We start from the raw sequence: 288,358 nt of genomic DNA, 5'->3' as shown, positions 1-288,358 counted from the left end.
ATAGGGACACATGATGAACTTGGCAAAGTTCTCAAGATGCTTACATTCTAGTAGGCATAAATATATAATTTTTTACGAAGTAAACATTTGAGATACACCAGGTTCCAATATGTGCTCTAAAGGAGATAAAATGAGGTAATGTGGCAAACAGTGACTGCAGAGCTGCTTCAGCTGAGTGTTGGGCTGAGGACCCTGAGGAAGGGAGGTAGGAGATCCAATGCGAGTGATGAATGGGGCTCCCTGGCTTGGGGGCGTGGCAAGGAGATTGGCTTTCATGCTAGGTGGGGGATTTCCCACGGAGGAGTGCGACATTCTGCTGGACACTTTCACAAGATCACTCTGATGACGGGACGGAGGAGGGACGTAAGGTCAAGGAGAAGAGGCATGGGCAAACGGCTAGTACAGTGTAGGTGAGGGAATAATATAGGAGTGGGAATGGTGAGAAATGGCCAGTTTCAGGATATAACATGGATATTGAGCTAGCTCACCTATTATAGGAATGAAAGACAAAAAGGCATAGAAGAGGAAGCCTAGGGCTTCCCTGGTGGTGCAGTGGTTGAGAGTCCGCCTGCCGATGCAGGGGACACGGGTTCGTGCCCTGGTCCGGGAAGATCCCACATGCCGCGGAGCGGCTGGGCCCGTGAGCCATGGCTGCTGAGCCTGTGCGTCTGGACCCTGTGCTCTGCAACGGGAGAGGCCACAGCAGTGAGAGGCCTGTGTACCGCAAAAAAAAAAAAAAAAGAGATAAAGCCTAGAATTAGATAAAGCTAATCAGCTTTATTAGATAAAGATTTTAAAAAAGATAAAAAAAGATTAAAAAAAAAGAGATAAAGCCTAGAATTAGATAAAGCTAATCAGCTGAGTAGCTGAGATACCATTTAGTTAGAAATGAAGGCTTGTTAGCAGCATGATTTTGGTGGTGGACGGGCAGGGGGGAGGAGTTATGGATCAAGACCTCTGCTTTGAGAAGTAGAGACACAGACGTAGAGAACAAACTTACGGTTACCAAGGTGGGGAGGGGGCGTTGGGATGAATTGGGATTGACATATATATGCTACTGATACTATGTATAATATAGATAGCTAATGAGAACCTGCTGTATAGCACAGGGAACTCTACTCAGTGCTCTGTGGTGACCTAAATGGGAAGGAAATCCAAAAAGGAGGAGATATATGCATATGTATAGCTGATTCACTTTGCTCTAGAGCAGAAACTAACACAACATTGTAAAGCGACTATACTCCAATTTAAAAAAAAGAAAAGGAAAAAAGAAGACCTGCTTTGGCCATGCTGTTTGAAACGTCATTTAGACACCAGGTAATTGGTAGGATAGGAGAGCCTCTCTGATGATGGTGGTGCTGTCCCCTGGGGCCAAGGAGGGGGTGGTTGAAGAAGGTAGGGAGACTTGGGAAGCTGGGCCAGTTTAGAAGAGTTATAGAGCACCTCAGAAACGAGAGTCTGCATGATGATGGCTATTGCTGGGGACGGGCTGCAGACTAATTGCCCTGATACCCACGTCCACTGGGGGGGTTCACCTTTTCAAAGGTAAGTTCTGAATCTCTCCCCCGAACTCTGACCCACCACACTGCTTTTCTCACTTCCTTGGATCTGACCAAACAACTTATATCCATTTCCTCATCCAAATGTCTTCCTACTACTCCCCTCTCGATTCCCCTGTCTTGTTTTTTAAATTTTCACTATTCTGCGATCATTTCTCTGCCCTATGCCCTCCTCTATTGTAGTTAAAACATCACTGCCAGACCCTAATGATTCTTCTCAGGTTTCATTAGGAGGCACTGTCTCACTTCCATGTATTTGCTTGTGCCTTAATGGCATTTCACCCCATTATTGGTTTAACACCAGCTCTAAGAAAACCTTCTCTGGTACACCCCTTTCCCTGCCCCATTGTTTTTCACTTCTCCCTCATTGGTTCTTCAATGACCCTTCTCTTACATTTTACTTCCCACACTTAACCATTCGGGCTTTGTATTACTAGGTAAATGTCTGCCTCCTATTCTAGTTTGTAAGGTTTTTACCAGTGAGAGTCCATGGCATGTTCATTTTTGTACCCTCCCCCACACCTAGCTGGCAACAGAACTCATCATAGATGTGTAACTAATGTTGGTTGTCAATTGAGTTTGTGGACCAGTTTAATTTTACATCTTCCAGGAGACTCAGTTCCAATACTGTTATCCACTTTGGTTCTATTTTTGTTTTCTTCTATTACTTCATGCTTGCATTAGTCAGTTTTTTTAAAATTTAATCATATATTCCCTTCTATTATTACTTAACTATTTCACATTAGGCAAGTCTTTTCTTTCCAATTTTATTGTAGACTTACAAAGAGCTTTTCAGAAGCTTTTTCAGTGACAGATGCAGCGTGTTGCCCTCAGAAATTATTCAGTAGGGTGGGTTGAATGGAAGCATGAATTAGTTAGGTGCGGCTACTGGGGGCTACTCTTTGTTGCGGTGCGATTCTCACTGTGGTGGATTCTCTGTTGTGGAGCACGGGCTCCACACGTGTGGGCTTTAGTAGTTGTTGTGCCTGGGCTCAGTAGTTGTGGCTCACAAGCTCTAGAGCGCAGGCTCAGTAGTTGTGGCGCACGGGCTTAGTTGCTCCATGGCATGTGGGATCTTCCCGGACCAGGGCTCGAACCCGTGTCCCCTGCATCGGCAGGCAGATTCTTACCCACTGCGCCACTAGGGAAGCCCTTTACCAATGATTATATTCAACTTTGATGAGGATGGTTGAGGTACCATGACATCTTGAAAACACTGTCTAGGCCTTCACTAAGGGTATAATCTGCTACACTTGGGAATGTTCTCTGTCTTGAATTCTGGTTCCACCAACTTGTGTCTGATCTTGGGTAGTTATTAACCTCTCTGTGCCTCAGTTTCTCCATCTGTGAAATGGAGGAAATAAAAGTACTTACTTTACAGAGGTTGTAAGGATTAAAAGAAGTTAAGACAGAAAGAGGTCATTTTTATTTTGGGAATCTCTCTCCCTCTCTCTATTTAGACTCTGGTTCTCTGATAATGCAGTAATTCAACTGTTTCCGTGTCCTCCTTCAGCCTTAGCCTTCCCATTCCACTTGCCCACTCGCACGAGATACTCCAATCATGGTTAGAAGAAATTTTCTCTCTATGTGATTTGTTGTGAAGAAAAACAAAACATGCTAAAATTGTATTTTACAAAGAATTTCCTCTAGTGGATATTAATGTTCAATGTATGATGGTTGAACAATGAAAATATGTTGTTAAATCTCTAATGAGATTTAATAACATTAATTAATAAATTATTAGTTACTTCCAATCAATTGATTAAAACTTTATTTTTTTAAAAGCTAGAACTGTGATGATACCCAGTATATCTTTGAAAAGATAAAGAAAATTGATAAACCTTTAGCCAAACTCATCAAGAAAAAAAGGGAGAGGGCTCAAATCAGTAAAATTAGAAATGAAAAAGGAGAAGGTACAATGGACACCACAGAAATACAAAGGATCATAAGAGACTACTACAAGCAACTATATGCCAATAAAATGGACAACCTAGAAAAAATGGACAAATTCTTAGAAAGGTACAATCTCCTAAGACTAAACCAGGAAGAAATAAAAAATATGAGCAGACCAATCTCAAGTACTGAAATTGAAACTGTGATTAAAAAACTCCCAACAAAAAGAAGTCCAGGACCAGATGACTTCAAAGGCAAATTCTATCAAATATTTCGAGAAGAGTTAGCACCCATCCTTCTGAAACTATTCCAAAGAATTTCATATAAAGGAATACTCCCAAACTCATTCTATGAGGCCACCATCATCCTGATACCAAAACTCGACAAAGATATCACAAAAATTACAGGCCAATATCACTGATGAACATAGATACAAAAATCCTCAACAAAATACTAGCACTCTGAATCCAACAATACATGAAAAGGGGGGCTTCCCTGGTGGCACAGTGGTTAAGAATCCACCTGCCAATGCAGGGGACACAGGTTCAATCCCTGGCCTGGAAAGATTCCACATGCTAGAGAGCAACTAAGCCCATGTGCAACAACTACTGAGCCTGTGCTCTAGAGCCTGCGAGCCACAGCTACTGAGCCTGTGTGCCACAACTACTGAAGCCCGTGCACTCTAGGGCCCACGTGATGCAACTACTGAGACTATGTGCTGCAACTACTGAAGCCTGCACACCTAGAGCCCCTGCTCCACAACAAGAGAAGTCACCACAGTGAGAAGCCCGTGCACTGCAACGAAGAGTGAATCCCACTCGCCACAACTAGAGAAAGCCCACGCACAGCAACGAAGATCCAACACAGCCAAAAATAAAAATTAAAAAAAAAAACATGAAAAAGATCATACACCATGATCAAGTGAGATTTATCACAGGGATGCAAGGATTTATTAATATCCACAAATCGGTGTGATACACCACATTAACAAATTGAAGAATAAAAACCATATGATCATCCCAATAGATGCAGAAAAAGCTTTTGACAAAATTCAAAATTCATTTGAAAAAATGAAAAACTCTTCAGAAAGTGGGCATAGAGGGAACCTACCTCAACAATAATAAGACCATATGTGACAAACCTACAGCTAACATCATACTCAACTGTGAAAAGCTGAAAGCTTTTCCTCTAAGATAAGGAATAAGACAGGATGTCTACTCTTGCCACTTTTATTCAACACAGTTTTGGAAGTCCTAGCCACGGCAATCAGAGAAGAAAAAGAAAAGGAATACAAATTGAAAAAGAAGAAGTAAAACTGTTGCTCTTTGCAGATGACATGATACTATACATAGAAAATCCTGAAGATGCTAGCAGAAAACTACTAGAGCTCATCAGTGAATTTGGTAGTTGCAGGCTACATAATTAATACAGGTAAATCTCTTGAATTTCTATATGCTAAAAAGGAAACATCAGAAAGAGAGATTAAGGAAACAATTCCATTATCATTGTTTCAAAAAGAATAAAATACCTAGGAATAAACCTACCCAGGCAGCAAAAGACCTGTAGATGGAATACTATAAGAGGCTGATGAAAGGAATCAAAATTGACACAGATGGAAAGATATACCATGTTCTTGGATAGGAAGAATCAATATTGTCTAAATGACTATACTACCCAAGACAATTTACAGATTCAATGCAATCCCTATCAAATTACCAATGGCATTTTTCATGGAACTAGAACAAAAAATCTTAAAATTTGCATGGAAACACAAAAGACCCTAAATAGCCAAAGCAATTTTGAGAAAGAAAAATGGAGCTAGAGGAATCAGGCTCCCTGTCTTCAGACTATGCTACAAAGGTACAGTCATCAAATCAGTATGGTACTGGCACAATAACAGAAATATAGATCAATGGAACAGGATAGAAAGCCCAGAAATAAACCCATGCACCTATGGTCAATTAATCTATGACAAAAGAGGCAAGAATATACAATGGAGGAAAGACACTCTCTTCAATAAATAGTGCTGGGAAAACTGGACAGTTACATGTAAAAAAATAAAATTAGAACATTCTTTAACACTATACACAAAAATAAACTCAAAATAGATTAAAGACCTAAATGTAAGACTAGATACTATAAAACTCTTAGAGGAAAACATAGAACACTCTTTGACATAAATCACAGCAATATCTTTTTTGAGCTGTCTCTTAGAGTAATGGAAATGAAAACAAAAATAAACAAATGGGACCTAATTAAACTCAACAGCTTTTGCACAGCAAAGGAAACCATAGACAAAACGTAAAGACAACCCACAGATTGGGAGAAAATATTTACAAATGAACTAACAGACAAGGCATTAGTCTCCAAAATTTACAAAGAGCTCATGTGTCTCAATACCAGAAAAAAAAAACCCAATCAAAAAATGGGCAGAAGACCTAAACAGACATTTCTCCAAAGAAGGCATACAGATGGCCAACAAACACATGAAAAGATGCTCAACATCGCTAATTATTAGAGAAAGGCAAATCAAAACTACAATTAGATATCACCTCATACCAGTCAGAATGACCATCATCAAAAAATCTACAAACAATGCTGAAGAGGGTGTGGAGAAAAGGGAACCCTCCTACACTGTTGGTAGGAATGTAAATTGTTATAGCCACTATGGAGAAGATTATGGAGGTTCCTTAAAAAACTAAAAATAGGGCATATATCCAGAGAAAAACATGGTTCAAAAGGATATATGTGTCCCAATGTTCATTGCAGCGCTGTTTACAACAGCCAAGACATGGAAGCAATCTAAATGTCCATCAACAGATGAATGGATAAAGAAGTTGTGGTCCATATATACACAATGGAATATTACTCAGCCATTAAAAAGAATGAAATAATGCCACTTACAGCAACACGGATGGACCTGGAGATTATCATACTAAGTGAAGTAAGTCAGTCAGAGAAAGACAAATATCATATGATATTGCTTATATGCAGAATCCAAAAAAATGATACAAATGAACTTATTTACAAAAGAGAAACTGATTCACAGACTTAGAGAACGAACTTATGGTTACTGGTGGGGGGGGAGGGGGAGGGAGAGTGTGGGAGGTTGGGATTGACATATACACACTACTATATTTAAAACAGATAACCAACAAGGACCTACTGTATAGCACAGGGAACTCTGCTTAGTATTCTGTAATAACCTAAATAGGAAAATAATTTGAAAAAGAATAGATACATGTATATGTATAACTGAATCGCTTTGCTGTGCACTTGAAACTAACACAACATTGTTACTCAACTATGCTCCAATAAAAAAAAAAAAGAAAAGAAACGCTAGAACTGTGGTGACACCCAGTGGCCAAAATGTTAACCACTGAGATTTTTTAAATACATATATTTTCCTCGGCATACAGATACTTAATATTGCATCTATTTTATCTTTATATTTTGAGACCAATTTAATAATAAAGCATGAAACAGTCCTGCATTAAGAATATCAGCAATGATATCACTTATATGTGTAATCTAAAAAAATAGTACAAATGAACTTATTTACAAAAAAGAAATAGAGTCACAGATGTAGAAAATAATCTTATGGTTACCAGGGGGGCAGGGGGTGGGGCGGCATAAATTGGGAGATTGGGATTGACATATACACACTACTATATATAAAATAGATAACTAATAGGGACCTATGGTATAGCACAGTGAACTCTACTCAATACTCTGTAATGACCAAAAGAATCTAAAAAAGAGTGGATATATGTATATGTATAACTGATTCACTTTGCTGTACACCTGAAACTAACACAACATTGTAAATCAACTCTACTCCAATAAGAATTTTTTAAAAATAAAATTTTACCCAGTATAAAAAAAGAATATCGGGCTTCCCTGGTGACGCAGTAGTTGAGAGTCCGCCTGCTGATGCAGGGGACACGGGTTCGTGCCCCGGTCCGGGAAGATCCCACATGCCGCGGAGCGGCTGGGCCCGTGAGCCATGGCCGCTGAGCCTGCGCGTCCGGAGCCTGTGCTCCTCAACGGGAGAGGCCACAACAGTGAGAGGCCCGCGTGCCGCAAAAAAAAAAAAAAAATATCATCAATGAAATGTGGACAAACCAACATTTTTAAGTATATTTTTAGTAGTAAAACTTTTCCAGCCAGTTCAGGCAGACAAGAGCACAAGGTTATCAAAGGTGACATTCATAATAAAAACTTTTCCGCTTGGAGAAAGCAATTTGTATCAGTATGTAGAAAACAAACGAAAGACCAGACACAGGAGAATTGTAACAGAGACTATTAAGACTTCACATATGGCCCTTTAAATGATGAGGAAATAATTAACAATTCAGGTAACAGTGATTCCTCTATCTAGTTCCCCTCCCAAATTGGTATAGGATCTATCCTTCGGTATATTCATTCTTTTGCTCATTCAGGAAATATTTCCCAATGTCCTATTTGAGAAGCAGACTTTGAGAGGGAGATTAATGTCCAGGAGGTTTATAGGGAAGTGCTCTTGGGAGGACTGGACAGAGGGAGAAGATGGGCTGCTATGCAGTCTCAACAACGGCTTCAGCTGACCCCACAGGGAGCTCTGAAGCTAGCATGACCCCTTAGTGTTGCCTCTTATTGGGGAAAGTGGGGAGAACTTTTATCCTCTGGGTCCATCCAGTCATTGGATGTTGGCTACCCCCAGGAAGGGGTGACTTCCGGTGAAGTAGCTCTCTTTTAGCTGAAGCAGCGCTGAAGAGGACTGACAGCTGAGGCTCATCTACTGACAATACTCACAGAAGTTGGAAGAGTAAGTCCTCCAGTATCAAGGGTGATCGGCCTAGCCCATCTCAACATCCTCTGAATCACCACACCAAAGCCATACGATGCCAGTAAAACAGACCGGCCTTCTGACCTTTTGGAACTTAAACAAATGAACACCCATATAAATACTCCAGGCTATGAAGGAAGAGTGAACTTTAAGAGAATAATGGGCATGAGTGGGGTAAGGAGAGGAAGGCTAATTTTGTCTCTGCTGATTTCTGCATCAGAGTAGAAGGGCAGGAAGGATACAAAGAACTATAACACTTGGACTGAGAAGTGTTTACCTTATTCTGTGGGCAGTTTGGAGTCACTGGAAGTTTTTACAAAGAGAAGAGCAAGCACTAAATAGACCATCTAGCTGGTAGTAAATTTTCTGTCATCTCTAAGGCCACTTTGAATTGCACCTTCACCTGAAAAGCTTTTCCTGCTTCAAGATGTTTAAGGGCCTCTCTCTACCTTTGGTCTTAGAATAAAATAAAAATTCCTTAGTGTAACTCACAAGACACTATGATTTGGCTTTGTTTGTTTACCGCTCCAGACTCATCTCTCATCCCATTCCTCTATATTTGTCGGCCAGCCTAGGCTAATTATGCCTCTGCTGATTTCTGCATCAGAGTAGACATCAGTAGAACTGGTGTCTTATTTATCTTTTTATCTGCAGGGACTATTACAATACCTTTAACATGCTAATGCTTTATTGCTGAATTGAAGAAAAGTAAATAGTCCTCACAGGTTATTTTGTTGATAGCTGCTCTCCCTCAGAGAACCACAGAATCTAATCCAGAGTATTTCCTTTTCAAGTTTATTTTTTAATAAGAAATTTAAAAGACTTCTGCACTGTAATTCTGTGGCCAGTCATCCCCAGTGCCCTAAATACCTATATTTACCATAAATTTGGCATATATTTCTTCTATGTGAAATATTTCCTCTCAGTTAAACATCAGTACAGTTGCAACCATAGAATGAGAAGGGATCGTAGAGGTATTCTATTATATAAGCCCCTCAGTTCATGGTCAAATAAACTAACTTGAGGGTGTTAAATGATTTGAAAAATGCCACCTAGCTAATTAGTGACAAAGTTGAAGCTAGAATCTAGAAGTAGTAATTGCTAAATCAGTTCATCACTCATCATCATCATCATCATCATAATCATCACCATCAATGCTTAGAGGCCCTACATGAACCAGGTACTCCTCTAAAGATGCTACTTATATATTATTTCATTTAACCTTCACAATCCTCTGAGGTGGTACTATAATATTATTAGCTTCAATTAGAGTAAGGAAGGTAGGACACAGAGAAATTGACTAACTTGTCCAAAGTGCATGGTGCATAATAATTTCAATAAAAGCCCTCAAATATATCTCTTTTCCAAGCTTCTTTAATTCCCAAAACTGAACATATCAACATAGTGGATTAAAAATAAAACTCCTTCCATTAGGAAATAGACTCTATCTCCTGACTTGTTGATCTGGGCTGGATAGTCAGCAACTTGCCTCACTTTGACCAGTAGAAATGGGACTGAAGTGACATTGGGTGACTTCTAAGGAAGCACTCAAGAGGTGTTGCAGCTTCCAATCTCACCTTCTAGCTGCTCTGAGATTGCCATGTTAAGAAGCCTAGGCTGCTCTCCTTGAAATTGAAAGATTACAAGAAGAGAAAGCCCCAGCCAACAACCAGCATGTGAGTAAAATTCAGATCATTCAGTCATTCTAGCCACTAGGTGACTGCGACCACAAGAGTAAGCCCAGGTGAGACCAGAAGGACAACCCTACTGCGTTCTACTCAAGTTGCTGACCCAAAGAACTGTGAAAAATTAAATGGTGGTTGTTTTAAGCAAACATATTTTGAAGTAGTTCATTATATAGCAATAGATAACTTGTACAGTGTATGATATTATCATTTGATTAGTGTTAGCATGGTGTTTCTGTTTCCATCTCATTACTTTTAATTTTTTCTGAGTCATTATATTTAAAGTAGGTTTGTGGTAGACAGCATAAAGTTGGGTCTAGTTTTTTAATCTGATCTGAAGATCTCTGTCTTTTAACTAGTGTGTTTAGACCATTCACATTTAAAGTGATTATTGATATAGTTGGATTAAAATTTACCATCTTTGTAACTGTTTTCTATTCTATCTTCTATTACATTTGTTCATTTTTCTCCCACCCCTCTTTTTCTGACTTCCATGTGTTTGAGAATTTTGTATTTTTCCATTTTACTTCCTCTTGACATTAAAAAAAAACATTTTCAGTTGTTGCCCTAGGCTTTACAATACACATTTTAAAATATTCTAAGTCCACCTTCAGATAACACTATACTGCTCCACTTTATGAGTGTATTCCCAAGTCATCCTTCCCATCCCTTGAGACACTGCTGTCAAATCATTTCATTTATCCATATGCTATGATCACCCTGGATAGATCAACCAGACAGAAAATCAATAAGAAAACAGCAGACCTGAATAACACTGTAAACCAAATACACCTAATAAAATATTTGGAATATTCCACCCAATACCACCAAAATAAACATTCTTCTCAAGCACACATGGAACATTCTCCAGGAGAGATCATATATTGGGTCATAAAGTGAGCCTTAACAAATTTAAGAATACTGAAATTATGTCAAGCATTTGTTCTGTCCACAATGGTATAAAACTAGAAATCAATAACAGGAGGAAAGTTGGAAAACTCACAAATATGTGGAAATTGACACACTCCTCATCAACCAGTGGGTCAAAAAAGAAGTCAAAAGGGAAATAAAAGAATATGTCAAGACAAATGAAAATGGAAATACAAGATATCAAAACTTATGGAATGCAGCAAAAACAGTTCTGAGAGGGAAGTTTATAATGTTAAACACATACATTAAGAGAAAGATCTCAAATAAACCACCTAATTTCAAGGAATTAGAAAAAGAACAAACTAAGCCTTAAGTTAACAAAAAGAAGGAAATAATAAAGATTAGAAATAAATGAAATAGAAACTAGAAAGACAATAGAAAAAAATCAATGAAGCTTTAAGAGTTTTTTTTAAAACATAAACAAAACTGACAAACTTATAGCTAACCAAAAAAAAAAGAGGACTCAAAATTATAAATGGAAGAGGAGACATTACAACTGACACTACAAAAATACAAAGGATTATAAGGTTACTATGAAAAATTATATTCCAACAAATTGGATAACCTAGAAAAAGTGGATAAATTCCTAGAAACATATATCTTACCAAGACTGGACTCTCAGGCAGCAGCTGGTAAAGAATGTAGTTAAGGTGCTTCCAGGGAAAAAGTGTGAGGTGGATGTTTTTGCCTGCTTCCTCTGCACTGAGCCCTGGTGGGATAGCTTTGTCAAGTGCTCATATGCCCATTAACTATTGCTTCTTCTTTTGTGATAGTCTTTTGGGTCTCATGTATACAAGCCTCACTGGCTCTCAGAGTTAGGTGTTTTGGGGTCCCATCTATTGTGTGGGGGTCTTAAAAGTTAGGGTGCTAAGTGAAATGTCCAAACTGTTCACTCTTCGGGAGAAGCTGGTAGTTGGAGTTCCCTCCTGATTGTCCCCTACTGTGCTGGGAGTAGGGTTTATAGCAAGAGTGTGTCTCAGCCTTTTTTACCAGTTTCAATGTGTGTATTTTCTCATTTGTCTGATGTTTAGGGATCACTCAGCTAATTTCTGGATTTCTTTGAAAGGAAGTTGCTCTATATGTAGCTGTACATTTGTTGTGTTGGTGTGAGTTCAGGAGTCTCCTGTGTCAACACCTTGGCTGACCACATATCTATGTGATCCACTTATTAAGTGTTAACTTGACAAGTTCATAACACATGGAAACAACCTAAGTGTCCGTCAATGGTGAATGAAGAAAATGTGGTATATAGATATATACAGTGGAATATTATTTAGCCATAAAAAGGAGGAAATTCTGCTATTTGCCCAACACTAATGAAACTTAAGGGCACTTATGCTAGGTGAAATAAGCCAGACAGAGAAAGACAAATGCCATGTGATTTCACTTAGATGTGGAATCTAAAAAAAAGCAACCAAAAAACCAAACGAATTAATAGAGAGTGTACTGGTGGTTGCCAGGGGCTGGGGAATAGGGGAAACAGATGATGTTGGTCAGAGTCCAAAGTTCCAGTTATAAGATATGTAAGTTTCTGGGAATTAATGTCCAGCATGGTGACTGTAGTTAACAATACTGTGTTGTACACTTGAAAGCTGCTAAGAGAGTAGATCTTAAATGTTCTCACCACACACACACACACACACACACACACACACACACACACACTCACACACACGGAATGGTAGCTGTGCGAGGTAATGGATGTGCTAACATCGTGATAATCATTTGCAATGTATAAATATTTCAAATCATCACGTTGTACACCTTAAACTTACAAAATGTTATATGTCAAGTATAGCTCAATAAAGCTGGAAAAAACCAAAATGTAATAAAATAAACATGTAATTCAGATGTATAGAGAAAAACAAAATAAAATCAGCTAATATTTAAGTTCGCCCATTCTTTCCTCAGCTGTTTCAAGTCTACTCACCCACTCTCAAAGGTATTCTTCATTTCTGTTCCTGCGTCTGATTTCTAGCATTTACTTCTGATTCTTTCTTATAGTGTCCATCTCTCTACTGACATTATCTATCTGGTCTTTCATGTTGGGTACTTTTCTCATTACATCCTTTTAGATATTAATCATAGCTATTTAAATTGCCTATTTGATAATACTAACAAGTGTGTCATATCTGAGTCTGGATCTGATGATTGCTTTTTCTCTTCAGACTCTGCTTTTCCTTGCCTTTTGTATGCTTTATAATTTTGCTGTTGAAAGCCATGTATGTTATTGGGTAATGGGTACCAAGACACAAAGTCTCTAGTATGAAGATTTATGTTAATCTTTCTAGGAGTTGGACTGTATTTACTCTTTCCTGTAGCTATAGGGACCAGAGACTTCAAATTCCTCCAATGTCCTTGGTTTTGATTTTGGGACTTCCTTTTTTATTTCTCCTCAGAGAAAGTCTGTGTCTTGTAGTCTTTTAAGCTGTAATCCACTGTTATACTAGCAACATATTGGTGTAGCATAGGGTGTAGAAGACGGGGAGCATTCTAAAATCTTCTAAGACTTGGTCTCTTAGTGGGCTTGTCTTGGGAATATGCCTTCACAGGTGTTTCTGTCTCTCCTACAACGTATAGCTTTCTTCCTCCTGCTGCTGTTTTTCCTGCCTGCAGCATTCTCTATTTCCTTGATGTCATCTCCCCTGTTGAATAAGGGGAATTTCCCCACCTTAGGTGAGACAGAGAGGTTGGAGTGGAGTGGAGTTCCCTTCTCCCTGTTGGGGTAAGTCTTCTGTATTGCCCTCTGGGGGGATGTCTTTTCTACTGGAGTAGTCCTTTCTTAGGGAGATAGGGTTTCTCCTATCAGGACTATAAGGGGATTTTTCTTGAATCCTCAGACCCGTTCTGTGATAACCTGCTGGCATTTCTGGAGGGAAAATGTGTCCCACTCCCACCTCCCATGACTGCAGTTTCTAGGAGTTTCTCACTCTCACATTAGTTCCACACAACTTCTGGCAATTTGCAAAATTACTAAATGTTCCCGTCAGTTTATGGCATCCAGCAGGTTTTGCTCTAGTCAAACCAATATCAGGTGCTGTATCTCTGGATGTGATCGTCATTGATTTTGGCCAGTTTGTCTTGTTGAACAAACTGGAAGGGGAAGGGGTTGGCAACTCCGAAGTTCTTTACATGTCAGAGCTGAACATGTATTTTCTTGGCTAAGTTTCCCTACTATTGGGCACACAGGAACTAGGGATCACCATGCGGTCTGAACCGTCTCTTTGTATTTGGCTTTGGGTGAGAGGAATGAAACAAGGACTCCAGTATAATCTATACATATGCATGGTATTTACAGGAGGTATTTTGTCAGGACGTTTTTCTTTAGGAATGAGTGACTCATGTGGTGATTAGATATAAGACTTGAGAACAGGCTAATAGAGGCATGGATGGAGAATTACACAGAATAGCTTGATTGGGGTGGAGAACCGCACAAGAATCAGTAGGAACCAAAGCTGGAAATATTGTGTCCAGAGTACATTCAGACTGGAAAATGTTTGATTACATTCTGCGGTCAGCATGGAGTCACTACAGATTTTGTAAATGATAACAGCAAATACATAATTAATCTAGCAATAGTATTAGATAAACTGAAGGGACACTGGGCTAGTAGTATCAAGCTCAAGATTTAGTGTCTGACTAGAAATGAAAAGGAGAAACTGAGGAAGGCTGTGATGTCCCAATGATAAAATCAGACATTTGAGAGATGAGGTACAGGGGTCTGGCCTGTAATACAAAGAACTTGAAATGCAACCAGATCTCACAACAGAGATTAGATTTTGGAGTCATTAGATTTCGGAGTCATCTGCATGGAGGTTATAGCTGAAATGCTGAATAGAGATGTGGTCTTCGGGAAGACCAAGAGCTGTGTTTAGAACCTTGGGGAATGTGTAAATTTAAGGGGATGGGAGAACATAGAGTTAGCAGTGGAAAAGCAAGAAAGATGGGAGTAAAACCAGGACAAGATGTAAAGGAAATTAAGGTAGAAGATGATCCTTTTTTTTTCCAACTTATGTCTGGCCTATAGGGGCAGATCCACCCAGTCTTGACTGGAAAACAGCTTCCTATATAGCATGGCGTGAATGGCTTGCTTCTTGCTAGAGTTTTACATGAACTCTTTTTACAGTGGAAACAGATGAAAATGTTCCACAGGAAATGGTTAGTGTTTTTATTAGGTAAGCATCCACATTTATGAGCTAATGTCCCATTCTTGGAATCTAACCAGGTAGGAGAGAGATTTGTGCTGGCTGTAAAATTGTGATAATAGCCAAATTTGGTACACAAAATTACCATGATCTCTGAGGTAACTGCAAACGATTTACTACAAACCAATATACAACCTTCACAATACATTAATTTCTTCAGACATCTGTATTTGTATCTATGTGCTGTATGTATCCATATATGAAGTACAATCAGATGCTCTACAGATGGTGTTTAGTGGCTTGTTTCTCACACTGACTGCATGGTCAGTGTTTAAAGGAAATAAGGCAATGTTTGGTAAATCTCTTCTATAGCAACAAGACAGTTTTCATCAAGTTTGTGAAATGTAATTTTATTAATTAATAGAAGGGCATGTCTTACCAGACAAACTGTCCCAAAATAAATAAAGTTTCAGCATTATTAAAAGCACACAAACACACAATTTTACAAGATACAATACAAAATCAATTTTGATGATGTTCTTACTTGATTTACTAAAAATCTGAGAGAGACTGTAATCAATCTCTTAATAATGATCCTGCATAAAGAGAAAAGTACAGCACAGTTATTTCATAGGTTTTGGAGTAACAGTTTGAGAAGACTCTGCTTTAAAAGATATTAAGATATATCACAAATCAAATCACACTCTCTGTTAACATTACAGCATGGAATTGTACTTAATCAAAAATAAAAGAAAAGTGGCTGAAGAAGGCTGTATACTTTCTTTTCCAACATAACACTAACTTCTATTTTTGGCATGAATTAATAACCTTTTCCATTAGTAGGAAAACGTGCTCTGCAAACTCTCGGAGGGCACCACGGCCACCACTGCTTTTGCAAATATATCCAACAGCCTTCTGGGCAGCGGCACAGGCATCAGCAGGAACGCCACTGAGGCCCACTTTCTTCAAGCACTCCTCATCAGACACTTCATTTCCTATCAAGTTAAAGAAACACTGGTTGAATATTTAAAGAGAGAAGAAATTTTCTTCCTAAATAATGCAAACAGCAATCAGTAAGTAATTCTGGCAACTTCAGACACTGTATATTAGAATACTACAGATTAGATGGAACAAAAATAAAAGCATTTCCAAGTATAATAAATACTTAAGGTCTAGGGTTTTTCCTAAGTAATTCATACTAAACGCTTATCAATTAGAGGAAAATGGAGTATACTTTCTGCTTGCCATGCATATTACAATTACTAGAAATCTAATATAAACTATAATTATTTAAACTTTTTATTAAGGAAAATTTCAAACATGCAAGAATCCCAAATTTATGTAATTATTATTTTGCATTATTTATCAATATTTTTGTCCATTCCCTGCCCCCCCAAGTTTTTTGGAGGAAAGGGAGAAGAAGGAATTCCCAGACAACATACTTTACCCATAAGCTCTTTGCCATCTGTCTATAATACATACATTTTTAAGAAACTGACACAATATCACCCAACCAACAAAATCAACACTAATTCCTTAATATCATCTAATAACCTAGTACATGCTCAAATATCCTCAGCTGTCTCAAAATTGTCTTTTTATAGTTGATTTATTTGAATCAGAACCCAAAAAAGGTCCACATACTGCATTTTGTTGCTATACCTCTTAAGTCTCTAACAGTTCTCTCTGATTTGTATGCTGCTTGTTGAAAAATTACCATCACGTTGACATAACTACATCCTTTCTCTCCCTGCCTTGCTTATTAGTTTCTCCACCTCCCCCTCTTATTTTATTTTTTTGGTAGGATGAATTTCAGAAGCTCCCAGGATCTAACATTCACCATTCTGCATATAACTATTACTATAATATAGACCAAATACTACTAATAAATGTTGGTTAAGAGCGTTTGTTTTAAATCTGTTCTACATTTATCTACTGAAATTTTTTCTTGTATTATTAAATGTATTGAAATTTGAATTGTTTTCAATGAAAGATGATAAAAATTAAAGTATTTCTTTGCATAACCCACCCCTAAAACTAAACTTTATTAAATTTTATTTATAAAAGTGTTTATTAGAATAAATGAATTCAGTAAAGTTGCAGGATACAAAATTAATACATAGAAGTCTATTGCATTTCTATATATACTAATAATGAACTCTCAGAATGAGAAATTGAGAAAAAAATCCCATTTAGTATTTCATCAAAAAGAATAAAATACCGAGGAATAAATCTAAGGAGGTGGGCCTCCCTGGTGGCGCAGTGGTTGAGAGTCCGCCTGCCGATGCAGGGGATACGGGTTCGTGCCCCGGTCTGGGAGGATCCCATATGCCGCGGAGCGGCTGGGCCTGTGAGCCATGGCCGCTGGGCCTGCGCATCCGGAGCCTGTGCTCCGCAACGGGAGAGGCCACAACAGTGAGAGGCCCACATAACGCAAAAAGGAAAAAAAAAAAAAAAAAAAAAAAAAAATCTAAGGAGGTAAAAGACCTGCACTCAGAAAACTCTTTAAGACACTGACAAAACAAACTGAAGATGACACAAACAGATGGAAAGATATACTGTGCTCATGGACTAGAAGAATTAATGTTGTTAAAATGATCATAACTACACCAAAGGCAATCTACAGATTCAATGTAATCCCTCTACCAAAATACCAAAGGCATTTTTTACAGAACTAGAATAAAACTAAAATTTGTATGGAAACAAAAGACCCCAAATAGCCAAAACAATCTTGAGAAAGAACAGAGCTGAAGGAATCATGTTCCCCTGTTTTCAAAAGCTATACTCATTAAAGCAATATGTTAAGAGATTAATCCTAAGAGTCCTCATTGCAGGGAAAACATATTTTTATTATCTCATATGTATCTATATGAGATGATGGATATTCACTAAATTTACTGTGATAATCACTGCATGACATATGTAAGTTAAATCACTGTGCTGTAGACCTTAAACTTATACAGTGCTGTATGTCAGTTATATCTCAATAAAATTGGAAGAAAAAAAAAGTGTCAACATTTTAAAGGAATACACTTTTATACATTTATGTGGCTGACACAAAATACTGCTCTGATTTTTAAAATAAAAATTTGGAGTTTATTCTCTATTTTCTTGATTTTCTAACCTCTACTTTTTATAGTTTTTTCCTTATGTGATATAAGTAATGCATATTCTTGGTAGAAACTTTTTAAAAAAATAAAGGCAAAAAAAATCAAAATTAGGCTAATTATTATTATTTATGGATAATCACTACACTCTGGCATATATATTTTAGTTTTACTTATATAAATGATATACACTTATTACTAAATGCATACACTATTTTAAGGATTTTATATTCAATTTCTTTCCCAATAGCCTTATGAAGTTTGATTTGTGTTTATACTATAAATAGGAAAACTAAGGCTTAGAGAAGCTGCTTAAGGTTGCACAGGTAATAATAAGTACAGCTGGGATTTGTTATATGTTCCATTAAAATTGTTTTCTTCTTACAAAAATTGGATCATTTTCTATCAAAGGTTCTACAGTATTTTTCTCCACTGAATCTTCACATGTGATTCAAAGGCTATTCCTGAAGTCCCCAGATCACGTGCTCCCAAAGCATCCCTGTGCTTCTTCTGAGGCCCATATTGTCCTTGTAAATATTTACCTCATACATGGTTTATAGTTATTATGTATTTTAATAAGTTTTCATTACTGATATTCAAAAATGTTGACATCATTAGACTGTAAACCCTGTAAGCAATAAGTCCCAGCAACCAGTTTCAAGTATGCATAGAGGAGACACCTGATAAATATACTTGCTTAATGCTAAAGTGAAAAACTTGTGACATGTGACCATGTCAAGGAATACATATTACAGCATTGTTTTTAATGGTTGCATAAATCTATTTTTGCAGGATATTTAGGCGGGTTCTTTTTTTCCCTCCATTATTGGCATATTTGTTCAATTTCTTTCCTGGAAATGGAATCTGGGGAGTCAAATCTATGTACATTTTAATAATAGCAAAAAATATTCAGAATGTACTTCCTATATATCAGAAATCTTCAATCCATTATTATGGCTGAATAGAAAGATACCAACCAAGATATGCCACTTCTTTCCAGCACAGGCCCATTTCTTTTCTCCATTCATCTACAACTGCAAGCTTGTCTGGTACACTGACTTCCATTTTGCAATCCAGTTTTAAGGAAGAGAGAGTCTGCTTTGAACAGGCCCTTTCTGAGATTAACCTCACCTTAAGAAAAAAAAAAAAAAAAAAAGGGCAAAATGAGAAAACAGAAATCTCTCATAATAAAATAACACCTTTTAAATAATACAAATCACAAGTGAGTAGTCTGAAGGATAATTAAGTAAAATCAACTAATTTATTTTAAAATGATGAAGCTTTAACACATTTGATTGCTAGTAGTCCAATAAAGGCGAAAGACTGTTTTCTACAGTGGGAAGGATTCTATTTACAGGTAAAAAATAAAATATACATTGTCTGATAACAATCTAAGATTCTCCAATAATTCAATTTATTCAGAGGAAAGTCTAACTTGTCTCTCATGCTGCTCAGAAACACGTATTTAAGATTTCTAGTGAATTCTAAGAAATCATCTTAAACTTCATTTTTGAAAATACACATAAGTATTGTTATTTTGAATTAAAATTTTCAATCATAAGAATAAGCTACATTTAAAAAATCCACCTGAGATTTGCTCTTTTCCAAATGCTGACACCTATTTTCTGTGAAATCTTTCTGGTTGCAAGATCCTATCGGAAATACTAGATAGCACCTACTATCATACTCATTAAATAAATAAGAAAATTATTTGATAGACAAATTACTAATTCTACTCATCTAAAAGTAAACAGCACAATTTTCTAGGCATGTGAAAGCTAAATTTCAGATATTTTAATTGATAATACTAAAAACGTAAATCTCTTTATTTCCCTCACATGTTCCTTGACCTTAAATCACAATCTTAAAAAGCATTGCTATGTTCAGGGGGCACATACCTCAATACCACTTTTCTTTAATAAACTTATCCCAATAGCATCTTTTATATCATAAGATATTATTTCTTTTTGATCTCCTGATACATAAATGTGGCCATTGGTTAGACATCCATCAATATTGCAAACGAAAAGTTTTATCTCCTTCAGCTTCTCTTTGCCAAAATAGCCAAATCTAAAAGAAACCAAAATAGACTTTTGAACTTTAGTGTGATACTAATCACTCCCTCTCATCTGGCTAACACCAGTAAACTTGATAACCCATTTCCATTTAATTACTCAAACATTACCTTTCCAAGTAACCTCACATATACACTTCAACTTACAGTGCAAGGATTTTAAGTGTGGTCTAACCAGATTATGTGCTTCTCAAGTTACTGAATAAGCCATCTATAGGCATATTTTATGTATATGTCTTCCTCACATAAGCAAAATAATTACAAAAGATCCTAAGATTGGAGGATCAAAAATCAGTTGTCCACAAGTGAATTTAAATGTATCTACTAAAAATCATTCATTGTGGTCTAGTGCAAAGGCTATACAATCTTGTTTTTACCTTAAAACTCTTTGTTCTGCAATAGGCCAGTCAATGTCCACATCTATGTCCACACTGTGCTCGGCTCGCATCTCGTAGTATGCCATTTTCCCACCCTAAAGATAGCACAGGTGCCACGAGGACTGTTGTTAACATGCATTCACACATATCAAAAAGTTTATTACAATACAGTACAATGAATCCACTTCTACAGTACTAAGAAAAATGAATAAGCCAGTAATACCAGACATACAACAAATAATTTTTTTTGGAGGGGAGAGCTTATTGTTTTCCATATATTCAAACCACATAAAACAAAGAACCTTGACATTTTTCAAATTCTATTTACACAGTACAAGTTCCCATTTTTCTTTAAATAGATTTTAAAGATTGAAACAGAGTAGAAATAATATGCATCCTCCAGTATTCTGACCACAGGGAATTTTCTGGGAATCCCTAATTGTATCCCCTTTGTTCTGGTAGTCTCTCCCATCATCATCCAAAAGCAGTAGTATAAATGTTTTTGGAACTTCTGTTCCTATTTGCAATAGGGGTAAGATTGGGGAGGAAAAGGAACTGTAGTGTCTACTGTACAGAATTGTCTTAGATCCCTGAGCTACAGATGGGAGTGGACAATAACTGTCTGGGTCACATGTGGGCAAAGGTAGGAACAGTGTCATGATCCTGGGGTATGGGGCAAGAGGAGTGAGGCCTTTCTTGATTGTAATCATTTGAAGCTTAATATCAATCACTAGAAATTTTAATTTTTCAGAATTGTCAGTCTCTTTACAAATCTTGTTACAATGAGAAACCTATTTTTCTCCACACTTTAGGAAAGGGTCAAATCACAGTCCCCTTAGCAAAGAGCTTACGGAGGGTGGTATCTATAGATGTCAAATCTAATTTTCCTGAATACTCAAACTTAACTGAATAGCCAGCCTACAGTTTGCCTACTGACCAGAAGATTGGAAAAATTCCTTCCCCTTAGAGAATGAGTCACATTAGAATTTTTACTATAAAGACTGGAGTTCAGGGGTTCTTAAATGCTATTTTTTGAGTAACATAAGAACCTGAATCCAAATCCTAACGGTGTCATTCACAACTTGTTTTTGCTTTGAGCCAATTGCTTCATTTTTCAGAGCTGCCGTTTCCTCCTCTGAAACAGAACTAGGAACATTCATTTTATTCCGTTATATAAGATAACCTATGTAGTATTTCACATAGTCCTGGGTCCATAGTAAGTGCTGAATAAAGAATAGCTATAACCAAAATGAACAAATTGTATATGATGTAACCACACAGGCTCTAAAGATGAGAGAGACATCCAACTCCCTTATTGTAAAATGAAAGCATTAAGACTCAGAACAGATAAAATGATATATTCGAGGTTAAATAGTTACAGAGATTTTACTACAATATATTCCAGTTTTCCTGATGCCCAGGTTGGTGCTCTTTCACCTCTACTATACTGTTGTGTTTTTTGTCTCTTTTCAAAGTAATAAAGGTTATTCAACTGTACAACCACAACTTGACAGTAATACAACTATGGATTCAAAACAGAGTTTTGAATGAAATAATATGAATACCAGGACACATATAGAACATTCAATACTTGTTTCATTTCTTATCTTAATGTTACAATTGTAGCAGAATCCTTCCCATATTCACTGAATGAACCCCAAAGATAATTTTGGGGTAAGTGTGCAGGATAAATGCCTCAGATGATAAATCTTGTCAGTTATTGCTTTTCCCCTAGGGGTTAATACTTTCCTTTATGTGTCATACTTCTTTCTTAGAACTCAAAGTATATAGATAAAAGGGTTTGAAAGGTTTTTGCAAAATGAGGGCACAAACCTGTAAGTAACCCATCTCTATCAAATGTCTTTTAGCAAAATAAAACGAGCCGTTTTCATATAATTCTCCATCCCAGTCTTGTCGACGAGGTCGTTTAGCTGGATTCAAATTCAGAGGCTCAGTCATTTCACGAACTAAAAGCAAAAAGCTGCAGTAAGTCCCAGGTGCTTTGAACACTGAAAATGTTCATTCAGTAATTTTTTTAAAAAGCAAATAAAAATGAACTCAGAAGGTAGAATATTTCTGTATCTAAATAAACAATTTAAAAGATTTTTAAAAGAAACAAAACCTCTAATAATTCTGATGATTTATGTTTGCTTTTCAATAACAATAATAAGAGAAAAATAAAGTATAGAGAAATTCTGAGTAATTAAAGTTTTAAGCTATTTATACAAATATAATGCTTTGGGAGGACAACCTTAAAGGCAACCTTAAAATAGTTTCAAAAGAACTGAATTTGTTATAAAGTACCCATAATTCAATATTTGAGCCCTTTAAATCTACTGCTCACTATGTGCTTGTACAGAAATATAATGTATGTGTTATTTATCTAATGTCGTTGAGAAATTACTTGCATGGAATTATTACAGAAAAATGAATACTTCCCCATTAAATTATTGAAGCTTTCATATTGATAGAACTGCTTATATAATGTATGATACATTCTTACCAGTAGTTTAAAAAATACTAATATAAAATATACGTAACAATAAATTATGTTTACTTATTATTATTGTTGGTAATAATGAAGGCTGAGCAATACCAACATTAATGATTATAACATGATATAATAAATGAAGCCTTCAGTATTGGTATATAGGAATTCCCTTGGCTTTCCACTAAATTTTTGCCAAATTTGTGTTTGTGGATGGATACTTTCTGAACGTTTTTAACTTTAATCATATATCCTATAAAGCTCAATATTCAGTTTAACACTGGGCTTCCTTGATTTGTTCAAAAATGTGTTTTTCAAGCTTTAATCCTTCCTATATCTTATTTCTGATATTTAGTGAATAAGTTCAAAATATTATATATATAAAACTTAACACAGAACTTGCTACAGAGAAGACACTCAATAAATGCTTACTGAATGAAATCAATAAATGTAGTCATTGATATACTGCATTGATTTTGATAGCATTCATATTTAGAGGCTGAAAAATCATCATTTTCTGTCTACAACTTTATCTTCTTCTCTTAATTGCTCTTTTGTGGACCTTCTCCATTTTCACTGCATCTTCCCCTCTCCTTTAAGTCAAACATAGTTTACAGACAAATGGGCCAGCTTTCCTACATTCAACAAATGTCAGGGCACTGAAGAGTAATCATACTGCCTTTCTTCAAGTATGTTACATTTACCTATTTGTTGGTGATTCTATTCTTTATTACAGATTTTGCTACTTTATCTGGCTAGAAATCAGGCTCTAGTTAAACGTTATGGAACTCTTTTTGCACAAGAAGTTACAAATTTGGGGAAGCAATTCCACAAATTCATTCTTGAGGTTCTCCAAAATCTTTTGGTGGAAGATTTCTATTCCCACAATTCTATGATTTATAGGGAGTTCATCAAACAAGTCTAGAACAACATAAAAGTATCTGCTCTAGAAAAATGACATGTCTTCCTCAAAATACAAATAGAGGGTTAGAATAATCCTTTGTAAAAAGTAATTTGGTAGAGAATTAATTTGGTCTCATTGTTTTGCCTCAATAATCACAAGATTTAGAACACATTATAAATGTTATTACCTACTAGAGTTAAGAATCCCATGTTCAATTTTACTGCTCCCTTTTTACTCTCCCCACTCCTAAAGAATATTTACATATGAAAAATTAATTCTCCATAAAATTAGCTAAAATAAAGATTGATACAACAGATTACCTCCTTTCTGAATTTCACCCCATCGAAACTGATGGCGTCTCACAACAGAGAAAACAGAATCATATCCTTCTTCTCGAATCATTTCTACAACTTTTTGAAGATCAGTAGGATGTAAACACGGAGAAGTAGCTTGAATATTTCCTACAATGTCAACCTCTTAAAAAGAAAAAACAAATGAAAAGAACATCAAAATAAAGTTCTTTGCAAGCAAGTAATACTAAGATCTAAATTCAAATGTTAAAACAAGTCTTGTGAAATGATAGGCAAGTTGGAAATTATGTAAAATTTTGAATAAACTATTAGTCAAACTCATACCATTGTGATAATTAAGAAATTCTATGATGGCATCTAGTGAGGTAGAACTGTCTTTTGAAGCTTCAGAACTTCTTCGATGAACTTGTGCACCAAATTGTTTGGCCACATTCTCAATTTCATCATGGTCTGTTGAAACCCAAACACTGTACAGATATTAAAAAATAAAAAAATAAAAAGCCAAATCACTAAAAAAAAAATCATTAAAGATAAAAAGGAGCTCTGCAACCCCAAAAATACAGCTTACATAATGTTAGAATAGTTTTTGTACCAGCAAGTAATGTTACAGATCGGAAGTAATATAAAATTTAAAGAAAATAAAGTATTTTTCTATGTAAACCACATTTTAAAATGTCTGAATCAAAACTGTGGTCCTAGATGTAATATTTATATTTACATATATAAATATTTATATTATACATAACATATTATTTATATATATATTATTTACATAGCCCTAGATATAGTTTTATAAAATTAGAAAAAAATGATAATTGGTATTTTTGAAGCTACTGGTATATTAAAGACACTAGTAACACTAGAAGTTCAAATCTAAAGAAAATAAAGAAGATACTGCTTCTCATTCCCCATCAAAATCCAAAATATTGTGTATTTAATATACTTGCTAAGAAAAAAATGGATTTGGCTTAGCCAAACCACAACACTGAAAGAGTTTCAAGCTTAGTAGAGACTAAATGCCCAAAACAATCAGACAAGCCAACTCTTTTTTTTTTTTTTCGCCAACTAACAATGGGTACATAAATATCTGAACATATAATCAAGTGGGTAAAGCCACCGATAACAATTAAAGATGTGGAGAACATGACTTGATTGGCTCAGGAGAGCTTAGTTGAACAGCTCTATTAACCACAGCTTACAGAGTTGACCATTTGGACTTTATAAGACGACGACTAAGAGTAAAATATAAAACATTATTTTGGGGGCGTGTACTAGTCTGTACTGAATTGTTTCCTTGACCTTTACAAATCCCCACTGCTAGAAACAGAAGATGTGAGTATTACTCTAGTTTTTATAGTGACATTACACAAAGAAATCTGAATGACTTCTTTGGTATATGCATATACAGTTGACCCGTGAACAGCACTGGTTTGAACTGTGTGAATGTTTTACAATAAATGTACTGGAAAAATTTTAGAAGGTCTGCTACAATTTGAAAAAAAACTGCAAACTGTGTAGCCTAGTAATATTGGAAAAAATAAGAAAAAGTTAGGTGGGACTTCCCTGGCAGTCCAGGGGTTATGACTCCGTGCTTCCAATGCAGGGGGTGTGGGTTCGATCCCTGGTTGGGGAACTAAGATCGCACATGCTGCGAGGCATGGCCAAAAAATAAACAACAACGATGTGATTAAACCAGCCAAGATGACTAAGTATAATACCACAAAAACGCAAAAAAAAAAAAAAGGTATGCCATGAACGCATAAAACATATGTAGATAATAATCTATCCTTACATAGACATGAGTGATATTTAATATAAAGTTAATAATGTTTTACTTTTCTGTTTTTTAACTCTGCCCATCATCACAGGTGTTTTTTTAAAAAAATGGAACAATGTTTCTGACACTGTATTATGAATATGACTGTAATACTGTATGCCATAAAAATTTTATAATGATTCATTCATTAGTGTATAGGCTAGGCTACCGTGAAGCAATCATACTGATTACAATAGGCTACCATAAAGCAATCATACTGTTGCTTCTTTGTTATCAATGCCCGAATCATTATACCTGTAAATAAATATGAATTTCTTTTTCACATTATCTTTTCATTTTTGATGTTCAGTGTTAGTAATATGTGTAGTATCTACAGTGTTTTGTAACATATGACAATATTGATACTGATAGGTGATTCCTCTTGTAAACAAAGTAAACTTATGATATTGATACAGTGCAGTAATGTAAATGTATTTTGTCTTCCTTATGATTTTCTTTTCTCTAACTTACTTTATTGTAATATACTATACAATACATATATTATAAAATGTGTTAATCAATAATAAAAAATAAATAAAACATAAACAAAATAAAACATAAAACTAAATAAAACATAATGTGTTTCAGATCTAGAAAACTCATGGTTACCCGTGGGGAGAGGGAAAGGGGGATGGCCAATATAGGGGTAGGGGAAAAAAAAGGGTTATTATGGGATTACATAAAATCATGTGTGAAACTTTTGAAAATTGTAAAGCACTACAGAATTTAAAGAATCTTTCCTTCAATTAAAAAAAATCAATTAAATTTTAAAAACATAATGTGTTTATGTTACTGGTAAGGCTTTAGTGAACAGTAGGCTATTAGTAGTTAAGCTTTGGTGGATCAAAAGCTAATCTGGGATTTTTGACTGCCCGGGGTGGGGAGGGGAGTCGACACCCCTGACCCCACATTGTTCAAGGGTCAACTCTATTCCTTTTACCCCTTTCATTCAGTATCTACTGAACGAATGAGAACCTGCATGTTTCAGACGTCTATGCTCAACTGTCAAGAGTGAAAAGAAACTAAAGAAAAATTTCTAACATCTCTGGCTTTCATTTATAAATTTAATTTCATTTATCGCCTTTACTATTGGCAGATGATTTAATTTAGAGATAAAGTCAATAAACCCCCACAGTGCCCCCAATTTTTTTTTCAGAGGAAACCTAGTAAACAAGATGAGCCACTGGCTAGGAGTCAAGTGTGTCATATCTACTCATGTCATTCTGTGCAAGGCAGAACATAGGAGCCCTCATTTTCCTCCATCTCAAAATCTGAAATAATTTTGGGATAAGTTTTTCACTGGAAAGTGTCACAAAGTTATATAACAAAGTGAAGTACCAACAAAAATGTAGTGAATTTTTTAAAGAGAGGATAAAAGGAGGGTGGTGAGGGTAACAGAGTAAAAAAGTGAACAGTAAAAGAAAGAGATGAGTCTTTTGACATCTGGTTTCCATCACTAAGTGAAATAAATTACTGAAGCCATTTACTTTATTATCCTGATCTTTACTGTAATAAACATTCAACACCTCAGGATTCAGTGATCTTTTGGAAATGCTAATCAGTAAATATGAAATAACAGAGGTTGGGAAGAGGTTTGCCTGTGTTTCTTCTTTCCTCCCTTTTATTATTCATTCATTCCTTCATTCATGAAATGATTCCTGACTGCCTATTCTGTTTCAGGCCCTACTCTGGACACCGGGATATATAATCCATTTTCTTGAGAAACTCTCAGCGGATTGGTAGAGACAGCGAGAGATCAGGAAGTAATAACTAACCTTTCCACAATGCTTTACTTTTTACAAGGTATTTTTATACTGCCTGCTACATAACAGGTGCTCAATTTGTTGAATGAATGAAACAGTAGATGGTTAAGAGCATGGACTCTGAACAAAGGGCTTCAAATCCCGGCTCTACCACAAGCTAGCTATATGACTCTAGGTCAAATCTCCCTAAGCCTCAATTTTCAGTAAAACGGAGGTAATAATAGTAGTAATTACCTAATATGATTGTTATGAGAATTCAACATAAATCACAATACAGAACAAACATTTAATAAGTGTTAGCTATTGAAAATAATAAAATAGGAATGGTAATAAAGGAACAGCTACACAGTCTCACTTAATCCTCACACTGACTCTGTTGGAAGGAAAACTGAAGTTTTGCTTTCAGACCTTCAAAGGTCCAAATGTCTAATTTGTATGTATTATGTAAGGCAATGGCATTATGAATGTGAAAACAGCATCTTATAGGTACACTTAAAATACAATGATCATCATTTATTAGAAGGACTAAGTCAGTCAATCATTCTCCCTTGGTTTAGGGGCATCAGATGAGGGAGGGCAAAAGAGAAAGAATGAGCAAACGAACAAACAGGGCTAATAAAATTTAAAATCAAGTATAAAGTAAATGTCAAAGTTCAACGCCAATGGCTTTAGCCTCAGATGAAGTCATACTACATCTAACAGGATGAACAGGAGTATCAACCATGATCCCTACGACAGCAACTTCAAATCATAAACTGCCATTTCAAGGACAACAGAGCATGGCCTTTCATTAATCATAAATCCACACCCTAGAAATGAAACCAAAACTTATGTTTATTTTTCACGTTAGGCAACATTTTAAAAAATCAATTAACTCTGAGATTCACTTACACAGCACTCAACCACTGTTGAAACGAAGCTCTTAAAAACTCAGCTCAAACAATAGCTTTTTACTAAATGAAAATATTATCTCAGCATTTTTCTTGACTGTTAACTCTCCAAGTTAGTGTGCAAAGTTAGCAACCTTGAAAGTATCATTAGCTTTGATTCTAAGCAGGCCAGAAACTCAATTAAGTCAAAATGATTTTGAACAAAATAATCTCCAGGCCTGAAAAACGCAAATCAGGCAAGCTACAGTTTTCCCCAATTCCTTCATAGGGTACATATTTGTTGAAGGAGGCAGAAGGGGAGAAGCAGGAAGACTGCTCCAAACTGACAGCTTCAGAATAAGTCAATTAAATTCAAATCTAGCCCTTCTGGGTGGTAGATTAGAACTCAAAGGGCAGAGAGGCATGTATAATTGCAAGCCTTCTAAATTAACTGTTTTAAGAGGGCATCCAGGGGCTATCTGCCAGAACATAGGTAAATTCTCCCGGCAGCACTGAGCACGCATTTTCGGGGGCTGGGATCATCCTAAGAACAAGGCCTTAAGCTGCTAGAAACCATGACGGAGTTTGGTTGAACACAGAAGTTTGGATGGAGTTGTTTGTTATGTATGGAAAGTTTTGCAGTTCTCAGCAAAACTACCCCCATACCATAAGGGGAGAGACTATCTAGAGGAATCAAGAAATAGAGGATTATGGTGACCAAGTGCACTATCCCCTTACTTTCTTTTTCTTAAAACTATGTATTATCACCTGACACAGTGTACACTGTTTATATATTAACTGTCTTCTCCCTATTATAATGCAAGCTCCACCAGCCTAGGGATGGACCCTACTGCTATAACCCTTGGTTAAGGACACATAACAATGCCTGTCACATAGTAGGTAGTCAATAAATGTTTGCTGAATGAATGAATCATTTTTGCCCTTGAATCTGTATCTCAAACAAGCCCTACCTTTTCTTGTTTAGCCAGTTTGAAAGGGGTTTCTTGACATTTGCAACTGGAATTGTAAATGCGTTCTGTTCTCCATCTATTATGAATGTGATTTTCCTCTCTAGTTTATGTCACAAAAATAGGATTTTACTACATCACCACTAACTGGATGCACCTTCTCTAGGTCCTTCTTTTTCCCCAGTGTGTACCCTTTGTAACGCGGTAGAAATGTCCAAAAGTCTGTGAACTTAATACGGAAAGAACCATGTCATACACATCTTGCTGTTCCCTTGGATGTGTATGGCAGAAATTAGGGTTCAGTGTTTACTGAACTGAACCAAATCCCCCAGTCTTTCTTTATCACTCCTTTGCACACTTCCTGTTACATTACTGTTATATCCTGTGTGCCAGCTCTTATTTACCTTGCACCACCCAGGACTTCCTTTGGATAAAAACATTAAGAAAATTAGTAAATTTATACTTTTTTGGTACCTCCTTTGTAAACAAGAACAGTTAAATGAAAATCATTTATCCATATATTAACGTAGGTAATTAATATGCTCCAAAAACAGCCATCTCTTTAAAAACCAAAACCCAAACATCAAAAGGTGAAAATAATTTACTTTCCACGGTAACAAATTCAAGCATGATTAGGTTGAAATTACCATGTGTAAATTCATTCTTGGCACAGAATTCTATCTCCCTTCTTTTATGAATGACATAAGCTTGTAACTCCTGACCAATACGGCATATGGCCATGTCTCTAAATGATGCACAATCAAAACTGTCCCTAGGACAAACGAGGTTCCAAAGGTATGATCAAACCATTTATAAGCATTTCATCAAACAGTCCAGTGGTGCGGTTTTCCACTCTCTCGCACCTACACACAAATGTGGGGAGCTGTCTAGATTGTGCTGACTCACAGGCAGATAGCTTAGAGTATTTTCCAAAGGTCAGAAAAGGATCTCCAAGCTGAGCTTGAAATGAGAAAAGCCTTGACAGCCCATTCCATTCATGAACCCGATGCCTCCTTAATCGATCAGCACCAGGTGGGTATCAGGCGCCGGGCAACAGGGGAAAGCCAACGGCCACTGCCTAAAGGAGTTCACAGATTATCGCAGACGTTTCACAAGGGTGGGCTCCTTTCCTTTTACCCTGCGAGGTCAACCCGGGCAGCGCAGACGGTAGAGAAGAGGAAATCTCCCCCTTTACGGATGTTATTCTCAAGGGCGGAGACGGGAACGGTCCCAAGTTCACGGCTATTAGCAGCTACGGACAAGGAAGAAGCTGGAGCCCCTCCTCCCCCGGCTGCCAGCCAGGGCCCAGACACCCCGGATCTTGCGCACCCCTTCCGGGGGCGATTGCCCCCCGGAGCCCCTGCCCCTCCGGCAGCCCGGCTCCCCATCACGACCCCCGCCCAGGCCGCACCGCCCACTCTCGCACATGCGCACCTCTGGAAGACCCCCGAGTCCAGGGCCGCACGCAGGACCCAGCCAATGAGCGGGACCCCCGCCAGGTGCTTAATGTTCTTCAGGGGGATGCCCTTGCTGCCGCCGCGGGCCAGGATTAGGGCCGCCAGGTGCGGGGGCTTCTCCACACCTCGGCCCTGGCCGCCGCGGGAGTTGCGCTGCAGCTTTGGCGGCCGACCCCGGGAGGGCCGCCCCCGCGGGTTGGAGACGGAGGTGGCGGCCCCCTTCTCCACCGAGTCCATCTTCCTCCCACGCCTTCTCCCCAGCTTCTCCACATCCGGGAGCTCTTGTCTCGCCACCTCAGCTCGGCGCCGCCCGACCTCCCCGCCCGACCGCTCGCGGGGGTGGCTGTTCCCGGCCCCGCCCACCGCCACGTCCCCGCGCCCTCGCGGGGCACGCCGGGAATTGTAGTCCGCGGGTCGCTCGCAGGGTCCCGGAGGCCCAGTAGGCTCTGCCCGGGCGACCCCCAAGTCCAAGCCCGGCACGGAAAGGCCAGAAATTCCTGGAAGGAAGTGTAGCTTCTGGGGGGGCTTGATATTGTATGGAGATTAATAAAATAGGCAACATAGGTTACCGATCTTTTGCTGAAGAACTTCCCCATTTAGGAATTGTGGTGGGTTTTCCACGGCACACCCTGGTGCACCCGAACACTAATCAATTTTATATTTTAAAATTTATATTTTAAACGTCCGTCTTTCTGCTATGCTTCTGACTCATTGTTTCCAAGAGATGACCTCATTCGAATGTCCTCCAAGCACCTTAAATTCAACATTTTAAAAACAATTCTCCCAGAGCAGCCCTGTATTTTTGGTAACCATGTGGGGAGAAGCTCAAACTGCTTCTACCTCTGCATTTTCTTTTTCTTTCTTTCTTTTTTTTTTAATTGAGGTGTAACTGACATATAACATGTTAGTTTCAGGTGTACAATGTAATGATTCAATATATGTATGTATTGGGAAATGATCACCACAATAGGTTTAGTTAACCTTTCAACATATCTGTCTGCATTTTCTATCAAATGTCACCATCCGTCTGGTGGAAAAACTTAGAAGTCAACCTTGTCTATTCCCTTCTAAGTGTAGTAGACACCTGTTAGTTTTCTTGTTTTTGGACTACTGAAAACCTTTTCCTTTCAGCAATTGTCACCTCTCTTACCTGGTGGGCGTTTCGCACAAATCCTCAGCAGTGTAGCAGTTGGGTGTGTGACCCAAGCTGATCAATCTAAGTACCTCAGCTTCCTGAACACAGTTGTGGTCTAGGGACAGGCATATGACCAAGCAGAGCCTCTTGGCATCCTTTCCAGAGACTCTGGGAAAGAAAGGATCTTTTTTTGCTGAATATTTGGGTGCTAAGGACCCTGTAAACCTGAATCCTGAGGGCAGGATGAGGGAAGGGGGGTGGTGGGAGTTTCTGTTCTGAAATTGGCTGGGAGGCTGATGTTCACACAGAAGAAAACAGGGCCAAGACATGCAGGGAGAAGAGAGAAAGAGCCCCGATGGCATCATTTAAACCTCTCAATCCAGCCAAGAGGTTCAAAGGTGCGCTCGTGCGCACACACACACACACACACACACACACACACACATGCATACATATATCTCTGTTTTGGGGTGGTTTTTTAGGAAGGAATCTCCTACGTAGCATGCATTTTGTTTTTTACCACTTTTGCAATCCTGTATCTGGCAGTAGAGAGTCTCCTTGTCTGTCCTGGGTAAAGGCTAGTACATCCAGAACGAATGAAAGATAGTAGTACTGACTTCTTCTCAAGAAGTGACAGAAAGCCTTTGTGCTTCTCAGGTCTTGGCTCTTTCTGAAGGAGACTGAGTAAGCCTTTAGTGTTTTGGGTCCTGGACAGGCACTGGAAACTTCACGTCTCATCTGTTTGCCTGTGAAGTAGCTCAGCCCTTACTGGCACTGGTTCTGGGAGAAGGTGCTGGATGTGGGGTAGTGTGGCTGTAAACAGACAGCAGTGCAGTGCCTGAGGAAGGGGGGCAGACCCCAAGAACCATCCCAGCACTCCAGGCCAAGTGACCACTTCGCCCCCAACGTACTGGCTCATTGACTGGGACCTTCACAGTTATTTTGCTTGAGAGAGAGCAACACTGATTTTTTGGTAACCATGTGAGGAGGACATCTACTGCTTCTTACACACCAAAGCCTCTTTTCTCTTTTCCACACCAATAACAATCTTAGTTCCCAGTACTAAGATAGTTACCATTCTCCACAGTAATTCCCTAGGGGCCCACAAACCCTAGTGGGCCACTGACATCTGAATAGTTTAACTTCTCTGGCATTGGTGTCCTCCAAGCTGGGGACACAGCAAGTGGCACCACTGTTGCTTATCAAAGGAGATTATAGCCATTTGCGTAAAAGCTGTGAGACTATGGACTCCTCCAGGAGAGGGACTGTTCCTTCTTTGTAATCACATCCAGAATAATATGTGGGTCACAGTATCTGCTTAGTAAACAGCAGTGAACTACGTCTGATGTTACTTTTCCAGTCTCTGCCCACACATACTTTTTTCTTTTTTTTTTCACTCTCCAACATTACCATAAACTCATTTATTTAAAAGAAACTGTAAGTCCATATCCTAGCTGAATTGGGCATTCATATTACGTGTTAAATGCCCAGGAATAGCAAAAAATTAAACCAACTCCATACAAAGCAACTATAAGAACACAAAAACAAAACAAACAAACCAAGAATCATACTTTTAGCTGATGAAAACTCTCTCCCCCAAACGAACCACAAAGTGGTATACTGCCACACATACTTTTTTATATGGTTGCAGTCTTGCAATAATAAAGCATCTTGTATTCTTTGTATTTTTACAGTACAGTTTTGGTTAGACTTGACAACTGGCTGATCCCAGGCCTGAGAAAGAAAGAGAGAGAGGCAGGGGAAAGGTTAGAAAAAGTGGAAGGTGATTCATCTAGTTCAATATATGACACATGGCAGTTTGATAATTTTTTTTCAATGAAATTAGAATATACTCATTTAGTATATTTTTCTTCTGTGTGGTCAATGGGCATAAAGTTTCTGGTAAACAAGATGGATAAACTTAGAGATTTGTTGTACAGCATTGTACCTATTGTCAACAATAATGTATTGCACACTTAAATTTTTTTTTTTTTTTTTTTGCAGTACATGGGCCTCTCACTGTTGTGGCCTCTCCCGTTGTGGAACACAGGCTCCAGACACGCAGGTTCAGTGGCCATGGCTCACGGGCCCAGCCACTCCGCGGCATGTGGGATCTTCCCGGACCAGGGCACGAACCCACGTCCCCTGCATCGGCTGGCGGACTCTCAACCACTGCGCCACCAGGGAAGCCCCTGCACACTTAAAATTTAAGATGGCAGATCTCATGTTACATGTTCATATCACAGTAAATAAAATTTTGAAAAAAAGAGACAATAACTGTGCCAGGAAGAGGAAACGTTAGCTTGTCTTTGGGTTACTCTGAAGGAGTTAAAAATAAACTGCTCTCAAAACAAATTTTCGGACTCATCCTTTCTTTAAAGATGCATGTGAAGTATTGCTGCCAAAGAATAATTCATTTGTATTCATAGTGAGAGAATATATCTTTGTATGACAACTTATTTTATGATTCTGTATATGAACACACTCAATACACAGAGGAGTCCTTTCATTCATTGATTTGCTCACATTTATTGCATTCCACAAGCCAGGCCTTGTGTGACACTTCAGGAATGCCAAAGCAAGATGGTCTAGACCCAGAGCTTAGTGTTCTGATGGGGAGACAGGCAAACCTCAGTAGAGTGTCGTTTGTGCTTTGATAGAAATGTGTGTTCTGGGGTGGGCAAGAATGGGGGAGAAGTATTTAGGTTAGAGTGAGATTTTTGTTGGCTGAGATGACTCTTGCAGTACTGTTCAAGTATAAGAATCTTCTCTGCTGAGGGAACAACATTGGGGAAGGCACAGAAGAATGATATAGCTTTCCAAAGAGAAAATGGGAAATTTGAAGTAGGTCACTATAATTGGAGCATATGATACTTGTGGGTTCATGGCAAAAGATGGGAATAGAGGGGAACATGTGGGCCAGATTACAGCACATAAAGGTATTAGGAGTCAAGCCTTGTCTAGGAAGTTATAAAGAGCAGGGAGAGGACACAATTTACTTCATTCTTTCAGCAAATCATTATTGCATGACTACTGTGTGTTAGGTACTTTGCTGGCCCATGGAAATACATTGAAGGTGCTAGAAAGTGCTCAATTTCTGGATGTATCTTAGAAGTATAGCTAATAGGATTTGCTGACAAGCCAGATGAGGGGTATGAGAGAAAGAGGGAGATAAGAGTGTTGGCAGGATCTTTGGCCTGACCATTATAATGTTTTAATGTTGTTGACTCTCACCAACAAGAGGGTAGGAATGAAGCCATACCAACATCTGAATCTAAGGATCAGTCAGTCTCTGGTGATGCAAGAATCCCAGCTCTGGAGAAAGCCCCCTTTCCTTGAATATTTCTGGGAGTTCTCAAGGGTGTCTTACATGTGCCCATGAAAATGAAAGTCCTGGCTGCAACTTATAGTGGCTGCAGTTGCTAGAGCACCACAGACCTATTTCTCTCTCTGGAGCTAAGTTAAGACTTTCTTATTGGTTTTTTAACACATAGATTTTTACTGAGTTGTAAGTACTACATATATGTGTGTGTATATATATATATATATATATATATATATATATATATATATATATACACATATATATTTTTTACTGATTTGTAAGTAATATATATATATATGTATATACATATTTACTGAGTTGTAAGTACTATATATATGTATATACATATGTATATGTGTATGTATATATATACATATATACACACGCACACAATTTTATATTCTTTTTTTGCTGTTTGTATCATTATAAAGTCTTTAAACTTACTGGTAAAAGTTGTTTAAAATTAGTTGCAATGGACAGACCATACTTTATTCAGCAATTCCTTACTATTGAACATTTTTATGTAAGGTAATAATCCCTAATAAGTTTGTGTATAAATTTGTAATGATGTAGGCAATGGTTCCTGAAACAGATTTCTATAAATGAAATTACCCAATTAAAATTTAGTGATTATCTTCCTTTGAATCCAAATTAAGATTCAGTGCTATCTGGCTATGTTGGCAACGGTTACTAGTCACGTATAAGTTATCTCTTGCCACATAATAAATTACCCTAAAACTTAGCAGCTTAAACCAACAGACATTTCCATCTCACAGTTTCTGAGGGGCAGAGAGGCATTTAGAGGAGTGATTCTGGCTCAGGGTTTCTCATGTGGTTTCAGTCAAGCTCTCAAGTAGGGGCCGTGATCACCTCAGGGCCTGACCGAGCTAGAGAATCCACTTCTAACGTGTCTCATCCACCTGGCTGTTGGCAGGTCTCAGTTCCTTGCTGGCTGTTTGTGTGTCCAGAAGCTTCCCTCAGCTCCTTGCCACATGGACCTTTTCACGAGGCAGCTCACAGTATAGCAAGCTGCATCTTCCGAGCAAGTGATTCAAGAGAGAATGGAAGAGCAACCAAGATGGAAGCCACAGTATCTTTTAAAGACCCAGTCTCCAAAAAAATTTTTTTTAATTTAAAATTTTTTAAAAACGAAAAATAAGTTAGAAAACCCCTAAATCCCCAAAACACACAAAATATAAAGACCCAGTCTCCAAAGTCACACACTGTCACTTTTGTTTCATTCTATTTGTTTCAAGTGAGTCACTAAGTCCAGCCCACTCTCAAGGGAAGGGAAATTGGCTTTACTTTTGAAGGGGAGAGTGTCAAAGAATTTATGGACCTATTTTTTAAATCACCATAACCTAGGAGTTGGGCCTCCTCTTTCCTCCCTTCCCTTCCTTTCTTTTTTTTAATCAGCTTTAGAAGGAAGGAGGAGGTCTATCTTGACCCCAGATTCCTGGGAAGTATCCCCAGGAGATTAGATTAATAATCCCAAATGGGCATTAGATAGGTAGAATTTTTTTTTTTTTTTTTTTTTTTTTTTACAGCCCATGACAGAGCCCACATAGCTGCCAAATCATAGGTATTCCCAGAAGGTGTGATGACAACACCTGTGTGGGAGAAATTTCAAATGTGGCCAGACCCTATTACTGGGGCGTAACCCAAGATGCACATCCCTCAAGCAGAAATAATAAATGGAGTGAAAGGTTCCTGATTAAGAGGACTTCCACTGCCACAAAGTTGCTAATGGTTTGGTGTTTGTGACCTTATATTTATTAAGATTTGAATTGGCATTTAATATACCTGGGATGAATTTTTCAATCTATATCAAGATAAATGAGTTTTTAAAAACATGGATATATTAATAATAGGGAAATTATTCCAAAAAGCAGAATGGAAAGAATCTGTAGAAAATAAACTTGAAAACTTGCATGGAGCAAGTGAAGGAAGGGTTAACCTGCAGAGAAATTGGTACTGTGGAAGCTCAGATTATTTGGAAGACTTGAAGGACTCCCTGGATCCTTATTTAGAAGGAGAAGGAAAGGGATGTGCCTTAGAACCACTGAGCTCAGAGCCAGTCTGGCCTCCAGCTATTTCAGACTTTGAACTCCATGGGGGGTGTTGATAAGAGCCAGACCTGAAGGTGGGGGAGTTGCTCTGGTATAAAAACAACTGATAAGGACTGTCTGCAATTAGAGAACTTCTGGGCAAAATATCAGTTCTTTACAGACAAACACAACTATTGTTCTGTGACAGGTTTGGGAGACTGAAAGGTGGAGGGAAGCAGGTAAATTGTAACTGCCAGGAGAGCCATCCTCTGTTACTGAGGATGCCAAGGAGGAGTCAGGAAGACACCAAGACTTTGTGTTCCATAAAACTGTGGAAGCAACCCCTCAAAGACAAGCTTTAAGGTCAACAAAATCAGAGAAGATCCTGCCTAGCCCTCAAAGGAGAATGTTTCTGGAACAATACTCTGCAATGTGGTGAATGAAAAATGCCCACCACTCTGTTGATGTTAGTGGCGAATAATCACTTTCTAGAAGGATGTATTCATAATTGTAGCTAACCTTTCCTGAGAACTTGGTGCCATGCAGACTGCTGAGTCTTCACATGTATTATCTCATTTCATTTTCATGACAACCCTAACCCTCAACACCATCCCCAGTGGTAGATAAGAAGACTGAGCCCCACCTGGCTCTTTAAGGAACTTTAACTCCTGTTCAAAACCCCACAGCTGGCAAGTGATCAAGGTGAGATTCAAACGCAAAGTCTCGAACTCTAGAATCTGGGTTCTGAACCCTTAGGCTATGAGAACCCATCTTGAATGATTTCGTAGTTATATTTTGATTTGATGAGGAGAGGAAAGAACAGAGAGAACACCCAGATTCAGAATAAATAGGATCTGGTAACATATGTTTCTGTAGTGTGCTCAGTCCTCTGGTACAAATGGAGTTCTTGGCCAAGATGGTGGAAGAGCTATGGAAACCGTGAGACCTTAGGAGCGAGCAGTGCTGATAATATCAGGTGCCCTCATAAACTACTTCCCCAAAAGGGGGCAAATAGAGAATTCCACTGTTCACTTGTATAGAGGCCTTAAGGCTGTTAAAGGGTAGGAAGGAGGTATCCCAAAAAAGAGCCACCTAACAAGTAGAGACATAAGGGTGTCACCTTGATCAGAGGATAAGAAGGGTGGATCATCTGATCAGATCTTTGTCCCCAGATATTGTCTTGAGCAGAAGACAGTTCCTAGACCCAGGTCACACAGTGCCAAATAAACAGGGCCCAGCGTGAAGCTCCAGCCCCATTCTTGAAGGAGTCTGTGATGGGGAAAAGGAGGCTGTGGATAGAGGTGAGTTATCTACAGAGGATGTCACAAAGTTGCCCAGTGTCCTGATCACATGCACTGCTCCTTTTAAGCATATGGGAGTCTGTGACCCGGGCAGGAAGCCAGAAGTACCAGAGTACCCCAGTTAACATGCTGCCCATTTATCCAACTGCCACAATGTTATGCAAAGAAGATCTTTGCACGGGGTTGAAAGAGGGCAAAATTTGTCTCCTACGCATGCCTTGTACTCAACTGTCTATGTGTTCAGATTTTCCTTTTATCACATTTTAGTTGATTTACCTTGAAAAATAACTTAGCCTCTATGAGTCTGAATTTTCTCATCTGTCTCATAATGACCACATATTCAGATTTAGCACAGTGAATAGCATATCATATAAGGGTCCAATAAATGGAGTTATTGAAATATTTACATATTAGAGAAAGAAATGTTAGTTTATGAGTGGGCACAATGTTTCATTTTTTATCAGAAGATAATTGAGCCTTTTATTTTTTAATGCCTTGAGAGGCTCTTTGGGCAGAAAAGGTAAAATTTGGGGTGGAAGAGTGGAGAGCATGGCCTGGATACGATGGATTTAGAGCATTCTAAAGACGTTGTCTGTGCTATGCTGTGCTGTAAACACATTTTGTGCCTTCCTGTCTTCAGCTGGAGTTGGTTTCCCACACAGCCTCTGTCAAGACTCAGGGTAAAGGTTAGGGGAGTGCAGTCCTTAAAGCAGGAGAGAATGCCCAAGAGATGCGATGTAGAGTGGGATTGAGAATGCAGCAAAAGCAAGAAATCAGAAGTAGGGATGAGCAGATACAAATGAAATTATTTACAAAACAGAAATAGACCCACAGACATAGAAAACAAACTTATGGTTACCAAAGGGGAAAGGGCTGGGGGAGGGATAAATTAGGAGGTTGGGATTAACATATACACTCTCCTATATATAAAATAGAAAACAAGCAAGGGCCTACTGTATAGCACAGGGAACTATACTCAATATTTTGTAATAACCTGTAAGAGAAAAGAATCTGAAAAAGAATATATATATATATATCTCTGAATCATTGTGCTGTACACCTGAAACTAACAAAACATTGCAAATCAACTATACTTCAAAAAAAAAAAAAGAAGAAGAAGTAGAGATGAGAAGGAAAAATGGAAGACTCCCAGGAGCCTGCAGAGAAAGACAAAGGGATAATTGATATCCAGCTATATGTAGTAAGGGAGGATGAGCAAATTTTATTAACTCTTGAAGTACAAGGAATTTGAGACTTGTAAACAAGTGATACTTCACTTGATCTCAGCCAAAAGGCCAAGAAGCAACAAGTGATAGTTGTGTTACAATTATTACTAGTTTGATTCCAAACTTAATCACTTAGGTGAATGGTTGGCAAAAATGGTGATGGGTCTTAAAGGGCTCAATTATCTTTTACGTTTTTTGAAGGAGGGTAAAGGTGGCTGCTCTGCAAAGATGTGCAAATCCTCATCCCCAGATCCTGTGAACATGCTACATGGTAAAAGGGGACTTGCAGGTGCAACTAAGTTAAGAATTTTGAAATGAGGAGATTATCTTGGATTATTCAGGTGGTGCCAATGCAACCAGGAGAGTCCTTACAAGAGGAAGACAGGCATGTCAGAGTCAGAGTGAGAAGATGTATGAACAGAAGCCAAAGTCAGAGAGGAGAAAAGATGCTTCATTGCCATCTTTGAAGACCAAGGGTCTGTGAGCCAAGGAAAGCAGACAGCCTCTTGAACCTGGAAAAGGCAAGACAAGAGTTCTCCCCTAGAGCCTCCAGAAGGACTGAAGACCTCCAGATGCCTTGACTTTATGCCAGTGAAAGTGATTTTGGACTTCTGACCTCTAGAACTGTAAGATAATACATTCAATTGTTTTCAGGCACTAAATTTGAAGTAATTTATTGCAGTACCCAAAGGAAACTAATATAGAGGAGGAGGTTTGACTATTTGGGCAAGAGTGGAAAAGTAGAGGACAGCGTAGTGGTCTGTCCTCTGCCAGGCCCTCTGGGTTGGCATCTGGGTCCTACAAAAGGAAGAGTTATAGGTAGAAAATGAAGGAGCTGTCCTCGTGGAGCGTTTGGGGGATGAGGGCAGAAGCAGCAATGCTTAGGGCTCTGGGTGAGACAGTTTGACACAGGGCAGGGAAAGTGTGGCCTAACACTGTTCTTAGGCAGAGAGGCTTCCAGTGGATTTGTTAGGGGCTGTTCTGGGCAGAAAAGAGAGAAGTTTCAGAGTCCATGATGGAAGGGGGTGTAGGGGCTGGGTGAGACAGTGCCAGGAGAACCAGCAGTGTCACTGATAGGTTAGGACTTGTTTGGAGAAATATTAGATATCCCTGAAGACTCCTCAAAAGACTTGAGGGAACACTGATGGAAGGATGAGCTGTTACGTCAGCAGGGAAAGCCAGACAGTTTGAATTACTATCATTTCTTTTACTTCACCTATACGGCCTGGAGAAACTTGGACAACAGCAGTTTTAGGAATCCTAATACATATAGTCCAGTTGCTTTCCAGGATTTATCTATACTGCTCCCAGGGATGAAAGCAAGGCTTGTGCTTCAGGCGGTGAAATGCTTTCAGAGACCACAAAATTAAAGGTCACTGACCACTAGGTGGCCCCATTTCCATGGACTGGAGAATTTATTTAGTGACCTCTGACCCCAAGGGCTTGAAACACATTAAAATGATTTGCCTGTTCAGTAACTTGGGTCCTTTTTTTTTTTTTTTTTGGTTTACAGAGTTGTATTAATACAGAAGCTTCTTTCTTCACTCTCTTTCTTTACTTACAAATGTTCTGTCAACTGCACCAACGAACACGGCCTTCTTACTTATGAAGTCAAATACCTCTGTGTTACCCAGTAGACTTGAGATGTGGACAAGAAAAGGGGAATGGCACTGAAATTCTTTTTTTTTTTTTTTGGAAGATTTAGTTTTTTTCTCCTTTTGATGGGAGGACAGACTATACAAGGACTTAACTCAGTTACTCACTTTATATGTTGTGGGCAGCACGATATTCATGAACCATCCATCTCTGCACCCAAAAACATTTGCTGAGGACGTATTCTGAGCAGAATCAATTTCCTAAACATCGCAGTGGGTTATATAACTTTAAAAAACCCACAGGGCTCCAACTGTAGAAAACCTTAACATTTTATGGAGGAGAACAGAGAGGTAAATTATTAAATATCACATATGGGGAATAAAGTATATAATATAAAGTATCTTCTATCTTCATGCATTCAGTCATCACGTTCATGCATTTATTTTCACACGTAATACCTTGCCACTTCCTTTCACCAGTATTTATAATATTATTATACTAGGAAAATGTTTTGAGTTCTAACAGCTGAAGAAAAATGAAATCTTGAAACACAGCCATTTTAAACTCAACATTCATATCTTCAAACATAAAGAGGAATGATAAGTATCTACAAGATTGATCTGAAATACATTGGAAAGTCCAGGAAATGGGGAGAACGGAGAATTTTACAGTGTTCTCTTAAAGCCCTACAAAAAATATTTGGAAATAAATTAAAGTTTCTGTAGCAAGATACTATTTTGAAAATACTGGAAATATTTGAAAAATATGGACATGTTTTAGTTGATTGTCCTTACCACTTTTGGGCAGAGGATGTTTTGTTTCCTAAATTCAGGTGTTGATATTTGAGATGTCTTCAATTAATTATTTTCTATTATGGTTGGTCTATGAGATGCCCCTCTCTCATTTTTTCCCCATTCTCTCTCTCCCTCCTTCTCACAGACACTTATTCTAATGTGTTTCATACATGTCCTTGGCTACGTATGCAAGTGTAAATGTAGCTTTCCTTTGCATATGTATTTTATTTTATTTTTCACACCTTTATTGGAGTATAATTACTTTACAATGTTGTGTTAGTTTCTGCTATACAACAAAGTGAATCAGCTATATGTATACATATATCTCCATATCCCCTCCCTCTTGAGCCTCCCTCCCACACTCCCTATAACATCCCTCTATGTCGTCACAAAGCACAGAGCTCATCTCCCTGTGCTATGCAGCAGCTTCCCACTAACTATCCATTTTACATTTGGTAGTGTATATATGTCAGTGCTACACTCTCAGTTCATCCCAGCTTAGCCTTCCCCCTACAGGCCCTCAAGTCCGTTCTCTACATCTGTGTCTTTCTTCCTGCTCTGCCACTATGTTCATCAGTACCACTTTTAAAAATTCCATATATATGCATTAGCATATGGTGTTTGTTTTTCTCTTTCTGACTTTTTTCACTCTGTATGACAGATTCTAGGTCCATCCACCTCACTACAAATAACTCAGTTTCAGCAATTTTTATGGCTGAGTAATAGTCCATTGAATATATGTGCCACATCTTCTTTATCCATTCATCTATTGATGGATGTTTAGGTTGCTTCCATGTACTGGCTATCGTAAATAGGGCTGCAGTGAACATTTTGGTACATGTCTCTTTTTGAATTATGGTTTTCTCAGGGTATATGACCAGTAGTGGGATTGCTGGGTAATATGGTAGTTCAGTTTTTAGGGTTTTTTTTTGTGTGTGTGGTACGCGGGCCTCTCACTGTTGTGGCCTCTCCCATTGCGGAGCACAGGCACCGGACGCACAGGCTCAGCGGCCATGGCTCACGGGCCTAGCCGCTCCGCAGCATGTGGGATCTTCCCAGACCGGGGCACGAACCCGTGTCCCCTGCATTGGCAGGCGGACTCTCAACCACTGTGCCACCAGGGAAGCCCTATTTTTAGTTATTTAAGGAAGCTCCATACTGTTCTCCATGGTGGCTGTATCAATTTACATTCCCACCAACAGTGCAAGAGGGTTCCCTTTTCACCACGCCCTCTCCAGCATTTATTGTTTGTAGATTTTTTGATGATGGCCATTCTGAATGTTGTGAGGTGATACCTCACTGTGGTTTTGATTTACACTTCTGTAATGATTAGTGATATTGAGCATCTTTTCATGCATTTGTTGGCCATCTGTATGTCTTCTTTGAAGAAATGTCTATTTAGGTCTTTGACCATTTGTGGATTAGGTTGTTCATTTCTTTGATATTGAGCTGCATGAGCTTCTTGTATATTTTGGAGATTAATCCTTTGTCAGTTGCTTCATTTGCAAATATTTTCTCCCATTCTGAGGGTTGTCTTTTTGTCTTGTTTATGGTTTCCTTTGCTGTGCAAAACCTTTAAATATCATTAGGTCCCATTTGTTTATTTTTGTTTTTATTTCCCTTACTCTCGGAGGTGAGTCAAAAAGGATCTTGCTGTGATTTATGTCATAGAGTGTTCTGCCTGTGTTTTCCTCTAAGAGTTTTATAATATCTGGCCTTACATTTAGGTCTTTAATCCATTTTGAGTTTATTTTTGTGTATGGTGTTAGGGAGTGTTATAATTTCATTCTTTTACATGTAGCTGTCCAGTTTTCCCAGCACCATTTATTGAAGAGGCTGTCTTTTCTCCATTGTATTCTCTTGCTTCTTTTGTCAAAAATAAGGTGACCATATGTGTGTGGGTTTATCTCTGGGCTTTCTATCCTGTTCCATTGATCTATATTTCTGTTTTTGTGCCAGTACCATACTGTCTTGATTACTGTAGCTTTGTACCATAGTCTGAAGTCAGGGAATCTGATTCCTCCAGCTCTGTTTTTCTTTCTCAAGATTGATTTGGCTATTCGGGGTCTTTTGTGTTTCCATACAAATTGTGAATTTTTTTGCTCTAGTTCTGTGAAAAATGCCATTGGTAGTTTAATAGGGATGCTTTGAACCTGTAGATTGCTTTGGGTAGTATACTCATTATCACAATATTGATTCTTCCAATCCAGGAGCATGGTATATCTCTCAATGTGTTTATGTTACCTTTGATTTCTTTCATCACTGTTTTATAGTTTTCTGAATACAGGTCTTTTGTCTCCTCAGGTAGGTTTATTCCTAGGTATTTTATTCTTTTTCTTGCAGTGGTGAATGGGGTTGTTTCCTTAATTTCTCTTTCTGATCTTTTGTGTTACTGTATAGGAATGCAAGAGATTTCTGTGCATTAATTTTGCAACCTTACCAAATTCATGGATTAGTTCTAGTAGTGTTCTGGTGGCCTCTTTAGGATTTTCTGTGTATAGTATCATGTCTTCTGCAAACAGTGACAGTTTTACTTCTTTTCCAATTTGTATTCCTTTTATTTCTTTTTTTCTTTCTCTGATTGCCATGGCTAGGACTTCCAATACTATGTTGAATAATAGTGGCAAAAGTGGACATCCTTGTCTTGTTCCTGATCTTAGAGGAAATGCTTTCAAGTTTTCACCATTAAGAATGATGTTTGCTGTGGGTTTGTCATATATGACTTTTATTATGTTGAGGTAGGTTCCCTCTATGCCCACTTTCTGGAGAGTTTTATCATAAATGGGTGTTGAATTTTGTCAAAAGCTTTTTCTGCCTCTATTGAGATGATCAGATGTTTTTTCTTCTTCAGTTTCTTAATATGGTGTATCACATTGATTGTTTTGTGTATATTGTAGAATCCTTGCAACCCTGGGATAAATCCCACTCGATCATGGTGTATGATCCTTTCAGTGTGTTGTTGGATTCTGCTTGCTAGTATTTTGTTGAGGATTTTTGCATCTATGTTCATCAGTGATATTGGTCTATAATTTTCTTTTTTGTTATATCTTTGTCTAGTTTTGGTATCAGGATGATGGTGGCCTTGTAGAACGAGTTTGGGAGTGTTCCTTCCCCTGCAATTTTTTGGAGGAGTTTGAGAAGGATAGGTCTTAACTCTTCTCGAAATGTTTGACAGAATTCACCTGTGAAGCCATCTGGTCCTGGAGTTTTGTTTGTTGGAAGATTTTTTTTTGCGATACACGGGCCTCTCACTGCTGTGGCCTCTCCCTTGCTGAGCACTGGCTCCAGATGTGCAGGCTCCGGACGCACAGACTCAGCGGCCATGGCTCATGGGCCCAGCCACTCCGCGGCATGTGGGATCTTCCCAGACCTGGGCATGAACCCGTGTCCCCTGCATCAGCAGGCGGACTCTCAACCACTGAGCCACCAGGGAAGCCCTGTTGGGAGATTTTTAATTACAGTTTTAATTTCATTACCTGTGATTGGTCTGTTTATATTTTCTGTTTCTTTCTGGTTCTGTCTCGGAAGGTTGTGCTTTTCTAATAATTTATCCATTTCTTCCAGGTTATCCATTTTATTGTTATATATTTGCTTGTAGTAGTCTCTTATGATCTTTTGTATTTCTGTGGTGTCAGTTGTAATCTCTCCACTTTCATTTCTAATTTTATTGAATTGAGTCCTCTCCCTTTTTTTCTTGATGAGTCTGGTTAAATGTTTATCAATTTTGTTTGTCTTCTCAAAGAACCATCTTTTAGTTTTATTGATCTTTGCTATTGTTTTATTTGTTTCTATTTCATTTATTTCTGCTCGGTCTTTATGATTTTTTTCCTTCTACTAATTTTGGGTTTTCTCTGTTCTTCTTCTATTTGCTTTAGGTGTAAGGTTAGATTGTTTATTAGAGATTTTTCTTGTTTCTTGAGGTGAGCTTGAATTGCTATGAACTTCCCTCTTAGAACTGCTTTTGCTGCATCCCATAGGTTTTGGAACATTGTGTTTTCATTTTCATTTGTTTCTAGGTAGTTTTTGATTTCATCTTTGATTTCTTCACTGATCTCTTGGTTATTTAGCAGTGCACTATTTAACCTCCATGTATTTGTGTTTTTCACAGTCCTTTTCCTGTAATTGATTTCTAATCTCATAGCGTGTGGTCAGAAAAGATGCTTGAGATGATTTCAATTTTCTTAAATTTTGCAAGGTTTGATTTGTGACCCAAGATGAGATCTATTCTGGAGAACGTTCTGTGTGTACTTGCGAAGAAGGTGTGTTCTTCCGCTTTCGGGTGGAATGTCCTAAAAATATCAATTAAGTCTATCTATCTGGTCTATTGTGTCATTTAAAGCTTGTGTTTCCTTATTTATTTTCTGTCTGGATGATCTATCTATTCGTGTAAGTGGGGTGTTAAAGTCTCCTACAATTAAGGTGTTACTGTCATTTTCTCCTTTTATGGCTGTTAACATTTGCCTTATGTATTGAGGTGCTCCTATGTTGGGTGCATAAATAATTATAATTGTTATGTTTTCTTCTTGGATTGATCCCTTGATCATTATATAGTGTCCTTCCTTATCTCTTGTAACAGTCTTTATTTTAAAGTCTACTTCATCTGATATGAGTATTGCTACTCCAGCTTTCTTGTGATTTCCATTCGCATGGAATATCTTTTTCCATTCCCTCACTTTCAGTCTGTATGTTTCCCTAGGTCTGAAGTGGGTTTCTTGTAGACAGCATATATAAGGGTCTTGTTTTTGTATCCATTCAGCCAGTCTGTGTCTTTTGGTTGGAGCATTTAATCCATTTACATTCAAGGTGCTTATCAATATGTATGTTTCTATTACCATTTTCTTAATTGATTTGGGTTTGTTCTTGTGGGTCTTTTTATTCTCTTGTGCTTCCTGCTTAGAGAAGTTCCTTTAGCATTTGTTGTAAAGCTGGTTTGGCGGTGCTGAATTCTTTTAGTTTTTGCTTGTCTGTAAAGCTTTTGATTTCTCCACTGAATCTGAAGGAGATCCTTGCCGGGTAGAGTAATCTTAGCTGTAGGTTTTTCCCTTTCATCACTTTAAATATGTCCTGCCACTCCCTTCTGGCTTACAAAGTTTCTGCTGAAAGATCAACTGTTAACCTTATGGGGATTCCCTTGTATATTATTTGTTGCTTTTCCCTTGCTGCTTTTAATATTTTTCCTTTATATTTAATTTTTGACAGTTTGATTAATATGTGTCTCAGCCTGTTTCTCTTTGGGTTTATCCTGTATGGGACTATCTGCACTGCTGGCATTGACTGACTATTTCCTTTCCCATGTTAGGGAAGTTTTTGACTATAATCTCTTCAAATATTTCCTCATACTCTTTCTTTTGCTCTTCATCTGAGACCCCTATAATTTGAATGTTGGTGTGTTTAATGTTGTCCCAGTAGTCTCTGAGACTGTCCTCAATTCTTTTCATTCTTTTTTCTTTATTCTGCTCCCTGGCAGTTATTTCCAACTTTAAATCTTCCAGCTCACTTATCTGTTCTTCTGCCTCAGTTATTCTGCTATTGATTCCTTCTAGAGTATTTTTAATTTCAGTTATTGTGTTGTTCATCACTGTTTGTTTGCTCTTTAGTTCTTCTAGATCCTTGTTAAATGTTTTTGTCTTTTCTCCATTCTGTTTCTGAGATCTTGGATCATCTTTACTATCATTATTCTGAATTCTTTTTCAGGTAGGTTGCCTATTTCATCTTCATTTATTTGGTGTTGCAGGTTTTACCTTGCTCCTTTGTCTGCAACATATTTTTTTGTTGTTTCTTTCTTTCTTTTTTTTTTTTTTTTGATGGGTGGGGTTGTGTTCCTGTCTTACTGTTTGTTTGGCCTGAGGCAACCAGCACTGGAGTTTTCAGGCAGTTGGATAGTGCCAAGTCTTGGTGCCAAGATGAGAACCTCTGGGAGACCTCACTCTGATTAATATTCCCTGGGGTCTGATGTTCTCTGTTAGTCCAGCAGTTTGGACTTGGAGCTCCCACCACAAGAGCTTGGGCTCGACCTCCGGCCTCAGAACCAAGATCCCACAAGTCATGTTGCATGGCGAAAAAAAAAAAAAAGAATAAAAGGAGCAGTACAGTAACAAAGAATAAAAAACAAAATAAAGTTAGAAAGATAAAAAATATATTAGGAAAAATAAAAATATAATTGAAACAACTGCAACAAGGTAAAATAAAACCACAACAGAAAAAAGAAAAGGGGAACAAGCCAAAAGGAGCAGAACAATAACAAAGTATAACGAATAAAATAAAACTAGAAAAATAAAAGATTTATTAGAAAAAAGGAAAATATAAATGAATCAACAATAATGAACCAACAAGGTAAAACAGAGCCCTAATCTAAAAGAGGAAAAAAAGAAAAAGCTTTGGCTATGGGGGGTGGAGTTTATGTGGGGGTGGAACTTAGGCAGGGGTGAGGTTTAGGGTGGGGCGGAACCTTGGCAGGTGGGGGGTGATGTTTGAGCATGGGGCGGGGCCCAGGCTCAGGACCCCCACAGCCAGAAAAGGCCTGTGGGCAGAGCCTAGGCAGGGTGATGTTCAAGCATGGGGTGGGGCCTTTGCTTAGGACTTGCACAGAAGGGGAGAGGCAGCACATCCAAAGGGGGGCCTCTGGAGTGTGGAGTTCCAGAGTCTGGAGATAAGGCTCTGGGTGAGGGTGTGTGGGTGGGGTTTAGGCCCAGCAAGGTTGGAGCGGGTTTCAGAGGGGGTCTCCAAGTGTAGAGGTAGAGCCTTGGCTGGGGGTGTAGGGGTGGGGCTTGGGCTCTGCGTGGCAGGAGGGAGGCTCTGAGGGCAGAGGATTAGGCCCCAGAGAACAACAGGCTCCCTGGTGCCTATGTGGACAGGGAAAGCACTGGCCTCATTCCCTTCTGTTCTTCCACACTCCCCCACCGGTCTCCCCCCGGGTCTCCCTACCCACTGGACCCCTAACTGTGGGTGGTTACTGCTGGGTGTAGGAACTCCTCCTCTCCCCCAGCTGCCCCTCAGGGGTGCCAGTCCTGTAGGTCCGGCCTTTACTTTTGCTCCACCTTCCCTCCCTCCCACTCCCTCAGGACCTGTGTCACCGGACGGGGTCTCAGTGGGCAGAAGATCAGGCCAGGGACCTCAGCAGGCTCCTGGGGGTCCTAGTGGGCAGAGGAAACCTGGCCATGCTCCCTTTTAATCCTCAGCCTTCCCAATGGTCCCCCAACTTCCCCCCTCGGGTGTAAGATCCCTTCCCTCACCCCAGCCACCCCTCAGGGAGGCCAGTCCCATCCCGCCTCCACTTCTCCTCCCCCTTCACTCCCCCCAACACCCCACATCCTATCCAGTCGCTGGGGGTTCTTCCCATCCCCTTAGGTGTCAGTGGTCCCCCACCAGTACCTGGTATGTGCCCTAGTTGTGCAGAGATGCGAATTCCACCTCCTCCTAGTCTGCCAACTTGATTTCGCCCTGTGTGTATGTATTTTAAATGTGCTATGTGAGTTTCTTCTTTTTATTAAATATATTTTTATTGATGTATAGTTGAATTACAATGTTGTGTTAATCACTGCTGTACAGCAAAGTGACTCAGCTATACATATATATACATTCTTTTTCATATTCTTTTCCATTATGGTGTATCACAGGATATTGAATATAGTTCCCTGTGCTATACAGTAGGACCTTGTTTATCCATTCTATATATACTAGTTCGCATCTGCTAATCCCAAACTCCCAATCCATCCCTCTCCTACCCCCCATCCCTTGGCAACCACCAGTGTACTCGCTATGTCTCTGATTCTGTTTCTGTTTCATTTGTGTCATATTTTAGATTCCACGTATAAGTGATATCATACAGTATTTGTCTTTCTCTTTCTGACTTACTTCACTTAGTATGATAATCTCTAGTTGCATCCAAGAGTTTCTTCTTTTTTTCACCTACTTAATTTCATCCAGAATGGCTCCACCAGTACAGAGAGGGAAGCAAATACACCAGCTAAGCTTGAAGACTCTAAAAGCAGATAGGCTTGGGTGGGGGAATTGGGGAGATGCTATGAAATGGTACAAACTTGCAACTAGAAAATGAGTAAGTTCTGGAGATCTAATGCCCAGCACAGTAATTATAATCAATAATACTCTATTATATGCTTAAATTGCTAAGGGACTGGATCTTAAATATTCTAATTATAAAAAAGAAATTATAATCATGTGACATGATAGAGGTGCTGGCTAAGCTATGGTGGTGATCATATTGCGATATATAAATGTATCAAGTCAACACATTGTATGCCTTAAGCTTAAATGATGTTTTATGTCCATTACATCTCAATTAAAAATAAATTAAAAATAAATAAATAAAATAAAACAGAAAGGACCAGTGCCCTCTTCCTAGGCAGAGACTGGGAAAAAGGTAAGATCCCCTCAGCTGGCCCCTGCCATTGCATGGCATAGGAGGGACAGACAACATCTACAGGATGTACGTGTAGGCAGAGGACCCTGAGAGACCAACATAGAGTTTTACTCCCAGCATAATAGGGGGCACAGCCAAGTGATCTTCTGTGTACTGGACAGTAACCTGGAGAGGAAGGGCTTTGACGTCACCAAGTCTTTTGTGTCTCTAGAGAGGAAGAACAGAAGCAGCAAAGAGAGAGTTTGTATGTATCAGACTTAGCCAGGCTTCCAGCCAATTGTTCTTATAGTCATGACAAAGAGAATACAGTGGTGACCTGAATAGATGCACCACCAAAGACCGATTGAAATGCAGATTATGGCAGCAGCTGCTAAAATAGACTGACAATAATGGCCAAGACCAGATGTTTCACCCTTATTTTTTGACATTGCATAAGCGCTCCAGAATGTTGACATTTACTACAGGGCTGGAGTAGGCCATGCAATGGACCTAGATTTTCTTCTTTATACTTTGTAGCTGCAGGAGATGGTTGGTGAGCAGTGATGAAAACATGTGTGATGGAACAAGTAGAAGAAAATTTCCTTGAATTGCATCTGAGCTCTCTCTTTTGAAGAGCAGCACAGGATTATAGCACCTGAAAGAAGAAATACATCAAAACTTCAGAGTAAAGTCATAGTTTTAACCCTCAAGTGAGCTTATTGAACTTATTTATTAGCTCTAATAGTTTTTTTAGTGGATTCCTTTGGATTTTCTAAATACATGGTTCTGTCATCTGTTAATAGTTTTACTACTTCCTTTCCAATCTGGTGACTTTTCTTTTCTTTACTTGACTAATTGCCCTGGCTAGAACCTCCAGAGTGAATAGAAGTGGTGAGAGTGAATATTCTCCTCTGATCTTAGTGGGAAAGATTTCACTATTTCTCTCTCTTTTTTAAAAAATAAATTTTTTTTTTTTTTTTTTTTTTTTTTTGCGGTACACGGGTCTCTCACTGTTGTGGCCTCTCCCGTTGCGGAGCACAGGCTCCGGATGCGCAGGCCCAGCGGCCATGGCTCACGGGCCCAGCCGCTCCGCAGCATATGGGATCCTCCCAGACCGGGGCACGAACCCGTATCCCCTGCATCGGCAGGCGGACTCTCAACCACTGCGCAACCAGGGAGGCCCTAAAATAAATTTTTAAATTTATTTTATTTATTTTGTTTTTGGCTGTGCTGGGTCTTCATTGCTGTGCACGGGCCTTCTCTAGTTGTGGTGAGTGGGGGCTACTCTTTATTTTGGTGTGCAGGCTTCTTGTTGCAGTGGCTTCTCTTGTTGCAGAGCACAACAGGCTCTAGGCATGTGGGCTGAGTAGTTGTGGCTCACGGGTTCTAGAGTGCAGGCACAGTAGTTGTGACACATGGGCTTAGTTGCTCTGTGACATGTGGGATCTTCCCTGACCAGGGCTTGAACCCACATCCCCTGCACTGGCAGACAGATTCTTAACCACTGCACCACCAGGGAAGCCCGATTTCACTCTTTCATCATTAAGTATGATGTTAGCTGTGTCTTTTTCATAGATGTCCATTATCAGGTTAAGGAAGACCCCTTCTGTTCCTAGTTTGTTGTGTGTTTTTTATCATGAAAGTGTGCTGGATTTCCCTCAAATACCTTTTCTGCATCTATAGAGATGATCATGTGTTTTTTTTGTCCCTTATACTATTAATATGGCATATTATGTTGATTGATTTTGGGGGGGAATGTCAAACCAACCTTGCATTTCTAAGATAAATCTCACTAGGGTGTGGTGTATAATCCTTTTTACATGTTGCTAGACTTGTGGTCCTAGCTGTGGTAGGCTAAATAATGGCTTTCCAAAAGATACGCTTGTCATAATTACTGGGTGGAACCTGTGATTGTTACCTTATATGGCAAAGACTTTGCAGATGAGATTAAGTTAAGGATCTTGAGGTGGGGAGATTATCTTGGGTTATCTAAGCGGGCCCTACATGCAATCACAAGTGTCCATTAAGAGAGTGGCAGAAGGAAATTAAAGATAGAATAAAAGAAAGCAATGTGACCATGGAGAAAGAGATTGGAGTGACAATGACCACATTCCTTGGCTTTCAGAACTCGGAAATAATAAATTTCTATTGTTTTAAGGCACCAAATTTGGGTAATTTGTTATAGTAGCCAGAGAATACCAACATACTAGCATTTTGTTGAAGACTGTTGTGACTCTATATTCATAAGGTATATTGGTCTTTAGTTTTCTTTTCTTGTGATATCTTTATCTAGCTTTGGTGTCAGAGTAAAACTGGCTGCATGGAATGACTTGGGAAGTGTTCCTTCCTATACTATTTTTTTAAAAAATATTTTTGCAGGACTGGTATTCATTCTTCTTTTATATATATCTGCATTCCTAAAGATTATTTAAAATCTGCAAACTTTATCTGGCTATTCATGATGTTGACTGCTCTGGATCAAATTTCCCTGAAAAGATTCATGTCTGTTATTTCAGGACCTTTTTCATGAATAATATAGTTTCAGATATATATTATGTTCTCAAAGTTTTATTTTAGATGGGAATTTCAATGGTATGTATGTTGCCTGACTATTGTCCATTTCCATTATTGTTCTCCCATCATTTTAGCTCTTCATTTTGTTTCATTTTGTGGGCTTACATTACTTTTATCTTCTATGCTCCTTACTGTATTTTCATCAGTACCTATTTTCCCTTGCACTTCCTCCAGCTCACTTTTGTTCTGTGAATGATTTTATGTTTTCTCTTCTGATTTCTCCCTGCTTGTTTTCTCTTTCCATTTCCTCACAAAATCTTTGTTGAGCTGCTAGATCTCTGCTCCTTATTCTTGTTTCATGAGGCAACTGCTTACTTAAGATTTTCTTATTTATATTAAATATCTGGTGATAATTTAAATTTATTCCTTGGTAATATTATTCTAGTGAGTGTCCCTCACTTATCTGTTGATTTTTTCCCATTTCTTTCTTCTTCTCCCTCCTCTCCCTCTCTTTCTAGTATCTTTATGTGGCTCCTAAACAGATTTCCTTTTTAAAATTTATCAGTGAAATAGGTCATTTCTTCTAGCTATTTACAGAAATTTGGGAGAGTAAGGAAGGGCCAAGGCTTTGGGGCAGAATAGTTGGATAGATAAACACAGAGTTTATTTGCTTAACAAGGGAAAGTCTCTCTTCCACTAGTACAGAGACAAACCGCTTCATTAAAAATGGCACCTTTGTGTGATTCCGTATTTTGCTTTGCCTGCACCAATATTTGGAGCCAAACTGAATTCCTACAGTTGAAGCATGCTGCTTCTTCCTATTGTTGTAGACCAGGGATATAAGATTTTGTACCTTAGGATGTGCATCTCTGCTTGTACTTTTATTCTGGATCTTTTGAGTCTCTACAGCTGCAGCATTTTTTCCCCATCTGTGGATTTTATTTGGGGGGGGGAGGCGGTGCATTTGCCTGCTTGATTCTCATTGCTTTTGAAAGCTCTTCCACCTATTTTCTGGTTTGGAGTTTCAACTGTCTTCTAGTTTTGCCAAAAACAACTTCAGTGTTTGTGTTTCTCTTTTTCCTCATTGCTTTTGGATGATTTCCAGAAAGAGAAGGCAGAAGTGCCAGCTTTGGAAACAAGATATTTCTATCTTAAATGTGGACACATTTTTATACTTGCCTTTTTCCCCCCCTTCACTTTACATTCTTCTTTTTTTTGTAGTTGATCTGTGCTCACAGTTTCATCTGAATGAATTAAAATTAAATTTTCATCTTTATCCCTGGCTTCTCTCCCTGCATAGTGGACATTGTTCCTTGATTTGAATTTAAATAAGGTATGCTAACAGACATTTGTAGTATATTCTAATGGATGGAGATCTCTCTCTCTCTCTCTCTCTCTCTCTCTCTTTCTCTGTCTCTGTCTCTATCACACACACACACACACACACACACACAAACAGCTTCCATTCAGGCTTCCACTGAGCCAAAGAGCTGCAAAGTCCCTCTCTGAAAGGAGGACAATTGACAACACCAGTCAAGGCTTGGTGGCCAAGGTGATGGTTGGAATCATGTGAAACTGGTAAAAATCCAGGGAGAAAATGTTGCACCTTCAGCCCATTCCCAAGTCTCCAGTAAACTGGTTTTAGTTCTAAGAAATCCCCATTTCCACAGCGGTGGACTGTGGTTTCTGGGGCAGCTGGCTTAGGGAAAGGTTTCCATGGCTGAGAAGACAATGGTGGGGGAGGGGAAGCAGAGCAGGGGAGCAAAGCCTTTGGGAGGGGTTTGGGAAAGGGGATCCTGTCTCTTGGGTAATAATGTTAAATAATGTATTAAATATATGACACACAATATATTACACATTATTATTTATTTATAAATATTATAATAATATTATATAATACATAGTGTACATATTTAAACACATACTTTGATGTACTAATGTAATATCTTTTAGTATTTCTTCTACTTTCATTTTACAATAATTTTTTTAAGCTCCTAGACCTATCATTCAAGTTTCTTGAAAAATGTGCATGGTAGGGTATATTTCTACTGGTGATCAGGCTATCAGCAGATTTTAAAATTCTTAACTTGTTGGAGTGGTTCCCGTACATTCTCTACGACATAGTATTACTTGTTAGGTACTCTCTCCCTTTATTTCCCAAAGCAGCCATAACACAAGGTTGTTGTAGATTTGCTGAGTTTCACTGACTATTTGGCACAGTACAGAGTTGTTAGAGCACTCAGCACGAAATTTCCCAGCCACTGCTGCCATGTGGAAGTCATCACTGGACGTCCTCCTTAGGGTCCTGCTTGCTGATTCCTTTGCTCGTCTGTCCCTCCCCAACCCCCAACTATTTCACAAGACGCTTCTCCATAATTCCATCACTCCCAAAATGGTTGTTTATTCTACCTGTCAGGGAAAGATCCCAAATTCTTGTTGCTTTATGTATCAGGATGCTTTTGGTGAGTACAGAAAACCCCATTCAAAGTGGCTTAGATCATAAAGATGTTTATTTTTTTAAATTAATTTGTTTGTTGTTGTTTTTTTATTTTTGGCTGTGTTGGGTCTTTGTTGCTGCGTGCGGGCTTTCTCTAGTTGTGGCGAGCGGGGGCTACTTGTCGTTGTGGTGCATGGACTTCTTATTGCGGTGGCTTCTCTTGTTGTGGAGTACAGGCTCTAGGTGCATGGGCTTCAATAGTTGTGGCACATGGGCTCAGTAGTTGTGGCTCACAGGCTGTAGAGAGCAGGCTCATTAGTTGTGGCGCACAGGCTTAGTTGATCTGTGGCATGTGGGATCTTCCTGGACCAGGGCTCAAACCCGTGTCCCCTGCATTGGCAGGTGGATTCTTAACCACTGCGCCACCAAGGAAGTCCAATAAGGATGTTTATTATCTCATACCTGAAGTCCAGAGGTAGGGAGGTTCCAGACACTGTTAAAGGTTCAGTGATGCCATCAGGTACCCTGCTTCTTTCTGGTTTGGTTTTCTTCTCTGCAGTTCTTAGTATGTTGCCTTCTTTCTCAGACGACTTCTCTTTGTAAAACATGAGCAACAGTTCTGGGCATCATAATTAAATATTTATTTATTTATTTATTTATTTATTTTGGCTTCCCCAGGTCTTAGTTGCAACATGTGGGATCTTCGTTGCGGCATGTGGGATCTTTAGTTGTGGCATGCAGGATCTTTTAGTTGCAGCATGTGCACTCTTAGTTGTGTCGTGCATGTGGGATCTAGTTCTCCGACCAGGGATCTACCCAGGCCCCCTGCATTGGGAGCGTGAAGCATTACCCAGTGGACCACGAGGGAGTCCCCTAGGCATCATAATTAAAACCCAACATCCAGAAGTAAAGAGAGACTGACTCGACCAGTTTCTTCCTTTTAAGAGCAAAGAAACCTCTCCCAGAAGCCTCCAAGCAGAACCCCTCACATATCCCTCGGCCGTTACTGACTTGGATGGTCAAGATTTACCCCTGAGTTAGGAATATGCCCACCCTGGCATGGAGGTAGAGATTTGAATAATCAGGATTTTGTTTGTAGGAAAGAAGTAGGGAATTAACTTTGCATAAGCGACAAATAGTGCTTGAGTACTCTATTATGCATTACAATTTAACATGTTTTCTGTAAATGTTTTCCGTCTGAAAAGGTTGATTGGATAAACTCACCTTTATGATCACACCAAATTTTGAGGTATCTTCTGTAAAAAGAAATGTAGGTTTTTGTTGCTTATTTTGTTTTGTGAGGAATTCTGCCTTCTTCTTAGGGTCATCCGCTCAAATTGCAGCAATTAGCTATTAAATGACATGTTTTGCTACTATTATAATTTTTAGATTTTTAATTTCTCTTGAATTTTCCAAGGTATTAGTGAGAGGCATAATATCTAGGTCTTTTGGCCCTTATTTTTGACTTCGTCACTTTAATGTCAATTCAATACTTTGTTATGGCTCTTAACTTACCCAGTGTTGATAACTTGGTTGTCTCTTAATCTGTTTGAATACACGTTGCCTCATGTGTTTGGGTAGATATAAAATAACTGTTCCAAAGTTTTAAGGCTCTCCAAAGTTGGTGGGGCATAGAAAAGCATTGAATTACATGAAAAAGTTTATTCTGCATGATCTATTTAATCTTGACTTACTTAGATCCATGATAATGAAATATCCTCTTTAATTAATATGCAAATAATGATTAATCCTAATAACATTAATAATTGCTCATTATACCAGAAAGATGCATCAAAACCAATCTTTATAGTCTATTTTTTAATGTTAATATATTTTAGTATCACATTAGTGTTTTCAAAAGGTATTTTGTGTTGTCCTTATAAAATTCCAGGATAAAGGTCAAAACTCCAAAGATTGGGGTTTAATGACCATGTCTGTATTATTCTTTTTTTATGACACATAGTCTCAAGATCTTGAATATCATAAAATTCTCATGTGGTTGGCTATAACACTTTTATGGGATACACAATAAAAAGTAAATTGAGCAAAATTGATTCATTCCCTATATTATTCATATAATAACATAAACTTGGAGGAATATAGAATTTAATTCCATAGCCACATCATACCCTTCTTACAACCCCTGCCAAAAATATGCGTGAATTATCTGATTATCAAATATAACAAAGGGTGACAAATTAAGAGTCTTGTTTGCTTAAAGTTTAAATAGAAAACAGTTTAATTCAATGTGTACTTAGGACATATATAAGATATCTAAGCAGTATAAAGATGAGAAAGTTCTTAGAGTCTGATTAACAAGCTGATAGAAAAAGTCATTTTAATTCACGTTACCTAAATCAAATTACTAAGCTATTTATGTGTATAAATTATATGTAAATGTACTTATATATAGAAGTTATACTTTATTATGTCATATCCTACCACCACCATGGGAGGTTGTTTACTATTGACTTACTTTTATTTGCTACTAGAGGGTCAGATTAATACAGAAGAAACTGAAGTGATACAAAGACAACTAAGGATTCTACATTTAAAAACTGTTTAGTAGAATGCCTTGAATTCCTAAGACACAGCAATAACATTCATTCTTGCATAAAGAAGACAGAATTGAGTGAAATGAGAGAGAAAAGTCAATTAGTTTACCTAAGAATAAAGTCCTGAAAATCTTAACCCAGGATTTTTCCTCCTGCAGTACTCAGAAAATATTACAAATCTCATCTCAGATACTCTTGGATGTCTTCATCATTCCTTCTCTCTGAATGAAATAAACTCCTAGTTTGCCTTAATTTATTACCTAAATCCTAAACCGCTGTTATAAGTTATTTGTAGCAATCTTTTTTTTTTTTTTTTGCAGTACACGGGCCTCTCACTGTTGTGGCCTCTCTCGTTGCGGAGCACAGGCTCCGGACGCGCAGGCTCAGTGGCCATAGGTCACGGGTCCAGCCTCTCCGTGGCATGTGGGATCTTCCCGGACTGGGGCACGAACCTGTGTCCCCTGCATCGGCAGGCGGATTCTCAACCACTGCGCTACCAGGGAAGCCCTGTAACAATCTTTTAATGACAATTTAAAATCCTAACCAGAAGTACTGCTTGACTAGGTATTTACTGCTTCACTACAGATTTAAGTCAAGGGAGCACCTATAGGAAGCATTTATTTTGGGTCCTGTTCTACATGGCCAGTATCTGAGGCACTGTGATTAAAATTCTAAATCCATTTTGAACCCATTGGGTTCTAGCACTAAGCATTTTTATGGCAGTTCTAATAGTCTGTACTATTTCTCTGACTACGTACATGACAACCTGCCACTTTCTTTTGAGTTTTTGCTAACCTTAATTCACAGGCATTGTTGACAAAATATTTGTTAAGAAGCCTTTCTCATAGATGACCAGAAAATGTGACTATTGCATATGTTAAACTTCTGGATGGTATAACAGATTTTCTAATATTGTTCAGTTTTCTATCTTTTTGTCTGCTTTTGATTTGATCTTTCAAATACAGGTACTCTTTTGTATGCCTCACACCATTTGTGGAGGTGGGGGTTGGTTATCTCCTACTAGGTTTCAGCTAGCCAAAGAATTTTTATCACAATTTTTATTTTTCTCATAAAAGTTTATGAATTGAAGATGAAAGATAGCTTAGCAACCTGGAAAAGGATTTTATTTCATTCAATGGGATCTGTTTGAGAGCGCTCAAGAAGTGACTTTTTAAATTTAAAGTGATCCCTTGGGTACTATGATAGACTAGTTTATAGACTACATTTCATCATATGAAATATATATAGTTGTATAAAATATAAATGATTGTATTATGTGTATGTGTGCACACGCACACAGAATTTTGAATTGAGTGCATTTATATTCCAAGCTTTTAAAAGGCAGTAGGTGGTAAAAAAAAAAAAAAAAAAAGTCAGTTTGATTTGTGTAACATTTGGTTGTAGGCAGATTCATTATGACTTTTTAAGGTTCAATCTGATCAACATTTATTAAGTTCTTATTATGTAGAAGACACTAGAATGATTAAGAGACAGCTTTTGTCCTTAAGGAATTATTTAAGGGTGCTACAAAAGGAGAGTTAACAGAAGGTGGGTGGAGAAATGTGAGTACCAAATGATAAATAATAGAGCTTGGTATTTAAAGGGGAAAGAAATTACCTCCAGTTCAGAGCATCAGGAAAGACTTCAAGGAGGCCGTGGCCTTTTGGAATGAGCCCTACAGAGGGACGGGATGGGACAGTCTGGCAATCAGATGCAACACGTGTTCTCATTTCACTGTCATCACTACCTTTCTCTTCCCCTCATCCTCCTCCCAGTCCTCTTTCTCTTTCCCTACTAAGAGGACACAGGTGAGTTTGAGAGGTCAAATTTCTTTGACACAATAGAGTATTAATATGGGCTGAAGAAGAACTGGCTGAAGTAAAAATGAAATAAAAATGACCAGGACCTTCCCCTTATACTTTTGTCTCTGTTTCCTCCTTGCTGTTCCTGTTCCTATGATTCACCCTCAGCTTCGTGAGGCCAACGTTTGCTTACCATTGTATACCCAGAGCCTGCAGGTAGTAGGAATTCAGTCAATATTTGCTGAGTGACTGAACAAATAGAAAGATGGAATGAAGAGAGGAAACACTGTAATTTCTTCATTTGATTTTACTAACCTTACCTTTAAATTTTACTATATACCATTCTATAAATTATTCTGTAGAATAATTAAAGTGTTGACAGGGGAAGATGACAACTTGATTTCCTTATAGATGCAGAGTGCTTCAAGCACAGAAAGAAGAAAACAAAACAGTAAACAATGACCTTCCACCATCATAAAAACACAAAGACCTATATCCTAGTGGAGTCTATAAATTAATCTTATCAAATGAATAAAATACTTTTGTGTTGATTCCAAAGGGAGTAAAAACAAGGAGAGATGTTGAGTATAAAATTTTGTTAAGGCCCATGAATATTTGCTGTTAAATGATAATATTGAACTCATGTCTGTTAAAGATGAGAAGAGTCTGGGTAACACACATTAGCTACAGAAATGTGGTCCTTAGTCTTTTCAGTGTGCCAGAGTGTACAGACAGACGCCCCCTCCGCCACAAACTCTCCCCTTTTTAATGTTTTCCTGTTAAAAATGACTTTTGGTTTTTTATACTTCAACTTCATAGAATGTATTTATCCCTCATTAGAATGTTTTTATAAGAATATTTTTTATTCACACTACTAAAACTCAATATAATTTTTCATTCCTTTCACCTTATTTATTGGAATTCCTTTTCATATTTAATAGTGCTTTATAATTATGTGGTTGAATCTACTAAACAAAGTATATTTAAGGAAGCTTTGCTTCTATTCCTGTTCCCTCTGCTCTAATCTCTTCCTCCTTATACAGGATACTGCTTTTAATTTTTTAATAATTTATCTGCCTGTTTTAAAAATAACACATATGTTAAATACATATATGTTATATATATACATTTATATATAGATTTTAAACATTGTTTATAGTATATAATAGCCTCCCCCCTTTCTTAGATAAATGATAGATTTTACAAAATTTTCTCTACTTTTCCATTTAACAATATACCCTAGAGATAATTCTATGGTAAATATAACATGCTAAACAAATGATTAGAAGAAAAAGTGAGTTACATTTCAAAGAAAATTGAAATTACTTGTAGATTTTTGAAAAATATGTCAATGGGCAACTAATGTTACTGGATATAAAACAGTTGTTTATGAAATAAACATATCAATTGTTTGATAATCAGAAAGTAATGTTTTAAGTATTTACATCCTAACATAGTTTGCTTCATACATATGTACGCATACACACACACACACACACACACACACATATTTGCTTTGGTGAGCTTTTGTTACATTTTATAAAATTGGTAAGGATTTTGCCTTGATGTGTAATGTGTTAGTTGTAATTTTTCCTCATGGAAATAATGGGATGTTTTCTTCAGGTTAGAGTTATCTCACAAAACGTCTGATTTCCAGAAAGGAGTTGCTGATAATAAGAAGATACCTGTATTTTATTTCTTTATCCTAATTCACTAGTATGTTATGATCTTACTACCAAACAGTAGATGGCACTATAAGTATGTACTCATTAAAGGCCATATTGATTTCTACTAAACTGCAACATGTAATTTATATTTTAATATTTGAGGTTGTTGTACCCAGTGTTCAAAAAGGAATGGACCATTTGCCCAATGGAAATATATTCCTCATATATTCAGAATTTTTATTAAAAATGTATTTGAAATTACCATTAGCTGTAACTACTAAGGGCTTTTGTGTAGATAAAGTTGATATAGATAAGACTGATGTAAAGTCTACACTTCACATTTTAATTCGGTTTGATGAGTAATTTTGTTGGGTTAATCATTCCAGTGTTAGATTATGTAAAACATAGACTGAGATATATATGTATATATTCCTTAGCTACTAAAAAATGAACTACACATTGCCCATTTTTAAAAGACTCTGATACTTTAAAAAAGAAATCAAAGTAATCTTAATATCAAAATCAGGATTTTGTGGGTCTTCCTTAACTTATGATTTTTTTTTTTTACTTTGAATTTTTTATGGTGCTTTTGAAAAGTTGCCAATGGCCTCCATGTTGCTAAATCCAGTTTTTATTCTCAGGCCTCGTTTTGTTTGCCCCGTGAACAGCATTTCACACAGCAGATCACTCTTTTCTTTTGAAACCATCTTTTGTGCTTGGCTTTCAGGACACCACATTCTCTTGGTTTTCCTTCCTCCTAGCTGGCTGTTTGCCTGTCTTAGCTCTTCCCACTTCTCCTGAATCTTCTAATCTTTTAATGTTGGAGTGCCCCAACGTTGGTCAATCCTTTTTCTTATCTACACTCACTTCCTTATTGATACCATCTAGGTTTACAGTTTTAAATACAAGTAAAATGTCCACATCTTAAGTGGAGTCCAAAAGATTCCATTGTGTAAAAAGAATTGCTGTATCATTTTAAGGCTAACCTGATGCAACAGAGTAGTGGTTGCTAATCAAGTTATATTTAAATTCCACAAAATCATGGGATGTGTTGTTGTGGACCATCTGAGTTTGGTGACCATCTCTTTGGTGACAATGCTCAAATTTACATCTCTAGCCTGGACCTCCTCTCTGAATTCCAGACCTGTATTCAACTGTTTATCTGGCAATTCTACTTGGATATCTAATAAAAATCTCAAAGGTGCCCCAATTTTTTTCCCACCTCCAAATCTCCTCTGCCATAGTCTTGCTTATCTGTTGATGGCAGCTCCATACCTTTTCAGTTGACCGGACTAAAAACATTGAAAGTATTCTTGACTGTCATGAAGTCCTGTAGGCTCCTGTAACTTCAACATATGCCCAGAACCCAACCCTCTCTCATTACTCTACTGTTCCTGCCCTGGTTCAATCCATTATCATCTCTCATATGAATACTGCAATAGCTTTCCAACCCATCCCTCAGCCTCCACTTTGACTGCTTTACAATCTATTTTTAGCACAGCAGCCAGAGTGGTCTTGTTTATGTTACTCTTCTGCTCAAGACTCTGCAATGGCACTACATTTCACTCACAATAAAATCCAATTCCTTACAATGAACTACAAGGTCAAATAAGATCTGGTCCTTATCACATCCTTGAGTTCATCTCTTACTGCTCTTTTTCTCTCTCACTCCACTCTAGCCATACTGACCCCCTTTTTTTCCTCAAACACAGCTGATCCACTCCTACCTCAGGGCCTTTGCATTGGCCATTCCCTTTGCCTGAAAGACTCTCCCCTCAGTGTTTACTTGGCTTGCTCTCTCACCTCCTTGCTTTCTGCACCTCTCACATTGACAAGTATATGGAGAGCCTTGTTTACAGTTTTGAACCTTATCCCTTGCCCCAGCATCCCATCTCTATTACTCTACTCTCTATTTTTCTCCAAAGCACACATCACCTTTGATATAATATTTATTATATTATCTCTTGCACTAATATATAAACTTCTTATAAGCAGAGGTTATTATCATTTGGGATCACTTTTCTGTCAGTGCCTGACAATTGTAGGTAATCAATAAGTATGTGTTAAATGACAAATGAACAAATGATAAGGAGGATGGGACACCATAATCTTTGCAATATTTAGGGTCTCTAAATATCACTTAGTTTTCACTTAGAAAGTATCACTCATTTCGAAGGATAACTTCCTCCTGTAATACTGTCGATTTTTTTCTTTTAAGTCTGAGTGAATCAATGGTGGACTCACTAGAATGAAATTCCAAAATATTAGACAGCTGGCCTAATGAAAACTATAGTTCACACAATTTAAGGTATAGAAAGTAGGCACTAATATTTGAGGAATGTTTAATATCTTGAATATCTAGATGTCCTAGTAAGGAACGAAATGGACATTAATCAGACTGCTAACATATGTATGTATATACATAATATATAACATACATATAATATATATGAATATAATATATAACATTATATATATATATATATATTTTTTTTTTTTCGGTACGCGGGCCTCTCACTGTTGTGGCCTCTCCCGTTGCGGAACACAGGCTCCGGACGCACAGACTCAGCAGCGATGGCTCACGGGCCCAGCTGCTCTGCAGCATGTGGGATCTTCCCGGACCGGGACACGAACCCGTGTTCCCTGCATCGGCAGGCAGACTCTCAACCACTGCGCCACCAGGGAAGCCCCATGATATATAATATATATATATATATATATATATATATATATATATATATATATATATATATATATATATGTATGTATACACACACACACACACAGACACACACACACATATATATATATATATATATGACACAATAGGCCTTTCACATATACATTATCATTTACTTTTTGCAACTCCACGAAGTAGGTATTGCCCTAATTTTGCCGACTCAGAGGTTTTGGCTTGGGGAAAATAAAATTACTTGATTAACGTCACATACTATAGCTGGTAGCACAGCTGGGATTCAAACCCACTTTTGATTCCTAAGCTCATGATCTTTTCATGGCACTCACTACTCTGCTTCCCTTAATTTTCAAAGTGGAAATATACCTACATATGTATTATACCAAGACCAGGCATGTTAACAATCAAATAACCCAATGATTTTTGAAATTTTATATCTCAGAGATGCCTCAGCTTCTAGACTCACCTCTAATTCCAACCTGGTCCAGAATGAACTTGATTTTATTCAATTTTAATTTAGATAAGATCGATTTAAAAAAAAACACTGGTGTAGGTTCCTATTTATATATATACCCTAGATTTGGACAACTGGAGGTAGAATATTTCAAATCTTGTTGCACATTGAATGCTTTAGTCTTTTCCTAAAGAACAAAGCAGTTTAATACACACAATAAAATTCTCCTGACAAGGATACAGTTAGTTTGTTTACCTCAACCACTCTAACAACCAATCTAGATTTGTTTTGGTTCCCATAGAACATTAACCTATCTCTTGACCTAAATTTGGATGGGAAAATAATAATAGAACAAAATACTTTTGTCTGAAGTAGATTCTCCTTCCGGTCTCAGACTCTGGCTGATGAGTCAAAGGGCAAAACACAGACAAAGTGCATGCAAAGATCACATGCTGTTTAGAAGTGCAATGAAACCACCCAGCTCCCCCATCTGCTCCCCACACCTGGGTCTCTGGAGACTGCTGATGGTCAGGCAGAGCCCGTGTTCTCCCCACACCTGTTTTGTAGCAATACCACCAGGAAAAGTGTTCTTTCCCTGGCACGTAAACTACAGTTTGGAGTCACAAAGAGTTCTTTCCTCTCTCATGCCCTGGTGTTAGTAGAGTGACTTTTAGGCCTGGGATGTTTCACATCACTTTTATTTTGGGATCCCATGTCTTGAGACAGCTGGTGAGTGTTAATGACCAGGCCACTGCGCTCAGGTCTGCACGTCCACTCTGTCATTTCAAAACAAGGGAAATATCCTGGGATGTGGTTCTCACAACAAAAAGGAGACACTAAAGCCTCAGATGATCCTCAGAGGGAGAGGAGATATTTTTCAACTTGGCTTAGGACCAAGTGCTGAAAAACGTGAAACCATTGTCATGTATGACTCCTTTTGGCCAAAAAGTAGAAATTATACAAACACATAAGAAAACCTTATTATATTTTTCCCACATTCATTCTTTTCCCTAGATATATTGTTTAAATTTGAACAGTCATACAAATATCCCATGGGAGTGATGCTTCCCACATGGACAGCTTCCTTGCTTATAAGAGATACAATCCAATTCTCTGGTGGCTGAGGGGCCAACTTAAGGCTATATTTTAACCATTGAAGTCCTTATATGCCATTAGGTGAGGGGAGGGAAGGGAAGGATGATAAACGCCAAATCTCTGTAAGCTGATTAAAAATTGTCCTCCATAGTATCGGGTTTAGCGTTGTATTCATGCCATGTTTGACTACACCAACACAACAGCCTGGTGACACAAGAAAAAAGAAAAGGAGAACTCAGACATGCTATAAGGTTAGATCAACAACCACATACCTAAATCCATATTCTAGGAACTGGTCTACTTGTTGAAGAGTCAAAGGTGAGTTACATTCAGTCCTTGCCGTGAGTTTACCATCCAAGCAGAAAGAAAGAGCTAGAATTTAAATATAGTACCTACAAACCAAAAGCAGGAACCATAGAGCAGGTAGATATGATTAATTACCTTATAATCCCTTTCAACACAATGATACCACTGTATCACTGACGGACTCCTGTGGGCCACTGTCCATCACAGGGATGAAAATAATTAGCAATTTCAGCTAACGAACTAGCTAGGTGAATGAACCATCCAAAGCAAATTGAAATAGAGAAGCAGGTTATGTAGTTCCAGGAGATAATTTATATTTTTATGTAACCCTATCATATTCCTATGAAACTCAAATTATGCTCCCTTATAAACAGAAAAATATTTGGAGTATGGATAAAATTGAAAAGGTTTAGGGAGTTATTCCATTTCTTTGATAAACTTTGTTGTTGTTCTTTTAATCATTATACCATCATAGCCCTTTAGGGTCCCACAACCCTCTTATCTCTAAGAATGAGGAAGGGCTGATTCCTCTTATGCTATAAGGACTTACTTTACATAAAATCTTGATAACTTCCTTTTGAGCTACAGACTTCCACCTACAACAAAACCTAAAAACAAAGCAATTTAGTGAACATTACTTCATGCTAGGCTCTATGTTAATTGCTTGTCCATATATCATCTTATTTCCTTTTTGTAAAAACTCTCTAAAGAAGCTAATATTGCTCCTTTTATTCAGAGGAGGAAATTGTTAGAGATTAACTAACTTGCCCAAGGTTACTCACCTACTAAGTGGTAGCAGCAGGATTCAGGGCCAAGGTGTCATAAATAGTGACACTGTATTTGTGAATATGATGAAATAAAGAAATTGTGCTCAGATTTTTAAAAAAATTTCACTACAATTTTAATTTATTATTAAAAACCACTTTTGCTTTATATGTAATTGCTCCTTGAGAATATCTGTGCATTTTCCAGAGTAGCCTTGAACTTCACAGAGCTTTAATTCAACTTGAAAGAACAAAGTTTTATCAACATAACTAATAAAGGTCAAATACTTTTCTCAAACAAACGAATTATTTGGGGAAGAGGACTGCAAATTTAAGAAAAATCTCTCTGTGTGTTTTAATCTTTACTAGGAAATCAGCCAGTGCTTTCCTGTTGATATAATTTCTGCCTCGATCATTAAAAGTACCATATATCTGGAATATATATGCTTTATAGAACAGATAGGGAAAGGGAGTAATTTAGTAGTGTTGTTTGAATGGGAAACAGGAAACTAGGCTTAAAAATAGAGTTAGATTATATGATTCAATTGGCCTCAAAGCCTAAAACATGCTTTTTCTTTTGTTGTCTTAATAGCCTTCTTTATTCTTTTTCCAGTGCATAAATTGCTTTTGCCCTATGAAGAAAGTATTTGTTTAGTAAAAGTGTAGGTGAGAATTAATTTTTAATACAGCAATAAAATCCTACAGAGCACAAAATGCATTAAAAAATATACACACATATGTGTATATATATATGTATATATTTCTTAGAAAGACAGAGAATATAAAAACAAATCAGCTTTATGCCTGTTCTGGATCATCATTATCTTTTCTGCTTTTAATACCTACCTACGTTGGGGATTGGATTAGCTCAAGATGGTGGAGTAGAAGGACGTGAGCTCACCCCCTTCTTATGAAAACACCAAAATCACAACTAACTGTTGAACAACCATCAACAACAAAAAAACACTGGAACCCACCAAAAAAAAAGATACCCTACACCCAAAGACAAAGACGAAGCCACAATGAGATTGTAGGAGGGGCGCAATCACAATAAAATCAAATCCCATACTCACTGGGTGGGCAACCCACAAACTGGAAAACAATTATACAGGAGTGAAAGTTCTGAGCCCACTTCAGGCTTCCCAGCCTGGGGGTCCAGCCATGGGAGGAGGAGTCCTCAGAGAATCTGACTTTGAAAGCCAGCAGTGTTTGATCACAGGACTTCCATGGGACTGGGGGAAACAGAAACTCCACTCTTGGGGGGTGTACACAAACTCCTGTGTGCACCACGTCCATGGGGAAAAAAAGCAGTGACCCCATGAGAGACTAGGCCAGACCTACCTGGTATTATTGGAGTGTCCCCTGCAGAGGTGGGGGTGGGTGGCAGCTGTGGCTCAAAGACACGGACAGCAGTTCTGGGAAGTATTCATTGGCATGAGCCCTCCCAGAGACCACCATGAACCCCACCAAACAGCCTGTAGGCTCCAGTGCTGGGTTGCCTCAGGCCAAACAACCAACAGGGTGGGAACAGAGTCCCACCCATCAGCAGACAAGTTGATTAAAGTTATACTGAGTACAGTCCTGCCCCCCAGAGGGACAAGACCCAGCTCCACCCACCACAAGTCCCACCCATCAGGAAGTTTGCCCAAGCCTCTTAGATAGCCTCATCCACCAGAGGGCAGAGAGCAGAAGCAAGAAGAACTACAATCCTGCACCATGTGGAATGGAAACCACAATCACAGAAAGTTAGATAAAATTAAACAGAGAGGGATATGTCACAGATGAAGGAACAAGATAACACCCCAGAAGAAACAACTAAGTGAAGTGAAGGTACACAACTTTCCAGAAAAAAATTCAGAATAATAATAGTGAAGATGATTCAGGATCTTGGAGAAAGAATGGAGGTAAGGATCAAGAAGATGCAAGAAATGTTTAACAAAGACCTAGAAGAACTAAAGAACAAACAGAGATGAACAATACAATAACTGAAATGAAAAATACACTAGAAGGAATCAATAACAGAATAACTGAGACAGAAGAACAGATAAGTGACCTGGAAGACAGAAATGTGGAAATCACTGCCATGGAACAGAATAAAGAAAAAAGAATGAAAAGAAATGAAGACAGTCTAAGAGATCTCTGGGACAACATTTAATGTACCAACATCCTCTTTATAGGGCTCCCAGAAAGAGAATATAGAGAGAAAGGACCTGAGAAAATATTTGAAGAGATAATTGCTGAAAACTTCCCTAACACGGGAAAGGAAACAGTCACCTAAGTCCAGGAAGCACAGAGAATCCCAGGCAGGATAAACCCAGGGAGGAACACACTGAGACACATAGTAATCAAATTGGTAAAAATTAAAGACAAAGAAAAAATATTAAAAGCAAAAAGGGAAAAGCAACAAATAACATACAAGGGAACTCCCATGAGGTTATCACCTGATGTCTCAGCAGAAACTTCTGCAGGCCAGAAGGATGTGGCAGGATATATTCAAAGTGACGAAAGGGAAGAACCTACAACCAAAAATACTCTATCCAGCAAGGTGCTTATTTAGATTTGACAGAGAAATCAAAAGCTTTACAGACAAGCAAAATCTAAGAGAATTCATCACCACCAGACCAGCTTTGCAACAAATGCTAAAGGTACTTCTCTAGACAGGGAAGAGACCAGAAACCTGAAACAAACTTGTAATATATAGACTGCTATATCAAAACCTCATGGGAACAGCAAACCAAAGAGCTACAATAGATACACACACAAAAAAGAAAAAGTAACCCAAACACAACACTAAAGATGGTCATCAAACCACAAGAGAAGAGAACAAGAGAGGAAGGGAAGAAAAAAGACCTACAAAAACAAACCCAAAACAATTAAGAAAATGGCAATAAGAACATACATATCGATAATTACCTTAAATGTAAATGGATTGAATGCTCCAACCAGAAAACATAGAATGGATGAATGGATACAAAAACAAGACCCATATATATGCTGCCTACAAGAGACCCACTTCAGACCCAGGGACACATATAGACTGAAAGTGAGGGGATGGAAAAGCATATTCCACGCAAATGGAAATCAGAAGAAAGCTGGAGTCGCAATACTCATATCAAACAAAATAGACTTTAAAATAAAGACTGTTATAAGAGACAAAGAAGGACGCTACATAATGATCAAGGGATACATCCAAGAAGAAGATACAACAACTGTAAATATATATGCACCCAACATAGGAACGCCTCAATACATAAGGCAAGGGTTTCCTTGGTGGCGCAGTGGTTGAGAGTCCGCCTGCCGATGCAGGGGACACGGGTTCGTGCCCCAGTCCTGGAAGATCCCACATGCCGCGGAGTGGCTAGGTCCATGAGCCATGGCCGCTGAGCCTGCGCATCCGGAGCCTGTGCTCCGCAACGGGAGAGGCTGCAGCAGTGAGAGGCCCACGTACCGCAAAATAATAATAATAATAATAATAATAATAATAATAATAATAATGATGATAAGCGAAGCTAAGGCTTCACCAGGAGAAACCAATTACGGAACAAAATTGGGCATACTTTCAAATTTAAAAAAATTTTATTTTTCAATAATAGAATCCAAAGAATCTGAGGTGGCCAAGCTTCTTTCCCAGCAGCCTCATCCAAGAAGCAAAAGGGAACAGACAAGATCCTAAGAAAAATAATTAGATTCTTCAACTTGAAAAGAAGCTGGCTAGGGGGCTGAGAAGACAGTGCAAGGCAAGAACCCATGAATAGCTCAAGCAAAATCTCTCAAGAGTAGTGACCCCTGCACCCTATCAGAAAACCTCAGTTGTGGCTCCATGTCACTGAGTTGAGATGGAAGAAATGAGTCACAAACCAAAGGGGTCACCCCCTGAGTGGATAGAAGTGTCTCTGATATAGAATAATTAAGGAGGATCTTAGAAGATTAAGCACAATCTAGGCCCTTAGCAAGTATTTCATTCAACCCCATGTGGGTTTTCCCCCTTCCTTTCTCCACACACCAAGACTATAGCCAGTGTACTGTACAGTACTATCGGGTAGTTTAAGTGTAAAATATAAGGGGGGAAAGGGAATAGTCTGGAATAATTAGGAAGAATATTTTTACTATTCCTTCCCCAGAAAAATTTCAAAACCAGTCATTTATAAATATGTCTTTCGAGTGTAGAAAGTTCTGGGATTGGCTTACAAGTATTTTTCACGTGGACAAATAACCAAGGGAAGAATTTTGATATTAGTTCTCCAAGTGTGTCAATACCACATAGTTATATTTTTCTAATCCCAAAGTGTATTAACACACTTTCCCACAGTCATTTGACTTTTCTGATGTTTCCTTTTAATCAAATTGTCATTAACATCTGTTTCAGGCAACAAGACTTTCCCACGGTAGCAAAACTATGATGATTTTTTCATATGGAGAATGTAATGAAAATATGTGAATTGAGGAATACAAAGCAACAACTTGAAAAATCTTGGGATTAAGGGAAAAAAAACTTTGATCAATGAATATAAACCTTATTCTGTGGGGAGGATTGTGAGAAGGACACACTAGTCACAGCAGGTTCTTCTTGGCAAAAAGTTTGCAGAGGACCAACTTGTAGTAGCAGCACTTTGGTTATCCTGAGACAAGCCTCAAATAACTCTTCTGTCTTATTGCCCTTCCTGGAGACTTTCCCAAGATGAAAGGAGCCTTTCAGACTTAGTCTTCATTGTTATTAGTGGGTCTTTATTGTTGTGAGCAATGTGGCAAGACAAAAACCTTTTCCTTATTAGTACAGTAAAACCTAGGTGTCAAAACCTGTTGGATGAGGGAATTCTCTGGCCGTCCAGTAGTTAGGATTCTGCACTTTCAAGCCTGGGTTTGATCCCTGGTCAGTGAACTGAGATCCCATAACAAAAACAAAAAACAAAAGCAAAAAACTGTTGAATAACTAGGGGGGCACTTGTCTTTGTTATTATAGCCATCCAAGGGCTAAAACTGTATGTATCTCCCATCTCTACTGGTATAAAGTTTTACCTATTTACCCATTCTTATCACCAAGAGAAGTATTGAAAGAAGGCAGGTACCACCGAACTAACTTTGTCAACATGTTCTTTTTAGAACAGGCTCTTGATTAGTTTCCACAAACAAGAGTCTCTGCACGCTCATCAAAATTTATTATAAGGATCATGGCTCCTTTTAAACACCATACTTTAGTATTGTACCCAAAACAAACTTGCTTCAAAAAAGGCAAAGGGAAGAATTGGTTTAGTAAAATCATTCTACATGAGTGCCCTGTGAGGTTGACTAACATTCCAGAAAATTCTTGGTAGAATCAAAATTAAAAACATTAGAATCTTAGAGCTGGCAAAAATCTCCAAGGTATCTAGTTTCTCTCTCTCTGTAGTATATTCTTGTTTGATATAGTTTCTCTCTCTCTGTAGTATATTCTTGTTTGATATGTACTTTTTCCTAATAATCTTCCTTCATTTATCTGTTCTACAGGTATTTATTGGGAGCCTATTAATCTCTGCTAGGCACTGGGTGTAGAGGGCTGAGCAAAACACATCGTCTCTGACCTCATGGAGTTTCACATCTACTGGGAAAGACAAAACCAAATTATCATGCAAATAACTCTATAATCCCAATTTGATGTTTCAATTGCTCCAGTTGCATGGAATTTATTATTTTTATAGGTAGCTATCCTATTTATACAGTGCAGACTGAGAAAGTTCTTCTAAATCTATTTCTATCTCATGTAGTGTGGGCCATCACTTTTCATATGCTTCGAGGAACCATCCTAACATCATGTTTGCATCATCTCCTCCAGTCTTTGCCAGGATTTTAAATCCTGTATGTCAGGGAAGTGCTCTTTCTTAGTCAAGTTTATGTCCCACCCTTCTTGATCCAGCACACTCAGAATCCAGCTCCATGGGAATTCTCCCATCTTCTGCTAATATGTGTTGGCTGGATGTTACAGCTCTGTTGGGGTTGAGTCCCTTTTCTTCCTTATCAGGTCCAACACATTCCAACTGGGTTATTGTTGCCCTAGTGGCCAGGGGGGAAAGTGGGGGTGGATTCTGACTGTGGTTCAGACTGTGCTTCAAGGGAGGGCTTCTGTATAATCTTCCATTAAGGGGGCAGTTCTGCCCCTTAATGGGGAGGAGTAGGCCATTTTCTGGGCTCTAATGGCAGGAGAATTTAGAGATTTGAGAATTTTGGATGACTCCATCCATAAGTCAGGGTCTCACTTTTTCCCATATAAGGCCTGATCTTGGCACAGCAGGCAGAGCAGAACCTTGAATTCTGCTACTCTTGTTAAGTGTTGGGCTTGGTCCTCAGCTTTCACTGCCCACTAGCTATAGAATATTAAAATATTTCGCATGCTACAAAAGATTCCCTTGGGCTTACAAACTTAACTTTTAATTGCCAATTAATAACGTTCAGCCTTTGATTTTTTCCAACTTGTCAATTGAGCTTAACCCTCGATTCTTCTGTCCTTGTAGTTGTTGCTTACCCTCTACTTCTCAAATGCCAAAAACATCACACGTGCTTGTGTACTTTCTTTCACTAGAATTCCATTGCAGGTCACCACCAATGAAAGTTTTAACAGTAGCATGGCAACCTTATGCAGGAAATATCTGTGTTTCAGCTTCTACCAGTACTAGAATCCTCATTACCAGTTGAGTGGCACATAACACAACCCCCAAATCCCATCTTAGTGTCTGCTTTCTTGGACTCCATTTCCAGTACTGATTGTTGCAGAAATTAGAGAGAAGGGAGTTTATTAGGGAGTGCTCTTGAGATCAACATCTGTGAAATGGAAGAGAAAGAAAGGAGACAGGAATGTACAAAGGACATGTTGGCCTTTGCCATAGTCTCAACAAAGGCTTCAACTGACCCCAAGGGAAGTTCTGAAACTGGGATGTCCTTTAGGGCTGTCTCAACTTTGGGCAAGGTGGCTAGACTTTTATGCTGCTGAGTCAGTGAATACGGATCACCCTGGGAAGGCAGCATGACCTTGGGAGAGATAGAGAGAGACAGCTGAGGCTGTCTGGTGAGCGTTCTTCCAGCAGTTGGGGAAATAAATCCTTAATTTATGAAGGATGCATGGGTGGTGAATCATATCAATTACTGAGAATGTGAGGGAACTTCTGGACATGGCCCATTTCAACCAGAACATGGGGAAATGCATGTGCAGTGGTTGGGGCCATCTCTTATATTTTCTGTTTAAATACGCTTCATCACCACTCTCCTCTGCACTAACTGCCTCATGATACAAAGGTGCATCTGTATCCATGAAATAGTCTCCTTTCAGAGTATCAAAGAGGACGTGTTTTATTTCCCTTATTGACCTACCTGGGCTTTCTACCATCTTAAGAACACTTAAAAATTTATTTTTAGTACTGAGAAAGGAAGTAGGAATCTTTGAATCCAACCTCTTTCTCTTCTTCCCCTCTCTTGGCTTCTTTTCTAGTTTATAGCATTCCTTATTCTGCATTCTTTAATTAATTTTCACTGTGAGTTATAGATATACAGTAAATATTGTTCCATTGTCTAAGCCCACCAGACTTGCCTTGTGATTTATAAATGGAACTTTGGAATTTAGGAATTCCTTTTCTCTTTAGCAGTTCTGGCTCTCAAAGTAAACTCTCTACAGAGTAAAAAGTTAAAAAAAAATCTAATTTGGCAATCAAAGCTGACTAGGGAATTTGTGGTTCTCCTGAAAGTCATTGTTTCAAAGGACGGAGAGTCATAAAGAATCAGAGTTTAATTGAACTGAACATAGTTGTGTTTAAAGTTTTCCAAATACTCTAGTTGTTATATAGCCGAGTTCCAAACTTTACATATATATTGGCATAATATATTTAAAATATAAAATTATTTGCCTCCCATCCCTCTTTTTGTATCCATTGCTAGACTCTATTCAAGTGGTAGAGACAGTTTTTTATATGCACTGTCCTGAAGAGTTGGGCTGATACAGTGTACAGCAAATAAGCCAATTAAAATGCTTAACAGGATTTGTAAATCTATAGCAGAAGCAAATAATCTTGAAAACAAAGCTATAATTTAAAACAGCAAGGCTCTATTGAAAGAAAAAAGGATAAGCAAATTCTGACTTACCTGAACCAGTATAACTTGAAGCAGATTCAAAGGATACAGGAGATGACACCAAAGTCTAAATTATACTACCCCCAGGAAAGATATAAGAGCCTGATGAGATGAAAGAAAGTAGAGGTGAGTATTATTGAGAGCTTAGAACAAGTTGGTTTCTAAGTAAAGTTCTTCCCTACCTGCTTTTTGGCTAGGAGAACTGAAATTCTAGATAGGTTTGGAAGTATTGGAGAACATATGGTCCCCATTATCTGGACTCCTGAGAGTGATATATGAGACCACAAACCTCATAGAGAAGTTCCATGTGTAACTTTACTGTGCCTTAGAGGTAGATGAGCAATGACTGAGGGAGGTGACTAGGCTGATGGGCCTGGGTGTGGCCTTAAAGAGCCACAGTCAGCTCAAGGGATAGACATTACAATTCTATCCAATACCCTTTCTCCTTTCTCCCCCCACCCCCACCCCCAACATATGAAAGAAACATTTCCCAGTCCTCTTACAGTTAGGTGGGACCATGTTCCTAATTTGGCTGATAAAATGTGAGTGGAAGTGAAGTTGTGCCAAGTTGGGGGCTGACGTAGTGAAAAATCCCAAGTTGATTCTCTAGGTTCTCTCTTCCCTACCACGGTGACAGAGAACCAGGCAGTCTGGATAATATGGCTACAACATGGTTAATGAAATCTTCTTCAGCATGGTCCCTGAGTGGCTATATGGAGCAGAACCATCCAGAAAACCTCACTGGACAGGCAGCATGAGTTAGAAACAAACTTTTGCATGTTCAATCACTGAGATTTGGGGTTAGTTTTCTTCCTCTCTCTTCCTTCCTTCCTTCCTCCCTCCTTCCCTCCCTCTTTCTTTCTTTCTTTCTTTCTTTCTTTTCTTCTTTCTTTCCTTATTTCTTCTGCAAAGCCTCTCCTATCCTATCAATGGGTAAGTAGATAAAAGTTCTTGTGGTTCCAAATAGCAGGAATCTGTAGGACCTAAAGAGACCCAAGGTTGGAATGAGGAAGATTAGTGTATGTCGATTTGGGCAGTAATTACTGGTTTCACGATGACAACAAAAAGCCTAGATGTGATATACCAAAGGCCAAAGACCCTTTTTTCATTCCTGAGTAATGTGTAAGTATCACGTAAGTAATAATTATGTAAGTAATATATATGTAATATGTAATGTGTTCTCTAGAAATTTAATTTTACTCTAAGGAAAGGGAAGAAGACAAAGAAAGGTAAGAGGGAACATTTTGAGAGATTGGTTTTAAATAGTAAATTTCTCACGTTAAAAATCAGAAATAATGTCATGACCTTAAATGCAGAATTTATTTTTTCCTGTCATCCACAAAAAGTGAGAGTTCATAATGTAAATCGATTAAACAAAGCAGAATCAAAGATAGTACCAAAAATCAATAAAAACCAGAATTGGCTTTATAGAAAATTGAGCCAGTGAAGAACTTTTAAAACCCTGAGAATGAATGAGGCACAATAATTAGAAAGAAGAGACAACATTAATTTTATTTCCAGATGATAAGATGGCTAACTTAAAAAAGTCCAATGATTCAACAGCAAAACTATTAGGAACAACAAAAGAATCTCAGTAAATTCTCCAGTTTCAATACAAGTAAACATCAATTCAAAACAAATGAAACGACTAATTTCCCAAATTTAAAAAGCAGAAGTTATAAAATACAACTTTAAGATGTTCTATTCATACCAGTATATCAGTTATGTATTTGTGTTGCATTTTGTTGTGTGTAACTCCTGGGAAATTTTCTCAAAAGACAGCTGGTGTGCCCCTTTTGGCCCTTCTACCATTTCTTCCTTCCAGCTGCCTAAAATGCTGAAATGATGCATTTGTGAGCATAGTGGATGGGAGAGCTCCGTGGATCTCTGGGGTCCCTGTGAGAGCCCGTATACCAGACTTGGGCTGCACTCTCTGATCTTCCTCACACACCAGAGCATAAACACATGCTTTTCAATTTCATCAGTAGGGTCTCTGTTATATGCAACTGAATCCAATCCTAACTGACGTAATTTCATTCTATTGGTTATATGCCAAGCAATTTTAAGAATCAGAAGCCACGAGAAGCCAGCAGCAGAATGCTAAAGAGAATCTACATTCTGAAGCAGGATCTTGAAGATAGTGATGGAAAAGAGTCTTTTTCCTGTGCATTCAAAAAGACATCCTCTAAGACACCCATACATTATATTTTACTGTTATATTCTTACAAATAGGAAAATTACCCCTTCCAAAGCAGTCTCTTCCATCCTGCAATAGCCTAAGAGCTCCTTATACTAGCAATATGGAGACAAGATTTTGTATTTAAAAATAAAAAATGGAATGTTAGTAAACAAAAATTCTCTGGGATTAACTAATATTAATTAATCAAAATTAAACTTGCAGGCCAGAAAGCATGTTTGATGAAGTGTAAATTGTCTATATAATATCCAGGCACAGAGAAGTATGCCATTCCTGTATGTTTGCACCTCTGTGATATTTTTGAATTTTTGTTCATTGACACAAGAAATAATCTTATCCAATTCTTTTAGATTGACTACTAACCTGAAAGGTAGAAACCCTTATTGCCTTCCCATCTTGCTTTACCTTTTTGTATACGCTTGTGACTAACCTGATATGATATTCCCTGACTTTACACCAGTAACCCATGCAAGCCAACTGCTGTCAATGCCGAGGCTTGCTCTCAAAAGAGACTTTGTAAATATTGAAGGGAAAGCTAAGAATTAGCTATTTGCTTCTGTAATTTAAAGAGGCATCGAGAGTGTTTTAAACCTATGTAAACATTCAGAGAATGACCAGAATAGAAATTACCAGAGATATTTTGTTCCCTCAGGGTTGTAAGAGACTAAAACACTTTTTTTTTTTTTTACTATTTTTCCTTCTCCAACCATAATAAACACATTTATGAAATGGGTTAAAACACTTTAATACATGTATGGTCTTAACCTCCTTTTTACTTTTGCCCACTTAAGTGTTACTAACTCTGCCACGTGTCCTCTCCTCCTCCAGCCTCGGAGGACAATTCTACCTTTCCCAGCTGGGCTCTCCTAAGAAATCAGGACAAAAGTGATAGGAGCAGGACAAATACTATGAAAGATTGTAGAATTAAGCAAAAATGGAAAAAAGAGAGGGGCCATGTATAATCTCCATGATGTTTGTGGGAAAAAAAAAGCAAAAACATTGAGTTATTTTGAGATTACTATTTTTATATATGGACTGTGTAATTTTGAGCTATTGCTCTGAGACTTTAATAAGTTCATGGACTTAAGCCCTCATAACTCTTGAGAGAGGGCTACCCTAAACTAGACCCATATTTCTCAGCTATTGTAAACCATGTTTTTTTAGATACACATAAAACTGTCATGACTACCCTACTTCCAGGGATGCTGACATAGCCCTCTAGGGCATAGTTGAAAGTCACTGGGTCATCAACCAAGGCAATCTTGTCAAGCTTTCCTTTCTGTATATTGACTTATGAAAGCAATAGAATGCTTTTTCAAGAATATAGGTATCTTATAATATGAGTGGTATATGACCTTTCATGCCAAAAATTGGATATGTCCCTTACTATCACTGTTACTTCAATGGAAAGTCCTTGCTCCAGATCTGAAGTGAAAGTTGCATAGATCCCAGCCAACAACCCAAAAGTCAAAAAGCAAAGTATGGTCAACTGGAGGATGGAGCTACATAGATGTAGAGGAGCTGGGAAGGAGAAGTTAACAGTAAAAAAAAAAAAAAAGGCTTGGCAGCAAATGGCAGACTGTTGAGTACAGAGTGCAGGAGAACTCTCACAGGGCAGGTCTCATTGGGTTAAGTAAGCTTTGCCAGAAGCTACCACCAACCCTAAAAGATCATGGGATTCCTGGCTGTTCCATGGCTCTAGCCTATGACAGGCAAACGGATTCCTCAAAAGTCTGTGGGCACAATTTCCAATGGTCAGGGTCACTTCTAAGTTAGAAACTGCTGCATTGCTTCTTTCCAAGTGTATTTGAATCATGTTTCTCATCCTTTGAAAGATGTAAAACAATTTTGGAAGAATTAATTATTCTTTTTTTCATAGCTAGTTAGATAATGCCATTTTATGATAAGGTGTTTCTAAAAATTTGAGAGCCACCATAAAAGACACATCTTACATTAAAAAATTAAAGATAGAAAAAAATAAAAATAAACATTTAAGATAGAGACAGTCTTCATGTTTTTCCATTCCGTGAATATATTCTCTTGGCAGTTTTGTTCAAAGGATATTTGTTAGGAGTCCATGTTACAATCATTGCTGGAGATACGGTGAAGAATAGGACCTTATCCCTGCCTTGCAGAAATGCTTTCAATGTGTCAATGCTATCATTCTTTCTGCAGTTACCTTTTCTACAGTAAATTAGCAACATGCTTACATTGTTTTACGAATATTCAGTCCCTTAACTCAGCACTAGGGGGAGCAACACTGCAGAAGAAAAGCTGTGAACCTTTGAGCTTCCCAATCACTATAGGACTATTGAAAATTACCAAATTTCAGAAACGAATGGCTGAGAAGTAATAGGATGTCTAACAATCTGTATGGTGAGCAAGTTCTATAACCAGACAGGAAAGCACCTTCTAAGTGGGTTAGAAAGTGGAAGTTGAGGATGCTGCTTTGGATAGCTAAAATCGTTTCCAGGGAATTTTTTTCCAAACTGGGACTTTTAAAGTCCATACATTAAACAGTATCCAGGAAACGAGGACATATCACTCTTAAGGACTTTGCTGCCAAGTTTTGCTAATTCACTGGGATAAGGTAAGAATAATTAAGTAGAGAAGAGTTTTTGGCAGAGAGCAATACAGTTATGACCTTGTCATAATAAGGAGACCCCTGAAAACAAAGGACTTTAGAATGAATGATAATTATATGATACAGAGAACATACTATGTTGTCCTTGCTTAAAAACATTTTTAAAAAAATTCAAGAAAATTTGAATCAAGGACAAAGAATTAGGGGAAAAATGTTGCAATGCTGAGGATAAAAAAATAACTAACATGTCCTAAGTGTCTGTCCTTGTGCTTTACATAAGTTATCCTTTAAGTTTCTCTATGACCCTCATGAAGTAGGCAGTGCCAACCACATTTTTCAAATTAGAAAATAGGCTTCATCCGAACAAGCAGTTATACTAATACTTAATTACTTGATCATCACACTGTAATATATTTACATAATAAATATGATCAGAATCGACACAAAACATGGTTAACTTTATTTTGAAATTTAATGCAAACACTGAAAATATATATTGTCTAAGAAAAGCTAATTTTTGGCATTTGACATTTAGTGGAAAAATTAATCCTTCAAAAGTAAATTATACATCTTATTACCAAAAGAGAAAGCTCAACTCACATTGTTCTTGACTTTTAAAAGTGGTGGTTTTAATATTAACTCGTTTGAGCTGAGCGTGTAATAGGCTGTGTTTAGTATCAGAAGGCACTAATACCCTATAAAATCCCTGTAATTCCTTATGCAGATTCAGGTCGTGTTGATGCCACTTTCTTTTGGTGGTTTTGTACTATGAATGTGTCGACATGGATGTGGAGGTATGATGTACCGACTCAGATCCTTTCCAGTAATCCCGTGGTGTTACTGACAGGTATGTCAGATTTGCTAACTCATAGCGGAGATCAAAAGACACTATGAGCTCATATTTTGAGCACAAAGAATGTGCCCTGCTCCCTTATCCTAAATTATGGGATGCCCTACCATTGGGTTTACAAAGTGGTGGGCTCCTATAGAACCCTGGGAGGAAAGAGAAAAGTGATCACCCCCTGGAGAGTATAGTTCCTGAAGCATTTACCCAGTCCCCAACCCCCAAATTGGAAGAGGCACTAGACTTGCATATTCTAAAATTTGGGGGGGTGGTTCTAAAAATTGGGGAATGTTGTTGACTTTTTATCTGGAGATTTCTGAAGGAAGGAAACACACTGATGAGGGGGTTCACTGAAGCAGGAGGCCAGCAGAGCAGGAGAGTGTCATAGGATACCCTGAAGGGGAGGCATGAGGGTCACCATATCCCTGTTCCTGGATGGAATGGAAGCCAGTGCTCAAGGAGAGAGCCCAAAGTTGAGCAGAGGGACAGGAGCCACTTATATCATTGTTCAGCAGAAGGGCTTGTGCATCACTGGTGAGGGTCTTGCAGAGATGCACATTGGCTGAGAAAACGCCCATCCGCCATTTACATGGAGACACCCACATCAGTGAAGACAACTGACATCTGGCAGAATCTGATTGAGCACAGGGACCCTTTCTCCTCCCTCTGAAAGCACCTGGCTGTGACTTTGTCTTTGGCCAGGAGCTCCAATTCCCGGGGCAAAACCAGAGCATGACATCAACAGCAGAAGCCCGCAAGGAGAAACAGGATTGGAGAGAAAATCAGGGAGGTGGAGGAGGACATCATGAGAAGATGACATACAGGACACGTTTTCAGATCAGAGGACAAAACTCAATGGGCAGGATTGAATCCATCAGGAAGGACTGAGTCAGGGTGGAGCAGTGGTTCGTGGGCTCCAATCTAAACTACAATGTTTGAAGCCTGGCTACTCCATTTACTAGCTACGTGACCTAGAACAATTAATTGTCCCTGCACCAAGGTTTTTTGAGAAACTTAAATGAGTTAGAACAGTGTCTTGAACATAAGAAACACTCAATACATGTCAGATGTAATAGCAATGGTGATGACAAGTTCACCACTCAGACACAAGTGGGTTCTTAAACTTGACCCCAGTCAGGAGAAAATACACTCTAAGTTTTTATATAACTGAGTTCCAATGCTTGATGTACACCTCTTTCAATGTGTATGTTTAAATAAAGCATGATTTAAAGTTGTTGTAAATAAAATGTTCTTTTAGCAATTCTAAAACTTGTTGTTAATGAAAAGTTCTTATAGCTTATGCAGTCATAAAATGTTACATGTTAATTAAAGTTGAGTTCATAAAAATAAATTATAACCAAAGAGGTTGTTTTAATTAAACAAAATAGAAACATTCTTTACTTTTTAAAATCAAATCTCGAAGCATGGATTTAAAATTACCATCTGGTTTTGAAAACAAATAGTTATCACACACACTATTTTTTGTAAGATGAGATGTTAATTCCTTTGGGTGGCACACAGACTAGTTCTGGTCCCTGCCTGCCCATCTAACCACTTACTCTTATGTCATAATATCCATTCTCTTGCCTTTACACGAGTTTTTTTTTTTTCCTGATCATAGACACACACACACACAGATACTCACATAGACACACACACAGACATACACACACACACACCCCTTTGCTGTAGACAACGTCTTCTATCTTCTTCAAATATAATTGTAACTATCCATGAATTCATCCTTTCATCATTCATTTTTCATTTATATCAACATTCATTTTAACATTCATTCTTTCAACAACTATTTCCTGAACAAATAATTTGTTCAGGTATCATTCCATGCCTTTGGAGTAGAGTGATGAACAAAACAGAAAAGGTCCCTCATCTCAAAGAAATGGCACACTAGTGGGAAGAGATAGAATAGGAAGACAAGAAAATGAATAGCATTGAAATTTAGATCGGTGATCAGAAAAGACTTCCTGAGTGATAAAAGATGCCAGCTGCTAGGACATAAACTCAATAGTAGCAGAGACTTTTTGCCTTTTCTGTCCACTGCTGTGCCTAGGACAGTGCCAAGAACATAACTGATCCTCCATAAACATCTGTTTTTGATGCAAACATGAATGTAATGGATTCTTTGGAATGCAAGAGCAAAGTGTTCCAGGAGGAATGAGCTTAGCATGTTTGAGGAAGACATATTTTCATCATAAATTATCATAATGCTTTATAATCGTGATCCACCCTACTGGATTTTTTTTCCCTTTGTCATTGCCTTCTATTCCTATCTTTATTATTTATTTTATTCTACTTTCTTTGGGTTTACTCTTTTTTTTTCACTTTTTGATTCTAATGCTTAGTTTACTCACTTTTTTTACTCATTTTACTAATGTATGAACATAACACTATAAAATTTATCTACGTATTGCTTTAACTCTATCTCAGTAGTTCTGATATGCAGTGTTTTCATAACACATAAATGGCTTTGTCTCAATTTGGATGTTTTCTTTGACAAGTTAATTACTAAAATGAGTATTTTTAAATCCCTAAATATATGGGCTCTTGGTTATCTTGTTTTTAATTTTGTCATGGTAAGAAAATATGAGTCTGTATGATGTCAATTCCGTGGTATTTGTTGAGACTTGCTTTGTAGCCTAATATGAAGTCAAATTTTGTAAATGTTCCACGTGTGCTACAAAATGATTTTTTTCTAATTATTAGATGCAAGTCTCTGTCTATATATATTATATCAAGTATGTTAACTGTGCTGTTCAAATCACCCATGTCTTTAGGAATTTTTCTTCTGTTTGTTCTAAAGTTTAGGATCACTATTGTAGTCTTGTCGCCTTCTTGTAATCATGTTGGTTTTTGTTTTCATATTATCATAATTCACATATATTGTTAGGTGCATGAACAAGTTCAGAATTGATGTATCTTCCTGCTGAATTGCTCCTTTTATTATAATGCTTTTAAAATATAACAATGCTCCCTCCCATCCAAATGTCTATTTTGTCTGATACTGATATGGCCATATTAGCTGGAACCACCATATCATTCTGGTTTTCTACTTTCTATATTTCACTTGTGTCCTTTTTTTCTTTTCTTTTCCTATTGGATAAATCACATTTTTTCAAAATTTTCTTTTATTCTTTTTATTATTATGTGGCAAGAATGTATTCACTTTCTATGGTTTAAGTAGATTAATTAGCAATGTTCATATTTAACATAGAAAGTATAAAGATAACCAGTATCTTTCCTCTTAGACAATATCAAATTGGCAGAATGCATTAACTCTGATCTCTTCTGCTGTCTGTTCACACATCTTTGTTCAAATTCATCTTGGTTTTAAGTCAGCATCTCCCCAAATAAGCATTTTTGTTGTATGGATGGTAGTTTTTAGACTCAATGCTAGTTTAGTTGGGTCTATAATGTTTACCTATTTTCTTTCTTTTTTTGTTCCACTGTTTCTTGCACCTCAGAACTTCCTCCTGAGTTTAATCTTTTTCTCTAGTGAAAATTTACTATTTATAAAATCTCACAGTCACTGAAATGTCTTTATCTTCTCCTCCTTCTTTAATGATATTTCAGTTTAGCTTAGTTTATGTTGACAGTTATTTTCCACTTCGAAGACATTCTGTTGCTGTCTTCTGGCCTCTCTTGCTGCTGTGGATTACACACTCCTGGTAGTCTAATTATTGTTTATTTATTGATAATCTGTCTTTCCCCTCTGGTTACTTTTAAGATGTTCTCTCTGCTTTTGCATTGTGTAATGTCTCTTTAAGGTGCATTTACTTTTTAATTCATCCTACATAGGAACTGTGCTGTTTCCTCTCTTCCATGACTTCTGTAAACCACTCAGACCATATTCTTTTATATCTTTCCTTTCCACCACTCTCTCTTCTCCTCTGAGGAACTGCTTCTAGCTCTATGGCAAACATTCTCATCATTCCCCTGTATCTCTTAAACTCTGTCATCTTTTCCATTTTTAGTTCTCGCCATCTGTATCCTGGATAATTTATATATTCTGTCAAGTTGTTTTTCTGTTATTAGTCCTTAGTAGCGCTAACACTTCTGCTATTGCTTTGCAGACTGTCTCAGATGGATTTTTCCCCATATGTTTTGTCATTATTTTCTAGAGAGCTTGTCCTTAGAGGTGCTTGTTTAGTTTCTTGACAGAATTCCATGGGAATGTGTTGGGTCATGTTCCTTCAAACCAGACGCTTGAGATGAGGATTCAGTGGCCGTGCTTATGAAGGAAGTGTTCCAGGAAACAGGCAAGGGAGTGGCGGACAAACAGGACAGCGAAGAGGAGGAATCCGAACAAAAGCATGATCTCAGGCAAAGTCCCACAGAAAGTGATCTCAGCCTCATCCTGCAAGGGACTCTGGAGTTTGTCACGCCACGGAGTTGTTCCAACTGAGGCGAGGAGCTGAGAAAAACATGTGGTGGTGGCTGTGTCTTGGAGGGCATTCTCTGAAAAACGAGACTCAGTAGGTGCTGGATGGAAAAGCACACCAAAGAGGGAGTGCCCCCACCCAAGAAACAGTAAAAAGTGGGTCCAGGGGATCTGGGTGAAGCATAGACATAGTCATTACCCACTACAGTGTCTCCGTGGGTGCTTTTGCATTGGATTCTGCCAGGCACTTAAGAGCACAGCTAGCTGAGGACCAATATTTTATGTTTGCTTCTAGCTTGGGGATTCTCTGATAACATGTGGGCTTCTATTCTAAAAAGTGAAGGCTCGGGCTTCCCTGGTGGTGCAGTGGTTGAGAGTCCGCCTGCCGATGCAGGGGACGCGGGTTCCTGCCCCGGTCCGGGAGGATCCCACTTGCTTCAGAGTGGCTGGGCCCATGAGCAAGTGAAGGCTCAGGGAGCTGACTTCTCATTTAAGACTTGTTTTCACCCAAAGTATAAGCCAAGTTGAGCTTGCATGTCAGCTCCCTGGGCAGCTGAGCCACTTTTTTCCTTCCTACTTCCTCTTTACATTGAGGGTACATCTCCATGAAGGCTTTTAAGCAAGGTTTCAGTTCCAAACGCTAATCTCCTGCGCTATGCAAGGATTACAATTCAATCCAGATATTAGCTTGTCTAACCATTCCCTCTCATACCACTCCTTAGGGCTGCTCAGTATAAACTGTAAAGTCCTGCACTCACAGCTCTTTGACTCTGACATTTACATATTTCCTTTTCTTTTGGGAGAGCTTAGCTATGCATCAATCTTTTCTTTTTTTTTTTTTTTTTTTTTGCGGTACGCGGACCTCTCACTGCTGTGGCCTCTTCCACAGGCTCAGCGGCCATGGCTCACGGGCCCAGCCGCTCCGCGGCATGTGGAATCTTCCCAGACCGGGGCACGAACCCATGTCCCCTGCATCGGCAGGCGGACTCTCAACCACTGCGCCACCAGGGAAGCCCAATCTTTTCTTATTTTAAATCTAGATTTTCTAAGAGACTGTGTAGAAGATTTTTCACATGTTTGTCTACCATCTTACAGAAATAGGAGGTCCCAATGTAACTTTTGCCTGTTATCATTATAAAAATATAAATAATATAGGAAACTATACTTGATATTTTGTAAAAACCTATAAGGGAAAAGAATCTGAAAAATTAGATATATATAATATATATATGTGTATATATATATATATATATATATATATATATATATATAAAATTGAATCACTTTGCTGTACACCAGAAACGAACACAACATCTCACATCAAGTATCCTTCAATTTAAACAAACAAACAAACAAAAAACAAATAAAAGGATATAATATACCCTCCCTGAGGGTAGATACTGTATTTTTTGCTCTCTATAACCTGGGCCAAGTAAATTGTAAGCCTTTGATAAATGTTTTTCCAAAAAATGACTAAGTGGCCCAGAAAATATCTACCTTGAGGAAACAGACTCTATTTTGTTAATAGTCCATATTTGAGACCACAAAAAATGTTTAAATATATACCTGAGAAAGGATAGCCCCATGTATATATTAGTACTAATGGCATAGATCCTTTAACAGAAAAAGTACTCAGTGATAACTTTTATTTTTCAGTCACTAGTTTAAAAATGACTTGAAGATAAAAGTGCCTTGGTACTTCCTCTCTACATCTATTACTAAATAGCTTCACTTTCTCTCCAACTCCTCCGTCAGCAGCATGTCTTCTAAATAGCCACGTGGAGTAATTGGATTCTTCAAGACATACATTGTCTGTTAATAGCCCCCATCTCAGAAATTTAGGTCTAAAACCTGAGACAGCTTTTACTTCTTTCTCCTGGTCTTTCATGTCACTTAGCTCCCAAGTATGTCAATTCTACCTCCCTGAGTCATCCACCTTCAGCCTCACATCTCTATTCTTCATTCTGATCCAGGAAAATCAGGCCAGTCTGACAGCTGGTAGATGTCTCTGCCTCTAGCAGGTCTCTTTCCCATTGTCCAACCCACAGATATTATCAGTTTAATTTACCTAAAACACAGTTTTAATCATATGTTTTTCTCATTTAAGAATCTCTGTTTCCTATTTCCTAATGAAATAATAAATTTTCTAATCCGCCATTGAAAATTCTCCTGGATTTGGATCTAACTTATTTCCTTTTCATCTTTTCTACTTCTCCTTTTTCTCCTCCCCGCCCCCTCTCCTCTCCCACCGGCACTCTGGTCAACTGAATCTGTTACTGTTTTGATTCTATTATGATCCTTTCCCTTTGCTGATCTTAGTCCTTTTACCTTGACTGTGCTTGGCTTAACTAAAAGTTTCAGTTACACTCAGCTTTTTAATGGTGGGAATTGAATAAATACTTGTGGCATTACTGTTTTTTGAATTAAGTGCAAGTCCTGAACTGCGTATGATCCTTGGGTCAATTGGCCCTGCATTTAAATGATAGTGGATGTCACTGGAGCTTCAAGGCTTTTTCTACATTCAGCAGGAGTCACTGTAACCAAAGAATGTTAAATGCCATTAGCACCAAAATAATGAACTTCTCTCTTTCACCCTGTGGAGTGCAAGGAATTAGGTGTCCATGGTCTTAGACGTTTGCACTCTAGTCTGGATAGAGATTTTGGCTGTGTCTGTGAAAGGGCTCTTTTTACTTCTCTTTTGGTTTTCAGCTTATTTAATCCTTCAATTTTGGATCTTCTATCTCTTCTCTTTCGAGATGAGTTTTATGTGGAAAGAACAAATTCAAACAGGCAGTAAGATTCTTGCCCTGCTAGTCTCGGTTTGGACCCTAGGCATCTTGAGTGGACCCTAAATGGGTCCTTACTGTTAAGTTCAGTGATGGAGAAAAGCTGCAGGGAGGATATAGAGATCAAAGAGTTCCAGGAACTGAAATGTTGAGAAGTTGATACCCTTGAGAAGGATAAACAGGAAGAACACGTCACTATTATAACCAGAAGAGGAGATGAATGTAGTTGTGTGCTCTATGCCTACAGATGTATTTTTTTTTCTGTAGCATGAAAATAATTGTTTTAAAAAGTCTCCTTTTTATACTCTTCTTCTTAAAAAAATAATATGTTTCTGAGCTAGCTGGACAAACAACTGAAATGCAACTTTTCTTAGTTTTCATTTTATCCCAAAGAAAATGAAAAATCCCCATTTGCTGACTGTGTGACAGGAAATGGGACTGAAGTCTTGAATTCTGATTTTTTTTTCTTTAGTACTTTCCTAAAATTACTGATGCAATATTGCCCCTTCTAGTCTTTCCCCTCCTGACGTTGTCTTATAAAGTAACAGCCCAAATAAAGACATGTGAGAAGCATTTAGGTCTCCAGCAAGAAAATATTTTCACGAATGATTCAAATGCACCTGAACTTTCAGCTATGGTTCCAAAGTATTAAGCATTATTCTTATTTTCTCAAATGCAAGTAGCTGGGCTGAAAGCATTCTAGGTTGGTATTAGTGTAACACACAGAAAAGTCAAATAGAAGTTCAAGACTATTTATGCGGAGTGTTATACACGATTCTGCCCAGTATGGTCAACAGACTTGTAACAGTCATGACTGTGTGGAACCTGCCATTCTGTCTGGAACAGTTTTTTGACTTTTTATAAAGACAGAAAAAGGATTCAGTGAGAATAACTCTGTTTACACTGTAGGTGATAGTTGTATTCAGTTTCTTACTGAGATTATGCTATAACCAGTATCAGCTATTCAGTTCCTTTCTGATAGCAATTTTCATTCTTTAGGAACTGGAGGAAACTCTTAAGCAAATGTACTGGGTATCTCAGCTTGCATTCTGACATGTAAGAATATCTTTGTAAGTCTGGAACATTAGGCATGGACAACATAACTGTTTTCCTACCAAGAAAATATTCTTCCTAAGGTAAGAGTGAATATGAGTACAGACTTTGGTCAAATCCAATGTTATTGTCAGAAGAGAGTGTGTCTGCATTTGTCACTTAATTTCAATCAGCTCAGTCGTCCTCAGCCTGAGAACAGGGAGCTGCAATGAAAAAGGAAGCAAAACCTCAAAAAGCTGTCATTCTACAGCCTCCATGAGACATTGAGTCCTGGTGGCACTGGTGACACAGGGACAGAATGGAAGCAGTGTTGACAACAGCTGCAATGGTGATATGGATGATGGTAAAGGGCTGGTTTCAGTGCCTTTTATTCCTGCATATAAGGTATCAGAACCCCTGTCTAGAGATCAGAATCCTTGGTCCTGGGTACCTTGGCATCATCAGTAGTACTTCCTGTGGGGCAGTGTCTGGACAGTGATACTGTCAATGGGTAACAATGGCATAGCTGCCCCTGTTAGGTGTAACTCGACACATTTTCTCTGGAATCTGGACTGAGAGTTTAAAGAAACCCAAACAAACAGTAGGTTCCCCCATGGCAGTCAACAGAATGTTATTAGGGTCCATGTAAGACACCCACTGGATATTCTTAAATTTTGGGGGGGAGATCTCAGGGATAGGTTTCTTGAGAAGTAAGTAGGATTGCAGATAGCTTTAAAAAAAGAAAAAAAAAAGGGGTTGTTTTTGTAATCTTTTTCTTGGATCCAAACTGCTGTGATTCAGGAAATGTAAGTGATGATCAGAAGAATGATCTCTGCTTTCTCTTCCCGAGTCTTCCAAGCTCTGCTGCTCTTCTGAGTATCTGTGTAGACTCTGAGGTGTGCTGCTCAAATCTCCCTTCCAAATGGTATGACACCCAGACATGAGGAGTGCAGGACCTGACAGTCTCCAGCATTTGGCTCCCCTGGGATGTACCTCAACTTTTGAACAGAGGTGAAGTTCTCGGCGTTCCCCCCAGCCAGTGATGGAGCAAAGCGATGCTGCAAGGTGGTACAAGGGCTTAGCTTTGGACAATCGTTGCTCTAGAGATCCCTGATGGGCTGGCACAGCTTTTGCCCTGTGTGTGTCATGGTCTGACAACCCCCCTGTCCAATCCTACCTCCTCCTGTTTCCTTTTAAGGTGTTATACTCATTAATAAACCATCTGCACACACAACTCATCTCAGTATCTGCTTTCTAGAGAGTCCAGCAGGAAGGGTAGCTCACACTGTCCTCGATCCATACGGTTATGTTATGATATTCTACGCAACAAAATATCCTTCTGCCCTAGGACGTCCATTATTAATTTTTTCTTATGCAGAAAGTCAAGGTGATGCTGTTAAAAGAGACCAAGTTTGGATTCAGATTATTCTGGGTTTGAATCTCAACTCTGCCTTATTATACTTAGCAATGTGAACTTGACCAAGTTGTTAACTTCCATGACCTGTATTTTCTTATCCTTCCAGTCTAGGCCTGAGCTAGAAAGAGATCCCCCATTGAATGGAAACATGGATGCATATAATTGCTGTGCAAAACAATGAAACATCCTCTTAACAGTTCCAAAGACAGAGGTCTCATTTTATGCTCACTGTGGGCTATATGGATGTAGTTATATTTACTCTTACGTTTTTTCCTTTCCTTTATAAGAAGAATTTACCACTAACGTGTAAAATGAATGAAACATTGTTTTTTCTCCTTCTTCCTATTGAAAACAAATTCCCTTCTCTGTAAAATTTTCTTGTGCATTTTTTCCCTTTCCCTTCAGAATCCCTATTTTTATATCTCATCTCCTGCCTCTCCTTAAGTAAATCTTTTCCTTAAAATTTTGTATATTTTCATATCCGTTGACTAAGTTATCATCATTGTTTTGTTTTCCAATGAGGAGAGGTATTAGCTCTTGGTCTTTATAATTAATAGGTCGGATTTCGGATGTGAATTATGTCCATTTGGTTATTTACTGCATTTCAAAAGAGAGGTTTCACTCCATTTATCTTCCTCTCTGTCTTTTAAAATAATTACTTGAGACATTTTCCCTGGTGTTTTTCCATAGAAACAAAAATTAGGAGAGAGATGGAAGGAGGAGAATTATGGAAAATATTTTAAGTGAAATTAGTTTTTTTTTTTTTTTTTTTTTTGCTTTTCACTTTCCCTGCCAAGTTTAAAACCATGAAATCTTGACTAGACACTATATACAAAAAAGCCCCAAATAAACTGAACCTGGCTTAAGTATGGTTACATATTCCTATATTATGTTTTGAGAAGGGATCTTTTCGATGTAATGAGTATTTATAATAAATAAAAAGCAAATAAGAGCATCTTACGATTTTATGTGTTTTACAGTTTGCCAAGGATTTTCACTTTATCTTATTTTAATCTTGTGTAAAAAATACCCAAAAGCCTGAACTGTTCCTTCTGGACTTTCCAGAGTCTTCTTTATACAACACTAACTAAGAAGACTGAAAGTGTGTAATAGAACATTAAAATGAAAGTTTTGCTTAAGATCTTAAGATCACAGAGCCCAGAGATTCCAGGCATACATGGGACAGTCCTCCCCCAAAGAAATATGCATATACAAAATATATTAAAATATAGTGTAGGAAATGAAGATATTTCTACCACCTAAATCAGTAAGCCTATTCTTAGCAATGTATACAAAAAATAATTCAACACAGGAAAGTAGGTGAGTACAGAAGATCTCTATATAGGTTTATATAAAATAGAAAAAAAGAAGAAGAAATCACCTAAATGTTCACCTGTTAGCTGATTTCCTATTGATATTAGAATAAAATTCAAGATCTTTCTTATGAACTTCCTAGGCTTTGTGAACCTGTCTCATCCAACTATACTCATCCTTTGCCCTTAAAACACTTCAGCTTGAGGCTTCCCTGGTGGCACAGTGGTTGAGAATCTGCCTGCCAATGCAGGGGACATGGGTTCGAGTCCTAGTCTGGGAGGATCCCACATGCCACGGAGCACCTAGGCCTGTGAGCCACAACGACTGAGCCTGCGTGTCTGGAGCCTGTGCTCCGCAACAAGAGAGGCTGCAATAGTGAGAGGCCCACACACCGTGATGAAGAGTGGCCCCCACTTGCTGCAACTAGAGAAAGCCCTCATGCAGAAACGAAGACACAACACAGTGATAAATAAATAAATAAATAAAATAAAATAAACAAACAAAAAAAACCACTTCAGCCACTGGCCTTCTATTAATGCCTCAAAGGCCCTTCTACCACAGGGCCTTTGTACATATTCTCTTGACTTACACCATGATTAATTTCCCTGACCTCTCTTACCCTTCACCTGACTTACTCTTCATCTTCCAGGCTACAGCTGAAATGTTATTTCCATGGGGAAACTTCCCTGGCTAGATCTGATATGGCGATAATGTGCTCTCATCATACTTTGTTCTTTCCCTTTATAGCACTTACCACAATTTTATTTATTTATTTATTTTTAAAATTTTTTCTTAATTTTTCTTTTTGTGGTACGCGGGCCTCTCACTGTTGTGGCCTCTCCCATTGTGGAGCACAGGCTCCAGACGCACAGGCTCAGCGGCCATGGCTCACGGGCCCAGCCACTCCACAGCATGTGGGATCTTCCTGGACCGGGGCATGAACCCGTATCCCCTGCATCGGCAGGCAGACTCTCAACCACTACGCCACCAGGGAAGCTCCCCACAATTTTATTTTTAACAGTGTTTCTTTTCATTTATTTAATGGCTTTCTTCCTTGCTAGACTTAAAGTTCTAGAAAAACAAAAGACATATCTCTTGTTTAATGCTGTTTTTTCCTACCACATGTGAGACACACAGTAGAGCATCAATAAATATTTATTGACAGAATAAATAAATCCAAGTCTTAATTCTCTTCATTTCAAGAAACAAATGCTCTGTGAGGCTTGTGGAACCAAGAACATCAACCTGTGGATTTTCAGGACTTCATTTTTCTCAAGTTCTAATGAACTTGGCTTTCTCTTGCTTAAGACAGATACCTTCCCCCCACCACCCCAAATGAATCATGAAAAAAGGGAAATGAACTCTTGAAATGGTTTACATTTGCAAAAGAATAAAAAATCATTATTACGTGACTGGACCAATGTAATCTTAGGGCTTATCTGACTTTGTTAAATGCCCTCAGGATCTGTTTCCCAGATTAGCCTCTGTGATCTGCTATTCCAGGAACAACATCGGGTTCTTTTTTTTTTTTTTTTTTTGACTCTAACCTTATATCCTTTTATAGTATTTCCTAAGGAAGTTCATCTGTATTCACATCCTCAACAGGAACTTGTAAATATTCAGTATTACATGCATGTGTCTGAGTCTGTATTTCCAGATTTATAAGACACATAGTTATGGAGATATAGATCTTACTCATGCTTTTACTTTTGTATAAACATTATAAGTGACCTTCATTCCTACAAACCATCTTTGGGGAAACTGCACTCTGGTTTCTACTGCTCAACTCATGTAACTATAGCATGATTCAGAACAAAGCTCATTGTTTTATAAACAACACACTGGGTACAAAATCCTATTGGGCTCATACCTGCAAGTGTCCTCACTGATATTTCTCCAAGAACACAGCTCTCTGCTCTTCACCTCTGCAGTTCTTCCCTCTTGAATCTCTGCTCTCATTTTAAAAAGACTTAAGGACAGGAGAATATCAAGATCTCCATGAAGCTCACTATGGGCTAGAGGGAGAAAAAAAATATATATATATACAAATGAACTTATTTACAAAACAGAAATAGACCCACAGACATAGAAAGCAAACTTATGGTTACCAAAGGGGAAAAGAAAGGGAAAGGATAAATTAGGAGGTTGGAATTAACATATACACACTACTATATATAAAATAGATAACCAACAAGGACCTACTGTATAGTGCAGGGAACTATACTCAATATTTTGTAATAACCTATAAGGGAAAAGAATCTGAGAAAGAATATATATATATATATATATATATATATATATATATATATATACACATATATCTGAATCACTGTGTTGTATACCTTAAACTAACATGACATTGTAAATCAACTATACTTCAATAACATTAAATGGATACTTTATTGCTAAAAAGTGCTAACCATCATCTGACAATGCAAACCATCAGTTTGTAAAAAAACACATCTGTAAAGCGCGATAAGGCAAAGCACAATAAAACAAGGTTTGCCTGTAAAAAATAAATAAATAAAGAGATGATAGAAGACTACTTGTTTGGTCTTTTCTCATTTGTCTTCTGGGTTATCTATGCTTTACACCTGAAGGGAGAAGAGACAAAGTTGTGGACATGAAGACTGCTGCCTTTTAGGCCAGCTTGATCTGGGGAGGAGTGTGTTGGCTGGAACTGGAGCCCATGCTATGGGGGAGAAACACTGCAAAGCCACTTTGAAGGGGGTGCCATGACTACAGTTACAGAAAGAAAGGGCTGTAGCAATCAATTTCACATCTACTGTGTGGTAGGCAGTGTGCTAGATCCACAGTAGAACGATACAAAAAATGAGGTATTTGGAAAACACTCCGGGATTCGGAGAGGGAAAAGCATAAAAAAAATCATTCCGCAGTTGGATGAGCAAAAGCAAGGGTATTGAGGCGGTTAGAGTGGAGGGTGTACTGGAGCTGTAAGTAGTAGAGTTTGGTTGGAATATAAGGGGTCAGGATCAGGCAAGTTTTGTGAGGACCTTAAGTGACAGAGTGAGCCATGAGAGATTTGTGAGTGTGATGAAGATGCACTTTAGGAGGATTAATATAATATGTACGTGTAAAATGCTTTAGGGTGAGAGAGACCATTATTAAGTCTTAAGTGGTTGATATAGTAACCGATGAGACCCTCAGAGACAAGGGAGGCAGAAAGAAAGGAAAGAGGTGGAGGGAAGTCATTGCTAAGAATGACATGGATAATTTAATAACTGTATGAGGCTGGAGGGAGGAAGAGTAAGAGGAAGTGAGTATTGAGTTCAAGATCCCCCCAAGACTTTAAATCTGAGTTATCTGAACAATTAAAGAGAGAATTGGGAGCTGAGGCTAGTTCAAGAGTGCAGGAATGAGAAAGAGGGGAAGAGAAGGAATATACTATAGATTACATTTTGATTATGCCTACAGTGCACTCTAATGATATATGTTTCAGAAAAAAAGTTTAGATTTTTACTGAAGTCCTAAATATATGGAGAAATATTTCCTGTCCGATAACGATATTCTGGGTTTTCCCTACTGCCCTCCAAAATTATATCTAACCCTTATGTAATTGTGGAGCAAACATATTGCATTTGCTTGTTTACTTATTGCTCCTCTGCAGTGTTCTCTATGCTCATCAAACCCAGTTATATTCCCAGTACCAATAGGTTTCTGGTGGGCGTGGGGAGAAATACATTTATTATCTTTTCACTAGTTTCTTCACCAATGGGGGCGGGGAGGGAGGTCCAAGAGTGAGGGGATAAATGTATACATGTAGCTGATTCACTCCGTTGTACAGCAGAAACTAACACAGCATTGTAAAGCAACTATACTCCAATTAAAAAAAAAAGAGATTGTGAAATACTCAGCTGATACAATAGTGAGGTTGAATAAGATGCTTGGCGTACTGCCTGGCACAGAGCAGTTGCTCAAATTACCTGTCACAGTTGTGACTTTTCATGAAGAAAAGGAGTGAATTTTTGTACTTCCAGGCAAGCTCGTAAAGAAAAGATTTTCTATTCTCCCCTTCAGACTCCTTCTCTGGCCAAATGATCTGCATTATTATTTCCCAACACTTTCTGTTCTTAGCTAAGTTATGAAGATGATTGATTGCTTCTGCTTTCTGCTTCGCAGAGACTGGTCAGAGAAAGAGCTGACACAATTTGCAGAAAAAAGAGAGGCACTAACCAGCTGGGCAATGGAAAGGTTGGATTTGATTGTTTGAATAGTGATTTCATTATCTCATGGCTAACTGAATAAGGAAATGAAGATTAAAGTTAACTTGTAATTCCTGTAGCCCAAGAGTTGTATTTGGCACGATGACTCAGCAACATTAACTGTATTTAGAAGTATTTTCTGGAAGTTATTCTGGTAAACAATCAGTTGTGAGGCCATTTTATCACCATGTTTCTCAAGCTGGAATATGTGCATTGGACGCTTGATACCACAGAGTAACCATGGAGCATATTCCTAAGGCATGGATTTTACTCAAAGATATACTTTTTCCCCTATTAACGTCAACTTGAATATATTACTTAGTCATTCAACAAATATTTATTGCATTCTGGGAGAATGTCGGATTCCTGGAAATACTGATTTAGAAAATGGATATGGCTCTTTGGTGGCGGTGCTGGGGTTACAGGGTATAACATAAAATTTGTTTGCATTTTTAAGTTGAAAATTAAGATGACAAGAAATTTTGGTCTTGAGGGGGACTTTGGATTAAACTGCCAAGTTCATGAAGGTATACATTCACTCCCCTCAAATACTGAGCATGACTAAGGAAAAGCTTGGGAGGTAAATAAGGAAAGCTGCAGAAGCAGGAGAGAAACAAGCCCCAATGTGTTTTACTGGAACAGACACAGTAGTATAAGGTCCCTACTCTGCCTATAAACTGCCAAAACTGTGAGAGGTTGGCAGCCTTTAGGGAATAGATATTGTCTTCATTGAAACTAGTCATTAATCCCTGGCCCAAAGAATCCACTTTGCTTGGGGCTTCTGATCACTGGTAGAACAAGCATGACTTTCTCTCTCTCTTATTATTCAAGTGAAAATTTGGAAGGGGCTGGAGAAATATATTTTTACCCTCCTATACCCTGAGAAGAGTGCTTTGTTAGACGTACACAAAATAATAATAGCTTTAAAAGAGCATGTGTTTAATTTTGTAAACTCCAAGTAACATGTATGATGTAGATAAGCACACATGTACTATACACATCTGGAGTTTTATATATACCTACATGAATACAGAAAAGTATAATAATCAGACATATTGAAATATACTCTCTAAGATTTGGGCAGATCTGACATACTGTATAACATTGCTTCTAGAATTTTGCCTACTAAATTCTTAAAAATTTAAACATATTAAGAGAAAGTGAGTTTTAATAAAAATAAGTAATTGTAGAATTCACAAAGGGAAAGCAATGACCTTTAACTAATGCTAATTTGTTTAGTATAAGATCTCTGAAAAAAAAAAAGATCTCTGGATGTCTATTTAAAGGATTATATAGGAAATACTTATAACTACCATATCAAGTATTAACAGGTTTCTTTTTAAATATGTCAAGCAGTTTACTTTTTCAAGTCATATAATTAATACCTTTGAAATATTTACAATATTAATTTAATGAGCTATTGTCAGAAATACTCCAGATGTAAATAATTTAATCAAATTTATTACAATACCCAAATTAGCAACATGCAAATTCATTTATTTTTATTATATATTAGAAGTAAAAATAGTTTTACTATTTTCAGCTTGTAAATAAAAGTGTATAGTTTCCTGAAGTAGTTCATTTAACTAATGACAAAAGTATGAATCTTCTCTATTAATTGTGGAGATATTTATATTTGCCAGCAATCATGTCTTTACTAAATCTGAAGAATGCTGGAGCCATCCCAGCACACTTTTTTTTTTTTTTTTTTTTGCCGTACGCAGGCCTCTCACTGTTGTGGCCTCTCCCGTTGTGGAGCACAGGCTCTGGACGCTTAGCGGCCATGGCTCATGGGCCCAGCCGCTCCGCGGCATGTGGGATCTTCCTGGACCGGGGCATGAACCCGTGTCCCCTGCATCGGCAGGCAGACTCTCAACCACTGCGCCACCAGGGAAGCCCCCCAGTACACTTTTAATGTACAAATAAAGATTTGAGGTCTCTTTCCGATTCTCTGTCTACATTATTTTTAATTCATCCTTGATATTATTTATATAATTTTTTCTTTTAATTTTCTTCCGTTTCACCAAGCCAATATTAATAAACAGCATATCTAGATTTGCCTGGCCCAGCTCAAAGAAACCAATACTCATGAAATTAACATCACTGAGATTTTCTACCAAACCAATGTAAAGGCAGTATTGTCGATATGCTCCAAATATAAATCCTAATGGGCAAGTGGATACTATTGCTTCCTGATAGTTCATAGTCATGCACTGAGCTTGGGTGGTCACTACGGCCCACCTAGAGTGAGGAACTCTTCAGTTTGGAGGTGCCTTAGGCTCAGAGAGGGCTACTTAGAGCCATGCAAGGTAGTTCCTTGTTGTATCACAGAAGCCTACTTCTACATTCTATTCTTTTCTGCCTCACTTGGCCTATAGTAACAACAGAAAAATAAAGAGTAAAAAAAAGGACAATTATCTGGAAAACTCAGATTCCTTTAACACATTTTCATTGATTGTCTATTGTTTCCCAGATAATGCAATAGATATTGAAGCTACAGAGTTGAAGACACAGTCCTAGCTTTGAACTTTTTGAGTTCAAAACCTCATGGGAAGAGAGACATATAAATAAGTAGAATACAGAATAGTTCAATAAAAGATATAACCACGAGCAAAGAATGTAATTAAGAAGCCATGTTTAATAGCTGCATGAGGGGGAGAACAGCATTTCAGACAAGTGGAGCAAAATCAAGGGCAAAGATCTAGAAGACATAAAAAAATGATTTCTTTATGGATAGTGGGTGTGCCATATGTCTAGAGCATAAGGTATTTGGATGATATTTAAAAACATGACTGGGAAAGTTAGAGTGCAAACTAAATCATTCGGCTTTTATTGAGTAGATCACTCTTTCCCCAAATTTAATAGTGTTGAGAATCACCTAGGATGCTTGTAAAAGTATATTCATTTCTTGTTGGAAGACTCCTTCCCCTGATCCAGTAGGTCTTGCCAGAATTAGGCCCAGGAATTAGCATTTTAAACAACCATTCTGGTGCAGGTCATTGGCAAACCATACTTTGAGGGATTGGGGAGGAGTGACATGATTAGATCCGTGTTTACAAAGATAAGTCTGAAAACTGTGGTAGAAAAGGGGGAAGAGGACAATTCAGCCATGGAAACACCAGTTGGCAGGTAACAAAATAGTCTCTGTGAGAGACAAGAAGAGCATGAATTAAGGCAGCAGCAGTGGGATGTGGAAGAGAGATATGATAGGTAACTTATGAAGTAAATCTGAGAGACATTCATAATCAATTGAATGTGTGTGTTAAAGAGCTGATTCAGTCAAAATTGTATGATATAGGGGATGTGGCAGCATGAACAGAAATTGGGAATCAGAGGAGTGTGGGGTTGTGGAACAGTAAGTTCAATTATTGACATAGTGAGCTTGAGGTGCACTATTGGGACATTTTTCTCCCATCACAGATAATGGAGTCCTTCGCTGGTTATCTTAAGCAAAATGAGGAACTCACAGGAATCCTGGGACACCTTAAGGAATCTGAGAAGAAGTAGGCTGTTGGCTTAGATTAAGGGACACAAATACCATCCAGACTCTCTCCTGTCTCTAGTCTTTGCTCTCTGCAGATCCTCATGCCTTCTTTCTCTATTTCTATCAGAGTCAGTCACTGAGGGAGAGACTGAACTCTCTTTTTTCTCTCTTTTCTTTTCAGTTCCAATTTCAAAATATTTGGGAAAGATCTTGATTGGTCTAGCTTTGGCCATGTAGCCATTAAATGTCAAATGAGATGTGGTTAGGAGGCTGGGTCACAGACTAGCATTGCAGCTCCTATAGTAACCAGGTAGATCAAGAGAAGGGAGAATTCCTTGGACAAAGACGCTGGGCAGATAATATTGTAGGATTTACCAAAGATGCCTGTGGGACATCCATTTGGAGAAGTCAAACTTGAAATAATAACTAAGGGAATTTATTGGCTGCCTTCTGCATGGCAAACATTTTGCTCAGTACATATTTCATTAAGTCATCCCAACAGTCCACAGTAGTAAATACAACATTATCGTACCCATTTTCAATGGAAGAAATTGAGTTTCAGAGAAGTAAGATAACTTTGCCTGAGGTCATACAGCAGGTAGTAACAAAACTTTCAGGAAAGTCTATGCTTTTTGATTATCACAACCATATTAGCTAAAGCCATGAGGATGAATAAGATCTCTCCTAGAGGGAGTAGAAGGTGATAAAGGACGGGAGCGTACAGTGGAACCCATTTTTAGGGAGTGAGCAGCCATAGAAGATCCATTGAAGGGGATTGAGGAAAGGCAAGATATTAAAGAGAAGAAGAGTTTGATGTGTTAAAACTAAAGGAAGCAAGTTTTCAAAAAGGAAGACTAAGTCAAGAGTGTCAAAGTGGCAGAGAGAAGCCAAACAGAACTAAGGCTAAAAGAAGCTGCAGCATTTGGCAATTACACCTCATGAGAATCTTCTGTTCCCTGTCCCACTGTGACTGATAGTTTAGGCCCTCACCATCTCTCCCCAGGACTACTGTAAAAGCTTCCTCTTTTGCATCCCTGTCTCCATTCTCATCCTCACCAATCTAACTTCTACATTGCATTCAGAGAGATCTTTTAAAATCAGGGACCACAGCATCTCATGCTTGCTTAGAAAACCTGGGAAGAAGCTCCACATTGTTTAGTTTGAAATATATCCCATCATAAGCCAGTCTCTAGTAATCCTTGCAGCTCCAGCTCACTGTATTTTATTTTTATTTATGCTACTTTAAGGTACTTACAGTTCAAGCATGCGAGGTCTTAGGAGCTTCTGAGCATCTGCACATGCTGTTCTTATTGCTTAGGCGACATTAAGCCTTCTTTTTTCCCAAATTAGGCTGGTAATGGAAAGATTCTATACCTTGGTTGTACTGCTAGTCACATCGCAGTATATATTAGTCAAAACTCATAGAACTGTAAACCTAAAAGATTAGATTTGACCATATGTAAATATTACCTAAATAAACGCTACTCAGAGGAATCTGGAGAGTCCCTAAATATTTGGCAATTAAAACATTTCTAAATAATCAATGAGTCAAAGAAGAAATTTCAAAAAAAATTTAAAAATATAAAGTCAATAGCACCAAAATTATTTTTAAGCTAAATAAATAAATAAATAGATATCTCTAACTAAACTGATCAATAAAAAGCGAGAAAATGAAAACTACCAATATCAGGAATAAAAAGGGATATCAACAAATATCCTACAGACATCAAAGGGATACTAAGGAAGTATTATGAATGACAGTGTGCCAAGACATTTAGAAATTAGATTAAATGTACAAATTCCTTAAAAAGCACAGAGGATATAAACTGATACAAAAAGAAGCAAAAGATCTGAATACTACCGTATCTAGTAAAGAAATTAAGTTCTTAAATAAAAGCTATTGTACAAGGAAAACTCCAGGCCCACATGACTTCAATTTAAAATTCTATAAAAAACTTGAGGAAAAAACAATAATCTTACAAAATTCTTTCAGAAAGCAAAGGCGGAAGGAGCACTTTCAAATTCACTTTATGAGGCCAGCAAAATCCTGATGTCAAAACTGAGTAAAAACATTGCCAAAACAAACAAATAACAAAAAATCCTCACCAAACCCAAAACCAAAAGTCAAAACATAAAGAAAGGAAAAGAAAGCTATAGACTAATGTTCCTCATTAAGATAGAGGTAAAATTTCTAAATAAGGTATTAGTAAATTGAATCTAGGAATATATAAAAATAAGATAATATCATCACCAAGGGAAATTTATCCCTGGAAGGTAAGGTTGGTTTAATACCAAAAAAAAAAAAAAAAAATTAAACAATTAATTTTGGCTTATTCATGGAATAAATGAGAAAAGCATATGACCAGCATAATAGATCCAGAAAAAATTTGACAGAATTCACATCCATTTATGATAAACTCTTTCAGCAAACTATGAAGAGCAGTAAATATCCCCAGCCTGATGAAAGAGATCTATAGATAACCTGAAGATAACATCTTAATAGTGAAAGACTGAACCCTTTTACCACTCATATTAAGAACAAGCCAGGGGCTTCCCTGGTGGTGCAGTGGTTGAGAGTCTGCCTGCGGATGCAGGGGACACGGGTTCGTGCCCTGGTCTGGGAAGACCCCACATGCCACGGAGCGGCTGGGCCCGTGAGCCACGGCCGCTGAGCCTGTGCATCCGGAGCCTGTGCTCCGCAATGGGAGTGGCCACAAGAGTGAGAGGCCCGCATACAGCAAAAAAACCCAAAACAAAACAAAAAAAAACAAGCCAGGGCTTCCCTGGTGGCGCAGTGGTTGAGAGTCCGCCTGCCGATGCAGGGGACATGGGTTCGTGCCCCGGTCCGGGAGGATCCCACATGCCGCGGAGCGGCTGGGCCCGTGAGCCATGGCCGCTGGGCCTGCGAGTCCGGAGCCTGTGCTCTGCAGCGGGAGAGGCCACAGCAGTGAGAGGTCCATGTACCAAAAAAAAAAAAAAAAAAAAGAACAAGCCAATGATATCAACTTTCATTATTTCTATTCAACATCACATAGGAGGTGCTAGCTAGGGCAATAGGCAAGAAAAAGGAAACAGGATATAGATAGGGAAGAAAGAAGTAAAACTTTACTTATAGATGACATTATCATGAATGTAGAAAACATTAAATGATCTGTAAAAATACTAGAACTCATAAATGGATTTAGCAATATTGCAGGATACAAAGTCATTTCTATATTCTAGTAATGAGCACTGGAAAATGATATTTTAAAATACTATTTATAGTAGCATCAAAATCAAATATTTTGGGATAGATTCTGTGAATTGTGTATAAGACCTCTACACTGAAAAGTTGAAAACATGTCTGAGAGGTAAAAGAAGACTTAAATAAGTAGAGAGATGTATTGTGTTCCTGGACTGGTCAACTCAATGTTGCTAAGATGCAAATTCTTCCCAAATTGATTTATAGATTCAACACAATCACAATAAAAATCTCAGCAAAATTTTGTAGAAATTGACAACCTAATTTGAAAATTTATACAGAAATGAAAAGTGCCTTGAACTGCTCAAATAATCTTGAAAATGAAGAAGAGAACTTAACCTGATTTCAGGACTTGCTATAAAGCTACAGTACCAAGAGTGATAATGGCAAAAGGTAAGACATATGGATCAATGGAACAGAACAGAAAGCTCAGGAGGAAACCTATATTTGGTCAAGTGATTTTTGACAAAATTGGCAAGATAGTTCAGTGGGGAACAGAACAGTTTTCAGCAACTAAATTTACACATGAAGAAAAGGAATCTCAACCTCTATCTCATAGCATACACAAAAATTGACCATAGACCTAAACACAAATCTATGACTGTATTTCATATTTCTAGAAAAGATGTAGGAGAAAATATTTATGATTTTAGGGTAGATAAAGATTTCTTAGAGAGGAAAGTCAAGGCACTAACTAGTAAATAAACAAAAATTAATCATTGGACTTGATCAAAATGAAAGCATTTTTTAAAATTACCATTGAGAAAATGAAAAAGCAAGCCACCAACTGGCAGAAAATATTCTCAGTTTATTATATAGCTGACAAATGATGTATCTGAACATATAAAGAAAAGTTACAATTTAATAATATGATAAGCAACCAATTAAAACAAAATGGGCAAAAGTTTGAAGACACTTCACAAGAGAAGTATGTTGATTTTCTTTTGTGACATAACATATTGCCATGAATTTAGGTAGGTTATAACAATACTCATTTATTATCTCACATATCTGTAGGTCAGCAGCCTAGGTGGGCTCAAATGAATGTTTTGTTTAGGGTCTTTCTAGACAGAATTAAGATGTTGGACTGACTGGGCTCTTATTTGGAGGCTCTGGGGAAGAATCCACTTCCAAGCTCATTCAAGTTGTTGGCAGAATTCAGTTTCTCATGGTTGTAGGAATGAAGTCCCCATTTCCTTGCTGGTTGTTGGCTGGGAACTGTGTTCAGCTTCTAGAGGCTACTCTCAAGTCCTTGTGCTGGGGTATCTTCATATAAGCAATAGAAAATCTCTTCACATCGAATCTTTCTTGTTCTTCAGATCTGACTTTTTCTTCTACTATCAGCCTGTGAAAACTCTCTGCTCTTAAAGGGCTTATGTGATTAATTGAAGTCCACCTGGATAATCTACCTATTTTTAAAGTCAAGTAATTAGTAACTCTAATTACATCTGCCAAATGCCTTTGCTATGTAACATAATGTAATCATGGGAGTAATACCAGGAGCAAAGGTCATGGAAGTCATCTTAGAATTATGCTTACCACAGGAAGATATATAAATGACCAAAAAACTCATGAAAATATATGCTCAAAATCATTAGTCATAAGGGAAATGTGAATTAAAGCCACAGTCAGGAAACTGTCCACACCCCATGCGAGGTTTAAAAAAAAAAAAAAACGAAAACAATAAAAAAGCACTAACAATACTAAATATTGCCAAGACTGAGGAGCAACTGGAACTCTCATGCTTTTCTGGAAGGAATGTTTTAATCACTTTGGAGAACATTTTGGCAATTTCTGTAAAGTTAAATGTACAATTACTATATGAACCAGCAAATCCAGTGCTTGGTATTTACCTGAAAGAGATGAAAACTATATTTACAGAATTTCATTGAAGCTTTATTCATCACTGTCAAAAACTAGAAATAACCCAAATGTATATCTATAGGTGAATGGATAAACAAATTGTGGTATATTCATACACTGGAGTTCTCAGAAATAAAAAGGAATAAATTACTGATGCATGCAACAGCATGGATGAATCTCAGAAATATTACGCTTACCCAAAGAAGCCAGACACAAAAGAATTATACTGTATGACTACATTTATATGACATTTCTAAATAGGCAAAACTAATCTCTTGTGATAGACCTTAGATTAGTGGTTACTCTAGGTGGGTGATGGTGAGACTGACTAGACAGAGGCAAAAGAGAACTTCCCAGAGAAATGAAAATATTCTATAACTTTTTAGGATCATGGTTATGTCAAAGCATTTTAGATTTTACATGTATAATGGATGGTTTTTATTTTATGAAAATTATATTTAACAAAGTTGATTTTAAAATATATTGTATATATTTCTAATGAAAACAAAAATGTCTTGTCTTCTTTTCATGTTAACACTGTTCTGGAATTAAGAATTGATAAAATTAGAGACAAAATACAATTAAGCTGTAAGTATTTGAGAGAGGGAAACAAGTTGGCTTAGTCACTTTGGGCTGCTGTAACAAATTACCATGGATTGGGAGGCTTAAACAACAAACACTTATCTCTTACCATTGTGGAGGCTAAGAAGTCCAACATCGAGGCACCAGCAGATTTGGTTCTTGGTGAGGGCTCACTCTCTGGTTTTCAGCTATCTGCCTTCTTGGTGTGTCCTCACATGGTAGAGAGCAGAGAGAGCAAGCTCTATCTCTTTCTCTTCTTATAAGGATCTGAAGCCCATCATGGGAGCTCTACCTTCATGACATCATCTAAATCAAATTACTTCCCAAAGGCCCCACCTCCTAATGCCATTGAGGGTTAGAGTTTCAACATGTAAGATGGAGTGGGGGCGACACAAACATGCAGTGCATAACATAAGTATACCACTATCTGTAGATAAAAGTCGTATTTTCTGGAAAGTCAAGGTGATATGGCAAAACATTACTGAGATTATTGAGAAAGTTTAATAAAGTGGCTGGATATAAGATAAATATATAATCAGCTTGAAAACATAAAAAATAGTGTATTCTTAGTAGCAGTATAAAATATGAAAACAAATATGCAGAATTTGTGTGACCAATCATTACAAGAAATGTACAGAACTATATAAATTTAACATCAAGATAAAAAGAAGAGTTAAATGGAAAAGACAGAACACTAAAAACATGACATTTCTTTATAAATTAATTCCTAGATTTAACGAAACTCTAATAAAATCTCCAAAAGAGAGTAGCTAAGAAAATTTTGAAAAGAGTAAACAGAGGACTGGCACTACCACAGTTAAAATATACTTTAAAGCTATAATAATCATATCCACCTGATCATAGTAATAGAAAAAACTGAAAAACAGATTAATTGAACAGAACGAGTAGCTCAGAAACAGATCTTATTATAAAATAATTATATATATATGACAAAGGTCTCATAACACATGAGGGCAAAGGAAAAAGATTATTCAGTAAATGGTATTGGTGTAACAAATAAAATATGAATTTAGGTTCTTATCCCATGGCATATGCCAAAAAAAATTCTGGAATCAAATTTTAAAAAACCTTGAAAAAATATAAATGAAGGTCAATATTTATTAACTAAAACACTGGAATACAATGCAGTGGTAAAAAGCACCAAATTTGCCAAAGTAAACTTTCCTTTAGGAAGAAGCACCAGGAAGGCAAAGACCCTGCAGGTCGGACTCATCATGGACCTCCGTGTGCACATGATCTAGCACATGGTGTGTGCTCTAATAAATCTGTATAGAATGTATAAAAACAATTATTTTTATTTTTTGTAAAGGTAGAACCACCATCATTTTTCAATGACAAATTGGAAAAATATTTGTCCTATATATGAAACAGGATTAATATCTCTCTCTTATTATAAGTTCATGCAAATGATAGGAACTTCATTAAAACCCATTAGATGAACAAGTATGTGAACAAACTGATCCTAATAGAGGGAATACAAAAGTTTATGAACATTCGAAAAACGTTGGATGTTAATAACATGTTATGTGTGAAATTACAAGATTTTTTAAAACGTTAAGAAGATTCATTGCTGGTTTGGGTGTAAGTGTAATAAGTCATCTCGTAGAGTTTGGAGAGAGTTTACACAAACTAAAGGTAGTTATGCATTCTGTATCTACAGCTTTAAAAATATTTACTACTTTTGATCCTGTAATTACTTTTCTGAGAATTTATCTTAAAGAAACTATCCACTACAAAAAAAACCTTTTATTAATAAGTTCATCATAGTATTAACCATGGTAGTGAAAATCTGGCAACTTTCTGACCAACAATAAGAAAATGGATTTAAAATTATGGTATAGCCACAAAATGAAACATGATGCAGCCATTTAAAAGTATTTCTACAAAGATTTTAAAATGCCATCAGAAAATAATTGTTTTAAAAGATACTGTGAGGAGACAAATTACTTTGCAGCTGCCAACAATATAAAATATGGATAGAAAACCTAATCACAATAGCATACGTTTTAGCTTTTATTGAAGGGTCAGGCACTCTCTCAGACCTTTAAAGGGATTACCTCATTTATCCTCACATAAAGCCTATGAAGCATGCATTTTTTTATTCGTCCCATTGAATATGTGAAGAAATTGATAGAGGGATTAAGCAACTTGTCCCAAGTCTCTGAGCTAACTAGTAGGGTAGTGGGATTTGATAGCAGGCTGGCTCCTGGATCCATGCTTTTTAACACTACACTTGTTTTGTTTTTGTTAAAATATAACTAAATGTTTTCCGTAGTTTTATAAGTTTGAGGGCTTACTGGTCACCCTTATACTTTTCCATACTTCCCAAAGTTTGACTTAAAAAAATTTTTTTTTAAAGCATGACTTTTAATCGTAACACATGACCTTATTTGTTATATATATATATATATATATATATATATATATATATATATATATATATATCTTTGTTAGATATATATATCTAACAAATATAAATATATATATTTGTTAGATATATATCTTATCTATCTATCTATCTATCTATCTATATGAAATCTCAAAGTCAACTTGATTTTGTGTGGTCACACTCAGAGTCTGTATCTGGGGATTATCTGCACCCCTTAATTCCAGTTCTCTCTTCCTAGACGCGCTGGGAGCCTCTGGTCTCCCTTCTGGCTTGCTCACGGGGTCGCCACGGTTCAGGCCACAGTCCCGGGATCCCCATCCTGGAAGCGCGCTTTCTACCTGCGCCTGCGTCGCGGCAAACAGCTCCAGGGTGCAGTAGCCACGTTTTCAAAGTACGCGGGCCCCGAGTCTCCGGGACCCTCCCGGTGCCGCCCCACGAGGCCCCGCAGACCCCTAGCGGCCGCGACTCCCGGCTTCAGTCGCTGGCCGAGGAGGCCGGGCCTCACCCGGGAAAGCAGCGACCTTCCGAGAGGGAGGCGCCCGCGGGGAAAGCCCGGGGCTGGCAGGGCGAGGGGTGGCTCGACCCCGAGTCGGAGCGGCCGCCGGGGTTTGGGGTTTGGGGTTGGGGTCTGGGGACCAGCTCCGGCTGCCCGCGGGCCTGGAGTGGTGCTCCTCGGGGGTCGCGCACAGAGCCTCGGAGGCACCAGCCCTCTGGGCTGACCATCCTTTCTCAGATCAGGACAGTTGACGAAAACAATGGTTCTTTCATGTTGACTGACCCCTGATAAAAACGAGTGTTAATTACAGAGGGTTGCCCGGGACAAAATTTACGGCTTGAGGAGTTCTTGTGGCGTGAGTGTATTTTAAACACGTTATCTCCTTGAGACTTTGTGATTTCTTTGGTCGGGAACAAGCGTGAGAGGAACTGATTGTAAACCCGTGGGAAGCCAAAGCCCCACTTTCGGGGGGCAAGGGTTAAAGGTCGCCCTTCGGGAGCGCGGCGACTGGTCCAGAGGAGTCACCAGGTTTCCCCGGGGCACTGGGGCGATTATTCGGCTTGAGCTTGCGTTGCTCAGGCGAGACATTCCCACGCAAGGATACAGCCTGGCAGCCGTTTCCTCCGTGTGGAATGAGCCCTTCCTTTCCCCTGTCCGCTCAGGGGGAAAATGGTGAAACCCCCAAATCCGCTTCTTTATGTGGTTAATACAAGGGCGCATACAGAGCCTGTGGTAAAAAAAAAAAAAAAAAAAAAAAATTACAAGTGCAAGTGACCTTGCGTGTTTTAACGTTGGGAAACTCGACTCTGGGGATAACGGAATCGTAGATTGTTAAGTTTCGGCGTCTAATGAATTGGGGAGACGCACATTACTTGTAAAATCCTTGTCTCGCGCGCCCCAAGTTTGCCGCTCCGCGGCGGAAAGCTGGGCCGAGCGGGGGTGGGGAGGGTCTCCAGTCCCAGGCGCGGCGTTCGCTCGGGGCTTCTTCCCAGTTTCCTGCCTCGGAGTCGCCGCGTCCGCCCCAGCCCAGAGCAGTTTGTGCAATTGAGAAACTCGATAGGAGGCAGCAGCTGATCTCCCACTACCCTAAAAATAATCCGCTCGGCGCCCGGCGTGCTTCGGCCAGGGGAGGAAACGCTGCCTTCGGAGTAAGTGAGTCCGTGTCTTCTACATAAATAGCGTTTCAGAATTTTACAGAAAACTCTCTAGCTGTCGATTTTGATCTAATCTTTCGGCAACTAGAAGGCTCCCGCGCACTCTCGCGGCGCTTCGCCTTTGCCGTCGCTATTTCTAGGATGAAGGGACCGGGCCCCAGCCGGGGAAGAGAGGACGTGGAGATCAGGTTTCCAGCTTTACTTAGAAAACTCTGGTCGGCTCCTGCTTAAACCAACTGGATGTAGTGAAAGGAGTTATTACATTTTTTTTCCCTCTCAGACATTTCCGTCTTGTTCATGAGGTAACTTTCCATCTGCTTAATTTGTGTTCCTCTTTGATTTATAGGAGTTCTGCGTCCTGCTGTGAAATTTACACTTAAGACAGTGTAGGAAGCCGGTGTTTCGAAGGTAGTGCAAGTGCGCCAGTAGGGGTTTGAAGCAGCGTCAAGCGATTGTCCAAGGTATTTATTTGTTACTTTATTTGTCCAGTGTGGGATAAAAAAAAAAAAAAAGAATCACTGGAGTGTCTGTGTAAGAAATCTTATCTGCTGAGTTGTTCCAACATTTCCTTTGGTATGCAGTAGAACTTCAATGGGTGCTTCAGATCAGGCACTAAATCAGAAGTCGGGACTTTTTTGCTTGTGATTTCCTACTTGGATCTGTCATTCATACATAGATAGACAAACAGATGTCTTTTACTTCATATTTTATGAACCATGGACTGAATAACTTCAAATAACTTAATTACATTTGTTTTCCTAAGTGATCTGATCCTGAACATACCCTAGGTGATGATAAAGCCTTGAGTAAGTTCTTTAAAATGTTGTGTTTGTGTCTCACAACATAATTTGGTTAATCTCTGAATAACTGAAGAATGAGTTATTTTGTGTGTGAGAATGCAAGCTTTTTATATTGCATTTAGCATGTTTTCTTCAGGTGTTTCCAGCATGTTAAATTCTCTGGGATTGCTGTTCCATCAGAACTGATGCTGTCTGCTGGGTGAACAGAAAAGAGTGCTAGTTTTCACTTATTTACTTTATATTCATCAACTGAATCCAAATGTTATAAGTCCTGAGGGTGTGGAACTTCACCCAATACATTTCAAGGCGTAAGAATACTGAGGGTAGTATTCTTGCCGTGAAATCATAAGTTTGGTCATCAAGGAATATTTTTGTTTTACGTTTTCTACTCTACAGATCAACCCTAGAATCGAAGTTTCACTTTTGGTGTTTGTCTTTAAAGTTCATTCAGTCAAATTCTCCAGCCCTATCAGCTATCATAAACAGTGGAACATCTTTCTGTGGGTTTATGCTTGTGGGGAGAAAAATGTCATATCTTCCTATCTGGCCTCCTTCCCTCTCCCTCCCCCTGGATGCTGGGGCCTCTGTCAGTGTTGGCTGAACTAGACAGCTCCAGAAGGGGTGGGGCTGTAGGTGTCATGTGACAGCATTTATCCAGCAAGAGCAGCAATTTATACCCTTCCCAAAGCATTCCCAACTTAACTTGGGTTCTGGGAGGGAAACCCTGAATGACAATTGGAGATTTAAGAATTAGTTGAAAAATCCTGATTGAATACAACGCCTCAGGTGAACACAAACAATGTCAAGAGATCTGCAATAAGTTTACTTTTTCCCTCTTTTTGTCCGTGTTGGGTTGTAGTAAGGGCTGGTTATTAGAATGTGCTGCATAAGGCTGGGTGTTGGGGAGGAGAAGGCTAAGGGGTAAGGGGAAAAGGATAGAGGAAGAGGCAGAATAAAAGCAAAAGGAGGGATGCAGAGAGAGACAGTGAACAGGCTGGGAGCCAAGGGGAAATGTGAGGTTAAGAGTATGGTAGAAAAACATCATTCTATAGTTTTTACTTTACCAGTATGAAAGTATGCACTTTAATGCCATTATGTCATTGTATATTTCCCTGTCTTTTGGATCATAACCTTTGCAGTATACCAAGAATGTTTGGGATACCTTTACATTATACCAAGAATGTTTGGGATTAATCTAGTCTGATTTATATAGCCTAAGACCACAGGGACTGTTTCTGTTATGTGCACTGCTGAACTCCTAATGCCCAGTGCATGGTCAGCATCAAGAAGTATTTTTACACTTAATTAATTAATGGCCTAAAGTCCCAGACATCAAGTGCATGGCTCAAAATATTCTTTGACTTTTTCAGGTTGTTGTACTTTTCTGATATTTTCTTTCCACAGTTACATATCCAAAGGTTCCTTAATTGGTAGGTTTCAGGATTGATTAAATACCAGGCAGGCAGTGCTTATTGTTAATGAAGTATATATATGTTTTGCAAATTCAGATTATATTTTAGCATCTGGCTCAGTGATCATGATGAAATATCAAGGTTTATAAATGTAGCCAATTGGAATACTATAACTTTTGATAAGATTATAAAACTAGCTAAAGTAAAAATTATTTTCCGGCTTGTTCTAGGAAACAGTTTATACATGTCTTTCAAATAAGAGTGAACTTAAAGTTTCCTTTTATCACTTCTATTAAGTAAAGGATGTAGTCTTAAAAATTCCATTACAAGCTATTATTTTTCAGTTTCTGTTTTCTTCATTTTTACCAGAAATACATCTAACATACAATTATAAGCTCAGAACTTCCATTTTACTGCTAGTTTAAAAATCTCAAGTCCTTTTAAAAATTCCCTTATCTAGTTTAGAACCTTAACAGTTGGTAAGGATTTGGCAAGTATATAACTTCATCTTGAGTTTTTAAAAAAATATAACATTTTTTAAAAACATGAAAAAAGGTCTTGACTAGAGGACATAAGAAAAAAAAGTCTTACCAGAAATAATATGAGAGGAATTCCATATGACCACTTACAGACTGTTAATACACAGACTTTCTAACTAGTTGTTCTATTCATATGTTTTATAAAATTTTTGTTTAAAATTTGATTTCTCCAATAGTTTTCCTACTGTTGCCAGTCTTTTCTGTATAACACATTTTGTTTTTTTCTAGGAAAAAAATATGATTCGTGACCATTACTAAATCAATTATCAATGAAAGGGAAGAGAGAAAAGGTACTATTTTAGTTATCTAAACCTTTGCCAAGCTTGAATAACTTAACTCAGAATCCAAGGTGACATAAGTATGGAAAAGAAACAAAGTCCAGTGAGGTTGAAAGCTTAAACTGCTGCTTATTTTAATATGAATAGAGAAGAGATTGCTTTAAAAAAAGCAATGATGTGATGGCGTGGGATGAACATAGTTTATAGTCAGACACATGTCTGTGGATTCTGGCTACTCTACTGGTTGGCAAGTTATTGAACCTCTCTGAACATCAATAGCATCCTCTGTAAAATATGAAGAGCTCCACAAACATTGCTTCATTGTTCTGAGGGCTTAAATAATGTTTACAAAGTTCCCAGAATTTAGTAGGTGCTAAATAAATAGTAGGCATTATAAAAGAAGTTTTCCGAATGCTAAAACTCTTGCTGGCATTTCACATTTGATGAGATAGACCCTCGCTCTTACACCATGTTTCAGCACAGCAGTAAGAATTCATTGAAAATGTTGTAAGTCAGAGCTTGTCACTCCTCTGATCTCCACCCTCTCAGTGGCTCCATTTCATTCAGAGTAGAAGCCAGAATCCCAACAATGGCTAAGAAAACCGTGTGTAATCCTGACCTCTGTTTCTTCTCTAAGCTTGTCTACTTCTCCTCTAATGGAATAGAGCTTTCCAATAAAAAGGCATCCTTTGTTTCAAAACTTGAGTAGGGTGCATTTCATGTAAGAATAGGCTGTGACCCTGGGACCTGAGTAGTTTCATTAACTTGTCACTTGAATTATATTTAAGTAGTCTTAAACACTTGATTTTTCTATTGTTCAGAAAAAGGCTGTATGCTGGTTGCCTCCGAGTTGGTCTCTTTGTATTACTATTTCCTGCAATGAATGAAATGTTGCAGTAAATTGTGTCCAGCTGAAGTTGTTTGTGAAAGCATTTTCAATGAATGACCATGGGAAAGGATTTGATATTACACCATTTTGACTTTTCAGTCAGTTTCATTTTTCCCCCTTTTTCTTGATAAACAACCATTTTTGTTTTTTGATTATTTATTTAGACAAACACTACTTTGAGCTACCACTATTGGTAGATATCAAATATTATGTATTTTCCAAATTAAAATGGAATATTTTAATCTGGAAAAAAAACCTATTGAAAAGTGGACCTTATGGAAGGTATAAGGCCTTTATAAGTAAATCTTGAATAACTTTGGCATAGAGTTTTCTATTTCCTCAACTGCAAAGATAAAGGGGGTTAATTTTATGATATAACACCTCTTTAAGGCTATAATTTAATGAAGGAGAATTTCATAATAAGAGGCTTTTCCTCCCTTCTCTCCCTTTTAGAGTAAACTATATAAGAAGACATGAGCCTTTCATTCTGTGGTAACAATATTTCTTCATATAATATCTACGATGGTGTGTTGCAAAATCCCTGTTTTGTGGATGCCCTCAACTTGGTCCCTCACGTCTTCCTGTTGTTTATCACTTTTCCAATATTGTTTATTGGTAAGTAACCTACTGTCCTACAGTTCATCACCTAGTGTTTATAAGAAGAGTCTTGTTAATGGCTGAGATTTGGTATAATGTTGATGTAATTTCTCCAGCATGAGAACTAGCATGTAAGTCTATGGGAAAAGAACAAGCAAGTATTTTGTTTTCCAATTACTTATGTTTTTGGCATTTGATATTCTATAGATAAAGTAGAAGTCACATGCCTTCTTAGAAATGGACTTCAAGTAGCAGCAGTTTTTTAAAAAGAGGAAAAGAGAATTATATGAGATAGATCAAAAGTATTTGGTGAGTGCTTGCTTTGTGCTAGGTGAAGAGAATGAAAAATCGGTAAAACACAGTACTTGCCTGGAATATTCACAGGAATTTTCCAGTGAAACAAGTGTGTCAGAAAGTGAAGAGAAATGCCAACACCACCTTGTAAGCACATTTACAGATACAGGAACAAATTATCCTGGGCGTTTGCCTGCCAGAGCAACTAACTCTTTGGGGCTGGTGGGGACAATGCATAGAGTGACATGTTTAGGGACTTGAAAGATACAGAGCGTGCAAGTAAAAACTAGGGTGTGTTTCAGGTAGAAAGAGTACATGTGCAAACTATTTAGGAAGAAGGTAAAAATATAGTTTTCCCTATTATTTTGCAGTTTACATATATATATATATATATTCACACAAAATACAATTATTTAGAGCGATTATGTATAATTTGTATAACTTTTCCAAAACAACCAAAATAGACCTTTTAGCATTTTTAAATTATAAAATATTTTTCATATATAAAAATGACAGAGGTTAATGTAATAAACATTTATTGACTTTACCACACTCACTTTAAGGAATCTAAAAGTATGAATACCGTTTCCTGATCCTCTTCCTCTTCCTGCATCCTATGTTCCTGTCCTTTCAAAAGACGTAACCACTATTTTGAATTTGGTGCTTAATATTCCCATGCATGATTTTGCTCATAAAAATAAATGAGAAAACAATCAGACTGTTTTGTTAAGAAAGCAAGCATAGGGGCTTCCCTGGTGGCGCAGTGGTTGAGAGTCCGCCTGACGATGCAGGGGACACGGGTTCGTGCCCCGGTCTGGGAGGATCCCACATGCCGCGGAGTGGCTGGGCCTGTGAGCCATGGCCGCTGAGCCTGCGCGTCCGGAGCCTGTGCTCTGCAACTGGAGAGGCCACAAGAGTGAGAGGCCCGCGTACCGCAAAAAAAAAAAAAAAAAAAAAGCAAGCATAATTTAAGGATCCGCTTTAAAAAAGTTTTAAAATAATTTGTATGCTTTTACTTCTTCATTGAACAAGTCTTAATTGAGGGATTACTATGTGCCTAGCATTCTAACAGTGACCAAAGGGTTTCTGTTATATGACATATATTATGCAGAGACCAACATAACTCTTGGTACATAGTTATTCATGTCAAACAAATTCATAGACGTTAAATATATTGGGACCAGGACTTCTTGTATGTGTGGTGGCATTTGTAGGACATTAAGAATGCCCTTTGGCCAAAAGTAGAACATTGTTTTTTATTGCAATTTTACAGTTAATAATTCCTTTTTGACATCCAATTAACTTATTGAGAGCAATTATTATTACAGTCCTGTTTGCATCTCTAGCAGGGAACAAAGAGGCTGGCAAAAGGGTATTTGAATCAAGTGGAATTGGAATTAACATTGTCAAAGGGAAATGGTGGAGAAAAATGCAGACTACTGATCCATAACATTGGCTACTTGAGTTAGTGAGAAATCATAAATAAATCTCAAAGAAGTATCAGGTATAAGGAAAATGACAATGTTGCAAAAAAAATACAGAGCTTGCCTGCAGGAATTTACAGCATAAATTCTAGTAGAATATGTGAAATGTAACTAATTTTCAAATAATGAACAACTAAGATATGAATCAGTATTCTTTTCAAAGAATGCTTTAGGGGTCCCTTTTGTCCAGAAATAACAGAAATTTCTTCCTTCAGTACTTTTAGCGCACACCCCCATTCATTCTTGAAGTATGTGGGGTTTCTCTATGGTCAAAAAATTGAGAAAATAACGGTGACAGAAGAGACAAGAGTGGGGTCCTTTCTTAGCACCTCATATATGAGTTGACATTACTCTGTGTTTTTGAGGGGAAACCATCAAAATTTTACTAAAACGTAATCTGAGAACTAATTCTTTTCTTCAGTGAGGAACTAAGGGTGAACCTATAATGCTCTTGAGCCTCCTTAAAAGCTTGTCAATCAACAACGCTTTAGCTTTCTTTGAGAAAATACCACTAGCACTGCTGAATAGTGCTGGCCGGGTCATAGGTTATCATTTTTCTTGCATGATATGCATATGATTAAGAGTTGACTCAACCAATGGGTCCTATATTTCATCACCAAGAATGGGTTTTTTTTTTCGGTCAATCCTCCCACAGATCCCATCTTTTGAAAGATTTGAGACTCCAAATTGCTTTTATTAATATCATCATTAATTTATTTTTCTTTTGAGTGAATCAGAGACCTGTCAGTAAGAGCTTAATGAGCATGAAATAACCAGGCTGTCATCCAGAGTTTGTGTTATTCCTAAGCAAGGCAACAAATGTTAACGTGTAAACCTAGGCAGTCTTGGAAAAATTAATTGAAGTTGTTCTTTTTTTTTTTTTAACATAATGAAAATAGCCCAGGCTTTCTATTGCTATCCTAGAAAGGAATAAGTTTTCAGGACCCCCATGCCACCCAGCATATCACAATGTAAATTATTTCCATGATTCTAATTGATCCTTTGCTTATCTCTTTACCTTTTTCAGGGTGGGGGAGTCAAAGCTCAAAAGTACAAATTCATCACAATACGTGGCTTCATTTTCCTGGACACAACCTGAGATGGATTCTTACGTTTGCCCTCCTATTTGTGCATGTGTGTGAAATAGCAGAAGGCATCGTTTCAGATTCGTAAGTGACTCCACTTAGTTAATGGGGTTATGCAATCCTAGTGGGTATGTTGCTATGGATAGCAGTTAAGAGTGTAACGTACCAAGTCAGCCTTAACTGTTTGGTTATAACTTATTAGGCGCCACAGATGTCACCCATTTTATACGATAAACATGCATGTTGTCTGTATTTTTGTGGTGCTGCATCCTTTCTCTGATAATACAAGTTCAGATCTCTGGGGCTTGTGCTCATTGCTGTGCTTTCTGTATCTTTGCTCCTTTGTCTACAAAGCCCTGGCAGAAAGTTCTCTCTTTTTAAACATTTTGACGTTTACCTTATCTTCCAAACTAGATATAAATAGCAAGAAGAATTGTCTATTTTAACATATAGCTCCAATGGTTATATATTTATGTATAAATATATATACCCAGTTCTCAGATATTTCAATTTACTTTGTAAAATAGCAAAGATAGATGAGGCAGACATTAAAGGAGTCTGAGAACCAGTGAGGATACAGCTACAAATTGAGGCAAAGCACATAACTATTTCAAGATCAGGATTTGTCATGAAACCCCTATTTTTGAAGGAATTTTGTCATTCTTATAAAAGAAGAAGTTTGTATTAGGCAGTTAGAATGTAATAAATTCCATTGAACTTGAACATAATGTGGGAGAAATATTTTTATCACACAGTAACAGAAAATAAACTCAAGTAATAGGAAAATTTCAATTACAAAATTACACTAAATGGTATATCTTTCATTGAAGAATTGATATGAAAAGGTCTTTAAAGTCTAAAAAAGAAAGTTTTGAAAATCATTTTCCTCTTATCCAATAAGAACCTCTCCTGAGGTTTATGTTTTTCTGTTGCAGTTAACAAGGAATGAAACTTCAAGAGTTTTATCATGGAGCCATCTATTTTGTAATGTTTTATGACAGTTCTTTGCATATATGTGCACATCTTAGTTTCTGATTAAAAGGAAAATCAGAGACCCTAAGATATGTCGCCTCTCCAAGCATTTAGAAGCTTATTGGCTGTTATTGAGAATTGCTTACAACTCTTTGGCATTTTTGTATTAGCATATCCAATTCTAGTCTTCATTTTTTTATTCCCTTAATATACAGGCTAACTCTCCATGTTTTTATGTACTTGTATATAGTGGAAGTCCCATGTGTCCTAAAAGCTTGATATCGTGTGGGCAAGGATGAGTCCTCCTTTCCAGCCTCATGGTTGATGTGTAGATTCAGTCAGAGACTTAAGACAGAGGCTGAGCTAATAATGAGGACATGTGCTAATGACGGAAACTTTTTTTTATAGCCGTAGTGATATAAGAGACCCATGCTAAAAACAAGCAGAAATACACCTTTGATCTTGTGCTACCCTCTCCCATTCTTTTGCTGCAGACTCTTCTCATTCCCCTTTTCAACCAGGAGTCTCCAAAAGACATCTTCCAGTTACTTCTGAACCCAAAGATTTTGTTTGCTTTCTCCCATGCCTTGTCCTATTCTGGAAACTGCTTCTACAAGTATCCCAGAGAACATTAATGATGCCTTCATGGACATCTTTTCCTCTTTAACATACTTATTATATTTGGCACTGCTGATCATGCCTTCTTTCCTTCTTTCTTTTTTTTTTTAACAAAATTTTAAGAACTGTATTTTACCTAAAATATCACAAATGCCCATTATAATCAGTGAAACAATGCGCAGGCTTTCCTGATTGAATATTTGATTGTCTTTTTTAGTAATACAAATATTAAAGCTATTAATTTTTCTTTTGAAACATCCTGTTTTGCACCGGTTTTCCTAAGAAGTATTCTCTTTTTTATTTCTATCTAAATAATTTGTGATTCTGGTGGAGATACTCTCCTAGGTCTAGGAATCATTTTCAGTTTGCTCTTTAATATGATTTGATTGGTTTATTATTAGAGCATATAATTTATTAAATGAATACCTTCTGGGACATTAACATCTTCATTATAGTCAAATATTTCATCATTTTATAAGTAATTAATGAGTATTAAGAAATAATATATATTCTTTATAGGAGACAAAATTTTATTGAGTTTACCCATTGGATTGCTACAGTCCTGTGTGTTCATTATTTTTATATTATTTAATCCATCAAATTCAAAAGGTGTAAATTAAAATCTTCACTATTATTGTGTTTTCACTTAGGTTTTCATTTCTATCATTTTCTCTTTTTTTGAAATTGTTCTTTTGTTTTCTGTGCTATATAGTTTTTGGTTTTCTCTCTAACTTTCTGACTAAATATTTTCTCCTATAATAGGATATTTATGCTTCTACCAAAACACTTAAGTCTGCAAATCTTTCTCTAAAAATAATAGAGGTTAAGGGAAACAATAGGGTTTTGGGACACTCAAAAAATATACTACATTGTAAGTAGAGCAGTTACAATGTGATAGAAATCTTAATAAAAATACTAGTATGGTTAAGAAACATATTAAATTCCTAATAAAGAAATAAAGTAAATATAAACCTTACTGTAGCTTCTGCTGTCTTTATTAATCCTTTATTGTTGCCTCCCTTACTGTTTGTTATTCTTTTTCTAACTTCTTGAATTGACTACTTAATTTATTATTATAATAATTTCTTATTGAATATGTTTAAGATTATAATTTTCTTCTGGGTATGGTTTTGACAACTTTTCATAGGCCTTTATGGGTAGTGTGCTCATTTTTAAATTTTCTAAATATTAAGTGGCCTTTTGATTCTTTCTTTGCTTCAATAATTAAAGAGTATTAGAAGCATTTCTTAATTTCCGTAACGATGAACTATTTATTTCCTACTTTTTCTCTTTGATTATTTGAACTGTTTCTGGGAGGAGGTGGGTGGTTTTTAAGCCTGCTCTTACGCTATCATAGTACTATCACAATTTCATTACCCTCTTTGTATTACTAACTCCAAACGTCCCTGATTATGTTCCAGATCTCCATGTACACTTGCCTTTTAGGCATCTTCTTTTGCATGTTTATTAGACACCTTCACATTCCATACATTCCTCTCTCCAATGGGCTCTTCCTCTTAAAATCTTATCACCATCTGCCCAAGCACCCTGGGAACTGTTCTCTACACCTCCATCACCATCACACTTATACCCTAACGCTAAGTCCTGTTCATTTTGACAGTCTTTTCCAAGTGAACATATGACTTTAAACATACAATTAAAGCTACTCATAATTTGGTATTCTACCAACATTAAATTACAGTTACTTTGGAGCATAAGTTAAATGGTTTAAAGTAAGCCTGTAACATACCTGCAAAACACCTTCCTAACTCATACATGCAAATTACTTCTCCATGTAAAGGTCTCATCACTCTAACCTCTAAGTTATCCTGCTCCAGAAGTGACTTCTCTAAGGCTTACTGTGGTCCAAAGAGAAGGAAGAAAGACTGTCAAAAGACTGTATTATCTCCTTCATGTTACTGCTGCCAAAGCTCAACTCAGGCTTTCATCATCTCTCATCTGGCCTCTCCTCATAGTTTACTAACTACTTTCCTTCTTCTGTGTCTCTCCCCTCACCTCAGACACGCACAGTACCTACCAACTCCATCATCCACACTACTACCAGATTGATCTATCTCTAAAACCCTAATCTTATTCTACCACTTTCCTGTTAAAGTATTTCTGTTTTCTGCAAGATTAGATTTTAGCTCCTTACCATGGCATACAATGCCTTTCATAATACAACTGACCTCAAACTTACTACTTAAGGAACATTAAACTACTTGGAATTTTACACATTCTGTTCCCTGTTTTTTAAGTGCTCTTCCACTGCTTTCCTGAGTAGTGGCTTCCTTTTTATATTTCAATTCTCATTGTCAACTATACCTTTTCTGAAATGACCTTCCCAAATCTTCCTCTTTCCTTCACTCTTGAACTATTTACTTCCTTCTCTATACCGTTTGTGTACCAATATATTTCAATAATTTGATAAAATGTAAATGTTTAACTGTATGGCATTATTAATACAAATGGACTTGAGGGCTGTCTACCATGCACATCTGTCCTGGCATATTTCCAATCCACCTGAAGCTCTTTATTGACCTCAGAATGAAGTCTCATGTCCTTGCAGTCACACTGAATTTCTTGTAGTAGTATCCTCGGACGTATCTAGACCCTCTGTCTGGAATAGTCTTCTTCTACTTCCTCTGAGGAGCAATTCCTCTTCTTAAGGTCTCAGTTTAGAAGTCACTCCTTTCTCAAGGCTTTCTCTGTCTCAGGCACTAGCCTTACATGCATTCCCATTCCCTTCACCTGTGTTATAATTCCCTATTTCCTATTGTTCTTCTCAATAGACTCTAGACTTTGTGACCACAGACACTATATCTTGTCTTGTTCACTGTTGCATCCCACAATCTAATAGTGTCTGGACCAGCAAACACATATGTGTTGAATGAATTAATGAAAATGGAGAAGCCACTGAAGGCCATAAAGTTTGGGAAAACTATCAAAAGAATAAATGTACTTTAACATACAGTAGAGTTCATATTCAGCTGATTGTTTTTATTTGCTTCAGGTGTTAAATTATTTCAGCAGTTCTGCCCTTCAGTATAGGAATTGTTACACATTTGCTTTTGTTGTAAGCATTGTAACATCTTGTTTAGCTGTATTTACCCAACCCTCCATGTGAGGGCAAGTCTTTTCAGCAGAATTATGTCTCCCAATGTAATCTTCCTTGTATGTTCTCGTAGCATTCTGTATATAAAATACCTCATTCTGTATTTTAAATATTGCTAAGAGAACGTTTTAATGAAAAAGTTGGAAACAAAATGTGACGCTGCCTGGAACCATCAGCTGTAGACACTGATACTGTCCCGCTCTCTGTAGACGGCGCGAGTCGCGGCATCTCCACCTCTTCATGCCAGCCGTGATGGGATTTGTTGCCACTACAACATCAATAGTATATTATCATAATATTGAAACATCAAATTTTCCTAAATTACTTTTAGGTAAGTATGATCCAAGTGTTGTAATTGTTGTTTTTTCCCCAAAGAGCTATTTGTTTTTCTTTTTCCTCATGGTAAATGCTCTCAGCAAGGGTAGGGATTGGAAGGCATGAGAAAACCATAATAATTAATTCTTCTTTAGTCTCCCATTAAATGTGGAGATGAAGTAAGTTGAGTTATTATAGGCTGTGAAAACTCTATCCCCTCAGGACATCTCATGAGCAAGTCACCCCAGCTAGTTCTTCATGTTTCTGCTTCTGGTTTGGAGGCCTGAGACATTTTCCGAAGATCCAAGTCTTTCATGGATGCTGTGGGCATGTCACACTCTTCCTAGAATTGCTGTTGAGGCATCGGGGGCCTCTCTGCAGTGGAGTGTGGTTCATTGCATGCTGAAAACTATACTCTCCTGAGAAGCAGCTGCCCCCAAATCATAGCCCCTCACATCTACATCCTGCCTAACATTACTTTTTATAAGCGTCTCTTGCCTTCTTGTCCTGTGGAAATCAGAGACTGTCTAAAATTTTCCTAATTTTATTTTTTGCTTTATGCTCAAATAAAGAACTCATCCCAAGTAGTTACATGTAATACTGTGATCCATCCTTGCATTCCTTGGTGTACACTTTCATATAGAAAGCTGAGGTGAAGATACAGAACGTGGATTATGCATGGGTTGCAGGGGCCTGTGTGTCCTCTAAAATGGTAGGCAGAGTTGTATGTTTTTGTGTGAGTAAATGTTTACAGTTTTCTAAGGTTCATGGATTTTTGTTTGATTGTTATTTGATGAAAATGACATTGACTACTGAATATAGCAGTTAGGAAAAGGAATGATTAAACCACACGAATATTATTTTATTTGTTTATCCAGAGGACAATTTGAAATGAATTGAAATTTGAAATGAATAAGTGATAAGTGCTGATTATTTAATTCTGTGTTGCGTCACATTATATGATTCAGCAAAGGTAATCAAATAAAAACAAGTTGTCAGGGTTCAATATTAATTTAAAAGGCTTGTCCAAGTCAGAATTATCTTAACAGAAAGCTGTTTGGTACAAAATTGTAGGCAGATATTATTACGGAAATCTTCTTGTGTAGATGCCCCAAAAAAGCAACAGCAAAAATATATATAACATTGGGAATTCAATACTCTTGACATTAAGTTTCTGAAAAACTGTTGTGGATATAAGAGTTATAAGATGTAATTAGAAAGGAAATGTGCACTTTAATGATATTTTGAAGGAAATGCAGTCAGAATCCGGATCTAAATTTTTATGTAGATACAAGACAGAGGGCACAATTTGATCATATTTCTGGAAGGACTTATAGAGTTAAAAGCTAGTCTAACTTTCTCCTTATTTTAGGAGAGAAATATTTGGACCTAGAAGAATCACACATTTTAAGAACCCAGAACTAGTAATTTTGTCCCAACATTATATTATGAACATCACCAAACAGAGAGAAAGTTGAAAGCATTAGATGAATACTTATTTTTCTACCACCTAGATTCTTCAGTGTACATTTTCTTCTATTTATTTTATCAAATATCTACATCTTTCCACTCCCCTATTCATCCATCAATTCATCTTAATTTTTTGATGCATTTTAAAGTAAGTCACAGGCATTGCTATTCATCACTCCCTGATTATTTCAGCATGCATATTATTAGCTAAAGTTAAACATTTGTTTGCAGTTCTTTTTGTGAGATAAAATTTACATACCAAAGTACAGAAATCTTAATTTGTTAAATGCATCCACCTGTATAACCAACCCTATCATGATCTAGAACACTGTCATCATCCGTGAAAATTTTCTTGTGCCCCTTACTAATCAATCCTCATTTTCATCTCTGTAGAGGCACATCTAACCGATTTTTTTCTCACCATGGATTAGAGTTGCCTGTTCTAGAACTTCACATAAATTGAATCATACAGTGTAAACTCTTCTGTGTAAGACTTCTTTCTCTCAGCATGATTTTTGGAGGGTTATCCATAATGTAGTATCAATCAGTATTTTGTTCTTGTGATTGTCGGGTTGTATTCCACTGTGTAAATATACCACAGTTTTTCCATTCTCTTGTCAGTAGACCCCTGGACTGTCTCCAGATTTTGGCTGTCATGAAAAAAAGCTGCTATAAACATGCATGTACAAGTTTTTTGTGAATGTATGTTTTTATTTCTCTTGGGTAAATACCTAGGAATGAAATTGCTGGATCATAGGGTAGGTGCCTAAATGTTTATATTTGTAAGAAACCATCAGATTTTTTCTCAAAGTGGTTTATTTTACATGCTCACTAACAGCATGTGGGAATTCCAGTTGTTTCACATCCATTTGATGATCTTGATTTTCTAATTTAGCCATGCTGGTGGGTGTGTACTAATAACACATTGTGGTTTTAATTTGCATTTCCCTGATGACTAATGATGTTGAACACTTTTGATGAGTTTATTGGCCATTTGTTATTTTTGTGAAGTGCATATTCATATCTCCTGCCCACTTTTTATTGGACTGCATTTTTATTATTGAGTTGTAGGAGTATTTTGTATATACTAGACACTAGCTTGTCATCAGACACATGTTTTGAGAATATTTCCCTCCCAGTCTGTGGCTTGCAAACTCATTTACTTAACAGGGTCTTTTGATGAACAGATTTTAATTTTAATGTAGTATAATTTATTATTTTTTCATGTATAGTTATTGCTCTCTGTGTCTTAAATCTTTGCCTTCCCTCAAAATATGTTTCCCTCGTATTCTCCTGGGTTTTTTAAGAAGCTTTATACTTTCAGTTTTTATTTTTAGGACTGTGATCCATTTAAAATTGGTTGTGTGTATGGTATATGAGGTTGGTGTCAAGGTTCTTTTTTTTCCAAATGTATAGCTGTGTTTGAGCACCATTTGTGGAATAGACTTTCCGTTTCTCATTGGATTGCTTTGGGACCTTTGAAAAAATTAAAGCAAATGACTTTAAGTATGATCTATTTCTTGGCTCTATATTTTCCATTCCTTTGATACATTCATGGATTTTCATGCCATCACTATTCTGTCTTGATTACTGTAGCTTTGGAGGTCTTGAAGTCATGTATTACAATCATACAGCTTGTTTTCTTTGTTTTACTCCCAAGACTGTTTTGGATATTTTAGTTCTTTTTTATTACCATATACGGGTTAGAATCAGGTCGTCAGTTCCTACTTAAAAAAAAATTCCTTGAGGGGCTTATGATAGGAATCGCACTGAATGTACAGAAAAATTTGGGGGAGATCTGACATCTTAAAAATGTTGAGTCTCACAATCCATTCTTTACTTTTTTAGGTCTCCTTTCATTTCCTGTAGCAATATTTTATAGAGATGTAGAGATCTTTCATGTCTTGTTAAAATTATTATTAGCTTTTTTGTTTTACCACTGCTGTTATAAATGGAAGTGTATTTAAAATTTTATTTTCCAATTGTTTCTGCCAGTGTGTAAAATACAACGGGTTTTTTATATTGACCTTGTATCTTGCTACCTTGGAAATTCACTCATCACTTTTAATTATTGCTCTGTAAGTTTTTTGGGATTTTCTATATAAACAAACATACCATCTGAAAGTAGAGACAGTTATACTTGTTTCTTTTCAAACTTTATGCTTTTTTTTTCTTTTTCTTGCTGTATTGCACTACGTAGAACCTCCAGTAAGATGCAGAATAGACATGGTGAGAGTGAAATCCTTACCTAGCTCCTGATTTTAGGGAAATATAATCTTTCATACTTAATTATAAAATTGATTATAAGCTTTTTATATAAGACCTTATCAAGTAAGTTTTTTTTCTATGCAAAGCTTTGCTTTCTCAAGGGTTTCTCTTTTTTAGTCATGATAAATGTTGAATTTTGTTGAAAGACTTTTTTTCTGCATCAGTTGTAGCAACTATATTTCTGTTGTTTCTGCTGATGTACACTGATCAGTTTTTCAAATGATAAAGTAACCGAGCATACTGGGCTAAGCCATACATTGTCATGATTTGTTATCCATGCTACATATTGCTAGAGTTTGTTAGGGTTTTTTACATTTATTGTGAGGGATATTGGTCTGGGTTTTTTTTTTTTTCCTCACAATAGCTTTGTCATGCTTTTATACGTTGGGATACACAGATGAATTGGAAAATGTTCTCTATTTCTCTGTTTTCTGAAGGACATTGTGTGAGATTAATTTCATTTCTTCCTTAAATGTTCAGTAGAATTCACCAGTGAAGTCATCTGGGCCTGGAGTTTTAACTAAGGAGGGATTTTAAATTATAAATTTATTTCTTTATTATCAACTCTTCAGAGTATCTGTTTCTTCTTATGGCAGTTTTTGCAGTTATAGTTTTTGAGAAAATTTCCTTTGTTTCTTGAAATTACACAAGCTTATTTTTATTTTACTTTTTATTTTAGATTCAAGGGAAGTTATCTTTATTTTCTTAGCTTTTTATTTTATATTGGAGTATAGTTGATTAACAATGCTGTGTTAGTTTCAGGTGTACAGCAAAGTGATTTAGTTATACATATACATGTATCTATTCTTTTTCAAGTTCTTTTCCCATTTAGGTTGTTAGATAATATTAAGCAGAGTTCCCTGTGCTTTACAGTAGGTCCTTTTTGGTTATCCATTTTAAATATAGCACTGTGTACATGTCAATCCCAAACTCCCTAACTATCCCTCCCCCTCATCCTTATCCCCTGGTGACCATAAGTTGATTCTCTAAGTCTATGAGTCTGTTTCTGTTTTGTAAATAAGTTCATTTGTATCTTTTCCTTTTAGATTCCACATATAGAGAAAATTTATATTTCATCTAAGTTTTTTTATTTATTGTCATAAAAATTGTTCAAGATATTCCCTGATCATATTTTTTAAGTACATAGGATACATAAGGATAACTCTTCTTTTATTCCTAATATTGGTAAATCTGTGTTGTTTTCCTGATCGGTCTAGCTGGGGACTTATCAATTTTCTTGATCTTTTCAAAAAAATCAACCTTGTTGGATTTGTACATTTTCTCAGTTATTCATTTTCTATTTTATTGCCTTTTACTGTTATCTCTCATCTTTTTATTTTGTTCATTGTTATTTCCTTAGCTTTTAAGGTAGAAACTTAGGTCATTGATTTTGGACCTAATTTTTTCTAAAATAAATATCTAAAGCCATAAATTTTCCTCTAAATATTATTTGCAATTCTTAATTTTTTAATCTGTAGTTTTTCCTTATAACTTAGTTGAAATGTTTTCTAATTTCCCTAGTGATTTCTTTTTCAACATGTGGTTAACGAGAAATGTATTTTTTAAACATCTTTATTGGAGTATAATTGCTTTACAATGGTGTGTTAGTTTCTGCTTTATAACAAAGTGAATTGGCTATACATATACATATATCCCCATATCTCCTCCCTCTTGCATATTGTTTAATTTCCAAATATTTGGAGATGTCTAGATATCTTAGTGTGTGGAAAAACCCAAAGATTACCTCCATTATCTCTGCCTGGTGTTCACACTCTGTATACTTTGAGTGTGAGTGGACCTGAGACTTGAGTGTGAGTGGACCTTGAGTGACTTGAGTATGAGTGGACCTGTGACTTGCTTCCAGCCAATAAGGTTTGGCAAAGATGAAGATACCAAATCTGTTGAGACTGTAGCCCTAGTCCACACCTGGATTGCAGCCTTGATTCACAGAAACTGTGAGATAATAAATATGTGTTGTTTTAAATTTCTAAACCTATCATAATTTGCTAAACAGCAATAGAAAAGTCAATATGCTTATTGTTCTTGATTTTTAATTTAACTTCATCATGATCAGAGAACATTCTTTATATGATTTCCATTATTTTCAATTTATTGCTTCTTGTTTTCTGAGTGAGTATATAGTGTGTACTAGTACCATGTGAATTTAACAATAATGTAGATTTTGAAGAGGTGGTGTATTTTTATAATATTAAATATCAATCTTATACATATAAAGTAGTTCAAGATGTTTGATAATGTTCAGACTTTCTAAATCTTTATTAGGCATATGTGTATTTTTAATTGTCTTTATGAAAAATGACACATTTATCATTATTAAAAGTTTAAAAATTTTCTGCTAATACTCTGTCTTGAAGTCTATTTTATCTGATACTAATATAACCACTCCGGGTTTCTAATGCTTCTTGTTTTCATTGTATAGCTTTTTCCACCCACTTATTTTCAATCTACTGTTTCTTTATATTAAGGTGAATCTCTTTAGATAGCGCATAATTTGGTCCACTTATTTGTTCTAAATCCATTCTGACAATCCCTGTATTTTAAGCTAAAAAACAAGATATAAGTTTCTATGCCAATGTTCAGTTATTTTTCTCTAAGGAAGTTGTGATCACCCTTAAACTTTCTGGTTTTGATAAGTGTTGTCCAAGCGGGATTGTCTTATGTGTATTTTAGATTTCTTCTTGCTCATCTCATATTCATTTGTACTGAGCTTTATTCAAAGTTCAAAGTATGCTGGATCCTTGACAACAGATTTCTAGGAAAGTTTGTGCTTTCATCTCATATTTCTGCAAAATGCTGGCTGTGGTTATGAGATGATATAGATCCCTACTTTTCTGACCTACTTGTGGTCTAGTTTGCTCTGTAGGATCAGTGTTCTTCTCTGTGTACTGTGGATGCCTGTGGTGTTTTAACCCATTTGGGTGAGAAGAGTCACTTACTTACCTGAATTCTGATCAGTAAAGCAGAAACTCTATTACATTGCTACATAGATTCCACAATAATTCCAGGATAACACCCCTGGAAATTGCAAGATACTTACTAAGGGATAGGCTACACAGATAACAGTTTGTTAACTCTTCATATAATCAGGGCTTCTTAAAAAACAAGACCAAAAGATAAAGTCAACTTTAAAGTCTATAGAATTAATTACACGTTAATTTCTGAAGAGTATAGTCTGTCCTTATTTACATGTCTCCTTATATCTGCACATCTATCCCACATAATCAGAGTGGAAGCACTAATATTTTAAAGTCATTATCATACTTCCAATTCAAAACTCCAAAAGTGCACTAAAGCATATCTGTTATTTCGTTAACAAATAAAATTATCTGGAAATAGAAAATCTTAAATTGTCTTTGTCAACACTGTATTTATATTGAAATTTCAGTGAAGCTTTAAAAAATAGCAGTGAAAGATTGTATCTTTTCTTTTTACTTTTTATTTTTCCAGCCTTATTCCTGTATTGGGTAATGGCCTTTATCACGAAAACCATAAAGTTGGTCAAATACTGGCAGTCTGGTTGGGGAGTATCAGACCTGCGTTTCTGCATCACAGGCATAATGGTCATCTTGAATGGACTCCTGATGGCTGTGGAGATCAATGTCATTCGTGTCAGAGTAGGTATCTAGTGATTTTTGTGTAGTTACTGGAGTTCAAGGCCTGAATATTAAAGATCATTGTCAGTTAAGAATCAGTATTTAAGAGGATAAACAGTGGAATATCATCTATGTGTATAAATATAAAATTGAACTAATTACTAAGTTTCAGACCATTAATGTTCCCGAAATCTCAATATGACCCTGGAATCTATTTACTGTATTCATTCATAAATATTGATCAAGTGCCTATGATGTGCCAAACATTATGCTTAGTCTATATTATAGATGAAACTGTTTTCATCAGGTAGTTCCATCATCCATGATTGGTCCAAAGCAAACCTGGCTTAATCAAACTCGTGTATTCGCAGAAATTTTGAATGGAAAAGAAGATAACCTAATCCAGTTTGCTCATTTCATTGATGAAGAAACTTCCATAGACATAACTCTAGCTTTAGAGCCAAAGTAATATGGTCAATCTCATACCTGGTCTGTGATTACAAACCTCTTGTACTTACTTCCCGCCACATAACGCTGCCCGTTATGTAGTGTGAAATAATAGTGACTGATTTTTCAATGTTCATTTTCCGTCAGAGCACTCTGAATTTGCTGTGAATGACAAGATACATGTTACAATGGATAGTGGAAACAGCGAACAGCAGCCAGACCACAAATTAACAGAGTGACTCAACAGTGGTGTTGCTAACACATTTAAGCAACCTGCATGATGTAAAAATATTCATTTAGTTGAATCTACCACTAAGTATCATGAAATATCATGAAAGGATATCACGAAAGATTGATTTTTAGTGATAACTCTCTTTTAAAGGGGTAATTGATTTTTAGCATTGGCCCAAGTGTATTAAGTGTGAAATTCTGGAATTTAATTAGAATGTAGTCACAACAAAAGGGATTTTTTTCCTCAAAAGGATATTTCAGAAAGGGATGGAAAGAAGTATGAAAATATGAATTTTGGCCTCATGAAATGAAACTGTAGGAAAGGTTAAATTTTATTTTTAATATGTGTAAAAAGAATTAGGTTGTTATCCTGTGGAATTTTTCTTGCCACAGAGATATGTGTTCTTCATGAATCCTCAGAAAGTAAAGCCTCCTGAAGACCTCCAGGATCTGGGTGTGAGATTTCTTCAACCGTTTGTGAATTTACTGTCAAAAGCAACATACTGGTGGATGAACACGCTCATCATATCCGCTCATAAAAAGCCTATTGATCTGAAGGCGATTGGAAAATTACCAATAGCAATGAGGGCGGTGACAAATTATGTTTGTTTGAAAGATGCATATGAAGAACAAAAGGTAAGTTAGTATCTGTTTTTCATGTCCGTGATTGTAGAGAATGGGCCTATTAATATAAAGGCACTAAGCTTAAATAACACGTACAGTTAAGGAAGAGCAGATTTTCTCAATCTGTCTTTCCCAGTAGTTTTGAGTCAGGATAACTGGGCTGCTGAGAATATACCAGAAGAGCCTATGAAATATGGTGAGTTAGTTGCCCAGTCACTACATGAGGAGAGACAGAGAGAACACTGTCTTTTCTCTAGGACCAAATAGAAAGTAAGCATTAAGTTCAATAATTGTGTATGTCTAATCCTTGTCACCATATATTAATAATTCATGGAATTTTTATTGTCTTTTTTCAGGTATCTTGTCAATAATGTTGTTATTTAAAGGGAAAGTATCAATGAATAACTTTTGAGAAACGAAAACGCTTAAATTAATTATTAATTAAAATTTGGATTCTGTATTTCAAAATTGGGGAACTAAATTAAATAAAGGGGCATCATCTACCTACTCCATGTATCATCCTACATATCTGTCAAAATTGGTTTCTTCTTGTACTTTCTTTGGGTATTTATAATTGCTTTTAAAAATTTAGATATCAGAATCTTTGGATATTTTCAATTTGTCTTATTATCATTCTGAGTAGTTCTGTGTGATAGCCACTGTGGAAGATGTGTTTTATATTGCTATCACCTACAGATATTAGTGTAATTAAAAATAGCAGTATTTACACCAGCATTGGAAGGGAATTGGGTATGATGGATCAGTTAAAGAGTTTTTGGCTGTTCTAAATAAAGATCAACAAAGCATTTATGGTAAATGATGAAAGTGACCTCTGTTTTGTGTCAAAAATGTGTGTTATGAAATTAATATTGCAGGAAATGGTTACTACAAACAAACCTGAGTCATCTCTCTGGTTTCACCTCTGGGAAAAGTATTGCATATATATATATATATTTTTTTGCTTTTGCGGTACACGGGCCTCTCACTGTTGTGGCCTCTCCCGTTGCGGAGCACAGGCTCTGGATGCGCAGGCTCAGCGGCCATGGCTCACGGGCCCAGCCGCTCTGCAGCATGTGGGATCCTCCCGGACTGGGGCACGAAACTGTGTCCCCTGCATCGGCAGGCGGACTCTCAACCACTGCACCACCAGGGAAGCCCTGCATAATATTTTAAAAACTTCTTTTCTAAAGTAAAGATGAATGCTATAGCCTAAGCATAGCTTAAATTTTCTGAGTGCTTTTTATAATACAGTCACTTGAACTCGGTGTGTTAATGTCTTTTATCAATAAACTTTAAAAAATAACTGAATTATTCATCTCACAAGGAGTTGAATATGAAACATGATTGAACTATAATGCATTGAGTTAGCTTCTTTGCCACAATGAAGAAACTCTATCTACTTCCTCTCCAAGATGTAATTATAATTGTTCAGGTCTTAAAATCTTTTCAACACATGATTATAGAAGTGTGAAGCCATGAGTTGGCTTAAGCAAATATGCCATTCTTCATTCTGCATTTCTTTGAGGAATAACTAGCAAACACAAGTCTAATGTAACTTTTAAAAAATTATTGACCCCCATTTATGGAGATGTGAAATACCTGGAGAAGAAACAATTTGAAGTTGGATGATCTCTTTTGTTTAGCTTGTAACTTGATAGGTGAATCTCTTGTGATCTGGTGACTTCAGAAATCTTAACTAGACTGTCAATAACCTGGACCTTTGTATTTTACTATTTTCTTTTCCATACAGTGTTATTTGGTAATATTCATGACAGATTTATTCATTTTCTAAATCAAAGGGAATTAAAATTAGTTTGGTCTTAAGAATTTGGGGTCATCCTTTGACAACTAAAAATAATACAAAATGTTTGAAAAACTGGCCTGGTTACTCTTCATTCTCTCTATTTCATTAAAACACATTCAGTAGTTATTTTTTACAAAGGGTGCAAGGATACCAGACTATATGTACTATATTGAAAGGGATTCAGTAACATTTATTTTTAATCTTTTAAAATATCAGAAATATTGGAAGAGATTCCCATAGTTCCTAAGATTAATTGCCGCTCTATTATTTTATTATGGTTCATCAAGTTTTTTTTTTTTTCTTTCAGAAAAAAGTGGCCGATCGTCCAAATCGGACTCCATCTATATGGCTAGCAATGTACACAGCTTTTGGGAGACCAATTCTACTTAGTAGCACATTTCGTTATCTTGCTGACTTACTGGGTTTTGCTGGACCTCTCTGTATTTCTGGAATAGTTCAACGTGTGAATGAAACCCAGAATGGGACAAATAACACAACAGGGGTAAGTTTGTGGTGCTTTTGAAAGGAAACATATTATTGGCAAATTTCTTTATAATTGTTACTTTTTTGGAGTGCAGTTTTATGAGCAGTTCAAACAGGCTTATTTACAGAGAATTGAATGCTTTTTAAAAGAAAGAAAACAATAATTTTCCTTGTAGAGAAAAACATGAGTGTATGTATTCAATGAATGGATGTGGCCAACAAAATTATTTTTCAGATTCAGAGGCTATAAACATTTAATAAGCATTTACTGTGTGCCAGAAACGATGCTCAGAAATTTCATATTGATTATTTTATTAGATCTTTATAGCAATTCTGTAAAGAATTTTCATTCATGAGTACATGAGGGTGGCTGAGTCACTTTTTTAGAGGCCTATGACCAATGATATCGGCAATGTGATTTGTAGTATGTACTTTTATCTTTTCCTATGTAGTAAAAGCCATCACCCTGTTTCACAATTATCAGGGCAAGTCACATTATACTTTTATTAGATATGATGTTACTGTTGGGGACTATATAGTATACATTATTTGCTGTTATAAATTTATATCTTATATTTCCTGTTCTTAAGAAAGTCTGCATCATGAACTTCCTACCTAGTTTCTTTCTAAAATAAGAGTTGATTTCCCTAGTTTCACATATAGAAACTCTAGTCCCGATGAATCAGTTTTCCTTTTCTATTCTCTCAATCTAATTTCCTGTCCTCTTTTCTTTACCTATTAAAATTGTACACATTTTCAAAGCCTGCAGTAAATGCTGCATCTTTGGTGAAACTTTTTCTGCTTGTCCTAGTTGGAATTTGACTCTCCTTGGTACCCTTCTAACACGTTGTTCACTTTGCATTGACACTTACCATAAATGCTATTTATAATGAAGCAGGTTATTTATGGATATACTTACCTTTCTAGGTTGTGAGCTCTTTTAAACAGAGCAACTAGGAACAGTTCCCATTTGTGCCCACAACGCTTAGCCCAGTTCCTTGCATATATTAGTGCTCAATTGTAATAGAGGTGAACCAGATATTTTACCATTGAATAAACGTTTGTGATGTTTTGTCCCTAGTAGCCTGATTTACATACAGATATCGGAATTCCACATAGAATTCCATCATCCCTCTCCCTTACACGTATTAACCACGTATTTTTCTGAGAAGGAAGACACTTACACATTTGTATGTATCCCCAGGAAAGAAGAGGAAGGGACCAGAAGTAGAATTTAATGGATCTAAACCATAAAAACTGAAGAGTGCCCAAATTGACATGTGTTGCTTTTCCCTTACTTCTAACAAACAAGTTACCATATGCTAGTTACAAACAAAAAGCAATCAATCTGTATATTCTTATGATGACTTTAAGTCATAATCTGACTAAAACAGTTTTTCATAAGTTGTGTTTTGTCACTGAAAGTGTCATGTGGGTGAAATAAATAGCCAAATTATGTATTTTATAATTTATAATTTATTTCATTATATGAATTCAGATAGATGAAGATCAGAAGAAGTCAACTCTGTAGAATTATTTTAAATTAATAAGGCTATGGAAATTGTATTTTTGTTTCATTGGTCTTGGAAATTTTATTTTTGTCCCATTGGTCTTGCTGACCGACTATCAGCTTTGTAGCTTCTACTTCTAAATTACAGTCTAACTAACTTCTATCTTGGTTTACTATTTTCCAGTTAAGTAAGGTAGACTTTATCTTTGTAGAAAATATATTCAACTTAAAAAATTTTAAATGTACCTTTTTCCCTACAAATGCCTTCAGGCATTTCCAGCCATCTTAATGATCAATTTGGGATTTTTTACATTGGTAAAAAATTTTTTACATTTTTTACATTTACAACTGGTTTGTATTTGTATCTGTGGATATTATGAGGAAAAACCAAAATTGCCTTGCCGTGGCTCATTCCATTGCTGTACTATAAAGTCATTGAATTTTTATATTTAACAACCATGTATTGTTTAATACGTGCAAACTGTATACCAGTATACGAACAGTTTTAATTTATATCTTTTTTTCTTTTGGGATAAGACTTCAGAAACCCTCTCATCAAAGGAATTTCTTGAAAATGCCTATGTTCTAGCAGTTCTTCTGTTCTTGGCTCTTATTCTGCAAAGGACATTTTTGCAGGCTTCCTACTATGTAACCATAGAGACTGGCATTAATCTCCGTGGAGCCCTGCTGGTACGTACAAGCTTTGAATGATCTTGGCCTCTTGAAAATGCCACATACCATCTAGTGATAGGAATGGTAGAGGCTTCAGTTTAGTTTTTTCCTTCCATTTTCACTGTGATATTATGACATCAACACTTCTAGGATCTACTTAATAAAAAAGAACCACAGAACTAATTAATAAACCCACTGAGAATTAAAAATAATACTTATAATAATATATTAAGATATTTTGAAATCTTGCATTTATTTATTTCTGTTACTATTTGTTCCAGAGATTATGTTTAAATTTGAATATATGTTTAGATTATATCACCAGAAAAAATAAGTTTCTATTTGGTTGAGGACTGAAAGTAATAATACTGAAATGAAAATAATGGTTGACTTAAGAAGATGGCATTATAAGGTTTTTCTCCTTTTTTTCAAAAATTTTTAAAAAGTTATTTTTTTCCAATGAAAATAAATAAGCATAATATTGATTATTAAGTTTAGAGCTTCAAGTACATTTCTTTTCTTTTTTGTTTTTTCAGGCCATGATATACAATAAAATCCTGAGGCTTTCTACATCTAATTTATCCATGGGTGAGATGACCCTGGGTCAGATCAATAACTTGGTTGCCATTGAAACCAATCAACTCATGTGGTTCTTGTTCCTGTGTCCCAATCTATGGGCTATGCCTGTTCAGGTAGATCAATATAAGTAAGATTCTTATTTACAGAGGAAATAAGAACAAGAAGATATCAGTTTTAAAATTTATTGTTTGTTTTTTCATTTGTAATGGAAATCCAAATCCATGTGTATATCATTCACAGTGCTTGGCACAAAGTAAAGATTTAGAACATGCTTTGTTTTATTTTATCAAAATGTGTTTATACACAGGTCAACTAGGTAGCTGCCTATATGGTGTAATTTAAAGTGCATCAAAAATTCCAGGCTGCCTCTAAATGACTGCATCAGAGGTGACCTGAAGGAAATTTTCATTTTCATTGGAATTCCCAAAAAGCCTAATTGATTAGGCACTAAACATGTGCCGTTGCCCCCAGATGGTCACTAATAAGCTGTTATCATTGGCATATAGGCATGGTTAAAGGCTTTAACTGTACGGATACAATTCATTTGTTGACATCTTGAGCTACGATAAACTGAGCTCTTGGGAAATCGAAAAAAACAACAGCAAGAGACGATAACAGGGTTAAAACCTGAGTTTTAAAAAAAGAAGAAGAAGGTGACAAACCGGAGAGGCTAGGCCTAAGGGGTTCAGTCTTCGGTTTGGGAAATAAATTTAAAAAGGGAAGTAAGGTAAGATGGGGCACCAACATTAGCTTCTCCACGGTTTTAGTTAGACCTACCCTTTTTGTCATTAAGTGACGTCTGGGGTCATTGAGGAGCTGACGAGCTCAGATCATTTAGTCCACAAACAACTATCTTGTTCTCTTACATGATGATGCTGGTTCTTACTTTCTATCCCCCTTGCCTTGAAAAGCTAATACAATTCCAAGAGAATATGGGATGTTAAATTTATGGCAGGTGACAACATTTTCTAGAAAAATTTTGTCTTCTTTTAAAAATTTGAAGCCCATTTCAGGTTGAAATCATCCTTGGGACCACTCTACAACTTCATGCAGTAAATTGGTTCGGTACCAGTTGCACACATCATGACACTAAAAATAAATTCCAGCTATTTAGCCTTTGCCAAATAAATCATAGCAAAACTCAACTGTCACAGTTGAGTTGACTTCCAAATACACTTATAACAATTAAGAAACACTGTAATTTCACTAAAAAATCCTTCCTTTCATGCAGTGGTCCCCACAGCCCTATTCTTTTTCCCCTTGCCTTGTGTTTTCCCTGCTAGATCATAATGGGCGTGATTCTGCTCTACAATTTGCTTGGGTCCAGCGCGTTGGTTGGTGCTGCTGTCATTGTGCTCCTTGCGCCAATTCAGTACTTCATTGCTACAAAGTTGGCAGAGGCTCAGAAGAGCACTCTTGTAAGTAACATCTTTTGGAAACTTTATTAGTAAAATCTAGTCATGCGGTTTTATTTTTAAAATATAGGAAATTAATACATACCACTCAGGATATTTGGAAATCATTATATTTCATTTCATTTCTTAGGCAGCAAATGGGAAATTTCTGGGTTGCTCAACAATTTTTAAAAGTGGATTTGACATCTAAGACGGAACGATCTTAGACTGTAAATACAAGAATCCCAATGCCTGATGTTTTCACGAGTCATGATGTGAAGAGGCTTTGGATCTTCTTGTAGATCACTTACCTATACTTATGGGTACTAGAGAACCCACTTATGGGTACTTTTGATTACACGTACATTGGATGTCAATTACTGACATGGGAGAAATGGATTGAGGAACAAATAAAGGGTCAGATTTGGTGCTTCTGAAATTAAATGTCCCTAGGATTGAATCAGACCATGTGATGAGCTATGGAGTTACACTGAAATGTTTCAGTGGCAGCTGCTCTGCCTGAGTATGTTTGTGGTCAACTTGGCAAGCAAGAAAAAGCTTGATTATTGACCCTTTCTGGCTTCAATTTGCCATGAAATCATTTTATTTGAGCAAGAATTGGCTTCTTTTAAAGAATATTTGCAAATAATAAAATTGTTGACAGCATGTTTAGAAATAAAGTTTGATTAAATATGAGCAAGGCTGTCTGTAAATCAGGCGTGAAATGTAGGGATGCTGCCACTGGTGGACTGTTTCCCAAGGTGGTGTTTCTACCGTGACAAGCAAGTCTCATGTTACACAAGTGGTTTTTATCACTTGTTTTTCTGCCACTTCTGACGAGGTTACTTATTATTTCTGTCTGAGCCATCTACCCTCTTTACTCCAGGACACGAATACGGAAAGGTGTGGAAGGGGGACACAAAGAGGGGACATGACAAACCAACATCTGACTTTCATTTAGCCATTCATACTGATTCGTTCACTCACCAAAGCAGTCATTGACAGGTCCTTAAGACCCTCAAGAGACAAAAAGGTGAATAAAATCAGGTCATTTGCTAATGCCATTTGCAGCAACATGGATGCAACTAGAGATTATCATACTAAGTGAAGTAAGTCAGCAAGAGAAAGACAGATATCATATGACATCACTTATATGTGGAATCTAAAAGATGACACAAATGAACCTATCTATGAAACAGAATCAGGGACATAGAGAACAGACTGATGGTTGTCAAGGGGGAGGGGTTGGGGGAGGGATGGAGTGGGAGGTTGGGGTTAGCAGATGTAGCATTTATACATAGAACGGATAAACAACAATGTCCTACTGTATAGCATAGGGAGCTATATTCAATATCCTATGAGAAACCATAATGGAAAAGAATATGAAAAAAGAATGTGTATAATATATGTATAACTGAACCACTTTTCTGTACAGCAGTAATTAACACAACATTGTAAATCAACTATACTTCCAAAAAAATCAGATCATTTGCTGCTTTTGCTTCCTCCTATCTGCCTTTTGCCACTCTGAAGATCCTTTTGAGAGTTCACAGGTGATATTGTACTTTCCTAGTAATTCTAATGTAATATTTGGAGGAAAATGAAACAGTTGACCAAAGAGAGACTCTTGGATCTGCTACACATCCCCTTACAGTTAATCCAAGTGGTTAGCAATCAGTACCTCTAACTTAGGCCTTACACAAGAGCTTATGAAGAAGGAGGTGGAGATTTCTTGAAGTTAAGAATAATAGGCTTGGTTTCAATAAGTGTCTTATGAAGACTCAATGTGAACACACACAATACTGTACCCTCACATTCCCAAATCAGAAGCAAACTGACTTTTCTTATATTCATTGTTTCTCTTCTCCTAGGTATGAGTGATAGTTCTGAGGGGAGAAAGAAATGATTTAGATATTAGAAGGAGCCATTGGAAGCCTCTTTACCATTTCCCTACATGTCTGTGTGTGTTATCTGCAGACATTATTCAAGGAAATCATGTGAAACTCAAGAAGCTGCTTTTACTTAAACCAAAGCAACAGAGGCATAAACAGTTTTTAGGTGGAAAGAAATTTGAGGCCGTCTCCTTCAACTCTTCATTTTCACACTGGAGGCAGCAGTACAGAGGGTTTCACTGCTTCTCCCGGGAATCTCAGACTCAGAGCCAGGCAGAAATCACGCTCTCCTTAATCTGTATCTAGCACGTGGTCTTGCCTCTCTGCTTCACTTGGATGCAGCTTGCATTGTTTTTTATCCCTTTCTTTTATAGGATTATTCCACTGAGAGACTGAAGAAAACAAATGAAATACTGAAAGGCATCAAACTTCTAAAGTTGTACGCCTGGGAGCACATCTTTTGCAAGAGTGTGGAAGAAACAAGAATGAAAGAACTATCCAGTCTCAAAACCTTTGCTCTTTATACATCACTCTCCAGTAAGTTGCTGTTGCTCCGAGGACCACCAAAAAACATGTAGTCTGTTCGCTTTAACTTGTGACCATTGAGGCATTCTAGGCGTCAGAGGAAGCCCATTTATTTTCTCCATTTGTGTGGTCCAATAGCCGCTAGCCACGCGAGGTTATTTACATTTAAAGAGCAGAGTTAGGACAAGCTAAGAGTCAAGTAGACCTGAATTCAGGTCTTTGCAAATGTGTGTCTTTGCCATGTTACTTGACATCCGAAATCCTTGGTTTCTTCATCTGTAAAATGGGGATGGTGATGATTAGTAGTACTGATCATTGAAACCCTCTTATCAGTTACAGTTGGGATGCATCATGGGTTTTCAGTAAAAATTTATTTAAATTGATTTGACAGTAATACTGTTGATCTTCTTGTCCCCAAACATCCCTAAAAATTATGTGAGGTTGTCTTCCCTGTCTCTTTGAGAGCTTATGTTATTATATTTCCTCGAAGATTGCATGTGAAATGCCAGTTTTGAAAATTGAGGAGAAAACAGTGTCAGCATTTCCAGATGAAAGAGGCCAAACTGCATTCACATAAAACCCTCTTTTCCAATACACTTTCAAGACTTTTTAAATACAAAGCATTTTCTCCACAACTCTAATTTTTAAAAAGCAATTGCTACAAAAATATTATTGTTTTTTTCCTCAAAGAGTGACACTGAGTACTCTCAAGAATAATGAATTCGTGTTAGTACAATTCTTCTGAACTTAGCCAAACTACTCTCACTAATATTTGATTTAGTTTGTGTGTCAGTTTTGCTCATTTCTATTGTTCCCCAGACCTTCAACAACTTAAAGTTTTGGAGGTTTATAGATTGTTTCCTTTGAATTCTAAACTACTTGAGTCCTTAGAGATTATAAACACTACTTTTGTGAAATGGATTTAAGGAAAATATTTGGTTTATATAGCTCATTTATTCTAGCCCTAATGCTGGATACATTAGAAATGAAATGGGGAGGAGATTTATCTTCCAGCTCTGCACCACTGCTAATATGGTGTCAAAACGCTAGAAGATGGAATGATCAATATCCACTTGCTTATATGATAGTACTCTAAGCTGCTGGCTTCTACAATATATTTCTCTCTGCAGTGGACTGAAGTTCTCATGGCGAGGATGGATACAGCCAGAAATAATGATGATAATCATAATAATAACAAAAATATATTGAGATACTCAGCCAATTATTGCCATAAGTAGCTTTACATGTATCATCCTATTTAATCCCCACAACAGCCCAATGATTTTGATTCTTTTTTTTTCTTTTTTCTTTTTGGCCACGCCACATGACTTGCAGGATCTTAGTTCCCTGACCAGTTCGACTAGGATCGATCTCAGGCCCCAGCATTGAAAGTGCAGAGTCTTAACCACTGGACTGACAGGGAATTCCCCAAAGATTTTGATTCTGTTATTACCTTCATTTGGCAATTTAAAAGATGAAGGTGGAGAGAGCTTAAGTAACTTGAATTTCGCCCAAATCATCCAGCTACTAAATGGCAGAGGTGGGTTGTTAACTCACCTTAACCCAGTTATGTAAGATTTGGGTTGGTTTTTGAAAGCCAGAGACGAAAGAGAAGAGGACAGAGTAGACCATACTGAAAAGAAAAACAAGAAATCATGATGGTGGAAATGCATAATCATGTTTTTATGACTATAGGCAGCAGGAATTCTTATATCAGTGGTGTAAAGTTCCACTTACACCACTTCCAAGGTTTCCGATTTGGTTACGTATGGTGGTGGTGGTGGTAAAGAGCTTCCATTATCTGAGTTGAATGGACCTGGCTCTAAATCTCAATTCTACCACTTCATAGCAGTATGGCTTTGACCAAGTTACTATTTCTATCCTCCAAGCCTCAATCTTTTATGTGTGACAGTGGAAAATAACAATCTCTACCATGTAGGATTGTAGTAAGGATTAGAATAGATTAAGGAATGCTGCAAATGATGATTGACTTTTTGATTGACTCTATTCCAGGCACTACATCAAGGGCTTCCTACTCATTGTTTTGTATAATGCACCTGGCAAGTGGGCTAGTGTTCAGTAACCTCCCTCAGTTTCCTCCTCTAAAAATTGGTGTAATAAGAATAATACCATTCACTTTGTTATAAAGCAGAAACTAACACACCATTGTGAAGCAATTATACTCCAATAAAGTTGTAAAAAAAAAAGAATAATACCTTTCTCACAGGTATATTGTGAGAGTCAAATGAGACAGTGGACATGGCACTGTTCTGCAACTGTTAAAAATATTTTGTAAATAGTATTTGCAGAGTACCATAAGTTTAGACCAAAAAAAAAGAAAGAAAGAAAGAAAGAAAAATGTCAACTGTATAACATAGTGGTTACTGTTGGGTCTTAGAGTGCAGGCTGATCTGAAATGAAATCCTGCCTCAGCAACTTGTCCGCTCTACATCCTTGGTCAGCATTTGGTGGCGTCTTGGTTTCCTCATCAGGAAGTTGGGCTGTATTAAGCATACCTGGGGGAATTAAATAAGATAATGTATGTAATGTGTTGAGAAAAGCACCTGAAACATAAAAGCGCTCAATCTGTGGTATCGGAAGATATTGAAAAACAAAGTTAAACAGGATAAATACTAATAAAACTGAAGATCCATCTCTATGAATCAATGTTCTTGCCACTGGAGATCATATCTGAGGGCAAAAGAGATTCTGTTAAATCATTTCCTAATCTCCACTGCCAAATGGTCATGTGCTGTTTATGGATTTCATTTTTTGGTGAAAGACAAAGACACAATTTTATTTTTTCTCTCTTCACTTTGATAGAGTTTTATATGGAGAAGTGGGAAAAACATGAAGCTTTTGACCAGAATTGTCTGGGTTTTATCCAAGCTCTGTCATCCCCTAGTTTGGAATCTTGCCTGTTACTCATCTTTCCTAAGTTGTTTCCTCATTATTGCGCAGGGTAGTTGTAATCATTAAATAGGAGAAGGTACTCCCATCATACCTCAATAATTGTGAGTTGTTGAGTAGTGACAGAGTGAAGTGGTGGTGAGTACGGTCTGAGGAGCCCAGCTGTGTGACCTCGTGCATCTCATCCTCATCTTTATGATGATGTAAGAAGGGTCCCTGATAACCTGCACTGGGTGCAGAGTGCCAAATAAATAGTTTTTAGTAAAATAGCAGCTGCTCTCACTCTTCCTCATCAAGAGGAGATTACTTATTTAAAGATATTTAGAATGAGTTATAAATAGTGATGTGGAGGAAAAGAATGAAATACACTTAGAAAAAAAAAGGTAATAATAGCCAGAGAAAGATGAAGACAGAAACATGATTCTTCATCTGTACTGTTAGGAGTCTCAGAGCCGTGTTTGGATCACTGGTACCGTACAAGAATTTGGATTTGATAGCTCAGCCACCCCTGGACCTTCAGAAGCACAGGCTGAGTCTGTACATGGTGGTAAGGACAGTTCATGAGAGTGGATCATGAGAGCTGGTGATAGTTTTTAGATGGACTGTCTTCTGAGAGTCAAGAAAACTAGATTATAGTTCTTACTCTGCCATTGCCTGGCCCTGTTACCAACAATGCAGTTACTTTTTGGTCCTCTGTTCCTAAAACTCTATGGTTTAAGACAAAATAACTACAAATCATCAACTTGGCTTTTTATTTTTCCTATTACTTCCAAATGCTAGTATTTTAGCCTAAATATGAGTTTTTCTTATTTCAGTTCTGCATATTATGTTTATCAAATGATAGTGTAATATATTCCTGGAGAGATATTTAAACAAGCAGAGGGCCCAAGATATGGAGCTATTTTATTAAACAAAAGGTCTATAAGTGAAAATTAATATCACTGCTGGAAGGAGATTTTTCACGTGATGTCAAATTTTTTTATCTGTGTAATATCCCAATTTTTATGTTTTTAAGTTAGTTTAGTGGACCAAACAAAATACAGACCATGAATACTCTGAAGAATGCATATGTGTTAAATTCTAATAACTTTATCTAAATTTTGCTCTTTGTAACATTTCAGAAAAAAAATAATTTTTCACATTTTCTGGTTAAGCCTCACCTATGGGAGTTCACAACTGTGAACCAGGAAATACCAACTGGGAAATGTTTGTGGACTCAAGACAAAAATGTTACTTAATGTACTTGGTCCTTCCTGTCTTCAAGGAAAGTTAGAGTAATAATTGATGATTAATTAAAGTTATGAAATGTCTCACAGTCCACTGAAACTAATGTATTTTGTTTCTTTCCACAGTCTTCATGAATGCGGCAATTCCCATAGCAGCTGTTCTTGCTGTAAGACACTTTTTCTTACCTTAAGAAATGGACTTAAGTCAGTGTTCAGAAATGACTTAGGAACAAGAATGGGTGGGTGGTAACATATATTACCTCACCTTCAGTTTTCTCTTTGCTGTCTCCATTGTGATAGTTCTAATCCGGGGTTTCTCATCCGTGGCACTGTGGACCTTTTTGTGCCCGATAATTAATTCTTTGTTGTGAGAACCTGTCCTCTGCATTAGGATGTCTAGCAGCATCCCTGGCTTCTACTTATTAGATGCCATTAGTACCATCAAAAATATCCCCAGACACTGCCAAATGTGTCCTGGGGAGCAAAATTAGAAGAGGTTGAAAACTTACTGTCCTAATCTCCATGACCTGGTTCCTGGACATTCTTACAAGATAGTGCTAGATCAACAACTGGAAAATGTTAAATGATTACATTATATTTCAAACAAAAAAGACAAACCCAGGAACTAGTATTGTACTTAGAAATATTTGTAAATAAGTCTGCCTTGGATACCATTGTTGGCAATTTTAGGAAAGATCCACAATAGGGACCCTAACACAATGGAATGTTTCCTTTTTTCTCTCAGAAAATTTAGTATTGGTTGGAAAGAGCCTGAGTAGGTTTTAAGAACTCTGGATTCTCCCATGGTTATTCCCCCATCTCAGTAATTTGACAGAAGTTAATTTTCTAATCTGTCAATAGAATCTGTTTTGCCCCTTTCACAAGTTTACTGCTAGAATGAATGTAAACCATTAAGTACTCTACCAATAGCAAATGTTATTTTTCTTAGGGAGTGATTTGGATGAAGTAATTGTATTATATTTTTCAGAGTTGCAATGGACATATGGGCATAGTAGAATTTGTTAGGCTCGTAAAATTGAATGCAAGTATTTGTGAACCTTTCTCCAGCTTTCTCTAAAATCCTTTCTTTGCACAGACATTTGTGACGCATGCGTATGCCAGCGGGAACAATCTCAAACCTGCGGAGGCCTTTGCTTCACTGTCTCTCTTCCACATCCTGGTCACCCCTCTCTTCTTGCTCTCCACTGTGGTGAGGTTTGCCGTCAAAGCCATCATCAGGTATGTGCCAGAATGTCTGGAGTTCTTTGCTTGATTATAGAAATGCTATCTGTTCATGGTAGTAAGTTAGAAAAAGTATAAAAAGAACATCCAAATCACTGCCCAGAGATAACTTGTTAAAATTTTGGTATGCTACCTTTCAGTCTTTTATCTATCTCATATAAAAATAATTATTCTAAAATAAAAATTTTGAACTTTGGGGGGTTATTTTTCCCCTCATTAAGACCATAATACATGACGTTTATTGGCTACATGATATTCCATTGTTGGGAAGTATTCTAATTTATTTAATGGTTACCTCTTTCTTAGACATTTAGAATGTTTCTATTTTCACCCATGTAACATAAATAATGTAAATTACACTTGAGAGAAGCATCTTTTTATCTTTAAACTTTTCTCTGGTTATTTTCTAAAGTCAGATTTCTAGAAGTGGTGATACTTGTTCTAATAGTATGCATCTTCTTAATGCCCTTGATGAGTATGGCCATGTTGTTTTCCATTGAAGGAGACGTAGGTCAAAATGTGTACAGATTTTTAAGTTTTTTTTAATGAATATGGCCATAATGTTTTCCAGCAAACCTGGGCCAGTTTATGTTTTTACCAGCAGCGATGGAGAATGTTCATATCAATACATATTTTCTGTTTTAATTTTAGTTAAATTTGGCCAAAAAAAAAAATCCAGGCTCACAGTCTCTGAAAATGGAAAAACTTTGCAAAACTGAGTGCAGTGTTTTGTTAATTTTAAGTATACTTCTATAGGTCTCTAAGCAGTGTAGACTTTATCTCAGACTCACAATTTCCAATAAAAATAGATTTGGTCTGATAATGACCATTTCCCCACCATTTTTACTTGTATTATGTAATAAATATGTTACCATACTATATTATACTACCCTGTATGTGCCATAGTGCCATAGCTATGTTTCAGTCTATATTATAAACAAGGTAGTCTTAAAGTGGTATTTTGCTTTTTGCTATAAGGTCTTATAAACCTTCTAAAATCTCAGCATGTTTCATAAACAGTTATCATATTTATATCTGGCCTTTGAAAGAAATGCCAAGATGTTTCAATACAGAATGAAAATTGGAAAATTGAGGCCTTAAATATACTAAGCATAGTGTTGTCATTAACAGCAATGTAGAACATCTATTGTAAGGTCCTTTAAAATGAAATACTTTCCCAATGTCTATGCATTGTTAAGCAAACTATTTTTTAATATTCAAGACACCAGAAGCTCTAGTTTTAGGCAATAGTTTATATTGGCTTAACAACGACTTAATACCAAATATCATGAAAATTCATCTACCTTATCTTACTATAAACCAAGTTCTGATTTTTTACACTAATACCTTAACAAGATTTCAATCCTATTCTGTAAGATATGCTGTTAGTAACAGATTCTGGAGCTGTTAAAAGTTTAAAGTTCAGGCCCTCTGACCTCATCTGCCCTCATTTTCTTATTGTTCTGACTTCTGAAACACTTGTACGGATCACTGACTGATTTCTGTAGCACCACTTCCAAATTAGGCAGTGCTCTGGAAGGGAAGCGACTTCAAACAATAAAACTGATAAATAGCCAGAGTCTGCTATTTTGGTTCTTATTTTCATTTTCTCCACTTAATAGCTGCCCCTCTCATGATTGCCTTTTTAATTGAATTTGACTTTGTGCTACAAGTCAAATAGAAAGCAGTTGATGACTAATAATAGTTCAGTCCTCTGAAATCAGGAGGTTACCAGGCATCGAAAGGACTTTTAAGAGTTGCTGTGAAAAAAAATTAATAAATCTAGGAGTGTGGGTTTCCCCAAGTCCATAGTATACAATCCTGCTCTAGTAAATCCTAGTAAAGCTGGAGGGTGGATCATAATCACTCTATATTTCTGCATAGCACTCTTTCTTCTGTACGTTCCAGGGAAAAGGCATTTGCCAGTTTGATAAAGACCAGTCTGTTTTCAGGGCTCAGCTCCAGATTTCCCAAGCCATAGGCCAAATAGAATCAGCTTATAAAAACTTGCTTCTCTAAAATGATTTTCAGTGGTTGATTTGTGGGTCCTAGGGAGATGACCAGTCAACAGAGGAGGCCAGTCCTTTTTCCCACTGTGTGCCGGTTCTCGGAACCCAAATGAGCGTCTTTCTCAGCGTGGACTGGGCTTGGCATTTCCTTCTCTGCCTGGGAACCCGTGACCAGGCTTTAATGCCAGTTGGCCCACAGCGAGTTGAGCAGCCTGTTTATGATCGGAGACTTTGGTTAGCTGATTTTGAAACCTCCTCTCAGGACTGTGGAAGTCATAATTTCTTTGCTACGCTCTGAGATGCATTCAGAAATTTGGTGGGTTAGAATAGGGTGCAGCATTCTCCGCAACTTGTGTTACGTGTGCCTGTAAGAGATGTGTAAACTGCTCTGCTGGAGGAAAATTCCATGCCATGTAAAATTCGTTGCTTCGAGAAAATTCTATGCTTTCTTTTAAAAATATTTAGCTTGTTAGACAAAATTGTCTTTGTGGTGCTCACTGGGTGGGATCTTATGTATACATAATAAAATGCAAGAAAGAGGCAGTTAAGATTCAGGTTATCTCCTAGTAACCCCAGCACCCCACATCATTTGAGTTTTCTGGCCCTTTTACGGTGATGTGTTCCAGTCTACATTTGCAAAATGGAGGGAAGAAATGAAGAAAAGTAGAAAAGTCACTAGTTTCTAAAATATTAAAATATTTGAATTAGTGATTTTTTTCATGATGCTTGCTTTACTTGTCCTCTTTGCTTTATTTGTAAGAAAATAGTTTATGTGTTTTGCTTTTCTGGAGGAAAAGGTTAAGTTGCTATATTGTATCCTTTATAAATAATTTGAGTTTAGGTTTCTGGTACTTGATGTACAATGCAGTACCTATATCCAGAGATGTTATTTACCAAGGAAAAAAATGTGTAAAACTAATCCCTTGCTTTGGTGGAAGATAACTCTGTGTCCTTTCTCTCATTTACCTCCCAAAGGAAAGTACACTTGGCTAGTCTACTGTGATTACCTTCAATCAAATAAATTGTTACTATATTTATCATAGAACCTGCTCACAGGTTGACCTGGTCCACATTTACAAAACTTTCATGGTTTCCACAAGAAAACACATAACTGCCAGCAACAAAATCAGTTATTCCCCCCAAAACATAGCACCTGTCCCAGGTACTCAAGCTGTATATAAACACCCAAACTTGAAAAGTGAAAAAATATCATCGGTAACAAAACTTTAAATACTTTGATGAATTATCCAAACCAATGAGAAATTAGTAAAACACTAAACTAAAAGGTGATGGAGACAGGATAGGGAATTGTTTGGTATCAAGTTTACCTGCTTTCAATACCTGCACAGCCATGGACTACTCACTGTTCAACCACAAGCATATTATTTGGTACCTCTATGGCTCAGCTTCCTCACTTATCAGATGAGCATCATAATGGTTCCTGCTTATGGTGGTTGGGAGAATTAAATGAGATAATACATGAAAAATGCCCAGCACATTGCCTATATATTTTAGATATTTAACAAATCTCCGTTTTACTAATTTAACACCATTTTATTGAACTCCATTTCGTGCTTTAGAGATATATCTTTCTGTGGATCCACATTCATTTATTAAGCAGTTCAGGTAACTTGCTAGGCATTGGGGATGGCAAAGATGAAAGATGGAGTGAAATCCACAGGAGTCCACAGTCTAGCTGGAGAGACTGGGAAGGGAAGGTAATTACAACATGCATGTTATGCTGTGATAGAGCACTACACAGAATACCATGGGCCATATATGAGGCCCACTGAAGCTTATCAAGGGAGGAGGGAGACAGTCCGGTCAGTAAAGGTTTAAAGGTGGTGATAGCTCCTTCATGGGATCTTAAAGAATAGGTAGGACTTGGCCAGTTGAGGAAAAAGGGAAAACACATTCTGTGTGATGGAGCAATGTATGCAAGGGGAAGGGGTGAGCAGAGAGGTGAGAGATCTTGGTACCTTCTGGGGGCTAAAGGTAATTGCATGTAGTTGGAGAAAGGTCCTGATGAGGAAAGCACTGGGAGATGAAGCTGGAGAGTAAAATCCCAATCAGCCTGTAGATGATGCCAAGGATGCTGAAAGGCGCAGGGTGGCCATTTGTTATTTTAAGGAGAGGATTCTTGTATGAGCATATTTGCATTTTAAAAATATAACCCTGGCAGCATGGTAGAAATTACTTCACCCTTGGTCAGGATTCATGCATTTTCCATAGTTGTTTTGCCTCTATGAGTTCTGAAAGGCCCTCATATGAACAGGAAATGTTTTTTGTATTACCTATTCACTCACCAGACGTTTCTTGAGGAATTGCTATGTTATATTTTTGGCACTGGGCTAGATTCTGAAGATGAAAATTTTCACTTTTAAAGAGTTCAGAGTCTAGTGGGAGAGATAGACAGTAACAAAACAAAAAAAAATAGTGCAAGGGACCCTAAGCCAGAGAGCCTGGAATGATGGGGACGGGGAGGGGAAATGGAGGGTGAGATTCAGAAAAGTGCTAGTATTGGGGTCCTCCGATGTTTATTGTAATTGGAGTCCCATAGTGGGATCTTATGAAGAGGAAAGAAGTTCTCCCCATGCTCCAGTCATGCTCAGGGACCATTGCTTCCTGATATTCAGCAAGAATGGGTCTCATTAATTTCATAAAAGCTTCAGTAAGATTTGTGTGTGCTAGAAAGTGAAATGGAGAATTGAATCAACTGACCTTACTTAAATGTCTGAAATAAACATTGGTTTATTCCTTCTTTGATTGATTCAGCAAACATTCATTGAGTAATGTGTACCAGGAGCTGCTGGACTTAGTTACAAAGGCACACGAACCTGGCCCCATACTTTCCTTTGTGTGCAGAAACACAGTGTGAGGTTTTCTAAAAGGTATTCCTTTGATTGACAAAGTTGTGCTCCTTAAAATCCAGTCTCTTCTAAACATTGGAACAGAATAACAATTAAAGTCTGTAGAAGTAAAGAAAGGATACTGCCATTTAAGATGAATAAAATGCCATTCCTAAGGCATTTCTAACACCGTCTTTCAAATCTATGTGATCAGGCTTTGCTGTCAAAGACTCAAAGAGAGTACAAAACCCAAAGCTCTTCTTTCTTTTTTTGGTTCTGAAATTCTTTTTAAAATTGCAGTAAAATATACATAACATAAAACTTATCATTTAAATCACTTTAAGTGTACAATTTAGTGGCATTAAGTACATTCATATTGTTGTGCAAACATCACCACAATCCACCTCTAGAACTTTTTCAGTTTCTCAAATTAAATTCTATACTCACTAAATGATAACTCCCCTTGTACCTACCTCTCCTCCCAGACCCTGGTGACCACCACTGACTTTCTGTCTGTATGAATTTGACTATTCCATCTACCTTATATAAGTGGAATTATGCAATTTTTGTTTTTTGTGGGCCTGGCTTATCTTATTTAGCATAATGTTTTCAAGGTTCAGCCATGTTGTCATAACTTGAATATATTTAAGTAAGTCAGGAATTCCAAAACCATGAAAAAAAGTATGGCAGATGCTCAAAAAATTAAACATAGAATTACCATATGATTCAGCAATTCTACTTTTGGGTGTATATCCAAAAGAATTGAAAGCAGGGACTTGAATAGATATTTGTACATTCATCTTCATAGCAGCATTATTCACAATAGCCAAAAAGTGAAACAACCCAAATGTCCCTCAACTGATGAATAAACAAAATGCAGCATACATATAAAATGGAGTATTATTCAGCCAAACCTTTCCTTAAACAATTATTTTTTTTAGTGGAATCTAAAAAATACAACAGGCTCCCTGACTTCAGACTATACTACAAAGCTACAGTAATCAAGACAGTATGGTACTGGCACAAAAACAGAAAGATAGATCAATGGAACAGGATAGAAAGCCCAGAGATAAACCCACGGACATATGGTCACCTTATCTTTGATAAAGGAGGCAGGAATGTACAGTGGAGAAAGGACAGTCTCTTCAATAAGTGGTGCTGGGAAAACTGGACAGGGACATGTAAAAGTATGAGATTAGATCACTCCCTAACACCATACACAAAAATTAGCTCAAAATGGATTAAAGACCTAAATGTAAGGCCAGACACTATCAAACTCCTAGAGGAAAACATAGGCAGAACACTCTATGACATAAATCACAGCAAGATCTTTTTTGACCCACCTCCTAGAGAAATGGAAATAAAGACAAAAATAAACACATGGGACCTAATGAAACTTCAAAGCTTTTGCACAGCAAAGGAAACCATAAACAAGACGAAAAGACAACCCTCAGAATGGGAGAAAATATTTGCAAATGAAGCAACTGACAAAGGATTAATCTCCAAAATTTATAAGCAGCTCATGCAGCTCAATAGCAAAAAAACAAACAACCCAATCCAAAAATGGGCAGAAGACCTAAATAGACATTTCTCCACAGAAGATATACAGACAGCCAACAAACACATGAAAGGATGCTCAACATCTTTACTCATTAGAGAAATGCAAATCAAAACTACAATGAGATATCATCTCACACCAGTCAGAATGGCCATCATCAAAAAATCTAGAAACAATAAATGCTGGAGAGGGTGTGGAAAAAAGGGAACACTCTTGCACTGCTGGTGGGAATGTGAATTGGTACAGCCACTGTGGAGAACGGTATGGAGGTTCCTTAAAAAACTACAAATAGAACTACCATATGACCCAGCAATCCCACTACTGGGCATATACCCTGAGAAAACCATAATTCAAAAAGAGACATGTACCAAAATGTTCATAGCAGCCCTATTTACAATTGCCCGGAGATGGAAACAACCTAAGTGTCCATCATCGGATGAATGGATAAAGAAGATGTGGCACATATATACAATGGAATATTACTCAGCCATAAAAAGAAATAAAATTGAGCTATTTGTAATGAGGTGGATGGACCTAGAGTCTGTCATACAGAGTGAAGTAAGTCAGAAAGAGAAAGACAAATACTGTATGCTGACACATATATATGGAATTTAAGAAAAAAATGTCATCAAGAACATAGGGGTAAGACAGGAATAAAGACACAGACCTACTAGAGCATGGACTTGAGGATATGGGGAGGGGGAAGGGTAAGCTGTGACAAAGTGAAAGAGCGGCATGGACATATATACACTACCAAACGTAAGGTAGATAGCTAGTGGGAAGCAGCCGCATAGCACAGGGAGATCAGCTCGGTTCTTTGTGACCGCCTGGAGGGGTGGGATAGGGAGGGTGGGAGGGAGACGCAAAAGGGAGGGGATATGGGAACATATGTATATGTATAACTGATTAAATTTGTAAAATAAAAAAAAAATAAAAATAAAAAATACAACAAACTCATGAATATAACAAAAAAGAAACAGGTTCACAGATATAGAGAACTAGTGGTTCACTTTAGTAGTTACCAGTGGGGAGAGGGAAGGGGAAAGGGACAACATAGGGAGTAGGGCATTAAGAGGTACAAATTATTATGTATAAAATAAGCTACAAAGATGTATTGTACAACATAGGGAATATGGCCAGTGTTTTATAACTATTAATATAAATGGGGTATAACCTTTGAAAACTGTGACTCACTATATTGTACACCTGTAACTTATATAATATTGTATCAACTATACTTCAATTAAAAAATTACTTTTCTGGATTAAGATATACACACTACTATATATAAAATAGATAATCAACAAGGACCTACTGTATAGCACAGGGAACTATACTCAATATTTTTTAATAACCTATAAGGGAAAAGAATCTGTAAAGGAATGTATATATGTAGATATATATATATATATATATACATATACATATATATGTAGATATATATATCTGAATCGCTGTTCTGTACACCTGAAACTAACATGATATTGTAAGTCAACTATACTTCAATAAAAAAAAGAATGAAAAAATTATTTCTTTTAGTTTCCTGTAAATGAAATTTAGAAGTTAATAGTTAGACTGCCCTGGTGGATTTTATCTACCTTTATGTTTCCAAAGAAAGGAAGCAGTTCCTATGACATGCAAAGCTAAAGAGCTTAAAGTTCATGGACAACAGACTGTATTGAATTTACTTTTCTTCATTTTTTAGTCTGTCACAAAAACACACTATGCAGACTTGTCTGGAGGCACTTAACTTGACTACAAGCTGAAATGAAAAATAAAAAAATCTTTTGTTTCAAATGTGTATTTTCTAGTTTCCTACTAATGGCAATCTTTCCCCTGTAAGTGATGCTGTAGGTGCCAGGCCAGTTTGCCCACTGTTAGCATCTTAGTGTGCTAGAAGGAGCATTTCTTGTCTTTTCAACTTCACAGACTTTTCTGTAGTGTATCATTTTATTTATGGGAGGATGTTTTCAAATTGTGTTCTTGTTTTCTTTGATTCGTTTTACTCTTGATCCTATGACACTGGTTTGAGAAAATTAGAATGGGTGGGGTAAGGGGGCCAAGGGGTCTTGTGTCCAGCCTCTGGAGACCACAGTAAAGAATGTTTGCAAATTACTCTTCTAGAACGGGGTTTCTCCAACTGTACTGTGCTTATGAAGCATCTCTGGATCTTCTTAAAATGTAGATTTTGACTCAGGAGGTCTTGGGTGGGGCCTGAGATTCTAAGTTTTGAGTAAGCTCCCAGGTGATGTTGATGCCACTGATCTTGGCCAACATTTTGCGTAGTAATATTCTAGAGGGCCCTCTCCTTGCCAGGTTGTGAAAATATGTCCAATATATACAGTAGTGCTTAAGCAAAATAGCATAGTGTGCAGGGACCCATGATCTGTGTGCTATATGCTATATGCTTTTACTTAACTGCCCTGTACCTTATTTCCCTTCATTTGTAAAATGAGAATAATGATGCTTCCTTCGTTGGTGTTATTTTTTTTTAACCACTCTGTTTCAAGTCCCTCTCTAATTCTATTGTCTTTGACAAGAAATACAATTGCAAAAAAAAAAAAAGTGCAAAGTAGAGTTGGTTGAATTTAGGGTGACCAGTTGGTTCTGGTTTTTCTGAGATTTTTCATTTTAAGCGCTGAAAGTCCCAGGTCCTGGGATCCCGTCAGTCCCCAGCATCCTAGCTGAATTCCCAGTTGGTCCTGAGAAATGACTCTCAGAGCTGGCTTGCTTACCATGGTAACAGTGGGGGAAAAGTTTATTTAGGTAGAACTTCATTGGTGGTGGTTTTATTTTTATCCCTTATTGTGTGCTTTCTTGTTTGACTTTTGCAGTGTTCAAAAGCTGAATGAGTTTCTCTTGAGTGATGAGATTGGTGAGGACAGCTGGCTGACTGGGGAAGGCTCTCTTCCATTTGAATCCTGTAAGAAGCACACTGGAGCCGTAAGTGCTTTTCTTTGTTACGGGAGCTGTGAATAAGGGACAGTCCTGAGGATGGATGATTGAAAATGGGTGCAATTAGAAGAAATCGCGCGCTTTACTTTTAACCTATATGAAGAAAAAATTGCCACCTGCTTCTGCAAAAAACCTTACAAGTCTAAAATCAAAAAAAAAAAATGTATAAGGCTCGTCTTTATAAGTCATCAAAGGATTATCCCAAGAGGGATACCTCATGTTCAATTCAAAAGGAAATAGAGAGGTTGTCTACCCCAAGCTTTATATAAAAACCATACAAAATAAGCTTACAACTCTTGTACCATATGCTTATAATACCTTTAACTATATTATACTTTTTGGTTTAAAAAGTGCTTTTTTGATACATTATGTCTTTTGACTCATTTAATATAGTACACTACATTACCTATTTTGTTTTCTAGATGCATATATTTATTTGCATGTTGTATGGTTTGAACAGAGTCACAAGATTTTAGTGGGAGAGCCAGAATTAAAACCTGGGTCTTATAACTCCTGAACTGGTTTATTCATCCATTGCACAAATATTTACTCATATCTACATAAAGCCTGGAAACACAGTCAATGTTATTTTGTCATGTTTTACCTGGACTATAACATGTATTATATATTTGCCTGTATTTCCAGACTTATCAGCTACCCTGTGCTTTGTGCCAAGACCTAGCGATGTAGCTCTGAACAAGGCAAGCAAGATCTTTCTTGTCACAGAGCTTGCTTTCTTGAGGCAGGAGTCAGATGATAAACAAGTGAGATCAATTCCCTGTGGGAAGAAAATAAAAGAAGATATTAGAGAGTGACTGGGATCCTCTAAGCAGGGTGGTCATTTCCCAGGAGGTGCCTCTGAAGAGCTGGCATTTGAGCTGAGACCCGAATGAAGAGTAGGTACTTCTTCTGCAAAGACCTAGAAAAGGGGCCAGATCATTTCAGGCAGAGAACTAGCAGATGCAAAGACCCTGAGGTGGGAATTAATTTGGTGTGTTCAAGGAACAGAGGGGCACTATGCCTGAAGCCTAGTAAAGAAGGGAGGATAAGACGAGGTAAGAACAAGGATTGAGAGTCCTGTAAACCAGGGAAAGAGCTTGGAGGGTTTTAAAGAAGGGACTCATATAATTTCACGTATATTTTTAAAGGATCACTCTGGCTGCTGGGTGAAGAGTTGTCACTGGGGACAAGAGTAGAACAGATAGATCAGCAAAGAGGTCATTATAATAACATAGACAAGAAATGATGATGGTTAGAATTTGTTTTGTTGCAGTTGCAGTGGACCTTGAGAAGAAGCTATCAAGTTCAGCGCACACTTTTTATGCTGAGCTGATAAACACTGGCTGATAGGTTGAATGGAGGAGATGAGGGAGAAAGAAGACTCAAGGATGAATCCTAGGTTATTGGCTTGACTACTGGGTAAACGGTGGAGCCAGTAACTGAAATAGGGAAGTTGAGAAATGAGTAGGTTGCTGTTGAGGTGGAATCAAGAGGTATATTTTGCACATGATAATTTTGAGATATTTATTGACATCTAAGAAGAGAAATCCCCCTTGGAGATGTAAATTTAAGAGCCACTGGCCATTAGATGATATTTAATGGGACTGGATTAAACCACTTTCTTGAAAGCTGTGTCTGAAAAATGCTGAAGAAAGTCTTTAAAATTAATATGTCTATTTCATTCAGTAAAGTAGAAAGAAATTCTTCTAAAATAAGTTATGTTAATAATTAGTTATTCATTTACTATTAGAGAAAAATGTTAAATGTTAATATATTTACCATTTATGTAACCAAACAAAAATGCATGTGCAGTCTCCTGACAGGAATTGACTGAGGCTTGGAAAACCTTCACCAGGAAGTCAGTCTATATTAAATTTTTATTCACATCGTGCTAAAAATAGTTAAGACAAGCACTTGGCTGTCTTTAGCCTTGCTGATTTCTTCTGCTTTTCTGGAGTTATTTTTTTCCTCTCTGTTGAGTTATTTTGTTGAGCAGGTGTGATTTTGTCTGAGTAGGAACCACCACCCATGCTTGTAGACGCTGCCATAACAAAGCCTGAACATGCTTGTGTGCTCTTGTGTGGACACGGACACCAAGACAGGAACACACCATAGACTGTGCACACTTTGAGGCAGCAGGAAAGTCAAGCATTTGATTAGAACCTGCCTTGTCTCACTTTGGATGATGGGAGATTCCCAAAGAACTTATTAGATCATCTTTCAGAGATGTAGGGGTGAGCAGAGTGAGATGACCTCAGGAAAAGGAACAGAGGAGGTCAAGTTTGAGGGAGTGGAGTGAGGGAAATCTGAACAGTGGTTTGTATGAGATGAGGGATAGAAGAAATATTGAACTGAGCAAAGGTTGGAAGGAAAAAAGAATCCCCTTCAGTTGCCTCCAGTATCTTCAGAGTTATTGAAACCAGACTGGACTTCTGATGTCTTTCGGGGCCATTCATCACTGCTGATGGGCCAAACCACAAATGACAAACTTTTAAAAATGAAGAGAAAAAAGCTGTGTCTTTGAAAAGAACACTAATGGAAACTCCTACTTGAGAGCGCTTAAGATGCTATGTATTCTGTAAAAGCTTAAAGTTAAGTGGTTTTGGCTGCAGAATCTCCACGGAGAATTAGTGACAGTCTAGAGCCAGAGTTTCTTCAAATTACATCTGTGAGACTCCAACTCAAATCTCTGTCAACACGTCTCCTCCTCCCAACCTCTCCTTAGTTTTGTGAAGAACATGAAGTCATTCCTTTTGGAACTCTGGGTGCAATACTACTACAGAAGTTATGACTCTAGAAGACAGAGAATATAGGTACAGATATAGACCTGTCTTGTGTGGGAAATATACTCAGCTTAAAGGGTAGTGACTTTCTACATCTCTCACGTAAGGTTATCTGTGAGGACTGTGGGAAGAAAAACAAAACTAAAAATGTCATGAGCACTCTCTTTCTCTCTCTCTCTTTTTAAAATTTAAAATGCATTCAGTAGTTTCTGTGCAACAGAACACTGGTAGTCCTTCTCAGTGACTTTTTAATCTCAGTATTGAATGGCGTGTAGCTTAGCAATGTGCTATTTGGTAGTTTGATATTCTGTTGATACGCTGATGGATATAAATTGGAGGGCGATATCTCATTCAGATTAAATTACTGATTATTCGAGGACATTCCTGATTCCCATAATAGAACTCAACGGATTTATCAAAATGCTAAACCTGCCGTTCCAAGCCAAAGGAAAAAAAAAGTTTCACAATTCTAGAATCCCTTGCTTTTATAGGTAATTTAACAGTTTTAAAGTGTTTTACTATTTAGCTTTCATAATCTCTATAAGGTATTTAAATAAGACAGATAATCATTTATGTCCAAATACTTGCTTACTAGATCCCTGGGACAAATTTTGAACTTATATATTTTTCTAAATTAGAGGTTTACAGAACTGAATTTTCTACCTTCTCTTCAGTCATTTGTCTCTATGTGAAATTAAACTCAAAATTAGAGAATGACAAGTTTCTAGTTATGACCTAATTTGAGCTCATTTTAAGTATGTGAAGATTGCCTAGCTTTAGCTGGCATCCTCCGTTTTATGTAGACTTTCTTTAGTCCTTTGGCTCAGAGCAATGCTATAACATTTGAGAAAAACTAGATCATTCTACAGTGCTTATGGATCTCCTTATGAAATAATATACATATTATAGGCAAAAGAGTCCTAGATCTTTATGCTTTTTCTCATTCCACCATGGATCTTCAGGTGACATATAGCCCAGTCTGATTTATGTGAGTGTATCGGATTCAAAATCCTCGTGATTCAGAGGGTGACCAAAAATGCACTGTTGGAACATTTACAAGCCCAACGGCCTAAGAATTAGATTCTAGTTTACCCTGAGTTAGCCTGCTTGCCTTTGGCCATGACACACAGCTTTTTACCGCCTGGGCCTGTTCATCCAGAAAGCTGGAGAAAGAATATCCAAAGCCTAGTTTGGTGCTCAGCACTTTAACTTCTATCGTTTGCAAGTATCACATCTTCATATTTTTATTTTTCTTAAAAAGTTTGTGAATTAGGTTTAAAATTATTGTGTAACACTTTTTCATTATCATTTGCTTTTTTTGGCGGCAGGGGGACACCATAGAAATAATTAAAATATGACATTCACTTTACTCATTTCTTTTTCTTAGAATTTAAGTGGAGAAGTAGCAAAGTGAGTTAATGTTCAGTAAAAACTCAGTTTTTTCCATAGACCTTCAACTTGTGTTCTTTTCCATGTGGAATGCAGCAGCCAAAAACTATAAACAGGAAGCAGCCTGGAAGGTATCACCTGGACAGCTACGAGCAATCAACACGACGTCTGCGTCCCATGGAGACCGAGGATATTGCAATAAAGGTTATTTTATTTCCTGAATTCTTACATGAATAGAAACATTGCTGTTACTATTTTATGATGAAGTTCTGCAAAAGTGTCCTACATTGTGTCTTTAAAGTCTCTTTAGCATGGTCACTCATTCTCATAACATTTTCAAAAATATTCTGATAAGTTTATAATTCTCAGTGCTGCCTTGCCTCCCAACCACAGCTTTGCTCCAGCAGTTGTTTAAATAACTGGAGGATGAATCTTTCTTCTGAATCTGTGTTAGAAGCTAGTATCCAACGTATTCCCACTCGTACTCTTATGTTTATCTACCAAGTAGATTAATTTCTAGAGAACGCCAATATTACAGGCCCAATTTCTAAGGAAGCAGATTAGTTAACAATTATCTACAACCAGGAAAGGCTTAGACCTGGGTTGTGTGCTTCCACCCAGCTTCCCAATATTGCCTTTGACTCATCTCAAACAGCCTTTTTATTTTTTCTTAACATTTTTATTGGAGTATAATTGCTTTACAATGCTGTGTTAGTTTCTGCTGTTTAACAATCAGCTATATGTATACATATATCCCCATATCCCCTCCCTTTTGCATCTCCCTACCCCGCTCCCTATCCCATCCCTCTAGGTGGTCACAAAGCACTGAGCTGATCTTCCTGTGTCATGCAGCTGCTTCCCACTGGCTATCTATTTTATATCATTTGGTAGTGTATATATGTCAATGTTACTTTCTCACTTCGTCCCAGTTTACACTTCCCCCTCCCCGTGTCTTCAAGTCCATTCTCTACATCTGTGTCTTTATTCCTGTCCTGCCCATAGGTTCATCAGAACCTTTTTTTTTTTTAGATTCCATATATATGTGTTAGCATATGCTTTTTTTTTAATACAGCAGGTTCTTATTACTTATCCATTTTATACATATTAGTGAACGTATATCAATCCCCATCTCCCCATTTATCACACCACCACTCCCCGCCAATTTCCCCCCTTGGTATCCATACATTTGTTCTCTATATCTGTGTCTCTATTTCTGTCCTGCAAACTGGTTCATCTGTACCATGTTTCTAGGTTCCACATATATGCGTTAATATATGATATTTGTTTTTCTGACTGACTTCACTCCATATGACAGTCTCTAGATCCATCCACATCTCTACAAATGACCCAATTTCATTCCTTTTTATGGCTGAGTAATATTCCATTGTATATATGTATCACACCTTCTTTATCCATTTGTCTGTCGATGGGCATTTAGGTTGCTTCCATGACCTGGCTACTGTAAATAGCATCGCAATGAACATTGGAGTGCATGTGTCTTATGATTTCTTTACTTTTACTAACTTTGGGTTTTGTTTGTTCTTCTTTCTCTAGTCCCTTTAGGTGTAAGTTTAGATTGTTTATTTGAGATTTTTCTTGTTTCTTGAGGTAGGCTTGTATTGCTATAAACTTCCCTCGTAGAGCTGCTTTTGTTGCATCCCATAGGTTTTCGATGGTTGTGTTTTCATTGTCATTTGTCTCTAGGTATTTTTTGATTTCCTCTTTGATTTCTTCAGTGATCTCTTGGTTATTTAATAACGTATTACTTAGCCTCCATGTGTTTCTTTTTCATACGTTTTTTCCCCTGTAATTGATTTCTAATCTCATAGGGTTGTGGTCAGAAAAGATGCTTGATATGATTTCAATTTTCTTAAATTTACTGAGTCTTGATTTGTGACCCAAGATGTGATCTATCCTGGAGAATGCTCCATGCACACTTGAGGAGAAAGTGTAATCTGCTGTTTTTGGATGGAATGTCCTATAAATATCAATTAAATCTATCTGGTCTATTGTGTCATTTAAAGCTTGTGTTTCCTTATTAATGTTTGGATGATCTGTCCATTGGTGTAAGTGAGGTGTGAATGTCCCCCACTATTATTGTGTTACTGTCGATTTCCTCTTTTATAGCTGTTAGCAGTTGCGCTATGTATTCAGGTGCTCCTATGTTGGGTGCATATTTTTTTTTGAATTTTATTTAATTTATTTTTTATATAGCAGGTTCTTATTAGTTATCCATTTTATACATATAAGTGTATATATGTCAATCCCAATCTCCCAATTCATCACACCACCACCACACCCCCTGCCACTCTCAGGTGTATATATATTTATAATTGTTATATCTTCTTCTTGGATTGCTCCCTTGATCATTATGTAGTGTCCATCCTTGTCTCTTGTAACATTCTTTATTTTAAAGTCAATTTTATCTGATATGAGTATTGCTACTCCAGCTTTCTTTTGATTTCCATTTGCATGGACTATCTTTTTGCATCCCCTCACTTTCAGTCTGTATGTGTCCCTAGGTCTGAAGTGGGTCTCTTGTAGACAGCATATAAATGGGTCTTGTTTATGTATCCATTCAGCGAGCCTGTGTCTTTTGGTTGGAGAATTTAATTCATTCACGTTTAAGGTAATTATCAATATGTATGTTCCTATTACTATTTTCTTAATTGTTATGGGTTTGTTTTTGTAGGTCCTTTTCTTCTATTGTGTTTCCCACTTAGAGAAGTTCCTTTAACATTTGTTGTAGAGCTGGTTTGGTGGTGCTGAATTCTCTTAGCTTTTGCTTGTCTGTAAAGCTTTTGATTTCTCTGTCGCATCTGAATGAGATCCTTGCTGGGTAGAGTAATCTTGGTTGTAGGTGCTTCTCTTTCATCACTTTAAATATATCATGCCACTCCCTTCTGGCTTGTAGAGTTTCTGCAGAGAAATCAGCTGTTAACCTTATGGGAGTTCCCTTGTATGTTATTTGTCATTTTTCCCTTGTTGCTTTCAATAATTTTTCTTAGTCTTTAATTTTTGTCAGTTTGATTACTATGTGTCTCGGCGTCTTTCTCCTTGGGTTTATCCTGCCTGGGACTTCCTGGGCTCCCTGGACTTGGGTGGCTATTTTCTTTCCCATGTCAGGGAAGTTTTCGACTATAATCTCTTCAAATATTTTCTCTGGTCCTTTCTCTCTCTCTTCTCCTCTGGGACCCCTATAATGCGAATGTTGGTGTGCTTAATGTTGTCCCACAGGTTTCTAAGGCTGTCTTCATTTCTTTTCATTCTTTTTTCTTTATTATGTTCCATGGCAGTGAATTCCACCATTCTGTTCCAGGTCACTTAACTGTTCTTCTGCCTCAGATATTCTGCTATTGGTTCCTTCTAGTGTATTTTCCATTTCAGTTATTGTATTGTTCATCTCTGTTTGTTTCTTCTTTAATTCTTCTATGTGTTTGTTCTTTAATTCTTGTGGTCTTTGTTAAACATTTCTTGTGTCTTTTCGATCTTTGCCTCCATTCTTTTTCTGAAGTCCTGGATCTTCTTCACTATCATTATTCTGAATTCTTGTTTTGGAAGGTTGCCTATCTCCACTTCATTTAGTTGTTTTTCTGGGGTTTTATCTTATTCCTTCATCTGGTACATAGCCCTCTGCCTTTTCATCTTGTCTTTCTGTGAAACAGGTTTTTGTTCCACAGTCTGCAGGATTGTAGTTCTTGCTTCTGCTGTCTGCCCTATGGTGGATGAGGCTATCTAAGAGGCTTGTGCAAGTTTTCTAATGGGAGGGACTGGTGGTGGGTAAGGCTGGGTGTTGCTCTGGTGGGCAGAACTCAGTAAAACTGTAGTCTGCTTTTCTGCTTATGGGTGGGCTGGGTTCCCTCCCTGTTGGTGGTTTGCCTGAGGCAACCCAACACTGGAGGCTACCCGGCTTTTTGGTGGGGCTAATGACAGACTTTGAGGTGGCTCACGCCAAGGAGTACCTCCCAGAACTTCTGCTGCCAGTGTCATTGTCTTCACACTGAGACACAGCCACCCCCTGCCTCTGCAGGAGACCCTCCAACACTAGCAGATAGGTCTGCTTCAGTCTCCTATGGGGTCACTGCTGCTTCCCCCGGGTCCTGATGCACACACTACTTTGTGTGTGCCCTCCAAGTGGAGTCTTTGTTTCTCCCAGTCCTGTCAAAGTCCTGCAATCAAATCCCGCTTGCCTTCAAAACCTGATTCTCTGGGAATTCCTCCTTCCGTTGCCAGACCCCCAGGTTGGGAAGCCTGACATGGGGCTCAGAACCTTCACTCCAGTGGGTGAAATCTGTGGTATAAGTGTTCTCCAGTTTGTGAGTCACCCACCCAGCAGTTATGGGATTTGATTTTATTGTGATTGCACCCCTCCTACCATCTCACTCTGGCTTCTCCTTTGTCTTTGGATGTGGGGTATCTTTTTGGTGAGTTCCAGTGTCTTCCTGTCGATGATTGTTTAGCAGTTAGTTGTGATTCTGGTGCTCTCCCAAGAGGGAGTGAGCGCACGTCCTTCTCAGCATATGGCTTTTGTTTTTCTCTTTCTGACTTCACTCTGTATGACAGTCTCTAGATCGATCCACCTCACTACAAATAACTCAATTTCGTTTCCTTTTATGGCTGAATAATATTCCATTGTACATATGTGCCACATCATCTTAATCTATTCATCTATTGATGTACACTTAGGTTGATTCCATGTCCTGGCTCTTGTAAATATTGCTACAATGAACATTGTGGTACGTGACTCTTTTTGAATTATGGTTTTCTCAGGGTGTATGCCCAGTAGTGGGATTGCTGGGTCATATGGTAGTTCTATTTTTAATTTTTTAAGGAACCTCCATACTGTTCTCCATGGTGGCTGTATCAATTTACATTCCCACCAACAGTGCAAGAAGGTACCCTTTTCTCCACACCCTCTCCAGCATTTATTGTTTGTAGATTTTTTGATGATGGCCGTTCTGAATGGTGTGAGATGATACTTCATTGTAGTTTTGATTTGCATTTCTCTAATGATTAGTGATGTTGAGCATCCTTTCATGTGTCTGTTGGCCATCTGTATATCTTCTTTGGAGAAATTTCTATTTAGGTCTTCTGCCCATTTTTGGATTGCATTGTCAAATAGACTTTTTTTTTAAAAAAAGTTATATTATTGAAGTATAATTGATTTAAAGTGCTGTGTTAATGTTTGCTGTATAACAAAGTGACTCAGTTATACATATATATATACATTCTTTTTCATATTCTTTTCCATTATGGTTTATCAGCAGATATTGAATATAGTTCCCTGTTCTATACAGTAGGACCTTGTTTATCCATTCTATATATAATAGTTTGCATCTGCTAATCCAAAACTCCCAATCGATCCCTCCCCCACCCCTCTCCCCCTTGGAAATTACAAGTCTCTTCTCTATGTGTGTGAGTCTGTTTCTGTCTCATAGATAACTTCACTTGTGTCATATTTTAGATTCTACATATAAATGATATCATATGGTATTTGTCTTTCTCTTTCTGACTTACTTTACTTAGTATGATAATCTCTAGGTCCATCCATGTTCCTGCAAATGGTATTATTTCATTCTTCTTTTTATGGCTGAGTATATATGTATATATGTACCATATCTTCTTTATCCATTCATCTGTTGATGGACATTTAGGTTGTTTCCATGTCTTGGCTATTGTGAATCATGCCACAGTGAACAGTGGGTGAAGGTATCTTTTCGAATTATAGTTTTGTCTGGATATATGCTGAGGAATGGGATTGCAGGAGCATATGGCAACTCTAGTTGTAGTTTTTAGAGGAACCCTCCCTACTGTTTTCCACAGTGACTGCACCAATTTACATTCCCACCAATACTGTAGGAGTGTTCACTTTTCTCCACACCCTCTCCAACATTTGTTATTTGTAGACTTTTTAATGATGGCCATTCTGACTGGTGTGTGGTGATACATCATAGCTTTGATTTGTATTTCTCTAATAATTAGTGATGTTGAGCATTGTTTTGTGTGCCTATTAGCCATTTGCATGTCTTTGGAGAAATGTCTATTTAGGTCTTCCTGAGGATATCAACAAAATATACCTAGGAACAAATGACAATGAAAACACCTAAGGGATGCAGCAAAAGCAGTTCTAAGAGGGAAGTTTATAGCAATACAATCCTAGCTTAAGGAACAAGAAAAACTCAAATAAGCAACCTAACCTTACACCTAAAGCAATTAGGGAAAGAAGAGCAAAAAGACCCCAAAGTTAGCAGAAGGAAAGAAATCATAAAGATCAGAGCAGAAATAAATGAAAAAGAAATGAAAGAAACAATAGCAAAGGTCAATAAAACTAAAAGCTGGTTCTTTGAGAAGATAAAAAAAAATTGATAAACCATTAGCCAGACTCATGAAGAAAAAAAGGGAGAAGACCTAAATCAATAGAATTAGAAATGAAAAAGAAGTAACAACTGACACTGCAGAAATACAAAGGATCTTGAGAGATCACTACAAGCAACTATATGCCAATACAATGGACAACCTGGAAGAAATGGACAAATTCTGAGAAAAGCTCAACCTTCTGAGACTGAACCAAGAAGAAATGGAAAATATAAACAGACCAATCACAAGCACTGAAATTGAAACTGTGATTAAAAATCTTCCAACAAACAAAATCCCAGGACCAGATGGCTTCACAGGCGAATTCTATCAAACATTTATAGAAGAGCTAACACCTGTCCTTCTCAAACTCTTCCAAAACATAGCAGAGGGAGGAACACTCCCAAACTCATTCTACGAGGCCACCATCACCCTGATACCAAAACCAAGCAAAGATGTCACAAAAAAAAGAAAACTACATAGCAATATCACTGATGAGCATAGATGCAAAACTCCTCAGCAAAATACTAGCAAACAGAATCCAACAGCACATTCAAAGGATCATGCACCATGATCAAGTGGGGTTTATTCCAGGAATGCAAGGATTCTTCAATATATGCAAATCAATCAATGTGATACACCACCTTAACAAATTGAAGGATAAAAACCATATGATAATCTCAATAGATGCAGAAAAAGCTTTTGACAAAATTCAACACCCATTTATGATAAAAACTCTCCAGAAAGTAGGCATAGAGGGAACCTATGTCAACATAATAAAGGCCATATACGACAAACCCGTAGCCAACATTGTTCTCAGTGGTGAAAAACTGAAACCACTTCCACTAAAATCAGGAAAAAAGACTATGTTGCCCAGTCTCACCACTATTATTCAACATAGTTTTGGAAGTTTTAGCCAAAAAAAAAAAAAAAAAAAAATCCAAATCGGAAAAAAAGTAAAACTGTCACTGTTTGCAGATGACATGATACTATGCATAGAGAATCCTAAAGATGCTACCAGAAAACTACTAGAGCTAATCAACGAATTGGTAGAGCAGCAGGATATAAAATAAATGCCCAGAAATCTCCTGACTTCCTTTACACTAATGATGAAAGATCTGAAAGAGAAATTAAGGAAACACTCCCATTTACCATTGCAACAAAAAGAATTAAATTCCTAGGAATAAACCTACCTAAGGAGACAAAAGACCTGTATGCAGAAAACTATACGACACTGATGAAAGAAATTAAAGATCATATAAACAGATGGAGAGATATACTATGTTCTTGGATTGGAAGAATCAACATTGTGAAAATGACTATACTACCCAAAGCAATCTACAGATTCAGTGCAATCCCTATCAAACTACCAATGGCATTTTTCGCAGAACTAGAACAAAAAATTTCACAATTTGTATGGAGACACAAAAGACCCTGAATAGCCAAATCAATCTTGAGAAAGAAAAACAAAGCTGGAGGAATCAGGCTCCCGGACTTCAGACTATACTACAAAGCGACAGTAATCAAGACAGTATGGTACTGGCACAAAAACAGAAATAATAGATCAATGGAACAGGATAGAAAGCCCAGAGATAAACCCACGCACATTTGGTCACCTTATCTTTGACAAAGGAAGCAACAGAATACTATGGAGAAAAGGCAGGCTCTTCAGTAAGTGGTGCTGGGAAAACTGGATAGCTACATGCAAAAGGGTTGTTTGGTTTTTGTTATTGAAACTCAGCCGTTTGTACTGTTCCCAAGCATGAGTGCTTCATAGAACAAGCCACCACAGGAACACAGGCTGAGGACTGAGAGTTGGGATCAGCCCCAGGAAGGGGTCAGTGTTATGCAGGAACCAGAACAGATGCCTGCAGCAGTCAAGGGCCTCTGGACATCAGAGCCAATGGAGTCCTGGAAATTAGCTGTTTAGAAGACTAGCTGCATTGGCTGCTGGTGTTGTGCCACTCCCTGCCCTGTCCAGTCAGAGTGAGGGATGCTCAGTGAGTGGTACAGTAAGGCCAAGAACCACATTGAATTCTCCTCTCTCTCTCCTTATTGCCCGACACCATACCTGTCCCACAAGAAGCTTTTAGCAACTGGAGCAAATGCATTACTGGATGGAATAAGCTAATGCTAGCCTTCCCTTTGTCATTAATTTGATGTGTGATTTGGGCAAATTGCTTCTCTAAGCCATGGTCTGCTCCTCTTGAGGTGGGGATGCCATTTTAGTATGGTTGTTTTGAAGATAAGGTATAACACCTGTGCATTTCAAAGAGCTGTAGTGACTCTATTTATTTATTTATTTATTTATTTATTTATTTATTTATGTCTGTGTTGGGTCTTCGTTGCTGCACGCGGGCTTTCTCTAGTAGCGGTGAGTGGGGGCTACTCTTTGTTGCGGTGCACAGACTTCTCATTGCAGTGGCTTTTCTTGTGGCGGAGCACAGGCTGTAGGCATGCAGCCTTCAGTAGTTGCAGCGTGTGTGCTCAGTAATTGTGGCTCTCGGGCTCTAGAGCACAGGCTCAGTAGTTGTGGCTCGTGTGCTTATTAGTTGTTCCGTGGCATGTGGGATCTTCCCAGACCAGAAATCAAACCCATGCCCCCTGCAATGGCAGGTGGATTCTTAACCACTGTGCCTCCAGGCAAGTCCTGTAGTGATTCTTAATCTTGGCTGTACATTAGAATCACATATTTATATATATATGTATATGCATATGTGTGTGTGTGTGTGTGTGTGTGTATATATATATATATATATATATATAAATCTGGCCATCATTTTTGCAAACATCTCTAGTAGTTCCCTAGACAATTATAATGTACAAGTAGGGTGTGAACTAAGCTATGAAAAAGTAAGTAATGAGAGACTAGAAAGGGTCCTCTATGCTGCCAATTATCAAATATGCCCAGAAAATAACAATATATTAGTGACTAAAAGAAGTGTTTTTTAATTGACATTTTCTATTCAGTGTAGTGGGAACCTAAAAATACATCTTTTCCATGTGCCGTGTTCAACTTATTTTCATTTTTCATGGAAAAAAGGGAGGTTATCATGATTTTTTTCCCCAGAAAATGTCTAGTGAAAATGCACCAAAACATGCACCCAAACACCCACAAAAAAACAACATACCCCTGCTCATCAACTGGAGTCTGCTATTCCACTGAATGGCCACTGCAGTTTCAAGTACCCCTTCAAGCTCAAATTCACCATTTGTTCATGGTGGAAATTCCCAAATTGGTTATTACTCATTTGTATTTTTGAAACCTTTTTTATTGTGAAATACAACATATCTACAGAAAAGTACATACAACACGTATGCCCTGTTAAATGAAAAAGTAAATACCTGTGCAACCACTACCAAGTGAAGAACATCATCAACTTCCTGTGAAGGTCCCCCCAGCACACACTTTAGCTGCACTCTCTCTATCTCTCCCCCGAGATATAATCGCCACCCTGACTTTTGTGCTCATCATTTCCTTGATCATCCTTGCTATGTATGCCTCCCTAAAAATGTGCTTTAGTTTTTTTAAGTTTGAATATGTGCATGTACGTGTATGTGTGTTGCTTCTGCTCAACATTATGTGTATATAATTCATCCATGTTGCTATGTGAAGCTGTAATTCATTCATTCTCATCACTGTGAGTCATTTCATTGTATGAATATACCAGAATTTATTGATCTGTTATACTTTTGATGGACTTTTGGTTATTTTTTTTTGAGGCTGTTGTGAACAATTGCTGAGTCATAGGGCTGTACATCCTCAACTTTTCTTCACAATGGCCAACTTTTCTCTAAAGTGGTTGTGCCATTTTACACTTCCATTAACAGTGATTGAGGGACTTCCCTAGTGGCGCAGTGGTTGAGAATCCGCCTGCCAATGCAGGGGACACGGGGTTCAATCCCTGGTCCTGGAAGATCCCACATGCCATGGAGCAGGTAAGCCTGCAAGCCACAACTACTGAGGCCACGTGCCACAACTACTGAAGCCCACTCACCTAGAACCTGTGCTCCGCAACAAGCGAAGCCACCACAGTGAGAAGCCCACGCACCACAAAGAAGAGTAGCCCCCGCCCACTGCAAGTAGAGAAAGCCCACGTGCAGCAACGAAGATCCAATGCAGCCAAAAATTTAAAAATAAATAAAATACATAAATTTATAAAAAAGAAAAACAGTGATCGAGAATTCCAGTTGGTCTCCCTCTTCACCAGTGCTTCCAATATTTTGCCAAAATGTGTTGTGTGTTGGGAGGAGGTGCAGTTGTATCTTGCTGTGGTTTTTATTTGTAATTTTCTGATTTCTAATGAGGCTGAGCACATTTTCCTATATATATTGACCATTTGGGTTTGGAGCTCCTCTTGTGAATTGCCAGGTTATTTGTTGCCCCTGTTTCAAAAAATTCTGGGTACTACTTTGGCAGTTATATATATAACAGAATTCTTTTCCCACTCCATAGCTTGGCTTTTCACTCTCTTTATGGTATCAGAAATTCTTAATTTTAATGTAATCTAGTTTATAGAACTTTTCCTTTATGGCTAATGCTTTGCTTTTTGCCTCCTTTATGAAAACGTTTTTGGGGACTTTCCTGGTGGTCCATTGGTTAAGACCTCACTTCCAATGTTGGGGGCATGTGTTTGATCCCTGGTTGGGGAGCTAAGACCCCACTTGCCACGTGGAATGGCCAAAAATTTAAAGAAAAAAAAAAGAAAGAAATCTTCTTCTACCAAAAGGCATAAAGATATTCTATATTAGTTCTTAAAATCCCTGGAGCTACACCTTTTGCTTTTAGTACTTTAATTGACCTAAAATCTATTTTTGTGTTTGGTATGAAGTAAGGTTGTGATTTAGTAGGGAAATCAGTAATAACTAATTTTAGCTGTAAGTTTAGCAGTAGTAAATTTAGTGATAGTCATTTTACTGCATTTAGTAGTAAGTCGGTAAGGTCGGATTTAATTTTTTATATGATGTCGGGTTGTCCAGACACTGTGTGTCAGTCACCGTACCCACTGACTTTTAGTGCCGTCTTGTCACACAGATTTCTTTCTTTATTTTTCTCTGATTTGTCTGTCCAGTATTCCACTGTTGTGATTATTATAGCTTTCTAATAAACACTGACATTTTTTAGGACAAGTTCTTACACCTTATTTTTTTTTCTTCTAAAATACCTTAGCTATTCTTGGCCCTTTTGGAAGGAAAGAAGCTTAGGTGCTCCGGAGTGTATATACCTTTTTGTACTTTTCCTTATACTTTCACTAGACATTTCCTTACTCCTTGCTTTAATGAGGATTTTTAAAAACTATATTTTACCCAGTATTTTTATTTATTTTTGGCAGGAGAGAATGGACAATGGTGTGTGGAAGGTCCTGCCTTTAGATTTTCAAAAAATTATTTCAGCTGAGGTGAAATTCACATAGCATAAAATTAACCATTTTCAAGTCAACATTTCAGTGGCATTTAGATTCCCAAAGTTGTACAACTATCCCATCTACTAGTCACAAAATATTTTTTATCACCCCAAAAGGAAACCCCATACCCATTAAGCTGTCACTCCCCATTTCCCCCTTTCTCTTGTCCCTGCCAACACCAATCTTCTTTCTGTCTCTACGGATTTACCTATGCTGGATATTTCATATGAGTGGAATCATACAGTAGGTGGCTTTTTGCATTGTCTCTTTCCTGCCTTTACATTTTAATTCATCCTTTCCCTTTATCCCTGATCCTAATGCCTATATCCCCTCATCCTCCCAACATTACGGTGCCAGCAATAATATGCTCAATATATGCACTTAAATACACTCATATCCCTGTGAAATATGTAGTATTGTCATGAGTACTTATATTTTCAATTTCCTGAAATTGTTTGCTCCTTCTAGCTGCACGACTGCATTCTGTAGTATGCATCCCTGCCTTTTACTTGTCCCCTAGTGATGGCTGCTGGGTTGGCCTCCATCCTTCCTCCATCACAAACCATGCTGTGATAACCATCTTTGTACCTATCCTTTTATGTACCTTTGTGGAGATTTATATATTAGCTGATTTTCCAAGGTCAAACAGCTAGTTTGGGAAGCCAGGATTTTAACCCTTATGGTGGAGAAGTGAGACGATTTTGTAAAAGGGAGGAGGGAATGGAAGGGCAAATCACAGCAGGAGGAATTCACTTTGACTCTCCTCCATCCCTCTCAAATGAACTCTGTTCCCTCTTTTACTTCTGTGTAGGACCAAATCAGGAGGTGACACTGTATTCTTCTGGTTCTTCCCTGCTGCTTTCCAACCACATCTGTCCTCTCTCACACTCTTGTGAAGCTATAGCATGTTGTACCTTTCTCACGTCTGTGATCAGAGGACCTCATAATCACTCACCCACCTTCACTGAAGATTTAGGTGCCTGTTTCCGAGTCCAGCTTTCTACCTTAGTAAGAGCCACACCTGGCTCTTACCTGGATGTGATTTAAACTTCCAGGTTCACAGCCCATCTAGTATCCCAGCCCGCAAGCCCCTTAATCGACCACCCCTCCATTCCCACAAACTCACCTGCATTCACACTTGGCCACCACTTAGACACACGGCCCCTCTGAGATCTTAACCTCTGTTATACCAGCCAGTCACCGACATCACAGCCCTACCCTCCAGCTCCCTCAGGGCTTCATCTTCAGTGGCATTGGCTTTTTTATTTTCCCTGCATTATTTTTTATTTTTTTATACAGCAGGCTCTCATTAGTTATCCATTTTATACATATTAGTGTATATATGTCAATCCCAATTCCCAATTCATCACACCACCATTGGCTTTTAACCTCATTGCAACCTGCAGTAACTTGAGCCCCTTCTTTCTCCCAGCCCTCTCACATCCTTCTGTAGCCATTCAACCCCATGCCTTCTGCGCTCCTGTACCCAGGGTGCTAAGTTCTGTGGAGAAAATGACCTAATGATACAAGTTGACATGGGCAGAGCTTCATTACCTCCACCCTTGGCTGACTCTCCATGGTCTTGGCAATCCTTTCCCATGCCTCCCTTCAGCATGATTTTCCATCACCTACAGTAGCTCTTCATCTGTCACCAATCTCCTCCCACCTCGTTCTCTCTCTCCTTTGGCCACCTCCTGTTTCTACAGGTAACCTTCCCTTTCAATTCATTGAAAACGTAAAGGTTGTTATGGAGGGCCTCTTAGTTCCATGCTGACCCTCTCCCCAGCCCATCTGTATCTGCACCTCGTTTAGCCTGCTCTCCACTTTCTCTGAGAAAGAGGGATTCTCAGCCTTGAAGACTGTAGCTTTTCTTTGAGCATCCTTTGTCACTTAGTCACTGTATCTTAAACCTCTGCCCCAGCCAGCTTTATTCATTATTTCTCATAACATGTTTCATGGTTTTCTGATCCTGAACCTGTTCTCACTGTAACTCTTTACTCAGAAATATCTTTGCTGAAATTCAGCATATTTTCCAAAACTAGCTAAAAGGCCCTCCTTTTTCAAACTATTTTCTTTTTTTTGACTCATCTCAGATGTAGATGATTTTCCTTATGAACTGCTGTTGCACTTTCGTCTGTCTGCCCCTCTATTTGTTACTTAGCCCATACTCTCTTGCCTTGGTTTACTATCCGATTGACTGTAAGCTCAACTGAGCAGGGAAGCAGGGAGGATGCATTATACCTTCTTTGTAGCCCACATCAGTCCTAACGCAGGACTTCACATAGATTGGGTGCTCAGCAGGTATTTGTAAAGTGATTAGTTATTGAGCCCTTCCAGGCCACCCTCCTTCCAGGACTAATTTCATGCATATCTATGTGATGGATATTATTAAATGCCATACATTTTCCACGCTAGAGAAAACTTACGTGGAAAAACATAATCTAGCCTTTTCAGGTAACTTTTGCGCTCTTTAGTTGTTCATTTTAAGAGCTTTTAAAGGATATTTTTAGTTATAATTTAGATATTACTAATCTTTTCTGCAAAATTCCTGAACAAAAATGTGCTTAGAAATTTCATCACTTGGGGTTTGGAAACAAAATATTAATTTATGAGCAAAGTGTAGCCTTACTTTAGTTTCCTCTAATTTTTCAGACACTTTCTCTCCCCTCATCTGTCTCTGTTCACCCTTCCAACCCTTGGGTTCTGTTATACCTCTTTCGTTTCCCATTTTTGTAACTGTTAAAACTATCAAGTTTTCTTGACACATATTAAAACCATAGATTGCTTTGGATGACTCTAAGTTCTTTTTGTTTGTTTGCTGGTTGTTGAGGTTTATACCACCAAGAAATGTTGCCTCATTTTTGTGCTGTTCCTTCCTCCCCTTTACTTTTTCTTTTAAGATCAATGAAGAGTGATAAATCCACATAGTTCAGGAAACTTATTCATTACAAAACCTTCCTTCTTAGCTAGTGGAGTCATTTTGTTGGAATAATTTGTAGTTATTTCTGTTCTTTACTTTGCATCACAGGATTCTGGGAATTGCAGCAGTGAGAAAATCATCAGTGTAGCAGTTACATTGGAAAATATTTGGGTGGTTGATTTTTAAGAATGTTCACATATAAACGATCCCAAATTTTCAGGGAAAATTGTTGCAATTTTTAGCATTCTTCATAATATCATTAATTCAAAGACCCTCCTCTCACTTCCATTCTTTCTGTTTCATTTATACCTCTAAGCAGTTATAACTCTAAATTAGAGTTTCAGCACTGTGTGTTCTACTGTGTTGAAAGTCTTACAGTGCTTTATAAAGAAATCTATTTTAATTGGAATAATTCTCTAACACCACATATTTACATAATTTTATAATTTAATTTCTGTATTCTTATTTTCTAGGTCACAAATGGGTACTTTTCATGGGGCAGTGGTTTAGCTACCTTATCTAATATAAATATTCGAATTCCAACAGGTAAGAATCATTTGTTACTCGGGTTTGTAATTGTTAACAATCATGACCATGGTTTTCCAACATAACCGAGCCTAACAAAAGGAGAGAAAGACTTTTTCAAGACAAACATTACTAATATTTATTTGCACCATGAAGCTCATGAACCTCTGTATCACTGTGAGGATGACTGGGAGTTATAAGACCTGCCTTACACTACAGAGTGTGGACCTTTGGACAAGTTATTTACCATCCAAATGAATTGCTTTCCGTTTATTTGCTGATTTGTGGCATTTAAATAATGGAGTAGTTCATTTCTCATTTTTTTGAAGAAAGAATTTAAAGAAAGGATGTATGAGAAAATAGTTTTCTATCTCTGAGGAAACCTGATGAAGTTTTCAAGATATTTAAGACATAAATACCCAATATTTTTATTTAAAATGTCTAGATAATTGAATAGAATTATTTTTTTGACTTGACCTCATGGTCAGTAGTTGGGATTTTTCTATTATACATGCACATCAAAGTATTTTAAGAACAGCCCCCAAATCATTTTAAGCCCAATTACCTATTTTAGTCAAAATTGCCTTTTTCTGCTGAATGAATTGAATAATAAAGGTAACACTAATCTAGATGATTTAGGCAAGTATTTCACTGCTTTCTTTACTAGTGACAGTTATTCTGATAGTTTTAAAAATAATACATCAAGACCTATAGATTTTTATTTTGCTTCTATTTTCCAAAAAACTTAGTATCAAGGAAGGGAGCTGTTTAGAATACTTTATTGCTGGAGACCAAAACTGGCCCATTGACTGTGAAACATCAGCCTTTTCTAAATGTGTTTTGATTTTATTTCACTAAGTGAATTCCATCTCATCCTGTTATTATCCTTTGTTTCTTTTCTGTAGGTCAGTTAACCATGATTGTGGGCCAGGTGGGATGTGGGAAGTCCTCTCTTCTCCTTGCCATCCTTGGTGAGATGCAGACAGTGGAAGGAAAAGTTCACTGGAGCAAGTATGTGTATTTTTAATTGGTTTCTGTTGCTCTGTCATACATCTGATGATCTCTCAAGGGAAGAAATTAGAGCAATAGATTTCCGTGTTAGGAGTCTGAGGACCCCTCAGAAATAAGCATAGCTTTAAAAAATCAAATTAGTGGAAACTTTAAATGTTTTAAATTAAAAATTATAAAACAATTTATTACAGAGGTTTATCAGAGAGAAACTTGTATGTTGCTTTTAAGTAAGATTGGGATCGTAAAGATAGATTTTTAAAGTTATATGGTAACACTCAAAGAAATACAACATAAAAATTCATCCCATAATCAAAGAAGTTATGGAAAACTTGCATTATTTATAAAGCATATGTGCACACAGAGCTTTAGTGGTCCAATGTTCAGAGAAGAAATATCGAATAATCTTTTCCAAACTCTTCATAAGGGGCTGAGAAATCAGCCTTTTCTCTTCACATCCAACTTAAACTAGACACTAGAAGTGTCTAGTTAGGGACATGACTGGGTCAGACTAGCGTGTTGTGCAACCCCAAAGACATGGTGCTTCTTCTATATATTTGAATGGTTGTTTTGGGTTCTTCAGAGCACATTGTAGTAATAAAGTGACTCAGAACCATAATATTATATAATTGTGTAATAAAGAATGAATCATATTTCTTTAGTTTGATCTACCTGGCAGACCCCACTTCCCCATTAGCAGTTTATGGAGAAATTGTTTACAGTTTATCTAAGATATTCGACTGTAGACCAGTGGTTCCCAACCAGGTGTGATTTTGTCCCTAGTGGACACTGGGCAATGTCTGGAGACATTTTTGGTTGTCATTCTAGGGGAATTGGGCTGCCACTGATCTAGTTAGTGGAGGCCAGAAATGCTACTAGACATCCTACAACGCACAGGACCGCCTCCGCACAACAAAGAATTATCTGGCTCCAAATGTCAGTTGTGCTGAGGAAAACTTGTCCTAGACCTACACATGTCCTTTAATATCATTTAGTTCTTATCATTGTAAGTTCCATTGTGGCTTAATCTACTGTTTATGTACACAGGCATCTCTTAAGAATGAGTAAAAACTATTTACAGGCATTTTTAGAATAGACTCTATTTTAAACTCCAATTAAGAGATGGAGATGCTTGGATGTGAAATTTGAGCTGGAAACAGCAGAACTATAAATCCTATTTTTGGTATCCTTGGTGAAAGAAGGAGGCTGAGAAATGTTGAGGGTACAGTTTATTCCTGTTGGAGTGGTAGACATGAAACTGTTTAGTGCTTACCCAGTAGAGAGCTCCGTAATAGCTGTTCCCTGCAGTTTGCTTCATGACGGGTCCCTGTTGATCCCTAAGGTCAGATGCTAGGTGGTGTGTACCCTGCCACCATCACCTGCCATCTTGGATGGATGCAGGTTTTGAGAAGCAGGTTTTACTGGATTAACTTATATTGTATGACATATACGGCCATAATGAAGTTATTTGGGTTTTGTTTTTACCTTGTTTCACTAGCATTAAAACAGAGAGAGGGCCTCCCTGGTGGCGCAGTGGTTGAGAGTCCGCCTGCCGATGCAGGGGATACGGGTTCGTGCCCCGGTCTGGGAGGATCCCATATGCCGCGGAGCGGCTGGGCCCGTGAGCCATGGCCGCTGAGCCTGCGCGTCCGGAGCCTGTGCTCCGCAACGGGAGAGGCCACAGCAGTGAGAGGCCCGCTTACGGAAAAAAAAAAAAAAAAAAAAAAAACAGAGAGAAAGAATGAGAAACTGTGACAGAAAAAGCATGAGATTTTATTTTCATATCTCTAGAATGTTCTTATAATCTAGTCTTCTCTAATATTACTTAAGATTAGCTCCACTTGGGCCAAATTGACTCCCAATATTATCACTAATAATCATTACCATTTTGTTAGTGGATAAATAAATGATATGGGAATTAGGAAAGTATTTTACACAGTCTACTTATTTATTGAGTTTCTAAGCAAGATACCTATATATATATATATATATATATATACATATATACATATATATATATATGTATATATATATCTTAAGCAAATTTATACCATTTACATCCTATCTCATTTCATAAAAGTTGTGAATTATTTTATATAACATACTATAATAAAGCTTGAAAAATAAAGATATCAAGAAGGAAAATAAGGTTTAAATAATAATCTGAGCAATTAATAGGTAGAAATGCATGCATTGGAGTCTTGCATGTTTATAACACATGGGTCCCAAATTCCACTCTGAGCTTCATGAAAGCTAGTCAAAGAGGGAAACAAGAGATAAAAAACACACATATACTTAATAAAGTTTAAGGTTTTTTTTTTAAAGAAATAAGAAAGAAATATCTTCCATGGATCCTAATTTTAAAAAAGCTAAGAAAAGGTTATATCTTAAAGTCAGAGCCAATAGAATGAAGATGTGAGAAAGAATTTAAGAAAATTCTAAGTATTTATAGAATAACTATCATTTAAAAAGCATCTCTTTATGAATACTTGCCTTAATAGACAATAATCCCATCTCTTCATGGCAGAAAGGACTGAAATTTTCTTCAAAAAATATTTGGGTTTGTCTGACACACACACAAATTAAAAACTAACCCCCTAAGAGATTAGATAAGTTAACACAAGTTTTATTTTTCTTTATTTACAAGAACTACTTAATTTTTTTCCATGGTATCCTTAATATCTGATAAAAAGTATTTTCAAATCAGGAATGTTCAGCGAATACTGACCCTTTTAAAAGAGTTATTTGCAATGACTTTTCATCCTGGGGAAAAAAATTGTGCCTAGTCCAATAAGGAAAGGCATATAAACATTATTAGAATAAAGCTAATTTAGAAATTATCAATATTGATAAGTTGATGGTGTGTAAATGCGAAGAAGTACTTTACCGCAGCAGACTGAATTGTTTGCCGAATTTTTAAAGCTCAAAACAAAATAAAGCAAAGCAATAAACTGAATGTTATGGTAAAGCACCAAGTGCCTTGCTGTCATTATTTCATCATTGCACGTATCTCTGGTTGCGTGAATTTTATTTTTAAATATGTCCTCATAGATGGCAGGACCAAAGTCCTATAAAGTACTCTGTCCTGTTGCAGCAAGAAATATTTACTTTGGGTGGGAGAGAAGGCACTGTTGCTCATCCAGGATAGACCTACATGGGTAGAACTTGGTACACAAAGACACTTATACATAGATGCCTCCTTGGCAATTGCTACGTTTGACCTAGTCTGACATGCAGTAGCCCCAGAAGTGAAAGGAGAGAGAGATGAAGGAGGCACTGAAAAAGTCTCCAAACTTGTCAGAATGCCAGGGTTCTTGCCCCTGCATCTGGGTGTGCTCTGTATTTGTTGAAAAGCAAATGTCCTGCCTGACTGAAGTTGTCCTTTCCTAGTTGTCATGATAAATAATAATTCCTACTGACATCTTAGGAACTAGGACTAAATAAAACTCTTTACCTGATGGATGGTTCCAATGAGGGAGTCCAGAATGTGTAATAATTGTGGTAATCATGTGAGACATAGCCATCATTTATCTTTGGTTTCCCTTTCTTTTTCTTCCACCTTGCCCATGCCATCAGCCATTCTGTCAGACCCCATCTGTCATGATGTTCTATTTGATAATGTCTTGGTGCCAATTTGCTAATTGGCTTTATAACAGTGGCTGAGTTACTCTAGGACTGGTGAATTAAGGAGTTACTCCTTTTCATGTGATGTTGCCTGGCATGAAATGGTGATAACATGAGTCAGCTTTCCCGGATCAGACATGATATAGCATATTTGCGCCCACGTCTAGCTCCCCTTCTTCCAAATATTGTTCCTGATTTAAGCTTGCAAAAGTCACTCTTTCCCATTCCGTAAGGTACCAACCATGGACTTGGAAGTTGCTAGAATACCAAGTTTAACTTTTACTCTTGAAGGAAAATACACACAAAATCCTGCATGTGGAAGTGAAATTGGATGCCATTTTCCAGAAGGGGATTTTCCATTTGACCTCCTTGCTTTCTCGCTTGCCTTCATCACTGTTCACTGCCACATCAAATGGTGGACGGTGGGTCTACAGACATGGAACCGGTGATTTTCATGTAATCAAATAAGATCTGATGTTGGAATTCGGAGCTAACTCTATTTATTTATTTATTTATTTAGTTATTTGGGAAGAGAAGAAAATAGCCCTCCTCAATTGAATTTGATTAAACATATTGTTAAGTGAAAAGTTTGGAGAGGTGGCCTCTAGAAGTTAAGGGCTACATTACTCATGGAAAATGAAAGAGAATAATTTTTAAATTTGTTCATGGGAAATGACTAGCTACAAATGGATCTATATCTACCTTTTCTTTCTTCCTCTGAAACTAGTATATATGATTTAACTTTCACTCTTAAAGGAAAATATATCTAAATCCTGCAAGAGGAGGACTTCAGAAGTGAAGATCTTCCATATGCTGTTTTGCCTTTTGCATGACATTACTACATGAATTAACCCTTCTTTCTGATAGAAGTCTTTAATTTCTTGCCCTCCTCATTCCATGATCCTCCATTTAATTTAATTTAATTTAATTTTATTTTTAAAGATTTTTTTGATGTGGACCATTTTTAAAGTCTTTATTGAATTTGTTACAGTATTGCTTCTGTTTTATGTTTTGGTGTTTTGGCCACAAGGCATGTAGAATCTTAGCTCCCCGACCAGGGATCGAACTCTCACCCACTGCATTGGAAGGTGAAGTCTTAACTACTGGACCACCAGGGAATTCCCATGATCCTCTATTTTTTAAAAAAAAGGTCTTTCCTATCTCATAAACAACGGGAGTGTTTCTCCTTTGAAAAGAAGAATCTACCCACATTTAACCTCCTTGTTCTCGTCATGACTGCCTAAATGCTCAATTGTCATAATTTGTTCTCAATCGTGCTTAACTTCTCCATAGCTTTTGAAACTGTTCACTACGGATGACTCCTTGAAACCAACTCCTTTCTTGGTTTCCATGATACTTTTACTTATTCATTTGTTTAATATGTGTATTGGACACCTGTAACATGCATATCATTGTATTCATTGTTGGGGGTAGATAATTGAACAAGGGAAACCAGCCCCCTATTCTCATGCAGTGTAGTGTTCAGCAGGAAAGGCCATGAGAAAGTAAGAAAGTAGTTTCAAAATTATTTGGTTAAATTTTTTAAATATCAGGAAGAAAAAGTACAGGGTTTTATAAAAACAAATCATAGGTGACCTGAGTTGAGTTTGTGGGATCAGCAAGGTTTATTTAGGGGGGAGGCATACATGAATGATCCTTGAACTTACATTTTAAGAATAAGCCAAAATTGGGCTTCCCTGGTGGTGCAGTGGTTGAGAGTACGCCTGCCGATGCAGGGGACACGGGTTCGTGCCCCGGTCCGGGAAGATCCCACATGCCGTGGAGCGGCTGGGCCCGTGAGTCATGGCTGCTGAGCCTGCGTGTCCGGAGCCTGTGCTCCACAACAGGAGAGGCCACAACAGCGAGAGGCCTGCGTACCGCCAAAAAAAAAAAAAAAAAAAAAAAAAAGAATAAGCCAAAATTAATTAGTTAAACAGTAAGGAGCTGCAATACAAGTGGAGATGGAAGGTGAGGAAGAATAGAAGAATATACAGTCTAATGTAGGATCCCCTTCCTTTATTTATATCTTTGACTTCAGTTTTCTCTCTAAGTACTAATGACGCACCAGTGTACATTTCTGGCCAAGAACCTTCTTCTGAAAACCTAATAGCTCTTCCAAAAAGTCTTATACAAGCTGCAAATTGAACACATCCAAACTGAGCTCATGTTTCCAAAACCTGCTTCTCCACCTGTATCCTGGAAGGGTTGTGTTCTCACCCCCTGAAATCAATTAGTAGGAGCCCAAGTCAGAGCTCAAGGATTCAACCTAGATTCTTCTTTCTCTGTCGCCTGCAAAATCCAACCAATCATTTTTCTTATGTCTGTTCTTGCATTTTTGTATCTATTTTAATTTTCCTGGTTCAGGTACTTAATCACATTTGTGATCACTCCCTCACCTTTCTTTACACTGTTGTGAGATTTACCTTTTGACATGAAAATCTAATTACTTTCTTCTTGCTTATAATTATTTTCTTGACTGGCCAAAGCGTAGAAGAAATATTCTAGACACCTTTGCATAAAAGGGCCTTTCCCGATGTGGTCCCTATCTAACTTCCTAAATTCTTATCCTGCCATTCCACCCACCCTTTCCATTGTGTTCCAGTAACACTGGACTGCAGGTAGCTTTCAAATACACATACCTCCTCTGTAATGCCCTCTCCCAGGTTGGTGGCCTCACTCTTTTTTCTGGTGTCAACTCTGATGTTGTATCTTTGACAAAATCTTCTCTAATTTTCCCAGGTGGACTGAAATGTACCTTCTCTTCTGGTCCTTCTGCACTTTGTTCAAATAAATAATGTGGGCTGGTCTCCTTCCTAGACTGAGACACCCTCAAGCCAAGCATGTTGTCTTTTGCTTTTCATCTACTTCACATCTAACCCAGACCTGGGCTCTTTCCATTTCTTTTTGTAGACACACAGGACTGTCCTCTCTCTCTCTCTCTCTCTCTTTCTCTATCTCTCTCTCTTTCCATCTCCATCCCTATTATCTTCCTAATCTCAGCCCACAGCCCCTTTCAACTACCACTCTCTCACCTTCTTTTTGTAGATAAAAAGGCCTTTCCTGGGACTTCCCTGGTGGTCCAGTGGGTAAGACTTCATGCTCCCAATGCAGTGGACCCAGGTTTGATCCCTGGTTGGGGAACTAGATCCTGCACGCATGCCGCAACTAAGAATCTGCATGCCCCAACTAAGACCTGGTGCAGCCAAAATAAATAAATATTTTAAATAAATTAATAAAGGTCTTTCCTCTTTCCCTCCAGTTCCTTTTATTCTCCTCTCACCTCAGTCTACTACAGTCTCATGTCTACCTCTGCCACTCCACTGAAACTATTCTTATCCAGTCCATCAGTGCCATCCTAGTTATTAAATTCACTGTGCACTTTAAAAAAATTTATTTATTTTTTATTGGAGTATAATTGCTTTACAATGTTGTGTTAGTTTCTGCTGTACAACAAAGTGAATCAGCTATATGTACACCTATATCCCCTCCCTCTTGGACCTCCCTCCCAGCCCCCCCATCCCACCCATCTATGTCATCACAGAGCACCAAGCTGAGCTCCCTGTGCTATACAGCAGGTTCCCGCTAGCTATCTAGTTTATGCATGGTAGTGTATGTGTGTCATTCCTAATCTCCCAATTTGTCCCACCCTCCCCTTCCCCCTTTGACCTCCTGTCCACTTGACGTTGTTGCCCATACCTTTCTTCTTCAGAAGGTTTCCTTGCTTAGTTTCCAGTGAAACTCATAGTCAAGTTTTCCTCTTAGAACTTTTGCCTGCTCCTCTCAATCCCTTCTGCAGATGTCTCTTCCTTGGCCATTTGTTAAATAGTGATGTTTTTCAAGGTTCCGTCTTTGTCCCCTTCTTTTCTGCCTCTCTATATATTTGCTGGGCCATCACATAGCTTCCCATGATTTTAGTTTCCTCTATCTACTCCTGCTGCTTTGTTCACTTCGTTGTGGTAAGCTAGCATTGTTGAAGTCATTTATTGGCTTTTCACTAGTAAAGGAAGGAATCCAAAGTCCTTGGGATCTAAGGCATATATTATGAAGGAAAATCATCCCAAAGGCTTCATTTGTTTACCAGATCTCTCTCCTGAGCTTCAAATTCTGCTTTCTGGCCATGGTCATTCTGACCTCCCTTAGGTATCTCAAACAGAATGTGTCTGATTCTGAATTTTATATCTTCCCCCACCATATGCATTTCCTCATCTGTGTCCCCTGTCTGTCACTCCTTCCTCCCTTCCATCCCTTCCCATCTTGTCAATCACATAATCCTAGGTATCTTTGAACGTGTCCACTTCTCTTCATTCATTCACCATCACCCAAAGTCAGGGCACTGCCTTCTCATCTCCAGTATCTCACAGCCTTCAAGGCTCTCTGTATTACCTCCCATCTTCCTCCAATTTATTTGTTACTTTCTGCAACTGGAGTGATATTTATAAACTGAACGTGTTATCTCTTTCTTGTTTAAATTCTTTTAGTGTTTTCTGTGGCTCTGTGGAAAAGTTCAAACTCTGTAAAACGGTTTATGAGCTCCTTTGCTATGGCTGTTCACCACTTGTTTTCAAAATTCATACTTTTCTTCTCTCACCATTGACACCCACATTTCAGAAATGGTAAATTTATATCAGCTCCTTGTATGACCAGGATACTTTAAGGTCATCCAATATGTATTTTATTTGGTCTGAAATATTCTTCACCTTTTCTCCATCTAGCCCCCTCTTATCCCTCTGGCATCAACTCCTCTATTTACCCTGGTTTGCCAAAGGTGGATTGGCTGTCCTTCATCTGTGCTCTAATATCACCTTTTGCTTCACCTGTCATGGTGTTTATTCCCTTGTCACGCTCCCACCAAACAGAAAGCAACATGAAAGAAGGAATGACTTTTCTTTGTTTACTGTATCTCTAGTATTTTGGCACTAGGGGGTGATCAATAAATATTTTTCAATTGATATTAAATACATATAGTTGGAGTTAATTAATAGTAATTGAAAAAAATTGGTGACTTCCAAATTCATATCTCCAGTTCGGGCTGACATTTTCAAGTGTCTGATGGGCATTTCCACCCGGATGGCCGATAGGTAAATCAATTCATTAATTTCTGTCATACACCTGCTCTTCCTCATCTGTTTTTTCTCTTCCTCAGATTAAATAAAACCATTGAGTTCATTTATTGGTTTTTTTACCACTAAAAATAATAAAATAAAATCCAAAATTTTTGCCATCTAAAGCATATTGTGTGGAAAATATCACTTGGGAAATTGTGCATTTCATTATTTTTATGAGCAACTTAAATCAGAGAATAATCATTATTGAGAGGGAAGTTTTAGTCTGAGATTGTTTTTCCATACCTCTATTAACCACCCCATGATGTCATCAGAAATGTGCAGTTGTGAAAATCTTATCATTAGAAACACTAAGCCAAACATCACCAAGTAATGTACTTAGGTACATTTTCTCCACAAAAGCATATGATGCTTTCCAAAGTGAAATAGGATCTATTCTTGGAGTTCTTGTAGACTTTAATTATGTGTGTGGTTTTTGAATTCAGAATGATGGAGTTCAACTAAAATATTAAAATTTAGAATAATAAAAAAAATAGGTCCTTGGGTGTTTTTTTCCCCAATGAAATAGATATAACTAAATTTAATTAGCCAAACACCTTGTTTTACATATATAATATCAATCAGTAATTAATTATACCCAAATGTTGCAGTGTGACCATGCATTGTGCGTGTCCGTCTTTCTTACCAGTTCCTTAAGGGCCAGGCTGTGTCTAAACCCTTCAAGTTTAGAGAGCAAAAAGTATTTCTTGTTATGCCTTAGGGTAACTGATTAGGAATTTAGATAGATTAAATTCAAATATTAAAGGTAAGGAGCACTTGGAAACATCAAATTCTTGTATAAACTAGGAAACTGTTCTGCAAAGTTTACCTAAATCTACACAGGTAGTTGGAGCAGAGATGGGGCTAGAACATGTCCATTGTATGAACCCAAATTATATATGAAGGAGAACAGTGCTGTCCTTCTTTTGGAAGCTTACTACGTAATTATTTCCTCACTGATGAAGATGTAAAAGAAGACAGTCATTTATCTGGTTTGTCTTTAAGACTCATATCAAAAACTATTTGGGAAATGTAGCTATTTTATATGTTCAATGTTTATCTTTTACCTGATATGTACACTCATTCATTCTATATTTATATTTCATAATTAATGAACATTGTTTGCCACACTTGCAGTGTAAATGAATCTGAACCTTCTTTTGAAGCAACCAGAAGGTATTATTTCTATTTTAATCTGCGTTTAATAAGAGTAACTTCCTTCATCAGACTTTACCTGATACTCCATCTCTTACTCCTAGTCATTTTATTCATTCTGATAATGCACAAAGTCATTTATTAAAATGCGCTAGCAATATTTCCAGTAGCAGTAGTTCCCAACATTTGGAGGTTGCTAAAAGAATTAATTTGCCGAACAAAATGGCCCATTGTGTCAACTGTTATCTTCTCCATGAGTCACATGGGTCTCAACTTTGGCTGAAACTCAAATGTTCTTAGCGAATTGGATTTGGGATTTCATAAAATAAAATTGCATAAGAATTAATATGTATATTGTGTATGAGTTAAAATGTGATGGGATCTGCTTCTAAGCTGGAGCTGGAGAGCCAAGTGCTTCATCCATTAAAAACAAAAAACAAAACAAAACAAAAAAACCTTAAAGGACCCGGGGCAGGGAGGGGGGAAACAGACATGCCAGAGGTTGGGAACCACTGTTTTACCACACAGATGGTTTTCTAAGAGACTGCTAGCATACTATATATTATCATGCCTTCTAAACTCCTAAAACATAATGTTTCAGGATGATCTCTGAGCATTTCTTACTTTTTTCTCTTAACTTTATTCTCTTTTAACCTTAATTCCTTAATTAATATTTACAGACCATAAACTAACTGTGGAAGTGTGAATTTTAAGTTGACCCCTTCCCTACCCCAATCTCATCATCTTCTGTATCTTCAACTCACATGCATTTTCCTAATTATTGCAAATTAAAATCTGATGTATAGACATCTGGTAGAATTTGCAAGCCAAAAAAATGGGGGACAGGGAGGAGGCTATCATTTTTTAAAAATAAACTATTTCAATATGTATTGAAATATGTGGTTTTTAAATGTGTAGTTTCATTATTGAAATGGACTCCTCAAGATCACTCTTTGTTTTGAAATATTTATATTATCTATTAATATTATCTATTACTTTAAAATATGTTCATGCAATTAAGCCACAAACACATACTATAATTACAGTATTAATTCACATCTTTTTAAAGATATTCATATAAAATTCAGAGTTATGTAAAATGCTTGTAATATAAAATAAAATATCCGTGGCTATTAGAGAGTTAATTGCTATTTATCTTTAAATTATTTAAAAAATTATAGTCATTTAAAAAAATAACATTTTAATTAATCGTTCATACCATAAAATACTTCTTTAGCATACCAAAATAAAATTTGCACCTTGTGTGTTGTTTTAATTAAGTTCTCATCCCTTTAATTTAGTGGAATATTTAACCATTAATTAATAAGGTTGATGGTGGTTAAAATGTTCTCTTTTAGAAGTTCCCCATTTCTGTCTTTGAGATATTTTATCAACTTTCATTTTTCTTTGTTATCCTAAAATACAGATTCAGCACAGCACCCTTGCTGTGTTTTGTTTTTCTTTTCCATTTTCCAGTAGGAACAGGTATTCTGTGGCTTACGCAGCTCAAAAGCCTTGGCTATTAAATGCTACAGTGGAAGAAAATATTACCTTTGGAAGTCCTTTCAACAAACAGAGGTAATTTTGAATGTATAAAATTTAGAACTCAAATGAGCAACTATTTCTAATTCCTATCTTTGGTTCACGGTTTCTGGAGTCTTTTTGTTTTAAATTTTTATGGGATTATAGTTGATTTACAATGTTGTGTTAGTTTCAGGTGTACAGCAAAGTGAACCAGTTATACATATACATATATCCACTCTTTTTTAGATTCTTTTCCCACATAGGCCATTACAGAGTATTGAGTAGAGTTCCCTGTGCTATAGAGCAGGTTCTTATTAGTTATCTATTTTACATATAGTAGAGTGTATATGTCAATCCCAGTCTCCCAATTTATCCCCCCACCCTTATCCCCTGGTTCTGGAGTCTTTGTATCAGGACTTCCTTTCTTCTCTGTTTGCCCTGCATCCATCCTCATCACCTGGTCTATTAAGTCAACTCTTGTAAGAGAAGCCTCGTTGGAAGTTTCAGCCCATCCTATACAATTATTGAGAAGAATTTGTACACCAAAAATAAACAGCCGAAACCGAAGTGTGTGTGTATGTGTGTGGAGGGGGTGGGCATGGTGCTGAGGTTGTTGATAAACAGAAGAAAAATCTCAGTAAGGAGCAGAAGAAGGGTTAACCGTGGACAGAAGAAAAGGAATACGGGATCTGAGGGGTCTGGTTACTCGGAGCAGCCAGAATACGTCCTCTTTCAGTCATCTTTTAAACACCTGCTGGAGTGTACAAAGGCAAGACCCTTTCCTTAAGCCACCTGCATGAGGGGTAGGGAGTGTCCTAAGACCCTGAGCTGGGTTCTGAATGTTAAGGAAAATTAGGTCTGGGGAGAAGCAAGAGGAAGGGGGAAGGGAGAGGAAAGTGGGGGAGGAAAAACTCAAATTACATGGGATTGTTTGGGGCCTGGGAACAAACCAGACAGGGATCTGTGTGTATTGATGGCAGCAAACTAGATTGTAAAGGAAGGCTGAGATGAGACAGTCAAGTGCCTTAAAAGCCAGCCGGATATAAATCTGACATTCTCAGGAGGCACAGCAAGTGTTAGAAAGGGGACTAACAAAGTAAATGTGATCTGGCAGTGTCATAAGAGATTTATGTGGGATGAATCTGTATTAGGAGCAAAAAGACATTTAGAAGTTTGTTGAGATAATGATCCAGGCATGCTGTGTTTGTTGCCTGCACTTGGCAGTGACTGTAGAAATGGAAGAAGAAGAGATGGTTGACAGAAAAGCATTCTAGAATAAGAATGGACAAAATAAGAGCAGGGAGAAGAAAAGGGAAGAATCAAGAATGACTTGAATATTTTAAGACCAGGTGATTGAGAAAATGAAATCATGGATATTTTCCCTAGCACTCCCAGTGCCCATGCTTCCCTGTATTTCCAGTCCGTCCAATTTCCAGATCCAGCCTTAGGTCAACTTGAGTACACCAGTCCTCATCGTCTTCCGTTTTCTCCTCCCTTTCAGCATCATGATTGTGGACACAGATTCCCCACCTATAACCCATGCTTTAGCCCCAGTGAGCCTCCTCTTATCCCTTACATGCACCGTGAACTTGTTCACCTTCCTGAAGTTCCTTAAGCCTCCCTTCCCTCATTTTCATTCCTGGCAAATTACAGCTTATCTTTCTGGATACACCTTACAACTCGCCCCCTCTCAAAGACGTCACTAATTTCTCAGAGCAGTCGGTCATTTCTTCCTGTGTATTCTAGGAGCACTTTATACCTACCCATCTATAATGTTCAGTACCTAACAAGGTACATTTTTATTATATGGTTCTATGTCAATCTTCTGCTCCATTTAATAGTTTTTTAAAAAGAATTTTAACCACTTTTTTCACTGAAGTATAATTTACAATGTTGTGTTAGTTTCAGGTATACAGCAAAGTGATTTAGTTGTACTTATTTATATCTATTCTTTTTCAAATTCTTTTCCATTATACGTTATTACAAGACATTGAATATAGTTCCCTCTGCTATACAGTAGATCCTTGTTAATAGTTTTATAAAAGTGGGAACAAATATCTATTTATCTTTGTATCTACAAGCCTAGTGTAGAGGCTAGTATATAGTAAATTGTTCAATAAGTGTTTTATTTCAGCTTCCAAGACATTGGACCTGGGACTTAGTTTATGGGCAGTATATTAATAGTGATCTAAAAACTCAAAATGTTTTCTCCCAAAGGTACAAAGCTGTCACAGATGCCTGTTCTCTTCAGCCGGATATTGACTTACTACCATTCGGAGACCAAACTGAAATTGGAGAGAGGGTAAGCTATGTGTATGTAGTTTAATTAAACAATGAACACAAATCTAGAAAGTCTTCCGGTTGTCTTTAACCTTTCATGGAGCAGGAAAAATCTGAGAGCTCTGGAATTATGTGTTTTCTGAGTGACAAGTTCTGGGAACAAGAGCACAGGAGTTCTTGATGCCACGCCTCTTAGGTATTTGTTGACTAACCTAAGGACTCCTGTGCTTACGTACTCCTGTGCTAGCATACACTTCACATTTTGCTAGCTGCTTGAGAGTTCTCAAGGGAAGGGAATCAGTCCCTGACTTTGATCAAGTGTATTTTTACTTATTTGGAGTTTACTTTAAATTGGTTTGGAAACTGAGATTGCTTCTGACAACTTCTTCCACTCTTGTCAACATCCATTTATTCCTGTTAAAAGGTTCTTTTTCCTTTGTGTAAACAGGTTTTACATTGGCATCATACTGTTCTGTGACTAGCTGAAAAAATATTTATACCTGTATGTAATCATTTATAGCAATGTTGGCTAAAATTTTTGACTCTTATAGGCGGCAAGTACTGGGCAAAAGGCTTTATGAGCATTATTTACTTTTACAGCAAATCTGTTATATGGGTGTTTTGTTATCAGTGTATTGCAGCCAAGAAGACCAAGGCTGAGAAAGGTTAAGGAACTTGCCCAGTCAGAGTCATTGGTGCAGGTGGGATTGGTCCAACTCTGTAGTCTGTGTTATTCATGGCTGTTCTTTATTGTAACTTAGTAGAGTGCTTAAGACATGACCTGGACTTCTCTGAGTCTTCATTTCCATGTGGGGAATAATGCCTACACGTTGAAATTGCTCTGACGAATAATAGAAATAAGGAATGGAAAGCCATTCACACCAGCCTGGCGCATACTAAATGCTCAATAAATACTAGTTTTTCAAATTTTTATAATCAGTACTTGATTATAAAAGCATATTGCTGTGTAGTTCTGTTGAACAAAACTTGTAATATTGAATTTAAGAGGCATGTGTTCAGTATACTACAGACACAATTCATGAAACTAGAAACAATTTGGGGATTACTTGCATCTTCAGCACTCACCTTGGTTTATGGTTATTAATGCTTTGGTGCAGCAGAGTTCTCTATCAGAGTGAAAAGAGGATTAATGTTATCAGTCAGAAATTACCTTAATATAATTCAAGTATTGACCACTAAACAGCTTGCATTTTATCTTACTAATGTTATCACAATTTAATTAATAAATTACCATTAATTGAAGATTCTTTTAGAGAAGTTTGTATTTTAAAGGGAATTTTTTTATCAACAGATCATCTACTAATATAAAAGGTGGATGTTTATGGATATTTCTTCTCTAGGGCATCAACTTGAGTGGGGGTCAGAGGCAAAGAATCTGTGTGGCCCGAGCTCTCTATCAAAATACCAACATTGTCTTCTTGGTAAGAATATGGCCTTTTCGTTTCTTTCTATTTCATTTTTCCCTCTGGACAAATGAGTCTTTAAAGAGACAAGTCAAGTAACTCAAGGAAAGACAGTTTAACTTGTGAAATTACAGAGAATTAAAGGGAGACAGATCCTCTGAGTACAAATCAAATCAACATCAAGATGAGAGTTGGGGGATCCAGAGGGACTGAGGTGCCGAAATGGTTACTTATATGAGTTTTTAAATCATGAGGATCATTAGTGAAAGAGTATGGATGGTGCTGGATGAACTGGACAGGATCATAGGTCTTCTCATTTATATTTGCTAGCAAAAAAAGAGGGGCTGGAAAATATACTCTTGGTGGACATAGGGGTTAGTAAGTATGCAACTCAGGCTGTGGATAAGATATATCTGTGAAGCTTCCTGAAATTATTCTTAGAAATCTTGATACTAGCCTAGACCTACTGAATCATAGTCTATAAAGGCAGAGTTTAGAATCTGTATCTTAAAAAAGCTCCATAGATGATTGTCTTGTATTTATATCCTGGGTTGATAACTTGCTTCTACCTATGGATCCACAAATAAAATTTGATGATTATGTTGATTATGAATTTGCTCTAGTTTGGTTTCTCCAGAAGGATGTAGCCAAAATAACTTAGCTTACAAATAGACAGTTTATATTAGAGACCAGCAGCCTATGTAAATACATCCTTCCCCTGCTTTCTCCTTCTGTGCAGTTATTAACCATTTATAAATCTGGTTCTCCAACCTCCTTTAGAGTTTTCACTCCATCTAAAATCGAATATCTTCAAATTTCGTGGAGTTTTCCACTAAATTTGGATCCATTACTGGGGATGGGAGTAGAATTTGGACATAGTGGTGGAAGTGCACTTCAGGTTAATGTCCCTAAGAATACCTGTCCCCCAAATGTTCCAGAAAACACCACTATAAAAGCTATACCAGTATCTAGCTGTAACCTACGTAATTATAAATCCTTTTCATAATGGGTGGACCCGCAACTAGGAATGACTTCTTGAACTTTGAGATCAAGTAATGATTGAACCACCTGAGGACCAAGTGACTTGGAAATCTGAAAGAGACAGAGGTTCTCTGAATGTAGTATTCTACTCCATTTCATTCCACTGCCTTCAATTTAATGACCCTTACTTCAGTTGTAGAATCATGGGATTCAAAGAAGTCATAGTGCTAACACTGTGGATTCCCAGCCATTCATTATAGAATTGCTTTTCGTATCATCTCTAACAGCTTCTTGATGACTCTCTCTGAAGACAGATTGCTTATCTTTGAGGCATCCTTTCCTTGTTGGTCCGTGTGTGGGTTGCTATAACAAATTGCCATAATTGGTGGTTTACACAATACAAATTTATTATCCTATAGTTCTGTAGGTTAGATATCTGACATGGGTCTCACACAGCTGAGATCAGAGTGTCTGCAGGGCTGTGTTCCCTTCTGGAGGCTACCGGGTAGAAAAGGCTTCCTTGCCTTTGCCAGCTCTAGAGGTTGCCCACATTCCTTGGCTCACAGCGGCCTTCCTTCATCTTCAAAGCCAGCATCTCTGACCATTTTTACTACTCACTTCTCCCTCTCTTCACATCTGGGGAAGTTCTCTGCTTTCGAGGATTCATGTAATTAGTTTAGACCCATCAGGATAATCTTCCCATCTCAAGGTCTTTAATCTAAATCATATAGACATACCTTGGAGATATTGCAGGTTTGGTTCCAGATCATCATAATAAAGCGAGCATCGCAGTAAAGTGTGAGTCATGTGATTTTTGGGTTTCCCAGTGCATACAAAAGTTTTGTTTACTATACTGTAATCTCGTAAGTGTGCAATAGTATTATGTCTAAAAAAACAATGTACATACCTTAATTAAAAAATACATCATTGATAAAACATGCTACCCATCATCTGAGCCTTCAGTAAGTGATAATCTTCTTGCAATAGTAACATCAAAGATCCTTGATCATAGATCACTGTAACATAATAATAATGAAAAAGTTTGAAAGTATTGTGAGAATTACCAAAATGTGACACAAAGACATGAGGTGAGCAAATGCTGTTGGAGAAATAGCGCCGATAGACTTGCTAGACGCAGGGTTGCCACAACTCTTCAATTTGTAAAAATACACAACTCTGTAAAGCACAATAAAGTGAAGTGCAATCAAACGAGGTATGTGTGTATCTGCAAAGTCCCATTTGCTATTAAGGTAACATAATCACAAGTTCTGAGAATTAGAACATGGACATCTTTGGGGACCATTATTCTGCCTGCTGCAGCTAGCTTTCATTATTGGAAAGTTATTATGTGATTGAAATTATGTTATTATGTGATTGAAATCTCCATGCTTCTGTGTATTTTCCATTAATTGATTCCCATTCTGCTTCTGCAGCAGCAAATATATTTCTTTTATATAGCCAAAGTTCAATATTTTAATATTATTGTCATTACTTGCCTTAATTTACTTTTTTCTAGGCTAAACAAGCTTAATATTTTTAATTCTTTGACAATAATATAATTTTAATAACTTTTTTTTTACCTGTTCTTAATTCTGGATGTAATAGTGTTTGTCAGAGTCCCTTTGAAAAAGCGTGTTCTAGATGCACTCTGATCAACTCACATAATCTTAAAACTAATAGATCTTATGATCTAAATATTATAGTTTCTTAATTGTAGCCTAAAATTGAATAATGTTTTAGCAGCAACAGAATACTGTTGGTGTGTTTTAATAATTTCCTCCAAATGAAAATATCTTACACTTCCATTGTTTAAAAATTCACAAAGCACTTTGAATCTCAGTATTATCTCATTTGATTCTTATGACTGTGCTGCTAGGGTAGATGGTATCCTCATGTGAAGTGAGGAAACTTATACATAGAAAGGTCAAGTGCCTTACTCAAGGACTAATGACTAGTGAGTGATACAGTCTGGGCTAGAACTCCATGTCTTTTGAGTACTGTTTTTCTGATCAGCTAAGATTCTCTGGTATTTTTTAAAAAGTTTTACTCTCAAGTTACTACCTGTGTTGTCTTTTTCTTTCCTTTCCCTCTCTCCCTCCCTCCCTCTCTCCTTCCTTCCATCCTTCTTCCTTTCCATCCATCAATGGTTAGTGAATGTCATCAGTGCCGTCTTATGTGCTGGGTAAAGGAAACAAAGTTTTCTCCTTTGTTATTCCTATCTTTAAGGATCTTACTTGTACAAATAATCAGTTAAGGTTTTACATTTTGCTCTGATCTCTAGTTAACCTTTATCAAATTAGCCTTTACACTGTATCAAAGTCATGTGAAACATCTTGATTATATATCAAACATATTAGTTATTTTTAAAGCTTTGTAGCATCTATAAATGTGCTGTATCAGTGAATATATTTTTAAGAGGTTATTTCCAAAAATGTGTCCATAAAGAGTATATTACTAAAACATATTCATTGAATACAGGAAAGACTATATTAGTGAGAACCATATATATGTATATAAAAATAAATAATATATTACTGAAAGTGAAGAATTGACCATTCACTGATTTGGCCATTTGTCAAATTGTCTTGCACTCTTTAAAGAAAGTATCTCCCCAGAATGTTAATACACAAACTGAATCGTGAGAAATGATCAGCAATCCATCAACTCTAGATTATTATTAAGTTATATAAAAGGTTACATTTTACTGCAACACCAAGGTGCCACATAATGAAGCCATGTTGCCACATAATGAAGCCATATACATGATAGCAATCATTATTAAGGGCTTTTTATAACCTACTCATGATTCTAAACACTTTATGTACATGAACTCACTTCATCCTCACAATAACCCTATTAGGTTTGATATTGTTATTATTAATGTTACCTTTATTTATGCAATGATAATGTTGAGGCTTTGAGTGATAATTTATCCAAGGTCACACAGGTAGTATAGTGAAGCAAGGATACAAACCCAGGTGATCTAATTCTATAGCCTGTGTCCTTAACCACTGTACTCTTCCTCGTTAAGAGATTCCTGGAAGTCACTAAATTCTCACTGTGGTGCTTTAAAGGGTTTAGCACAGTTAATCACCACAGCTTTATTTATAAGAAAATAATAATAAAATAATGCTTTAAAAATATTTTACAGAGACTTTTACAACATTATTTGATCTTTGCAGCAAACCTGTGTGCTCTCTGACAGGTCTCTTTATTATACCCATTTTACAGATGAAGTGACTGAGTTTGAAAAATTGCCCAGTGTCAGAGATCTACTCTGTTAACTACTTTCAAATATGCAATACAGTATTATTAACTATAGTCGTAGTGCTATGTATTCTATCCCGAGGACATGTTTATCTTACAACTGGAAGTTTGTACCTTTTGACCACTTTCACCCATTTTCCCCAACCCCACACCCCCACCTCTGGCAAACACCAATTTGTTTTCTTAATTTATGAGTTCACTTTTTTTAAAATTTTGAATTCCATGTATAAGTGAGAGCATATAATATCTGTTTTTCTCTGTTTGACTTATTTTACTTGGCACAATGCCATCACAAATGGCAGAATTTCCTACCTTTTTATGGATGAATAATTTTTCACATTGTCTTTACCCATTCATCCATTGATGGACATTTAGGTTGTTTCCATATCTTGGCTATTGTACATAATGCTATAATGAACATGGAAGTTCTTAATGAACATTGAGATAATAATTTCATTTCCTTTAAATAAATACCCAGAAGTGGAATTGCTGGATCATATGGTAGTTCTATTTTTAAAAATTTGAGGAACGTCCGTACTTTTTTTCCATGGTGGCTGCACGTATTTACATTTCCAACAGTGCACAAGAGTGCTCTTTTCTCCACATCCTCACCAACACTGGTTATTTCTTGTCTTTTTGATAATAACCTATCTAACAGATGAGAGGTGATATCTCATAGTTTGATTTGTATTTCCCAGATAATTAAAGATATTGAGCATCTTTTCATGTTCTTGTTGGCCATTTGTATGTCTTCTTTGGAAAAATATCTATTCAGATCCTCTGACCATTTTTAAATTGGATTGTTGGAGTCTTTTTGCTATTGAGTTGTATGAGTTCTGTATATATTTTGGATATTAACCACTTATCATATATATGATTTGCAAATATTTTATCCCATTTCATAAGTTGCCTTTTCATTTCATTGATGGTTTCCTTTACTGTACAAAATCTTTTTAGTTTGATGCAGTCTCACTTGTTTATTTTTGCATTTGTTCCTTTTGTTTTTGGTATCAGAATTTTAAAAAAGCATTGCCAAGACCAATGTCAGGGAGCTTATCCACTATGTTTTCTCCTAGGAGTTTTATGGTTTCAGGTCTTATGTTCATGTCTTTGATTCATTTTGAGCTGATTTTTATGTGTGATGTAAGATAGTAGTCCAGGTTCATTTTTTTTACATGTGGCTGTCCAATTTTCCCAGCACCATTTATCAAAGAGACTATCCTTCCCCCATTGTATATTCTTGGCCCCTTTGTTGTAAATTAATTGACCATATGTGCATGAGTTTATTTCTGGGATCTCTGTGTTTTTTCCATTGATCTATGTGTCTGTTTTTATGCCAGTAAGATACTGTTTTGTTTATGATAGCTTTGTAATACAGTTTGAAATCAGGAAGTATGATACCTCCAGCTTTGTTATTCTTTCTCAAGACTGCTTTGGTTATTAGGGGTTTTTTGTGGTTCTATACAAAGTTTGGAATTGTTTGATTCATTTCTGTGAAAAATGTCATTGGAATTTTGATAGGGATTGCATTGAACCTCTAGATCATTTTTGGTAGTGTGGACATTTTAACAATATTAATTTTTCCAATCCATGAGCACAAGACATCTTTCCATTTATTTGTATTTTCTTCAGTTTCTTTCATCAGTGTCTTAGAGTTTTCAGTGCACAGGTCTTTTACCTCCTTGGTTAAGTTTATTCCTTAGACATTTTATTCTTAAGTTTATTAAGTTTATTCCTTAAACATTTTATTATTTTTGATGCAATTACAAATGGGGTTGTTTTCCTAATTTCTCTTTCTGATAGTTTGTTATTAGTGTATAGAAGTGCAACTGATTTTGGTATATTGATTTTGTATCCTGCAACTTTATTGACCTCGTTCATTAGTTCTGTTAGTTTTTTGATGAAATCTTTAGGGTCTTCTATAGAAAAATGTCATCTGCAAATAGAGATAGTTTTACTTCTTCCTTTCCCATTTGGATGTCTTTTATTTCTTTTTCTTGACTAATTGCTCTGGCTAGGACTTCCAGTACTATGTTCAATAAAAGTAGTGAGAGTTGGCATTGTTCTTGATCTTAGAGGGACAGTTTTCAGCTTTTTACCATTAAGTATGATGTTAGCTGTGGGCTTGTCATATATGACCTTTATTATGTTGAGGTATGTTCCCTCAATACCTACTTCATTCAGAATTTTTATCATGATTGAATGTTGAACCTTGTCAAATGCTTTTTCTGCATCTATTGAGTTTATCATATGATTTTTATCCTTCATTTTATTATTGTGGTGTATCACATTGATTTGCAAATGTTGAACCATCCTTGCATCCCTGGAATAAATCCAACTTGGTCATGGTGTTTGAATATTTTACTGACTGTTGAATTCAGTTTGTTAATATTTTGTTGAGAACTTTTGCATCTATGTTCATCAGAGACATTGATCTGTAATTTTCTTTTCTTGTTGTGTCTTTATGCTAGCTTTGTAAAATGAGTTTGGAAGTGTTCTCTCCTCTTCTGTTTTTTGGGAAAGTTTGAGAAGGATTGGTATTAATTCTTCTTTAAATGTTTGGTTGAATTCACCACTGAAGCCATCTGTTCCTGGACTTCTGTTTGTTAGGCTGTGTTTTTTGATTACTGATTCAACTCACTTGCCAGTAATTGGTCTGTTCAGATTTTCTAATTCTTCATGATTCAGTTTCTGTAGGTGTTTGTTTCTAGGAATTTATCCATGTCATTTAGGTGTCCAGTCTGTAGGTATATCATTTTTCATAGTAGTCTTATGATCCCTTGTATTTGTGTGGTATGAATTGTAACGTTGCCTTTTTCATTTATAATTTTATCTGAATCCTCTCATTTTTTCTTGGTGAACCTAGCTAAAGGTTTATCCATTTTGTTTACCTTTGCAAAAAATCAGCTCCTAGTTTCATTGATCTTTTCTGTTGTCTTGTTAGTCTGGATTTTATATATTTCCACTCTGATCTTTGTTATTTCCTTCCTTCTACTAACTTTGGGCTTAGTTTGTTCTTTTTTTCTAGTTTTTTTGAGGTGTAAAGTTAAGTTGTTTATTTGAGGTCTTTCTTTTTTCTTAATATAGGCATTTATTGCTATAAAATTCTTTTAGAACTGCTTTTGGTGCATCCCATAAGTTTTGATATGTTGTGTTTCATTTTCATTCATCTCAAGATAGTTTTTGATTTCCTCTTTTGATTTCTTCTTTGACCCATTAGTTGTTCAGGAGCATGTTGTTTCATCTCCACATATTTGTGAATTTTCCAGGGGTGGAGTTTATGGCGAGAGTGTGTCTCAGCCTTTCCTACTTATTTTGATATATTTTCTCAGTTGCTTAATGTGTCAGAATCACTCAACTAGTTTCTGGATTTCTTTCAGAGGGAATTGCTCCATGTGTAGCTGTATATTCGGTGTGTCCATGGTAGGAGAGAAATTCAGGAGCCTCCTATGTTGCCATCTTGGTCTAGAGTCTACACCTATTTTTATTATTTAAACTTTATTGATAAAGTTTATTGATAAACTCCAATTATCATTTCATTCAATTGATAAACTCCAATTATCATTTCATTCTTTGTTTTCATGTTTTGTTATAGGTTGTCAAGTAATGTTGGTTTTTGAACTTGGATATTCTATACATAAGAATTCAAACTACTTCGAATACTGTTATTTACTTTTTAAATTAGTTTTTAAGTGAAAGAGAAAATAATAGCTTCATTTTTAATTTAGTACCTTTTTTGTAATTTAAAGTTATTCAGAGTCTGTTTATTATAAATAGGATTTGTGAGATAATCTGCCTTTAGTTATTTGTATTTCTGCTTTCTGGAGGATTTAGTTACAAAGAGAATATAAAAATTTTTCATCATCTCTCCATTTTACTTGTTGTAGGATGATCCATTTTCTGCCTTGGACATTCACTTGAGTGATCACTTAATGCAGGAAGGGATTTTGAAATTTCTCCAAGATGACAAGAGGACACTTGTTCTTGTGACTCACAAATTACAATATCTAACACATGCTGACTGGGTAAGAGTTTAAAAGAAATTTCATTAATTTTTATATTACAATTATATAAATGCTTTCTGAGATAAAGATAATTCTCTTGGCCAATTAAGGATTTTGGTCACAATTCTTCTAATATGTGCTTTCCTTAGATCATAGCCATGAAAGATGGAAGTGTTCTAAGAGAAGGAACTTTGAAGGACATTCAAACCAAAGATGTTGAGCTTTATGAACACTGGAAAACACTTATGAATCGGCAAGATCAAGAACTAGAAAAGGTAATTGCTCAGAGTTCAGAAAAGTTCAGAGTTGAGTTCAGAAGAGTCAGAAATATAGTGCATAATTACTAAAAAAACTTTTAGAGAAATATTACCATTTAATGTTTGATGATATAACAGTCCTTACCTGAAATCTGAAATAATTGTATATTTATATATCATTAATTGATAGACTACTTTGAAACTAAAAAATTCTGTGATATCTTTCAGATGACGTGTTGTCAGCCTTTTAGAGGAATTTTATTTGAATTGGAGGCATATTACAATCATATGTGTGTTTAAAACTTAAACTACTTGCTCAAGCATGCTATTTCCTCATTTTATCTTATTTTTCCTTATGTATGTCTTATTTTCCTCACCTGTAATATGAGAGTATTTTCATTCACCATTTACAAGTGGAGGGTTGTGGGCAAAACAAAATCTGAGATGGTTTTGAAAGAAGGAAGAGCTATGAGCTGTGGGTATAGTGGTAAAGCATGTCTGGGATAGATTTGGGGGGTGAAGGAAGGTAATCAGAAGGAAATAACAATAAAGCTTTATATTTGGATACTTTTTAAAGTCCACAAAGCCTTTTTACATGATCTCTGTTAATTCTCACAAAATAAGCAAAAAATATCAGAAATAAGTAAAGAAAATATGATCTCACTCTTACAAATGAGAAAACTGAGGCTCAGAGAGGCTAAGTAATTTGCCTAAAGTTGTACAGTACATATAATAAGTGGTACCAATTGAATTTGAACCCAGGTCTCTACCCAATGTAATTCCAGTATAATGTAAGTATAACATTGAATGAAGTGATAGCAGAGTTAGAAACCAGATTGAGTATGATAAAAGAACTCATGGTTGAGAGGTGAATTATAAATTGAATTAGTTGATTTTCAAAATGTTTTCTCTTGAGTTGGGACTAGGAAGTGTCTAGAATTCAGTAGTCCTGGCTAGGAATGAGCATTATAAAATGAAAATGTTTATATCAGCAAATTTCTGAAAAAATCAAGAAATTAAAATATATTATTTCATAAAGGAAAAATGATCTATGTTTCAATAACAAAAGGAAGATAAAAAGTCAGACAAACCATGGGATTGCTCTGTCTTCTGCAGCTTTGCCAAAGATCTCAAAAGTAAACTACAAACTTCTCAAAATATGGAAGAAAAGATATATGTAAAAGTCTTGAAGTAGACTAGGACAAATCACAGAACCTTCGAAATGAGGATATTCATCAAAATATGACAATGTACAATTGGCAAGAGCCCACTAAAGAATTATGTGGTGGAGTGCTTGATTGTAAACTTACTGGGATGGCTCCAAATGACATTTTTTCAGTGGTCTAGATGCCAGGGACAAAAGAAAATGATGTAAGCTTAAGGAGTGGACCATTTATGGTTTACTTTGGAAAGAAGATCTGGAAAAACACAGACAGAGAGAGAGAGGACGCTCTTGGCTTGATTTTTTAGTAATACTGATTATTGAGCAAGCCAGGAAGAAAGTCCATTACATTGTGTTTAGAAATGAAGTGATCACTCAAGATAGCCTAACTCTGTAATTAAAGACACATCACAGGGTTATAAATCAGCTGAGGGAGATATGGAGCAAGTTAAGGTGTGGAAAGGGCAAATCCAGTTGCGGGGTTAACCAGTGGCCAGTAGAAGCCAGCATGAACCATGCACCTGCCCAGAATCCTCACCTGGGGCTGGAGGGAGGTTACTGCCATCCAGAGAAGGACAGGCACCTGAAATTCATCTGAAGCCAGGAAGAGTCACACTGTGGGGAATAAGACTGCAACACCTTGGGGAAGTTTTTTGTTTTTTGTTTTTTGTGGTACGCGGGCCTCTCACTGTTGTGGCCTCTCCCGTTGCGGAGCACAGGCTCCAGACGCGCAGGCTCAGCGGCCATGGCTCACGGGCCCAGCTGCTCCGTGGCATGTGTGATCTTCCCAGACCAGGGCACGAACCCGTGTCCCCTGCATCGGCAGGTGGACTCCCAACGACTGCGCCACCAGGGAAGCCCACCTTGGGGAAGTTTTCATAGAAACAGCTTCTGAATATGTTCTGTGGCAGGATGGGGTATTTGCCTAGAACACTGGTTCTCAACCAGGGTCACTTTTGTCTTCTTGGGGACATTTGGCAACATCTAGAGACATATTTAGTTGTCACAGTTGTGGAGCAGGTGCTACTGGAATCTAGTGGGTAGAGGACAGGGATGCTGTTAAACATTCTACAGTGCACAGGGCAGCCCCATGACAAAGAGTTTTCTGACCCAAAATGTCAGTAGGTTGAGAAAGCCTGGCTTAGAGCCAGAGCAGATCAAGCAAGTGGACAAGGGAGTGAAACTAAAGAACTCACAAAACATCCCATCTCAGGGCTTTAGACAGATCTGTTAGTTTAAGGGTTAAGGAATAAGGGGGAAAGAATATGTTAAAAGGATAGAAATGGCAGCTATGAAAAGGAGAAGTGTATAACACTTTAAGCTGATTTAAATGTTATTAAAAATTCTATCTTGGATGGCATCACCCATTGTTTTCATAATGTTATTAAGCAAAATAAAGTAGCATCTTTGGACATTTCTTCCCCCAGCCTCCAACCCACACCTTGACCTGACCCTTCACAGGCATTCAGTAAATATTTATTGGATGAATGAAACTAAATTTGTATTTACTTAATCTAGATATCAACACAATTTAAAATATTCAACCTCAAATGAGCTTAATATGAGCATTTACTTATAAGAAAAATGACTAAAATTAAAATCCCCAAGATGTTAAATCGTTTGTTCACACAGATTGGCGAGTTGAACAAGAACCAGATCCTCTGTTTTTCCATGTACAGGTTTATTTCATTTCGTTACACTATACACAAAGGATTAGGTCCTTTCTAATTTGGGGTTTTATTTACTCTCATGTACAAGTGTTGGTTTTCATATCGTTAGGCACAATTAAAACCTAATGTAAATGTGATGAATTGGGAGATTGGGGTTGACATATATACACTAATATGTATAAAATAGATAACTAATAAGAACCTGATGTATAAAAAAATAAATAAAATACAATTTTTTAAAAAGGCTAATGTAAAATTGTCTCTGAAAAAATACTATTCAAGAGACGCTTTCACTTTTACTTTTTTTTAAATTCAAGAACTTGGAAGCGACAGAGCCTTCTAGAATAGCAAGTCTCCTAAATCACACATGTTGTATGAGGCCAAACAAATAAAAACAAAACAGGACCACTATCTAGAGACTGATCACCAAAGAATTAGTGGTTTATCAGTGTCGCAACTGTGATTCTTTTTTTTTATGTCAGCATGTACAGGAAGCTCTCAAATTACCATAGATTCGAAAAGTCTGTGGCTCAGTTATTTGGAACTCAGAATGCATTTCCCCACAGAAACAGGGAGATGGTTAGTTTCCCAGACTGTCCTGCAGAAGCTGATTTAACCCACAGTGTAACTGAACTGATGCTACTAGTCCAGTTATGAAGCCAAGGAGGCGGAGTGTTGGAAGCAGAGAACTGGAGAAAACAAAATGCTTTTCCCTTTCTCAGCACAAGACAAGTCAGGAGCAACCCTTAAAAATTTGCAAAGTTTGTTTTCACCATTTTTCTCTTCTTTCTGCTTATCTTCCCTTCCCAGGGCTTTCTCCTAAACTGCTAGGCAGCTGAATACCCTCCTTTCCCATTTGCTTCAAAATTACCCACCTTCTGGGCTTCCCTGGTGGTGCAGTGGTAGAGAGTCCGCCTGCTGATGCAGGGGACACGGGTTCGTGCCCGGGTCCGGGAAGATCCCACATGCCGCGGAGCGGCTAGGCCTGTGAGCCATGGCCGCTGAGCCTGCGCGGCCGGAGCCTGTACTCCGCAGTGGGAGAAGCCACAACAGTAAGAGGCCCGCGTACCACAAAATTACCCACCTTCCTTCAATTTCTATTGAAGTCCTTTTCTTTTGTGCCGTTCCCTTAGTGAGATGCTCAGTCAGAATTTCATCTCGATTTAATAATTCATAATATTAGTGGATGACTGATAGTGCTTTAACCAATCCAGAAACACATGCATTTTTCAAGGAAGATATTTGTTAACATAGATGACTTTAGTTAGAAAAATTACAGGAGTACATGAAAGTGACATAAAAGAGCAATGGTGGATCCAGGCTTTAAGGCTAGGGGAGGTGTCCCCCTGCCCCTGGGGTCAGCTCCATCAAGTTTTTACTACTTTTCCTGGCTTCTTACTGCCCTACACCTCTGAGCTCTGAGACATTTTCCACAAACCTCAGGCATTACTCCTATGACAGGAGTTGCCCATCCATCTGTAGTGTGAACAGAGCCCAAGACCCAGAAAGGTAACTAAGGATTGGTTCTTGGTACGTGTGGGTCACTGATTGATAAGTAGAACTTGCCTGTGGCTGTGAGCTCCTTGAATGATAGCACAGTGTTTCCTGTAGGATATGGAAGCTGACCAAACAACTTTAGAGAGGAAAACACTCCGAAGAGCCATGTATTCAAGAGAGGCAAAAGCCCAACTGGAGGATGAAGATGAAGGTAGACCTTTTTTTATGTCTGACACATTCAAATGGGTAATAGGATGTGAGGGTCGTTCTTTAGTAAATGATGTGTGCATATGTCAGTGAGGAATGACTAGCCACTTTGCAGCAGGTGGAAAGGCCAAATCAAATACATAAAACTGAAATGGAAAGAAAAAGAGTGAAGGAAAGGTGTGTGTGATCAACCAACAAGCATCTTGAGGGACTTCCCACAGTGTGTCTTAGTATTTTTGTGTTGTGTGTGACAGAGAGCTGACAGGACAACAGGTCTACATCATTGTTCAGATAAATTGGAAAGGTATAGTATAATAAAATGTCTGTCCTTTGGAAATAAACAATAAATGGGGAATATGGAGAAAATACTGCTTTGAAAGACATACTTGAGTCAGTAGGTTCTTATGGGGTTTTCATGATAACACAGCAATGAAGACTAAGAGGATGAGAAAGCTGTTTGTTATGTTTCAGTTTTCTGGATCTAGTAAGGTATAGCAGGGAAAAAAGGTTTATGGGAAATTTGAGGAATAAGCGGAAATAGTTACATGACTTTGACATTTGTTGCCGAGAAGTTTGTAAGATAAACCACACTTAAGTCCGTAGAGTAAATGCACTATACTTCATTTTTCCTACATGTTTTCTGCTTAAGACCACATTTCTACAAGCCAGTTAAGAAAGAGAAATTATAATTTCAAACTGAAGGACACCAAAATATGTTATCTTTACTCATCATATGATAAATATTGTGTTTCAATAAATTCTCATTAAGTAAATAAATGAATGAATAAATGAATTTTGTACTCCAGTTTCTTAGATTTAAGAATTTCTTTTAACATCTTTATTGGAGTATAATTGCTTTACAATGTTGTGTTTGTTTCTGATGTATAACAAAGTGAATCAGCTATATGTGTACATATATCTCCATATCCCCTCCCTCTTGCATCTCCCTCCCACCCTCCCTATCCATCTAGGTGGTCACAAAGCACTGAGCTGATCTCCCCATGCGATGCAGCTGCTTCCCACTAGCTATCTATTTTATATTTGGTAGTGTATATATTTCAGTGATACTCTCCCAATTCATCCCAGCTTACCCTTCCCCCTCCCCCGTCCTCAAGTCCATTCTCTAAGTCTGCCTAGAGAATGGTGCATCAGAACCATTTTTTCTTTTTTTTTATTTTAGATTCCATATATATGTGTTAGCATATGGTATTTGTTTTTCTCTTTCTGACTTAATTCACTCTGTATGACAGACTCTAGGTCCATCCATCTCACTACAAATAACTCAATTTCGTTTCTTTTTATGGCCCAGTAATATTCCATTGTATATTTGTGCCACATCTTCTTAATCTATTCATCTATTGATGGACACTTAGGTTGGTTCCATGTCCTGGCTATTGTCAATAGTGCTGCAATGAATATTGTGGTACATGACTCTTTTTGAATTATGGTTTTCTCAGGGTATATGCCCAGTAGTGGGATTGCTGGGTCATATGGTAGTTCTATTTTTAGTTTTTTAAGCCCCCTCCATACTGTTCTCCATAGTGGCTGTGTCAATTTACATTCCCACCAACAGTGCAAGAGGGTTCCCTTTTCTCCACACCCTCTCCAGCATTTATTGTTTGTAGATTTTTTGATGATGGCCATTCTGACCAGTGTGAGGTGATACCTCATTGTAGTTTTGATTTGCATTTCTCTAATGATTAGTGATGTTGAGCATCCTTTCATGTGTTTGTTGGCAAACTGTATATCTTCTTTGGAGAAATGTCTATTTAGGTCTTCTGCCCATTTTTGGATTGAGTTGTTTGTTTTTTTGATATTGAGCTGCATGAGGTGCTTGTATATTTTGGAGATTAATCCTTTGTCAGTTGCTTCATTTACAAATACTTTCTCCCATTCTAAGGGTAGTCTTTTCATTGTGTTTATGGCTTCCTTTGCTGTGCAAAAGGTTTCGAGTTTCATTAGGTCCCATTTGTTTATTTTTGTTTTTATTTCCATTTCTCTGGGAGGTGGGTCAAAAAGGATTTTGCTGTGATTTTTATCATAGAGTGTTCTGCCTATGTTTCCCTCTAAGAGTTTTATAATGTCTGGCCTTATATTTAGGTCTTTAATCCATTTTGAGTTTATTTTTGTGTATGGTGTTAGGGAGTGTTCTAATTTCATTCTTTTAAATGTAGCTGTCCAGTTTTCCCAGCACCGCTTATTGAAGAGGCTGTCTTTTCTCCGTTGTATATTCTTGATGCCTTTATCATAGATAAGGTGACCATATGTGTGTGGATTTATCTCTGGGCTTTCTATCCTGTTCCATTGATCTATATTTCTGTTTTTGTGCCAGTACCATACTGTCTTGATTACTGTAGCTTTGTAGTATAGTCTGAAGTCCAGGAGCATGATTCTTCCAGCTCCATTTTTCTTTCTCAAGATTGCTTTGGCTGCTCGGGGTCTTTTGTTTTTCCATACAAATTGTAAAGTTTTTGTTCTAGTTCTGTGAAAAATTACATTGGTAGTTTGATAGGGATTGCATTGAATTTGATAGGTAGTTTGATAGGGATTGCTTTAGGAAGTATAGTCATTTTCACAATGTTCATTCTTTCAATCCAAGAACATGGTATGTCTCTCTATCTGTTTGTATCATGTTTGATTTCTTTCATCAGTGTCTTATAGTTTTCTGCATACAGGTCTTTTGTCTCCCTAGGTAGTTTATTCCTAGGTATTTTATTCTTTTTGTTGCAGGCGTAAATGGAAGTGTTTCCTTAATTTCTCTTTCAGATTTTTCATCATTAGTGTATAGAAATGCAAGAGATTTCTGTGCATTAATTTTGTATCCTGCCACTTTACCAAATTCATTGATTAGCTCTAGTAGTTTTATGGTAGCATCTTTAGGATTCTGTATGTATAGTATCATGTCATCTACAAACAATGATAATTTTACTTTTTCTTTTCTGATTTGGATTCCTTTTATTTCTTTTTCTTCTCTGATTGCTGTAGCTAAAACTTCCAACACTATGTTGAATAATAGTGGTGAGAGTGGACAACCTTGTCTTGTTCCTGATCTTAGTGGAAATGGTTTCAGTTTTTCACCACTGAGAATGATGTTGGCTGTGGGTTTGTCATCTATGGCCTTTATTATGTTGATGTAAGTTTCCTCAATGCGTACTTTCTGGAGAGTTTTTACCATAGTTGGGTGTTGAATTTTGTCGAAAGCTTTTTCTGCATCTATTGAGATTATCATATGGTTTTTATCCTTCAGTTTGTTAATATGGTGTATCACATTGATTGATTTGCATATATTGAAGAATCCTTGCATTCCTGGGATAAACCCCACTTGATCATGGTGTATGATCCTTTCAGTGTGCTGTTGGATTCTGTTTGCTAGCATTTTGTTGAGGATTTTAGCATTTATGTTCACCAGTGATATTGGTCTGTAGTTTTCTTTGTTTTGACATCTTTGTCTGGTTTTGGTATCAGGGTGATGGTGACCAGGTAGAATGAGTTTGGGAGTGTTCCTCCTTCTGCTATATTTTGGAAGAGTTTGAGAAGGATAGGTGTTAGCTCTTCTCTAAATGTTTTGGGCTTCCCTGGTGTCACAGTGGTTGAGAGCCCACCTCCCGATGCAGGGGACACGGGTTTGTGCCCTGGTCTGGGAAGATCCCACATGCCGCCGAGAGCCTAGGCTCGTGAGCCATGCCCACTGAGCCTGTGCGTCTGGAGCCTGTGCTCCGCAACAGGAGAGGCCACAACAGTGAGAGGCCTGCGTACCGCAAAAAAAAAAAAAAAGAATAAAAATTTATTAAAATAAAAAAGTAATTTAAAAAAGGAAGAGAGCAACCAAACCAATAAACAAATCCACTAATGATAATAAGCGCTAAAAACTGTACTAAGATAAGCATAAAGATCAATAACTAGTCAGTTGCAGACAGCAAACCCCAAGTCTACAGTTGCTCCGACGTCCACCACCTCAATTTTGGGATGATTTGTTGTCTATTCAGGTATTCCACAGATGCAGGGTACATCAAGTTGACTGTGGAGATTTAATCCGCTGCTCCTGAGGCTGCTGGGAGTGATTTCCCTTTCTCTTCTTTGTTTGCATAGCTCCCGGGGTTCAGCTTTGGTTTTGGCCCCACCTCTGCATGTAGGTCAGCCTCAGGCATCTGTTCCCCACCCAGACAGGACAGGGTTAAGCCGGTGGCTGATTGGGGAGCTCTGGCTCACTCAGGCTGGGGGGAGGGAAGGGTACAGTAGTTATAATTGGAATGCGGGGCTGAGCCAGCAGCGGCAGAGGCCAGCGTAACTTTGTAACAGCCTGAGGTGCACCGTGTGTTCTCCCAGGGAAGTTGTCCCTGGATCAAGGGACCCTTGCAGTGGTGGGCTGCACAGGCTTCCAGTGGGAGGGGTGTGTGGATAGTGACCTGTGCTTGCACACAGGATTCTTGGTGGCTGCAGCAGCAGCGTTAGCATTTCATGCCCATCTCTGGGGTCCGAGCTGATAGCCATGGCTCGCGCCTGTCTCTGGAGCTCATTTAGGCGGTGCTCTGAATCCCCTCTCCTCGTGCACCCCGAAACAATGGTCCCTTGCCTCTTTGGCAGGTCCAGGTTTTTTCCTGGACTTCCTCCCGGCTAGGTGTGGTACACTAGCCCCCTTCACGCTCTGTTCATGCAGCCAACCCCAGTCCTCTCCCTGAGATCCGACCTCCAAAGCCCGAGCCTCAGCTCCCAGCCCCCACCCGCCCTGGTGGGTGAGCAGACAAGCCTCTTGGGCTGGTGAGTGCTGGTCGGCACCGATCCTCTGTGTGGGAATCTCTCCTCTTTGCCCTCTGCACCCCTGTTGCTGTGCTCTCCTCCGTGGCTCCGAAGCTTCTCCTCCCCACACCCTGGCTCCGCCCGGGAAGGGGCTTCCTAGTGTGTGGAAACCTTTCCTCCTTCACAGCTCCCTCCCACTGTTGCAGGTCCCGTCCCTATTCTTTTGTCTCTGTTTTTTATTTTTTCTTTTGTCCTACCCAGGTACTTGGGGAGTTTCTTGCCTTTTGGGAAGTCTGAGGTCTTCTGCCAGCGTGCAGTGGGTATTCTGTAGGAGTTGTTCCACATGTAGATGTATTTCTGATGTATTTGTGGGGAGGAAGGTCATCTCCACGTCTTACTCCTCCGCCATCTTGATGGTCTCCCCTAAGAAAGTTTTAAAAGAATGTTTGGGGACTTCTCTGGTGGTCCAGTGGTTAGGACTCAGCTCTTTCACTGTCATGGCCCTGGAATTCAATCCCTGGTCAGGGAGCTAAGATCCAGTAAGCCACATGCCATGGCCACAAAAGCAAAGCAAAAACAAACAAACAAACAAAAAGAATGTCTGGTGCTGTAAACAGACAGCCTCTAGAATTGCAGTTACTCTCTCCAGTATTTCAGTAGTGAATATTGCATTTGAGAGGCTGACTCTGCCCTGGGCTTGCTGTGTTAATCCATTTTGTCAGGTATAAAATAAGATAATAATACTTTTCTTACAGAGTAGAAGGAAATAATTTACACCAAAGGGTCCAGTATGGTGCATATTACCTAGTAGATTGCTCCTCCTGGTGCTGTCAGTATGTCTGTTCAAGCCACCAGGAAGGGAAAAAAGAAAGTAGCTGCCCATATTTTTTTTTTACTGCTAACCATTGGCCAGTTCATCATCTGGACAGATTAGGTTCTGGGGAAGTGAAGAAATGCTGTCTTAACTGGGCAGCTATAGGCAAGCTGAAATTTCAATTAATATGGAAACAGAGAATAGATATTGAGGAAACACAGTCTGCAAGTGTCTACCCCTTTGATCATGCAAATTTCAAATCCTGTTCTCACACATTGGACCCACCCTTACCAAAAGGTAGATTATCTGAGACCTGTTCATTTTTGTATCCAGCTTAAATATTAGGATCCTTGGTGATGCTCAGTCTTCCCATCATAGCCACACTTAGATCTCTGTTGTCTGATAACCTGTAAACCAAATTATCTATCTTTCCTACCCACAACCTGCTCACTATACAGTAGTGGAGTGCATACAGGATGACTGCAATGAAAACTGCCTTTGGGAAAAGAAAGAATGGGAAATCCACAACAGTCACTAGACCATACGAATGATCAAATTTTGCTGCTCAGGAAATACCAAAATTCCCTGTCCTTGTAATGGAGTATGTTCTTAAGATACCCATCTAGAAGTTTCCAAGTGGCTTAAAGAGCTGGGAGGACATCCCTGCACATTGTCTTCTGTCCCCTGGCTTTGCCTTCTGGAAGGTCTCTTTTTGCCCATGCCCCTCCATGACCACATTTAAAACTAGCCATAGAGATTATGGATTATTCCATCTTGAACTATGCACAAATTTCAGAGACTGTCTCCTCCTGGTGCAGTTTTACAAATTCAGAAATGTAGAGTTCAAAAAATTATAAATGTTTGCAGGCCTGTCATGTAGTGTTATTGGCAACACCATTCCTTCAATAACTTAGTGAACTTCTAGTCTATATTTCTAGTTAGTTTGATGTGTAATAACTCAGCAAATTGACTCATCCAGACATAGATTTTATGTTTATTTTCTCATTCGCTCATTCTTTCTTTTATTTATTCATTTTCATGTATTTTTTAACTTATTTTTTATTGAGGTAATATTGGTTTATAACATTATGTAAGTTTCAAGTGTACAACATTGTATTTCTACTTCTGTAGACCCTACAGCATGCTCACCACCAAAACAGGTGATCCCCTTTACCCATTTCATCCCCCTCCCCTGCCCCTTTCTCTTCTGGTAACGACTACTCTGTTGTCTGTATCCATGTGTGTTTTTGTGTGGTTTGAGTTGTTCATTTATTTTGGTTTTTTTTTGGTTGTTTTTTAAATTATACATATGAGTGAAATTGTACAGTATTTGTCTTTATCTGTCTGACTTGTTTCACTTAGCATAATACCCTCATCAAGATCCATCCATGTGGTCACATATGGCAACATTTCATTTTTTCATGGCTGAGAATTATTCCATTGTATATATACCACATCTTCTTTATCCATCACCTGTTGATGGACACTCATCTATTTTTTAAATGAAGTTTTTCCCTGCTAAAAGCATTTTAAATTTCTAAGTCTAATATTTGTATTTCTATAAATTTGATAGAGGTTTGTGTGTAGAAGGTGGATAATACAAATTCTATCTTCCCATTGCCTGTCAGAAGATTTAAAAAGTGTTTTGTATGCAGAGGAAGAAGAGGAGGAAGAGGAGGATGATAACATGTCCACTGTAATGAGGCTGAGGACTAAAATGCCATGGAAGACCTGTTGGCGGTACCTCACTTCTGGAGGATTCTTCTTGCTCTTCCTGATGGTTTTCTCTAAGCTTTTGAAGCATTCCGTCATTGTAGCTATAGACTACTGGCTGGCCACATGGACCTCAGAGTACAGTATAAACAATACTGGAAAAGCTGATCAGGTACAGTGAAATGTTGAGATTAACAGTGATACCCTTTTATCTAGTTAGATATGAATACTCTATATGTCACAGGAATTTTGTGGGGTTTTTTGTTTGTTTTTAACTTATTTTATTGAAGTATAGTTGATTTACAATGTGTTCATTTCTGCTGTACAGCAAAGTGATTCAGTTGTATATATATATGTATATTCTTTTTCATTTTCTTTTCCATTTTGGTTTATCACAGGATAATAAATATAGTTCCCTGTGCTATACAGTAGTACCTTGTTGTTTATCCATTCTAAATATAATAGTTTGCAGCTGCTAATCCCCAAATCCCAATCCATACCTACCCCACCCTCCCTCCCCTTGGCAACCACAGGTCTGTTCTCTATGTCTGTCACAGGACTTTTGTAATGATTCAGTAAGTTAATTAGAGCAGGACCTGAAATATATCATAAGAAGCATTTAAAGATAATGCTTGGATTTGGATTCAAGGGAGTTATACACATGATATATGTGTTTATGCATAATATATACACTGGACTTCTGTTGTTGTTCTGATGGTATTTGATTTTAACCAGTGAATTAGCTGGTCATTCTGAGCTTAGGGATAGCAAGAATGAGCTTTGTGATGTAAAAAGTCAAGAATATTTCAAACCAGAAAACAGACTCTAAGGCTTCATCTGCCCTTAGGCAAACCTTAAAGGAAGGTGAAGGAGTCTCCAAGAACTACACTCCTTCCACTGTCTAAATTGATGCAAGATAATGAAGTTGATATTGCCAGACTTTGATGTTGGGTGTTCTAGTAAGAAAAAACTCAGCTGATAATTTCTTATGTGCTTTCTTGTGTTGGCTGCTTTTTAGACCTACTATGTGGCTGGATTTAGCATACTTTGTGGAGCAGGTATTTTCCTCTGCCTTGTTACATCTCTCACTGTGGAATGGATGGGTGTCACAGCTGCCAAAAATCTTCACCACAATCTCCTCAATAAGATCATTCTTGGACCAATAAGGTAAAAAAGTAGTTAGCTACTTTACTCCCACACAGAAAATTATAAAAACATGCATTTTTAAATTGAAGTGACATGTGAAATTTTAAAGAATTTATTCAGTCTTTCAGCAGGTCAATAGGGATCTTCTCACTTTTATGACCCCAAAATGACTGTTAGCAGTGTTTAGGTTCCAGATAATTTAGTATTATCATACATTCCAATCTGTTCATTCCCTAGATTCTTTGATACCACACCACTGGGACTGATTCTCAATCGCTTTTCAGCTGATACAAATATCATTGATCAGGTGAGTGCCCGAGTTACTTCCAAGTTCAAAAATAAATTTCTCAGTGTAAGCTAAATAACATTTTAAGATAAATCATGACTCCTGTTAACAATAGAGGATTTCTAAAACTTAAATGAAAGGCTGTTTGCATTCATATTAATATTACATATATGCATAAATGATTTCTGGAATAAAATCTTAAAGGAAAAGCTTAATTCAAAAAAATGTATGCATGTGGAAGAGGATACTTAGAGAATCAGCATGAAATAAAGAGAAATAGCAAAGAATGAACATTAAAATTTTTTATGTAAAAAAAGGTGATTTTGATCAATGTTGTATCTCCATTCACAATGGAGGTGTTATAAAGTCCTTAAAGCTTAGTATTAACGCAGAGTGTCTCCCAGAAGTAAAGAATGGAATACCAAGCTGTCTTAGATGTCCTTTACTTTTGTTAGATTGGCTCTTGAATGAGAGAAACTTTAGATGGTGTGATATCTTAGGGAATATTTCAAGGATGCCCAGTTTAGTCTTAGGTCCTTAGGCCTCTAGAAGTTTGTCCTGAAGTTAAAGACCTCAAACTCTGAAATTGGATCACTCCATGAACGGACTCCTTAGGGTGATTGAGCAAAGACTTGGCAAATCCAGCCCTTTCCTTTTCTGATTTTCCAGAGTGGCCTTAAGAACACCTAAATTACCATCAATTTAGTAAAAGAATGGTGCATGCAGCTGACTAAAATGTATGCTGAAAAATTTTGATGTTTTCACAACATTGGTGTCAGGTCATGCTACACCTAAAACACTTCCTAAGAAATACATATTGGAAAAGAAGAGACAGAACACTCCTTATTTGGAAGATGATGCTATTGCTACCTAGAGAGTCCAAAACAGTCAGTACAATAAAGAACCAACTAGAAAGTTAAGCAGAATATCTACATAAGACATACGATATAAAAGTCAGTAACTTTCTCTACACCAATTAAAAATTATGTGAAAAATAAATTTCACTTATAATAACAACAAAAACTATGAAAAGAAAAATAAACATAATATGAAGAAAAGTGATCCAACAATCCTGGAAATCATAAAAATCATAAATATATATATATATACATACATATATATATATATATATAAAATTTTCCCTATCAGATACCTAAAAAATACTATAAAATTAAAACACTCTGATGGTCACAGAAAACAAGCAGATCAAAAGAACAAAGTGGAGAACTCAAAAACACCAGCATATCTTGAATCAGTAAGAAAAGGAATATTTTTTCAGTAAAGGGTATCTTGAATCAGTAAGAAAAGGAATATTTTTTCAGTAAAGGGTGTTGGGACAATTAACTACCTATAAAATACAAAGCAAATTCACATGTAATAAAGAGGGCCGTCTAAAAATGTAAAACTATAAAATAAAATGTAGGAGAGTAGTTTTAGAATTTTGGGTGGGAAAGGTCTTTATAAGTAAGACACAAAACTCAGAGACAATAAGAGAAAAGGCCAACAGAAATGACTCTAAAATTTTAAACTTCTATTGAGCCAAAAGCATCAGAGACATATTTAAAAGGTAATAGATTCATTGGGAGAAAAACTGGCAACATATATAAAGAGAGAGGATAAATGTCCATGATACATAAAGGACATCTAAAAATCAATAAGGAAGATAAACAATCCAATGAAAAATGTGCAAAGAATATGAGCAAGCAATTAAATTAACTTAATAGAGGAATAGCTAAATACGTTTTTAAATGCTATGCAGCTGTTAAAAAGAAATAGATTTGTATATAGTGGCATGGGAAGGTTTACAATCCATCTTGTTCAATAAAACAAAACAAGCAAATGGACAAATAAGGTTTAGAGTGTAGTGCTATTTGTATAAAATCCCACAAGATAAATAGGTAGATAGGTAAATAACTGACCAAAGATAAGTAGATAGGTTGATGGATAAACAATGGGAAGTGAGTGAAGTTGAAGGAGTGATGAATTGCTTATAATGAAAATGTTTGTATACTACTTTTGGAACTAATTATATAACTATGTTAATATAAAATTCATGATTTGGGGGCTTCCCTGGTGGCGCAGTGGTTAGGAATCCGCCTGCCAATGCAGGGGACACGGGTTTGAACCCTGGTCCGGGAGGATCCCACATGCTGCAGAGCAACTAGACCCGTGTGCCAAACTGCTGAGCCTGCGCCCTAGAGCCCACGAGCCACAGTTACTGAGCCCGTGCGCCTGGAGCCCGTGCTCCGCAGCAAGAGAAGCCACTGCAAGCCCACGCACCACAACAAAGGGTGGCCCCTGCTCCCCACAACAAGAGAGGGCCCGAGTGCGGCAGTGAAGACCCAACGCAGCCAAAAATAAATAAATTAAATAAGTAAATTTATAAAAAATAAAAATAAATTAATGATTAGTTGCCTTATAACCAATGTTTTATTTGAGCTAAAACATTTTCCTTTCAAACCACCTTTTTAACAGCATATCCCTCCAACTTTGGAATCTCTAACTCGCTCGACGCTGCTTTGCGTGTCTGCCATTGGCATGATTTCTTATGCTACCCCTGTGTTCCTGGTTGCACTTGTGCCTCTTGGGGTCGCCTTTTATTTTATCCAGAAATACTTCCGAGTGGCCTCTAAGTAAGTAAAACAATGTACTATTCATCTTCAAAAGCCCATGTATTTGATTGTGATCCAGATTGGCTGTAACATTTTTCAAGATAAGGTGTGGAATTTGGAAATGAAATCTAATTTAACTTGATGAAACCTATCCTGATATTATGTTTCATTTGAAGAGATATTTTGTTTCTGTAATTGGTTATCTAAGCCTTACATAGTTCTGGATTTATATTAACAAGTGGATTGAGCTCAATTTTTCATTCCATGGTCCTTTTTCTGAACATGGCATTGACAGGAAACTTATGAAATCAAATATAGTCCCAAAGGATAAGTGATTTAATATTGTTATATTCCACAAGTGGGGGGAAAAAAAGTAAAATATTTTCAAATGAGTAAAATGCACTCCATAAAAGATTAGTAGAAATAAAAAGAGGTTAAAGAGATAAATCAGAGTGATAACTATAAAAGCAGAGAATCTTGAATGTCTGGTAGGAGTGCTGTAACTTTAAGAGGTTGGAAATTTTTAGATTGGATCATTTAACACGCCCTTGAATATCCAGCCAAATAAATAAAAGATAGCCATGGATTGTAAATTCTTCTGTTAATATAAGATTTGTCATTTGCTGAGATGTTGAATAATTAAGTGAAATATAGTACCAGTTGTTTTGAACTTTCCAATTTAACTTTGAAGTCCATGCTTTAAATAATACAGTAAATTTTATATTATCGCAATAATCACTTTATTTCAGCAAACACTTATCAAGCATTGTGTGTTGTAAATAACTGTGTAAGCCATGTGGCAGAGGAAGAGATCAACATGGCAGGGAACGATTCTCAAGAAACTTACAGTCTCTTGGGAAGATAAAAAATAAATAAGGTAACCCTTATATGTGGACCAAGAGCTGGAATAGGCAGATATTGAGTTTATTCAGTAAAATGAAAAGATTTAATAGGACTTGAGTGCAGGGAAAATGAAAAAATCAGGTAACAAGAAAAGGCAAGATTATAGTTGGGAACCTCTGGATATATCTGCAACATTTCTTAATTAAAAAATATATATATAGTTGTTTCTCCCTCAGGGCTATGAATTAGGATCCTTCAAATGTTATGTTAAATCAAATGCTATGTTAAATCTAGGGATGCGTTTTCATCCCTAGCCTCTTCCCTTTGCTTGTAGCAAATTCAGACCAAAAGGAAGAGGCTAGCCATTAAATTCGCTCTTTCATTTCTTCTGGTATTATTGTTTTGTTTTGTTTTCTGGTATTACTGTTGATGCTGCTTGCTGGAGGGGCAGAAAAGTTCAGGTACTTCATTTCTGCTGGCTGTTTCCAAATCTCACTTTGCCTTCTCACCACTGATATTCAACAATCATGTTTTACTTCAATCTCATACTCATTTGGGCCTGTTTTCACTCCTGGGCAATACAAATTGAGTGCAAAAGCCAGGCAAATATTCTTAGTTCATTACAAATTTGAATTGTGAATTCTGTTCATTATAAGTAAGAATAATCTGTTAACACTGATAGTTAAAATATGCAGAGGATGAATTATTTTTAAAGGATGAACATTGATAATGGATTATAAGCCATTCTTATTTGAAATTCTCTGAAAGTTCGCAAATAGGACCACATGATACTAAATCTCACAGACAAAAGGACCCTTCTAGATGTTGAGGTTCTGCAGAACTCACCCATGCTGGAAAGCTCAGGCAGTTTAACAGACTGTGTGTGTGTGTGTGTGTGTGTGTGTGTGTGTGTGTGTGTGTGTGTGTGTGTTACACGGGCCTCTCACTGCAGTGGCCTCTCCCGTTGCGGAGCACAGGCTCCGGACGCACAGGCTCAGCGGCCATGGCTCACGGGCCCAGCCGCTCCACAGCATGTGGGATCCTCCCGGACCGGAGCACGAACCCGTGTCCCCTGCATCGGCAGGCGGACTCTCAACCACTGTGCCACCAGGGAAGCCCTAACAGACTAATTTGTAAACACCAAAGGGAATGAAGGTGGGGCACTAGCTACAGGACATGCCATGAAATTTTGAATATCTAAAGTCAAAGACCTCATGTGTGGTTAGCTCTGTAAGTAAGCATTTCCTGCTTACAAGAATACAAGATCAAGCTGTACCCTCACCTTTTTGCTTCCATAAAATACAGTCCTATAAGCAGAGTTTCCTCCTTCCTCATTTTTTCCCTTTCATGACAAACCTCAATGTAGTGACTATGTGTTACTTGTGTCAAATTTATAAATAGCCACTTTTCTGTTTAAAAATAGCAGACTCTTTACATTCCTTCATATTCATCCTCCTCCTCCCCTCTCTCTTTCCCTCCCCTCATTGCAGTTTCTGAAGTGAGTAAATCCATTTTAGAAACTTAACAAAAAAAGACTTTGAGTTTGGTTGTGGGATGACCCAGGCAACCCAGAATGGCCTAAGATTATGGAGCAGTTGAAGATTACGTTAACAGTGAACTCAGTTCCCTTGACTCTGGCAGGTGAATGTTAGCACTGCTACTCTCATTCCTTCGACCCCAAAGACCCCGAGAAAGACAGAAAAAGGGCTGAAAAGAAAAAACAGGCATGTTTTGAAATGTGTGATATAAATCTTAGCCTATTTTCTAGAAAGCCTAGCTTATGTGATTTAAAAAGTTGTCATGGGGCTTCCCTGGTGGCGCAGTGGTTGAGAGTCCGCCTGCTGATGCAGGGGACATGGGTTCGTGCCCCGGTCCAGGAAGATCCCACATGCCGCGGAGCGGCTGGGCCCGTGAGCCATGGCCGCTGAGCCTGCACGTCCAGAGCCTGTGCTCTGCAACAGGAGAGGCCACAACAGTGAGAGACCCGTGTACGGCAAATAATAATAATAATAATAATTAATTAATTAATTAAATAAAAAGTTGACATGAGTGTGCATCTTTATGGAAAGGGTCCTATTCAGGCATTTGTCCACCAGACATTCATTGAGTGCTTTATATACCTGTAAATATATATTTACACTCAAAGGACCAGTGAATATAAGTTCCATTTAGGCAGGGATTCAGTTTCATTGTGGCAGAAGCCAAACTCGTTACCTGTTTCTTCAAATATCTTTATTCTCTGTCCCCCATCCTGGTAAATAGTACTGTCATTTTCCAAGGCTACTGAGTAATTACCAAGTCATATTTGACTCTCCACTCTTTTTTCATTTTAGTTTATTTTTTAATTGAAGGATAGTTAATTTGCAATGTTGTATTAGTTTCAGGTGTACAGCAAAGTGATTCAGTTATACACACACATATATTTATATTCTTTTTCAGATTCTTTTCCATTATAGGTTATTACCAGATATTAAGTATAGTTCCCTGTGCTATACAGTAGGTTCTTGTTGTTTACCTACTTTATATATGGTAGTGTGTATATGTTAATCCCAAACTCCTAATTTATCTCTCCGCCCATCCCCTTTGGAAACCGTAAGTTTGTTTTCTATATCTGTGTGGCTCTCCTCTCTTATTCATTCTGCTACGAGTTGATTGTAGCAGTTTAGAAAGCTACTTCTAGTAGGCTATCTCACAATCTCCCCTTATTTTAACTCTCACCCACATCACAATAATTAAGAACTTTTTAAAAAATTTCTTACGTAGTCTGTCTTTACTCACTGATTCTCTTCCATCTTTGAGTCTGAAGAAGTGTGAGGTTTATTTTTGCACTTGTCTCTGTCCTAGGGATCTCCAGGAACTTGATGATACTACCCAGCTCCCTCTGCTTTGCCACTTCTCAGAAACCGCTGAAGGACTCACCACTATTCGGGCATTTAGGTGAGTAAAGATGTTTTCCTTTTGTTGATTAGGCAGTTACATCATCAACAAATATTTACCTACATATAACTGATCATTGCTCCCATTTTTGGATGCTCACTGTGTGCGTGGCTGTGTTCTAAACTAGTAGTAAGAAACATGTGGCAGTAAATGATCACAGAGTTTAATCTTTTGAAATTTTAATGAGAATAAAGAAAGAATTAAGCATGATGTTGGAAGGATACTAGCTGTGGGATTTAGACCAGGCTTTGAAATTCCCTAGCCTCATCTGTGAAATGGGGAAATCAGTTTCGCTTCTTAGACTTGTTGGACTAATTGATATAATGCATGTAAAGCATTAACCACAGTGGTTAGCAGAAAAACACCCAACATAGAAGTTAAAATAAATGTATTAATAATAGTAATAAAATAAATATTATTACACCAAAGTTATTTTAGGATTTAATCAGTTTTCTTGAAGTTGGTAAACAGAGTAATATCCCAAGCTTTTCATCAAGAGTGTCTGCTTAATACACAAAGAATTACCTGACCCTGTTTTGCCTGTTCAGGTAAAATCAGAAAAGAAGGTGGCATCATTGAATGTTTCATTTACTCTAGAAAATCAACATCTTAAAGTATTATATCTTTCTGCAGTGCTAAATGCAAACATGTATTGATTTCTTTTTTAAAATTAATTAATTTTTTATACAGCAGGTTCTTATTAGTTATCCATTTTATACATATTAGTGTATGTATGTCAACCCCAATCTCCCAGTTCATCCCACCACCACCCCCCACCCCACTTTACCCCTTGGTGTCCATACATTTGTTCTCTACATCTGTGTCTCTATTTCTGCCTTACAAACCAGTTCATCTGTATCATTTTTCTAGATTCCACATCTATGCATTAATATACGATATTTGTTTTTCTCTTTCTGACTTACTTCACTCTGTATGACAGTCTCTAGATCCATCTACGTATCTACAAATGACCCGATTTCATTCGTTTTTATGTCTGAGTAGTATTCCATTGTATATATGTACCTCATCTCCTTTATCCATTCATCTGTCAATGGGCATTTAGGTTACTTCCATGACCTGGCTATTGTAAATAGTGCTGCAGTGAACATTGGGGTGCATGTGTCTTTTTGAATTATGGTTTTCTCTGGGTATATTCTCAGTAGTGGGATTGCTGGGTTGTATGGTAGTTCTATTTTTAGTTTTTTAAGGAACCTTCATACTGTTCTCCATAGTGGCTGTATCAATTTACATTCCCACCAACAGTGCGAGAGGGTCCCCTTTTCTCCACACCCTCTCCAGCATTTGTTGTTTGTAGATTTTCTGATGATGCCCATTCTAACCGGTGTGAGGTGATAACTCATTGCAGTTTTGATTTGCATTTCTCTAATGATAAGTGATGTTGAGCATCCTTTCATGTGCCTCTTGGCCATCTGTATGTCTTCTTTAGAGAAATGTCTATAAAGGTCTTCTGCCCATTTTTTGATTGGGTTGTTTGTTTTTTTAATGTTGAGCTACATGAGTTGTTTATATATTTTCAGATTAATCCTTTGTCCATTGATTCATTTGCAAATATTTTCTCCTATTCTGAGGCTTGTCTTTTTGTCTTGTTTATGGTTTCCTTTGCTGTGCAAAAGCTTTTAAGTTCCATTAGGTCCCATTTGTTTATTTTTGTTTTTATTTCCATTACTCTAGGAGGTGGGTCAAAAAAGATATTACTGTGATTTATATCAGAGTGTTCTTCCTATGTTTTCCTCTAATGGTTTTATAGCGTCTGATCTTACATTTAGGTCCGTAAACCATTTTGAGTTTATTTTTGTGTATAGTGTTACGGAGAGTTCTAATTTCATTCTTCTACAATGTAGCTGTCCAGTTTTCTCAGCACCACTTATCGAAGAGACTGTCTTTTCTCCATTCTATATCCTTGCCTCCTTTGTCATAGATTAGTTGACCATAGGTGCATGGGTTTATCTCTGGGTTTTCTATCCTGTTCCATTGATCCATATTTCTGTTTTTGTGCCAGCACCATATTGTCTTGAGTATTGTAGCTTTGTAGTATAGTCTGAAGTCAGGCAGTCTGATTCCTCCAGCTTCATTTTTTTCCCTCAAGGTAGCTTTGGCTCTTCAGGGTCTTCTGTGTCTCCATACAAATTTAAAGATTTTTTTGTTCTAGTTCTGTAAAAAATGCCATTGGTAATTTGATAGGGATTGCATTGAATCTGTAGATTACTTTGGGTAGTATAGTCATTTTCATCAAGAACATGGTGTATCTCTCCATCTGTTTGTGTCATCTTTGATTTCTCTCATCAGTGTCTTATAGTTTTCTGAGTACAGGTCTTTTACCTCCTTGGGTAGATTTATTACTAGGTATTTTATTCTTTTTGTTGCAGTGGTGAATGAGAATGCTTCCTTAATTTCTCTTTCTCATCTTTCATTGTTGGTGTATAAGAATGAAAGAGATTTCTGTGCATTAATATTGTATCCTGCAACTTTACCAGTTTCACTGATAAGCTCTAGTAGTTTTCTCGTGGTATCTTTAGGATTCTCTATGTACAGTATCATGCCATCTGCAAACAGTGACAGTTTTTCTTCTTCTCTTCCAATTTGTATTCCTTTTATTTCTTTTTCTTCTCATATTGCCATGGCTAGGACTTCCAAAACTATGTTGAATAATAGTGGCAAGAGTGGACATCCTTGTCTTGATCCTGATCTTAGAGGAAATGCTTTCACTTTTTCACCATTGAGGATGCTGTTTGCTGTGCGTTTGTGGTATATGGCCTTAATTACGTTGAGATAGATTCCCTCTATGGGAACCTATCTCCACTTTCTGGAGAGTTTTTGTCATAAATGGGTGTTGAATTTTGTCAAAAGCTTTTTCTGCATCTATTGAGATGATCATATAGTTTTTCTTCTTCAGGTGTTAATATGGTGTATCACATTGACTGATTTGCATATATTGAAGAAACCTTGCATCCCTGGGATAGATCCCACTTGATCATTGTGTATGATCCTTTTAATGTGTTGTTGGATTCTGTTTGCTAGTATTTTGTTGAGGATTTTTGCATCTATATTCATCAGTGATATTGGTCTATAATTTTGGTTTTTTGTAGTATCTTTGTCTGGTTTTGGTATCTGGTTGATGGTGGCCTCATAGAATGAGTTTGGTAGTGTTCCTTCCTCTGCAATTTTTTGGAAGAGCTTGAGAGGGATGGGTGTTAGCTCTTCTCTAAATGTTTGATAGAATTCACCTGTGAAGCCATCTGGTCCTGGACTTGTTTGTTGGATGATTTTTAATCACAGTTTCAATTTCACTACTTGTGATCGGTCTGTTCATATTTTCTAGTTCTTCCTGGTTCAGTCTTGGAAGGTTATACCTTTCTAAGAATTTGTCCATTTCTTCCAGGTTGGTCATTTTATTGGCATAGAGACAGTTACTTGTAGTAGTCTCTTATGATGCTTTGTATTTCTGCAGTGTCCATTGTAATGTCTCCTTTTTCTTTTGTAATATATACATATATATATATATATATATATATATTTTTTTTTTTTTTTTTTTTCGGTACATGGGCCTCTCACTCTTGTGGCTTCTCCCATTGCGGAGCACCGGCTCCGGACGTGCAGGCTCAGCGGCCATGGCTCACGGGCCCAGCTGCTCCATGGCATGTGGGATCTTCCCGGACTGGGGCACGAACCCGTGTCCCCTGCATCGGCAGGCGGACTCTCAACCACTGTGCCACCAGGGAAGCCCTTTTGTAATGTTTTTGATTTGAGTCCTCTCACTCTTTTTCTTGATGAGTCTGGCTAAAGGTTTATCAATTTTGTTTATCTTCTCAAAGAACTAGCTTTTTGTTTTATTGATCTTTGTTATTGTTTCCTTCATTTGTTTTTCATTTATTTCTGGTCTGATCTTTATGATATCTTTCCTTCTGCTAACTTTGGGTTTTGTTTGTTCTTCTTTCTTTAATTTCTTTAGGTGTAAGGTTAGATTGTTTATTTGAGATTTTTCTTGTTTCTTAAGGTAGGATTGTATTGCTATAAACTTCCCGCTTAGAACTGCTTTTGCTGTATCCCATAGGTTTTGGATCATCATGTTTTCATTGTCATTTGTCTCTAGGTATTTTTTTGATTTTCTCTTTGATTTCTTCAGTGATCTCTTGGTCACTTAGTAGTGCATTGTTTAGCCTCCATGTGTTTGTGATTTTTATATTTTTTTCCCTGTAATTTATTTCTAATCTCATAACGTTGTGGTTGGAAAAGATGCTTGATATGTTTTCAATTTTCTTAAATTTACCAAGGGTTAATTTGTGACCCAACATGTGATCTACCCTGGAGAATGTTCCATGTGCACTTGAGAAGGAAGTGTAATCTGCTGTTTTTGGATGGAATGTCCTGTAATTATCAGTTAAATCTATCTGGTCTGTTGTGTCATTTAAAGCTTGTGTTTCTTGATTAATTTTCTGTCAGGATGATCTGTCCATTGGTGTAAATGAGGTGTTAAAGTCCCCCACTGTTATTGTGTTACTCTTGATTTCCTCTTTTATAGCAGTTAGCATTTGCCTTATGTATTGAGGTGCTCCTCTGTTAGGTGCATATATATTTACAATTGTTATATTTTCTCCTTGGATTGATCCCTTGATCATTATGCAGTGTCTTTTCTTGTCTCTTGTAACATTCTTTATTTTAAAGTCAATTTTATCTGATATGATTATTGCTATTCCAACTTTCTTTTGATTTCCACTTGCATGGAATATCTTTTTCCATCCCCTCACTTTCAGTCTGTATGTGTCCCTAGGTCTGAATTGGGTCTCTTGTAGACAGCATATAGATGGGTCTTGTTTTTGTATCCATTCAGCAAGCCTGTGTCTTTTGGTTGGAGCATTTAATCCATTCACATTTAAGGTAATTATCGATATGTATGTTCCTAGTACCATTTTCTTAATTGTTTTGTGTTTGTTTTTGTAGGTGCTTTTCTTCTCTTGTGTTTCCCACTTAGAGAAGGTCCTTTAGCATTTGTTGTAGAGCTGGTTTGGTGGTGCTGAATTCTCTTAGCTTTTGCTTGTCTGTAAAGCTTTTGATTTCTCTGTCACATCTGAATGAGATCCTTGCTGGGTAGAGTAATCTTGGTTGTAGGTGCTTCCCTTTCATCACTTTAAATATATCATGCCACTCCCTTCTGGCTTGTAGAGTTTCTGCAGAGAAATCAGCTGTTAACCTTATGGGAGTTCCCTTGTATGTTATTTGTCATTTTTCCTTTGTTGCTTTTAACAATTTTTCTTTGTCTTTAATTTTTGTCAGTTTGCTTACTGTGTGTCTCAGCATGTTTCTCCTTGGGTTTATCCTCCTGGGACTCTCTGTGCTTCCTGAGCTTGAGTGGCTATTTCCTTTCCCATGTTAGGGGAGTTTTTGACTATAATCTCTTCAAATATTTTCTTGGGTCCTTTCTCTCTCTCTTCTCCTTCTGGGACCTCTATAATGCAAATGTTGGTGCATTTAATGTTGTCCCAGTGGTCTCTTAGGCTGTCTTCATTTCTTTTCATTGTTTGTTCCACAGCAGTGAATTCCACCAGTCTGTCTTTCAGGTCACTTATCCGTTCTTCTGCCTCAGTTATTCTGCTACTGATTCCTTCTAGTGTATTTTTCATTTCAGTTATTGTATTGTTCATCTCTGTTTGTTTCTTCTTGAATTCTTCTAGGTCTTTGTTAAACATTTCTTGCATCTTCTCAATCTTTGACTCCATTCTTTTCTGAGGTCCTGGATCACCTTCACTATCATTATTCTGAATTCTTTTTCTGGAAGGTTGCCTATCTCCACTTCATTTAGTTGTTTCTCTGGGTTTTTATCTTGTTCCTTCATCTGGTACATAGTCCTCTGCCTTTTCATTTTGCCTGTCTTTCTGTGAATGTGGTTTTCATTCCACAGGCTGCAGGATTATAGTTCTTCTTGCTTCTACTGTCTGCCCTCTGGTCGATGAGACTATCTGAGAGGCTTGTTCAAGCTTCCTGATGGAAGGGACTGGTGGTGGTTAGAGCTGTGTGTTGCTCTGGTGGGCGGAGCTCAGTAAAACTTTAATCTGCTTGTCTGCTGATGGGTGGAGCTGAGTCCCCCCCCCCTTCGTTGTTTGGCCTGAGGCAACCCAGCAATGGAGGCTACAGGCTCTCTGGTGGGACTAATGGTGGACTCTGGGAGGGCTCAAGCCAAGGAGTACTTCCCAGATCTTCTGCTGCCATTGACCTTGTCCCTATGGTGAGCCACAGCCACCCCCCGCCTCTACAGGAGACCCTCCAACACTAACTGGTAGGTCTGGTTCAGTCTCCTATGGGGTCACTGCTCCTTCCCCTGGGTCCTGATGCACACCCTACTTTGTGTGTGCCCTCCAAGACTGTTTCCCCCAGTCCTGTCAAAGTCCTGCAATCAAATCCCACTAGGCTTCAAAGTCTGATTCTCTGGGAATCCTTCCTCCTGTTGGATCCCAAGTTGGGAGGCCTGATGTGGGGCTCAGAACCTTCACTCCGGTGGGTGGACTTCTGTGGTATAAGTGTTCTCCAGTTTGTGAGTCACCCACCCAGCGGTTATGGCACTTGATTTTATTGTGATTGTGTCCCTCCTACTGTCTCATTGCAGCTTCTCCTTTGTCTTTGGATATGAGGTATCTCTTTCAGTGAGTTCCAGTGTCTTTCTGTAGATGATTGTTCAGCAGTTAGTTGTGATCTGTATTGATTTCAATTAGAGATTTTTCTAACCTAAGAAATATTTGTATTACACATATGTATATATATATATACATATAACTGAGTCAAAAAGTAGAATATAAAGATACAGCCACCATCTACAACATGCATCACAGAATTTCTACATAAATCTACCTAGGTTTCATTGTGAAGCATTTATACTTTCCACAGTGGTGTGTTTTCCCATCAGAGTGTGCAGTGCCTCTTATTGGAGATGGTAAAACCATTTATTGACTTTGAATGTAGGTGTTAAATAAGATTTATGTTCTAATAGTAGCCAGCAATGCCCAGTGGTACTCATAAGTATACCATATTAAAAATTACATTTTTCACCAAACAAGTCCTTCCAAGTTAATTTATTTGAGTTTTGAACACATGCTAGGTGCTACTCTTGCTGCAGATATAGAAAGACTCCAAAGACATGGCCTTTTGTTTCTAACCGAGATAAATACCACAGAGAAAATGGATGGGATAACATGGCAGGTGGGGGACAATCAGTGTCCAGATTCAGGCAAGCTGGTAGGTGGAAGAGTTGATGGGTTCAACAGAAAACAGCCTCTATTTTCTTCGTGAAGAACAGGTCAGGTCATTTTCCGAGAGTGCTGAGGACTGGAATCACACAAAGCACCTTGAAGGAAATGATGATTTAGCATGAAAGAGAAACTTGATCAAAAGTCAACGTTTAGTTTTTTCACTTACCTTCTTCACCAGACACATGAGCAGAATTTGGCTTGACTATTTCTAATTTTACAACAGGGAAATTCTAGAGAGCTGTAAGAAAGACAAACTATTACATGACATCTAAGACGTGAATGATGATTGGACGACACGAAAGACAGCCCAACTTTTATGTAACAGTACATGCATCAGACTCATCCAGATTTAGATCTTCTAGGGTTCATTTTTTTTTTTTTTTTTTTGTGGTACGCGGGCCTCTCACTGCTGCGGCCTCTCCCACTGTGAAGCGCAGGCTCAGTGGCCATGGCTCACGGGCCCAGCCGCTCCGCAGCATGCAGTATCCTCCTGGACCAGGGCACGAACCCGTGTCCCCTGCATAGTCAGGCGGACTCTCAACCACTGTGCCACCAGGGAAGCCCCCTAGGGTTCATTTTTAAAGTAAATATAACGTACCACCAATATCAGCACTTTTAAACCAAAGGAAGTTTTACAATGTGGGGATAGTTTTGTTACCATTAAAAAAATTCTAGAATCTTTACATTTGGTAACTTGTGGTTAAGAATCAAACACATTCTTTTCCATCTATTTCTTCCTTTCTTTCAGGCTAGTAAGAGTCCCCAGAGTCCTCAGCACTTTGGAAAGTTCGTATTTACTGATTAGGCTGCTTTCCTCCCCTGCGTTCAGGGTTCGTGGTGTACTCACAGGCAGTCTTGAACTCCCTCAAGTAGTTTACCACCAAAGGATCACAGTTAAATTAGACTGAGATTTCAGTGACCTTTCCTGCTTTTTTTTTTGGCCTGACAGAATAAAGGTCTAAGAATGTTCAAAAGATGAGCTGGATGTGGATGAAAAGATACAGACTGAGTGTGTCAAAGTTTCCATTAGGAAAACAGAAGGGTTCTTGCCAAATAGAAACACACAGAAAGAATGTTCGCTGCATTTCCACCCCTCCCCTTTCACTGCTGCTTTAGATTGTTGCCAACTCCATTTACAAACTCTTTAAGAGTATATCTGCAACAATATCCCCAAACTGAAGGAAGAGTAAGAAGAGCCCCAGACAAAACACTTTGTCACAGTGAAGTGTTTGATGTTCATCTCAAGTGGAGTCCACAGGCTTTGGTCCAAACGCCCCCTACCCCCACCCCCAATCTCTCCATCACCACAGCCCTCTAGGGAGATGGCTATCTCCTCCAGCCCCTGAACATGTTGAGTTTTCTCACTTCTGTTCCTTTGATTATGTTGTTCCTGATACCTCCAGTGCTTTGTCCCACCTTGTTTACCTGAAAAATTCAGCCCATTTCTTAAAACCTCACTCAGACCATCTTCCTAGTCCTTTGTGAAACTTACTTAATCCATCTTTCCCCACCCTCCACCCCATTCCCTACCATTCTGATCCTCTGATCAGTCTAAATCGTCGCCTTCCTTTATGTTCATGTAGCATTTTGTGCATAGGGCCGTTATGATTGGCTTCTGTGTTGTGCCTTCCTTACTTGTTCATACCATGCTTCCTTCCTTCACTAAACAATGGGCTCCTCTAGGGCAGAGGTCATGTCTTATTCAGACATATATATTCTAATGTCTCAGTGCTCGTGCTTGATGAATGTTTCTGAATGAGTGGGTGAAAATCCACCTAACAATGCAAATACAGAATTGGATATATCTGTTTACAGTTGAAATCCACTATCTCAGTAAATCCTATAACCCTATGAGTCATCCTACCTTAATTATTCACTCTGTCCATCTCTAAAAGGGTCATCACCAGGGTAGTCCTGTTTCTCTGTCTGCTTAGTCCCGCCCTAGTGCATTGCTATTCAGTGCAGGTCCTCCTGTGCATGGCATTTGGGTCAAGGCTACATAACTCAAAGTGAGGTAATTATTTGGCTCTGATTGCTGTATCCTTTGATTAGTGTAGCTCAGATGTTGCTGTCTGACTCAATTTATCTGATTTTTCTGGTTTGGCATATTGGAATGATCAGATTGATTGGATAAATATCAAGTATCTGCTTTATATTGGCCTGTATGGATGACTTCACGGGCCAAGTGAACACCCCACCCAGGACTTCTTCATTTTTGACATAGTGATTGTTTATTATAAACGTTTGCAAATTGATTTGAAGATCTGGGGGAGGGGGGGGACTTGGAGCAGTCTCTTATCAAATAGGAATTACCACCGGGCTGTCAGATGAAATTTGGCTGCTTCTTGCAAACATAATACATAGACAGGAGGTCTGTGTAAGATAAGCCATGGCCACAGAAAATTGAACAAACCTTTGGCATTTCCTCCAGCCTTCAAACTAGTTATTTTGGTTATCTGATCCAGCTTTCCATTGTTTCTGTTACTGAGGGAAAATAATTGAAAAATAAAAAGAGGCTATTTTTGTGATGTAGAAAAGATTTATCACCATGTAAGATGAGTTTCTTGGAGAAGTAGCTCACATGTTCGAATGGATGAGGTTTTTATTAGAAGTTTCCTTTATAACACAGGTTACACAGAATTTGGTCTGATTATGTTAATCCCCTAGAATGAACTTAATTTGGCCAAGAATCAGTATCTAAACTGTATGTGTTATAGATCCTTGTAAGCACCACACACCAAGAGTTTCTTTCATGTAATGACCATTCTTACAAATAGTTTGGAACTTTGAGATTATATGATATCTTGCTTAACAAGGACATCTGCCATTTCCAAGGACCCCCATCCTCCACTTCTTGCCACTTCATTTTCCTTCTTTGAGTCCCAGAAACACCGAGCAAAAGAAAAATTTTTAAGTATATATTTGCCTGTTACAAATGCATATTTTCCTGTCTTCCCTGAGTCTCTTCTAGTACCTTCCACCCAACTCCAACCATGCCATGTGGAAAAGTAAAATACATGCAATAAAAAGTAGGTGGAGTATGTTGCATATCTGTACAACTTCTTCTGGTTTTTGTAGGGCACTTGCGACATAGACCATGCCTTGTTTTCATGGCTACCATCATTATGTGGAAATTTATGAAACAATCTTTAATAGGACTTTGTCATTGGAAAGATTCCTTTCCATAGCAAGGGTTGAGAAAGAAAGGAAACACTGCACCACACCATCTCTCAGTAAGGGTGCAGGAGAGCAGTAGCAGCTGGCCTTTATTTGCAAGTAGGAGTCCATTTACTAGTCATTCCATCCCATCAGTTTGTCACCGTGTTGAGTAAATAGTGTAGTAGGAAGTGTGACTGTTTTTTATTATTTCTCCTGTTGTGTAGCTAACATCATAATATTTTTGTTTTCTGCAGGCATGAAACCAGATTTAAGCAACGAATGCTGGAACTGACAGACACGAACAACATTGCCTACTTATTTCTCTCAGCTGCCAACAGATGGCTAGAGGTCAGAACGGTATGTTCATTTCATGAGTTTGAAATGGAAACCACACAGAAAAGAGGCCTGATGCAAAGAGGAAGACAGTTGTAAAAATTAGGCTTCCACTGAGATTCAGCAGTCGCTTTGCATTTTCTGAACTTTAAAATAGCTCAGGTTTGTTTACGTTACGGATGAAATTTGTCATAATGTTTTTAGCTAATGGCAAGACAAATAGCCCCAAATGCAAAAATTCATTTTGTGTTCACTAGTCGCTAGATTATATAAGTTAATGGAATGGCAAATATTTGTATAACTTCAGTTTTTTTTTTTTTCAAAAGAGCACATTTGACAAGTGAACAGATGTACTCATTTACTCCACTGAGCTGGACCGACCTGGAAGAAATGGCAACTTCTCTCTTTTAAACCCGTGGAAGATCATGTTAGCCCCAAATGTAAAACATTGTGATTAATCATCTGTTGCCTTCTTCTGCCTTATATAAAGTAGAAGAATGGGCACAAGCTTTGACATCGTACAGACTTGGTCTAACAAGTTAATGAATTTATCCAAGTCCCAGTTTGTTATTTGTAAAATAGGAGTAAGAATGTTACCTCATGGGGGTGTTAGGATTAAAAATAATAATATAAATCCCCTAGCTCACTGATTGGCAAGTGCACTCAACAAATGTCTTTTGAATGGATAGATGGATGGATGAATAAATGAATTGAAACAGTACCTGCCCTGGTAAGTGGTTAATAAGCCAACCAGTTGGGGTATGAATGAAGTAGGAGACAGGTGAGACCCAAGTTCCAGAGGGAAGGGGATGTTGTTTGCAGACTGGTCTGCATAATCTGCAGTATGAATAAGACACTTCGGCAGTAATGATGAGTTGACCGTCATCTTTTTTAAAAAAATAATTATCTATCAGTTTGTGAAAAGGAAAAGGAGGTTTACTCATGCTATTGTAAGAACCTCACTTCTGCTGATTAATCACCCCTACCACATGCACACTTTCTTTCAAAACTCAATGGACCAGAGAGGGCAGATGGTAATGGGAATTTGATAAAGTTGAAATGAAGGAGCACAAATTAAAATCTGAGTTGTTGATGGATGGATACAGATTGGTAGGGAATCTGGGATCCCCCTGTGAGCTGTAGTTGCCATGATTTCTCACTAGTTTACAGAGATTCTCTACCACTCTATTAGTTATTGTGTAGAAATTATCCAGCAACATAACACAATTATATTTCACAAATTTTAGGTAGGAAATTTCTTATGGGTTGCTGTAGGGATTGAGAGGGGGCAGGGCAGATTCTCCTGAATTATCTATAACTAGCATAAAGGCAGGTGAAGTGTTTAGGACTTAGAACCAAAATATTATTCCTAGATCTTACCCAGACCCTAATTCCTTGCTTTAAGCTTCTGTTTGTTTGTTTAAATCTGTTTTCTCCAAGGAAAAGAAATCATATCTGATAACAGAACTAATGATGAAATAGCTTCATCAAAGAATGTCCTAAAATCAAAGGGAGAAAATATCAGTATTTACCTTTGTATTTGATTTTCCTGAAGTTGAAGATCAAGTATGTTTTTTAGGGGCAAGTGTGTTTACTTTGGACTTGAGGTGAGTGTCTGACCTGACTCCTGCCTCTACTCTTTAGCACTTCCTACTGTCAGGTTAATGGACAAATGTTTAACAAAAATCTTCAAGCAAACCATATGTTCTGCTCTCATAGCCAGAAGACAAGATATTAGAGCCTTCAGACTGCCAAGAAAGGGAAGGTCAGGAAAAATTCAGAGAGGAACAGCAGCCAGATTCAGAATGGGTTAGTTTAGCTTGACTCACACTCTGCTACTTAAACGCCCCCCCGCCATTAAAGGCAGCTGGACCTACTTGAATATAAAAGAATTCTAGTTCTACCTGCAGAACTCTAAAAAAAATACTGATATGTGAAAAAGGAAGGGCGAAATCTGCCATTCATTCTGTTACCTTATAACACATTTATTTTTGTGTCTTTGTTTTCTGTGTATTATACTCTTTCCACAATTTGCTATCTAGCCTTACCAGATCTCTCCCTTAAAACCAACACAAAAAAATTAAAGAATCCTTTGCTTCTATTTCTGATTAGTAAATATAAAATATGGTAAGAAACTTGTTGATTTACTGCAACATTCCAGGCATATCTGCTGATAGAAGTCAAGGTCCAAAGTCCTTTGTGGATGATTTGTCTCTTTCATCTATTGTATTTATGTATCAGTAAGTTTATGTGGGTATACACACAACACACACACACACACACACACACACACACATACACACATGCTTCTAGACAATCCCAGAGATCCAACTTAAAACCAGTCAGATTTATTCTCTTTCTGTTCTTTGGGTATACAGAAAGTTTTTATTAGAATCAGAATATTTAGAATATTAGAATATTTATTTGAATATAAATGCTATAATCCAAGAACATATGCCACAGTAGGGGTGTTGAATGAATAAAGTAAATAAAATGAATAAAAATAATGAATAAAAAATATTAAAAATGAGTAAACTCCAATAAGGAAATAACCTTTCTCCCAATCATATACATGTAAATGACCTCATTACTACTATGCTTCTGTGGATGTGTTGGCATCACTGGAGATACAATTTCCATTTGAAAGAAATGGATCTTGTGTCAAAAATATGAGAAATATGAACATTGAGAAACAGTACCTTGGAGACTGGGGCGTGAAATGTTCTCCGAACCCCACAGCTGGACATACTCTGCCTTGTAAGTCATTTACAAAAAATATGTAATGAAAATTTTTATTTGGCCCAGTGACTCTGTCTGCATGGACCTTATCTACAGTATCAACACAGCCCCCTCCATTCCCTATTGTCTGATATATTACTCAGCAAATTAACAAAAATATCTGCTCTAGCAAATATTCTTGGAGCTCCCATAGCAGAAGCACAGTTAAACCGTACCAGGAGGGGGGCAGCATTGGGCATAACTCAGAAGATGCCAGCAGATTTCCTGGTGCAGATCTGGGGATTTCACCAACTCTAATTCATGGACTCATGACCCAAGTGGACAGAAAGAGGAGAAAACTTATCATAGTTTTCTGTGGCTGTTTTTCTCTTCCCTTTCTCTTCATTCTCAATTTTAGCTTTCCAGAGCAATGCCACTGAATTCTGTGGACAATCTCCAAGAGAAGGAAGGGAAACTAGAGTAAAAGCACCTTTTTTTAAATTCAGGAAAATCCCTGAGCCCCATCCATTTTTTTTATTATCTATTTATCTATCTATCTATCTATCTATCTATATATATATATATTTACATATGGCTCTTGTTTCTTTTCCTGGTCATGTTAGGTAAGTGTTAAGACAATTACAAGTTATTCCCTTTCTCTGGCTGAACAATGTTCCCTATGGAAGATGTAGCCCTGCCCACCATGTTCATTTCATACTTATTCTGAATTGGGAAAAAAATAAAGTTCACAACACACTCCAATTAAAAAGGACAAGAATCTAAAAGAATAAAATCGTTTGGCTGGTAGAAAGTAGCCAGACCGTGACCACCCAGGTTACTTTGGCAGTGGAGGGCAGTGTTTCTCCTCTGGGTGCCAAGTGAAGTGGGCCACAGTCATGTGCAGCGTGTCACGACAGCCTAACCTTTGAATGCTGCGTACGTTCTTTTGTTCAGCACAGCGTTTTCTCTTCATCCCTCTGAACTAAACAATTCCAGTTCTTTGGCATCGGTGTTTCCATTTGCGAAAATTGTGTAACTCTATCTAAAGGGTGTCTTTCCAAGGCTTTGTCTTGCTCTGTATGGTGAAAGGATAAAAGAAAAATCACATCAAGAAGCCAAAAAAAAGTCTTTAGAATCAACAGGCTAAAGTGAAAATAGTCTTCAGGGTGAGCTTGCGTGAGAGTCTATTTTGTGAAACAGCACAGAGCTTTTTTGTATGTTCATAACTCCATTATAGACAGGTGTGCGTTGATCTTGTAATGTGAAGACCCAGGCACTCAGTGGAACCATAGACGTGGACTTCTGAGGGCCATGTGAAGGAGAAAGATAGTGTTGCTGATAACTATTTACAAGGATGTCGCATGGAAAATTACAGTTTTTACTATAATCCCACATATAGATAGAGAAATTGTTGAATCACTAGAAATCTGACAAGAGGCTTCTCTTTTGACATAGGAATCAAAGCCTTCCCTTCTGGAGGGGAGTGTTGAACTCACAAACTCAATGGAAATTATAATTTATCACTATACTTATAAAAATGTCCTGCTGTTGGGCCCTCTCTGAGAATAGTCATTCACATATGTAGTAGCTTCTATTTCCTAAGTAGAATCTCTCATTCCATTGTATCGTTTTGACTGAAGGCGTTTTTCATTGAATTGGTTGGGTAGGATGTAGAAGGCCTTAGCAGAAGAATTTGTGCTTCTAGTGATCCCTAAGTGTTTACTCTCCTGTGTGTGAGTTATTCAGACCATCTGCTTCTCCTTTCTTAACTTTTTTGCCTTTAAGCCATTTTGTTGTTCAAATGTTTGCAATGGAAAGGAAAGACGGTGTGGAAAGGTAGAGTCACTTTATAATTCAATAAACTTGTATAATGGTAAAGGAAGTGGAAAACTGGGAGCTAACATAAGCTCTATCAATTTCACACATCTATTACTCTTGTTGTATTTGAAAGGAAGTGATTGGAATTTAGTGGTTTTGCTATGAGATTTCTTGATAAACGTTATGCGCAAAGGAGCTTCCTCTCTTATGCAGATTGAGGTAAAATTCTGATCAAATGCTTCCAAAAACTCCCCAGTTACTTAAAAAAAAAAACATTATTGAGCAGGGGTAGTAATCCTGAAGTGAGCTGAAAAGTATCTCATTGATGTAACTAAAAGACAGCACGAATAGCACTTTTTAAAAAAAGAAAATGATGAAGAATATTTTTATAATAACTGCTTTAGATGCTAAACTGCAGACATTTTGGCTTTTAAGCTCTTGTATCTATTTGAATTTACTAGATTGTGGAATTGGGAAGTGGGTTCATTTCCTGAAAAATTTGCTCTAAAGGTGCTTCAAAAAGCTATGCCTTGGACATATATACACTACCAAATTAAAATAGATAGCAGTGGGAAGCAGCTGCATGGCACAGGGAGATCAGCTCGGAGCTTTGTGACCACTAGGGGGGTGGGATAGGGAGGGTGGGAGGGAGATGCAAGAGGGAGGAGATATGGGGTATATGTATATGTATAGCTGATTCACTTTGTTATACAGCAGAAACTTACACACCATTGTAAAGCAATTATACTCCAATAAAGATGTTACAAAAAAAGAAAGAAAAAAGAAGAAGAAAAAAAAATGAGACAAGGCAGGGAAAGCTGTTGGCACAGTGCCTGCCATGTGACAAATGACCAATAAATGTTAGTTATTATTTTATTATTAACTAAAAAAAAAAGAGAGAGTGGAGTAAAGCAAGTGACATTTTATAACTTCTAGCTTTTTCATATTGTATCTTATTTACAGAGAGGAAAAGTGGCCCCAAAAGTCTGTCAATATAATATAAATGTAGCAGAACAAGGTATAACAATTGTTAGGTCATATACATTCCAGGGATAGGAATAGGGTTTAGGAAGGCTGCCTGGCACATTTATGTTGCACAAAGCTCTTCCACCCACAGAGCCTTCTCTTAGCCCCTTAAAAGCCCTATGAGATTTGTATCATTAAATGCATGTTACACAAGGGGCTATTTAAGGTTACACAACCAGAAGAGAGAGTAGAGGGTATGTGGAATACTTATTGACCTCTTATGAATAAAAGCTCCTATGAATTAAAAAAAAGAAAAAGCTATGCCTTTTTGCTGAGGTGTCAAAAACATCTCTTTACATTATCCTTACATATAAATGTTGGCATATTTTATTTACTTGACTAAGAATTAAAATAATGTCTAATGATCATACTGAAAACCTTACAAGTAGTTTTGAAAACATTAGCTCAATGAGAGAGACACGGAAAATACATACTGACTTTAACTTATTGATCTCTTCGCTCCCTTTTCTCTCTTCATTTGTTTTCACTTCTTTTACTGGTTTCATTGCCAGGATAAGGCTAACCCACCTATTATCAGATTATCATTTCAATTCAATAGAAAATAGTTTAAAGTATTAGCTGATTGAATCTAACATTGAGTTCTATACAATGGTGGAATCCAAGGCCCAATATAGAATATAAAGATCTGTAATAAATTAACTTAACAGGGAATGAGGTGGGAGGAAGAGAGATTGAGTGTGTAATGTTTTCCGTTTCCTTTATAATATTTATATTAGGCATACGTCTAATTTCCATTTATTGAGACTCTGATTAATCTGTTGTTTCGGTATGTCAGTTGCAGCCTTCTTCTCTTCCAGTCCTATTCAGATTGCTCTTTGTAACACAGAACATGGCATTTTATAAGTTTTTCCTGTACAATTGAAATAGCAAAACAATGAATAATTATTGGGAACTGAATGATGAAGTTCTTGACTTAAGAGTGCTTTTCACTTTAGAAAGGCAAAGAACTCCTAACACCTGCCCATAGCACAGCTTTCTAAGATAGTCATATCACAGTTTTAAGCGGGGGATAAAAAATCATAAAACTTCGTGTTGGGCTTCCCACCTTGTCAAATATGCATCCTTATAATATTTGTACATGTTCAACTCTTAAGTCTGGAAAAGGGATTGGTGGAGACTTAAATGACTCATAGGAGTCCTTTAGAAAAAGAAGTCAGAAGCCTGGATTTAGAAGATATTTGGCTCATAGAAGAACTCAGTAAATGTTTTATGAAGGGGGTCAATGTATCCAGTCATGAATTCCATAAGGAATCATTGGGCCTTTACCATGTACTTAGCATTACTGTATTCCTGTTGCTGGAAATTTTAGACAGACTCTTTTTTCATGGACTTAGATTCTAGTGAGAGTAAATCGACTATGAACATGAGAACAAATAAGCAAATGAGATCATTTCAGATAGCTCGAAGCGTGAGGAGGAAAACAAAGCAAGACAATGGGCTAGAGAACAGCTCCAGGGCTGGGGGTGGGATCAGGAAGGGAAGGTCTCTCCAGAGAGGTGTATTTAAGAACTGACTCCTAGATGATGAGCAGTAGCCTGGTGTCTGAGACCTCTGGGAAGCATTTCAGGCAGAGTCAGTGGCAGAAACAAAGTTGGTATGTTCCCAACGTTACTGACCCAGGTCCTTGGAATCTTTAATTAATAGAAATTGAGGGCTTCCCTGGTGGCGCAGTGGTTGAGAGTCCACCTGCCGATGCAGGGGACATGGGTTTGTGCCCCGGTCTGGGAAGATCCCACATGGAGCGGCTGGGCCCGTGAGCCATGGCCGCTGAGCCTGCGCATCCGGAGCCTGTGCTCCACAACGGGAGAGGCCACAACAGTGAGAAGCCTGCGTACCGAAAAAAAAAAAAAAAGAAAAAAAGAAATTGATAAGAAGCCAGAGGAGAAATTTAGGCAAGGTTTTACTGGGACTCATGCTACAGCATAAGGGAGTGAACTTAAGTAACAGGTGCGCTTGTTCACTTCCTGAGGAAGTGACAAGCTGATTCCTTAAATGGGATGAGGGTGAGGAAGGATCAGTGGGCTGGGGAGAAGGCGTGGCTTACGTGGTCTGCCCACCCCCTTGGTGGTGCTGTGCGCAGGGGTCATGCGCAGTATCCTGCTTTTCTCCCGGCACCTCAGACATGGCAATTGGTTTGTGGCCTTTTTGTATCTTATTATAATCACCCGAGCTGCGCATGTGTGCAGTTATTTTTAGTCCCTTATTGTTTCTTTGTACTCTCTTGCTTGGGGGATTCATTTGTTCAGGTGCGAGCACTGCAGTAAAGGGTCCTAGGTACCAGGTCCCAGCTTATCTCACCAAGGACGGGAAGACCAACATAGTTGGAGCAGGGTGAAGGAGCAGGAAAGGAATCTCAAATAAGGTCAGAGGAGGCAGAGTCTAGACTCCAGACTTTACATCATATAAGGCTTTGTAATTCATCGGAGTTTGAATTTATTATAAGTGCAATAGGAAGGCATTGATAATTCTAAACAGGGAAGTTATATATACTTTTAAAGGAATATATGAATGAATGAATGGATAGATGGATGGATGAATGAGGCTCTTCTTTCCAATGAGGTCAGCTGAGAGGTAGCGGAGAACAGAAATTAGTAAAAACATACCCTGCTTCAAACCCTTAAAATGTATGTTGCCCACAGAAATTTCTCAGACGCCGACTGGCATATTTCTTTATATCAAGCTGGGAGCATCTTGCTGGAAATATCTCCTGGTGCTAACTTACTTTCTGAAACTTATCACACAGTCGCTTTATGAGTCTTTTTAGAAAAGATAATATGGAAATAACAAATTTATAACATAACATTAAAGGTATTACCTTTCACAAGAGAGTGGGAAGGAAAAATTCATATTGTTGTAAATATTTTGGAAGTATTTGGGGAACACGTTGGCATTTATAAAATAAAAAAGAGCAGCCCAGGCTGGTTACATTCGGCATTCATGTAGTTGTTGCTTCAAATAAAGGGGGAAAAGGAAGAACTGTCTGATTGGGATGTGACAAGTTGTTAACAAATGGATACACGGGAAGAAGCGATCAAAGGAGTATTTACTACCTCTATGGAATTTACTCCCTCAAGGGATTAACTCTCATGATTTCTTTCTTTATTTTTTGTACAGATAATGGGAGTCATTACAGAATTAAATTTTAGTGCCTGTTTTAACCTTTGATGTTTTATGATGCACACAAACTTTTAAGCTTGCTTCAAACCTTTGAAAATCATCCAGAAAAAGACATCCTGTTACATGGAGGGGGGTAAATCGAACTGATATTTAATCTTTTTTATTCCTTTCAAAATCCCTGTAAATTAGGTATCATTTCTATTTTCCGAAGAAGAAACTGAGTCTCAAAGGGGTTTAAATGACTCATCTAAGCTTACTAGCTGGTAATTGACAAAAGCATCATTTGAACCCAGATCTCTGATTCCAAGCCTGGGATCATTGATTGCTCCCCCAAAATTTGATCTTTGGTGTTATTTAAAAAGAGGCAAGGATGGGCACATGCGAGCTGATTTGAGAAACTGCATTCTTTATGTGTGTGTGTGTGTATATATATATATATATATATATATATATATATATATATTAGAAGTTTTATTTTGTTTTATTTATTTTTGGCTGCGTTGGGTCTTAGTTGCTGTGCGCTGGCTCTCTTGCGTTGAGCGGGTCTACTCTTCATTGCGGTGTGCGGGCTTCTCATTGCAGTGGCTTCTCTTGTTGTGGAGCACGGGCTCTAGGCACGCAGACTTCAGTAGCTGTGGCACACGGGCTCAGTAGTTGTGGCTCACGGGCTCAGTAGTTGTGGCTCACGGGCTCAGTAGTTGTGACTCATGGGCTCTAGAGCGCAGGCTCGGCAGCTGTGGCGCATGGGCTTAGTTGCTCAGCAGCATGTGAGATCTTCGCGGACCAGGGCTCAAACCCATGTCCCCTGCCTTGGCAGGTGGATTTTCAACCACTGCGCCACCAGAGAAGCCCTGAGAAACTGCATTCTTGACTTCAGCATGTTAAACACTCTATTACTGTCATTATGGTCTTATCACCTAGTTACTAGTTATTTTTTTGAGGTAGCAGACGTTATCTTTCTAGAGATGGTCATCACCAGTGAGATGAGACTTGAGATAATTCTAGAAAGTGTTCATGCCTGAACTTCTCTCTGCTTCTGGCATGTGTGACACATCAGCATGACAAGTTTTAAAGATTTCTTTTTCAAAAGATAAGACGTAATAGTGCCTAAGAATGCTGGGAAATGGGGAAGAAAGAGTGTTAGAAAATGGACAGATGTCCCTTATCTCTCCTTTGAGTTTAAGGCTGGCCTTAATGAATTTTTTAAATTTCTCGGAAGAGTTTATCATTGAGTCATCGACAATTCAGATACTCTAAGACATGCCCATATTTCTAATTTAGGAAGAAAAATTACACTTATTCCTATTTCCATGAAATCTATAGATTTAATATCCCAGACTCTGAGACCAGATAGTCGAAAATAGTTCAGATACAAATCCCAATAAGCTAACTAGAGGCAAACTTCTGCAAAGGCCTTGACTTAGCATACAAGAGAGCTAATCCCAACCCTGGTATAAGCACACATGAAATTTAAGGTAGAAAGTTAAGTTCAAAAATAATTGCTTGTCTGGCAACACAATACAGTAGATAAGAAAAAGAAAGAAAGAAAGAAAGAAAACCCTGTGTCTGATCCTGGTCGTGCCGAAAATTGCAGCTTAATTTCTGACCAGGTGTTTAACGTCTCTGAACGCATATCTGCATGAATATAATCAGAGCCTTGCATCATTTCCCTTCCAGTCCTAATTGTGTGAGTTGTTATTCTTCCCTACCTTCTGTAACATTCTTCTGAAACTTAACAGGATACACAAGGAGTAGCGTTTATTCTCTTAGTGATCACCTGGGTTGACTGAGATCTTTGGTTTAAGAACTTGGGGAAAATCTTTTAATATTTTTTTCTCACTCCTTTTTAGGATTATCTGGGAGCTTGCATTGTTCTCACTGCATCAATTGCATCCATTAGTGGGTCTTCCAATTCTGGATTGGTGGGCTTAGGTCTTCTCTATGCACTTACGGTATGTATGGATGAAAATCTCTCTCTTTTTGCGCAGTGCTGGAGGTACTTTCTGTATGTGGTTATTATTACTCTTATTCGTGGATGTTAGAGAGGAGTTAGAAATTCATAACAAGATGACAGCCTGCAAATAATAGTAGATTTGGGCCCAAACCCAGCATTTTAGGATGGCATGGATTCATTTCTGGTATTGTGAACCAATTTTTAGAAAGTCCTCAAACCCTATGGTCAGAGTTCTCCCAAGGCTGTTTGGAATTCTTGTCCTGAGTTGCTCACCACACATTTAGGGACACTAACTTGAATATGACTATAAATGAGGTAAATGGAAACAGAGGTCCATACAACTATCCGCTGTGCAGGGAAGTCAGGACAGTTCACAGAACAGGGACATTTGAGGACACTTGAAGAAGAGCAGACACTTTCTTTGCCAACTTTATCCCATGACATCCTCTCTGGTCTCTGATATCCTGCAGCATTTATGAATTGTACCTATATGAACTGTCCAAGTCATCCTATCACCTAATGTCCAGTGCTTAGAAAAATCATGACTTCATTTTATATGTGTTCATTGTTTTTGTCACCTGACACAGATAACCAATTATTTGAATTGGGTTGTGAGGAACTTGGCCGATGTGGAGGTCCAGATGGGGGCAGTGAAGAAAGTGAACAGTTTCTTGACTATGGAGTCTGAGAACTATGAAGGCACCATCGGTATTGTTCTGAATATCATTTTGTTTCACTTAAATAGTTATTTAAAAAAAAAGATTAGTTGTGTGTTAGGCACACTGCCATTTTTGCTTTTGTTTTCCACTTCAATAGCCAGAGAATCCCCTCTCATCTTGACTTTGCTTGATAAGGTACACCTGAACCTGAAAAAGATGTGATTATTTAGGCCTGAAAAGTCTTGGATTACAACCAGAGTCCAAATTGATATTATTTAGTAATACTTAAAGAGTTAACTTAGATGGCAAGAAACTTGGATCTTAATATACTAACTGAGATTCTTAGCCTTGCTAGAATAAAACTGGCAGAAAATTCAATGCTGAGGACAGACTAATCTTCCTTAAATGTAAATCTCAGGCTTCAAATGCACTTTTTTGCCTAAATCCTTCAATAGCTCTCCAGGCCTTCAAGGACAAACTCCAGATAACTTAGCTCAGTCTGCTAGACCCTTTGTTAGTCAACCCTTACCCACCTACCTACTCTCATATCTCATCATCCACCTATACACCTTTTACTCTGGCCATACCAACATGCTATGCTTTCTTTATATCTTTGTTCTTCTCCCTCTATATATTTGAAACAAATTTCCCTACCTCTTATCCTTTAAGATTCATCTCAGTCACCGTCTCCACTTGAAACCCTCCTGGAACTCTTGGGTTACCACCATCTCTGGTCCCAGAACACCTCGGATTGGCCTCCATCACGTGACTCTCCATGTCCTGTAGGGGCTAACTCACTTGCATGCGTCCCCCAGGTACAATGAGCACCTTGAGGCATGTCTTCCATCTCCATATTCCCAGCATCCTGCACAACACCTTTCACATTTGAAGCACTCAAATATTTGATGACCAAATGAGTGAACAAATGAATCCATTCACAGATGAACCACCAGAATTGAGTGATGGAATGCTGGGAGACATGATGCCCGTTAATGCTCCAAAACAGACACACAAAAGCTATTTTTAAAGTTCTTAATGAAGAAACTTTTACTCTAAATGAAATTTTAATTCAAAAAACTCAGAACTTGGTTCAGTACTACTTTCAATTTAGAAAAAAATTATGTGTGTATGTATAAATGTATATAAGTATGTGTGTGTTTCTTTCTACCTCTCTCTCTCTGTCTCTGTCTCTGTCTCTCTCTCTCTTCCCTTACCCCATCTCCACCCCCCAGATCCTTCTCAAGTTCCAGAACACTGGCCTCAGGAAGGGGAGATCAAGATTCATGATCTGTGTGTCAGATATGAAAATAATCTGAAGCCTGTTCTTAAACACGTCAAGGCTTACATCAAACCTGGGCAAAAGGTATGGAATTCACTGCCATTTGATTTATTTCATACAAACCCTCAGATGGAACCACTCCATTACCACCTGAGCTCTTTAGACATCCCAGCCAACCACAGCCTCACTGGGCTCCCATTATATTCCCTACACTTTATAGGTCAGATCATCGCACAAAAGAGAAAAGGGAGAGAGTGGATCCAGATAACATACATTCTCTAAGTTGTATTGCCATTCATTCATCTCCCATGAATATCAAGAAAGTGAACAATAGGCATGTTTTTCAAAATTTCTAGCTTTTGGCTCATGACCATTCCAGATATCCCCTTAAGAACCTTTGTGTTTGTACTAGCTGTAGTCCCAAAATGATTTATTTTAGTTATTGTAAAAAGAGCAAGTGTGCAGAAAAATGGGCTCATTTTACATTTTGTTATAAAATCATCACTTCTAAGATAAAGTGGAACACTTGTTTGCTAGGTCAACAATATACTAAATGCAAAAATGAAGCCACAAAGGTAAAACAACACACCCACATAGAAATCAAAAGAGTTAGAGTGGAATCATTGAAGATTTGTTGAAGACCCCATGTTTTTAGCTTAATAATGATAATTCCTAAGGGAGATCTGAGAAGAAAATGATTATTTTAATGTAACTGTTTACATAGAGTTGCAGTTTCATCATGGTGTCTTACCTAAGGTAAAAATACTTCTGCCTATTTTCTATCTTTTGTCTGAGTCCTCTTCTCTCTGAGTGACAGTTGATTTCTTAGGTGGGCATATGTGGTCGCACTGGCAGTGGAAAGTCATCGTTATCTCTGGCTTTCTTCAGAATGGTTGATATATTTGATGGTGAGTTACTAACTAAACTTTTTCATTAGCTGTGTGATGCTCTTCCTTAAAAGAAAAATGCAACATCGACTTACCTAATCCTGCAGAAATAAAAAGTAAATATTTATAAGTACTCTGTGTCCTGAAACCCATGATTTGAGACAGGTAACCCATATAAACAGTCTAGGAGTAAAGAAAAATCATAGAATTGGGAAAATAAAATTATTAGCCCTAAACTCAGCTCTAGATATTATTATGAGACCATTCTATTAAATTGGTAAAATGAAAACAAGGCCATCCATTTTGAATAGCAACAGATGGAGGTGGCATTTCAAGAGGAAGGAAGAGAGAAAAAGACTGTCTCGCTTCCTGAAAACTATATATATATATATATCTTTCCATCAAAGGAATAAAAAGAAGATAAGTAATCTGCATTTTAATTTTGGTGCATGACTTCTGCCATCATCTTCTTAATAACATGGTTTAATTATGTTGAACACTTTGTTAGAAGGCAACCATTGCTGTAATGTGACAAGCACATGTTGACAATATACAAAACTATTTATTCATCCACAAAATTATTAATCATATCGAACATGGAAGTAATCTAATCTTTGCTTTAGAAAAAATATGTCATTATTTAGTCTGTCAAGTGGCCTATAAATAGGCCAACACATAACGCCATCTTGAATGAAAGGAGAACCATCAGCTCAAGAAGTACTTAGCTATTATTATCTGTAATGATTGTGATAATGGTGATAGTACCCCACATTTTTATCATCTTTGACAGTTTATATTATTTAATTTAATCTACACAACAGCTCTGTGAGATAAAGAGGTCAGTTTATGAACAACAAAGTTGAACTGTGGTCATTGCAGGTTCTTTGGGGCTTAGATTCAGTGACAGGGTAAGTATCTGCCTCTAGGTGAGCAACTTGCTCTTTCTATGGCTGGTAATAAGACATAGATACTTTAAGGATTTTCTGTGGGATTTGCATTATAAGCCAATTACATGATCCAAAGACAATTGATTGAAACTTTTCATTAAAAAACTGTGGCTATGATGAAACAGATTAGCCATATTCTCATGAGTCCACAAACATCATTTCAGGCCCCATGAGGACTATGATGACTGTCTTTTTAATACCGTGAAGTGACTGAGATTTTAATAGATAATATATTATTCTTGAAAGAAAGTTTAAGCTGACATCTTGCCTGCTTTGGGGTCTAAATCCAGCTGGAAAAGGGACTCCAGTTGCCATTCTTCTCTGGGCATTCTCATCTCATAGAGCAATATTGTCTTTGCACAAAGCGATATGATAAAATAAATCTATCAGGGAAAGGCAAGGACATCAAGATTGTGCAAGTCTATGTACAGTGTGGAAAAAATCACTAAAATGTGATACCTATGTCAGAGAATTTACTTTCTTACTTGTAACGCATTGTACTGTTCAATAAATAAATGAGTGAATAAGACAGACAAAAATGCCCATCTTCAATGATCTTGTATTCTAGTTGGGGGAGAGAGACAATAAAAAAGATCAGTAAATGTATATAGAATGTCCTATGAAGGAAAATAAAGCCAAGAATAGGATAAAGGAATATTGGAAGGAAGCGGACCACTGAGGGAAAAAAGTACTTTTGGTTTGTATGAACCACATAAACTGTATAAAAAGTGGAAATCCCTTTAGGAGAAAATACATAAGAGCAAATATCACCGAAATGTATATTTTTCATAGAGACATATCATGATGTTTTTAATACTTAAATGGAAAGCTTCCTCTTCTGAATTTCAGTTCTGAGCTAGGAAAGTACTTCCAATTTGTAAACAAATATTACTTTACTCATGATTTTACTACATGCTGCCATTTTTGTTTTTCTTTAACAGGAAAGATTGTCATTGATGGGATAGACATTTCAAAACTGCCGCTGCACACACTACGTTCTAGACTTTCAATCATTCTGCAGGATCCGATCCTGTTCAGCGGTTCTATTCGGTAGGTGACGTATTCAGCAGAAACTCATGTGCCTCAGGACTTACCCTTTGGCTCATAGGAGGGTTTTACTCAGAATTGCTTTCCAGGTAGGTGTGAAAGTTTGTCACCAAGATGATGAGGTCAAATGTTCTGTCCCACAGTTTGGATTGGGGCACCTAGAGTGGCTAACTTAACCTATAGAAGCCCATCCTTTGTGCTTCCAGAAGTTCACCTCTTCTATCCGACCTTACAAACATCACTTTTTCCTCTGTACTTGGGGAAAGTGATTCTTGGCAGACATTTCTGAGGTGTCCACCCTACAGACACCTTGCCTATCTCTTGTGTGTCTGGTCTGGCCTCAGCAGATATTGAGCTTGGTTAATACCTTGATTCCCTCCCATCACCCACAACTTCTCCTTCTGCTGAAATTGCTCTGAAGAAGCTGCTGCAGCCTTCTCCATGCCTGGTTTGTGGTTTCTCATGAAAAAAAAAATGGAGGTATCTACTCTTTGCTAGGTCCTTTAAATATTGATATCTCATCTCATCAAATCCTCAGAGCACTGCTCTAGTGTTCATATTATTGTCCCCATTTTACAGATGAGGATTTTGAACCTCAGAGAAGCTGTAGCTTGGCCAAGTTCATATACTTAGTAAGTGGTAACACTGCCATTCCAAATAAAGTTTGTCCAACTCCAAAGTCCACTGTGTCATTATCCACCAGATCATGGCTCTCATTCCATCCACCCTCTGTTCTCTCTTGCTCCCCTCCTCTATCTACTTAACTGCAAATTATCTGCCACCTTTCACTAAATATTCCTTGTCTTGAAGAGAAGATGTATGTAAGATTGTTCCATATTCAATTGTAAAATTACTTTAATTAAAAGTTCTGGGTGTATCAGATTATTTAGTAATATTATAGTAAATCTATATCTCTGAATATATTTATTATGAATAGTGTTATTATGGTTGGTGCAGCATAGCTCATCTGAAATAACATTGCATGTTCCCATATAGATTTATGTATTTAATGTCAGTTCTCTAGGAATAATTTGCTAGTCACTATTCAAGTTATATTAAACATAATATGAAAGTAGATGTATCCAATTTAATGAATTTTATCAAATCTTATCATGGATTTAAACTTACTAATGATATCATCGAAAACCATTGCCCATACATTCAGGTCATTCATTCACCCATCAAGCATGAATTGAATGCCTGTTCTATCCTAAGCACTGTTGTAGATCCTGGGCATATAGCAGTAACCAAAACAAATAGGATTTACATTTTAAGGAAAGAAGAGCAGTAAGCAAATGTACATTAAAAATCATTTTTAAAATTTATTCACTAACTAACTGATTTTTTTCCTACAGATTTAATTTAGATCCGGAGTGCAAATGCACGGATGACAGACTTTGGGAAGCTCTAGAAATTGCTCAATTGAAGAATATGGTCAAATCCCTACCAGGAGGTCTAGGTATATTTTCTAAATGATACATTTATTTTTTACATATGCAATGAATTCTACATATCTACATTTTTTTGCTGGAATCACATAATTCTAGTGTTAAATCTCCTTATATTTAAAATAATCTCCTAAAGGTCATTAGGACACTTCAAAATCTAGTGTTTTTGCAGGGGGTGCAAGAGGATGAAACCTTATAACCTTCTGTTCTATGCGAGCAGGCCAAAATATTCCAATTAATACATTTATCTCTTTAGTCTTTCCACCACTGATGGATATAGATCACTTTAATTAGAATGTTTCCTTGTGGTCATTCTGCTCACATGATTTACATGATCCGGAGTGCGAGAGTACTTGGTGCCATTTAGAAGCAGGTATTTTCTCCACAGTAGCAGCCATTTTCTTTGCTGCCAGGAGGGCGTATTCCTTTTACTTACATAACATAATTTTTTGGAAGACATTATTTTCTATTACCTAGCTGCAGGATCAGTTTGGATACTTGTGTAAGATATGAAACATGTACTCAAACGATCCCTGAGTTAAATTCAGTCCCAGATGTAGTATAATTTCTGGCAAATAACCGATGATAAAAACAAAGGAGCAATGTGAATAATGAAAGAACAACATGATTAATGAAACGAGAGAGTTCCCTATATAGTCTTTATTCATAAAAGCGAACATCTGTAGTTTTGGTCTTCTGTTTCCTTAAAACCTGAACACATTTAAGAAAGCATCAGAAAGATAATAGTTGGTTGATATTCTAAATTTAATACATAATATTTATTTGTTAGTTTATTTGGGAAAGGAGACTCAAAAACAATACCTTTTATGATTATAATTTAGTCCCAAGGAAAAGGCATCCCACAAACGAAATTGGGGCAGCGTGTCTTTAAGGATAGTTTTACTGACTTTGCCTGTGTCACCGTGGGAGTAATTGCAGAGGTCTGGGTGAACTTTTCCATAATAATTTTTGATGTCTGCTCTGGAAAGCCCAGCAAATGTACTGAAAAATTGAAAAGTCTACTTATGATAATGCTTACAGACCTTTTTTCCTTGGTATTTAGAGACTCTGACCTCCCCCCACTAATAATTGGAAAGGCAGACAATTACATCTTTATAGTTCTCTTCACTAACATGAGACCTACATGCACCTGTTTTGAATCATGAGCATAGTATTTGGGGGTTATGGTACAGTGTAAGCAACAGGGAATTGCATTTACACTATGTAATTGAATATTGTTTATGCTCATTGTCTTAATAAAGATTACATCAGTGGTTTGATAATGATCTGGTTCATGCCAACTCTAGTGAAGAACATTCATCATGCCCCGCTTCCTTTTTATTTATTATATACATTAAAATTTGGAGAATAGATGCATAGCCTCCAAGCGTGAGAAATTATAAGAATTTGATGCAGTGAGGTAATAATCAATAGAAATTTCCTCTCAGAGCCCCACTAAAAAGTGTTTGAATCCTAATAATATAGATTATTTTGGAAATAGAACTTAAGCTAAACTCACAGTAGTACTTTATAAAATGTGGTTGAAACAAACAAACAAAAAACTATAATGGGGACATAACTCACTTATACATGCAATAAAGTTTCATTCAGCTACTATGTCAGATGCCAAGTGATAAGTACTGGGGATACATTGATAAGCAAAAACAAACCCAGTCCTTACCCACTAGGAGCTTAAAGTCCAGGGGGATGATATAATGGAAGGAGAACAGGTATTGGAGTTGAAAATATTCTGTTTCTTATCAAGCTCTACTACCAGTTAACTAGGTGGTCATGGGCAAGCCACATCATCTCCCTGGGCCTTGGATAATTATATTAAATAATTGAATAATCTCCAAGGTCTTCCAGTCTTTAAAATGTTTAACAGTATTTTATATCCTACTATAAGGAGGGAATTTACCACCTGTTTTCAAACACAGGGTGACCCAGGATCATCTTCATTTTCCCCAGTTAAAGTTCCTCTTTGCTTTTCCAATATGAAATCCTTGCACCAGCACAAAGTGACATGCAGCATGTTCTTGTCGGACATAATGTGTTTTCCACTACTTTGCCCAAGGAAAATGTTAGTATCATTTCTTTAATGAAGTCCTTGCTTCTTTTTTTGATTTAGATGCAGTTGTCACTGAAGGTGGGGAGAATTTTAGCGTTGGACAGAGACAGCTGTTCTGCCTCGCCAGGGCCTTTGTTCGCAAGAGCAGTATTCTCATCATGGACGAGGCGACAGCTTCCATCGACATGGCCACAGTGAGTGCATTATCTAAGCTTCTTTAAATTGAAGAGGTGAAGAAATGCATGTGAAAATTACAACTTATTTTTCCTGACTGGATTCTGAATGCTCAGTACTATTGTTTTGAGTATCTTCTCAGCCACGTCCTTGATCAACCAATAATACTGCACAACAGAATTTCAGTAAAGGAGACTTGACTCTTCTTTTAAAGGACCTCCTATCGTCAATAAACATCATATAAATTTGTCATCACTTTTTTTTCTAGTTTTATTTTATTTTACTTTATTTTTCTCCATTCTACCTCTTTTTATTGAATTATAGTTGATTTACAATGTGTGTTAGTTTCAGGTGTACATTAAAGTGATTCAGTTATACATACACATATATCTATTTTTTTCAGTGTCATCACTTTTTGATAAATCCTCAAAACAGTAAAATTCCAGGGCTCAGTTGATGAGAGTACTGTACTGTATTCAAGTGTTGTGTCATGGAAGTTCTAAGATGAAGTATGCAAATCTCTATTTAATGGAATCTATTGGTAGTTGAAACCAATCATTTTCTAACACAATTTGAAGATGGAGTCATTATAATTAATGTTGGCTAGAATTAATAATGGCCTTCTCAATGTATTCATGGTAATGAGGCAGAAACTTTGCCTTTTGAAAGAAATCATAAAAGTGTCAAATAGGGGGAGGGATAAATTAGGAGTTTGGGATTAACATATACACATTACTGTATATAAAACAGATAATCAACAAGGACCTACTGTATAGCACAGGGAACTCTATTCAATATTCTATAATAACCTATATGGGAAAAGAATCTGAAAAAGAATAGATATAGGTATATGTATAACTGAATCACTTAGCTGTACACCTGAAACTAACACAACATTATAAATCAACTATACTCCAATATAAAATAAAAATTAAATTTAAAAAAGTGTCAAATATGTCCAAGAAGGATCTGTCTGGAAGGCTGTGATTGAGTGGGGAAAATATCACATTGAACTGCTATCAATTAATGTTGTTCTTATAAAAGTTAACTTGATATTAAAAGTTTGGTATCAGAAAGGACAAAAATAAAAATCTTATTTCTTTTCTTACTGTACACTTTAGATTGAATAAAACTACCCAAAAAGGTGAAACAGTTTCAAGATTATTAAGAGCCATATATATGGAGGTGCTAATTTGACATCATTTATTTGTATTAAGTAAGACTAATCAGTTAAAGTACCTATTCAAAGTTTATATATCCTTCTCGGAGTTAAGATAATTGAAAGCAATGAAGTTTCTAATGAAGCCATTTCACTAAGTAAACATAACTACATCAAAATTAGTATTAATTAGTATTAATACTAATTAATTAGTATTAATTACTAAGTTCTTACAATATTGTGGCTTATTGTAAGGATAGTACTGCCTCAGTAAAGATGAGAGAGAGAGAAAGAGGGAGAATAAGAATGAATTAATTGGCAATAAACCTTGTGATTGGAAGAAATAGCTCCTTCACTTTAAGACTTAGGTAATCGAGCTTTTTTTCCAGGAGAGAGGTAGAATCTTTACCCAGGACATCTTTTAAAATATAATGATAGCAACGGTTTGTGGTGGGAATAAAAATAGTTCCTGCCTGCAATGTACTTCTATGGGTCAAAATCCAAATTTTTAGCATGTACTTTATTTTTTCCTTTTCTGACACAAAACTTAACACTATTTTAGGGTTTTATTAGGTTTGAATACATCCTTTTTATGGCATAACTCAAGTGAGCATTTCCACACCCATTTGGTTTCATTTTCCTCATTCAGTTTCCTGGCAATAAATCTATCAGTCATTCCTAGTTGATAAACTGAGTTTTATTTGCATTTTGAAGACACTACAGAAGCCAGCCAGAGCTTGCTGCTGGGCACTGCTCCCTGTTAGGCCTTCTGCAGAAGACTTAGCAGTGAGAGTTCTCAGAAGAGATTGGGCATGTTGAAGCATTGTTCTTGTGGACACAATATCAATATTATGGCAAGAGAAAGTAGTCCAGAGAAAATTCCGACTCTATTTATTTTTTGGCAGGAAAACATTTTGCAGAAAGTGGTAATGACAGCTTTTGCAGACCGCACCGTTGTTACAATAGCTGTAAGTATGGGCGACAGAGTTGATTTATTGCTCTTTGGTTTTTCTTCCAAGATTCAATATTCTTTATTTTTGAGCAATTAAAATGTGTTGAATCATGTATTTCTCTGCTAATATTTCTGTATCTGTACAAAAAAAAAAAAAAAAAAAGAACAGCTATGCTTTGAAAGCCTTTACACTGTTTTTTTCCAAGCTGTCTGCTCTACCTTCCTCTGCTAGGTTACAATGAAAGAACGTTCTCAGTCTCGGGATTCCAGCAGGTCATGGCCTGTACTTTTTCACCAGAAACAGATGGCAGTTTATATGGGATTATTATTTTTTTTAATAATCGAATTGTCTGATGATCAGTTTCAGAAGGAAAATTCATTGGTTTGACTCCCTTGTCTGCTACTATTTGCACTTAATTTCTATGTTCCTATTTACTTAGCTGTTTGCAAAAAAAAACAATGAGACAGCTGTTCTGCCTTGCCAGGGCCTTTGTAATGCCCATTATAGCTTACTTCAAAGAGGCCATGTTTTTCTCTCTTCCTCTTTGCAGATGGATGGATTCTTACTGACATTTAGGCTTAAATTTAACAGAACTACTTTTTAAATGAATTGCTTAGACATTTTCCCTCTTGCTGATTCTTTTCTCTTCTTTCCATTTTTCTTTTCTCTCCAGCACCGCGTCTCTTCAATCTTGGATGCAGGCATTGTTTTAGTCTTATCTGAGGGCATATTAGTGGAGTGTGATACTGTTCCGAACTTGCTCGCTCTCAAGAATGGCCTCTTTTCCACTTTGGTGATGACCAACAAGTAGACATCCTGAGCTACTCTGCCAAGTAGCCCATTCTCTGGTAGTTATCTTAGCAACCTCCCCCCAGTAAGGCCGAGCAAAGGCAGAGATTAGAGGGGAGGGAGATGTTGAGGGAACCAACTACAGGGTATTATTATACAAATCGGTTCAACTGGGGTGCCATCGTACTCAATACAAATGAGGCACTTGAATATGTTTTCAAATGTACACATGCACGAGAGAGAGAGTCGGAAAACCTGGACCCAGATCTACCTCTATCTTAAGGAACAATTTCGCTCTTCCTTGAGGATGTTCTGTAAGCGTCCTTAAAGTACCGTACACGTGATTCCTTACCTGTCCTGAAGAATGCATTGTTTAACTTAATAATTACTTAAGTTTAACAGTTGAGTCATAGGAGTTATGTATGGAGTGCTTGCTTGCGCTTCCAGTTTTGTGAATGATGCATGGGAGAAAGGGTACCCTTTGAAGTGCAGCTTTTTCAAGGTGACTGGAAATGATTCCCCATCAGGGCCCACCTTCTGTAAACTGGGTCTAAGTAAAAAGAAATCCATTTTCTCTCACTTTCCCAGTGAACTCTGTGATTCTTTCTACCCTGGAGTCACTTGATTAACTCATTCACACTAAAGTGTGAATGACTTAATGGGTGAGAGAATTGGCTAACTTGAAAAATATTTCTATAATATTTTCCAGAATTTTCTCACTGAAGAGATGGGGAGGAAGACCTTCCTGCTCCCCTGAAAAAGGCAGGTTAAAAGGGGAAAAACAGACCTTTGTTTACTCAAACAACTAGTTTTCTTTACTCTGCATGAAGCATGGTATTGTTGAGTGCTCCCATTTAGTCAACACCTGAAAGATACTTGAACATAATTTGTATTTTTTCATCAAAAAATTATGTTCTCTTACCTGATTTCTGTTCTCCTACATTCACTGATACTTTTCTGTGTACTTGTATATCTTTTACCCATTCTTCATTTCAAGACCACCAGTGTGGAGGTGACCACCAGGATACCTAGAGTTCTCTCCCCTGGACACACAGAAAGCTGTGGAGGAGAACAGATTACTGTGGGATCAACTCTTTTTACCAGGCTTATAGGAAGGAGAACTCCACCAATTTGTGGTAGACCCTTTGTACAACAATCCTCAGCTCTATTAAGAGTAACTATTTTTCCTCCCCTGATAAAAGTTGTTCTGTTACTTTTGGTAACTGCCTCTGAAAATTGTGGAATAACTTTAAAGATAACTTTCTCAGGCTTCTAAAAAGCAGCGCTCATACCCCAAAATAGTGCATGGCATTTTTTTAAGGAAGGTGATCTATTCTTCACTCTTGATGAAATTAATTTCTCTGGAGCATTTTGAAAATTTCATCATTGCTATGACAATTGATACCACACTTCATCAAGTGAAAAATACTTTGGAGTAATAGAATAAACACTTGATATATTTATTTCTATAGGCCAAGTTTTTCAATATTTTTAAAAGTAAACATTATTTTAGAATATCAAAGCAATGTTTATAATATTCTGTTTATGGATTTAGAAGCCAGGTTTTTTTAATATCTATGATATGGTTATTGAAGAGCTAATTTTTTTGAAGGAAATGCATAGCAGCTATTAAATAGCTCATTATGTTTATTTTTTTTCTAAATGCATGGGGATGCAAGTGGCTCTGGTCCATTCTCAAAGATAGGTAAACATTATCCTTCAATGTGTGATAATTCCTAAATATATACCATTCATTACCTGTATTTAGTGAATGATTTAGGTTTGTCTATGGAAGTTGAAAATAGTGGTGAATGTTCTAAGCTGTCATCTTTATCACATTCCATAGTCATGTTGCTTTTCCCCTCTAGTTGTGAGTGCCAGCCAGGATTGCTTGCTTTTCTGAAAGCATGAGCATTGAGACTACCCCATCTGCATGGCCCAGGGCAAGTGACAAGCCTTTGCTTCTGGGGATGGCTTTAGGTTGGACTTTGGGTTGTTAGGAGAAGACACTTTGGAAGACTGTGTATCAGCTAAACAAATGATATTTCTAGGTTTGGCAATCCCATCTTCATGTTGATGTTTTGACCTGTTCAGTCCAGGTCCAATATGGTAGGCCCTGGCCACCTGTGGCTACTGAGCACTTGAAATGTGGCTGGTCCTATTGAAAGGTGTTGTAAGTGTGAAATACATACTGGATTTCAAAGACTTAATACTAATAAAAGAAAGTAAAAGATCTCATTAATAATTTTTATATTGGTTACATGTTGAAATAACATTTGGGGTATATTGGTAAAATACATTACTAAAATAAATTCCACCTGTTTATTTGTGCTTGTAAAAGGTGGCTCCTAAGAGATTTAAAATTACATGTGCCTCACATTTATCACTCACATTCTATTTCTATTGGACAGCACTTATTTTAGCAAGAGTAGTGAAAAGGTCCACTGCAAAGACTTTTCCCTTGTAAATCCTAATGATAAAAAAATTGTAGTAGCTGACATTTATTATTTGCTCATATGTATCAGACAAAGTCCTGAATTTTTTTTTACATGGATTATCTCATTTGATCCTTACTACCGTTCTCCAGGGCAGGTACTATGACTACCGTCATTTCACTGATGTGAAAGGTGAAGCATACAAAAGTTGTTTGTTGCTCGCGATTGCACAACCAAAACATGAGTCCATTCTAATTTCAGAGCCTGCATTCTTTTTTTTTTTTTTTTTTTTTTTTGCGGTACATGGACCTCTCACTGTTGTGGCCTCTCCCGTTGCGGAGCACAGGCTCCAGACGAGCAGGCTCAGCAGCCATGGCTCACAGGCCCAGCCACTCCGCGGCATGTGGGATCTTCCCGGACTGAGGCACGAACCCGTGTCCCCTGCATCGGCAGGCAGACTCTCAACCACTGCGCCACCAGGGAAGCCCCAGAGCCTGCATTCTTAACCATGATGCTAAGAATGACAGGTGAACAATCCTCTAAGTACCAGATCCTCCCAACAAAATGGTCTGATGGCAGAGTGGAAATAGCTCACACTTTGAAGTTAATAAGTCTGGTGTGGTTGCTGGTTCTGCTACTTATTATCTGTGTGATACGCTTTTGCTTTATCTCTATGAACCCCAACGTTCTCCCCTATAAAGTGGGGAGAGATAACACCCACATTCGAGGAATGTTCTGATGATTAACAAGTATGTGTGTGGAGTACCTAATGTATAATATATGCTCAGTAGGAGGTAGCTTTTATAATGATGAATTACTAACACCTCTCCAGAGGGTACCATGTGGGAAGAGAGAATGAATGAGTGGCAGTGATCTCTAAAGGCAAAGAGACAGCATGCCTACCTAAAGTCCTGGATAATTCATTTTAACGCTGCATGCCAGAATGGACTTCCCCACATGGTCTTCCTAGAATTGAACCACCTTCCAGAGTTCTTCAAATTGTGTGTTAGCCCACGGAATTATTGACTCTACTCAAGAGATAATTTTAGTCTAGATTAAACTATAACCCAACTGGTTCACGATGACTCTTCTTATCATTTAACTACTTAACAAACATTTGTTAGCCTACTCACATTTCCATGAAAATGATGAAACTACTATATTAGCTACACCCAATTTAATACAGCCTATATAAGACCATACTGGCTGGTGTTTAAAAGTATGTAAATCAATCATACTTTAAATAAGAAAGAAAAAGAGGGCTGTGCTTCTTGCACCTCCTCGCTTCCCAAGATAAAGGAATGTCCTTGAATAATCAGTGAAATATGCATTTTCCCTTGCATTGGCTGGTGTCCTGAAATTTCTAATGAATACATTTATTGTTTTTTCACTCACAGCATCGGGTTCACACTATTCTGACAGCAGACCTAGTTATTGTGATGAAGCGAGGAAATATTTTAGAATATGACACTCCAGAAAGCCTCTTGGCCCAGGAAGATGGAGTATTTGCTTCTTTTGTTCGCGCAGACATGTGAAGGAATGTCTTAAAACCATACGTGTATTTAAAATAATGCTGTCATAACCTACTTAAAGGATCATCAGCTTGGCCTTTGGAATCTTAGTTTGGAATCTTAAACTTTTGTATGCTTTTGTGAAGCTTACTTGTTATGTTGTGAAATTTTGTAGTTAGCAACAATATCACTTTACCAGTGAATATTGTGTTTTCTATGTTGACATTTATTCTTCCTGGTTTTTTGTTTTGTTTTGCTTTCCAAGCTATTACTGCTTAATATGTTTATTACTGATGCTTTTTTCTAAAGATGAAGCCACATCACCTTTAAGAATAACAGGTTGTATTAAAACATGTAAGCTACTTTAAGTGGTAAATCAACTGCTACGTTTAAGTCTGGTAAATATCTCTCAGGCATAGAAGTTACAATGAGTGTTCAGTATTATTGTACTCTGATTTATAAGAATATATTTTCCTTTTTGTTGGTGTCTCCAGACGTTATTGGAAGAAAATAAAAGGTAGACAGCTTTTCTACTCAGTTAGAAAGTGAAACACTCAAATTCATTATCTGGGGTCTGAGAATATTTTCTGTATTCATTAACATTAGTAATATGAATTTAGCAGTCTCTTTTTTTCATCTAAATTGTGTAGCAGTCTCTTTTTTTCATCTAAATTGTTTCCTGTCACCAAGAAGTCATCACATTTATAATAATGCTGTAAAGCCAAAACCTTCACTAGAAAGATCATGAAAAGAGTTTGAAAATTTGACAAATTATACCCAAGGTTCCATTTTTCCCTGTCTAGTAAGAGGAGAGTTCTTAAGATATCAGGCATATTGTGCCCTTTCCAGACTGAAGTTCAAAGAGTAATTAGGCTCAACCTTTCAGTGTCAGGTCAGTTACAGGTTTTTATGGTTTATTTAATCATTAGATGTGGTTATGATCCTCAAGCCCTAAAATTCCACATTATTCAAGATTAGGGAGCATAAGCAAGTGGCCTTATTTTCACAGGATATATGTATACATACATACATGCATATACATCTGTAGGTGTACATATATATGTAAAACAAGTATCTATTTCTAGGTGGAAGAGTGTACTTCTTTTAGACATTTATGCCCAATGGTGTCACACATGTATACATTTGCTCCTGCTCTAATTTTAATGTACATGTAAAAAGTGTATCAAAAATGTTATTCTAATTTTAATGTGCATGTTCACAGTGCATTAAAATTTATGACATATTAGTGTTATGCTTGCTTAAATGTAAATTAATAGATTCAAAAAATATTAAAAGTTACCTTCACTGTCATGCTAGCAGCCAAAGCTTTCTACTGCAATTCTGTACCTGTTTGTATAAATATCATTGATTTTCATGTGAGAATCCATGGGCATTGTAAGATTGTGAAGAATTATGATTGATGAAAAAAGAGAATATATGCTCCGTCCCTATAGTTCTGTGTTCAATTTATTGTATTGTGTATGCATGCTTGCCTGATGTTTACCTAAAATAAGTTTCACGAGGATGGACAAAAATGTTCTATGTTATTTAGCTCAAATTGTCACCTTTTGTTGTATATATAAAACTTCATTGGGAGAAAAATCCTCTTATTTGTTTCCTAAAAGCTAAACAGAACAGAATCAGTAACTATTGATTTGATCTTGAAAATATTTTCTAAACATTCCACCAATCTCCTCTAAGTATTTCTGGCATTCAAATACTTTGTAAGGCTGAATTTACATGATGCTTGTTACCAAGTTATACCTCAATCTCACAGAGAAACTGGGATTTATCCACTGACATAATCCCTCACAATATTTGTAAATTCTACTGCCATCCAGGCAACGTCAGCAGAAGCATATCTAATTACACTAAATAGAAAGTCATGTTTACCATTTTTATACCTAAGTGGTCACTGGTTTCCTCATAACTTTTAGTCACTTGAGTGTTTAATTGTTTACAAAACTCAATTGAAATGTCAAGGATGATCTTTTATTTTTATTTTTATTTTTATTTATTTTTTTTTTTTGCGGTATGCGGGCCTCTCACTGTTGTGGCCTCCCCCGTTGCGGAGCACAGGCTCCGGACGCGCAGGCTCCGGACGCGCAGGCTCAGCGGCCATGGCTCACGGGCCCAGCCGCTCCGCGGCATATGGGATCCTCCCAGACCGGGGCACGAACCCGTATCCCCTGCATCGGCAGGCGGACTCTCAACCACTTGCGCCACCAGGGAGGCCCTGATCTTTTAAATTGTTTAATCATTTATTGTGTTATATGTATGATCTATTGAATATAGAAATGACTCATCCTGAAATAATATTTTACTAAATAAGTACATATTTATAGAAGAAGACCAGCCTTTACCTAATCAAATTTCACATTCACAAATGTTACATTTAATTAACCAAATCGATTTTACCAATTTTAATTCCTTAATATTTGTTAAAAGCAGTAAATACATTAATCTTTATATGAAAATAGATTATTGATATTGTTGAGAGAAAAAAATACTTCTCTTAAAGGATTGTGCATCCTCTACTTCTATGCTACTCCCCACGATCAATATAAAAGTCAACTTCGCTCTAGACTAGAGAAGAGAAGACCCTCCTAAGTAACTGATACTTGAGGTCTGGGACCAAGTCTTGTTTGTCTTTGTACCCTTGGCATATAATACAAGTGCCTGGACCACAGCAGGTCCTAATAAGTATAGTTGATTGATCCACTGATTAATTTCACCATGTGCCCATAACTCTTCACTTTCTGTGTTGTGTTTACTGTGAAAATATATTGCTTTGGTATTATGTAATAAATTACTCTTTTTGTTTGCTTAATTAAAAAGGATGATTATTCTTTCACTTATAATACCATTGGGGATCAACCACGACTGATCAATAGATGTAAATTAACACAAGTTGACAAGAAAGTACCTGATCATGCTTTGACAATTTTGTTTCACATCTGCCACAGTCATGCACTTTATTAGTTTTATATATAGGCTCTAGGGAAGTTTCCATCAAGTGGAACAACTATATCAATAAGTTTTATTACATCTCTAATTAAATAGCTGGATGTCTGGACTTTTCCCCAAGGTTTATTGATTAGTTCTTATGATTGCCTTCCAATATATCTTTTATGACATTTTGTACTACATTCTTTGGAGTTCTGTGACTTGTACTACTATAATAATTCCCTTATTAATCCATTATCCAAAGTTAAATGCAATCTTCTAATCTTAGCCTTTTAGAACAAGAAACAGTAGCCAAGAGGCTGTATCCTGTAACTTGTTTAATTTTTTCTTTAGTAACTATACATCATTTACAAGATTTGCTCAAGCATAAGTAAGATTCACCTAGCCCAAACTCTCCAGTGAAAGGGCTTATATCTGTATTTCTAGCAAATGCTTTCAGATGAGATTCATAATTAGCCAAGTTTGGGAATCGCTGATCTACCGCAGTCACCACTCTCATTTCTTTTTATTGTGCATAACATGGAGCCATAACATGCTGGAGGTGATTTCCACATGCTTCCTGTCTTTGCTCACATTAGCCTATCCTGGATTGCCAAAACAAACATCTCGGTGTCATTGAATGAACTGCCTTAGTTCCGTCATAAACGAAACATAGTGAAATGAACTGAATCTTAGAATATATAAACAAGGACTCTGAACATGATTTTCTTTGGTGGTTTAATCAGCAATATGTGATCTAAGGGGTTTTAAAAAGATGTAAAGCTTTTTTTACCCACATCTGAATTCCCTGTTGAATCATTTGCACATTATTCTGCTGAGTTTGAATTCATATTTCTAAAATGTTTATAGTGTGTAAATGTGATCATTGTGGGTAGGTTTCACTAACTATATTTCACAATATGGAAGGAAGACAAATTACCTGTGATGATTACTTCCCTGCCACCTTCACATTTTTCCCATAGGTGTCATCATTGCTGACATATGAAAGTTGATATAGTCATTCTACATATCTACTACATGGTATTTAAATTATTTCTTTTTCTAGAGACTATAGCTAATTTCCCTTGTCATTCACACTATGGTCACCAGTGCCCTATTTCTAAATTGACAAAGATCAAGGGAGCCATACCTGGCTAAATAACTTAATTGGCTCAAAGAAGAAAGCCTTCTGTTATTTTCGTGCCACCAACCATCAGAGACCATCTCCAAATGTATACGGCATGTTAATGGCAAAGAGCTTTGTTTTCAGACAATTATTTTTTTATCACTTAAGCTGCACTTTGCATAAGTAACTTGTTCATATAACAGCAACAGTGCAACACTGGCTAATGCTGCTTCATTTCCATTTTTCTCTTAGGGCTACGGTATGTGCTATTTATACACGTTATCAGTCTTTATTAAGTGAAAGACTGTTGACCTTTAATATTATCAGGGCTAAGTGGATTTAGGCCAACTCTTCCATATCTAAGTATTTTCACTTTGACTCATAGTAGTTGGAGCTTTGTTCCAACACTAGTTAAGTAAAGAGCAATTCTAAAAATTCCTAATCTCTTTCTTTCAGAGACCCAAAATGTTCATCAATCCTTTGAAAGTAGGCATAAACAGAATCCTCCAGGGAAGTTTACTCTTAAGCCTCTTTCACAGGTTACAATCTATCTCCCAACCTCTCCATATGCATGCCCCCTCCACACACATATCATAGATAGATTCACTTCTATCTTAACTTGCTGCCCTAAAGAAGTGTGTAGTTGCTATGAATTTTTATGACACACATTAACACAATGCATAGATAAGTCAAATACAAGTGCTTAGAATGGATGGCCGAAAGAGATGCTTACAATCATAATATTATTTGTTTCTTCCAGACAGAAAAAATCACCTTAGGAAGAAATTTCACTTCTTGATAAATCACACTTGGTCTTAGCCAGAAGGCTGAGAAGCACTAATAAAATGTATTTCCAGTGATAGTAAGTTCAGCCCACCTTTTCTACCAGTTTTTAAGATAACAGTAGCAACACATTGCTGGGTTATGGTGGGCAGGTTCTTTTTAGTTCAACAAAGAGATGATAATAATTGTTATGGGGACTTCCCTGGTGGTCCAGTGGTTAAGACTTCCACTGCAGGGGGCATGGGTTCGATCCCTGGTCAGGGAACTAAGATCCTGAATGCCACATTGTACAGTCAAAATTTTTTTTAAATAAATAAATTAACTAACAATACTAATAATAATTGTCATGAAAGCTAGTAAACCAGGCATTTTTGAAAGATGGCTGTCTCCCTACTAAGGAAGGTTGCATGAAAATAAACTTTGGTTACTTCGTCTTGATTGATAATTTGTTGAGTATCTGCTAAGTGTCCCCTTTGATTAACAGAGTGTGATTCAGGGAGATTATTTGCCAGGGTAATACAAAACTTTCTACTATATTAAAATTAGTATAAAATTTTCTGAAATAACTATGTTTATTGTATTTATTTTACAGATGAGAAAACAGAGGCTAGGATTTAAATGAATTACCCCCAAATCATTGATTTAATCATCTATCTCTGTCCGACTCCAGAGATGGCACTTTTAAACACCAGAGAATGGAAGTAGAACGATGGGGGTGGTATTGAAGGGAGATTGGTGCATTGGAATCTAGAAAATGAAAACTTATTGGGTGTCAGGAAGAGTGAGGACTGGGCCAGTTCTAAAGACCGTCCACTCTCTGATACTGTCTCTCTGTCTCAAGCTTCTCAGCTTCCTCTTCCCTTCTGAGCTGCCATTTCCATCCCTCTGTCCACTGCTTCCTCATCTTGTGTGTGACCTTTCTGACCATTCCTATCTTAGATGAAATCTTGGAGCCCCTGGGCCCACAACTCACTATCTTCACTTCTAAGATTGTCTATTTCCAAGTGCCAAGCAAGGAATCTACTTTGTCCAGCTAATCTTTTGATCTTATGTGTGACTGGACAAATTTGCATCACTTCACTTTGGGTCAAGAATCAATCTCTGGCCTAAAAAGCTGTGGCCAGAAGGTCTGAGCCAATTGGAAGTAATGTCTTCAGCTGAGGTGAATTTCACAGTCTGGAGAGTGACATGAAAGCAAGAGTACAAGCCCCAATCACAACCAGTAGTTCCAGGAAAAGAGCGACGAAACTGGGCTGGCTACTGATTATTTTCAGAAGAAAAAGGAAAATTGGAAGGAGGGAGAACCATTCTTCAATCACATGAGCACTCAAGTGAGGTAGTTGACTAAACTCTTGAGCATTCTTCACATGTTTGCATACCCTACCTTTGTTCCAGAGAGAAGGAAAGTCCAAAGAAGGATATAATTTTCTTTTAAAATAAGAAAGCAAAACAAAATCTCCTGCCATAAGTAAGTTCCAAATATTGACTTTTTAAGCCCAAGTTTTATTTCCCTGTGGCAATGACTGCATAACACACAGCCTGTGAGACATTTCCTCACAGCCACCCATTCAAAATGAGCAGTAACACTCACCTAGAACTGCACCATCCTCCTCATTTCAGGATCCCCAACACATATGACAATCACAAGCATACTTTAGATAGAGGCACCCATTTCTCCCAGTGATCTCTCACTTCCATTTCTAAGTGCCAAGCACTTGACCTAGACACTGAATTCACTGTGTCCTTGGCAAACAGGAAAGAGAAAGTGGCAGAAGGCAGATTTGGGGGTGACACAATTTCACCTGAAAATAGGAGCTTCTTTGTTCCCACCTGACAACTTGCAGCATATATTAAATGCAGTAAAATATTATATTGGAAACTCAAGGCATCTAGGCTTTTGGCCAAACACGTAGGGAAAAAATTAGCAAGCCTAGTATTTCATGGGAACTTCTTGGCTTAAATAATATTTTAATAAAGCTTAGCTACATGTGCCAATAAAACATAGAGATGACAGAATGATTTATGATTTAAATATCATATAATTGCTGAAGTGTCTAGTACCATCTTATATCAAACAACATAAGAGAAGCAAATTCCCGGGGGCAAAGAAGAAAGGAGCAATGTGAAATCAATGCAGATATCAGTAGAGTGCACATTGCATAAACCATCTCATTAAAAATTTGATGAAAGGATAATAATAGCTAACATATCTTGAGAAGATATGATATGAGCCTTATAAGTATACTCTCATTTAATCTTGACAAAAGCTCTATAAGGTAATCATTATTATCCTCATTTTAGAATTGAGGTACAGATTGGCTAATTTGCCAAAGGTTTAGTGGAAATAAGATGCAAACTCAGGCAACCTGATTTCCAGGCTCATAGTTATAGCCATGTGCTATACTAGACTAATGATTAAATTAGTTAATCATTTAACTTTTCTTGGGAATAAATTATTTATATGATATATGATCTATAATAACAAAGAATTATGTCAGTCTATGTAGAATATATTGAAAAAGGAACTGGACCAGGAATTAGAAGACCTGAATTCTAGTTTCGATTCTATCACATATTGAATGTATGGCCTTGGACTTATCATTGAAAGCCTAAGTTTCCATCTCCTCATTTGCAAAAAGGAAAACAAGATGGCATGATAACAGCCGCCTGCTGGCCTCATCAAGTTTTGGGAATCTTAAATTAAATGATGGTGAAAGAATTTTATGATTTGAAAAGCACATTCTGGTATGAAATATCAGCATTGAGAACCCACTACATATACCACATCTTAATGGTACTATAGGGATTTTTTTTTTTTTTTTTTTTTTTTTTGCGGTACACGGGCCTCTCACTGTTTTGGCCTATCCCGTTGCAGAACACAGGCTCCAGACGCACAAGCTCAGTGGCCATGGCTCACGGGCCTAGCTGCTCCACGGCATGTGGGATCTTCCTGGACCAGGGCATGAACCCGTGTACGCTACATTGGCAGGCGCCACCACTGCACCACCAGGGAAGCCCCTACTATAGGGATTTTTTAAGTCAGAAAATAAGCTTTTCCCTTTTTAAAAAACTTGATATGATTCTAACTTTACAATGGTGAGATGATATATTCAAGCTGAAATATTATATAAAAATGGCTCCAGAATATTGATATCGTTGAGGTTCTGGAAAGGGCAAATGTAAAATCAGTCTTCTGGGGTACAACCTAGATGTCCTGGGGAGGACATAAAAAATTAAGTGAACTCACACTCAAAATTAAAACCACCAGGATGGGAATCAAGAGAGACAACAAATAGGGATATTAGCACAAGAATGAGAAATAATTAAACAATCTATAAGAGATTTAAAAATATGTATGTTTGCCAAAAATGATGTGAAAACGTGCTCAATATCATGCTTCATCAGGAATGCAAATACAAAATTAAAATTAAAAAAAAAAAAACCAAACAGCTACCTACCCACTGAAATGACTAAAACCACAAAGACTAACAACACCAAGTGTTGGTGACGGTGGGACTCTCACACATTGTTGGAGAGAGTGTAAATGGAACAACCAGTGTCAAAAACTGGCTGTTTCTACTAACGCTAAATATGTGCCTTTACCAGGACTCAACATTTCCACTCCTGGGCACCTATCCAAGAGAAATGAGTGCTTACATCCACAAAAATACTTGTACAGAAATGTTAAGAGCAGCTTAATTCATGAGTGAAAAAACCAAAAAAATACCCAACAGCCCAAATGGGAAGATGGATAAATAATGGTGGCTTATGCACACAAGGAAATACTATTCCTGGTATATGAAACAACATAGCCAAAGCTCACAAATATTATATTGAGTGAAAGAAGGCAGATACCAAAGAATATACATGATTCCATGTATACGAAGCTAAGCAACAAGCAAAACATGCCAATGATAAAATAAGTCATAACAGACTGAGCCCTGGTGGGGAGAAATTACAGTCTGGAAAAAGGCAGAAGGAAATTTTCTAGGGTGATAGACATGTTTTATGTCTTGATCTGTAATCTGTATGGCAGTTACATAGTTGTTTACATGGGTTTTTTTAAAGGTAGGAAAAAGAACAAATTAATTAAAAATAACCAAATAGAATGTCTAGAAAAGAAAAAAGCCATTAAAATTAAAAATTCAATGAACAGATTAAACAGCAATTAAGCTTAAATGATAAGAGACTTCTTCCATTGGAAAGAGATCTAGAACGCACCTGGAATGCAACACAGAACAAGCTGATAGAAAATAAGAAGGACACTGAAATGTAGAAAACAAACCGGTTACCAGTAGGAAGAAGGAAGGGGAGAGGGGCAACACAGGGGTAGGGGATGAAGAGGTACAAAATATTATGTATAAAATAAGCTACAAGGATATATCGTACAACACAGGGAATATCTCAAATATTTTATAATAACTATAAATGAAGTATAATCTTTAAAAATTGTGAATCACTATATTATACACCTGTAACATATAATATTGTACAATGAGTATGTTTCAAAAAAGAAAAAGAACACTGAAAAGATATGGAGGATATGGACTTCCTTGGTGTTGCAGTGATTAAGAATCCGTCTGCCCAACCCTCAGAATGGGAGAAAATATTTGCAAATGAATCAGCGGACAAAGGATTAATCTCCAAAATATATAAACAGCTCATGCAGCTCAATATTAAAAAAACAACCCAATCTAAAAATGGGCAGAAGACCTAAATAGACATTTCTCCAAAGAAGACATACAGATGGTCAAGAAGCACATGAAAAGCTGCTCAACATCATTAATTATTAGAGAAATGCAAATCAAAACTACAATGAGGTATCACCTCACAACAGTTAGAATGGGCATCATCACAAAATCTACAAACAACAAATGCTGGAGAGGGTGTGGAGAAAAGGGAACCCTCTTGCACTGTTGGTGAGAATGTAAATTGATACAGCCACTATGGAGAACAGTATGGAGGTTCCTTAAAAAACTAAAAATAGAATTACCATATGATCCAGCAATCCCACTACTGTGCATATACCCAGAGAAAACCATAATTCAAGAAGACACATGCACCCCAATGTTCATTGCAGCACTATTTACAATAGCCAGGTCATGGAAGCAACCTAAATGCCCATTGACAGATGAATGGATAAAGAAGATGTTGTCCATATATACAATGGAATATTACTCAGCCATAAAAAGGAACGAAACTGTGTCATTTGTTGAGACGTGGATGGATCTAGAGACTGTCATACAAAGTGATAAATCAGAAAGAGAGAAACAAATATCATATATTACGGCATATATGTGGAACCTAGAAAAATGGTACAGATGAACCAGTTTGCAGGGCAGAAATTGAGACACAGATTAGAGAACAAACGTATGGACCCCAAGCGGGGAAAGCAGCGGGGGAATGGGGGTGGTGGTGTGATGAATTGGGAGATTGGGACTGACATGTATACACTGATGTGTATAAAAGTGATGACTAATAAGAACCTGCTGTATAAAAAAATAAATAAAATTTAAAAATTAAAAAAAAAAAAAAGAAAGCAGGGATCAGAATCTAAAACCAGGGCTTCCCTGGTGATGCAGTGGTTGAGAGTCCGCCTGCCGATGCAGGGGACACAGTTTCGTGCCCCGATCCGGGAAGATCCCACATGCCGTGGAGCGGCTGGGCCTGTGAGCCATGGCCGCTGAACCTGCGCGTCCGGAGCCTGTGCTCCGCAACGGAAGAGGACACAACAGTGAGAGGCCCGCGTACCGAGAGAAAAAAAAAACAACCTAAAATCATAGATGCATGAAGAAACCCTCAAAGGATATGTAGACACTCACAGTAGTGGTTGCCAGAAAAAGGTGATAGTGGGAACTGGACAGATCATCATCATGGAAGGAAGGTAGACTTCTCACTGAATAATTTTTTATATGTTCTAATATTTGATCAGTGTGAATATATGCTGTTTTTCATATAAGAAAGTACATGAAAAACAGCATATTTTGTTTATTAATAAGACAAAAATGCAGCTGGAAAAAAAAAAAAAGAATCAGTCTGCCAATGCAGGGGACATTAGTTTGAGCCCTGGTCTGGGAAGATCCCACATGCAAATAAGCCCGTGCACAACAACTACTGAGCCTGCACTCTAGAGCCTGCAAGCCACAACTACTGAGCCTGCGTGCCACAAGTACTGAAGCCCACACGCCTAGAGCCCGTACTCTGCAACAAGAAAAGCCACCACAATGAGAAGCCCACGCACCGCAATGAAGAGAAGCCCCCGCTCACCGCAACTAGAGAAAGCCTGTGTGCAGCAACGAAGACCTAATGCAGCCAAAAATAAATAAATAAATTTATTCTAAAAAAAGTTATGGAGGATAGATTTAGAAGGTCTGAAAGAGGGATCCCAGGGAGAAAAAAGAGAATGAAGAGGATTCAAAGAGGCAGGAACTATTCCTAAAAAATTTGGACTCAGATGATTTCAAAAAGTGGCTAATCCCTATTCTGTTTAAACTATTGCAGTCCATAGAGAAGGAATATGCATCAATTTTTTTTATGAAGACTCATAACATTTACCCAAAATCAGGCAGAAATAAGTCAGAAAGAATAATACAGACTAACTCACTTATACACATCTATGCAAAAATCCTAAATAAATAGTGGGAAAGACAATCCAGCATTATATTAAAATAATAATTTATCATGACCAAGTGGAGTTTATCACAGGAATGTAAAAACAATTTGACTTTTTTTTTAACCTAGTAACATAATTCACCCTATTAACTGGCCAAGGAAGGAAAAAAAAGTCACTTTGGTATATGCTAAAAAGGTCTTTTATGTAATTCATCATCCATTATTGATTTTGAAAAGTAGAAAAAGCACACTACCTCAAAATGATAACCATGTAAACTATATATTCTGGAAGCATTTTCTCAAAATCACTAAAAAGAAAAGCATGTCTGATATCATCATGATTATTTACTATTGATCTGAAAGTACAAACAAATGCAGGTTAAGAAAAATATACACAAATTATAAATTAATGAAATACTAATTAAAGAAGTTACAGTAAAGTTATAATTATTTTAGAAAATATTATGTTTTAAGTTTCATTGGCTTATGCTAAATCCTTTACACATTTACCTCATTTAATCTATACAACTTGAAGAGGTAGATGTTAGAGTCTCCATTGTACAGAAAAGACAATTGAGGCTCAGAGCGATTTAGTGTGTTGCTCAAAGCCACCAACCAAGGAAATGGCAGAACTGGTCATTGATCCCACATCCTTCTGACTCTAAAGCTATGTGAACTTAAACAAAAGGTATATTTCATGCATCTTCCACAATTCCTCAGTTTCAATTGCATAATAAATTTCTGTAGATTTACAGAGAGGAGATCATTTTATGACCCCATTTATTCTGACAATAAATGAGGTAATTTGACATTTTAGATTAGCAACAAATATCAAATATTTAATTCTAATTTGAACCTGTTTAGAAAAACGGTCTTGTAAAAACTTTTCTGGCACAGTTAATTTTTTTTTAATAAATTTATTTATTTTATTTATATATTTTTGGCTGCATTGGGTTTTTGTTGCTGCACGCGGGCTTTCTCTAGTTACAGCGAGCCAGGGCTACTCTTCGTTGTGGTGCGCGGGCTTCTCACTGCAGTGGCTTCTTTTGTTACAGAGCATGGGCTCTAGGTGTGTGGATTTCAGTAGTTGTGGCACGCAAGCTCAGTAGTTGTGGCTGTTGGGCTCTAGAGCGTAGGCTCAATAATTGTGGCTCACGGGCTTAGTTGCACTCAGGCTTAGTTGCTCTGCGGCATGTGGGATCTTCCCGGACCAGGGCTCGAACCCGTATCCCCTGCATTGGCAGGCAGACTCCCAACCACTGCGCCACCAGGGAAGCCCCTGGCACAGGTAATTTTTACCTAAAGGAAAATTCAGGTCATTTAACAGCAGAAAAAAAAAATCCTGGCAAATGATCATTGGGGCCAATGAGTCTAAATATCACTTTAAAATTTTCAACCTCTATAATCCCGCTGTAGCAGGCATTTTTGAAAGGTGGCAATAAGGAATCACCTTACCGAGAAAGTTCTGGAAAATGTCAGGTTTCTCTTTCCAAGCACTGCATGAGTCACTGATTTTTCAAAACATAGTGATATGAAAGCTTAGCAATGGATCAAGACATTGCTGGGAATTGCTGTTTCCCCAAGAGCTTCAGAGAAGCCTATAGCAAGATAGATCCCAGGATCCTGCAAACTTGCCTTTCTTTTGCACAAGAATATCAAGGCATAATTTCAAGGCCTGGAAAAATGAATAGTGACAGCCACTCTTCTTCATCTCCTCTTGGAAGAGACCCTACCAGCTTTATTTAGTACTAGCATTTTGTACACTAACAGCAGAAAATAATTACCACGGGTACTCTCTACTTGATTGAAGGAACCACTTTTCTCTTGGAGACACTATTACAGTAAACCAGACATGTTGATTTCCTGGGTCTCTATTTTATTACCAGTATCTTGGCTGGCTCCCTTTCAGTCTCCTGTCTTGATTAAATTCAGGAGTTGAGGAGATGCCAGTACAAGTACTGGATAGTTAGGATTCTGAAGGTTGGTGAGGTCTCAAAAATAATACTCAAGTCTATAAAATGATATTATCATGTATTTTCTTTTCTTAGTCTTAGATTAGGAAAGATAGTTAAATAATAATTAAAGGAATCTGGGGGTCTATCCTTCCCCCCTTCCCACTGCCATACAGCTCTGAGGTCTTTTTGACCATCACTAAACCAAAACAAGCCTAATTTATTAATAAGAACTGACATTTTTAAGTACTTAGACCAGTCACTATCCTCACCACTTTATATGGATTGTGTCCTCTTGTTCTCATAATAATTCTATGAGTTTCTTAAACCTAAGTGAACAAAAGAATCTCCAGGGGAACTCTTAAATGTGCTTTATTAGAAGTGTTTATACCTTCTCATGAAAGATATTTTAATTTGGGGGCCAAAGATATTATGTCTTATTCTATCCTTCCTCCATAAAAGCCTGGAGGAGCATAACATAATGTAACCAGGTGTTTTCCACATAGCTGGATCGTGGATTAACAATCATCCCTTTGAGATATTATTCAGTGAAAAGAGTTTAGGATTAGAGGTCAGATATTTTGAGTTTGTTGTAGCTTTCCACCTGCTAGGTATTTGATTTTTTTTTTTTTCGGTACGCGGGCCTCTCACTGTTGTGGCCTCTCCTGTCACGGAGAACAGGCTCTGGACGCACAGGCTCAGCTGCCATGGCTCATGGGCCCAGCTGCTCCGCAGCATGTGGGATCTTCCCAGACCGGGGCACGAACTCGTGTCCCCTGCATCGTCAGGCGGACTCTCAACCACTGCGTCACCAGGGAAGCCCCTAGGTATTTGATTTTACACATCATCGCGCTATACTCTAATCGATTTTGTGTAAGATAAGGAAAATAACCTAATTCTCACACAGCTGCCCCCAACTTAGTTCAATATTTTTCATCACCTAGAATATGCAGACTCTGAATCTTTATTCATTGGGTGAATGGAGAGATGGATAGATCAGTGAATGCACTTCCCAGTTTTCCCATCTCATCTCCTTTTCCTCATTTCCATCTGATATGTGGATCTTGTTACTATTCTTCAAACACACCAAGCTTCTTCCCACCTCAGAGCCTTTATACTTGCTCTTAGGTTGCCTGAGCCCCTGGCTGATTCTTTTTTCAAATTTCACCTTCTTAAAGAGGCCTTTTCTGAACTCTATGTAAAATTGCCAATCACTGGCCCTAGTTACTCTCAATCCTTATCCTGCTTTACTCTCTTTATAAGTTTCAAAACCATAGATAATTATAGAATATATTATTTGTCTACTTGTTCACTAACATCTTCCTCCCTAAGAATGCATTGGAGCAGGGACTTTGTTTTGTTCACCTGGTTGTATATTAAAAGGTAGTGACTGTTATGAATGCCCCCTTCCTGACTCGCAGATTCACACCTGTGAGCTGGCAAAAGTTTGAGGCCTTGAGCATGCAAACTGGATGGAGATCTTTTTCATTGAAGGTTCTAATGGATATCCTTAAAGAAAGGGGGTACCTAATTTAAAGGAGAGAGAGGCTCTTTTGCACATAAATAGATACATATCTCAAAAAGAAATGTTCTCTGAACTCACTGGAACCGATAAGTACGAAGAGTTATATTGTCATTCCCATTTCATGATAACTCCAAAAAAGTGAGTTTATAACATGCTGTTTTGATTACTAGTTTATGTAACAGTTTTATTAAGCTGATTCCAAAGCAATATGTTCCAAAGTGGTTTATATGAGGACACTAATAAAGCAGCATACCAAGCAAATAGACCAACTGTTATTTGGGCTGCTAACATGAATCGTTTCCATTGTCATTTTGAAGACTCTCCAAATTCTTAAGTCTAATACAGCTCAGGAAAACCAAGAGCTCTAAATTCACAAGTCACGTCAAAGGCAAGGTCATCAAATGCTAGGACTTCACCCTTTAGTCTCAAGAGTACTTTCAAGGATTTCACTGATTTGTATTTGGTAATCAAAGCAGCAGACAGACAGGAAAATCATCAGTCTTTCTCCACTTCTTTGAAGGCACCTGACAAACTTCTTTTCTTAGGAAAGTGAGAAATGCAGAAACTTCTTTATCTGCAAATGAAATGCACATAGGGTCTAAAAGGAATCTAACAGATATTTACTTATAAGTGAATAGATATCCTTGAATTGCCTTCCAATTACTGCATAAATTTCTCCAGGATGTAACATGAGCAGACAGATTCTTACAGGATTCCTGAAGAGTCAAGAAAATCATAAAATTTAAGGTTAGTTCTGTTCTAAACTCATTATAGGTCTTCTCTAGGAGTAATGCACAAATTAGTCTTCACTCTTGAAAGAGCAGTTAGGAGATTATAGAACAGTTAAGAAAACCTTAAGTGGATGACAACAAAATAGTGATTAAATAAGTAGACCAATAAAATAAGCCTGAAGCAGTAAATGCGTTCTTGAAAAATGGATTTCCTTCACAAATTTCTCAGAGGTAAATTTAAATGTTTATTATTTGGCCCATAATATGAAAAGAGGACGATCAAAGGGGGAAGAACTAAAGATCAATTAATAATATATATTGAGCATCTACTGTGTGTCCAGAAAGAGGTCTGAGGATACAGATATGTCTCCATTAGGCTCAAAAGTTGTCAAGAGAAACATAACTAGCAAATGCCAAGTTTAGACAAGTTTAATATTTAAACAAGTTTAAGTACTGGGGACCTGGAGTGGTTAAGAGAGTTGCTGAGGAAGGAAGGAGTGGATAGTTTGAAGGGAGGAGAAAGAAAAGGTCAAGAGAGAAGGGAGAGGTGATGAGTAATGAAATCTTTGCAGACAGATATGGCCCTAGACTTCAAGGAGATCTCCAAGCTTCAGATTACCTGCGTGGGCTGTGAGAAATGGTTGCAAACACATAAAGGGAGGAAAGACAAGAGGTAGAGTAAGTGCAAGAAAGAGAGAAACACCGTGTTGAGAGCACTATTCCTTCTTTCTTTCATTTGACAAGTATTTGTTGAGTACCCACTTCTAGGAGCTAGGAACAATTCCAGACAGTATTAACAACAAGCTATGTGCCCTCATGCAGCTTCCATTCAGTGCAGAAAAACTAGTTAAAGGAAAAAGACATAAAGTATCGGTTTTTAAAAATGTCAGGAAGGGAATGAAAAGAGAAAAGAAAAAGAAAGTCTGTATTTATTTTTTTTCCTTTTTTTTTCTTTGCGGCACGCGGGCCTTTCACTGTTGTGGCCTCTCCCATTGCAGAGCACAGGCTCCGGATGCGCAGGCTCAGCGGCCATGGCTCACGGGCCCAGCCGCTCCGCGGCATGTGGGATCCTCCCGGACCGGGGCACGAACCCGTGTCCCCTGCATCAGCAGGCGGACTCCCAACCACTGCGCCACCAGGGAAGCCCCAGTCTGTAATATTTTTACAGTACACATTCTCCATCTTTTTTCCAAATGGCTGCTATTCGTTTTCTAGGCATATTATTGCCAAAAATTTACTTATTAACTTCTTAAAATTAACTTTCGTTATGTGCATTCTTAGTGCCCTTACTTTGAATTAATCAGTTTAAAGCATTAACTACTAAAAAGTAGGGTATAGAGTTTGGCACTTCAAAACAATTCAAAACTTGACTTGAAACTGCATATGTGGAAGAATATATCTCACTAGAAAAAAACTGAATCCTAAATATGTGTTATAGCAAAAGACCAGAATTTTCATAGGATTCCGACATGGATTTATTTGTTGCCAACCTTCTCATAATTCTCCTCAATGCTTCACCTCTTCTTATTCAATTTTCCTACTATTTCTCTGTCATCACAGTAAATGTCACAGTCGCCTGTGACTTTACCCTCTCCCAATACTGACTTTGTAGCATTCCTTTTGCATACATTTGTATACTGTCCACTGACATTGCTTATTAGCCCCAGACCTCATTCCTTCTCTGATAAACACAATAGTTTCCAGGGTCCCCTTCTGCCAATCACAGAAGTTTGGAGCCTGAAGGGACTCGACTTAGCAATGCACCTTCAAAGCCATCTTGGCCTCTTTTTCCTGGTCAATCCTCTTAAAGCAGGCACTTGCGGTGTTCTCTAATCAACATCCTTCCATGGCTTACCACTACCTCCTAAAGACAGTCCAGACTCCCTTTTTTGAGCATTTAAGGCTGTCTATGTATTTTTTTTTTCTGAGGCACCAACATGGCTGTCGACCTTACCCTTCCCATTCATTGACTCAAAAGTATTCTTCAAGCCACTCTGTAATTGAAGCTGTGCTAGAGGCTTAAGATACAGTCACAGTTCTGCCCTCTAGAGCCCTCAGTTTCATGGGTTGTGGGGAAGGAGGAAGGGGATGGGACAAGTACATGAATAACCCACTATGTGTTCAGAGAGGTGGTGACAAAGGCTGCTCAGGGAGCACTGGACTCAAGCATCCAATCCTGCTCTTTTGCTGACCTTGTTTCATCAGTGCTGATTAAATTAGTTTGTTACTAAAACATGGCCCGCTCTTGTCAATCCCCTCATGATCTTCCTTCTCAGTAGGAAGAAGGTCTTTTCTCTGCTCTTCTCTAAACCCAAATACATCTGGTCTTTCAAAGACTAGATCAGATGCCCAATAATCCATGTAGATTTCTTTCCTTAGTCTTCTAGTCTTAATATGTCTTGTTTAGTTCTATTTCCATTCTCATTCTAATCACATCCTTGCTTCTATTAGAGTTTATTATCAAATCCATGTCTCTTACTACAACTGTCTACCTCTTAAGAACAGCAACTATGATATATATATATATATATATATATATATATATATATATATATATATCCCTTCCTCAAATAGGTGTTCGATGAATATTCCCCCAGCTAAGATAATAGGGAATAAATCGTACACCAAACAATTCTAAAATGGAATGATGAGGGGATTAACTGTACAATGTGATCCCCACACACTTGTAGTAATACTGCCACATAAATTACTGTAAAAATTCACAACAGTAGAGGAGAGAGCAACCACTAACAGACGAGGATCCCCAGGCTCAAATTGAAGGGGTTAAGCAGCTCTATCTGCAAGGGGGAGAAATGATTCTTCATTTGCCTTCATCAAAGGCTAATTTTAGGTCTCTTGATAATTAAATGAACACATTGTTTATGCTCCATATGCTTTCTGTCCTAAGTCTTGGAAAATACATGAAATTTCCAAGAATTAAAGTTTCCATTAACACAAGTGCCAAATCAGGAGGCCTGACCGGTGGGAGAAAGCACATTTGTCTTTGCTGGCTCCTTTTCAAAAAGCTACAGAAAGATATTTACTGTATAACTTTCTTGTGCGCAATTGCTCTGTTTTATCATTGAGGCCATCTAGACAAGACCGAGGAGCTGCCACATTTCAGAAAGCCACCAATTACTGAAGAATGACGGTTTGAGTTCTGAAGTGTTGACTGCAGTCCCTGTTCGGGGTAAAATTTTTTTATTGGAAGAGACTTCGAGCGGTTTTCTTCTTCCACTTTTTTTTTTTTTTTTTTTTGGTCGTAGTTGTGTGTTTGTGTGTGTATTTAATTCCCTGAGAACCAGTTTTGGCTGGTGAAGAAATATGTCAATACAAAGTGGGTTTCATAACACTTCTTCCACTTAACACCCCTACTAGATGGAAATTTAATGTAAATCAGTATGTGTGCACGCAGCCTGGATGCGTCAGAAGACTATTTTCTGATCTCTATATCTGGTTTTATATAACCTGAAGTAGCACAGTTATCTACCCAGGTTTAAAAAAAAAAAAATCTCTTTACGTCAGTGAACTCCCCGGAGCTGGGAGCCTTTTAAAGACATGCGTGTCACGCTGGCTGCAGGGGGTCGCAGCTACTGGGAAAAGGGCTGGTTCTACAGGCCCCGCCCTCCACCCCCCGTCGCCCCTCCCTCCTGCGGGCTCCCTACCTCCCCGGGACTCGCCTCTCCCCCACCCCCTCCCTCCCTCATCTCTGCAATTTCGGCCTCAGAGGTCTGGCGCGCGTCAAAGCCCGAAGTGGGAGGCTGATTTGTGGAGCATCACGCCCCAGCTCCTCTCCCCAAGCCTCTCCTCCGCCGTCGGCAGCGGCCAAGGGATAGAGCCGAGCAGGGGGAGGGGAAGAGCGACACCCATCCCCCTTCCTCCAGCCCTCCCCGCGTTCAGATTCAACTGCACCTTTTATTATTTTAACTCTTCTCCCTAGGACGCGCGGCCCCCGGATCTGTCCCTTCGGCAGTCGCGGTTCCCGCTCCCTCGTCCAGAGATGGGACAGCGAGGGACCCGCCCGCGGTCGGCCGGCGTGTGCGGGGAGGTGCGGCCGCGGCGCCCGCTCGCCAGAGTCTGTAAGTTTCAACGCTCCTCTAAGCGGAGGGGAGGGGGAGGCTGAATGCGTCCCCGCAAACGATTGAAAATGAAGAACACGGGCGAGGTTGACAGCGTCGGATGGAATTTCGGGGCACACACTTTTAATTGACTCTATCCGTAGCCCGCAGGCTATTATCCGGGGTTTTTCCTGCAGCTTGTATGTTTGATCCCTTCGTCGTCAAGAAGTTTTCAAGCTATTACATTATGCGTTCCAGTGGGATTTTTAAAAAAATGCAACTCACACTTCTTTCAAATTTAAAATACCTCTACGTAATTTTCAGGTTACATAGCACATTGCTTATTATTATTTTGTCGAATTACAAGACACATTTATACTGCGCAGGAGCTCACGGCCTTTGCCTATTTCTTAAAATAACAGAAAGAGAATTTCCCCTCTTTACTTTTAATATTGCTACATCATGTGAATAGTTTAGTAAATAGATCCTTAATTTTCCTCATAGACGTCGCGTGCTGGTATCCTTGCACTAATCTACAGACGTGGGTAATTTCAGAATTATCACTGAGGCTGCTGTTTACAGGAAGGCTCTTGGTTTTGTTTAACTAAGGCTGTGCTCTTATGTGTTCAAAACGATAAGGAATATTAAAACAGTTCTGGTTCAGATCAAGTAATTTTTCCGGGATCCAAGGACTCAAGCACTAACTAGGCTCGTGTTTAGATTAATAAGATCATACCTTTAGCTTTGCACGTCACCTGGAATGTATAGACACACCCCTACATGCAAGGACTGAAGAGGTGAGGAAAATAGGGGGAAACGTTTTTAATCTTCGTTTCCCTCCTGCAGGACGGGTCTCGAGGGGAGGAGAGGCAGGTCGGAGACAGGTGCATAGGCTGGCTATGGTGACGGGACGATGTTGGCCAGAAAGAGCATCATCCCCGAGGAGTATGTGCTGGCGCGCATCGCCGCGGAGAACTTGCGCAAACCGCGCATCAGGGACCGCCTGCCCAAGGCCCGCTTCATCGCCAAGAGCGGGGCCTGCAACCTGGCGCACAAGAACATTCGGGAGCAAGGACGCTTCCTCCAGGACATCTTCACTACCTTGGTGGACCTGAAATGGCGCCACACCCTGGTCATCTTTACCATGTCGTTCCTCTGCAGCTGGCTGCTCTTCGCCATCATGTGGTGGCTGGTGGCCTTTGCCCACGGGGACATCTATGCTTACATGGAGAAAAGTGGGATGGAGAAAAGTGGCTTGGAGTCCACCGTGTGTGTGACTAATGTCAGGTAAGAATGCAGCGGGATGAGGCAGGGGTGGAAAACAGTACAGAAAATAAGATGCAACTGTCCTTTCTCTCTTCACTGTTATTTTGTTGCAAGTGAACTAAAGAGTTTGTTTCAGTACCTTCAGAAGCAAAAAAAGTAAAAACGTAACAAAAGCAACAACAACAAAACCAATCCAATGTATTAAAAATCTTTTCAGAGGCAGCTTTATGGATGACGAGTCTTTGAAAATGTAGCACTTCAATCCTTTGAGCTGGCCTTGAAAATATTATACCAGTTATTTAAAAATGGTTGTGGTTCAAAGGATTCCACAGAGCGCCTTCCTCAAAAAAAACCACATACTGAGTTTTCAGTCTGAAAAAGCTGCTGTCCATAGTTCCAGTATCCACAAGGCAATATCTCTGATCAAAAAACATATTGTGCAAATGCTAGTAATGTTTTTCCACAACTTCTCTTACCAGTGACATTTTCAGAAATAATTAGAAAAATGGGAAAACACTGGTAAGAGGTGTTCTAGATAAAAAAATTTTTTTTTAAATCCACCAGAAATGAAGTAAACATAAGCCCTTCTTTATCAAGATTATCTTAAATAGCTGATTGCTTGCATTGAATTCCAAAATTAGAAGTTATGCTAAGATTCAGAACTAGAAAAAAATTATTTTTAATGGAGATTGGTCCAAATTTTTAATGGAAGAGATTATGTAGAAGTGACTTAGTGTTGTTTTCTCTAAAAGTTTTAGTAGGATAGGAAGACAGTTCTTAGATTGCCCTAATTTTGCTTTTTTCTCTTTTATCGTAAATATTTCAAAGATAAGTAAAGTGAATTTGATTTCAGTGATTCTCCTCTCATAGTTTCACATGGCCTAAGAACATTTACTTGGAGTGATTTGTCTCTTGTTTTGTTGGAAGATGGAAATAGGTAATATCAATTGCAAAAATATGCACTCTGCAGCGAAACATTAGTAGTTATACTAGCAACTTTTCCAGAACCTTTTCTCAATAATATTCCAAATTCACATAATTCATAAAGCAAAGCAACTGAGCAAGCACGATTCTTCCAGGAAACTGTAAAGAATAAGACCTTTGATAACCCTGAAAAGAAGCAGAAACTCAGACTGTAAACTTGTCCATCCTTCCATTCCCTGAATAGTTGCAATGCCAGATTATCAAGGAAGGTTGCGGTATTTGTTGTAGAGATCACATGCCACAGATTTCAGCTCAGATTCTGAGGAGGAAAACAAATTGAATAGATCCATTGCCTTTACCATCGAGTTAGATATTGTTTTCTCGTCTTAAACTTGCCACAAACTTTTGTCTCAAAGAAAATATAGGTGAAGAATGTAGGTGATCATCAGTACACCAAATATAAAGGAACAAAATACTGTGTTTAACAGGTATATGTAGGTCAGATATCATTATCTATAATATTTCTCTTTAAGAAATTTATTGGCACTGATGTTGGTGAATCATTTTCCTATCAAGGTACATTTTTAATAAACATGAAGTAGATACACATAAAAAGAGATAAAAGAAACAGAAATGATAAACTTCAGAAAAATAAAGGACAGATTTTATTCACAAGACAAATATATTGGCTTTTCCTGTGGGAAAAAAGTCATTAAGCAATTTATTAAAGATATGTCATCAAAAGTGAGATATTTTCAATGATTTTGTAAAAGAACTTGACAGAGTGCATTGGTTATTAAAAGCTGTTTTACTGCTAGCTGTTATTGTTCAACAAGAGGTGTTCTGAGCCATGTTTATCCCCCTGATGGATTCCTGCTGGTTTGAACATTCAATTCACTATGAGAAATGGCATCGCAGATACAGGGAGACACACCTGAATTTATCAGTATGACAGTTTTAGCATTTTATTTATTTATTTTTCATTAGGTGATTCTCTAAAGCATATTTCTTTTTTAAAATTTTTTTATTAAAATATAGTTGATTTAATCTTAGCATTTTAAATTGCACTTCTTACCTAAAAAAATATTATTGGACATCTTGTAAGGTTAAAATCTTACTGGTTTTATGTTAACATTGTGGTACTATTTATACTTCAATGCAACATACAATTTAATCTTAACCAACTCTACATAATACTTTTTCACCAAAAAAAAAAAAAAATAGAAACAGAAAAATCTCTATTCTCTCCCAAAGGGGATTTAAAAGATGATTAATAATATGTCTAATTCTTTGCATTTCCTTTCCTTTCCTTTCCTAAGTTCAGTGTCTCACCTTGTCATCAGAACCGAAAACAACTGATTATAATGAATATTCTCCAGTGTATCCAAATAACATTTAACATTCTCCTTCCAGGCTGGCTCACTTTCCCTTTCATGTGGATGACTTTCTAACATGAGTCAGAAAATAAACCAACATATTTCCTCTTCTAATTCAGCCTCACTCCCTCTGTAGAAGAACAAATGAGCAGTTAAACACTTTCATCTCTTGAGGTTGTTTAGCATGACAGGTGTTCATAAAAGGCTGGGTCCTGCACAATATAATGTTTGGAAGTAAGATCTTTCATAAAATAAACAACATACACAATATGGCACATGAATGATATCTTAAGCCGTTAAAATGAAACATCTGAGCATATTCATCATTATGCTGCTCCCTGAAGCATGTATAATTAGAAATTAGTGCTGTATCTGTGCCCCTTCACTGCAGTCTTTTCTTATTCTTTGCCATGTTTTTGGATCATTCAGTATTAGCTCATGTGTAGCTAGTGCAAAAAGCAATCATTGCTTTTCATGAATCGTTTTAGCAACAAAAGGGGTAAGAAAAGCAATTTTCACACTCCATTTAAAAGTTAATTAAACGAATCAACTATGTTTCAATTAAAAAAATAAAAAATAAAAATTCCTGATTATGAACCTGAATAGAAAAAAATCACCTGCTTGTGCTTGCCTACCATTCACGGTGTCCTGACAAAGAGCAGTACTTAACTTAGTATTCAAATATTTAATATTTGGTCTCTCATTGTGTGTGGCATTAATACACAGCTAATACTTTGACAGATGGTCTCTTGTCTATAAAATTAGAAAAGTTTGAAGTTGGGGTATAGGGCAAACACAAGACTATGACTGTTTCTATTAAGAAACCACAGCAGTGTAGGATATGTAGTTAAATGAATAATTTCAGTGATAAGAATAACCAAATGTGGTGCTTCTCAATCAGGGGAGATAAAACAGAATTATCTGCAAACTTTTCAAAAGTTTTATCCAGGTCCACCCTAAACTACCAAATCAGGGTTTACACTGAGATAAGGAAGAGAGTGCAGTTTGAAAAAGCTCCCCAAGAAAACCCTGACACTTGTTGGCCCCTTCCCTGTGCTTCTTTCAGAGACTAGGCCAGAATTAAGAGAATTCATGTTCTTATTAATCATGTAATCTTGACACAGTCACTTATCTATCTCTACCTCAAATCCTTCCTTTAATAACTTCAGTATTCTCTAGATCTCTTAGAGGACAAAATGAGACAATCAGTAAGAAAACATGTTTCATTCCAAATGGCACAACATGGTTTTTTTCAATTAAAAATACCAGTATTTTTGAATGATGTGCTTTGTACCACTCTTTAGCACTGTGCTTTCTCTATATAAGGTACACAATCAGTGTTTGTTAGGGAGTACAACTTTAAAGGTTGTAAATAATAAAAAGTTCACTTATTACTCAGTACTTCCCATATGACTCAAGTCACTTAAACACAGACAGGCAATAAATAATAGACATCAACCTGGAAGAAAATTTCTCAAAGTAAAATAAGCCTATAAATATAAATATGTCTAGGTATTATTTTAATGTTTTCACATAAACAGGCCGATCATTACATGATTTGAAAACATTAATAGAAGTGTATCCCAGAAACCTGGAGGTAGATGCATGCAGAGAGAGAGAGAGAGGGAGAGAATGAACAAGTGCTTGTGTTTAGAACTGGACATTTGATACATTAAGTTGGAGAGCCTTTCTAAAAGCCTTTAACAGCCTTTGGACCTGGGACTTCCCTGGTGGCACAGTGGTTAAGAATCTGCCTGCCAATGCAGGGGACATGGGTTTGACTCCTGGCCCGGAAAGATGCCACATGCCATGGAGCAACTGAGCCCATGCACCACAACTACTGAGCCTGCGCTCTAAAGCCCATGCTCTGCAACAAGAGAAGCCACCATGATGAGAAACCCATGCACTGCAACAAAGAGTAGCCCCCGCTCGCCGCAGCTAGAGAAAGCCCGCGTGCAGCAATGAAGACCCAACGCAGCCAAAGATAATAAATAAATAAATATTTTTTTAAAAATAGCCTTTGGACATCAACAAGTGAATGGATAAAGAAGATGTGGTGTGTATATATCTATATCTTTATCTATATCTAGATAGATATATACACACAATGGAATATTACTCGGCCATAAAAAGAATGAAATAATGGCATTTGCAGCAACATGGATGGACCTACAGATTATCATACTAAATGAAGTAAATCAGACAGAGAAAGACAAATATCATGTGATATCCCTTATATGTGGAATCTTAAAAAATGATAGAAATGAACTTATTTACAAAACAGAAATAGAGTCACAGACATAGGAAACAAACTTATGGTTACCAAAGGGGAAAGGGTGAGGGAGGGATAAATAAGGAGTTTGGGATTAACGTATACACACTACTATATATAAAATGGATAACCAAAAAGGACCTACTGTATAGCCCAGGGAACTCTACTCAATATCTTATAATAACCCGTAATGGAAAGAATCTGAAAAAGAATGTGTGTGTGTGTGTGTGTGTATACACATATATATATACTTCACTTTGCTGTACACCTGAAACAACTAACATGACATTGTAAAGCAACTATACTTTAATAAATTTTTTTTAAAATAGCCTTTGGAGGAAGAAAACGCAAAATTCAACTTAGCCTGTTATTTCGTGATTCAAAATCTGATCCAATGGCATTGTTTTCTGGTCTCATTTCTTACAGGTCTTTCACCTCTGCTTTCCTCTTCTCCATTGAAGTTCAAGTGACAATTGGGTTTGGCGGGAGAATGATGACAGAGGAATGCCCTCTGGCCATCACAGTCCTGATTCTCCAGAACATTGTGGGTTTGATCATCAATGCAGTCATGTTGGGCTGCATATTCATGAAAACAGCCCAGGCTCACAGAAGGGCGGAAACCTTGATTTTCAGCCGCCATGCGGTGATCGCAGTCCGAAATGGCAAACTGTGTTTCATGTTCCGCGTGGGCGACCTAAGGAAAAGCATGATCATTAGTGCATCAGTGCGCATCCAGGTGGTCAAGAAAACCACGACGCCCGAAGGGGAGGTGGTGCCTATTCACCAACTAGACATTCCCGTTGATAACCCCCTTGAGAGTAATAACATTTTTCTGGTGGCCCCTTTGATCATCTGCCACGTGATTGACAAGCGCAGCCCCTTGTATGATATCTCTGCCACCGACCTTGCCAACCAAGACCTGGAGGTCATCGTGATTCTGGAAGGAGTGGTCGAAACTACTGGCATTACCACCCAAGCGAGAACCTCCTACATCGCTGAGGAGATCCAATGGGGCCATCGATTCGTATCCATCGTAACCGAAGAGGAAGGCGTGTATTCCGTGGATTACTCCAAATTTGGCAACACCGTGAAAGTAGCGGCTCCGAGGTGCAGTGCCCGAGAGCTGGACGAAAAGCCTTCCATTCTTATCCAGACCCTCCAGAAGAGTGAACTGTCCCACCAGAATTCTCTGAGGAAGCGCAATTCCATGAGAAGAAACAATTCCATGAGGAGGAATAATTCCATCCGCCGGAACAATTCATCCCTCATGGTGCCCAAGGTGCAATTTATGACTCCAGAAGGAAATCAGAACACGTCGGAATCCTGACAACAACACAACCCCCAGAAAGTCTTTGATAAGATGTTGAAGAGTTTCTACAGGGCACAGACTGAAACAGAGCTGGAACACAATAATTTGTCCTTCTTTATCTTAATGCACTAAATGATATGCCTATTCCAACAGCAGCACTTTCTGTGTCAATAAACAGTAACACACAAGGTGGAGGGTTCTTGGCTCACTTGTTTCATCCGTGCAGTATTCGCAGAGATAGGCTTAAGTTATGTAGGGGAAATGCTCTCATTTCTCTCAATTTGAAACCCAAGAATTACATTAATAGTAATAGACCTTGAATATGAAAGTGGACCAAGGAACGATGCTTTATGAAATACTTAGCGGGTGACACCACAGTTGTCTCTGTTTCTATTGTTCACTCTTGAAATGTGATAGAATGGGCAGGGGGCCCCAAAATTGTGTTTTTCCTTTCTCTCTCTCTCTCTCTCTTTCTCTCTCTCTCTCTCTTTTTGATTTTTTTTTTAACTGCACCAGGTAAGAAGCCTGAGACAAAAACTGCTTAGTTTTGTTTCGTTCTGTTGTTTATTTTTAAATATTGAATTTTATTTTTTCTCAAATTGTATAGTGTAAGCATAACTAGTATTAGGAAAATTACACTAAAATTTTAAACAGGGACATCTGTGAAATTGGAAAACAACAACTGAGTTCAATTCTAGCATGTTTCCACATGAACATAATTGAATCTAACTAGAAATCAAAATTCCTATTCCATTAAGTCAATTATTGTAGTATAAGGCTCAAAGTTTCAAAGCTATATAAATCACCCCACAATATGATTGATGAAGCAAAGTTCCTGTTAACTTCTCATTCAGAGCCTTGAAAGCATGAATAGACACTTGCAAATCTATTTTTGGATTTCCCACAGAAAAACTGCTTAGTTCTGCATTTTCCCCGATGCTCAGCCAGGTGTCTACAGTCCTGCTGGGGCTCCCAGCTGCTTAAAGACAAGCCATAGGAGGTACCAACTGACTAAGAACAACTCACAGAAGAAACATTTAACCTGAAAAGTTTTACCCATTTCCCTGTGAGTTGGAAAAATATTTTTATTAAAAAGAAACAAAAAAAAAGCTGCTTAGTTCTCATCTACTTCTAAGTGGATTCTCTTAATTCACTTGGTCCTTCACAGTGACCCCCAGAGGTTTCTTTGTCCCCCTCATGGCCACCTGTTGGCAGAACCAAGCAAGGAGCTTTTGGAGAAAAGCTAAGAACATTCCTGTGTCATTTAGGACTGGATTCCCAAAAGAGACAGCTACTTCTTTTGCCTTCTCAGTTCTTGTTGAGAGCCTCCACTATAGTGAATATTTTATTAAAATATTTTCTTTGTATTCACTGTAGTTTTGCAATTTCTCTTTCACAAAATTATCGCATGTGAAACAGCGATCACACAGTGATGATATTCACCTCTGTGATCTCTCTCTCTGAGGGTCCCTCTGTTTGAGATCTGTTGTTCCAAGGGAACTACATTTTTAAAATTTTTTAAATTAAAAAAATTATAAATTCCATGTTGATTTCATTTCATTCAAAGTTTTAGAATGTTCTCTTGGTTTTTCTATTTGAGCTTGATGTATCATGGAAATCCTGTAAACTTTTTTCTTTGCGTCTCCCACCTCCCATCTTAAAACTACATCTCCTTCTCAGTAATATCTGAATGCACGCCTGGCATATAAAGATTTAGCATTATCTCAATTGCTAAAGTGAGATTTTCTATCAACCCTTGATTTAATCATCCTTAGCTCTTGCCTCTTCAAGGAAGGGATGAGGGCACAGGGAGAGAAGCACAAAGCTAGTAAGCTATAGGCTTATTCTCATATTTCACATAGCTAAACATCAGAAAGCTGAGCTCTTCTGTAGCCTTTTACACAGATTTTTGGGGTCTCTATTTATTTTACTTCATCTATGGACATTGGTATATTGAAACATTTCTGTACAGTTTTCAGTTTGCTAAAGAAAAATCTACCTTAATCAGATTTAGCCCACCAGTGATTACAGAGTTGGATTTCAGACCTCCTAGCAGTTCTGGCATAGATGTGGGTCCCCCTCTCCCATCCCAGGGAAACCAGACAGATGCAGAAGGCAACTGCCACACCAGCAAGAAGAACATGCACAGTACTTACCTGTTGTTCTGTGCAGTGGCAGCTCAACATCTGTGAAGGTGACACAGGCTGTGGGGCAGGTAATGTCTGGGCATAGTGGGGCTGAGATGCAGGATTTCTGAGTCCAGGTGATACAGAGATCCGTGGCAGCCAGGAGAAAATCTAGCAATGGAGTCAGAGCAGTTCCACCAGCCACCTTCCAGCTGCAGCCAAAGGCTGGGTGCCAAAGGCTGATGGCCATTGATTTCATGGGGAAGTCAGTGGAAGAGTTTGATGGGACCCTTATGTCAAGTCATGACTCAGATAAGGCCATCATTTAGCTAGTGACAGCCACACCAAACAAAAGGTCACATCAATTTCTAAAAATCTACAAGTGTTTTAGAACATTACAATGATTTCAGAACCTATTTTTGCCAAAATATATTTAACTGGCTAAGCAGTTTTGGAAATATTTGGTTTAGTTTTAGAAAATAAGATTCTTTATATGTGTGTGTGTATATAATTTTGACCTATGTATTGAATTTAAATATTATTTTACATTAAATACTTAGATTCTTCACTTCCGTCCTAGTCATCATACAGCAACCACAATATTCTTTTAGATCACATTACAACATGCCTCTACTTAACACCCTCCTATGGCCTTCCATTTTTCTAAAAATGAAAATCAAAACCTTTTCCAGGGCCCACAAGCCACTACATCTTTTTTTTTTTTTTTTTTTTTTTTTGCCGTACATGGGCCTCTCACTGTTGTGGCCTCTCCCGTTGCGGAGCACAGGCTCTGGACGCACAGGCTCTGGACGCGCAGGCTCAGCGGCCATGGCTCACGGGCCCAGCCGCTCCGCGGCATGTGGGATCTTCCCGGACCAGGGCACGAACCCGTGTCCCCTGCATCGGCAGGCAGACTCTCAACCACTGCGCCACCAGGGAAGCCCCTGGCCACTACATCTTATTACTACCTTTTCCCCTGAATCATTTCCACTCTACAACTCTGGCCTTGCTGTTCTCTGAAACAGAGCCATACATACTTTCATATCATGAGTTTGCTTCTACCAGGAACATTTCCCCAGAAGGCCTCCTGGTTCTCCTCCTGTGATTATTTAGGATTTCTGCTCCAATGTCATCTCATGAGACAGTGTAGTATAGTGGTTAAGAAAACAGACTCCGCAGTCAGACTCTCTTGGTTTAAATTTCAGTTTTAACACTTAGCATCTGTGAGGTCTTGACAAAATTAATATTTGTGCCTCATTTTCCTCATACATAAAATCAAAATGATTATAGTACCTACCTCATAAGTTGCTGTAAGAACTAAGGTAACTAATGTATATAAAGGGCTTAAAATAGTTTGATTCATTCACAAAGGACAAAAGCTAGAAATGAGGGACTGTCTTGAAATTAATTGGATTCTTAGTAAATGACATTCAGTGCATTATATTTGTTCTCTAGAAGAGAGAAAAAAAGATCTTTGCAACATGAATCTGATCTCTTAAAAATTCTGCAGCAGAGACCTTATACACATACCCAGTTGCTTTTCCTGATTATTTGATACATGCCACCTGCCTGTTGTCAAATAATATAATGTGTAGAATACTACAAAGTGTAAAGGGAAACATTTTACCTACAGAGGATATTTCTGGTTTCATGTATCTGTCATTAATTTATTTATCCAGTAATATATATTGAACTTCTACCATGTCTGACATTCACCATCTGGCAAAAAAAAACTAGGTGTGTTTCTTCTCTTTATGGAGGAGCGGAAATTTATAAGCAGGTTAGGTGCTGATTCTGCACCCAAATACTTTGAGATGGAAACTATCAGGAGAGGAAAACTGGCTTAGGTGCCAGAATTGCATGATCAAAATCGAGACCTACCCTTGGTTACTGGGCAGGCGTGGGAAGGCAAAGGAAGATCCAGAGCTGTGCCACGAGATAGTTTTGCGGAGAACTGGGTGAGAAAATAGAACACTGCTCATCTTTAGAACTATCATTTGTTTCCTGCTTTACATTATCCCAGTCCCACGGTTTTATTCTACAATTCCTCATCATTTGCCACTTGGCTCAAGACTTTCTCTGAGTAAAAATCCTGGTCCCCTGGACTCAGATATTTCTAACTATCTGGTCAAGTGTTTTAACTCTCAGGTGTCTCAGAACAAGCAGAGTCTTAAAGAGATGACCTCAGTTCCCAAAAAAAGTCTAACTCCCAGAGAATTTATTAGCCGCTTAGTAAACATGGGGCAGCACTTTTTCCCCCTCCATTGGTTGGAATCATTTATTTTTTACTGTTGTTTACAGATTTGCCATTTTTGGAAAAGAATGAAAAGCTATCTGCATCTCTTGGGGTTCCCACCCACAACTTTTGTCATTTTCACCATGTCCAAAGTAGAGGCAGAATGAAATTAGTGTCTCCAAGGACCAGTGCATTAAAATAACCATAACAAACCCTACAGGCTGTTTAAGAGGAAACCCAAGGGCCATGCTCTTCCCATGATCTTTATGCACAATTCTCATCAATGGTGATGGGAATTCCCCAGAGATCTAGGAAGGAAGTGACCCTAATTACACCCCCCTTGATAATTCACTGCACAGATTCAAGTTTAAGTTCATGAAAATCTTAATCAGCTTTTAACTTCAGATCAAAATACCACATCAGAGCCCAATTTCATTTTAGAGTATTTATATCTTCATTAGCACTCATTTTCAATCATTGTTCCGGTTCTCATGGAGATTTTCTTGGCAGTACTATATGACACCCCTCCCCCAACTCCAACACTCTCTGGCATAATTTAAATGAAACTCTTATTTTTCACAGTGTTTATTTTAATCACTTGAGAAAACAAAAATATTAAGGCTGGATTTCCACATACTATTGGACTACTTCAGCTTGTATTGAATAAATAGTGAAAATTGGAGGATAAAATAGTTACCTGTAAAACTGAAGTTAAAATATACTTTTCACTTATTAACAGATATATTAACAGACTTTTCAGGAGTCTTCACTTACTCGCCATTGACCGGTGAAAAAAGTCTACACTCTTTAAGCATGCTAGTCAAGGCTCTTTGTGGTTTGATTCCAACGCACCTTTTACAGCTTTGCTTCCTAACCCCTTCGAATAGGGCAATGTGTAAAATACTACAATGTATAACATAGTGCTTCAAGTTCACTGACTGCTTCACTCATATTCAGTCTCCCATACAAGTCTGCAAGTCTCTGAGCTTGAAACTCTGTGCTTTCTCTACCTAACAAAATTACTGCTTTTACAAAGCCTTCTCAAATCCTCCATCTAAATTACTTCTTTATCTCCACAGTGTGGATATTATTTCATAATATCTGGCACTATATAACTTTCGGATATCATATGCATGTCTCCTCAGACTGTAAGTCTTTCCCCCAGACGGCTTATCGCAGTGTTTGCCTAAAATAGATGGTGAAGCAGCCTGACAGTTATCTGCCCCAAATCCATTTGTCCTTTCTTTCATAGCAATCGAGTTGTTCAGCTAGTGCTAACACATTCCCCTGTCTCTGTTAGCTGTGGCCATGTGCCTGATTTGGGGCCAATGGCCCATGAACAGAAGTCAATGGACCACTTCCCATTCTTGATTTTAAAAACTCTGAGCTGGGCTTCCCTGGTGACGCAGTGGTTGAGAGTCCACCTGCTGATGCAGGGGACACGGGTTCGTGCCCCGGTCCGGGAAGATCCCACATGCCGTGGAGCAGCTGGGCCCGTGAGCCATGGCCACTGAGCCTGCGTGTCCTGAGCCTGTGCTCTGCAATGGGAAAGACCACAGCAGTGAGAGGCCCGCGTACCGCAAAAAAGAACAAACAAAAAAACTCTGAGCTTATGTTTCTGTACCTTCTTTCCCCTCCCATGCACCAGACACATATGTGGTGGAGACCAGCTTTGACCAGGCTGATGACATAAGAAGATGTGGTACATGTGTGTGTGTGTGTGTTTGTGTGTGTGTATAAAATGGAATATTACTCAGCCATAAAAAGAATGAAAAGAATGAGCAAAGTGGATGGACCTAGAGAATATTATGCTGCTTAGTGAAATAAATTAGATAGAGAAAGACAAATACTGTATGATATCACTTATATGTGGATCTAAAAAAACAATACAAATAAATGTATATGCAAAACAGAAACAGGCTCGCAGATATAGAAAATAAACTAGTGATTACCAGTGTGGAGAGGAAGAGGGGAGGGTAAGTTAGGGGTATGGGATTAAGAAATACAAACTACAATGGAATTCCCTGGTGGTCCAGTGGTTAGAATTTGGTGCTTTCACTGCCAGGGCCTGGGTTCAATCCATGGTCAGGGAACTAAGATGCCACATGCCATGCATCTTGGCCAAAAAGAAAAGAAATACAAACTACTAAGTATAACATAGATAAGCAACAAGGATATATTGTATAGCACAGAGAATTATAACTATTATCTTGTAATAACTTTTAATGGAGTATAATTTATAAAAATACTGAATCACTATGCTGTACAGATGAAACTAATATAACACTGTAAATCAAATTATTAGAATCATTAGAAAACTGAATGAGTGTGAGTAGGATTTTTAACTCAAAATGATAAGCTTTTCCTTTAGCTCATCCCCTTATCACTAAAATAACAAAACACAAAAACTGTAAATCAGAATTAATCTAGTGCAGTCCCATTAATAAGATAACTTTTCATCAATGGGAAAGAAACCCTGAGGAATTTCTGGAAAATATAAAGAAGATGGAATGGATTTTCTGGGAAAACTAACCAGAGCTGAGACATATGACCCAGATTCACTCTAAAGAAGGAACAGAGTGGCTGCACAAGAGGCTCTGCAGCAGAGGTCAGAAAATACCCAAAGTTCAGAGACAGTACGATCTGGAAACAGAAGCAGGAGCAGACAGTGATATGGGGATAGTGCAGGGCTATAGAGACGTGGGCCT

General features: G+C 37.7%; 3 protein-coding genes across 5 annotated transcripts; 2 read left to right on the top strand and 1 right to left on the bottom strand.

Annotated features, from left to right (window-relative positions):
• Window positions 1-15,447: 15,447 nt before the first annotated feature.
• Window positions 15,448-31,500, bottom strand: CMAS (cytidine monophosphate N-acetylneuraminic acid synthetase). Its single transcript, XM_060112596.1, has 8 exons — window positions 31,152-31,500; window positions 24,626-24,768; window positions 24,311-24,466; window positions 22,432-22,565; window positions 20,599-20,693; window positions 20,046-20,217; window positions 19,125-19,278; window positions 15,448-16,035 (listed from the first exon to the last, which is right to left on the bottom strand). Exons 1-8 carry the CDS (start codon window positions 31,409-31,411, stop codon window positions 15,845-15,847), a joined length of 1,305 nt encoding a protein of 434 aa, XP_059968579.1. The 5' UTR covers window positions 31,412-31,500; the 3' UTR covers window positions 15,448-15,844.
• An 82,252-nt stretch (window positions 31,501-113,752) lies between these two features.
• ABCC9 (ATP binding cassette subfamily C member 9) lies at window positions 113,753-254,432 on the top strand. Of its 3 annotated transcripts, none has more exons than XM_060111829.1 (38): window positions 113,753-113,894; window positions 116,682-116,823; window positions 121,654-121,775; window positions 128,966-129,132; window positions 130,183-130,425; window positions 132,525-132,719; window positions 134,748-134,900; window positions 135,419-135,574; window positions 136,745-136,879; window positions 139,122-139,284; window positions 143,535-143,575; window positions 144,505-144,647; window positions 153,901-154,009; window positions 158,290-158,397; window positions 173,346-173,418; window positions 174,303-174,408; window positions 184,269-184,307; window positions 185,763-185,864; window positions 188,028-188,112; window positions 189,452-189,532; window positions 197,650-197,787; window positions 197,916-198,041; window positions 202,467-202,563; window positions 209,766-209,995; window positions 210,842-210,990; window positions 211,207-211,276; window positions 213,731-213,888; window positions 217,555-217,647; window positions 228,320-228,422; window positions 238,949-239,050; window positions 239,640-239,760; window positions 240,944-241,074; window positions 241,820-241,898; window positions 243,766-243,874; window positions 245,227-245,330; window positions 247,448-247,581; window positions 249,626-249,688; window positions 254,295-254,432. In XM_060111829.1, the coding sequence occupies exons 1-38, from the start codon at window positions 113,753-113,755 to the stop codon at window positions 254,430-254,432; spliced, it is 4,650 nt and encodes a 1,549-aa protein (XP_059967812.1). The 3 variants fall into 3 exon arrangements, with proteins under 3 accessions (XP_059967812.1, XP_059967814.1, XP_059967815.1); XM_060111831.1 differs by lacking the exon at window positions 254,295-254,432 and adding an exon at window positions 250,347-250,484; XM_060111832.1 differs by lacking the exons at window positions 113,753-113,894; window positions 116,682-116,823; window positions 121,654-121,775; window positions 128,966-129,132; window positions 130,183-130,425 and having other exon boundaries at window positions 132,573-132,719; window positions 185,766-185,864.
• A 20,622-nt stretch (window positions 254,433-275,054) lies between these two features.
• Window positions 275,055-281,306, top strand: KCNJ8 (potassium inwardly rectifying channel subfamily J member 8). The gene is made up of 2 exons (XM_060113447.1): window positions 275,055-275,428; window positions 280,406-281,306. The coding sequence occupies exons 1-2, from the start codon at window positions 275,055-275,057 to the stop codon at window positions 281,304-281,306; spliced, it is 1,275 nt and encodes a 424-aa protein (XP_059969430.1).
• The last annotated feature ends 7,052 nt before the right edge of the window (window positions 281,307-288,358 follow it).

The sequence above is a fragment of the Mesoplodon densirostris genome, chromosome 11 (assembly GCF_025265405.1).
Source record: "Mesoplodon densirostris isolate mMesDen1 chromosome 11, mMesDen1 primary haplotype, whole genome shotgun sequence".
Classification (NCBI taxonomy): Eukaryota; Metazoa; Chordata; class Mammalia; order Artiodactyla; family Ziphiidae; genus Mesoplodon; species Mesoplodon densirostris.
The sequence above is the reverse complement of the archived record's forward strand: the minus strand, read 5'-3'. Positions and strand labels throughout refer to the sequence as shown.

What these genes read in the sequence shown, in the direction of transcription:
- CMAS (XM_060112596.1), bottom strand. Translation starts at nt 31,411, where the DNA reads ATGGACTCGGTGGAGAAGGGGGCCGCCACCTCCGTCTCCAACCCGCGG. An exon ending in GCAGAACAAAGAGTTTTAAG is followed by an intron (nt 20,218 to 20,598) that starts GTAAAAACAAGA and finishes GGTTTCTTTTAG; the next exon opens with ATTTGGCTATTTTGGCAAAG. An exon ending in GAAAGAAGTGGCATATCTTG is followed by an intron (nt 16,036 to 19,124) that starts GTTGGTATCTTT and finishes TTAACTTGATAG; the next exon opens with GAAATGAAGTGTCTGATGAG.
- ABCC9 (XM_060111829.1), top strand. Translation starts at nt 113,753, where the DNA reads ATGAGCCTTTCATTCTGTGGTAACAATATTTCTTCATATAATATCTAC. An exon ending in TTTTCCAATATTGTTTATTG is followed by an intron (nt 113,895 to 116,681) that starts GTAAGTAACCTA and finishes TACCTTTTTCAG; the next exon opens with GGTGGGGGAGTCAAAGCTCA. An exon ending in ATACTGGAAAAGCTGATCAG is followed by an intron (nt 209,996 to 210,841) that starts GTACAGTGAAAT and finishes GCTGCTTTTTAG; the next exon opens with ACCTACTATGTGGCTGGATT.
- KCNJ8 (XM_060113447.1), top strand. Translation starts at nt 275,055, where the DNA reads ATGTTGGCCAGAAAGAGCATCATCCCCGAGGAGTATGTGCTGGCGCGC. An exon ending in GTGTGTGTGACTAATGTCAG is followed by an intron (nt 275,429 to 280,405) that starts GTAAGAATGCAG and finishes CATTTCTTACAG; the next exon opens with GTCTTTCACCTCTGCTTTCC.